The 288,358-nt window shown below is 42.0% G+C and overlaps 2 protein-coding genes and 2 pseudogenes across 3 annotated transcripts; 1 reads left to right on the forward strand and 3 right to left on the reverse strand.

The window, feature by feature from the left end:
• The first annotated feature begins 21,679 nt into the window (after positions 1-21,679).
• Positions 21,680-23,466, forward strand: LOC105084908 (importin subunit alpha-1-like). The gene is given in 2 exon segments (XM_064479387.1): positions 21,680-23,198; positions 23,200-23,466. Coding segments are annotated over 2 exon segments (1,551 nt in total). The 5' UTR covers positions 21,680-21,786; the 3' UTR covers positions 23,339-23,466.
• Positions 23,467-41,390: 17,924 nt separating this feature from the next.
• On the reverse strand, positions 41,391-200,299 carry PIP4K2A (phosphatidylinositol-5-phosphate 4-kinase type 2 alpha). Of its 2 annotated transcripts, XM_010975119.3 has the most exons (10): positions 199,881-200,298; positions 103,638-103,735; positions 102,244-102,340; positions 88,095-88,247; positions 75,410-75,556; positions 70,959-70,997; positions 56,625-56,738; positions 47,737-47,980; positions 46,135-46,238; positions 41,391-43,607 (listed from the first exon to the last, which is right to left on the reverse strand). In XM_010975119.3, exons 1-10 carry the CDS (start codon positions 200,022-200,024, stop codon positions 43,527-43,529), a joined length of 1,221 nt encoding a protein of 406 aa, XP_010973421.1. In that variant the 5' UTR covers positions 200,025-200,298; the 3' UTR covers positions 41,391-43,526. The 2 variants fall into 2 exon arrangements, with proteins under 2 accessions (XP_010973421.1, XP_031300563.1); XM_031444703.2 differs by lacking the exon at positions 88,095-88,247 and having other exon boundaries at positions 199,881-200,299.
• A 59,677-nt stretch (positions 200,300-259,976) lies between these two features.
• On the reverse strand, positions 259,977-261,468 carry LOC105084930 (interferon regulatory factor 7-like; annotated as a pseudogene).
• Positions 261,469-275,927: 14,459 nt separating this feature from the next.
• On the reverse strand, positions 275,928-277,309 carry LOC105100436 (keratin, type II cytoskeletal 7-like; annotated as a pseudogene).
• Between the last annotated feature and the right edge of the window lie 11,049 nt (positions 277,310-288,358).

Consider the following 288,358-nt stretch of genomic DNA (forward strand, 5'->3'; position numbering starts at 1 on the left):
TAAAAATAGTGAAAAATATCACTTACTGAATGCTTCCTATGTGTTTCCTATTCTGAGTGTTATGTGTGTATGTCATTTAATCTTCACAACAATTTTATAAAGTTGGTATTCGTATCCCCACTTCACAGTTGAGGGCATGGAGTTAAGTGACATGCTTAAGGTCACCTGCAAGTCAGTGATGCCACCAGATACGGACCCGGCTGTCTAATTTCAGAGGCCATGTGTGTTAGTCACTGCACACATGACTCTGGCTCTCCTCAGCCAGACTCTCAGCCATGAGTGACAGCTGCTGAAATATGATTTGTAAGCATGCAGAAAAACACTGGTTGTTTCTGACATCCTTTCTGATAGTCACGGCTTACCCAAATTTGGGAAAATAATTTAAAATATTATACATACTAACTTGTTCAACTTTATGTCTATTCTTAGCTATAAGTAAAGGTAGATTTCATGAAAAAGGCATTACTCCTCAAAGAAAATTCATTCTCTTCCTTCCCAGAATTATCTTTCTGGAAGATATTTATTCATATTACTTGGTTTGGGTAGGAACTGAGTTTTTTGGTTTTGGCTTTGTTTATTTGAATGGATAGAAAATATATGTATTCTAATTACATATATGTTTGAATCTTCGTTTGTCATGGTAAAAGAATGAAAAACATCTACTTGTTGTTACCCACACCTTTTGAACAGTCTTCTACCCTGGTTGGTTTTCATTGTGGAATGGGAGAGATAGGATGGCCCAGAATTGTGTTGGCACAACATGGCCTGACACTAAAAGCTGTGTTAGCCAAAAATTTCTTCTGAAAGGCAGCTCCTGGAACTACTGACAGAAGCGTCCACTAACATGACCACCTTCAACTAAATGTGGTCAGGAGTCTACCCCACTGGGCTTCTTAAAAATAGTCGTGCATGAATATTGACTATCCGAGAGGAGAAATTTGGCCTTAAAGTTTATGTTTCCTCTCTGATGTCCATTCCTCCATATTACCAGCCATAAAAATATGATCCACTGAGCCCACTAGCATAAAGCACCACAGAAATGAAGGGGAAATTAGATTCTATTACAAGCAGACCTCAGAGATACTGCAGGTTCCCTTCCACACTACTGCAATAAAGCAAAAAACACAAGATAACAAGTCACACAATATTTTTGTTTTCCCAGTACATATAAAAGTTATGTTTACACTATAGTCTATTAAGTGGGCAAAAGCCTTATGTCTAAAAAAACAATGTACACACTTTTTAAATTAAAAAGTACTTCATTGCTAAAAAATGCTAACCATCATCTGAGCCTTCAAGTCATAGTAGTAACATCAAAGATCACTGATCACAGATCACCGTAACAAATATAGTAATAATGAAAAAGCTTGAAATAATGTGAAACTTACCAAAACACGACACAGAGACATGATGTGAGCAAATGCTGTTCGAAAAAGGGTGCTGACAGACTGGCTCAGTGTAGGGTTGCCACAACCTTCAATTTGTAAAAAATTAAAATTAAAATTAAAAAACATGCAGTGTCTGTGGAGTGCAGTAAAGTAAGGGGCAAGGGAACAAGGTCTGCCAGTAACTGAGTGCTTCACTCACCTGCTAACTTGCCAGTCACAAGTTCTGGGTTTTAGTGCCCATGTGCACAAGGGTTTAAGACCTTCCTTTCCTTTCCCAGTTCTGAGTTTGTTAACATCACTTAAATATATATATATTTGGGAGTTATACCATGTATCAAATTCTCAAGGACTTGAGGAAGTGTGGAACACTTTTTTTTAATTTTTTACAATTAGGAGAATCAGTGAGTTATGACAAAATTGCTTAAATGTACTTAAAAACCATTCCCCCAAGAGCTGTGCATGAGTGAAATAATTATCGCTTTAATATTAACTTAAAAATGTAGAAACTGTTTTTTAAAATTGCTCAGCCACCCCAGTAAGCTTCCCCAGACTGATTCATCTCCCAATTTGTCTGGTTTCTTAAGGGATGTGTCTAGACTATACTCGCCAAGATATAGAAAAGAAAATGTTCTAGAATAGAGAACAATCAGTAGCTTAAATTGTATCCAAAAGATTATTGAACTAAATGATAAACAGTTCATTAAGATAACAATAGGCTAAAAGCCCTTTAATATTCTTTGGAACTGAAAAGCTTTAAATATTTTGTTGGAGTTGAAAGATTTGGGGAAATTTTCTAGTAAATTATGTATATATGTGGGAGAAACTATTCAAATACATCTGCAATACTTGTGTGATAACATTTCAAATATAAGATTTGATGTTTTCTATGCAAAAGTAGATTATGGTGGGTATATGTAATCGTCAAAACTCACATAACTGTAAATTGCAGTCTCTGCATTTCACTATATGTAAATTATACCTCGAGTTAAATAAATCTTCAAACTCTCGAGGTCATCAAAAACAAGGAAAATCTGAGAAACTGTCACTGCCTAAAGAGACTTGAGGATCAAACGTAACATGATATCCTGGATGGGATCTAAGAACAGAAAAAAGGAAAATTTTTTAAAAAAATGAATGAAATCCAAATGAAGTATAGAGTTTAGTTAATAACATATCAGTACTGGTTCATTAGTTATGACAAATGTACACCAATGCAAAATGTTAACATTGGGGAAACTTGGGGCTGGGTATAGGAAAACTGCCACATTTCTACAAGCCTAAAACTATTCCAAAATTTAAAAAGCTTATTTTAAAAAATAAAAACAAGCAGGATAAGGGGGTTGGGGGATGGATAACATGGCAGTCACCCAAGACCCTACTGGAAGGTCAAGAAAATATCAGAATACATTATCTATTTCAAGCAATAAGTGTAAATTAGCCATAAAGAGCAAGTGGGTTTTGTTTTTAAATCTACCAGACAACGAATAGGTTACCCTTCTAACAGATTTACTTTCCCATGATAAAACTGAAGATTGTTATCATTACTAGATTTTTTAAAAAACTGGGCTAATGTTATAAAAGGTTGTATACACACAAATGACAATGGACAGAATAAACAGTATAGTTTTTATTTTCGACGTAGCATATTACTCATTGTAAAATTATCTAGTGCCACTGTTCCGCCCTGTTTAACTCCACCAACCCTCAGTTACACACATTCTTTATGTGAGTAAATAGAAAAATTCATTTCGTGCCTGCCCAAACGTTTTCTTCTCAGGTGTGAGTGCGTGTATATAGGGAGAGTGTGTGTGAAGAAACTCGCTTACAATGCCATCCATGTCTCTGACAAATACACCTTTATGCTATAATCCATAATCATTATAATTAAATCCTGTTGATCTCCCTTTTGATACACAGGGAGTCTTCCTCATTTATTGGTGTCGGTGCTAACCAGCCCTCAGAGCCGATCGGGTGGGCTGAGCACAATTGCGGAGCAATGTCTGATGTCGCCACATCTGGGCCCGGGTGCCAGAGGTGGGGACTGCTTTGGTACCCATAGGATGTAGCAGGTACCTTCTTCCTTTGTGGCGCGCAGCTCCATCGGGAACACCCCTTGCGACGACAAATTCCTCTTCTTTCAGTTAACAGTTCTGGGACAGAGCCTGGTGGAGAGGCCCAGAGCCGACGTAGACTGAGATGAAGATGAGGAAGACCAGGAGTAGGAAGAGGCTGGCTACCGCGGCGGCCACAGCGAAGAGCTCCAGCCGCAGCGCAGCCTCCCGCAGCCAGGACTCGGGGGCTGCTGCGAGGCGCCGCGTTGCCATGGGAACCTGGCGTTTATTACTGGAGAATCGACCGCGGGGACGGCGCCCCCGCCTCCGGAGCTGAGGGACCCTCATCCTCCTGTCCCGCGTCACCCCGGCGGGAAACACAGAAATCAGACCCGGCGTGAAGGACCCGTTGCAAAGGCTTCGTAAGCGTTGCCTGGTGGCTGAGCCGGACGCCCAGGGTGGAGGCCCGTGCGGGATCGGTCAGCGCAGTCCCCGCTTCCCCGCCGCTTCGGCGCGTCCCCTAGGCCTGGGGCGAGATGCGGGGCGCAGAGAGCTTTCGCCTGCTGGGGCTTCGCTGGTGGAGGAACCGCAGCGCAGCGCCCCGCAGGTGGAGACAGTCAGAGGCCGGACGTGGGCGTTTTTGCAGAGCAGTCCCAAAGCCAGGCCGCGTTTACTGCTCCTCGCCCTCACCCTGCAGGCTCTCCAAGGGTTGGGAGGGAGTATAAAGGGCATTTACTCCGAGTCCCACTTTTTGGAACATGTCCCTAACACACTGGGAGATAGAAACATATTGCAGAAGTAATGTTTGGGTAATAATAGAGACAACAGGGCTTCCGAAAAGCTCGCTGACCGGAGCCGGGCCGCGGGCTGGACGGGAGGCCCTGCGAGGTGCTGGGCCCAGTCCGGCCGCCTTCGGGACGCACGGACAGCGGTTCCTGCCGAGCGCGTCCACACCTCGGCCCGGCTTCCACGTTCAAGTAATTAGGAGAAACGGAGAAGGTGGAAGATCCCCATTTTACCCACCACATTTTCTCCTCCCGGGTCACTGGCAAAACCCCTGGCTCCAGAGACATCCAGGCTCCACGCCTAGGCCTGAAAAATCCGCCTCCAGGGAGGGAAGGTCTTGTCTCTCCAGGCTATAAATATTAATAAGCTGAGAGACTTGGGCATAATTATCTCCCTTTAATTGCAACTCAACCAAAAATCCAGCCTCCTGCCACTCAGGCCACACTATGTCGGGATTGCTGGGTTTTGGTGTCAAGAGACTCCCTCGGCGCAAAGTCGTTCTTTGTATCCGCTGCCCAACATGGAAACCATATGCTGCGCCTCTCCGCGTGTTAAAATCACCCTCGGAGAGATTGGAGCTGACGCCCCTTCGCTTTTCATTCTCTCGCGGGCATCGCCGCCTCGTGCGACCTATTTCTCTCCCCGCCACCAGGGGACCCCGCCTTCATCTGCCCTCCCCCGGGACCTCAAGCTAAGCAGCAACAGTTTGAGGGGTTGGACCAAGGGGGGAGACCCCTGGAGAGGGTGGGATTCGCTCCGGGTTTGACCCGAAGTCACCTGTGGCGGCCTCGGCCCGGGACGAGCCCTGCGGGCAGCAGAAGGGCTCGGCCCCGCTGCGCCCAGGCGAGCAGCCCAGCGGCCCCTCAGCGGCCGGGACGCTCCCGGTCGCGGGCCCGGCCTACCTGGTGCCCCGCAGCGTCCGGGTGCCTCTGCCCCGCCAGCCGACTCCTTCCCGGAGGGCTCCTCCTTGTGCTCCTAAGGAGCCGCATGCGGTGGAGAAGGGGCATCGGCTGCGGGGGGCTGCTGTTTGGTGGCTCAGCACGCACTCCTCTGGGTCGGAGGTAGGAGTTGAGGACAAGGGCTATTGCCATTCGCCGCACGTTCTCGCATCGCGCCACCAAAGCTGAGAACTGGGGTTTCGGCGCGACGCCCCGGATACCCAGACCTGTGCTGCAGGCTTGCAGGCGGCGGGGCGCTGGGAGTCGCCAGGAAAGCCCCGGAGTGAGGGTCCCGCCTCCGCGCCCGCTGGCTCCTAAATCCCAGGCCCACACTCCGGCCCGCGCCTCCGTTGAGTGTCCTGGGAGCTCGTGGAGGCCAAATGAGGCCCCTCCTCGCTCACAAGGCTCGAGAACCAGGCATGGGAGGGGGCTCTGTGGGACCTAAAGGCCCTGGGGCACGTGAGAAGCCCAGCCGCGTTGCCGGGTCGGGAGCACGCACCGCCCATCCTCGCCTCCAGAAGGCCCAGCCATCTGCGCGCGGACCCTGTCCTTCAGATTTCTAAAGCACCAACAAAGGTCAAGAGAAGCTGCCGAATTATTTCTTGTCCACTTATTTCTGTTTACCCGAGGAGTTATGTGCCAACAAGGAGCTGCGCATGACAGAGGTGCTGTCCACATCTTAGCGAGTATTATGATCATTTGAAAATATTCATGGTGATTTACTCCATACATTCCCATTTAAATTGCATCAAGAGGAAAGTTTAAAATGCAAAATAAGGATTTAGGTAAAGCACCCACAGCAGTTAAGTTAAAAACGCAGACTTATCAGATCCAATTAAAAGCCACTCACTGCTTGTATGTGCTCTCCTACCGGAAGTGTCAATTACTGTAACCTGTAGTGGTCACTGAGTTTCATAAACGTTAACTGCCATGACAAATGTCACTGAAATGACAAAAAGAAATCGACCTCAGAGGTCAGATGCTTGGACTGTAACTATGTGAATTGTAGGCAGTTTCTCTAAATCACTCCAGAGGCGAGATCAGCTTTTTTGCTGACCAAATTAATTTCCTGTAACATTAACAGGCTCCAGGCTCTGGCAGCAAGTAGTTAACTGAGGCCCAGAGTTGGGGAGGGTCCCCTTTTGGTGGTCAGGACAGGGGGTCACTGCTACCACTGTTAGCACTGTGGTTTTGTGTCTTCCCCTCCATGTCTCCACCATACAGCACCCTGGTCACCTGTATGGGAGGAGGTGGTGATGAGAACTTGAGCTGCCGGACAATCGGAGCAGGCAGCAGTGGGCATCTGGACAGGAATGGGTTTCATTTATTATTATTCCAGCACCCAGCAGGTGTTGAGTAAATGTTAGAAGATGCAGACCTACACGAAGACAAAGTGGGGTTGGCCTTCTCTAAAGAGAAATTTAGCTTGAGCTGCCTGATTTAGAATTAGGCCTAGAGGCTGCAAGGTGTGGCATTCTTTCTATCTTGAATTTTCTTTCTGCCGTGGTGGGTGGAGACAGGCAGTGTGGGAGATGGGCAGCTACAAGGACCTCCTGTCTCTTAGAGCACAGCAAGGCATCTGGAAGTCTGCTAGTGGGAGTATCTCTCGGATTGACTTGGAAACATCTCCACCAAGAAGGGTTTCACAAGGCTGAGATGAGCATTCAGAAGTTGTTCTTTGCTGATGTTAGTCTTGGGATCTCTCTCTCTCTTTCTCACCCCATCCCCCCCCCCCACTACAAATCTGCCCTTTGTATTTTGTGTTAAATGTTTTAGCTTGATAAAGATCAAAGTCACGTACCAGCTTGTCTCTCCAGAACCCTACACACAACCTCAAGTCTTCTCTGGCAGTAAAAGTCTGGAAGCTGCTTTTAAATTCTGGCTAAGCCTCACCCCGTCCCTCCTGGGATGATGCAACACTAGCACAGGGCCCGGAAAGCCGCTGGTCTGTCACCAGCCGGCTAAGTCTGGCCTCTAGGTGCCAGACTGGACCAAACAAGAGCAGTGTTGAGTGATCCTCCGTCAACTGGAGCTGTGACAGGAATCACAATAAAACACCTTCCGTTTTTTCAGGCTTTGAAGCTGTGATATCCTTGTTGGCTCCTTACAACAACTCTTTACTATCTGCATTCACAGATGAAGAACCTGAAGCCCAGAGAGGTTAAGTGCTTGGGCCAAGGTCACGGGGAGAGAAAGGGGGTCTGACATGGGGCCCTTGCTACCACACCTGTCACTTTAAAGTCAGCAGTAGACATTATGAACGCTAATCAGTAATTTACTCTGGAATTGAAATTGCATCTCCGCTTTGTTTGGCAAACACATTTCTTAACTAAAGAGGGATGAGTGAGTGCCTAACAAGAAACTGGGTGCAGAGCCAAAGAACAAGTGGGAGCCAGCCCTTTCCATAGGACATGGCCTTCCAGCTGGAGGACATTCCCTGAGTAAGCTGAAGCCCTTTCTTGCTGAGGCAGCGGTAGGACATGGCATTCCCCCCAGTTGGCGATGGGTCCCCTTGCTTCTCCTCTTCCCTTCCTCTGTCCGTGGACACAGGCCCAGGCAACTGGCCTTGATCATCAGTGAAGGCCATGGACTGGCCTCCTCAGAAGCTGCAGGGTGTGACATTTATTAGCACTAGACATTCAACAACCTCAGACCTGTAATGCCTCTTGAATTTTATATCACATAGACACCCAGACACACCCGCCATTCATGGTCCTGAACACCCAATCTAATCGACATCTCTGACCTGGTTAGGTCATGAGAAAATGAGACTGGGATCTACAAGAGTTGAATGAAGTCTTCCTCTTTTTTGCTTGGATCTTTGTGTTTGTTCCTTAGAGTTGCTCATGTCTTCAGCCTAGTGGCATGGAAAATAATGGAACAAGCATTTGAAGATTTTTGTAAACTACTTATAAATATATGAAAATTACAGCTCAGCTGTTGTTGCCCAAAGCAGTGATGGTGATGAGAGCTGTTACCTATGAGCATTTACTCATTACCTGGCAACTGTGCTAAGCACTTGACATGTACTGACTCATTTCACCTTCATGACATCCCTACGGGGTAGTGACTATGACAAGATCCACTTTACCGACAAGAGAACTGAGGCACAGAGCTGTTCTGTAATAGTGCTGGTAAACAGCAGAGTCAAGATCTGACTAAATTTTGTTCACCAGTACATTAGTTCAAGCCATCAATCAATCACTCATGTGGTCATTCATGCCAAGTAGCTTCATTTGGACAGTAAGTCTTCACTATCTGAGAAAGAACACATTTCAAGTTTTTTTTTTTTTTTTCCTGTCCCTCCTCCCTGATCCTTACACCTTCCGCCTTGGAGTTGAGATTCCTGTGGTTGAACCTGGAGGAAAATGGGTTGATTTGTTGCCATTCATTCCTCTTGTAACCTGATTATGTCCCAAATGGCTCTGAATCCAGCTGGGCTGAAGTGTTCGAAGAAAATACATGTTATCCACCATTCAATGCCTGGTGTGCTGTAGGTGAGTGACAATAGTGCCTTTTACACAACTGTGTGTTTTTAGCCTACAAAGCATATTCACACACGGTCTCTTATTTTAGATGTTTCCTCTTGGCACTTGGCACCTTATCTCGAAATATGGAATGGAAGGTTGGCTCCCTTGTTGAAAAGATCCTAGGCCAGGCCGGCCTGTCCCACATAGAAGCCAGTGACTTGCTGTGCCCCCAGAAAGAGAAACATGTAAATGTGCCGGACTCGGGATTACATGGAGGCAGTCTTACCTAGACACTTCCTCCAGAGTTTTCCCTTCATTACAACTCATTCTGATTGCTCACATTTCAATGTGTTTTCCCTAAATTGTTCGTATCCTGTCCCCACAAATCAGAGGTTGGAAACCCTGCTGTCTGAGGGCTAACCCACCGTGTGGCTAGAGATGCTCTGTTGCCTCTTCTGTCCAACAACCCATCCTGCTCTTGGGTGATGTTTAGCCCAGAGACTGAATCCAGGATGTCACAGTAATTTCTCCAGAATGGGAATGTGTGTGTGTGTGTGTGTGTGTGTGTGTGTGTGTGTGTGTGTGTGTGTGTGTGTGTCTGTGCTTGTGTGTGTGTGTGTTTAATTCAGACATCTTTTTTCTCTTTCCTTCCTTTTCCTCTGTCTTTGGCAAGGAAGTGGGACGGCCCACAGATAGTTTTCTTCCGGAGTTGAGTTAGGTCCACGTGGGCGTGTGCCCTTTGCTGTCTGTTCTGTTAGGACCACTTCTGGCTTTCTGACCTTCTGCTGCCTTTTTTGCAGGCTGGGACTAGGGGGGAGGTGAGTGAGGTGTGTGCCTTGTGCACAAAATTTCTGGAGGTGCCAAGAAACTCAGTAATCAAGATAAGTATTTTAATGCAATATTTCTAAAAAACCCCCAACATCAACACAAAAAATTCTACGATGAACAAATAACAAATTTTTTTTTCAAAAAAAACCAGTATGACTGATACCTCCTTTTGCCTCAAGCTTCAGCAAGCTTGTCACAGCACTGCTGTCTTATTTATTGTTCTCTTAAACTGGAGGAAATGAGAGAGGGAGCAGGAATAAAGCTAACTGAAATCGATGTAATAAACTAGAGAAACTAGATGTGAACAAAACGAAAGCATTGAAACCAAGAAAGAGAGAGGGAATGAGAGGGCATGGCTAGATTACTATATACATAGCTTTTTATCAATGCCAATGAAAGACTTTCAGAGAACTGTTTGACTCTCAAGCTATCATCTTGTTTCAGTAATTATTAAATACCTTGCTATAGTTCAGAATCTTTTAAATACATGTGTGTATTTCCACTAGTCCTACAGACACATTTTTTAGTGACAGTACTCTATTTTTAGAGTGCTTCTTTATTTTCAAAGCTTTTTTTTTTTTTTTTTTGGTGTATTATTTCATTTATTCTTCTCACATTGAAAGAGTTAGACAGGGCATGTTATCCTTTCTCAGAAAAAAATGAGTAGGTGGGATTGGGGAAGAAAAGGAAAACCTGTTTTCTGGGTACCAGGCATTGAGCTACATGTTTTATGTGTATTTTCTTATTTATTTCCCAGATAACTCAGCTCCTCTTTACAGATAAAGAAACTGAAATCCAGGCAGACTGGTTAATTAGCTAGTAATATTCTCAGTATATTTATTTCCTAAAAAGCATATTGTATCATTGTTCTCATGCTTTTGGTTGTTAGTAAAACTTTTGAAAGGCTAATTAGACCAAGAAGTTATAGTCTAATAGCTCCAAATAATGTATAGCTCCGTAATTTTTTAATGTCTCCATATTTAGTCAAAGTAACAAGATTTTCTCTTTGTTTCTTCTGAATATATCTATCTATGAGATACATATAGAATAAGTCAACTTCTTAAGTGCTAGTTTGGTAGAAATACAGAGACTGTCTTATAGTAGAAATATTTTGAATTAAGTAATTAAGTAAATGATTGGTTAGAAAAGTGATTTAGTCTTTTTTTCTTCTACAAAGTACATTTGGTTTAATATGCCAAGTATGTGCTAAAGTGTGGAATCATTCTTGTGTGGCCTGATTTTGGTGCACAATTTAAGTTTTATAAATAGAAGTGTAGCAATATTAAAATCACATTTAATTAACCACAATCCCCCTACCCATATACAACTGTTTTATTTTTGAACAATGCATTCACATGAAGAATTTCAATCAGTAAGCATATTACTTTACATTTTATTAAGTATATTATTGTATAAACATCTCATGATTTCTGTAGACTTCAAACTAAGAAAATGGCTGTGAAAATTGTTTTACTGATTTACCATAATGTATTAAACCATGCCTTGGAAAAGAAAGAGTAGCTTGTTTCAATTTTACTTTTTGGTCTTTAATAATGATGTTGTAGTCTGCCACTTTTTAAGCACTATATTGTCACTTTAAAAGTATATAAGGTTTCACTTCAGGCTTCCAGAAGCCCCAGAAGATGGGTTTTATTAATCTTATTCCACAGACTTGGAAGCTGAGGCATTGAGTGGTGGTGGCAGACACAGGAAGGTGCTGAGCTGGGGTCCCGAGTCAGCTCACGGTGCCCTCCCCTGATGGGCTCTCAGTTACTCTGTGACAATCAAGGCTGCCACACCTCTACCTTTAGCCTTTTTACTGACCAATTTCCAGGGAAGAAAAAAACTCTATGGCTCTTCCTCGACCCATTCATATTGCTCTCTGAAGGGGTTGCAATTGTATATAACTCTTCCAGCAATGAAGAAAGAGAACCAGTCTCACCTTTGCCTTGATAACGTTGGATGTTGTTATTGCTTTAAAAAGATGCTACTCAGGCAGGTGTAAAATTGCATCCTCGGTTTGTTCCAATGTGTATTTCTTTGATTGCAAATGAGAAAAGATATATTTTTTAAACGTCTGCTCCTTTGTCTTTCCTCTTAGATGTAAATTGTGGTTAATATACTTTTTATGTATTGGAGTCAATATTTTTCTTATGAATTTGAATGATCTCTTTCTGTTTTATACATGATAATCTTGTCTTTCAGAGATGGTTAAAATATTGTCCTAGCCTGTGGCTGACTTTGTGATTTTTTTTTTTTGTAAACTACATTAAAAAAAAAGGAGTTCCATGATTTACGTGATCCATTTTGCAGCACTGCCAGATGACTCAGTGGTAATTTGATTACACAGTATTATTTATCAAAAATAATTGAAGTTGATCATTTGAAGTTAATTAGGGGTGAACTTCCTCAACTCTAACAGGTCAAGCTCAGCTCAAGGGGCATGGAGCATGCTTCTGCCGTTTTCTATCGCTGAACTCAGACACTTAAATAGAACAATGTAACAAGTAAGCTTATATAACCTCTATGTTTCTCATTAAAAATAATAATGTACATTTATTTTAACAGAAACAGGCATAGGCATCTCTGATTTTTATGTTTTTAGCTGGAAAAACATTTTAAAGCTAAGAACAGAAACGAGATTTGATTCAAGTTAACAGGAGCGATCTGAAAGGATAGGTTATGTTGTTAACTCAGACTTAGCCTTCACTTCCCTCTCCCTGTACTTTCCCAAAAGGGAAAAGAAAAATTTTCTGTAATCTTACTAGGTAGTCTGCCAGACAGCCTCTGGGGACTACACAGGGCCGTTCTCCCCTAATTAGAAAGGCTTTCTGAAGTGGAAAGGCTGTGCACATCAGTTATTTTTCCTAATTTAATATAATCTCTGGCTATACACCTTAAATATGTACATTTTAGCAAGCACGCTCCTCCACCCCCAACACACACACACACACACACACACTGAATCTTTTAATACTCATTCATGGAGATTTTTTATTTTTGTTTTGTTTTACAAATCTGCTCCTAGGGAGTTACCAGGGCCCAGGAACACACCCATGAGCTGGGGTGGAGAGAAGTGGTCTGATCAGAAGGTGTTACTCTCCCCTGCCAAGTTCCCCCTCCCTCCCCACCTCCACCGCACACAAAGCCCCTGTTTTGTAAAGGTTCACCCTGCATTATTCCCAGTTCTCCAGGGTCCCCAAGAGCAACACTACGGCTGGGCTATAGCCAGAGCTGGCCCCATGAGTGAATCACAACCCCCAACTTGTTCTGTTTTAACGTAGGAGAATATTTCTGTGGCCATCTTGAAAGGGATTTTTTTTTTAAAACTGCAAATAGGCAGAGAACAAATCTAAGAAGAAGTCAGGGAAAGAAAACATTTCTAGAGCAATGTCTGTTCTCTGTGAGTGTCAGGCAATCACTGGCCGTTGTCTTCGTGGCCACGTTAGTGTTCGCCCAGCCGCTCTTCCTTCCCGGACACGTGGCCTGGAGCAGGGGCCTCTTGTTTCTCTTGGAGACTGTCAGCTTTTACCAAAGTTCTGCTGTCAACTCTTCAAACATCTGAAGGTGTTGCTGAGGCAAAGTTAAAAAAAAAAAATACACGTAAGTTGGTACAGGTTATATTTTACTTCCTACAGATGCTACAATATTGTTCAAAGCACAGTCGCTTTGGAAAACAGGATATCCTTGAACTGTGAAGTTAATTTGACCCACGTGGTGTCCAGAGCACCAAGGAATCACACGGTGACAGGTTTACTGCCAACATTCGTGTTCTCCCTCTTGCTCTCATATTCTGATACACTGCACTCTGTAATCCTTTGGCCTTCCTTTGCCAGTTTTGATGTCTTTACAGATACTGTTCTTCCTAAAATGTGCCAACAAGCTGACTGCATACTTGGGGCTTGAAATATCTCTTTATAAATTTCAACACTCACCTATCAAAGCAACTTGCAAAGCCCCTTCTTTGAGCAAGAGGAGTTGGAAACCATGTCCTCAGCTGGGTGGTTTACCTTCCTTTTTAAGAACAGCAGTGTATTTTAAACCAATGTATTGTTTATATTTTTAAAAAATTCCCCTGAGCTCATTCCTACATGGAGGTAGGTGGGGCACTTACTGTAAAGACCCAGGAAAACCCTATGGGAGGAAAAGGGGGTTTGAACTGGACAGCCAAATATTTGTCATGTCAAAGTATTTGTTGCATTAGCTTGACTACATTCTAGCTCCCCACATTTACGGAAGGCCTCGTCTGCCATGCTTGGCAATTTGGGTAGACGACCAGGACTGTTCACGCATCTGCCATGAGATCAAGCAGATAAACGCACTTTCTGTTCTATTTCTTCAAAACAATTGAGCTCAAATGTCACTGGAATATAAAACAAATGCCACATTGATTTAATTGTTAGCAGCCTTTAAGTGGAATGGAAGGACCCTTGTTGCATGAATCTGGTCATTCTTTCAGTAGGCATTCACCGTCACATGCCGGTCGCCTGGTCCCACTGGAAGACACGCCTTTCTGTCCCTCCAAACTTGCTGAACTGGAGGAATCAGACCTTACCTTCGTGGAGCTCTGTGCCTCGGCCTCGACACACCCGAGTTAGTTAATGTTCTGAACAATCTGTCCAAGCAGGTGTTACGACCCTCTTGCTAAGCTTCTCTCTCTCAAGCTGACGGGGGCCCCACTTGGCCTGACTCCAAGTTTGGGCCTGGAATCACTTTAGGTCCCAGACAAGTTCTCCTTCCAAAGCATACTGAGAATGGAATAAAGATAAGATGGTTGAAGCTGAGGAAATCATGGAAAGTGTGAACTGAAGTCACTCTGTGGCCTTTCCAGCCCTTTTGATTTCGGCTGCGGATTTATTTTTAGATCATATTATTCCACCCTGTTGTTGCCTGTTTATTTACTAAGCCATCAATCTATGCTTTAAAATTGTAGTAAAGGTATTGTTCTAGGCCTCTGGTCATCAGCCCCCACTGGCCTCTGTTCACAGCCTGCAGCTGCCCAGGGGTTAGGGAAATCTAGCCCACCTCCTCCAAGGAGCCCTCCTGGATCACCCAGCACAACCACCTGCACCTTTCACCACATGCTCCCCCTTCACTACCTGGGCAGGGCCTCTCTCCTCCACTGTTTTTGTAGTCTCTCTGGTGCCTTGCACGTGGTATGTTCCTAATAAATATTTGCTAACTGTAGGAACACCACTTACTGCTTTTGAGCAATCACAGAGGTGAAAAGGGCTGAATAGTTTCACGGTGTATCAAGTTCTCTGAGACTAGCAAGACCTCTGAAGGTGGAAAGGCTTTACCAAAAATCACTGGCAGTTTGTTAATCCCCCAAAGGGGCCGGCCTGATAGAAACAAAATCCATAGTTCATAAAGAGCAAATAAATGTTTTATATGGAAAATAAATTAGCAAATTCACTGTCAAATTCCAAATGGCCAGGAAGCACGGAAAGTCGCAGTTCAACTTCCTTAAAAAAAACCTGTCACCAGCGGCCAGGTGACGGAGCCTGTCAGAGAAACCATGTGTCACTTTGGAAAGAGATTGCTCTCTGATACACGGCATCCTTTCCTAGGTCCATCCCTGAACAGTGACATCTCAGAAAACCATTTGTCATCTGACTGTACAAAAGTTTCCCTTTAATTTTGAGGGTATTTTGAAGCCATGTAATTCCCACCTATGAAAATGGGAGTCTTTTATGAGAAGTAAAATATATTTAAAAAAATCGACTCTGATTACATCATTTCATGTACTCTGGGGTTTTGCTCATGGCAGACATCTGAGTCAGACAGGGCAGACGCAGCTCATTTCTTTGTCATAAAGATTTCCCAAATCTGGCCGTAACTACTAAGCATATCACTGTTTAATCAACCTAATGGGGAAGTAAGAATTGCTACACTTAAAAATGTGTCAAAATATTCCAAGAGGCTGATAGAGCTGTGGTGAAATAAAGAGAACAGTATGCTGGGTGGGATGAAATGCTGGGTGGGATAGATGAAATTTGCTCACACCCCATCTGTTCAACAACAGACATTTATTGGGCACCTGCTGTTTGCCAGGTGCTGTAGTAGGTGCAAGAGAAGCCATACGAAGCTGACGGAGCTGCTGTGCAGGGGCGACCATGGTGAGCCCGGAGCGTCCTGTATCCTGAAAAGCGCTGTATTGGGCTTAAGCGCCCGATGGTCCTTGAAGACAGTTCTGGGAATTCACTTTTGGAAAATCAGCTTCCTCAAGTCCCTGTTTCATGACATCTCACAGTTAAAAATCACAGGCAAGTGGAATATGGATCCTTTGAGTGCTGGAGAAACCGCACCTGGTGTCTCTGAGCAGCACTATGGAAGATAAATTAGCAAATTCAAAAATTCTCTGAGTATGTGCAACTCTATTATGATTTCATAGTGAGAATTTATGACAGATTATTTTTTAGCTGTTTTTTTCCATGTGTGAACCTTGGGTGATACTAATCATGTAAAATAATTCTTCTCACGTATTATTTTCAAGAAAAGGATGGGTGGTGTTGGTGATGAGTCTTTATATTCATTCTGTACTTTGTTTTTTCAAGGAAATCAGTGTCTTTTATCTTGTCACGATGAATCCCATGTGGGACCAGTGATGGTGCACTCAGTTCAGGATTCTGAACCTCCAAGAATGTCTGTGGGGCGAGGCTACTGTGCTTCATCTTTTAACATTAAATGCCTTTGGTTCTGGGGGCGGTTATAAACCCTATTTCCCCCTCTCCTCAGAGCCTTTTGTGAATGTGAAATGTGTACTACATGGGGAAACCTGTTTAATTCTAGACATAGGAGAAAAAGAACAAGAACCTTGAAGTAACTATATTCAGGGTATCAAGTACTTTGTAATAGGGACAGAGGACATCTTGCTGGCTGTGGGATATCAGATGCTTTGGATCACGCACTATGTCGAATAAACTGGTATCTGCTAAAACCAACCAACCAACAAAACCAGCCCTACATGTTGTATTTTTTTCTCAAATGAAACCTCAGCTTATCAGGGCTCATGGGTGAAAAATTAAGTGGGACATGTGTCCAACTTAAAACCTTACCAATGCAAAAGAAAGCATGGCTTGATAATAAGAATATAGATACTAGAGGCAGGCAGATCTAGGCTCAAATCCTGGCCTCAGCTGTGTGACAAAGGGTGGATTCTCAGCAAGGCTCGTAGAAATTGGTAGCGAATACCACAGATGATTATAATGTCAACAGCGAAAGCACTTAATTCATAAGGGCAACTGCCCCCAAAAGGAAGAGACTCAAACTGCTCTGATGGTGCATCTGGGGGCTCTCAGGGAAGCTGCAGCCCCAGGAGTGACTTGGAAGAAAGGATTTATTATAGGGCTTAGTTGACTGCAGGCTCCTGCCGCCTGAGCCTGCAGCGATGGGATGTCCCATCAGGTAGGCAGGGTGGGCAGTTGGGAGGAAAATCTGGATGCAAATGGAGGAGATTGAGGATCAACTGGAACCCACAGGGACAAACTGGAATCTGAATTTTCTTTCCCTACCAGTAACCTTGAGTCCCAGGAAGCCTGCAGAAGAGTCGGCATCCTTTGCCTTGGAACTGCGTGCACCCCTAGCCAAGGCCTCAAAGGAGGTCAGGCAGGTAGGTGATCTGGTGGGAAATGAAGGAGCTGCTGGCCAGGTGCTGCTCCAGTCTGACAAGGGGGCCTGCAGGTCATGGACAGGCACTGCTGTCCTCCTACCCTGATCTTCAGAGTCCGCTTCTGCTGTCCAAACTCTGTGTGTGTGTCTTGTGGCCAGATCTCACCTGGTACCTCGCTGGGAAAAGGGTTCAGGGGAACCGTTTCAGCTTAACTCAGTTGATGCAAAACTAACTTCCTCAGATGGGAAACACACATTGCTGTGCAGCTGCAGGACAGGCTTCTCAGCCTTTCTCTTGTTTCCTATCCCTCCTCATTCTCCTCTTCCCTGCTCTGACCCTTTACGCTTTCACAGACCTCTGTGGAGGACTTACTTGGTTCCAGGCACTATATTTGATTCAGGGGATAAGATGGTGAGAGAAAACAGCCATGGTGACTACCCTCGTGACTCTTACCATCGAAACGGTGAGAGACATTAACTAAATAAACACACACAGAAATGTAAAATTTCAACTGCGGTTAATGCCACGGAAGAGAGGGTACAGGGTCTCTCAAGAAGGCACAAAAGGAGGATTTCACCTAACCTAACAAAAACACCTGAAAACTCCGTGATTAAAGTATCACTTCTCAAAAACCTCCAGATTTATCAAGAAGCACTGACAGGGGTGTGTAAAGCTCAATGGTAGAGTGTGTGCTTAGCATGCATGAGGTCCTGGGTTCAATCCCCAGTGCCTCCATTTAAAAAAAAAAAGAAATTAAATTAAAAAAAAGAAGCACTGATAATGCTATTGATTCTCGTCAGCTCCTAAGATCAGTCTCAGACCATCATCACTGATACACAACCATCACAGTGGACCAGAATGAGGGATGCTGAAGATTGTATCAAGATCCAGATAGATTTCTCAGAGTTGTGTTATTTGACAAGTTAACTTTTTAGGAAATTCCAGTTCATGTACCCACAGAAATCTGAGTCACAGAGAAAGGGACTGGAATGGAAAGATCACATGGCACTCACCACCCCCACCATGTTGCTTACCACAGAGGCCAGGAGGACATCCCATTGATTGAATCATTTGGCAACTGTAAGACCCGGTACGATTCAGATTACAGTACAAAAGCAGCACCTCAGGACAATTGAAATATCCTCCAACTTTTGGCAAATGATGTGTGACTTATTGCAGGGTGGCATACAAGGACCACCATAATGCATGTCAGGAACTTGTTTTTCTGGTTCTCTGTCTGCAGCACCAGGCGTGGTCCCTGCCACATGGTAGGTGCTCAGTAAGTGTCCTGCTCAGCTCGAGCTGCTGTACCCTGTACCATAGACAAGGTGGCTTATAAACAGGAATTAATTTCTCACAGTTCTGGAGGCTGCAAGTCCAAGATCAAGGCACCAGCAGATGCAGTGTCTGATGAGAGCCCACCTCCAGCTTCTCACTGTAACCTAACATGGAGGAAAGGGTGAAGGAGCTCTCTGGGGTCTCTTCGATAAGGCCACTAATCTCATTCATCAGGCCTCCACCCTCATGACCTAATCACCTCCCAAAGGCCCCACCTCCTAATGCCATCACACTGGGGTTTAAGTTTCAATGTAGGAATTTTGAGAAGATAGTCAGCCTACAGCAGTATTAGTTGAACGAATGAACCCAACCAAATGATTGGTTGGATGTCAGAATCTGCCTGGCATGTCAAGTCCCTGAGCTGTTGCAAACATTTCACCTTCTTCCAACAGCAGGAAGGGTATAAAAGCTTTCACACTTGAGTCAAGATTTGCCCAGATCAAGATCTTCCTGTCTCTGGGAGCTGCCATTGCCATGATTACTAATTTGGCTTTGACTTTCAGCTCTGCAGTGACCTTTGGGTTCTCCAGACCTGGGTGGGGAGAGTTGCGCAGTGTTGACTCACCCCTCAGCCACCACCTCTTGACTCTTGTAAGCCCCCTAAACCCAGCTTGTCCCTTCAGTTTGCCTTGCACTCAGTTTGCAGATCCTGTTTCTTGGATCTTTGTTCTATCTCTGATCTTACCCCTGTGGCCCCTTTCCCACGGGATGACAGTTGTCACAGCTCCAGCACAGGATGGCCAGTGTGCCAGCTGAGGCCAGCAGGCTGAAACAGCACCTGGGTGAGTTGCCCAACATCCACAAGGTGGCCGCCAGCATGGCAGGTGCTGCCAAGTGGTGCGATCACAGATGTCCCAGGAATGACTTTCTAGAACTACACTGACTAGATGCAAGGTGAAGGGGCTAGGCCTGAGTCTTAAAATTCTTTTGAAATTTGAAGCTAGTTTAAACTTTTTGGTAATATGTTTGCTGAAAAAAAGAGAACTTTTCTAATTGTGAAAGTAAAACATGCTTATTATAGATAATTTGGGAAACAAAATGCTATAAAGAAGGACATTATCCATGACCTACTATCTGGAGATAATCACTGTTAACACTTAGACCCTGTTTGGTTGCCACATGTTAGGAGCCTTGCCTCCTGGTGTGAGTCATATAAAGCACAGGGACCACTTCTTTCGTCATCGAGGGCACTGGCCACCTCGTCTGGTGCATACAGCCCCAGAGCTGGTGGGGCGGTCCCTGCCGCTGTCAGAGTGACTTCCTAAAGCACAAATTTAATCTTGTCACTCCTCTGCTTAGGTCACCCAATTCTTGACAGGAGGACTAGGGCCAAATTCTATTCAGTGGCTCGCAGATGCCTTGGTAGAAGTGGGGCAAGGCCTGGGGGACTGGAGCAGGGGTCATTCTGACTGAGAGAACCAATGGCACCCTCTGCATCATTGCATCTTTGATTCATCCTCACAGGACACAGGCGTCATTTTCCAACATGCCATATTCTCCGGGAATAACCACTGTCACTTCTCACAGTAGGAAACCCCCACCTGAAAGTCCCGTGTGCGGAAGATTCTGTGATGACAGCCCTGCCACCCCCGTAGGGCACTGTGGGCTTTACTGCTTGTTTGGATGCCTGATAACCATGCACAGCTGGCACGAGTCAGGGGCGCAGGGCTGGCAGCCACAGCAGCCCCGAGCGATTAAGTACCGTATTCCCTTGTTTTGATGGTCGTCACCATTGCCTTTTGTTTAAAAACTGTTAAAGCAAATATAAAACACTATAAATTCAAGTCAACTCAAGAGGATTCCTAGTCCAAGCAGGGATTTGAGTCCCTGCACAGAACACTGTGTCCGGAGGGGCCCCACCTGGTCCTTCCCATGGGGATTCATCAGCCCCCCCCCCACCCCCACCCCCACCCCCCCGGAGATGGTCCCAAGGGAGGCAGTGCAGCCTCGGACCTGGACTCATGTTTCCAGGCAAGTCTGTCCTCTCTTGCGATGTCATTAGCTCAGCTGAGTCCTTTCTCTTCTGGCCACACTCAGAATGGAAAACAGCTGGCCAATCTCCCTCCTCCTTGAAGGTGGTTCCTGACTTTTGCCCTCCTGCACTTTCCCTCTGTTGTTCGCAACCCTTCCTCTCTTCCCGGGCATCTGAGGCACTGCATCAGCATGAAAACTCATTACCTGCCCGCCCGGTTCTGCTGCCTCAGCTCCTTCTTGGAAGCAGGTGGCGTCTCCATGATGAATACATTAGAAAATAAAAAGAGAGAGAGAAAACTTTCCTGATTTGTTGTTAGACCAGCTTCTTATTAGAGACAGTCCTCATGCGAGGTGAGTATAGTATAAATTATAAGAAGGAAATTTTTAGGCAGAAAATAACTTGTTTCCTGAGATGCTCAGAGGCAGAGATTGAAAAAGAGTATGTTGCAGGGTAAATTAACTAGGCAGCTGAGGGAGAGATGCATATTGCTGAGTTACGCAGGTGCAGAGGTGTTTCTTCTTCCTGGGTGGAAGAAGTCCTGGAGGGTGGAGGCAGGGGTTCTCAGAGCAGCACTGATGACTGGTCCATCCCCCGGGGGGCCACGGCAGCAGGCTGCTCTGGGGAGGGGGTGCCCATGGAGCAGTGACAACTAGCAACTCAGGAAGAAGCCAGCAGCAATTAGTGGTGTCAGAGAGATCATGACAAGATGAGGGCCTGGCAGGGATGCCTGAGGGGAGGGGTATGGGGTGAAGAAAGAGCATTTCCAAATGTGGTCTCCAAATTAAAACATTAATTTCAATGACTTTTGATTAATTACTATCACTTCCCTTGGGCCCTGTCCAAGTTTGGACAGAATGAGGCTAGAATAAGAGTGAAAGGGGGAGAGAGGAGGGAGAGGGAGGGGAGGAATAAAAGGACTCAGGCATCTGCAAAGTAAAGGAAAAATTACTTGGTGAAATTAGACCAGGCCTGCAATGTCTTTGACTGCTGGGAAATGCCAGTTCGTACCAGGTCGTTTAGGTTGTTAAACCAACTGTCATTGGATAGGAAAGAAAGAGCTGTTGAAATTTTGGCAGCTTGATAGACTTTTTTAAAGCCTCTTTTGCAAGGCTGACTTTAACATAAATCTTGAGCAAGCAGAACATGTAAAACACCACTCAGGCCATTACAGTTATGTTAAGGTTTTATTTTCTCCTGCCAGCAGGATCTTTCTCTCCGCTGTTACACGTTTCTGCCAAAACCATATAAAAATCATTCATGGAGAAAAGTTTCCAGACACCATCTTCTGGCTGACTGTGGTGGACGTTTTGAGGGCAGCTCACCCGCAGCTTGTGCGCACCGCACCGCCTCCTGTGGAAGCCTGAGCCAGCTGTGGAGCTTTCTCCCTTTGTCTCATAACCATGTCCACTAATGAGAATGCTAATTCACCAGCTGCCCGCCTTAACACATTCAAGAACAAGGGGAAAGACAGTTCAGAAATGAGGCGGCACCGAATAGAAGTTAATGTGGAGCTGAGGAAAGCCAAGAAGGACCACCAGATGCTGAAAAGGAGAAATGTCAGCTCTTTTCCTGATGATGCTGCTTCTCCACTACAGGAAAACCGCAACAACCAGGGGACCGTAAATTGGTCTGTTGATGATATTGTCAAAGGTATAAATAGCAACAATTTGGAAAACCAGCTCCAAGCTAGTCAAGCTGCTAGGAAACTGCTTTCTAGGGAAAAGCAGCCCCCCATAGACAGCATAATCTGGGCTGGTTTGATTCCAAAACTTGTGTCCTTCTTGGGCAGAACTGATTGTAGTCCCATTCAGTTTGAATCTGCGTGGGCCCTCACTAACATTGCTTCTGGGACAACAGAACAGACCAGGGCGGTGGTAGATGGCAGTGCTGTCCCAGCAGTCATTTCTCTGTTGGTATCGCCCCACTCTCACATCAGTGAACAAGCTGTGTGGGCTCCAGGGAACATTGCAGGTGATGGATCAGTGTTTCGAGACTTGGTTATCAAGTCTGGTGCAGTTGACCCGCTGTTAGCTCTTCTTGTGGTTCCTGATATGTCATCTTTAGCATGTGGTTACTTACATAATCTTATCTGGACACTTTCAAATCTTTGTCACAACAAGAATCCCGCACCCCCCTCGGATGCTGTTGAGCAGATTCTTCCAACTTTAGTTCGTCTCCTGCATCATGATGATCCGGAAGTATTAGCAGATACCTGCTGGGCCATTTCCTACCTTACTGATGGTCCAAATGAACGAATTGAAATGGTTGTGAAGACAGGGGTTATACCCCAACTTGTGAAGCTTTTAGGAGCTGCTGAACTGCCAACTGTGACTCCTGCGCTAAGAGCCACAGGAAATATTGTCCCTGGGACAGACGAGCAGACTCAGGTTGTAATAGATGCGGGAGCACTTGCCATCGTTCCCAGTCTGCTAACAAACTCCAAAACTAACATTCAGAAGGAAGCTACGTGGACAATGTCAAACATCACGGCTGGCCACCAGGACCAGATGCAGCAAGTTGTAGACCATGGGTTAGTCCCGTTCTTTGTTGGTGTTCTCTCCAAGGCAGACTTTAAGACGCAAAAGGAAGCTGTATGGGCTGTGACCAATTACACAAGCGGTGGAACAATAGAACCATTGATGAACATCTTAAGTGGGAAAGATACCGAGATTATTCTGGTTACTCTGGATGCCATTTCAAATATCTTTCAGGCTGCTGAGAAATTAGGTGAAACTGAGAAACTAAGTATAATGATTGAAGAATGTGGAGGTTTGGACAAAACTGAAGCTCTACAAAACCATGAAAATGAGTCTGTACAAAGCCTCATTAAATCTGATTGAGAAGTATTTCTCTGTAGAGGAAGAGGAAGATCAAAATGTTGTGCCAGAAACTACCTCTGAAGTCTATACATTCCAAGTCCAGGATGGCACTGCTGGGACCTTTAACTTTTAGATTGTACAGCTGAGGCGTAAAGTTGTTTGTTGTGTGCTATGTTTGGTTTAAGTTTGTCTTACTGTTTCTCTACTAAGAACTCTTTTTAAATGTGGTTTGTTACTGTAGCATTTTTTACAACAAAACTATACTTGAACATTTCCAAGCTGTACATACTGTATGAAGCTTCTCCTGTCTGTGGGTTTCTAATTTCTATGTGGAATTTCATATCTTGCAGTGTCCTGTAAAATAAAGATTATATTCCACCCTTTTCTTCAACAACAACAACAAAAAGTTTCCAGTGCCAGTAGCCAGTCCAGTCCTTTCCCGCATCTGAAGTTTAACACTGACCTGGAGACTGGGAAGAAACAGATGTTAGAATGGATGCTGCATGAGGATAGCTTGAAGGGAAGATGAAAGCAGTCAGTGTCCAGTGGTCCAGCCTCGGGGGAAGGATGCTGGCCCTTCAATTCATCACCACAAAAGCTGAAAAGAGACAGAATTTTGTGGTGCTTCTCAGTGACGTTTATCTCCTTATCTGTCAGGAGTTGTTTTCTGCCAACAAGGAACCGCTGCTTAAAAAACCCAACCCAACTCAACGTTGCAATTTGCAATAATCAATACGTTCATTGGCCTTTGCCTCACACGTTTCCACCAACACAAGTAATCCTGTTTCCCCTTCACCTCCTAAAATTAGGATTTTTAGAGAGGGTCATGGGGGGAAAATGCTTGTCTATAGTAAATGATGACTTTTGAAACACACAGACACTTCGTGTGGCATTTAGAGTAACACAAACTTGCCCTGAGCTGACAGTCATATTTTTATACTGTGACATGGACCATGTATTCAGGACCATCGAGACAGATAAGAATTCTGAATTCACCTGAGATGACACTGGGAGAGGAGGCCTTTGTTTAGCTAGTGGAGTGTTCGCAGAACAATGGACTACCAGTGATGAATGCAAATGTGTCCTTTTCCCATTACTGAAAATGACCTTTATGCTTGGATTGGAATAGCAACATCAAGTCCTGGGTTAATAGGACTTATTAGTCTAAAGGGAGGGGGGGCATGTTCTCCTGGTGAAATTTAAAAACTTGGAATTGGACCCATCACATTTCTGATCTTCACCATAGCCCCAGGATTCTTGCATGACTAGAGAAACCCTTCACCTTCCTGTGCCTTGTTTGTTCTTTGGAAATCAGGGCAAGACACCTTTCCTAAGAGTGTTAGGAAACTTTAATAAGTTTCACATAAAAAATCAGAAGACGTGGCTTAAATATTGTGACATATCCGATCCCCCTACAGGACTCTTTACAGATTATCCCTAAGCCTCAGTGCCCTTAGCTGATTCAGGCCAGAGTTAGAGATATGCATGTCCATAAAAATCATTATGAAACAGACTCAAGAGCTATTGATTATTGGCCAAATAGTCTGGATGCAGCTAAATACAAAAAAAAAAAAAAAAAAAAAAAAAAAGCAGGAAGGTGATTTTCGTAGAGGTGGGTATCAAGCAAACCCCTCCCTCCAGCCACCTTGCAAATGGGCTGGTCTCTCACTTTGGGGGCAGTGGATTTAGCTGTAATTTTATGGTTCTCTCCATCTCATCATGGTTATTTATTTGCCCTAGGATAGCACTTGACATTTTTTAAATGTCTTAAAATAACTTGACCAGTTTCTCCAAGTCAACATGTATTAAGAATCAAGGAGAGAAAGACAGATGAACTCGAAGATGTAGAGCAGAGCCAGTGCGTGCTGACAAGCGCCTGAAGCCACTAGCAAAGAAAGCAGAGATGAATGTGGATACATTTTCCAGTGATTTAAAAAAAAAATTAAAAGTAGTATTAATTATTTAAAGGAAGAAAAGTATCAGCTACTGTTAGAAAGAGAAGACTCTGGACATTCTTAGTTAAGAAAAAAATAGTAAAGACAAGATTTGCAGCTGCCTGAAATCTATACAGTTTACACTTACTGTTTGCAAGTAAGGAGCCATGTTAGAGCTCTGCTAAAGTGTATCCGTCAAAAGAAGTTGCCATCACCTTGTTAAAATATTGTTCCATGTGAAACAGACATCTGGCTGGGTTTCCCGTCCATAGGGCTAAAATGGTTAACTACTTAATTGCTTAGAAATTAATCCTATTATTTTATTATTTCAGATTTCATGCATAATGAATTCTTTTTCCTAATTTGAGGACTATGAAGGGAAAGTGAGATTCTCTGGTAAATTTATTTTTGAAAAAGCACTTGACAGATGTTGTAACATCTAAGCAGCCTCAGTCTCGGGAAGAGGCTCCTCCCAGGTTGACCATCGGGTACCAGAGGGTGAGTATGTGAGACCCACATGACAGTCAAATGAGGTGATGTCTGCCTTTGGTTCCGAGCATGAAATCACCTTAAAAACATGACTTTTGAGAAGCAGGGCATAAATGAATACTTTGTTTCATCAAAGCCTCTAACATTTCTCATAGGAAGTTGTGCATTGGAGGAAATGGCTCAGCCCTGAGCATTTAATAGTCAATTTGTGCACCTATGAGAAGTTTGGGGGAAACAGGGAATCCCTTTATTTCACAATTTCTGTCACATATGACTGGACAAGAAGGTGATTAGAAACAGAGGAGGGGGAGAAAAGGACAGATAGGTCAAGCAGAGGTGCTGGCTGAAGAGAGGAATTGTAAAACCTCAGAGCACCCAGTAGTAACACAGGTGTGGACAGGGCTTTGTTATTTGCATGCATGGGATGGTTGGAGTGAAAGGTTTTGTGATTATAAATAAAGGGCAGTCAGTGCTTTCCCTTGTAGACTGCTCCCTCCCCAGCCCCGCCACCTTGGATCATTGGGAAGTGGAGATTTCTGATTAAGTTGATTAACATGCCCTAAATGAACCACTTAATTTCAAAAAAGTGTTCAAAGTCTGTAATAGCATTCAGACCACACAGACCAAGCCAGCCATGATTGATGTGACTCTTTGGTGAGTTGTAAAGCCCTGTAGGATAGGGCAGTGCTGGGCATCATTTATCATTGCCCAGTTCTGCAAAAGCATCCTGCAAACTCTTGTTGTCAGATAACTTTGGTAAATAGGAACTCCTTTGACTTCCATTTTTATTCTTGCTTTTAGATTATGAAACATGCTATTATCCAGTCTGTGCTTGAAGTTTTAGGAGGAGAATTTTGCAGGAGGGGCCACCACAGCATTGATCTTGGTTGATGGGTTTGACCTTTGCCAAGTGGGATTCTGTTTGGTGGGCTGCTGGGGCCACTGAGAACGGGAACCTCTGAAAGTGAGAAAAATCTGCTGATTTAAGCTATAAGCAAAAACTGAGATTTGGGGATTTAAGTCGTTGAGTTTCTCTTTGTGACCTTGACTATATTTGCAACTTAATGAGATTGACATCTTTTCTCCCTATGCTTTAAAAAATTTTTCCACTGCTCTTCAAAAACATTTTAAGGAAATTTTTATTATTTAGCTTTTTTAATTTTGTAAAACATCTAAGGATCACTTACCCACAACATCCAAGAAGCTGGGGATTATTGTCCCTCACATCCTGCCTTCCTTCCCTCTGTCTCCCCGAGACAGAGAACACACCCCTCAACACACTTTCTCTAAATTTCAGTTCCAAGAAAGCTTATTTTCTTTTGAGTTGCATCATAGATCCACTAAAGACAGATGGTCTGCATACATTTTACCTGTAGAGAAAAATCAGGATGGAAACCCTTAGGCAGGGAGGAAGGTTTCAGGAGGATGTTGAGCAAGTAAGTAGATGATGCTGAGGTGAAGTGAAGGGGAAGAAAAATACATCTAATGTGTGATTATGACACCTTTCGATAAGCTCCTAGTCCCAGTGGAAAACCCATCAGAGCTGTGTGTACACCAGGTCCTGCAAAGCTGTTTTTTCTGTCCCTGGAGGTGAGAGTCTGTCACTTCATCTGCCTGGGAGAAAGCTCTCATGGGAAGGCTGGGGTGTAGGGGAAACAGTCAGCCTCCTTCCTCACCTGTTCCCCACCCAGCCCTGCCCCAGAGCCCAGGCTCCTGAGGCAGGCCACAAGTCCCATGCAGTTATGATCCGCTCATCACTCTGTTGCTTTCTGTAACTTCCTGAAAAGACATCACTTGATCTGGCACACAGCCTGATCCTGTTTGGTGACCCCTTTGCTCCTCCTACCTTGGTACCTACCTTGTTGTACCTCACATCAAATCATAACCCCCAATATGATCCTTGCTTTGACAGATTAGACACTGACCTTGCTCTAAGGTGTCATATGAATACAAAAGACAGGAAGTTTGAAAGGAAGAATGGACAGAGGGCAGGACCGTTTTCTGATAATTTTGTCACCTGTTGTGTCAGATGACTATATAGAAATGGATTCAATTACTCCTTCTAATTAATAAATTAGGAATAGCTGATGGATATCCAGAGTCCTGAGTGATGTGGGGGACATAAGCACCTACTGTGTGCCGGGTCCTAAAACTAGTGCATGTTAGCTCCCTTAATCACAAAACAACTGTGGGAGCTGCCGATTCCCCACTTTCTATAAATGCGGAAGTGGAAGCTCAGGAGCCGCCCTGGGTCCCGCTGCAGAGCCGAGATTCAACCTCAGATCTCAGTGATTTCAGAGGCAGTGCTCTTCTCACGATGGGTTATGAAGGAAGAACCTTGAGGCTTTCCATTTACAAGTGCAGAGTGTGCTAGGAAGACACCTATCCACCCACAGGCAGTGAGCAGAGGACAGAGGCCCAGATCCTTAGCACGATGGTTCCCAGGGGACGGTCACACCTCCTCGGTACCCCTAGTCCTGGCATGGCACTGCAGTTACCTTTTATGCAAGCCCAGCAGCTCCTTGATTTTAGTTCATTTACCTTTACCCCATCAGTGGTGCACACAAAGCTTAGCGTGCCACGCCATTTGTTAGATGCGAGATTATGATGCAGATTCTGTATCATCTAACCCTAGAGGCTGGCCTTTTCCATTCATCGGGAGATCTGGTTTCTTGGCAGCACTTTCTCAGTCTCAGGCCTGCTTTCATAAGCGTTTGGGACACCAATCTGACAGCACCAACACAGCCCACCCACACGGCCCCCTCCCTTCCTCCGCTGACAAACATCAGGGCTTGCTGTTGACATCTGATTCACATGTTTCAATTGTTTTTGCCCCTGTGAGAATTCTTGTTGGGGATGACAAATACATGGAAATAAGTGAGGGGAAAAATGGAGAAAGAAGCGAGGGGTGAGTTTCACCTCCTGTTTTTCACAAGTAGAGTTATACATATTGAATTGACATTCACTCAAAGAATAATGAGGAGGTGGGTCTACATCTGGTACCATCATGGACACGTGTGATTTATTTAATTCTGCTACCAGAAGAGCCAGCCAACCAGCATCTTGGTGTTTACAGACTCAGTGAAATCTGTTCCGGGGAGTGGAGAGTGTGGTTGTGAGAATTTAACTCAGGGTGAACCTACAACTTTCTCTGTAAACACAAGAGCTTTAAAAGCTGCCATGCGTTTACCTTATCTGCTTAATATGCAGGCAGGGAGATATCTAAGTCCTCAGCCACCCTGAGAAAGGAGAATGAGCTGTGTGCTTGGACCGCTGTGTGGGCACCTCTGGTCCCACTGTTTTCTGTGAAGGCCCTTTGAAGCATAAACACTCGACCATGTCCCCCACTGCAGAGGAGGCTCGGAGAAGTCAAACCTTAAACCAGTCTGAGAACAAGTTACGTATTCCCCACCGGGAGGGGGTTGTAGCCAATGTAGGTAGAAGTGGTGAATCCAGGAAACCTCCCAGCTCACCTCCCTTGAAGCCTCACTCTGGCTTCTCTACTTTAATGGGGATGAATTCCTAGAACAAGGGAGATAGAACTCCATGTGACAGCAAAGAAAATTCAGAAAGTCAAACCCTTTTCCTCAATTTCAATGCCCCATCACGCTTTTATTGTTTGTTATTGTTTTTGTTTGGGGGAGGTAATTAGGAAGTAATTTATTTATTTACTCATTTATTTTAATGGCAGTAGTGGGGATTGAACCCAGGACCTTGTGCATGGTAAGTACATGCTCTACCACTGAGCTCTACCCTCCCCTCCAACACTTTTTTAAAGAGTTATGATTTAATTGGTAGGCTGTATTTACAGAAGGCACCAAGAGTATAGATAATGTAGAGGAAGTTTCCCATTTCTGCCTCCAAGTCGTATGCTTCGCCTCCCAGAGGCAACCATTGGAACTGGTTTCTTGTGTTTTCTCCCAGAGGCCCTCATAATTATCTATAAGCAATATACGTGTAACACAAATGGAATTATCCTCTATACACTGTTGGGCACCATGTTTTGTTTTGTTTTGGTTCTTGATTTGTCAGTTTGTCTTAGAAAGATCATTCCAACATCAGCACATTTAGAACATCTCCATCTTCTTAAGGGCTGTGTGGTATTCTCTTTGTTGGATAAATTCTCATTTACTTATCTTCTCTTTCTACCAGGCATTTAAGTTGCCTTCCATCTTTGCCAGTATAAACAGTGCTTCAACAAAGGCATTACTTCACACAGTTGAGTATTTATTCAGGATACGTTCCTATTGGAGGAATTGGTGTCTCAAAGGAGTAAGTTTCAAATAGCATCAGTCTCAGCTGTAGGCATACACACTCACTTTGTTCAGTCTTTTATCTTCTCCTGGCCTCTTTTACCCCAGCTGCACAAAAGCACGTGGAAGTGCTGTGCTGTCTCAAACCTCTCTATTCACTGTCCCCTCAGCCACCTTCTTACTCACTTATCCCACCCTCTTTTGGGGCTCCTGATCCTTTGGCTCTCAAACTAGACAGCACTACTTCCTCTTGAAGCTTACTGTCCCCTTGAGAGATGGCATCAATGCCACCGTAGGTGCACCCACAGTGCCCAAGCTCTCTCCTGATAGCGGAGAGCATACAGACAGCCAAAAATGGATTCACAAACTGACACACGTGAAAAAAACTACACACCATGAGGCGGACTGTCATGGAAATGGATAGAGAATTATGGGGAATAGTGGAAGAACCTCCATTTCATAGGACGTTTGATGTGAGGAAGGAACCAGTCATGCAAAGAACTCAGGGAAGGGCATTCTGGGATGTGGGAAGTTGAAGGCACTACCTGGGAAGAACTTGGCTTATTTGGAAAACTGAAACAAATCAGGCCTAGCTAGAGGACAGGGTGCTGCGGGGGGAAGGGTAGATAAGGTCTAAGAAACAGGCAGGGGCAAATACACAGTGGAATATTATTCAGCCATAAAAAAGAATAAAAATCTTGCCATTTGCAACATGGATGGGCCTGGAGGGCATCATGCTAAGTGAAATAAGTCAGACAGAGATAGATAAATACTGTATGATCTCATGATACATGGACTCTAAAAAATTCAAACACATAGACACAGAGAACACATTGGTGGTTGCCAGAGGTGGGAGGTGGTGGGGGGAGCAATGGGAGAGGGGATCAAAAACTACAAACTTCCAGCTATAAAATAAGTAAGTCATAGGGGTGTCATGGTGACTGAAGTTAATGATACTGTATTGTATATTTGAAAGTTGCTAAGAGAGTAGATCTTAAAAGTTCTCATCACAAGGGAAAAAGGATTTATAACTATGTAAGGTGATGGATGTTAACTAGACGTATTGTGGTGATCATTTCACAACATATACAAATATCAAATCGTTACGTTCTACACCTGAAACTAATATAATGTTACATGTTGTTATACTTTCACAGAAAATTATTCTTTTGAAGGATTATGACAATACTAAATTACAGAGAGAAAAAAAAAAAAAAAAGCAAAAAACCCAGGCAGGGGCAACATAATCTAAGATGTGACAGGCCATGGGAGGAGTGGAGATATTATTATAAGTACAGCGAGAGCCATTGAAAGGTTTCATATATGCGAGTGATAGGCCTTGATTTTCCTTCTAGGAAGAAGAGAATATACCTTTTTGCAAAGGGGTGCCCAGGGAGGGATGAAGGTGGCCTGGACCAGAATGGTAGCAGTGGAAAAAGAGAGAAGTTGATGGAATGAGATATTTTAAAAGAAAAATCAGCAAGATCTGCTAATTGATGGAACATGGTAGTAAAGGAAAGAAATGAGTAACGGACGTTCCCAGGATTCTGGCCTGAGCAACTGAATGAAGCCTGGGCACTTAAACAGGGTGGGTGGGTGTGGAGGAAGCGGGGGAATCTGAGGGACACTGAGGAGGGAGAAGGAGGCGGACATGGTAGTATTGCCTGTGCGGAGGGGTGATGGAATTGAGGTTGGGGAGGGCTGACTCCCAAGATTTTGGCTTATATACCTAAATGGAAGGGAGCAAGACACGAAAAACTGGAGGAAACCTGGGATTGGGGGCAGACAGTAGCATGACTTTAGCTTGGTATTTGCAGCATCTGTAGACTAAGGGCCTCCGAAACATTCAAGTGAAGAGGATGAGTAGGCACTTGGCTAAAGTTCTGGATCTCAAAGGAGACATATGGATAGGAGATATATAAGTAGGAGTTAATGATGGTAGGGTGGATAAGTGGGGTCATGAAAGTAGTTGAGATTAACTCGAATTGGTTTATACAGTGAGCAGGGGACCCACGGAACTAATTTATACAGTTTATACAGTTCTAACCCCAAGGAACTAATTTAAAGCTCAGTTGGAACTGAGGTTTGGAGGATGATGGTGGCTGCCTAATTCTGAATCTTCCCACTTACCCTCCCCAAATATCTATAAATCCAAGAAGGAGAGCAAATAAAACCACACATGACTCACCCCTTCTGCAATACTAGGAGACAGTTTCATGCTTAAATTGGTAAGTAGAAAAACTACCCAATTTCCAACCGCTCCTGTCATCACTGTATCCACTCACCGCTGTGAACCAATGGGTGTGGACCACAGGGGAAAGGAAGTTTAAGAGACTTAATAAGAAAAGAGCGAAGAGGTACAGAAGACAGAAGAGTTACCAGAAAGACAAAGCCCAAAACAAACACAGACTGCAAATCAGGACTTGGTAATTCATAGCACTGGCTTCAGCAAAACAGCTTGAAAGTGTGCAGGAAAGGAAGTGGCGTCTTGGAGAAGCACTGCTTCTGGGGAGACTCAGCTCTACAGAGAAGGGAAGGTACCTGTTGGGGACGTGGCAGTGAGGAAAAGAAAGAGGAGGAATTTAAGCATCCTGAGGACATGAAAAGCATGCCAATGCCTCCTCCCAGCCTGTGGACGAAATGCATGAAAACAGGAAAGACCAGACCGCATCCATGCACAACTATGGCCAGATTAGAAAACACAGAATAGTCCAGCTACTGACAGTGCTCTCCAGAAAAACACTCATGAAGCTGAAGAAAACTACAGTGTAATACTTCAAACCAGATTAGATACGTTCAAACAAATCTAATTGTTTGGGGATTTGGGGATTTGACAAAACATTTCGAACTAGAAATACAAAGATGAAGAACAAAAATGAAAAGAAAAAGGCAAGAAATGAAACAAGGGATGATCGAACTCAGGAAAACAGCAGAAAAACACAAAATCTTCTCAGAAATGAAGATTCAGTTACAAGGTATCCAAGGGAGAGTAGATGTGAATGAAATTTTGATAAAGGACATTGAAGAAAAACAGAGGGAAGAAAGTCAAGAGACAGGAAACTAGGTAAATAAAGATGTAAAATGGGTCATAGAAAAAGTGGTTGAAATGGAGGGCAGAATAGGTCCAAGGTTGTTATACTTGGAGACCCTGCAGAAGATCAAAGCATTAAAACTAAACTAGTATTTAAAACTATAATCCAACTGGTCATAAATGGTGGATTCTGAACTCTAAAATGTGAGAGTAGGAATTTTGGCTCTTGTTACTAGGTAGGAAACAGTGTGACTCATGGGCTAAATTATAACTCTGAAGTTTTTTGAGTGAACCCTAATAAATTAATTGAATTATTAAAAAAAAAAACCCCTATAATCCAAGAAAACATCCTGGGGGAAAAAAATAAAACCCTGAAACTATCTATTGAAAGGACCCACTGGCACCCATGTTCACAGCAGCATTACTCACAATAGTCAAAAGGTGGAAGCTACCCAAATCTGTCAGTGGATGACTGGATAAATAGAATGTGGTATATACATACAATGGAATACTGTACTTAGAAAAAAAGGAAATTCTGACATATGCTACAACGTGGGTGAATTTGAGGATATTATGTTAAGTGAAATAAGCCAGGCACAGAAAGATAAATACTTTATGATTCCACTAATAAAAAGAATCCAGAGTAGTCAAGTTCATAGAGACAGAAAGTGAAATGGTTGCCAGAGGCTGGGAGAGGTGGCATCTGAGAGTTGTTGTTTCATAGCTATAGAGTTTGAGTTTTATAAGATGAAAAGAGTTCTGGAAGCTGTACAACTCTGTGAATGTACATATGAAGGTACTTAACACTATTGGACTGGACACTTAAAAATTACTAAGATGGCAAATTTTATGTTATGTGTGTGTTACCATGATTTTTAAAAAAAAGGAACAACTGGGCAAACACGGAATGAATCTGGGATGACCAACTTTGAGATACCCTGGGGCATTTGTTACCTATCATGGTACAACAAGTTACTCCCAAATGTAGCAGCTTAAAATAGCAAACAACTACTATCTAACAAATTCTGTGGGTCAGGAATCCAGCAGCAGCTTAGCTGGGTGCCTCTGCCTAAAGATCTCTCATGAAGCTGCAATGAAGTTGTCTGCCCAGGGCCTCGCCTGAGGCTCAATTGGATGAGCTTCATCTAATAACAGATGATTGGGGACACTTGGGTAAAAGGACTGATGTGTGAGCACTTCCTATATTGAATTGCAGAGCCAAGACTAAAATAAAGGTGAGATTATGGGTGTATATCAACACCATATGCACTGGGAAATCAGGAAGAATGCAGCTCAAAATGGGAAGAGAAGGAAGAGTAAGGAAAGGAGCCTGAGCTTGCGTGTCGCTGTATCCGTAACGGGAGTCAAAGGATGCCTTGTACAGGATAGTAAGAGTGTGCATGCACTCTTTTTAAGTACATACAAACATTCCTGAAAAATTATCATATATTAGGGCACAAAGAAAACATTCAAAGATTTCATCAAAGGCAAACGTTACTAACAGTTTCTGAATACAATACAGTAAAGCTAGAAATTAAAGACAAAACTAAAAACAAAAAAAGGCACTTCCACCTGGAAATTTTTCAAAATTTATATTAAACAACTCGTGGGTTAAAAGGGAAATAGAAACAAAAACGACAGAATTTCTGAAAAGTAATGATGATGCAAGGCTAAGTTCAAGAGCATATTACAATAAGAAACAATGGTGAGAAAAATCTCATAGTCCTAAACACCGATAGTAAGTACAATTTTAAAATGAAAATAAATGGATAAGACTCCCCATCCAAAAATCTAGAAAAAAGAACAATAAACCAAAAGAAAGCACTTAAAGATAAGTGCAGAGATTACTGATAGTGAACACAGAAAAATAGTAGATCACATCTATTAATTAAAATCCTGGTCCTTTGGGAAAAAGCACAAACGAGACCACTAGCTAATTTAATCAAGAAAGAGAGGTGATGACAGAAGCAGAGTCAGAGAGAGATTGATTAGAAGATGCTGTACAGCTGGCTTTGGAGATTAGCGAAGGAGCCACAAGCCCACAGTGCAGGCAGTCTCTAGACGCTGGAAAAGGCAGCCCTTCTTTTGGGTATAAACCTACGTGTGGAATTCCTGAGTCATATGGTAAAGCTATGTTTAACCATCTGAGGAATGGCCAGGCTGTTTTCCAAAGTGGCTGCACCGCTTTGCATTTCCACCAGTGTTCGTTCCAGTTTTTCCACATCTTCACCAACACTTGCTATTGTCTGAATTTTTTATTATATCCATCTTTGTGGGGGCAGGGGTTGAAGTGCTTTGTGGCTTTAACTTACATTTCCCTGTTAACCAAATGATGCTGAGCACATTTCCATGTGCTTATTGACCATTTGTGCATCTTCATTGAAGAAATGCCTGTTCAAATTCTTTCCGTGTTTAAAAATGTGTCTCTTTTATTGTTGAGTTGTGAAAGTTCTTGATGAATTCTAGATATGTCTTGTTCTTTTGAACATCTTTGCCTGGTTGTTCATTTTCCTTGATGTTCTGTGTTGGTGTCTATGCATTAGACAAACAGGCACCTCTTTCCATCTTCATGGACTGGTCTTGTACAGGAGACCCTCCCCAATCAGCCCAGTTAGAGAGTCTGGGGACCTCTATCACCCTTTTCCCTCCTCAAGGGGAAGCACGTAGCTGTTGTTTTTGTCACCTCATTCTGTGCTGAGTGGGGGTTGGGGGGAGCCATGGCATCTCTCCGTCCAAACCAATGTGTGTTCTCCCCTCGGTGGCTAGCCTGTGCACACCTGTCAGAGATTCAGGCCTGGTGAGACAGGTGCTAGGTCTTCAGGCAGCCCTGGAGAAGTTGGGGTGGTGGCCATACAGATCAACAGTTTCCCTCCCTAGTGGGTGCTGACAGTTGCAATTTCTCATCCACTCACTGCCCGCAAGGCAAGGGGAAGGTCTCTGGCATCTGCCAGCCCAAGCCACCTTGTCTCTTTGTCCCCAGGCAGCTAGCCTGTTGCAGACCTGTCAGCTCCAAGACTGGCAGGGCAGCAGCTGGTCCTCTGAGGAGGCCCCCTGGGAGCGTTCAGGTGCTGAATGTGTAAACCAACCCCTTCCTTCACCTGGTTAAGCAGGGAGCTTAGGGGGTCTCTTCCGGAGCAGGTGGTGCTGTGCTGGGTGCAGGGACTCCAGCGAGAGGGAGTCCTGAATCTCCCTACTGACGTCAGTGAGTCTAGTCTTGTGTTTCCCAGCTGCAGGAGCCTTTCAGTTAGTTTCTGGATTTCTCATAAAGAGACTTTGTGGATTGCTGCTGAATTCGTATGTTTGTGGGGAAGGAGAGTTCAGGGCTTCTACTCCACCCTCCTGCTGACATCACTCTCATTTTAACTTGGAGGACCTTGTTTAGTATTTACATAAGGTAAGATAAAACACAAAAAGCTCACTGTTCTTTCCCAGATTCAGTTGTTTTCTTGAATAAGGCTCTTCAGATTGCTGCAAGCTTTTGGCTAACGTCCAGGGTTCTGAAAAAGTTGATTATGACAATTTCTGCTAGTTCTGACTGCTTTCACGAAGGAGTGGATTTTCGGAGGTCTTTATCTCACTGTTGGAGAAGTGCTTCCTCCCCTTGGTATTGAAAAAACTCTGGAAGATCTGTATCAGTCAGGGTTCCATCCCCAGAACACATCTAGTAGGAGCCATATATTAAGAGATTTATCACAAGGCATTAATGTGGGCTCTGTTTAGGAAGCCCAGAACCCACGGTGCAGACTCTCAGGAGGGGTGGGCTGAAACTCTCAGGCACAAGCTGAAGCTGGTGTCCACAGGCAGAGTTTCTTCTGGGAAACTTCAGTTCTGCCCTTAAGGCTTTTTAACTTAATTGTGTCAGGCCCACCCAGATTATCTACAATAATCTTCCTTAGTTAAAGTAAATTGATTATAGACTTAAATGCATCTAGAAAATACCTTCGCAGCAACACCTGTATTAGTGTTTGATTGAATATTTTCATCTGATCTCTGGGGAAGCCATGAGTCTCAGAAGGCAACAGGTTTCAAGAGCTATAAATAAGACAAGCCAAATGGGACTGTCCAGATAAGATGAAGTACAAAGTTACAGAAAGCAGTCTGACTCTACTTGCACGGAATGGAAGGAAATTGAATAGGGCAGCTAGTAGTTTGGGAGACTTGAGAGTAGAAGCAACGGGACTGAGTGCCAAGAACACTTGATGTAGTGTGGAGAACCAGACTGCCTGGCTCTGTGACTCACTGCCCCGCAGGTTAGCAACCTGTCTGGGCCTCAGTGCTCTCCTCTGTGAAAGGAGAATAGTATCAAAATAAAACCATGGGTATGAGATTTAAATGAGAGGAAGTGAAGGAAAATGCTTTATAAACTGTAAAGCACGATGCAGACACCTCAGATAATGTAAAGACTTTGTCAAAATTAAATTTCACCCCACTGATGATGTAAGCAGCATGTTACATAAGACTATTTAGAACAGTCAAGAAGACTGAAAAAAGCCCAGTGCATCCGTACATCCGTGGCACATGCGTATCTTACACCCACATGGGGACAGCGGACACGCGCCCAGGCAGCAAGTCCCAGATGCCCCTGCGGCTGGTCCTCTAGAGCTGTGATCAGTACACACAATTCATTTGTACATTTTTAGCATTCTTGCTGCTGCTTATTTTTGGTCAAAAGAGGCAATACTTAGCTTATGGCATTTTGTTTAATAAAAAACTAAGCCCATATAAGAAAGTATTAAAAGAAAAACTGAATGGCTTCCCAGTTTAACACTCAGTGGTCAATTCTGGGGGCCTCGTGTTTGATGAGGTGAGGGTCTTCCTCTCTACATGCCCGGCAGTGCATCTGCATTCACTGCAGTAACATGTTCTGCTCACTCTGATTATTCACTTATTTTTAGAGACTTTGACAGGCCTGCTAATTTTCGGGAAATCAACTCCACAATCTGGGGGAAAAGAGGAGGGTAGGGTGGGAGAAGGAGGGGTTCAATTCTCAGAACTTAAGTGGAAAACTCCCTTATTTTGCCTGATCAAACTGTGGTTTGGGGATGTGGAAGTAAAAACAAAGCAGGAACTTTCTGGGATTTGGGGGAAACTGTCTGAGGTCACTTAAGGCACTGAATCCACAGGGTAATGAGCTGCTGACCCCAGACCACCAGGAAGTGTAAGGGGGAAAAAATACTGGGTAAACGCAGTCCAACAGAATTCTTGTATTTTAATGCTATCAGCCTTGGTAAAATTAAATAAAAATAGCACATGTTAGTTGCCACAGAACCCTTAACTAATACTATCTAAGGCCAAAAAAGTTTTTACAGTGTGTATGAAGATATTAAAGTTGTTTCTTAAGAAAATAAAATATCACATATGTTGAAGAGCTTAACCCTCTTTTTTCACAGGACTTTAACAAACTGGTTGACCGAGTGACCTAAAGTTATGACCCTTTTATAAATGGGTTTCTCAGGTAGTCAACTCCACTGGTAATTGTGTTAATTTAAATAACCACAGCAATTTATTGAAAACAAAAATTCAAAAGGCAGTATAACTTCAATAAAAACCAAGGGCAATCTTGAAATTGCAACAATTTTAGTAAAAGAATGGAAGAAACCTCAGTGTCTCCAGATGGGAGGCAAAGATCTCTGTAGATAATACAGCAATTGTAGCTGACGTCCATGGTATTGCAGAAATTACTTTGCAATATGAAAATGAGGCTCTATTACAGGGGTCAGAGAACTTTCTCTGAAAAGGGTGACACAGTAAAATGTTTTATTAGACTTTGTGGGCCATCCGTCTTAGTCACAACTCTACAGACTGTCACCGTGGTTTGAAAGCAGCCATAGAAAATATGTGAATGAATGGGCTGTGTTTGAATAAAACTTTATTTGCAAAAATCATGTTGTGGCCTGGATTTGGCCCTCAGGCTGTGGTTGGTTGGCCCCAGCGCTCATCAGTAAGAAGCTATCTTGTTCATGTAAGTACAGAAAAAGCAGAAGGGAAGCATATTACAAAAAGTCTTCAAATTAGTGATCAGTGCAGTAGGAGGAGTTAACCGCTTAAGACAGTGTTTTCCAAACTGGGCCATTCATGGAAGCCTTGGGAAACATTTAAATTATAGATTTTCAAGTTCCATCTCCAGAGACTGCCTTTTGGTAGGTCTAGGAGTATTTCTATATTCCCTAGTGAGACCCTTTGATTTAAAAAGTCCAGTGACAGTAATAAACGCTGTTGGGCTAAGAAAATGATAGAGAAAATGGAATAATATAGATTGACTCTCATAAAGTGAAGTGTGTGGAACAGCTGCTGTAAAATCCAGAGGGGTGAATGCCAGACAGGGCTCTGCAGACGCAGCTGAGGGGACTGGTGAAAAGAGCTTTGACAAAGGACGGGTGGTGGTGAGGTCTCCAGCCCCAGGGAGTGCGAGGGCCCTCACCCAGGCATTCAGCTTTCAATCCTGAGTTGCCGCAGAGAGTCCCGACCCTGGCTTCGCCCTGAACTATCAGGTAATAATCTTGGACAAGTCCCTTAGCTTCTCTGGGCCAAGGCTTCCTCATCTGTGACACCTCTGCCAGCAACAGGTATAGGAGTCTATAAAACAGTGGACTCTGAGAAATCCTAACCTTTTGTCCCTCTTTTTATGAAGTTAAACTAAACACAAGTGTTGAAGGGTGAGAGAAAATGACAGACCAGGGCATGTTAACGGCCCTTTGGCAGGAATCTCACAGAATCACACACAAAAAAGGACTAAACAGTTGAAGGACATTTGGTTTCCATGATGGGGTTTCCTTTTATGAAGGAACTTTGAGTAACCGCTCCAGGGAACTTGTCAAGTCTGCTTTTCCAGACACTTCTCGGGTCTTCTGAGCCGCTTTACCACAAGCACCTCATCCTTGCACCGACTCGTGAAGGGCCCGGTTCAGCCAGGGGCCTGAGGGCCACGGGCCAGGGTGGGCCAGGGCGGGCCAGGCTAGGCGGCTAGCTCTTGCTGTGCATGGGAATTCAAAAGGCACGGCAAGTTCCCGCCCTTCAGGGGGTAACTTTTATTTTTAACAGAGCAATCATATGACCGGAGCGGAATAAAATGTGATTTAAGATGGGAGAAAGGAAGGAATGGGGTGTGGTTCTGAGAGCCACATGCAGGACACACACTAAGACCACTGTTTTGTGCTAAGTAAAAAATTCCTAGAGGGGCATGTGCAGTGGTGCTAGGGCCTCCGGAGTCCACTTTGCTAAGAACTGAGCCTAATTCCATGTTCAATCTCTTGGCCTTGCCTTCACTCCACTACCCACTTCATTTTATACTTTTATATATTATATACATTAACACTTCATTATTATTATGTACAGTTCCTAATCTCTTGTATTTAACCCTTAGCCACTATGTCCAAAAGAGCTGAATGAAGGATTAATGCTTCTTACCAACTGTTGTCCCTCTATGAGTTAGCAATGACCAATTTTCTGGGACAGATGTGCATTCAACCCACGAAATTAAGTGACCAAAATGAAAATGTTTATGTTCCAACTGTCCACAAAGAAAACAGAATTTAAGCTCCTGCTGACCACAGTTGGTTCTGCTGTAATGTAACATGTATGCTCCTAAAAATGCATCCTCTGTGCAGTTGCCCAGTAAAAACCACAGAGCTCATGGGAATAATGGGATTGGGGTACAGTACCCAAAAGCATCATTAGTGATAACACTAAAAAAAACCTAATGAAAACAGTAGCAGTTTAAAACATGCTAAATGGTCAGCATAAATACCACAGTAAATGTGGCACGTGATCTTGATGAAGCCCTGAGGGATGCAGGGAGTGGGTCATGGGCGTGGGGCGGGCTCAGATAGTAAGGGGAGGAGAGTGATGTGAAGTCAGGAGGAAAGTTGTCCCTCCAGATTCGGGCCAGTGTGACCCCCAGCAGGGAGAGCTGAGGTCGATGTCTGAGGGTGTGTCTGGTATAATTCCTATGGGCACAGTTCAGCTGGGTGTAGTTCTGTGTGTTCATCTTGTGTTCTTGAGCTACTGTAAATACAGCAAATGTGAAAAGTGCATTACGCTCAAATAATTCCCTCACATACTGATCAAATTAGCACAATTATACATTTTCAGAACAAGCGCTACAGGTAAGCTGTTTGCGCACCAGGGACAATGGAACACAATAAAAAGCCTCTAGCCACCCATGCCTTCCCGGTAAAATTTCAAAAAACAGTGATACACAGAACTATGGTTGGAAAAAATTAAAAATAAAACTAAGAAACTTTAGAGGGTATTCACTGAAGAGATTTCTTTTCTTTATCCACCTTGCAGTAGGTCAATTTTGTCCTGGAAATTTTCTATTATTTACTAATAAAATAGTTCACGGGTTGAAGGCAAAGCTCCAATTTGTGGAAAGATTCAGTTTTACTTCTTCAGGGATCAGCAAAAGATACTCTTAGTACCGAGTATTTAAAATTTGTAACAGAAACACAATCGAGAGAGAGACACAAAGGCTCCACCTTGTGAGTCATCAAAGTGCTTTATTTTGTAAAGCCCGGCTCATGACTGGAGTGTACTGTTAGCTCTAGGAAATACAAGGCAAACTTCTCACTCTGCCAGAAGAGGTGGCCAACAGAAAGGGACGGCAGAGACTGTTACAGACAAAAAGAAAGCATTTTGTAAACTTCTAAAAGCATGAACAGATTGGCCACAAAGGAAACAGTTAGTCAAATAGTGTACGTGTACCTTCTCTCTACTTCAGGGTCTCACTTTTGTAATCCTGAATCAAAGGAACCATAACCTAACTTCAGAACACTGAAAGTCCAGAACGCTGAACTCGATGCCAGAATGAGTGGTGGAGGGAAAACCTAAATCACCATCTCAGTTAACTTAAGTACAGAAAATACAGATTAGACAACCAGGTCCCAGTGCTGTCGACATCGCCTGTTGAGGATACCCAAGCTCTGTGAAGTCAGGAGATGTAGAACGGCCTTGCTGCTGGCTTCCCACGGCTCCGACTTGCTGTCACCTCATGTTTTCCGAAGTAAACTCACATGTGTTGGGCACAGTTGCAGACTTGATAAGCCCTGAAGTCAAGTCATTGGAAGAGGCAGTACGGCAGGGAGGGTTTGTTGAGTTGTAAATAATTACCAAAGGGCGGATTTTTTTTCCTGAACCCGCCTACAACAATCATCTCACGTTTTAAACAAAGGATTTCAAAGGCACAGCTTTAGCACAGTGTATAACTTGATAACCTACTCTAAGCAAGTCTAATATTTTAGCTTGACGCCTTTCAGAAAATGCCAGAAAGTTGGTAAATACACGATCAGTGTTGGAAATTTATAACTTGACTAGACACAGCACAGTTTAGGGCAATGAACTTACATAACCAGATCTGGGTTAAACATTTTCTTAAAAGAAAAAACCATTAGGTTGATAAATGTACATCCGGAGGAAACAAAACAACCCTTTTCCTTTTACTGTAAAAGACTGCCTGCCATGTAATTTGAGTAAAACATTCACCCCAAAACATGACTGCAGGATATTTCAAAATATGACAAACATTATTTCACCTACACTGTAAAATGACTTTACATGTAAACTTCAAAAATCACATGCTGTACATTAAATTTTTAGATTCAAAAATATCCCTGTTTTCCTAATAATGTAAACAGTAATATTGAGGGTTTCAGTTAAAGGGACAATTCGTAACAAAATACCACTGTTTGGCAGAATTGAGAGTTCTAAATTCTTTGCTCACCTTCCCACTGTGAGAGATGTAGATACCATTGCCCAAAACTATGCACTTTTCAGGTAAGCTTTATTTTTATTTCGTAGCATTAATTCCTATATCGCAACATAACAGTGTATCAGTGAAGAAGCTCCAGGCAAGAAAAGAGAAGTAAGCAGTTTTCCTGGACATATTTACTGAGGTGAAAATGTACAGAGACAAGTCACCAGGGGCATCAGCTTCCTGCCGGAGGAGGGGCGTTTGTCCCCGGACACCAAGAATCCCCACACCTGAACCAGGATGTGCGGGAGATGCCAGCCTCCTCTGTCCAGCGCCTGGGGTACAACTATTAAGGAGTGTCAGCGTGCGTGGTAGAAGTGTCACATCTGCAGTAAGTTTTTTTCCTTTTAATCACCATCATTATTATTATCTTCATTATTATTATCTTCATTATTATTACGAATACTGTCTCACATCTTTCAATTCCAAAAGGATAAACTGATCCACAGTTTATCGTGCGGTGCGTAGATGGTTGGTCTGACATGCATTGCTTTCTCCCCCGCCCCCTGCACGTGCTCGCTCACTCACTCATCTGTTCAGTCATTCGTCCACAGCTGGAATCGGGGGGGTTGTGGCCCCAAACACACTCTGACTGAAGCTGGTCGGTTTTCAGTAATTAACCAATTTATTTTCGAGATGCACACACGCACGCACACGCACACGCACACACACACAAATCAGAAATAGCTAGAATGATGCTGGGAAATATCAGGTAGCTGTTAAAGCAAGTAGCCCCCAAATCAGTCATCTTGGCCTGAAGATGTAAACGAGGAGGTGTGCTTCGCGGAGTTTGGTTTTCATTTTGCCTGCACCGAACACACCTCTGTCCTTCCCATGCTCACGTCCATCCACAGCTGTGCAGGACGTTACGTCAAGATGTGGCCAATAAAGTCCAAAAAGCGCTTTGAATACTGTTCTGGGTTCACGGTCGAGATCTCTGCGCCAGCCTGGGCAGTGTGAAAGGAGGAATGTTGACACAGTTACTAGTCAGCACCTACAGCAACTTCCAGCTGCAGCTGAATATGAAGCCAACCATTTTCAAACCTGGGCAGCTTCTCTGCTCTTAAAACCTAACTCAGAATATCCTGGATATTGTGTCTGAATAACCAAGGCTCTTAGGATTCTGGGTATGAAATGAGGCAGAGTCATGGGAACAACAGATGCCATTGTCAGACACACTGACTGCTGCCACTGGAAAAAAAAAAAACCCAACCAGCTAGCTTTGGGGTGCTCCTGTCAAACGTGGAATCTGTGTGACCTACATTCAGAAGCCACGGGGAGAATACTTCTGTTTCCCACGAGAGCCGATTGGAGATACCTTGAGAATGACACAAACAGCAACCTTTAGCCAAAGGGAAACTCCGAAGACAAGGAGGCAAGAACAGTGCTCATTTTTCAGGACCGAGGCGAGTGGCTGAGTGCTCAAAAATGACGGCGGCAGCAGTCAGGTCATGTCGGCTGCCCGGGCTCTTTCCTGGCACCGTAACCAGGTGAGACAGCACTGTAACTGCACCTCCCCAGAGGGGCAGGAGCTGGTCCCTGCAGCACTGGGCACAGGGCTGCCACTGTTCCCCTTCACAGAGGCTCGGTGGGGATTTCCTATTACGAGAGGCACAGTGCTGGCCTGCAGACCCTTGGTAGTTATCAGCTGGTTTCCTGCGCTACAAAGTGCAGGACCAGAGTTTCACTAAGTCACCAGGTGCTGTTTTTACACATGCACCCCACAGGGGAACCTGTAACTTCCACCGCACAGAGGAGCCCAGGTCTTGATGGCGGAAAATGGTTCCCAGCAGCAGCTCAACACAACATTCCTTTGCAAAGAGTAATGTCTTGCTCTTGCAAACTGCACACGATTTTAGGCCGTGTGCTATATCATGGAGCTGAGCTGGTGACTTAAAGGTTGACTAAGATGGAGCCACGTTTGCTGTGACACATTTCCAATTGCATATGGTATAGCAGATCACAGCAGGCTTGAGGAGGGGTGGGAAGAGACACACAGCACCACCCCACTGTTCTGCCTGTTCACCACAAAGCCCCATCAGCAAGACATCAGGCCCCCCTCATCAGCTGGGGGCACTGAAGCTCCAAAGCGTTTCCTCCAGGGCACACAACTGGAAATGTGAAACAGGGGTTCCGACCTCGTTCTGTCTTTGCAATACTCCCAGGCTTTTCAACTAGAGCTGAGCGTCAGAATTACCACAGAGCCTTTCACAGACCTGTCCCCCAGCCTCCCAAACTGGACTGAGAATCAGGCAAAGGGGACGGGGCATCTGGCACCACATTATCTTACAAACAGAACTCAGAAGGTTGTGATGCCACCCACTGGGTGAGAGCTACTGTGTCCCCTCCTCCCAAACCGGGTGGGCCCAGTGAGGTCTTTGTGCTTTGTACACAGCAGGAATGCCATAAATAGCTGGTGATGTGACTGACATATTTCTATGGCAAGTGGGGTATAGTTTTAGGCTGGTTCCATTGCTGGATGACTTAAAATAGAGAAAAAGGGCCTTTAGTGGAGGTTGATGTTCTGGGCTATCTCGGTTGGCTCCACACTGAGTGGGAAGCACCTCGCCTCCTCCTCCTGGTAGGAGTGAGCTGGGGCACCAGTTCATCTTGGGGAGGGGCTCTAAGGCTTTTCTAGCACTCCTAGAAAGCCAGAATGGATCCCTACAGCCTAGTGAAGACTCATGACTTCTGAAGTCCAGCCAGGCCAGTGGGGTTCACTGGTGGGTGGGGGTCGGGGAACTGGCCCAGAGCAAGGGGCCAGGCTGGGTCCTGGAGTGCAGTCCTCCCTCCACCACCTCCCAGTGATGTGATCCCAGCAAGTTACCACAAGAAGCTCTCCTCCTGTCTCTCCATCAGACGAGGGGGATCCACTAGCTACCTCTCACAAGCTGGTCACGGGGATTCAACAAGTTACCAGGCCTGGAAGAGGAATTCCGAGCCAGCACAGTAAAAGTGCAGGACTTGTGCTATTAGACTTTGACCTTGCACTCAAAAAATGTCTGTAATGGAAAAAAAATACAATTCACCAGGTGGAAAAAAATACAATTCCCCGGGTGGAAAGGAATACAATGTTGCGTATCTTGGAAGTGTCTGAAGCAGGGAACAAAATAGTGCTTCCGTTCCGAACATTTCATACTGGAACACTTACCTATCATCACTCAGCCCTTAACCGTTTTTTGAACAAAAAGGAATTTGTGTAATATTCTCATGATGCATGTGTCTGTTAATATCCCCAGTGGGTAAAAAGAGAAGCTGTGGCCGACTTTAAGTGATTTGCCAAAAGCTGAGGGAGAGGCGGGGGAGCACGTGCCGGCTCTGAATCCGGCCTCAGAATGTGACCCTTGAGGGGAACCAGAGCCACTGAAGGACTCTGGGCAGCTCAGTGGAAAGGAGCGGACCGAGCTGGTCCCTGCACCACAGACAACATTAAGGGGCCAGGAGCAGGGAAGGAAATGCAGCGGAGGTACTTACACCGTGTTTAACAGTTTTTGCAGCGTGGGCAGCTTTCTTTTTTGCATCATAATGAGTCAGGATGTCAATAATTGCCATAAAGTACACCTCTTTCCTCGGCGAGTCTGGAAAGGGATGAGAGCGATGACAGGTCAGATGACACGCCTGGAAAGACTCGAGCTGCCAGCTGCGAAGGAGGGAGGACCGGAGGAGGGAGGACGTGCTGGGGGCAGGGACTCGGGAGGGTGAGGCTGGAGGGGGGGGTCACAAAACAGGCACTAGTGGCTCTTTCAGCCTGGCTTATCCCTGCAAAACAGCTCAACTTTCTGTCCCCAGTTCTCTCTGTTTAAAAAGTAAAAAGAACATAACCCCAGGATATTTATTAGCATTGGAGGACCAAGGGTGAGACCGAGTTTTTATTTTTTGTTAGTCTGCATTTTCTTTAATGATGGTGTATTGTTTTGGTGTACAGAAAAATGCTGTTTAAGAAATATTCTATAAAACAAGTAGAATTATGCTCCCTAATCCTTTTCTACGATTACATACAACTGTTCCAAGGGGGGTGTGGTATAGCTCAATGGGTAGAGCACGTGCTTAGTTTAGCATGCACAAGGTCCTGGGTTCAATCCCCAGTACCTCCTCCAAAAATAAATAAATAAACCTAATTATTTCCCTCCCCTCAAAAAAACAAAAACAATTCTCTACATTGTTCCTAATTCTCTACAATAACTGTTTCCTATGTATTTCCACAAATATGATGCTTTTCCAGTTATCAACAGTAAGAAAAAGAGCATTTGACTATATCTAATTTTCTGTGTTGAAGGAACAGTTTCGGTGAGCAAAATAAAAAACACAACTCAAATTCACCTGGCTGCTGTGCCGTGAGACTTTTTTTTTTTTTTTAAACAATGAACCACAATTTTACCACTCAAAAAGTAAGAGGTCTGCTTTTACCTCTAAATTATTTTGGCTTTTTCATATGTAAGTAGCTAAGATAGCGTGTAATATTCCTACAAATATCCAGTCATCCAGATTTGGAGGACTAAGATCGATTTCACTTTAGAGAAGGCCACAGACCCCTTAAGGGGGCGGGAGGGTGGTGGTGGCCAGGGGAGAGCAGAGGACAGGCCTGCAGCAAATCAGAGATTCTCATCCCACCCTGTGCCAGCTTCAGCACTTCCAAGGAGAGGGCTGAGCGGTGAGATGCCTGCCCTACAGGATGTCCGCGAGAGGTTTGGGATGGACCGCATGTGCACCTAGCTCAGGTCAGACTCACGACACTTGAGATCCACATGTAGCAAAGAAAAGAATGTTTAAGAACATTTCTTACCTATGGTATGGACACTGACACAAGCATGTGCATGTGTGTGTTGTATACACACACCACTCTGTTGTGTGGTTTCATTCTGTTCCTTCAGCATCACAAAATTCAAGAACCTCATCACATTACATTTCAAAGCCAGAGATTACAGTTACCTTTAACATACTCTTGCCCTGAAATCACTTTATTTTGGAACTCTGGAGAATGAGTCTCCTAGGGCAGCTGGGGTGATGGTTTCTGGTAGATAACAAGGCAGAAAAATCCAACTAATTGTAAAAACAGTTGATAGTAATTCAGCTTACTTTCATGGCATTTAATTCCATAAACGTCAATGTTTGGATCAAACTCGCCGGGAGCCAAGGGTGGTGAGCTGTTGAGAGTATTTCCGGGACTGTCAGGAGGGGTTCCGATGGGGTGGGTGCCGTCGCTCTCCCCCTCCTCCTCCCCGTCGTTCTCTTCGCACTCCACCTCTTCCTGTTCAGCTCTCTCCACATCGTGGATTCCCACCAGGAGGCTGTAGTCCATGAGCTTTAACTGGGCAAGAAACTGGAGGGTGGGAGGTGACACGGTCAGTTATGCCTTAAACGCAACCCCAGATTTAAAGAAAACAAGCTCAGAAAAATGCACACGGGGGAAGGCTGTGAGTGATGAGAAGGCAGGAAAGAGAAGAGGATTTTCCCAAGAGGCAGCCAGGCACCTCCTCTGTGATGCTGTCACGGTCCCAGGCAGTTTCTCTGGCCAAAACTGCAGCCTCACGTTTTGGGCTGGCACAGAGCTGGGATCATTTTCCCTGAAATGCGAAACTGGATGCTGAAGGATGCATTTATCACGCCGAGGTTGGCTTGCACCAGAGAGCAGAGAGCAGGACTGGCGAGGAGAGGGGAAGAGAACATTTCTCCCAACAATTAAGACTGACTAATGGGGAAACCAGGGACCTCCCAAGTCGCTTCCAGGGGAGTCTCAGGACGGCTTGTGAAAGCACTCTGAAATGCGGCACACTGTGGAGATTATTATGCTGTCCATCACACATCAGTAAAAGCAACAGTGTCCCAATCAACCAACAAATGCCTGTGTCACCACTCTGGTGAATAACACTGTCCTTCAGCCCTGCTGGCGCTTTCCTTCTGATGGAAGTGGGGTGCAGAGGTGCTGAAGGCGGCTCACTCTCCAGGAGGCAGCGCAGGCCAGGATGTGTCCTCCCTCCCTCTCCTGTTCCAGCCCCCAAATGACAATGTGGGCAAGACCTAGCTCTGTGGGTTTGGCCACTCCTGTTTGCCAAGTTCTTTCCTGACTGTGCACGTCATGCTTTTTTCCCCTTTTCTTCTTTTTTAGTATATGCACCCAGACACACATGACCTGAAGCACAATATTCTAATTGATCAATTAAATGTGGTTGCTATTATTGAGGGCAAAACTGGCAGCCCATCTGCCACCTGGAGCTAAGTGGCTTGGTAACCCACTGCTGCTCTGAGCCTGGGTTCCCAGTCTGAGCAGGCACGTGACCCTGCCTCTGGGAGGGCTCGGGGCTACCCTTGCTCAGTGATGCAGAGCAGCTGAGGGGCCTCTGGGCCACCCTGACAGGATTTAGGAAACAAACTTCCTTACATAGAGGGAAGCATATGAAAAGGTAGGTCTTGAAGTTTTGGCTGCAAGTAGAATAAAATCAACTTGCAGAGACCTGCAACCAGTTCTTTCTCAGAGTCTGCGTCTGAGGTGAAAAGAGACCCACGCTCCCTGAAAGACACAGAGGAGAGGACCTCAAGCCCCAGCTGTTTCCCAAAGCCTTCAGTGGTCACCTGCCCAGGCCTCCTGCCTGCATACCCCCTCCTCAGCTCCCATTTCCTTGTCTTCCCACCAAGAATCCCCTGCGGCCAGGTTTAACTTCCTCCATTTGTACTGAGCTCAGAAAAGAGAAACTACACAAATCTTTATCTTTAGAAATTTAAGCCAGGTAGGAGAAACTTAATATTTAAAAATAGATAGAAGAAAATCCTTTGTCAAAAAGGAGGGCTGAGCAGCCAACACAGACAAGAAAAGATGCTCATCATCACTCATTAGGGAAATGCAAAGCAGGGAAACGCAAATCAAAGCCACAGTGAGATGCCCCCTCATGCCTGTTAGAATGGCTGTTCTCCCTAAGACAAATAACAAGCGTCAGTGAGGATGTGGAGAAAACGGAACTTTCGTACACTGTTGGTGGGAATGTAAACTGGCACATACTCCGGAAATAGTCTGGAGGTGCCTTAGAAACTTAAAAATAGAACTACTATGCGATCCAGCAATCCCACTTCTGGGTGTACAGCCAAAGGAAATGAAAACACCGTCTTGGAGAGCTATCTGCACTCCCATGTTCACTGCAGCGTTGTTCACAAGAGCCAAGGTAAGGACACAACCCAAGTGTCTGCCAGTGGATAAATGGATAAAGGAGATACACACACACACAATGAACTATTAAGCCTTAAAAAAGGAGGAAATTCTGACATACATTCTGCAACATGGATGGACCTGGAGGGCATTACGCTAAGTGAAATAAGCCAATCACAGAAGAACAAATACTTCATGGTATCACTTATACATGGAATCTTCAAAAAAGAAAACAAATTGAACTCATAGAAACAGAGGGGAGAAAGTGGTTGCCAGGAACTGGACAGTGGGGGAAATAGGGAGAGATTGGTAAAATATTTGAGGTGATGGATGTCTTAAGTAACTCAAGGCGGGGGGGGGGAATCCTTTCACGACAGATACGTGTATCAAATCATCAAATATCGTACAAATTTGTCAATTATATTATCAGTAAAGCTGGGAAAATTAGAGGTGTTACTCTATTAAACAAGCAAAGCAGAGTACTGATGGGCAAGTCTTGAGCAGTTTTCTGAGCCCCAGAGAGAAGGTGCCTCTGCTTTTCCCCGAGGCTTCCCCCCAAATCCCCCATCACGTGCTCCTGTGGGTGGCTTTCCCCATCTTGAGAGATTAATACCATCAAATGCTTGAATCTTTTATCAGCACAGAGCCAGTCACCCAGCCAGGTAGCTGATCTCGGCTACCTGTTCTCCCCATGGGCCCACGGGGTAGAGAGACAGCCGGTCTGGCCCGAGGTGGGCACTAGGAGCCTCCAATGAGGGGGGCTCCTAACAGGCTCAGAAAGATTCAAAAACAACCTGCCCAAGGATTCAAAGCTTTAAGAAGTCGTGAATTCAGGATTCTACGTTCAAAGCTCTTGCTCTTTGTGCTGTATTGTGAAGCCTCTGGAAGACGGGTTAAGGCAGCTTTCCCCAAATCTTGTTCTTCACAGCACTAGCATAGGGAGATAGTGAGTCAGACAAATCAAATGGTTTCTGAGAGGGAAAACCTCCCAAGGTTCCCACGACTGGGTCTCCGAGAGGGTGTCAGCCAGCAGCACGCCTCACCCCGCTTTGATTGTGGAACTGGCTCTTTCCCCTTGGGTGCACCCTGTGGGCCAAGTGTTTTGGAAACAAGACATCTGGGAAATATTCCAAGAGAGATGCCCAGAGATGCACTGGGCAGGATGCTCACCAGTGGCCCCGCTTCTGCCGCACCTGTTGTTCAAGGCTCCTGGGAGGCTGTGCCGGGGGCTGAGCTCAGGGCCAGCGCCGCCTCCGCCTCCCCCATCACCCCTCCCATGCCTGGCACAGTGCCTGCCCACCTCACCCCTGCTGCCCATCCTGGATGCCCTCCAGAGGTCTGGGCACCACTGGAGACACTGGAATCACCCACGGGTGTGTAGTGGGCACAGGCCAGGTCCCACTCAGCTTGTGGGGTGGCAAGGCAAAAGGCCCCTTCTCCCACCCTGTCTCCTCTGGGTCTTTGGAAGCTCTCTGGGAAGTGGCAAAGCCTGGATGCCACCCTAACCTGGCCCCCTGCAGTCCTCTGGGAAGGGAAGAACCTGACCGTGTCACGCTCATGCTTAAGACCTTGCAGTGGAGTCCCATTTCCCACAGAGTGTAACAAACTCTAACATGCCTCATGGGACCTGGATAGTTCGGCCCTGTCACCCCTCGGGCCACCTTGAAACCTGTTCTGGCCTGCCTTCTGGCCCTCTTGCTGGTCCCAGCCACCTTCCACTTGACCTTCAGGTCTCAGCTGCAGGGCACTTGCTCCAGAAGCCCGATCTGATTCCTGTCCGGGCGTGTGTGCTCTGCACGCTTTTCACTAAGGACACCTGGCTTAGGGCCTAGCCACACATTCATTTTATTAGACTATTTGGGTAACATCTATCTTCCCCAAACACAGCAGCCACATGAGGGCAGGGGCTCTGGCTGCTTTTGCCTTTGAAACTGAGTCATGATTAGTCAAGTCCATCTCACCTGCCTTCACTAATCAAGGTTGTTTTGAGACTCCCACGTCCTCCAAGGGGCACAGAGCCTAAATAAGGTGTCTGCCTGGTTGTTTTCTAGGAACTTGGAGTCAGCTGCATCTGGTTTGAGCTGAGCTTGTTAAGACCTTCCAACTCGGCATGCGTGAGTGTCTTTCTGCCCGTGCAGAGGATGGAAAACTCCACCCTTCGGTCGTGCAGAGGCCAATAGCCTAATCACACCTGCACAGAACAACGATTCCCGAACCTTTTTCCAATCACCTTCCCCACGCTCCCCATGCCTCAGACCAGCCTGCTGGTTTATTCATTATCCAGCAAGTACCTCCAGCCCCTTGCCTTGGGAAGACAGATTTGAGATTTGTTTTCCGCATCTTCTCGCTTGGCTGCCTTGCGAATAAATCCTCTCTTGGCTGAAAACCTTGGCGTCTCAGCGTTGGGCTTGCAGCACGTTGGGCAGAACGGATCTGGCTCAGTGACACCCTCGCTGGGTCCCTGACTCCCAGGTAAGTGATGGAGGTACTTGCTATTTACTGAACAAGTAAACACCTGTGCTGCTTCCCCAGTTCCCTTTACCTCTCCCTAATTTTCCCCAACCCCTTCCTCTAAGAAACAAATCCCCCAAACCAAATAAAAACAAATAGAGCAACAAGACCTTTGAGACTGCAAGAAGCAGCATCTACTGGAAGCAAAATGTGACCACTTACAATCTATCTTTGCTCTGCAGAATGGAATCTCTTTAACGTGCAGGTTTACCGTTTGACTTTCAGATGTTTGATGTTCAAATACTTTCAAGTGTGCTTTCTGTACAAAAGTAAAGGGCTGCCTATAGCAAACTTGCCAAAGGGAAGGGGTGACAACCAGGGCTGTACAGCCACATGAGGTGGGGGGGTCTCCAGACCCAAGTCTTCCCCTGGCCCCTGTGCTGCTCACAGCCATGGCTGGCCGGGAGCGCCTTTTCTGGGTCTCTGATCTGTGGTCAGACCACTGCCTAGGCTCCTCTCCCAGGAAGGAAATGTTTGTATTCAGTAAATAAAAGTGAAGTCAGCTCCCAGCATCACCCACTAAACCATCAGTGAAATGGAAAAGGCATTTCTTGGTTAAAAAAAAAAAAGTTGTTCTGACAGACCCCAGATCAAGGAAACCAACTGCAGCCCCAAGTGGGTGTCATACCCGTCTTCAAATCTGTGAGCCTGGGACAGAAATGAAGGCCCAGGCCAGCACAGGGGTTGAGTATAGCTTTTGCTGGGAAGGGTGACTCATTAAAGTATCAGGTAATCTAAAAAAAATTTAAGAAATAAAAGTTTTGGAGTCAGAAGGGCAATTAAATCTTATTTGTTACTAGCTCTGTGTTGACAGTGAGTTCACCTCTCTGAGCCTCAGTTTTTCAAGCCATAAAATGGGACATACCACTAAATGCACAGGGATGTGGAAAGGATTAAAGAGACAGTGCAGTGGAGGTGTTAAACAGTGCCCTGTAAGTAACAACGGAAGTGGTTACTATAATGGTCCATGTGATGGTAAAACCCTTTTTTTCATCAAGTATGTCATTTAAACATGGGGGGGGGGCAGGTTCAGGTGAGGTGGGCCCAGGGGAGAAACAGGTGGGACAGTCCTTTGATTCCTGAGCTCTTCTCTTTACAAGACTGCATTAAAAATCTCTTCTAAAGTAGAAGGAAATAAAACGTGGCAGGAAATCTGAGATTCTTGCTAGAGAAAATTCCTCTCGGGCATCACAAAACTACTGTGGGCTGAAGATGAGAGGCTGAAAAGAGAAAAAGAGGTCCAGGGCTCCCTGAAGGGTTTGCCTCCGGCTAATGTGAAGAACTTAATATGTATTTGCTGTTTTCTGTTCTTCCCTTTAAGCTTCTAACTCAAATCTACTGATTTAAGTACATAAGATTTCAAAGCATGAAGGCTTTAAAATTTTTATAATCTTTGGGGTCCCCTGCTTTCCAGCTACTTAATAATTATCTGCCAGTCCTTGATCAGCCTTTTTCCCTTGGAATATCCCATCTAATCTGATACCCTCATCGTTAATTCCTCATCATGCCAACTCTGAGCTGGTATCTTCCTCAAGATCCTTATAAGCCCTATCACAAACAAGCCCTTCTAGAAAACTGTGTGTCTACAGAGCTGTTTATAAACTCTCTTTCACAACACATTTGAATTCACTTTATTTGCTCACTTTATTAATACAGTTGTTCGACTGAATTACCACCTCCCAACGCACCAGTGACGCGGAGTTAAAATTCCAACCAGCCCTATTTAACAGTTACATTTTATCACTTGTTAAAAGCGCTAACAATCCTCCCTTGGAGCCCTTTCTCAGAAAACAGTCTCAGCTGTGCTCTCTCACTTAATCTGCATTATATGTCAGAGCAGTTGAGGCGTACAGCCTCCAATGACCTCAAATCCCAGGCTGAATTTAGTTAGCTGTGTGTCTCTGAGCAAATTACACGGTGTCTCTGGGCTGAGTCTTCTCATCCATAGACTGGGATAATGGCACCCACCCTCAAGGAGTTAGAAGAGTGAAGAGAGCTAGTGACTGCAGTGGAAGGACTTGTGTTCTGCCTGCTCCGTAAATGCTGGCTGCCAACCACCCCTGCGCCCCCCCCCCGCCTCTCCCTCCCCTCCCACCCATTTCCAAGATGTGAGGGATGAGGTGGCCTGTGATGGGGCAGCTCCTGGACACCATGGGAAAGTGTGGTTTTACATCCTTGTGACATCTGGGTACCAGTGTGAGCCAGTGAGAGGGGAGGTCAGTGTCAGCTACCCACAGTCATGGTCAGAGCGGGTGACAAGCAGGTCAGAGGGCAAAAGGCACTTTTAGTCTCTATTAGAGCATTTTCTTTTGGAGAAAAGGGCTCACATATCATGCGTGATGTTATCAGAATGAAGTACTTTTCATGGCATATGAGTAGGATAGGATTTCAATTGTAGAAAACCACTAGGTTCTATTTTACTAGAAAAATTTATTGAGCTGCAATAAACTCATCTTTTACTTTAAGCATTCACCACTCCACCCCCCCCAACACATTGTACTTAAACAGGGCAGCCAGCTATATTAGAAAGCATGGAACTGATGGAAAAATTAAACTAGATTATATTCTCGTCTCACTATCAAGATCAGATGTCAAGCTACTTCACCATAATTACCTGCTTAAAATCTAATAATGCTTCTGTATGAATTTCAAAACTAGACACTTAATCAACCATTGAGAATTTTATAAAATGAAAGGACACTTTATGCCCCACCTCCACTTCAACAAAATGGCTGTGAGAGCCATGGATGGGATTAAAATTATCCAGATTCTCTAATCAAGGAACTATTAGAGACAATGAAAGGGCAAAGAGACTCATGTAATTCAACCGTGAGCTTGAACAGCTTCAGTTACATTATTTCTGGAGTCTAAGTGTCATAGTGATACACAGCCGACAGAAAAAAAAAAAAAAAAAAAGATGCAAACCATGTTTCTGGCAGATCAAACAACCCTAAGGGCTATTTACCATAATTGCTAAAACAATATTATTCTTGGGATCAAACACCTGCAGAATAATAAAACTCCCAGAGTATTTCTACCCATGGCAGTCGGTTGTCAGCTCAAGCTGACCCAAAAATAAAAGCGAGATACTCAACTAATATGCATTTTAAGAAAAACCACTGACAACTGAGGAAAAATAAATGCTTACTAATGAGAAATTGGAGAAAAACTTTAAAAAGGACACTTTTATCCTTCATAAATAACCAATAGGTTCTAAGCAAAGCATTTATACCATGTAGGTTAAAATGTAAAAAAAAAAAAAAAAAAAATAGTAATTATGAACTAACTTGGTCAGTATGAATGTCTTGCAATGAAAGCTGTTAGAAGATTAAAAGGAAATTATTAATATTGCTTCTGCCCTCATGGGGGTTATAGTCTAATGCCTGACATTCATTCTCTGGCTCAAGTCATTTTAATTGTTTTTAATGACATGAGAAAGAATCTTTCCACAAAGTCTCTAAGTAGCAGATCTGAACTGGTATGTGGGGAACTGTATTTTAAATGGGGGGAAAACCCACACAAGAACAAAAGTAAGAAAAATGTAGTTTCGCAACTGTCTGCATTAGAACTCTCTCTGCACTGTCTTGTCACCTAACATTTTAAGAAAATGATTTTCTTGAATTTATTTCTAGAATTATATAAAGATGTTCATCAGGAGAACTGTGATGCAGTTTACAATAAAAGATAGAGAAAGGTATATCTTAATTCTTAAAACAATATTTACAAAGAACTCCTTCATTACAGTCTAAAAGCCCATTTCCCCATCATATTTTATTTCTCACAACCTCCCCAATGACCCTGGTGTCCCCAACTGCCTTTGTGCTGTTCCCACGATGTGCAAGGCTGGCTTCGTGGGCCTAATGACACTAATTTCAGAGAGGCTGGTGGAAATATTAAGCATTAAGTGACTGACGCTGTGTTTACTAACACTGGGACATGGTTCAGATGGAGAAACCCCCAAATTCAAATAGTTACAAAACATCTGTTGTTGAAATGCTCTCTCTGTCAGAATGCACTCGAACCACACACAGGCTCCCCCCACCAGCAGAGAAGATGGGAACCTAAGGGTGGGGACACCGGCCAAAGAAACCAGTTGGTTGGTTGTTCTTTAGAGGAGGGAGCTGCTAAATCAGCACACTTCTCTTTTAAACCATATCACGTATGAGATACACCTGTTCATCTGCTTTTGATTAATGTACAATATACATTTTTGCCTTGGTTGCAGATTTAAATGGACGGTTTTCAAAGCTCCTAAAAACCCAACAGTGTTGATGTTCATACAGTGGGGCTGCCCTTTATATATATTATTTCTTACCTCAACGTCCTTTTTCAGTTTTTCCAGGAATATCTTTTTGTTGTTGTCATCGATGTAAATCTTTTGGCCCTCGTTAATGAAGTCATTATCCTTTAACGTTGGTAGTTCTTTGGCCTAAAACAAATGAGAAAGCGAATGAGAAAGACAGTAAAATCTAAAAAACATGTACGCCTTCCAATCTTGGAGGCTGAGTTTCCACCCGGGGAAGCTGTTTGCCCTATTCCCTGCCGGGGTTTTACCTGAGGCAATAAAATGCGAGGCGGCTCTACTGCCGCACGGGGGCACCAGTGAGCTATGGCCACTGGAAGCAGTCCCACTAGGAATGGAGGGTCAGAACTACTCCATATTACGAGGTTTTTGTAACAGATTTCATGGTTTCATAAAAAATGAACCTGGCTGCTTTCTTAGATTCACTTTCTTACAAGAAGTCTTCTAAGTATAGACTCTGTATTCTTAGAATTCTTTGTCAGGAACCCTCCATTTTCTTACTAGTACAACCCACCCCCTACCCCACTACAACACACTCACTTTTGGGGTAGCCTTTGCTGTGTTCACGTTACAGATAACTGTAATCTTGTCTCAGAAAAGCACCACCTGCAATCTAATTTCTGAATCAAAACAGGCAGCCCGTGGTTAGCCATCTGCCCTTCCAAGCCTACCTGCACACACACCACTCCCCCAAGAAGGAGATCCCATTTTCCTTTGACATCATCCATAAAGCATGTAAGTTCTACCCTTAAAAGAAGTGGGTAGTGAGCTGGCCAACCCAAAGTAATGGGTGACTATCAAAATATGGATCACAAAGCACAGAAACAAGAAACCTTTAGCTTGTAGACAGCATATAGGGTAACAGAGGCATACAGCTTTGCAACAGTGTGGCTGCTTCTATTTAACTTCGTGCAAACTGCATTCTGTGAGGGTTCAAAACCCCTCCCCACTGCTTTTGGCAACCTTATAAGAAACAATCACTCCTGCTGATTCCTTCCAGTTGAAAGGAATCCAACATAATACACTGCCTTTCTTAGTACACTAACGAATGTCTCCTTTCCATGACTGTGAACTAAATGGAAAAGAGATCCAAGGAAAGAACATACTCTCCTCCGTGGTCCCCACACTGCCTCCCCCCTTACTCAGGATCATAAAATAACTCACTGGGTAGATCTACTGAACCACTGTCCAGATGCCTCAACTTGCTCATGTTCCCTTCCAATTTTATGAGGTACACACATGTAAACTAGCCACATCTCTCTGTACACGCACACACATGCATATTATGCAATCCTAAATTAGCTTTGGGAATCATCTTTGAGAAAATCTGCAGTTTTGTGATGTTTTTGAATTTGATATAACTGCTGCCAAAATACTTATCCTTACAAAGCAGGTGTAGCGAAGCTCAGAAACCCAAAGATCCAGTGCAGTAGCCAGTTACTGAATGACTGTCATGTACACAAGGGCAAAAATAGGTCAACATTTCTGTTTTAAAGGAGTTTAATCTTGTATGAGAGTGACACCAAAGCAAGCAGATAGGAAAACAAGGCAGCATGAGTTTGTAAGACCTACAGATAAATAGGATTCTTGGGAGGAGGTTCTACTTTTGTATACTTTTATGCTGAGTCTGAGTCTAAGGAAAGGCAAGGTCATGCTTCACAAAAACTGAGGGGCCTGGTAGACTAACTCCCTAAATCTGTCACTAATCATTTTAAAATGTAATGTGAGAGAAAACCCTGAATGTGAAGACAGCATACTAGTGTGAATTGTTTTAGTCAATCATAGACCCTAAGCTGTTCTCTTCTTAGAACTGAGAACATCCTGAAATGTCATTGACTGAAATACTAGGATCTGAAGTTCAACAAACTCAGAGGGCAGTCAGACGACATGCCAGATACAAAACTGGGGTGGTTTAGAAAGGGCTGAAGCCAGATCTGCACAGACACGGGAGATGGAGGAAGGATTGTGATTCTCCAGGTAGACAGTGTGGACATCTGTCTACGTGTACAGGGCAGGGGTGTGTGGGGTTGGGGGCGTTAAGAATGAAGATCAGTCTCAGCTCCACAGCTCATTCTCTGCATGTCAGCAAAGATGGGGCGAGGGAGTCTTGCTTGTGTGGGATGACACAGGATCCGTGTTGGTGATGCGAGTCACACTGGTGAGGAGGAATGCCATTTCAGGTTCACCCCAGCAGAATTACCTCGGGTGATGCGGAAAGTCTAATCCTACATCGTAAAACTCTGGCCACCTTGCACTCTATTACTAGGCTGACTTGTGAATTTCACAGGCGCTAGGGACATATTTAGATTGGATCAAGTTCAAAAAAAGGGCAACCAGATTGGTTAAAAGACTTAAGGGCTTATTGAGAGGCTCAAGAAGCCTGGGCGGAACCTTTGCAGGGCAGCTGCTAGCAGGGAACCCAACACTAGTCCAGAAATGCCACCCCCGGTGTCCACGCAATGGCAGAGGTGTAGGAGCACCGGGGTTTTGGAGACATGAATCCTAGGTCCACCCCTTGCCAGGGGCCAGTTCCTGGACCTCTCCAGGCTGTCTGTGTGTGTGTGGAAGGCAGAGGCCCCCAGTGGCGGTGGCGGCAGCAGCCTTAGGTGCTGTTAAGCTCTTGGTGCATCAGCTTATCCAAGCGCATCATCTCACTGACTCTTCGAAACGACTATTACTATTTTCATGGAAACTGGGTTTAGTGAGATTATACAACTTAACAAAGGTCTCACAGCCTGGTAAGTGGAACTGGTAAGCCAGTTCCCACGCTGAGATGGGAACCCGGGCTGCCTGAACCTTAGTCATCCTGCTAAAGGTAGAGCTGAGAATTCGACCAAAACCCATGACACACTTAAATAAGACACCTGTCATCATTGTCATTGCTGTGAGCATTCAGTAACTTGTATGGATAGAAAACTGGTCTTGTAGGTTGAGAGACTGCATATAAAATATCTTCTTTAAAAACAGAACTCAACTGTTTTCTAAGAACTAAATGACAAAGATGAAGTCACCTGACAATGACACACCCTCAGGAAAACCTTGCTGTTTATCGTCTTTAAAATTTCAATATCCGTCTGATAATCAGCAGCGTTTATATTAAAGATGCACCTTTTTTTTTTTTTAAGTGAGGGAAACTATTTTGCTGTGAATTAATGGACATGGTAACCTCTTGGCATGCCACTGCCCACAGAGCTGATGTCTGCAGAGCAGCACAAAGAACTGTGGGCAGCAACAGATTATTTGCTCTTATGGGAGTTTTGAAAGCCTTGACGTCATTCACTGGGTCTGGTTCTTTAATGGGCATCTTCCACACCCTCAATGCGGAGCCAGCCAGAGGGCGGAGGAAACCATCAGAGCGAAAGTCATCAGGTCAGAAACAACTTCTGAACTGTGGACTCGGAGGCTGGCTTCCCACCAGCGGTCAGCCACCTTTCAAGTGGTCAGAGGTTTTAAGTCTTTATTCGTTCTGAATTAAGTTTTGGCCAGTTTTGGGTAGATTGGGAGCCTCCACGTGTGAGGGGGCGTTGCAGCACCTCACTCGGGACTTACTGGGAGGCGACCCCAAGGACGAGGCGTGGGAAGGCCTGCTCTTGCCACCCCACCTCCCCAGCCCGGCCTGCCCTCGTCAGCACCCAGGCCCTGGCAAAGGGAGTGAGGCTGTGTGCAAGCAGACTCGGCACCAAGCCCGGCACTGCCCACGTCTAAGGCTATTTCCCTTTTGCAGGAAGTACTACTACCCGGGGGCTAGACTAGCGATGGCACTCATCTCTAATGTGACAAATGTACAATGTACAAACACAGCCGAGGCATGAGCAGTGATGCCAGTCCCCCGGCAAGCCAGCTCTCCTGCTTCCGTTGTTTGGATAAAGTCAGAGTGATATTCACCCTGGCACTTTCCCACTGGGTGATGCCAGACCCCGGGTGGATTCAGTATGGCTCAGGTTTCTATTTGGGACACAGGCTGAATCATGAGCTTCTGAGCAGACTGGATCCAGGCTGCCTGGGTTGTATCTCCACTCCAACTATCCACTGTGTGACTTTGAGTAAGTTACTTAACCTCTCTGTGACTTGGCTTCCTGATCTTTAGATGGGGATTAGCAAACAGCAGTGTCATGAGAATTATACAAGTTCATTACCTAAAAAGCTTAGGGTTGTGCTTGTCATGTGGAAAGTTACATATAAATATTCTCGTTATTTGCTGGTTATGCTTACAAGCGTGGTGTGTGTATGTAGAGAAAAGTGAATCACTGATAACATTTTAAGTCTTGCTCTGGATTTAAGTATGCCCTTTTATTTTTTTAAATAACTGCTGGGATGTTTAGAACCAGTAGCTTAATCTGTCCAAACCTGTTTCCTCATCTGTATTATGGGAAATCAGTAATATCTTCCAATATGGTTAGCAAGTGAACGAAATGACATGAAACACACACTACTTGGCAATGAGGACTTGCTGTGTATTAGTTTGCATCTTAGTTTCACATCAGCCATTTCTGACCATGACCAACATTGTTACACAGTGCTCCTACTAAAGAATATATATTAGACTTGCCCGTCATCTTTTATCCTTCTTGATTTTTTTTTTTTTTTTAAAGAAATAGGCTCTTTAAATTTGGGATATCAGTAAACTAAACCATGTTTACAATTGCCTATGTTTTCAGGGTTTACCATTAGGAACAAATGTCTCCTGCAACTTCTCTGCGTATTACCTTTAAGTTTTGAAGATACTTTCCTTACTGCACGCACATCTAGCATACACAAGTGCAAGGTTATTTCACTTCACTGCATCAGACACGGGAGAACAGAGGGGACACCAGAGAAGGCGCATTAAAGGCAACATTGGCATAAACCCCTGTCCTGGCTGCTCTCCAAACCTGGATTGAATTTTCCCGGCCAGAAAAACCTCTGATCACTGGAAAACTCTCCCTGGCCAGAAAAACCTCACTGAAACACAAGTGAGGAGAAAACACTGCTTTGTAATAATAAAAGTTGAGTAAGTTTCTAGAGTAACCAAGTATCGACATTTTATATTTATTAAATATGGAATACAATTTAATAGTTTTATATATACGGCCAAAGATAGAAATTTGCTGATTTTTTTTTCTTACCTGACTTTTCATGGGTTTAGTTTTTCTCAGTGAGTGGATTATAATTGTGAGTAATTTAGTGAATGTGAATTTGCTGACCTACAGCACAAATTCAGTAACTGAAATCTCGGTGGCTAGAAAACAACCAAAAAATGAGAGAGAGAAGCTCCTTGGGAACATTTCATTTGCTATGAGCTGTAAAAAGAAAATTGTTTTCATTATAAATGTTCCCTCCCTCTCTTTTTGTGACTACACTATTCGGTGAAAAGTTTTTGGTTACTTTTGAAGTAAAGTATTATAGGCTTGTCTCTCAGGAAGTCTATACTCAGGACTAAGAAACACACTATTAATGGTTATCGGTCATGGTCAGAAATGGTTTCTGTGTTACAAAGACACAAATGAACAATGGACGTGAGCTGAGGTGTACACACAGCTAGATAAGAACTTGAAGATAAAACCAACATGTGGATCACATTTTAAATGTATAAATACTGAATATAAGTATTATCCCCTCGGGCTCAGTAAGAGATATAAATGATCTCTAAGGACATTTGGCCACGGTTTTGAGATTTAAAACAGGAAAAAATATTCAGAAGTAAGAGCCACAAAGTCTAGAGCTTTCATTTTTAGAATGAACCTGAGCCTCCATGGCCAGCTCAGCAGACGGAGACCCGGGAGTGAAGGCAGTGGTTGGAGAGAAATTAGGGATCCTGGGAGGGCAAAGGAAGCTCAGGACTCTGCTTCCTCCCGTTAGAACAGCAGAAAGCAGACAAAAAAGCAAGGCATTAGAGCTTCCCTTCTAACATAAAAATACTTAGTTCTCTTTATACAAACTTTAGAATTCCAAATTACTAAAAATTTTGCATTTTTTTTCCTGAAAACAACTCCCCCCAAAAAACTTTTAACAAAAGGATTTAAGTTCTCTGTTTCAAATAGAAGTTAACCTACTTGTAATATAATTGTTTCATTGCGTTCTGTAACTTAATGTATGATTGCTGTCATTTGCACGGAGTTTAGTAATCCTAGATAATAAGAGTTAAGTAAAGCCAGAAATTACATGGAAATCTTAGATGAAAAATCTAGTTATCTTTTGGATGACTCAAAGTTTTAAAATCACAAATACTTAAAATCTGTATATAAAGTCAAAACCTAACTTCAAATATGGAATTCAAAAACAAAAACTGGTAAAAAATACAGAATTCAAACTAAAATAATACTGGATTTTATAATCATCCTACAATTAAATTACACAAAGAGTCTATATTTTATTATTATTTTTGGGGGAGGGAGGTAATAAGAATTACTTATTTAATGGAGGTACTGGGGATTGAACCCAGGACCTCATGCATGCTAAGCTCTACCACTGAGCTATACCCTCCCCCAAAGTGTATTTTAAACTGCCAGTAAACAACAGGAAACTTTTTAAAAAAAAGTATTTAAAATGCCCAGAGCCAAAATTTATTATAATACAGAGCCACATTTTAATTTTGGCCTGGATGGAAATGTTCACAGGAAGATGGGATGTACTTCTGTCACATCCGAGTGTTTAATACAAACAGGATTCTGGAACCATGCAAAGGATAATACACAGCATAGCACTCTGTGATTAAAGGACTTGTGTTTCAGAAAGAAACAAATTTTTGTTCAATGTGCTCACTTGGCAACTTGTTTTTAAAAGTCAAATTGTAAGCCTTGATGTCAAAGACCTCTGCCTGGTGTCCCTTTGCTGGGCCACATTGTGACGCTCAGAGCTGAATACCCAAGAAAAAAGTATATCCTAATTACTGTCTAATGTTTGGGACTGTGGATGTTCCTGATTTGCTTGTTACTCCAGGCTCACCTAAAAGAAAATAAACTTGCAAAAAAAAAAAAAAACAACCCCCAAAACAACAAAATCAAAAACAAAGGCTTGCCAAAATAACTTCATAAAAAATCAGTCTGTGGGGCTGAAGATATACTCCAGAAATATTCCTGTAAGAGAGAGACTTTTTAGGTAATCCTTACGTGGGAGTTAGGATAAAGATGATTTGATCAAATAACATCACATATGTGGGACCAATCTTGGGGTAATAAGAGATGGTAAAGATTTTATAATAAAATCAGTTCTGCTTCTCAAAACATCCAAGCCACAAACTTGATACATGAAAAGGCAAATCAGTGAATACGGGTAAAGTTCAGACAGAAGGAGCAAAGAGAACAGGTGTTTTCTCACAAAAAGTCCATCTAATGCCTTTAACAACATAAGTGGGAATGTCTCTACAAGTTCACGGCTGGGGAAGTGATCCAGCACATCATTAATAACTGGCAGTTTCCACGATGAGAATGTGTACATGTACGACCAGCATCTGGACGTGAAGGGCTCATTTTTATTCTGAACCTCCTTGTCTATGTGTAAATGTAGAATGACAGTGTATCTCAACATACTTGTAGAAACCGCTGCAAATAAGAAGCACAAAACTGGGTAAGCCCTATTGTAATTCTACATCGAATCGGTAAGGCTGGCAGAACCCAGCTGCTGGTTCTTTATTTTCCCTATAGTTTTCAAGCTGCTATTTAGAAAGTGAAATTTATTCCTTTTCTAATACTCTCATACTTCTCAGACTGGCCCTTTAACTCTAAGTGACTTAGGTTTGGTTCCTCCCACGGGCTGTGATGTGACAGTTAAGCCATGTGCAAGATGTGCAGAATTGGTTTGTTTCCATCTGATTGGAAGATTCTGTTTGCATGGATGGTGATGGTGATAATCTAAGAAATGTCAAAGTCTGAAAACTTGAGACGTTTGCCAAATCCTGTAGTTTCTGGTTTAGTGCTTATCTGGTAAACATCATAATTTTTATTGTTTTAATAATGATACATCTGCAGCAGGTTGGCTTAAATTCAAGCCACACACTACACGTGGAAGTCCTCTCTCCCCCCAACTCTTTCTGGAATCGAGTAAGAGCTGTCTGCTTAGAAGTTCCCGTATCTAACAGCACTGCTTCATGTGTGCTTGGGATAATCTAAGCTGAGTTCATTCCAGTGAAATTGAGAGATTATGCACCACCATAAGCTAGACTGGCCTGAGGACTCTAATGCTGTCACCTGGGAGATGCTCACAGGAGTTACTGCATGTTATCTTCTCTTTCACCTGCCACTCCAACCAAATTCCAAAGGAATCAAACTTAACTCCGCTGCCCAGAATAATCCCCATGGTTTACATGATAGGGGTCTTAACACTTTGCTCAGCCATCTGCAGACTGGCTAACAGTTTGGAACATTTTTTCAATAATAATAGCAACCATCATAACCCATACCTAGAACAGACAGGATTTTAGTGATTGTCAAGTCCAGGACTCTTCAAAGTCAGGTCTGTTGAAGTCTACCTCTGTGGGAGGGAAATCTTCATTTGAAGCGAGATTCTTGGCAAACATTAAGGCATGAGAACCAATGATTCAATGAAGCCCTTTAATTTTACAAATGAGGACAAAGTCAAATGACTTGTCCCCAAACTTCCATTAATGCCAGAGTGGCGGCTGGGACTCAGATTTGCTAAGGCTCTTGTTTGGTGTCTTTCCCCTCCAAACCCCCTCTTATAAAACATCTCTGGGCCAGGAGGCAGATGGCCTTGCTTCTGCCCTGATGGGAAACTTTCCCCTGCACTTTGGGTTCTGAGACAAGCGTGTCTACCACTGGTTGGCAGAGGGAAATAATTCACTTCTATCTGGAGAAGGAATTTTACAGAGGGTTAAAGCATGAGTTGAGTTTAGGGCCTAAAAACCTTAACAGTCTCCCTTTAACTGATGATCTGCTAATGACAAAAAAGGAAGCACCTTTTAACTGACAGCTAAGAAAGATTCCCAGGACACACTGCTGTTATTTTTAACTCAGCCTGAAGAACCAGATGGAGGTGGTAATTAACAAAATTTGTTACAACATAAATATCACAAAAGAAATGCTAAAAACTGGTTTAAGGAAGCTTTTTTTTTTGGATGTGAGGGTATATGGGATGAATTTTCCTGAGCCTTTAGTCAGTAACAGGTAAAATGTCAGAGATGGTGGCAGTCACTTAATTGCTAGTGCCATTCACAATCCCTAAGAATTGGCGAGGCGGCTTTTTGTAGCCCATTATCCAAGTGTCAACAAAGATTATTGCCAATATAGTAACACAAATGCCAATTGCAGGGCAGCTGTTTCCTTTCAAATGGGTTCCAGGGAGGTTACTTGTTACAAGGAATCTTCTTCTTGTGACCCTATGACTCCATTACCCCAGGTTTACTTTACCTAATGAAACCAGCCATGAGTTTTGAGAACTGTGTCGAACGATGAACAAAATGCATATTTGTATAAATCCCCAGGACTCTCTCTCTCTCTCTCAAGAACATGGGCTCTTTAAAGAGTCAGGTCAAATCCTCCAGAAATCAAGTGAGTCCAGTTACGTTTTCTTTTCCTTGCTCGGTTTCCCTGCTGAGTAGCATGCTTGCTGGCAGCATGCTAAGGCTGTCATTTGTAAGAGTGGTCCGCTCAGCTATAATTACTAATTTGATGTCACACTGGAATTGCAGCGCAGCTGTGAAAAGATCGACCACCAGGGAGATTCGCATTTCTGTCTCATTTAGAGGGAGCTACACTGCTGGAGCCGTGAATGGAAGATGCCCTTCCATTAATAAAGGAAAGAATTAAAGAAAACAAGTCATAGCAGCTGTCAGAACTTGACAATGGTTTAAAAAAAAAAACAACAAAACACTGTTCTTTAAAAAAAAAAATTCAAGACATCTGTACACGCATGTTCTGATACTTGCTGCTGTGAAAGTGATTCCGTGATTGTTGCAACAGAACTTATTTCCTTCAGTTCCATCTTCATTATTATGCTAATGCAAATCACACTTATTACATGTCAAGCTCAAATCAGAGGGATGGGACTTGTATGCACCTATATCAGGAAATATTTGAAATGACAGTTTTAAAACTTGTCATCAACAAGTGAAAAGTGTGGGACATTAAAACAGCTATAATGACTCAAATGAAAGAAACTAAGAATTCAGATTGCTAATTAAGCCACATCAATGGAGATTCTCTGTGAGAATTGTTCTTTGCAATTTTGTAATCACTTTTTAGAGAGAATATGGGTAGCACAATGACGGCAAAGAGAATAATCTTGCAAACCATGTGGTTTCATTTGTAAGAGGCTAAAGTGTAGAAAATAAGTATTTTCAGCCTTCTCCAAATATTTCTAACCAAAGGTAACAGTGATTGTTTTGATAACATTTGCGGTTTTGTTTGTGAAGAACAGCATGCTTTTTGGAAGAGTCAAAAATATTAATTGATCATGGAAAGAAAACCTGAAAATTGTCAGGACAAGAAAAGCAAAAGAAATTTTTAGAACTTAAAAACCCAAGGTTTTTAAGAGTTCAGCTCCATTAATACATTTCATTTATTTTTAAGTGTTACAGTTTAGTGAATGTTACCTTGGTTGCTGCTAGACTGTAAACAAACTGCCACATCAGAGACACATGATGTCCTGTTGTCAAGGCAGGCACAGTCTCCATCAATTACCAGTGTTAGTTACTTTCACTCCCACATCTTCAAGCTACTTCCTTGAGACCCTTCCCAGTGAGCACCTGTAATCTAGGAGGACAGGTCGATGGTCTTTTGGAGCTGCTCCTTTTGGAAGAAGAGCTATCAGGAACCCCAAGCCCAGAAAAAAAGTAGATAGCATTGAATTCCTCCTTGGGGCTACTGTGTGGACAATTTTAATGTTTACACAGTGGGAGACACTAGTGACACAGACTGTATTTACAGAAATACCTAATTCCTCAAATGGAGAAAATGTGAATTGGTTTGCCAACATCTTATGGGGCTGAACAGTTGTTTTTTTTTTTTCCACTTTGAAATCAAGATTCAATGAACTGCCTTAGTTCATATGTAACTCCAAAAAACACAGTTTTTGTCAGTGAAACATTGTAGTGAAATGTTGCCTTGTTCATCTTCATGATTCATGGGATTAATATGAATTTTTTTTTTTAAAAAAAGAAGTCCCATTCAGGAGGTAGTACCACATCATGGTTAGAAATGTGAGCTGTGGGCTGGACCCCTGGCTGTGTCGTGCCATGACTGTGGGTCCTTGGGCCTGTCTGTCAAGTAACTTCATTTACTCAAAGTAATAATAGCGCCTGCCTCAAAGGTGGCTGTCAGGGTTATGTGACCAAGTGTGTGTGAAATTTAAAACAGATCTGGCATACAGTTGACGTTAAACAAATGCCAGTTATTACTCACCTTTCTACAATCCCAATACATCAAGATTAATAATTAAAAAAACCCGGACTAAGGTAAGGTTTTGCTTCTGCCACGGACTGTGATGCAGCTTGGGAATAGGAGCTTCTGGGTCTCAAATCTGTCCCACATGAGGTGGGGAAACTGGACTCTGACCTGCTAAGGTCCCTCCCATCTCTGACTTCTCTAAGTCCACCTCCAAGGGAAATGTTCTGAGGAACAATGTGCCCACATTCAATATACGATAAAAGCATCCTAGCAGCATCCTTAGAAAAGTGGGTTTCTGCCAGACATACTCTGTCACTTCATGTCTTTTCATAGTAACCTACACCAACACAGGGCTAAACATTCTTGGAGAGGCGAGGAGTGGAACTGTGGTGAGAGCCGGGGGATTCCTGGAAAGTGTGTGGTCCTACAGGCAGAGCAGTGGAGGGACAGACAGTAATGATGTTCTGCTTCTGATGGTGAAATATTACAGCTACACCAAACACTGGCTTCCCACCACACGTGTCCTTGTTTCATGACTTAGGATTCTGCTGTAATCACCCTGTCGGCTGTAACTGTCTTTCTTGGCATTGGTTACTGTCAGAGCAGACTGAGAGCCCTTGGGGATGAAACTTGAAGAAATCGAAATGAACAGAAGTGGGGAAAAGGCTGCTAGCAGCAGGCTCAAGGGACTTGGGAACAAAGGGAGAACAGAGCCACCAGCGTGGAGAAGCGCATGGTACCCCCATGGCTCTGACTCTGGGGCTGGCTGCTTTTGACGATGCTGAAGTGGCTTCTTTTGATGCTGCTGTGGGGCTCTTTAAACAGCCCAGATACTTCCTCTGAGAAAATCCCAGTAATAATAAGCCTCTGAGTTTCTCATGGATGAAAACAATACCTACTTGAGTCTCTGGCACCTGGAAGAAATGTTTACAGAGCAACGTGGAAGTTGACAGTCCATCGTTTCTGCTGCTCTTGACCAGATCTGGTGCCTTCAGAGTGATTCACGTGGCAGTTGGAAGTGTGAAAGTATATTCAGTGGTGCACAGTAAAAATACAAACTGCCAAAGGAGGAGCCACCATTTCCTTTCTCTGCCTCACTTCTTAACCCGCTACCAGGCTTCTGCTCTACCTGCATCACTGACAAGGTCACCAGTGATTTTTCTGTTGATGAATCCAACAGATACTTCTCAGTGTTCATCCCACCTGCCCTGGAAGAGGCCCTTGATTCTGGGAAAGTCCTCTTCCTCTGGTTTCTGGGATGCCCCTGGAATGCAAGTTTCTTAAGAGCAGGGCACCATGCACTGAGACGTTTCTCACGTCTGGCAAGATGCTTGCTCTTAATAGATGCTCGGTCAGTATCTGAACAAATGAGCCAGGCTTTCCTGGCTTGTCGCCTATCTCTGTGGCTGATCCTTTGCAGGACTCCGTTCCTTTAGCCGCTTCTTCCATGATGACGCTCTCCTGGGCCGCCGCCAGACACGCTTCTCTCCAACTGATGCGCCCGGCCTGGGTGACCTCATCCACGCGTCCGCGTCTCTCCTGATCATCCTTCCCCGGAGGTTTCCCAAGCCCTTTTCTTCTGGCTGAAGCCCTCTCTGCAGCCTCTCATGCCTGTTGGACATTTCTACTCTGATGCTGCGCTGAGCTTTCAAACTACTCCACCCGCTCTGCTCCCTCTGTCATTGTCCAAGCTGGAAATTTGGGAGTCATCCTTCACCCCACCCCGCCCTCCCTCCACACACACCACATTCCGTCTTTGAGTTCTGTGGATCCTTCTGCCCAAATCTCTCTGTATCCCCTCCAGCACCTCAGGTCAGGCCACCATCTACTCTGGGTTATTTCGACAGCCTCTCCAAATGGTCCTGCTTACCTCTGTGGCCTCATCTCACCCTCTAACTAGAGCACCAGGCGCTCCCCCTCAGCACTCTTGCACACACAGCTCTTTCTCACCTCTTTCTCTAGCTGTCTCCTGCTTAGCCTTCAGGTTTGTAAACATCACCTCTTCCAGGAAGACCACCAGGCCAGATTTAGGTGCCCTTGCTACCTGCTCCCTAGCAAGGCGCTTATCACATGATACTGTCATCTCCTATTTAATGTCTGTATCACTTTGCTGATGTGTCTATGTGGTTCATTATTTTAGCCCTTGAAGCGAGGACAGTAACCAAAGAGACATCCACAAACACTTCTGGATGAGTAAGTAAAAGGAGATTTCCAAATCTATAAAATTCAAACCCAAACTGATATCATCCTAAAAGAATTTAAAAACAAAAACCTTGAGCCCAGCTCTCAAATGGTTTGGTCAAGAAAAGGCACTTCCCAAAGTGACAAGGAGGAACAGCTGAGAGTGTAGAGGTGCCTTTCACATGAGCAGATTCCAGGTGGGGGCAGTTTAGGGTTACATACAGAAAGCTGCTTCCCAAATTCTTAAACGGACTGCAGTGGAATCTGCCTATAGTCTTTCATAATCAACAGACTGGTTCAAATACTACCTACTAGCCAGTGACTCAGAAAAAGGTAAGAAGTCTCCTTGTCCCTAAGTCTTTACACGGAAAAGACTCGAATCAGGTCTTAACATTTTTTTTGGTCAGGAGTTTGAAACTCCTTTAAGCCAACATTTTATAGGTGCATTTGAAGCTCAACATCGTCATTTTTACAGGTGAGAAAATTGGGGCTCAAAGAGGCAAAGAAACTGACTCAAGGTCACACCCAGCTTGTTAGTCCTAAGGGGTTAGGACCCAGGTGCGGAGCTGCACCTGCTGGTCTGGGTCATCACGACCGCAGCGGTGGCTGTGTTTTCAAGACCACGTTGGTGTGAAATGTTGCACCCGCACTGCAAACTGCTAACTCCTGCGTGATCCAACAGGGCAGCAAGCCTGAGGAGGAGAACTGGCGGAGGGCGTCCCTCAGTTGCGGGGCAGCAGAGGGGGACCGGGAAGGATGGCGGTGGAGGAGGACTAGAAGAAGGGAAACCAGAGGCCCTGAGCAAGCTCACCCCAGACTGAGGTGAGACACACCAGGCACTTACCTTTTCTTTGTCACTGGCTTCTCTAGCCACGGTAGAGCCCTGAAACAGAAAGAAGGAATGAAAACGTGCACACGCGGGGCGCTGGTCTCACATGGCTCGTCGGCAGACGTTTAGGGCAGGGTGCGGAAATAAAGTTTTGCTTTGGAGCCGCCCCCGGAGTCCGCGCTGTCCCCTCCCTGAGGGCGCGGCGCCCTCTGCAGGTGTTTCTGTCCACCCTTCCCCAACCCGTCCCTCGCTGTGCCACCTGTGCTGCCTTCTCCCTGCTTCTTGTCCTCCTGCTGGAAATAGAAAACCTGAGTCACATGACCGGCAACTTACTAAACGTGGGGTCAAACCACGCTCTCCTTACACCAGCTGCCAGAAAGGGTTGGCCTGCGGGTCTTCAATGTCAAGTGGGCCATCAGCTGGCCGCAGTGACCCGGAAGCATTGAAGGCCTCCTTCCCACATCGTGTCTTCTAGGTGGGGCCCTAGCCCCGACGGCCCTTCTCCCAGGGTTTAGGGTTAGATGAATGTGCCTTCCTCACCATGAGAACCACCCACTGGGTACTTTCTGTCCCCCTTCCCTTCGGAGGGCCTTTCAAACACACATTTACTTGTACCCTTTTTGTGCCAGAATCTAGGCTGAGCACAGAGGTATAAAGTGGGAGAAAACACAGTTCTTGGTCTCAGAATTTCTACTCTACTGCACTCGTTCTCAAAACTCTGCCCTCAGCTCTGGCGGTGTCCAAAATGACTGAGTCCACCTCAGATGCCGGGGGGGGGGGGGGGGGGCCCTGGGGTGGCGTCCCGGAAGAGACACAGTCCTTTGTGGAAGATCTTAGTGCGAAAGAAAGACTGGGAAACAAACAGCCAGTGAGTTCCCAACTTTGTTCATACAACAATGAGTGTTTATTCCTGGTGCTCCCTGGTCACCATCACAGTGTCCCACACAGCAGCACCCAGCGGTCACTGATAAATGATCAGGGAAGGAACAGCCCGGTCTGCTGCCCCTCCTGGGGCCCTCTAGTGCTGGACCATAGGACAGCGGAGCAATCTGTCTACTTGACCACCATTTTTTTTTAATTGAAGTATAGTTGATTTACAGTATTGTGTTAGTTTCTGGTGTACAGCAGTCATTCAGTTATATGTATATACTTTTTTTTAATTGAAGTATAGTCAGTTACAATGTTGTGTCAATTTCTAGTGTATAGCAAAGGAAATTTAACCAACTTTTTAGTGTGTGTGTGTTTTCTCCCTACAATATAATTTACTCTGCTTCTGATTCTCAGTGAAACCTCTCTATGTAAATGCAGATCATCAGCCTGGAAAAACCTCATCCAGATTTAAATTTGTTCAGAATTTTAAAAATTAAAACACTGTTAGAAAGGTAATTCAGTCAAGGCCAAGCGTTTGAGCCATGAAACGATGCCAGACATCCAGGCTCCCCCACAACCAAAAGTACTGGCAAGAAAAGAGTTTGTTTATTCTGCAGGCTGAAAAGGGAGATGAAATTGTGAAGGCCAAGGTTCATTTTAAATTTAACTTTACAAGGTTAGTTTTAATTTAACTATAACATCCGATCTACAAGCATAACTTACATCAGGATGTTCACTAGATGCCTGCTTGAACGAGACACCATCGTAAGCATTTTAGGAGGATTAAAAAAAAAGTGTGTAGGACACACAAAAAATTGCCTTTCAGGGATTTACTCGCATAGAATGGATGAGATAACCACCATTCACTCGCCACCACCCACAGGCTGGGTGAGACTCTGGATGTGCCCACACAGATCTCACTCAGTCCTCACAACAACCAGCAAGGTAGATAAAATAATGTGTTTGTTCTACAGCTGAAGAAACTGAGGCCCATAAAGGTCCAGCACCTCACACACAGGTGCCAGGCAGTAACATGGGACCTGTGGCTTCAGAAGTCATCTGGCTTCTTATGTGGGTGAGTCAGACCACGGGCCAGGCCTACACCGTCCTCAGCAGCAGAAGCTAAGCAGGTGCTTCATGAGCAAGATGGGTCCAGAGAGCACTGTGGGGGGCTGGGGTTTCCAGGGAAAAAAAGAGCTTCGACTGGGAGGCAGCACAGAGCAAGGCCGTACTGGGGAAGCTGGTGTGGTTTATCTGAACTCTGGATGCTTCCCCTCCCACAGACTTGCATTTCTCAAGGTGTAGTTCAGCACTCAGGGGCCCCAAGACCCTTTCAGGGGGTCTGTAAACACAAAACTCTTTATAATAACACTATTTGCCTTTTTCACTGTCTTGTTAAAAACAAAAGGTGGGCAAAAAACTGTTGGCAGTTTAGCACAAATCCAGCTGTGGCACAAAATGGTACAAGTAGTTTGCCATCAAATACATGAATGTCCTCACCAAAGCAGTGACATTGCTTTATTACATCTTGGTGCACATCTTTTCCATATTCTGTGTGGGAAGTATGCATAAAGCATTCTATTTAAAGCAGGTATGTTTAAAAACAGCCATTTTTGTGATGTTTGAGTTATGAGCTGGGCTAGCCACTTTTTTCACAAAACATTTTTACATGAATGAACAACTGGGAATCTGCTTATTCAGATCTGGGCATCAGGCAGGTATTCGGTCAAAGAGGAGCAGAGCTGCTGGTGTGGCTGAGCGCTGTGACTTTCCAGCAAACAGCCGGCAGGCCCTGGACAGGCCAGTGGTAAAATGTGAGCTTTCAAGTACAAATGAAAAATTCTTAAAACTTGTACCCACCACCCTGAGCTTGACAGCTTCTCAGTATGTAAAGACTTTTCTGATACTGGTGGTGATAGTAGCGTGGCTTCGTGATTAATGAAATGTGTTAGCATTTGGAAGAGCATGACCTCAGTGATGCCATCATTCCAAATGACAACAGCCTGATGTATTCAGACCAGGGCATGCAGACAGACCGGTGGATTTTAAAAAGTTCACTAATGTGACTTCAGATTCCACACTGAAATTCCGCTTTGAGAAGTCACCACTGGTCAGGTTTAGGTGTAACGTCAAAGAAAAATATCCACAAATTTCTGAAAAAGTTATTTAAAAAAATCCATCCTCCCCAAATACACAGCATATTTGTGTAAGGTCTGATTTTCTTTATACATTTCAATCAAATAACACGGCAACAGACTGACAGCAGAACCAGCCTGGACACTACAAGTATCTCATACTAAGCCAGACATTAAAGAGATACGCAGAGCTGTAAAACAGTGCCACCTGTCCCACTCAAGGTTTTGATTTGGAAGGTAGTGATTTTTCATAAAAATATGCTAACATGTCATGGTTTTACTAAGTTTTTATCAATTTCTCAATTTCTAACATTGTAAACATCAGTAGACATATACTATGCAAGCAAAAGCTTTTTTTTTGGGGGGGGGTCCTCTTTTAAGGATGTGAAGGAGTCAGATCAAAAAACTTGAGCCACTGACCGAGACCAAAAGTTGGCAGAGTTTTTCTGAACAGGGTCAGAGGATAAGTGTTTCAGGCTTTGTGGCTCAGAGCGGTCTCTGTAACTACTCAACTAGGCCTTCATTTTGCAACCACGCACACTACAGAAACCATGGGCACTGGCGGTATTCCACTAACGCTATTTGCAGAAATGGCCATGTTGGATCTGCCATGCTGGCAGGTCATAGTTTGCCAGCTCCCAACCTGGACACTCTCTAGGGCAGTGATCCCAGAAGTCAGATCACTTCACTCCCCCTTGGAAGTTCCAGTGGTCACCTCTCACTCCAGGTCTTTGAAACAGCCTGCCTCCGGGCCCCACCCTTCCTGTCTTTACTTCTGTCCATGGCACTGTCACTGCCCAATACATGATGTACTTAGCACTTACCATCTGTCGCCTCTCTTTACCCACCAGAACATCAGCTCATTGAGTGCAAGTTCTGTTTTGTTGATCACCCTATTCCCAGCACCTAAAGCAGTGCCTGGCACACTGACGTTCAGTTCATACTAGACATGAACTCTCACAGGTACAAGTGATCCCTGCTTAACACAAAGGAGTGCACTGCTGGTTGCCTGGTGGCTTAAGCCCTGAGTGCCTCCCAAGTGTTCACGATCAATTACAACATTTACAACATGGACAAACAAGCTCAATTACCTAATAAAAATCAAGCCCACCTTGTTGTATTGCATTACATATATATGCTGCATCTTCTTTTTCCATTCATCTATTGATGTGCACTTAGGGTGCTTCCATATCTTGGCAATTATAAATAATGTTGCCATTAACAGCGGGGTATATATATCTTTTGGAATTCTTACCTCATCATTGGCTTTATTCCTTTGATAACTATGTAAGTTTAAAAAGCTAAAGCTCTAAATGTTCTTAGAAACAATGAACAGTACATATATGTAAACTTAAAAAAATGTGCAGTATATTGTGTATATGTATTTACATGCAATACACTGTATATGTGAAAACTGTAACAATGCTACCTAATAAGATTGAAAATGAAAAAAAATCTCACCTTTAAGTCATATTTCCTATATACAGATAAACGGTGGCTGAACACATTTCTTGTAACAATCACATATATTTCAACTCCATCAACATTAAGCCGGTACATGCCCAGGAATTGGGGAAGAAGGGTGATCCCATGACATTCCACTATATACTGCATCAGAGAGAAAGAAAAAAGGGAAAAAAAAGATCTAGTTAAAATGTGTTCGATCAGATGCAAAATATAACTCTTCTGCCTGTGGTGTTTATAAAAAGTGATAAAAGACTTATACAACTATTAATGCCCTATTTATAGAAAATGACCAAATTTGTGCTGCTGAAGACCAGTTATGGGTCTACCGTGCACACACAGATAAGAAAATTCAACTTTATCTGTAGAGATACTCTTTTCCTAACATTCTGAACTGATCTGTAAAGTCAGAAACTGTATATAATGGCGTAAGGTGACTGGACAAGTGACTGGTCCTTTCTGTAATTCCTTTAAAGTAAAACCACACTCCACCTGGGGTCCATCTTCCTCAGAAGGCCTGATGATGATTTTTATGAGGTTGAGGCAGCATCCCTTGGCCTCTAAGATTATCCCCTTTAATAGTGTTAAAGTTGAGATTAAAGAGGAAACTGGCAAAAGCTTGGTGTTAGAAGCTGGGAGAGTCGGGCTCTAGTCCTGGTTTTCTTGCCTCTCAATGAGACGCAAATGTCTCGAGCTACGCTGCCCACCACAGCAGCGGTGTAAAGCAGGGCTCGCTCGTGCTCTACAGAAAGCTGGAGATTCTTTGGCCCCATATTGGTTTCCATCAAGTCCACTGGACAAGCCCTAGCAATGACCCCACTTCCAATGAGAGTTGCAAAAACACAACATGAATTTATTAGTCTTTAATGACCATACTCTAAAAGGCCACAAGATGGAGACACTTCTCAAAAGATGATCTCTATAAACTGGGTCCCACTGCACTTTCCAAAGGAAAGTTAGGTTTTCCTAAAATGGCTTAAAGACTTAAGATATGATAAACCTCCTAGAAGAAAACATAGGTAAAACATTCTTTTCCATAAATCTTAGTAATGTTCTCCGAGGGCAGTCTATCCAGGAAATAGAAATAAAAGCAAAAATTAACAAATGGGACCTAATTACACTAAAAGCTTTAGCAAAGGAAACCATAAGCAAAACAAAATGACAACCTACAGAATGGGAGAAAATATCTGCAAATGATGCGAAGGATAGAGATTTAATTTCCAGAATATATTAGCAGCTCATACAACTTAATAAGAAAAAAACAAATAACCCAATCCAAAAGTGAGCAAAGACCTAAACAAGCAATTCTCCAATGAACAGGCACATGAAAAAATGCTCAGAATCACTAGTTATCAGAGAAATGCAAATCAAAACTACAATAAGGTATCACCTTACACCAGTCAGAATGGCCATCATTCAAAAGTCAAAGAACAATAAATGCTGGAGAGGGTGTGGAGAAAAGTGAACCTTCCTACACTGCTGGTAGGAATGCAGTTTGTTGCAGCCACTATGGAAAACAGCATGGAGAGTTCTCAAAAAGCTAAAAATAGACTTACCATATGATCCAGAAATCCTACTCCTGGGCATATATCCACAGGGAACCTTAAAAAGATACATGCACCCCAATGTTCACAGCAGCACTGTATACAATAGCTAAGACATGGAAACAACCTAAATGTCCATCGACAGATGACTGGATAAAGAAGTTGTGGTATATTTATAGAATGGAATACTACTCAGCCATAAAAAGAATAAAATAATGCTATTTGCAGCAACATGGATGGACCTAGAGATCATCATTCTAAGTGAAGTAAGCCAGAAAGAGAAAGAAAAATACCACTTGATAACACTTATATGTGGAACCTAAGAGAAAAAAAAACATGAACTCATCTACAAAACAGAAACAGATTCGCAGACATAGTAAACAGTCTTATGCTTACCGGGGGAAAGGGAGTGGGAAGGGATAAATTGGGGAGTTTGAGATTTGTAAATGTTAGCCACTATATATAAAAATAGATTAAAGTTTCTTCTGTACAGCACAGAGAACTATATTCAATATCCTGTAATAACACTTAGTGAAAAAGAATATGAGAACAAATACATGTATGTATATGTATGACTGAGACACTGTGCTGTACACCAGAAATTGACACACTGTAATTGACTGTTCTTCAATTAAAAAAATAAAAATATAAGGGGTGGAAAGAAGAGTTCAAAAAAATTCTTTTATGCCCATGACATGTGTGTGAAATCTCTAGGATGTCATCATGCATGTCAGCATGAACAGTATTCCAAAATTGTAAAACCTGTACCCATTGGGCCTCTTTACAGAGATGTCTGAAAGAATGGTCACCATGGTAATGGTGAAATTTAGGGTAACTGCTTTCTTCCTTTTTTAAAAAAGAAATTATACTGCTTGAATTTTTGTTTTACAATGAGCATTTTATAAAAATAAGTAATCAGAATGCCCTTTCAAACTAGTGGTAAACACAGTCAACTCTGATAATACTAAACCATCTTAAGAATTTTTTTTAAAGTCTTTAGTTTTTATCATTAAAGAAAAGATTAACAGTGTCAGTACAGGAGTTTAGTATTTGCCACCCAGAGTTTTGGCAGATTTTAAAAATGCTCCTGTCCTTTTTAAAAGCCTTACCATAATTGAGTTATGTATTTCAATTTCATGGATTTTTCTGAGTAGGGTTTCACCCCCAACCTGTTCTTAATTTGAAATCAGACCACAAGAACCTTTTCTGTTTCTCTCCTTTCAAAAATTAGTAAATTATGCATGTATATGTATGACTGAACTCTATTATGCTGTACACCAGAAATTGACACAACATTGTAAACTGACTATATTTCAACTTAAACAATTAGTAAATTAATGTAGGTTTTGCTAATACAAAACAGGCGGTAAAGAGCTCTTAGCTGAAAAGATTTCTACGGTCTGATGTAAAGAAATAAAAAGAATGGTTGTCTTGTGCTTCTGAAGAGAGACAGCTGGATAAAACTTAGAAGCACGGAGGCTACGGGGTCTAGCCGTGTAAGCTCTGCAGAAAGAACATAGGTTAGTGAGCCAAAAAGAGATGCAGATGTGCCCTGGCACCTCCACCCGCTCGCTGTGGGGTCCTGAGCAAGTCACTAAAGCACTTGTCATTTTAGTTCCACTTGCTGGAAAGTGAGCACCGTGATTCCTACCAAGAAGATTATTGTGAGGATTCCAGGAACAGTGTGTCAGAATACTTCCCACCATGCCTGTGTCTGGCCCGTGCTTTCTCCTACTGCAGAGGACAATGATCATAGTCATTTTATTCAAAACGTTGATAAGAAATTTTAATGTTATGCCTCTCTGCTTTGTGCTCCCAACTGACCCCAGACATGATCTGCGGTCTGTTTGGAGGGAGGTTCTGCACAGGTGATTCTGGGACCGACAGGACATGTCTCCTGCCCTGTAGGAGCCCATGGGTTTCTGTCTGACCATCCATCTCCCTCCCCTTCATGCTGTTCTGCTCAGATTATGCTTATCACGGTCTCTCTTTTAAAAGTCCTCATGGTAAGAGATGTCTTTGATCAAAATCTGTCCAGAGCCACAGAGTGCCACGGGACAGAGTAGACACTAACCACTATTCACGTGGATGAACATGTCAAAGAAACCTGAATACTATACAGGAAATCGCTGACAAGCTTTTTTCCCCCAGGGAAAAACACACAGATCACATTCTACACCGCCTTTATCTTTCAGGTTAAATACATTACTACATATTAAAAATACATTAAATTTGATCCACTTCATCAAGTTTCTACATGCACTCATTCTCAAAGGGAAGGCTCACCTATAAGGCTTTTTCATGAACACCTTGAAAAATACATATTTCATAAACTTAAAACTCCTGAGTTTATAAATATGTCCAAAACCACAACCCTAAAAAGCCTGTCCTGTTAGATCCCAGTGCTGACCAGCAGCAGCTGGGAGCAAAGGTTTAGAAAAGCATTTATGGGTGAAAACTTTGCAGAAGACAAAATTCTCCCCATTAATCGAATTTCTGGGTGGGGGCACTTGGAAAAGAATAGTTTCATTTCAGTGGAGGAACAGCTCACTGGGTCTACAAACGCCACCATTGGGGGACCACCGTACTGTAGATTGAGGGGGTCCCTGCATGTGGGAGTTGATTCAAAAGCCCAAACAATGAATCCTCTCAGATTCTTTGCCAGCTGACCCAGGAAATGCTGTGCACAAACCCTAACAGCAGTGGGCACATCTATAAGGAATCCAACCCCTTCCCCACCACACATACAAACATCTGGGGAGATTGTAAGCTCACAGCCACACCATGCTGCTCGAGCCCTCCTGGTCCAGCTCCACATGCACTAGCTATGTGACCTTGGGTGAATTAGTCAACCTCTCTGTGTCTCTGCATTTGGAGGGGGTAATATTAGTACTGAGCACAAAGGGGTTTTGTGAAGGATGTGACAATCAGGGAAATGGTACTGGGGGGACTGCCAATGACTCAAGCAAGACCAGGATGAAACCAAGACCCTGGGGTAAGGGGTGGGACAGGAAGGCAGGGCAAGGGTAAGGGAGGCAGGTTTCCACCTGCTGTACTCCTAAAATGCTCCCCGAGAAACAGATTCTATTTTAAATACATGATGGGGAGAGGGGAGGGTATAGTTCAGGGGTAGAGTGTTTGCTTAGCAAGCATGAGATCCTGGGTTCAATCCTCAGTCTCCATTAAAAAAAAATTAAATGCATTGGAATTCCTAAAATCTCCATAGAACAAAGACTCCAAAAATGAATAATGTTGCACGTGTGTGTATGTAGTTGTTTAGAAAGTAAGGTAATATTTTTGTAAATATAAAAGAAACACTAAAAAATTCTATTTCTCACTTATGTTGGTTGCTTTCAGGATCAGAAATCTAGCACCTTCAAAAGCTGAAAAACATCACTGTCAAATTAACAAAACCACCTGTCAATAAGTGCTTCGAAAATTATTTTTAAAGGATGTACTGGAGACACTACAGTATCATGATCGGTTTTTTGGCATGAGCACCCTCTCTCTTTTTAACAGTTAAAAACATCCTCAGCATGTTAATCCCTTTGTGACATTGATTCTCTCGTAAGACAATCTAAGGGTGAACATTTGCTCCCTCCGTTCTCCATGCTTAATTTTACAAAATTTTATAAGATTACAAAAATGGAGAAATATGGTGAAGATATTTCTTTCACTTTCAACCACCGTCTGGATGTGGCTCCAAGGCAGTCAGTCCTCCCCCACTGGCAACAGACAAAGTCAACGCGGCTGTTTCCGACCTGCTGTGTCAGTATCTCTGTTTACAGACTCAACAGGTGCATTGCCCTCCTGCCACCTGGTAGCCCCTTCCCTGGAGGTCCGATGGGAGATAAGAGGCCACAAATGGACCAAACACTCCGCAGTGCTGGTCATCCATGCGTGGCTCAGGACTGAAGAGCACACACACCAGAAGAGAGGGGTGCTTCTCTGCCCCGCTATGCAGTCCTGCACAGCATCCTTTCAGACCCAGCCCTTTCCCCCAGCACTTGGATATGCCGCACAAAGCCTGCCTTTTCTTTCCCCCTCCCCGGGCTCCCTGGGTCACCTGCAGCCAAGCTCTTCTCTCACATCAAACAGGGAAGGTCTCTCTGGCACCTGGAGTGGCGGCTTTCACAGAGGTTTCATCTGAACAAGGCATGGAATAGTTGGTCCCTAATTTGTAAACAGCGACCGTGATGATCATCAGTTCTCCTCACTGCCTGGAGGTAAAACCATTGCAAGCATCCTTGGAATCCATGTCCACATTCTCAGTGTTAAACTCACTGCATTACCTACGTTTGCATTTTTAAAATACTGTTTTTATTAAGTATTTTTCATGTTTGCATTTTTGTAGCTGGATGCCCCGTGTCACCTCGCAATGTTATTTATCAAGCAGCGGCTTCTGCTTTTTAAAGGAGTGCTCTCAGATACATGTATCTGCCAGGAATGTTTGTCTGTAACCTGTGTTTCCAACACTAACGGCTTTTACTTTTTTTTTGTCTTCAAAAAAATCTTCTTGGAAATGATTCCATGGTGTCACCAATAGAGGCAAATTTTCTCTCTTCATCAGTCTCCCTTACAACTCTTCCCTGTGTTACTGGCTTGTCAGAATTGTAATGTAATGATGAACTGATGTGGTGAAATCGGAATTTTAAAACATAAAATGCAAAGGCCAGGAGATCTGAGTTTCCTTTGTTCTTGGGCGCACAACAAGCATAACAAGTTTTATGAAGCCCCCATTTGTTGCTCTTGTGCAAAATGAAATGCCATTAAAGGATTCACAGCTGACTGAAGGCTTTAGCAGAGAGGATACTAAGTGATGCACTGCCACAGATAAGTATTTATATCTCCGTGTGATAGCGTGAACCTGGGCTCTGGCTCTTGGAAATTGCTGTTATTATCATGTTTCACTCATTTTTTTTAAGAGGCTTGAAGTGACAATTTAATATAGAATCAAATTAATACTTCAATATAAAGTCTTGTTTCAGTTAATGTTTTCGAAAGGTTAAATTGTCTGTAATCCTTATTGTGCCTCTGACTATGTTTACAGATCTCTCCAACAACATTCTTTATGGGGGGGGGGTGAAGAAAGGAAAAAAAAAAGAAGCCAGCCTGGAATTCAGAATTGCTTTGTTTTAGAATGACCAAACAAATAATCCAAACATTCCTTGAACTGATATTTTGGGATAATGATGTGTCAGTTAATATAATTTATTTTGGTTTCATATAGTTATGAAGTCAAAAAAGAATGTAAAAAGTCAAAAATGACTCCATTTAAGCTAATGTAAGAACAAAATTTACCACTTTCCTTAAACTTAATAAAATCAGGCTTAAAAGGAACCAACATTCCTCTGCACTATTTACAAACAGTCTTACTTCTGAAATATTGTAGGCTATACCTGAATGCACAAACTGGTGCTCCTAATTCTGTTTGTTACACTATAATAAAAACCCATAAATAAAATCATCGTGAAAGACGAAATGAGTTTATAAAAACCACTATCATAAATGCAGCCAGATGCCGTTCACTCAGTGACTAGAACTGAAGTGCAGAATGGCTGCCCCAAGCATCATGGTGGGGACGTGCTCCAGGAGGCGGTGTGCCCAGCTGTGGTCACAGCTCCCTCTGGGTCTGCCTTCCTGTCACTTTGGCCCAACATGGCATCTTCTGGGAGGAGGACCCCAAAGGGCCCCCACCGGGTAGCCTGCAACTTGGGGGACATGTTGGGCAGGCTGCCCTCTCCCACCCCCCATCCAACCCTACTTCCTTCCTTTTCCCGCACCAGCTTCCATCCCTCACCAATATCCCGACCCCACACTCTGCGTGGCCTTCTGCTTGGGCTGGCCACTTCTGAGAGACAGCAGACAGCAGGGGCAACAAATTCAGGGCCCCCAGGAATGGCAGAGGTTAGGACTGCCAGAAACAGAATGTGCACAGCTATGCAGAAAGCATCCAAACAAATAAAGGGTGCAATTTCAGAAATGAGCATATAACAAAAAATGAGATTATTTAAAATGGAACTTTTAGAAGGAAAAACATATTTTTGAAGTAAAAAAATCACTAGACCGGGGAGACAACAGAACAGCTGAAGAGAGCATTAGGAGTGGGTGATTCAGCTGAGGAATTTACCCCAAACTGAGTGGAGATGTTTGCAGAGGTAAAATGGGAAAGGAAGGTCAAGAGATGTGGAGGAAGGAGGCTGCCACATCCAGAGCTGCTGGAGAGACAGAAGAGAGAGGAGGGGAGGCAGGTGACATAAAAAGGAAAAAGGAGGCCATCTTCCTGACATTTCTAAGAGAGAAGCAAGAAATGCATGTGCTGCGTCTGTTGGTGAAGGGGCTCTGCTGGGAGCGGCCTTTACTGCACAGCTCCAGGTGCTTCTGGGGCCTAAAGCGTCAGTGTACTTTGCACATTTTGACAGACCTCTCCTCCAGAGAGAATGAAAAAGCCAAAAAGAGCAGGCTCGGAGCGTTCCTCCTCCTGAAAGCAGGTTCCATGCTGCAGCGCGGGGCTCTGTCGGCATCTCCCAGGAGCGCCGCCGAGCCAGGACGTGAACTTCACCCAGTGCTTGCTGCTCTGTCTTTAACCAGCAGCTTGGGAAGCCCTGAGGGAGGGTGTGACTTTTTCTCTCTCAGCACCACACCCTCCATTTGTTAATTTTAATTTTTGGCCTTTACAGTGCCTGTTTTTTCAGTTTGTCCCTATTCATTGGCCAATGACTGCCACTGTCCTTCATGGGAGGATGAAAAGATGTACTCCAGGGAGGGTCCAAAAAGGGCAGACATTCACCCCCAAACCCTTTACTGAAAGGTGAGGTACCAGCTAGCTTTTTCAACAAGGATTTCAGATTTTTAGGCTGACTTCTAGATTCCGCTCAAGTTACTAACTGCCTCCCAAATAACAAAGATAAGAAAGGATTTTTAAGTTAACTTTTATCAATTTTGTCAGTTTGTCAATTCTGTCTCTTTGAAATAAAAAACAAATTTAAACCCTACATTTCAAAAACTTTAAAGATAGTTCTTAATGCCGTTTTCATAAGGCATTTCTTGATCATCTACATTGGAACTTGTTCCCTCCCCTAAAATTTCTAAAATTTTACTGACATTGACTTTAAATTTTAATTAAAGCTGAAGCCACATGATACCAAAACTCTCAATGAATTCAGGTCAGTAAGGAAAGAAAAAAAATCAGTCACTTTAGGAGAAATAAGACATTCAAGTAGGTTCATGACCATTTTTTTCCTTTCTGGAATGCTTTTCTGCTTTACTAAGTGAATCAGCTGATAATCATTATTTATAAGACCTGCATTTGTTCTAGTCTAATAGAAATTTGAGGAAAAGGATATTTACACCAGAACAAAAATAGTTATTTTCCCAACTATAGAAAAGAGAAAAAGAAGAAACCTATAGAATTTTGCTCTGCTTAAGATAAATTTCCCTCTGGTCTGAAAGATGACGCGTTCCCTTCTTGGCGCATAGTGGAAATCGGGGTAGGATCTGCACCACAAGTGAAGACTAAGGCAAGATGCTAGAGCTTGGGAAACATCTAACTCCCTACGGTCGGTTTGAATCTTCATGATTCTGCATCAGTGCAACACTCTACTAGAAACCAGGCCCCCTAGTGGATCCAAAGAGTTAATGATTTCAACACTGAGATACAGGAAAGTGAGTATGTGGAAGAAAGGTTTTTGGTGATTCAGTCATTCATAACCACACTGATCATACAGCAGACACTGCTCTGAGCAGGTTATAAACATCAATTCACATAATAAGCACAACACCGAATGAAGGAGGTGCTATTATCCAAATTTTAGAGACACAGAAGCAGGTGTAGGAGGTTAAGTGATTTGCCCAAGGTCCCCCGGTTGGTGGGGACAAAGCAGTCCACTCCAGAGTCCCGGTTCTGAACCACCTGCCACCCTGCACTGCTGGTGAGCTTGGCTCATCAGATTAATCCCAGGAAGAATTTATTCAAATATCTGGCAATGTTCTGCTCTCCATAGGCTGGCCTTATGATAATTTTAACCTTCCAGAATAGAGCTGCAGCTCTGGATCTATTTCACTAAGACAAAACACAGTGAAAGAGAAGGAAAAAGAGAAGTCAAGTGCCACAGAGTAACCAGAGCCACCAGGAAGTCCGTCCAGTTTACTCCACAGGAGACAACGTCCCTGAGGGCCTGCCCCACCTGTTTGACCATTTAGATTATCAATTCAAAGTTGATTTGAATCAATCAATTTGAATCAGCCTAATGACTTGTCCAGACTAGACAGTACAGAAGCAAAAGCACATCAGAAGGGAAAAGCAACAAAAAGCAAGTAGAAATAGAAGAACTGACAGTCATCACCGAAGCAGGAGACAGAAAACATTTAAGACTAGACATAAATCTTACACCTAGTTTAAGCCACCTGACAGCCTCTGTGGAATTAGGTCAGTTAGTAAACACACAGCACAGGGAATAAGGTCAACAATATTATCATCACCTTGTGTGCTGTGTAACCTACAGAAATACCACAGCACTATGTTACATGCCTGAAACTACTATAAAATTGTAAGTCAACTATACTTCAGTTAAAAATAAAGTAAACACATGAACGAATGAATGAGTGAATGAATGAAATGCAGATGGGAAAGCTGAGGGTCAGAGACTGCTTCAGCATCCAGTTCAGGACAAGCCGGGATCTAGGTCTCCTGACCTTCAACCTAGGGTCCTTTAATAAATCATATTAGTAATGGTGATTCTCAATCTTTTAAGACTCCATTTATTAAAAAATTTTTTTTCTTCCAGTTTTATTGAGATATGATCAGTATACAGCACTGTTCATGTTTAAGGTGTACAGGATAGTGACTTGTCTTACAGACATCATGAAATGATGACCCCAGTAAGTTTAGTGAACATCCCTCATCTCATATGGATACAAAAGAAAAGACAAAGAAAAAAATGTTTTTCTTGTGATGAGAACTCTCAGGATTTACTCTCTTAACAATGTTCATATGACATGCAGCCATGTTAATAATATTTATCACGTTACACATTCCAGCCCTAGTACATACTTATCTTATAACTGGAAGTTTGTGCCTTTTGTCTGCCTTCATCCAATTCCCTTACCTCGGTAACCACAAATCTGATCCCTTTTTCTATGAGTTTGTTTTTGAAGAATAATTGACCTGCAACACTCTGTTGTAAGGGCAACACTGAGACCCTTTAACTATATTTAAAATACTGTTTATTAACAGAAAGAAAAATATAGATGTTGAAGAAATGAGATTTTTTCCTGGATAAAGAACATACCAAGAAAATAACCACTTTGTAGGAGTTGAATGAAAGGAAATTATTTAGTATGGTGACAGCCCACGGAGCATGTTAATAGACTTATTGTGATCGCTAACATATTTTATGTAATGCTGATATGTCAGATCTGCACGTTCGGTTACAGTAAGTACCCCAGGGGAAATGTCTCAAACTGATTTCTGTAAAGTCAGAAAAGTCTGAACTCAAAGATGTCATCAAGAAGTTGATGTCTGAATTGCATGTCACGTTTTATTAGAATGGTATCATAGTCACTTATCGGAATAATATGTCTTCATCAGTCACTGAGGCATCACATTGCTTTGAAAGTTCTGAGACAATTTAAGGAAAGTAGAAAAAGAATGCATCAGTACGACATTAAGTTCCAGAGGGGGAGCAATGAAGTAGCATTCAGTTTAAAAGGTGGATGGTTGAGAGCTGCGTCCTGTAATTCAATTCATTCAGAAGCCAATGCCTTAGCATTTTCACCCTCACTCAAGGGTACTAATCCAGCACTTTAAAATCTCCTTCATAATAGGCACAGCATAAGCACCAGAGCACAGACTTCAAAAGGAATAGGTGTTATAAAAGATTTATTAGATGCTAAATGAATTTAGAGGCAGACTCATGTTTTTCAAAAACAAATCAGGGGCAGCCCCCAGCTTCCAGAAACAGAATGTAGCTTAGAGATATTTACAGACCTCACTGCAAGCAAAACTCAGCTGATCACGCTCTGGGAAGATTAGAAGAATAAGCAAGTGCCAAGAAATAACTCCTGAAGTTTACAGCAGAAAGCACGCCCGCCAGGTAAGGAAGCTCATTTCTACAGACAGCCCAGAGCCTGCAAATCCAACTGAGCAGCACCTTCGAAGCAGCTACCTGGAGAGGCTGATGCTTGACGTGATGGTTGAAACACTTTTGAGAATCCTCTGGTTAAAGCAACAGTGTGTGTGTATGTTTCAGCGTGTGGTTTAACCACCAGTTCTGAAGGTGGTTGCTGCAGTACTGCGATCAGAGGTCAGATTCACCCCACGAAGACTCCGCTTTCCCAAGGTGACACAGTTGTCCCGGTTCCTGCTGTACGACCTGCTGAAGGCTACCACCACCCCCACATACCAGAGCCCGGTGTGTGGCAGGCACTGTGCTGAGAGCCTGACCTACAATCTTCAGGGCTCGGTGTTAGGTTGGTGTTATTATCTCCATTGCATAAATCAAGAAACTGAGGCTTCAAAGTCTGGAAGTCACGTGGTTAGTTAGTGACAGGGCTGGGGTCTAAACCCAGGATTGCCTGATGCTGGACATCATGCTGTTACTATTTCAAAGGAAGGAAGACCTCTTACGACTCTGGTAGGGACCTGTGAATGTGTGCTCTACCAGGCACTCGTGCTAGAATTCCTCGAGAAACAAACAGACAGACAGGAGATGAGACAGGGCTAGTTTCACTTATCCCCAGGTGATTATGAAAGGATAACACTGAGGGGTGAAAAGGAGGTGGTAAGCAGACAAACACCCACTTTCAACACCCCGCTTCCGTCCTGTGCAAAAAACTTCTGACCTGCTGCCAAATCTTCAGCGGAGTGATTTTAAAATCAGAATGGGAGTCGCTGAAACTACTGTATAGAAGGGTATTTAGACTAAAAGTGTTACATGTATAACTAATGAATCTCTCATTCCCAAATGTTAACTGCTGGTAAATCTGGCCACAGTAATTTTTAAAAACACAGCTAGATTGAATAACTGTGTCAAATGTGTGCTGTTTATTAACTAGATATTTAAATCTCTGGCCTTAAGGATAATTTGTCACAAGTGTCAGCCTTCTCAGAGTTTCGAATGAAGACAGAGAAAAGGTACCTGGTGGTATTTCTTCAGGATGTTGTGCATTTCGGCCACATCTTCACTTGTGATGGTCTTGATGATATATCTCTTGTCGTAGGAGGTGTGGAACCGAGCTCCGCTGCGGGCCTGGGAGTCGTTGGGAAGGGGTGCGCTCCTGGTTAAGGAATTCTTCCCGTGGGATGGGTGGGCGAGGGAAGAGAGAACCGGTTAAAGATGCAGCTTTCTAATTTCTGGGTAATTTGTTGTCCCCACAAGTTTTCAAAATCATTTGTGTTTGGAAAAAGTTGATAAGTAGGATGACAACATTTTCTACTCATCAATACCCAAATGGTAAGGTTTTCAAATGAAATGAAAACAGTGATTCTGATGTCTAGAATTATAACCAAAGTTATTTTGTTCACCTTGTTCTTTTGACTTGGACAAAAGTTCAGTTTTCCTTCTGGATAAAATTAGGCTCCAGCCACAAAAGAACCCTTGACATTCACTGAATGCTTCCCTACACGACAGGTATTCTGTGAAGCATTATGCACCAGGGACTTCTCCCAATTCTGAGAACCTTCCCATGAAACGGTCACTATTGATATCACCATGCAGATCAGAGAGGTAGAACAATCAGGCGGAGGTCACACAGCTAGTAGCAGGAAGAGACAGAATTCCATCTCCAGTGTGGCTGGCTCAGAACCCAAATTCTCAACTAGTCAACTACTCAAGCAGTAGATGACTCCATCAGTAAACTACACTGCCTGTGGCTGCCCTGGGAGGGCCTCAGCAGGTGTCAGAAGACTATGTTCTGGTCCCTCCTCCACCCCATCTCAGCCATTTTTCTGAGCATGATTCATCTCCTGGAGGGGATGAGGTGGGGCTCCTCTGGCATATTTCACTCCAATATCTAGTTATTTCATCCCAGGTTCACACTATCCACACTCCAGCTAGCCAAGGCTACCCTCCTCTCACAGGTGACTCTCCTGTTTGAATCTCCTGCTTTCTTAGAGCCTCCAGGAAGTCTACCCTGCTTTCCCCCAACCATTTTACACTGGTCACTTGGACTATTGGGATTAGCAAACCCTAAGCATCCAAGGGATTCCGGTCTTCGCCTCTGCTACCTGTGCTTGAGTACTAAATTCACTCCCCGCCTGGCCCCACTGGATGGCGTATGAGGGATTCAAAGGGAAAGACATCCCTCTTCACTTTCTCCAAAAGTGGGCATTCAGAAACACTAGTGAATCAAACCCTGTCTAGTTAAGGGGACACAGATGCCTTTCGAGAGGCAGGTGGTATCACCTCATCTTGACTGTCAAGGAAAGAGTTCCTATCTGTCCAGTATACTCAAGCCTCCTTATCCTTTCCTTCTTTTCCAGATGAACTTCAACAGGATTTGGCCGTATGAGGTCTAATTACACTGCCGTGGTGCAGGAGCTGGTGGACGCCCTTCTTGGGCAGAGGGAAAGGAACGTGTTCCCGTTTCCAGGACCCCAGCCTTGCAGCCACTGCCCTTACTTTCTGAGACAGCATATCCTGATCTGATGTGAGTGAACACACTTGCCAGTTAACTGAATGTGCTTTCCTTAGCTCATTAGAAAACTCGAGAGAAGGGGAGGAAAATCAATGTAACCCCCGATGACTTTAAGTAGCAGGATCTGGCCGTGTTCATTGATTAAGACAACTGAAATTCATTAGCTAGACTGAGAATCACAAAAAGGATTTTCAGGATGAAAATGGAGACATTAAAAAAGTTTAGTTCTTTATATTGGCTTTTCCCTCAGAAATAAAAGTCTCCTTTACACCACTTCCTATGAAGAATAAAAAGGAAAAAAATCAAAGCGAATGCATCTTTTTGGGGTTTTAAACACTAGCCAAAGAAAGCAATGACTGCTCTTAGCTAAAGGTCTGAATTTTTCCTCCCAAGCATTAAAACAAGAACACTAGGAATGGTAAGACTACAAATTATTTTCAGGCATAAAAAAAAAAATCAAAGCGAGAACAATCAACTTTATGAAAGCCAGGTGGACCAGGTTATAAACATTGTAAAACTGACAATATATGTAAGTTAACTTTTGGGGGGGAGGGGGGATTAGTAAAGGGTACTTATATTCAGCAAAGGACAGAATCAGAGCAGCATCAGTTCCACAGACTTTTTCTCAAGTGTTATTAGATACAAAAGTGCAGTGTTCCCTCGTGGACCAGGGGAGAGAAGAGGGGTGAAAGCTGCAGCATCAGTGCTTCTCAAACTTTAACAAGCACCTGAGTAACTGCGGGTGGAGGTGATCAGGTGAGAATGCAGATTCTGATTCAGGTGTGTGTGGGGGGGCATCTGAAGAAGCAGATGATGCCAATACAGTGGGTCTGCAGAGTGCACGTGAGAACCAAGAGCACCCGGACAGTGGCTCGACGTGGTCTATCTGGTGCAGAGCATGGGGAGTCCGGTGTATTAACTGCTTTCTATACAAATGCACCTGTCTGAACCTCACCTTTCCCATTATAGTCTCTCCAACCCTGGTTTGGTTAAAATGGGAAATTCTACAGTGAAGATTAATAATTCATTGCATTCACTGGATTCATTCATTCAAAAAATGTCTAATAATACCATGTTCAAAGCAATATATGGGCTTAGGAAAAGGGCTAGAAGGCAGAGTTGAAAATGGACTAACTCCTTAGCTCAGATGCTACCTCCTTCCAAATTCTTCACCTTTCTCTTCAGATTCAAAGACATTGATAATTATTTATTAATGACTTTGCACAGGATACTGGCCTCCCATAATGGCCTGGAATACAAAACTACAAATTCTAATCTTCATTCTGCCCTAACTCAAGTTTTCCATAATCACCTAAGTAGTACCAAGCCACAATCTCTACTTCAATGGGTGGAAGAATTTTTTTCAAGGCTCTCGGGTTTCCAGTAACTAGTGAAGTTAGGAACAGACACACTTTGTCAAAATTTAGAACATATCTTTTATAATCACTATGAATATAAAAATACATGAATCAAACCTACTGAAAGCCTTAGGCAAGTAGACAATCAGAAGAGTGAACGCAATTTTACACAAAATGTGTGATCCTTAGAATGACTCTAAGGCCTGGAAAAAAACATCCACATTCGTATTTCTTTCCACAACATATGAAACAGAAAAAGTCAGGTGCATTTTCACACTTGAAGATAATGAAACTGGGGTACAGTGGGGTGAAGTGACATGCCTAAGGCTCCTTCCTGGGAGGTAACCAAAAAGGGCAATTTACAAAGACAAGGCTAAGCTTTTGCCTTTAATTAATTCCACAATCATCGACTTTTGAAACCTCTGAAATAAGGCAGGGGTGTGTGTGTGTGTGTGTGAAACCTCTGAAATAAGGCAGGGTGTGTGTGTGTGTGTGTGTGTGTGTGTGTGTAAAGGCAGTGCTGAGTAAGGCAGGCTGCTGGTCTGGGACCTAGGAAATTCTCTCCACTCATCAGCCCTTGGAGACGTCATTCAGCCTCTTTGAACCTCAGTTCCTGGGACTGTGAAGTGAGGGAGGGTAAGCCCAAGGGAGAGGGCGGGCTGAGCTGGATCTCTCCCTCAGACCTCCTGCAACTCTGAGAATGTATTTCCTCGAAGACACGGCACACATGGCCCTTCGATGGTGATTTGATGTTTGCCAACAAAGTCCAGTCAGAAGAGAGTCCAGCCACCACGCGCCATCTCAGCAGGGGCATAAGGGTGGCTCAGGGCACCTGGGCCAGTGTTAAAGAGGAGATGACGATACTTCTTCGAGAAGCATGGAAATAACACATTAGAGTTCCCAGGGGCACTCAGGATGACTCCAGAAAGAACGATGACATGGATATACATCGAACGTAGCCATCAGGTGGCTGAAAAATCTGCAATCTTAGGGAAACCGAATACTGAAATTCCTCAGCGCCCTTTGTTCTAAAGAAAACGAGCACTGTGACCTCACACAGGATGTCTGTGAGGCCAGAAACAGCCTGGGAGTGACCTCCAGGAGCCCCCAAAGGCCCCCTTGTTTGTAAATAAATCTCATAATCAAAGAGCGTGACAGTTGGAAGTAACCCTGGAGATCATCCCAAAGCATCCAATTTACAGACCAGGAAACAGAGACACAACGAGCCGAAATGCCTCGCCTGTCTCAGTTCTTTAACGTCCGAGTGGGGTGGGCGGGACACGTGGCAGGCTCTGCAGCCGCCCCACGCCTCCCACCAGCCTGCCTCCCCGCCTGGGCTCGAGTCTGATGGCCACCACACTGGGATCCTTGCTGCAGACTTCTCCGTGGTGACCAACACCTTCTGATCACAATTTAAAGCCTGAGCCAGCTGGCACAGAGCCAGAGCTGCCTTTGTTTTCAGTTCTGCCAAGCAAAACATTTAAAAATGTCATCAGCAACAGCCTCAGTGCTAGCGCAACCCAGAGTCCTCAACTTATGCTTCTGCTAACGTGTGCACAGAGCCCTCCTGACTCATTCCAGGACTGTTTATTACCTGACTTTAACTGAGGAGGTCAGTCGGCAGTAGGAGCCACCTTGTCCCCAGGCCAGAGCTGAGACAGATGTGTGTGTGTGAGGACAGGCTTTAGTGTGGCTGTGTCCCGGGCTCAGGGTCCGACAGCCTGTGCAAAGATGGGGTGGAAAGTTGCCTGGTCTCAGCACTTCCTCCAATCCTGGAGACAGTCGGACAATGTCAATCCTATGAATGCTTCCCATTTCTAACCATGTGGCACTGTTCTCTGTGTCTGTTCGAATTAATTCATGGGATCTGAGACTTGCTGGAGGTTTTCAGTCTCTCATGGACACAGGCTTTACCTTCAGAAGACTATCCCATCCTCTGCCTTTCCCTGCTTACAACCCTATGGGTTTTCTTGGCAAAGAAAGCCAAGGCTGAAAGGAATCATCTTTTTATATTGCGAATGCTCTGGGTTACTCTCTACAATACTAAAGTAAAAATAAACAAGCAAACAGAAAAAGAGAGAAAAAGAAGTTAAGACACATTCACAAGTTAGGACAAGATTTGCATGGAAGAAAGAAGGTCGAGCTGAAGGGACCGTTCTAAAATATTCTTTCTCATCTTAACCACTTAATTTAAAAGGCCAAGTCTGAGATGAAGATCTGATCCAACCAAAGGCCTAAAAAGCACCACGTATAGGGTTGGCTTAGTCATCATCAAGATAATTCCCATTTCCAAATTAAATATTCATTCTCGGGAACCTTCACCCTTACGTACCTGTCTGTCTTTATGAGAGAGCTGCCAGGTAAAATTACCCAGTGAAATCTGCAGAGAGTTTGGAAAGATCTACTCTCATTCGAAAATAAATTCCTCGCCATGGACAAAGTTTAGGGGGTTATATACTCTTATAATTAGTTGACATTTAAAAAAATTCAAAATCTGAGATTCTGAACTTCTCAGTTCAAAAGTGTAAAAGTGCAAAACACAGTAGATATTTGAGGTCAAAGTCACAGTAAAATATGAGGGCAACAAATACACATGGAAGTTGGAAGTAAAAATTTCCACTGGTTTTCTAAAATGTCCTAACAGAACCGCCCAAGTCTAGGAGCCAGGAGAAGAGCGGAGACTCTAAATCCACAACACACACACTCATCTGAGGGTTCTGAACATCAAAACCATCTTTCTCTGTTATGTTTAGTTTATTCGCACTCTTGTTTAGTTTATTCATATTTTCTCAGGTCCACACCACCATAAGCAGAGGGCTGAGGACCTTTCAAGTTCCAAATGGCACTGATGTTGAAGCTGGAAGACAGTGTAATGCAGCACCAGACACGAGAGCTTTGAGTCAAGGCTGTGGGATTTGGGCAAGTTATTTAAGCTCTTTGTGCCGCAGTTTCTGTACCTGTTGATGACGAAAGTCATCACCATCAAAAGTCTGCCTGAGGGTTAAATTAGCTAATACAAAGTTCCGGTAATACTGCCCACAACACAGTAGCACTCATGAATGGTAGCTATTACTGTAAATAGCAAATTTCAATCCCGAAGACATTTTAGAGGTACAGCTCAATATTAACAAACTATTCTGTAAGGTGGTCAGTCAAAAATGAAGACGGACTTGTAGAATGAGTTCTTCCGGTTGGCCCTTGATTCCTTTCCTCCCCACCCTGGCCAAGCCTCTGGTTTGTACTCAGTGAAAAATCAAGAACCTCCCCCTCCCCCTTCACATAGTCTCCATTTCACAGTTTACTTTCTATAGCTCTCAATAACCACCACTTACAGTTTAAAAAAGAACTTAAAACTTTTTACACAAAGAGGTTTGAAGTCATAAATTCCTACCCCACAAGGTCTTCCTTCCATCCTTGGCCCCTGCTCACAGCCCAGCATCCTCTCCAGCCACAGGGCAAGAGGGATGGTGGAGGAACGGTCATTTCTCTAAAGGAAGGAGAAAGTGCAAAAGGAGGCAGCCTGGAGGGCTGGGGGGACCCCTTCCCAGAGGAGGAGGAGGAGGGGAGCAAAGTAGGCTGCCTGAAGTTGCCAGCGAACTTGGGAACATCAGGGAGCCTGATGTCTGGGCCTTGGGTGACCTCGGTGTAGCAGCAAGGATGAGGAGGGTGAGCAGGGGCTGGATGAGGGCTCGAAGGGAGAGATGAAGGTTTGGAAAAGCAACCTCGGGACTGTCAGTCTGGGAAGTCACTTACGTAACAGGCTGGGCAACCACACAGTCCACAGTCCCCTTCAGTGCAGAGCCTTAAAAGACTCAATTCCACATTTAAAACACAGATGTAACAGAAACCCGACATGGCAGCTGCCTACGGCAGTCACAATGGCCTTCCTTTCTTTGCTTTTCAGGCTTTTGGGTCTCGGCACGTGTGCTAGAAAGAGAAGCAGGGACAGGTCCAAGGCCATCAGCCCCCACCCCCACCGCCCCCCACCTTACTCTGTTAAGGATCTGCAAAGACAGTCAGACTTAATGGTCTCTAGGCTTCCCTCTTGCTCTACTGGTTAGTGTTCACTAGGAGTTACTGCTTTCAGGAGAGACTTAGAAAACATACAATCATTTGCTATCAGTTGGGAGGGAACCTAATGATAAATGTACACAAACTGCAAAAATCATGCTTTTATTCACTGGCCACCCTTTTCATCTGTACGTGTGACGGTTGTGTATTATGCACTATGTAATTCCTTAAATTCACTTGTTCTAAGCAGAAATACTATTATCATAAGCCCTGACATCAAGAAAAAGGCAGCCAAAATCCATGGTGGAAGGTGAAAGAGGTCTCATACTGAATATAAACTAATCTTAAACCCCAAATAGTCTTCCTTAATGGCTTTACCGAGCTGTAATTTCCATACCAGACAATTCACCTATTTAAAGCATACAAACCGATGGTTTTTAGTGTGGTTACAAAGTTAAACTACAGTGAATTTTATTTTATTTTATTTATTTTTTTGGTGGGGATAGTAACTATGTTTATTTATTTATTCTTAGAGGAGGTACTGGGGATTGAACCCAGGACCTCATGCATGCTAAGCATGCGCTCTATCTACCACTTGAGCTATACCCTCCCCACCACAGTGAATTTTAGAACATTTTCATCACCTCAGAAAGAAACCCTGTACCCATCAGCACCCAGTCACACCCATTCTCCCCTCAGCTAATATCTACTTTTTGTCTTATAGATTTGCCTATTTTGGATGTTTCATATAACGCAATCACACAGCACTGCAGGCATTTGCAGCTCGTCCAAACGCTCTTCCTGCAGGTCTCCTGAGCAAACTCCTCACCCTGAGGGACCCACTGGGTCAGCTGGAGAGCCTGGGCTGTCTCTGGGTGAGGGAGGTGACATCGTGGGTCCTCTCTTTTCAGTTCAGCGTGGCAGACATGTGACAGCCAATGGCCAGCCAATGCCACTTCTGGGGAGTTGGGGATAGGACAAACTGTTGGACACAAGTTAAAGTTCTAGGGCAAAGCTACCAGATGTTGGGCAGGTAAGAATAGGACAATTCAGCCCATTTTGCCTGACGATCTTGCCACCAGATAAGTAAACTCATTTTCCACCACTTCCATTTTCCATAGACAAATACATCACGGATCTTACAACACCCCATCTCAAACCTCAGTGGCTGTGTTTGAAGCTTGGGGGCCACGTGAGCCCTCAGTAGGAAATAAAGGCAGCTAATGAGAGATGATGCTCACTCTTGAATGGCTCTCTCACATTTATAATTGGACATCTATTTCCTTTCCCTAAAGAAAGGGATTAATGGTGCTCGCCTTCCTCCCCACTCCTCTGATGGTCTGCACCGAGGCTATTTCCACAGTGGGAGGTCCGGGATTACTGGGGCCCCCAGGGAGGTGGAGGAAATGTCAATTTAATTAGCTCACCCTTACCACCCATCTTTCCATACTTCTCATAAAAATGTCATGATTTATCAACCCTTAGGATCCCCTATCCATCTTTAAAATACCCAAGCATTTTGAACATTTAGTTCTTTTATGCATATACATTTGGGTTTTTTTTCCCCTTCCGTTTTAATATGAGTTTGTGTTTCTGTTAAAAATTGTGTATGAAAGTCTGTTTAGTCAACAGAAAGGCCACTGACAACCAAGTCTGCCCTGCTCAAACATGTAAAAGCTGGCCCCTTACAAGGGAGACACAACAATATCATGTACAAGAAACTGAGTGACAGTCACCGACCCCGGGACTTAATAGATTCAGAGGTTTGACAGTTGGGAGGGCCTCAGAGAGCCTGGCACCCTTCTTCCCCACTCACAGATGAGAAGACTGAGACCCACCAGGGTTAAGTGACTGGATTAAGGCACAGGATCTGCCACTGAAGATTCAAGACTCAAATCAGCTTCCCAATTCCCAGGAAAATTCCCAACCTGGGCTACCTATTTCACAGGCCTGAAACCTAGAAGCCAATCGCTGCCCTGCAGACAACTCAGGCCTCCAATCACACAGCCAGGAGCCAGAAGCCCCACATTTGATGGAACAGATGGTCCTCTGACCTTGTCAGGGAGGGAAAGACCAACACGCTTACATGAACATCACCATCATCAAGGATTCATTAAATGCCCACTGTGTTTCAAGCCCTGTGTTAACTCTCCTGGGGAATTTCAAAGAAAGTCTGAGCTGTGAGCCCAGGCATGGGATGGCTTTCATTGTGGGGGTGGAGGGGGCGGCAAGACAGTGCAGTTGAACACTTATCAATAATGAACCAACTAATCAGAAAAGGACACAAAAATGAATGGTAATGAGCTGCTGAGAAGGGAGAGTTGCAGGACCGTCATAGAGCAAGAGATCCTTTTAAATCTCGAGTTGGTACTTGACAGAGATGAACATACCACAGGCCTATGTCCCAGACTCCCGATTAAGACCCGGACAGGAGCCCCCCGGGGGCAGATGATTGACAGTCAGCGCTCGGCTGAAAATCACCAGATGTAGCCGGACGTGGGTTTAGGAGTGGAAAATGCGGGCCCACCGGAAGCCAGAGCTGCCAGGTGGGGACATTTGGGGGACAAGATGGGGCAGTAATTGGTCCAACACTTCAGAAGCAGTGGAAGAAGCACTAGGAACAAAAAGTCTGAGGATGCTGATGGGCTGGGAAGGAGTTTTCCCAAAAGTCTTTCAAGAGACTCGTCCAATCTGGGGGGGGGGGGGGGGGTGTTGGTTCTCAGCCCAGGCAGAGTATTTGCCTGATATTCACAGTGAGGTTCACAGTAGCTCAGCTGAGAGGCCAAAGAGTGTGAGGAGACAGGGCGAACCCGAGAGATGACAGGCATTTATGCTGGAATAAAGGAAGCAAATTCAGAGTGGGGACCTCTGTGCTCAGCACTCCCTGGTCCTCTGCTCCTGGCCCACGCCTGCCCCCAACCCCAGGACGGTGATGATGACCGGCCTCACAGGTGCCTCCGGGTCACCTGCACGTTCAAGGCTAAAAATTCAACTTCCTCTCTCTCCTCCCTTGTTCCCACACTTCCCTCCCCCAGTCACCGGCACCCCTCGCCCCATCTCTCAGGGTCCAACACCCCCAGCTCCTGAGTTCTCTCTTCTCTCTGTCCCGGGGAGCTGCTTTCTGCTGGACCTTGTCACTGCTGAGGGCCCTGGTTCATGCCTCTTCTTCACTCATTGGGATGTTTCACAGCATCCTAACTTCTCTGTCTCCCTTGTATGCATTCTAGACACGACCACATGTTCTCACGTCACCCCCTGTGTGAGATCCGCGGGGCCACCCTGGGGCTGCAGAATCCAGTTGAGGTCTTCAGGCCAGTTCCCATCTTCATCTCCCCCTATCTGGCCACCGTCCAGCCGCTTCTCATTTCCTGAGCTCTCAGGCCTCTATGCTTTGGCCCAGAAGGCTCACTTCTCCGGGGATGCCCTTCTCAGCCCTCCCTCTTTTCCTCCACAAGTATTTCTTAAGTGTCTGCCAAAAGCTGGGCTAGTGCTAACCTCTTGGCCTGCAGCCCTGGTAAACCAGCTCCGCTCATCTCCTGCCTTCTGATGGTTTAAATTATATTTGGGAAATCAACATTTGAAAACACCTGATAGACTTTATATTCTAGAGATACAGGCACAATATACGCTTTTTTTAAAATAAAGTTTAGCATACTCTAAAGGATTTCAACACTTGAGAATTTTATTTTTAACTTGAAACGAGAATATCAAATGTTTAAAACGTTAGCTTTTAAAATTAATTATTTTAAAATTAGAAGTCTCTGTTACCAGTACAAAGAAGAAAGTGCATCAAATGCAAATAAGGGATTCCAACTCAGGAGATGTGACAGGGGAAAAGTGAACAGGGTATTACCCTCTACAAAGAACTGGAGGGCTCCATTTCAACTGTGTGGTGAGTTCAGCTTTAATCGCATCATTGGCGTCCCGCTTAACTTTCTGGTTTCTGGTGGGCCATTCTCTCTCGAAACTCAGAAACTTTAACTGAAGCCTGCAGTTGACTTTCCAGGTCTGTAAGAAGAGGTTCTGATCCTCAGAGAGATCAGAAAGAGGGAAGCAGGCTTCCTTGAAGAACATTGAAAACCAAGATGCCTGGGTCTCTGTAAATCTCATTACCATCCAATACAGCATCTATCATGTAATAGTTTAAAAAAGAATCCCGTCGTCCTTTCTTCTTTTCTGCACTCCCTATAATGTCTGTCACAGAGCCTGACACACAGTAGGTGCAAATAAACACACCTGGAGTTGATAATTGTGCATGAAATCTCTCACCTAAGGGGACCAGAGCTTAAAGTGGCAGCCTCTGTGGGAGGAGTCATCTTAGATATCTTAAAAGAGCGGTAATGGGGAGTCATATTGTCCCTACAATGATCAGAAGAACATAATTCAACTCTGAGCCTGTTGCAAACCAATGAAGTAATTTAAAGAAGCGCTAATAAGTCAGCGAGCATTCTGAATCTGGAAGCACTGGACAGACACACACACAGGTGTATATATGTATGTTAAGTGATACTGTTATTAGTGATGAATATTCTAGAACTGTTGCTTGAATTCATCTTTAACAGCAAGAGAAAGAGGCTCTATTTTTAAAAGACATTCAAGAAATCAAAGCCAGAGGAAAGACACAAATGTTTACGAAGACAGCAGGGAAGCTGTTCAGTTCCTTTCCAGAAGTTTAAGTTGGCTGATGGGGGTCAATTAAGTAGGCTAATTACTAGGTTCTATGTTGATCAGATTGATCAATACTGACTTTTTTTTCAGGTGCAGCAAAAACGCAGTCACGCACACAAGGCAGGTGGAGAACATTCACCCATCTGACTCGATGTGAAGGTTTGAATACTAAAGGAATCGGACAGCGGGGCTTCTTATCATCACAATGATTTAAAGCCATTTGTCCAGTAAGCAAGCACTTCAGAAAAATAAACAGAGAAAGAAAGGGGGACAGTGAGGAGCCTGGTCCCCCTGAGCAATCCATTGCCCGCAAAGATGATTGGACCCCAGGTCATTGATCCCATTTTTCAAACCAGATTGAGAAAGTGACTTCAGTTTGGTACTAGGTGTCTCTGAAACCTGTTACATGTTCTGGCCACAACGAACGAAGTGTCTGGGCAGTGGTGAATCGATGTGCCGTGCAGCTGACGTGACCACCCCTCTGGTCCTGACCTTGCTGAAAAACTTGTAGGAAGTATAGACGCTGGGAAAGGAGTGTAGAAATGAGGAGGGAAGCCAGTACCGTCGGCCCTCTGTACCCGTGGATTCCACTACCCGCAATTTGACCCGCAGTTTGTGGACTCCGCAGATGTCAAGGGACTGTGCATCTCTGGTTTATTAAAGTTACTTTAAACACCCACTTAATAAAAAAAAAAAAAAAAGAAATACAGTTGCCAAACAGAAAGTAGCAATCTAAATGCCAAAAGCACCAGGCATAGCTGAGGGAAGGAGTGGTGTTCAAATGATTAATTACACTCACACCGTTTCTCCGTTACACTGATCTCTCACGCCGAGAGCTTAACAAACTTGCCAATTAGTTACGTGTGAATCATCCTCCACTTGCCTAATTTGCCTTTGAAGTTAGTGCTTGGCAATCTGCACTTCCTTAAATACCAACTTACATGGTTTGTTTTTAGGGGGCACAAAAAGGAAGGCACCCCAGCTCCTGTCCTAATATTTCAGCATCTAAGGATCTAATGGATCTGTTTTGGAGCTCACTTAAAGAGGGCTGGTTCTTGAGAAATAGAATGACTTCTTTGTGGTAATGAATTCAGGCATCAAACCAGATCCAATAGCATAAGCTCTGAAAGTTGGTTTCTGTGAAATGCCAGTGTAGCAGGTTAATTTTTTTAAAAAGGAGGTGGAGGGAACAAAGGAAAGCACACCCTTGAGTGTAGCAGCAGAGAGTCAGGGAGGAGATTTTCTTAGGACATCAAAGTTATCAGCTGTTCATTCCTTTTAAAGTACACAGTGTGTTTTCCTACGGCCTCTTTACATAATGTAGAATTATTATATAATGTAGAATTATTCCTTTTTATTTTATATGATTTACATCTTTTACCATTCCAATATTTAATTCTTTAGAAGTGACTTATTTTCACAGCAGTAAATATCAAGTCTAAGTGTGATCGAAGTTATTTCTCTGTGACACATGAAGCCCAGACCCGAATGTTGGCTCCACCACAGTTTTTAAAAGCAAACTGGGTGGCCACATCCTCCCTGCCCACTTCCCCTCAGCTCTCTCCCGGGCACACCTGAGCCTCTGCTCAGAACCTGGGGCTCCGTGGAAACCGCGGTCCTGGTCCCCAGAAGAGGGACGTCACTGGCAGCCCTGTAGGCCTTGCGTTTTCAAAATATGGCAAGCTTGGAGGTTTCTCTTGCCTGAGTGAGCCTGTGAGAAATTCTTGCAAATTTTCAGCAACAGGGCAGAGTGGGCAGTCTCACAGATCTACAGGAAAATGTACCAACTAAGCTGGATCTGCCTTAGGGGCCTGGGCCAATATTCACCTTGGAAGGGCACCCAGGGCAGCAAGAGGACATGCAATGGGGGATAAATTAGGATTTCTGGTTTGAAGCAAATGAGAGAAAGTGTTTATTAGACTTAAAATGTCAGTACTCTCACAGTGAAATGAATGGACTGTCGTAAAAGACCAGAAAGTAGTGCTTGTGGCTCCGGACTCAGATTTCTGCTCTTAAAGAAATCCTTGGTTTTTAGGAATCTGGCCAGCTCTGTGAAAATTAGGTCACTGAGGCCAGACCTGCACGGACTAGCAGACCTGACAGTGCACGAGCTCTGTTTTAAAAGTCAAAACTGAGAACGAGGCAAACATGGGGAGCAAAGCCACAGGACACATTTCCGCATGGTAGGTCCCCAGGGCGGAACAGGAGACGCAAAGAAGTGTCCCTGGGACTGGTGGGCGCCTGGTGGTGACAGCGGTGCTGTGGTCACTATACCACTCCGCACAGCAGAGCCGTAAGAGGGGGCCTCCGACAAAATGCAGTGGCCAAGTCAGGGTGGCCCGATTCAGAAAGCAGCACTTCAGCAAGGATGAAAAATAAATCTCTAAGGTTTCTAAGTGGCCTCTCCAAGTACAGGAAATGCGAGTGCGACACACATACACAATCTCACGGGCTGGCAACACGCTGGAGGGCAGAAATCAAAAGGCAGACAGAACTCTTGAAAAAATTCTTATACAGAATGAAAATGACTATTATCTAATGACTTGCTGTGACAAGGGCATGAATCCCATTTTCCATTTTACAGGGTGAAACAAATGTTACAAAAGCGACTCACCTGGAAATCCTGATCGTCGATTCCAAACCTCTCCCGCAGGTTACGGAAAACCATCGGGCAGTATTCCTTAAACTTGAAGTGGCTCGGCATGTTTTCTCTGAAATAGGCAAATGGTGGAAGAAAGCTCAGACGTGCAGAGGGGGAACTGGCCTTGGATGGGCTGCCGTCTTGTTTCCCGGTAGCCACAGAAGAGATTAGGGTTCCCACCCACAGGAGGCACAGGTGTGCTGCGAGGGACCAACTATAACCCACATTAAGATCTGGGGGACAGAAGGGACAGACATACAAGGGGATTGGTGAAGGCAAAACAAATTGCTTGGTGAGTCAGGGAAGGGCAGCAGAGAGCCACCAACAGTGCCCCCTACACTCATCCTGGGTTACCTGCTAATGGAAGTGTACAAAACAAGACTGTCAGGTGCGGGTTGGGGGTAGGGCTCAGCGGTAGAGCACGTGCTTGGTGTGCTGGGTTCTAGGCCTCCGTCAAGGGGGAAAAAAAAAACAAGACTGCCTGTCACTCCTGGAACCACCTGTTTTATCTTTTATATAAATACTGCATTCTAAAACCATACAGAAATGGTCCCCTTAAAAGGTCACCCTTTAAACGGCATTGTGAGAATAATTAACACATCAGCTTCACCTTAGAACAATGGCCCCATTAAGAAATTTCACAATGGGTCCTCACGTGGGAGGGGTTTCACTGGGGCTCAGCCCACTCTTTCAGAATTGCTTCCTCCTTCGTGTTCAGAGACACACATTCCCCTCTATTGTGGGACTCTGTGCACAAATGATGGTGATTTGTATGTGTGTCCATTTTCAACACCCCACCCGACTGTGAACCGCCCCCACTAAGGGCTGTACTGTTTCTTATACATCTGTGTATCTCCCACTGTCAATGAACTGCCCCCCACAGACGGTGTTCCATGACATCTAACTTGACATTGAAAAGGAGAAACAGTCTCAATGCCCACTATGGCATCCAATTACATTTGATATAAGTACACCTTAATTCTTTATTGCTCTAGGAATTAGTCATCTCTGTTCATAAAGTAATCATTAGTGGGGTTTTGTGTAAGAGAGCTGAGGTCCATAGCTGCTAAAAAAAAAAAAATCCAAGCAATTTACAGCTTCAAACATTTAAATTGTAATGAGAATATCACTTTTAACATATAAGATATTCATAGAGAACAATATGCCATATGGCAAAAAGATATTACCCAAGAGGGCCTGCTGTTGCTTTTCTGAAAATGACAGATGGTTATGTTTATCACAGGATTTACTTCATCAGCAAAACTTTACTCCCACCCATTGAAAAATAATGTGATTCTAGAAATTCACAAAAATCATACTCCTGGCAGCCACGCCAGTTCTTATAAAAAGGTGGTGCTGGTACTTACTTGTTAAAAAGGTGATTGTCCACCTTTATCTTTGAATAGGCTTTGAAGTCATCTGGCATCAACATGACAGGGATTTGAACATGGCTCAGTTCATTGATCTAGAAAAATATAAAATAAATGGCACAGGTTGTTACTATCCAGGTGGACAGTGCTTGACTTGAACGTGTAATTTACTGAGAAAATATGGTGGGTGCTAGGACTTCCCAGCCCACCTTCCCCACTGTTCCTGTCCCACATCATCTCTCTCGGCGCTGTCCTGTCTCAGCAGAATCCCCCACTGCCTCCCACCTCACCTCCAGTTCCAACTCCCACTGCTCACCCCTGCCTGCTGCTGGGCCTCCTGGATGGCAGTGATGGGAGGGATTCTGGAGGGTGACCCCTCATGGCCAGCTGTCCCTGCTTCCCCCATCCCTCCTCCTACTTCCCCTCCAGAGCCTCAACCCAGGGCTCCTTCAATCACACGTCCAGGTCAACTTTCCTTTGTAAAGAAAATACTACCTGAGAAAGAGGGTTTTTAAATGTCTGATATTAATATTTGTTGAATTAATGGCTATGACTATTTCTTTACACTTTTGGGTATTCAAAAGGCAGCACTGTCAGTCATATGATCTTTACCTTATAGGAACTAAATTTAAAAGAAAGTATTGGGGTGGGGCATGAGTTTACCAGAAGAGGAACCTTCATGAAGGAAAAGAAGGAAACATATGGCCCTGGGATTAAATCAGAGGGAGGTGGGTTGCCCATGGGTCAAGACGAAAGCACATCTTTATGTGGTTATAGCCAACAAAAGGTTAAGCCCAGTTCCATTTACATTCCCACAAGTGGCAGGGACAGCTTTGGACACCTGACTTCATGAGAGCTGAACTTTCTCTTGGTCAGTTATTTTTCATCTCAGTTCCCAAGCTATAACTCCCTAGTTGCTAGTAATAAAAGCCACTTTAAAGGTTTATGCTTCCAGTAAATGGAAGATACTCGGAAGGGCTCTCAGTTACAAAAACAAAAAACAAACCAAAAGTATGAGTTCTTTGATAGACAGAGTTGTTAACCTTTTGCTGGGTTCATAGAAAGTAGGGGACTCGTCAAGGCGCCTTCCTTCCCTGACAGTGAGTTTAATCCACAGGGTGTGTGGTGACCATCAAGGAAGCGTGGAAGGAGGGGCTTCTCTGAAGATAAATGCCAGTTTCACACTAGGGGTCAGAGCGTAGCTGGGGAGCTCAACCCAAGACTTCAACATTGAACTAAGATCTTTTAAAAAAAAATTTGGGGGGGTAGGTAATTAGGTTTATTGGTTTTTTTACTTGTTTATTTTAGTGGAGGTACTGGGGATTGAACCCAGGACCTCGATGCATACTAAGTATGCACTTTACCACTAGAGCTATACCCTCCCCGCTTAAACTGAGACCTTTGAAGGAAGCAAAAGGGGTCCCAGCACCTGGCAGAAGTAAATGCAAATGGTGCCTGGAAGAAAGCATCCCTGACATGGAATGTTTTTGAACAGTAAGAGTTGGTGAGCTTCTGGGTTGGTGAGCACATCCATGTGCCAGGAGGGTGATGAACCCCAGTCCACAGACAGACCCTCCTGCACCGGGACCCTTCTGAGCCTTGCCCTATGTACTGCTCCATCTGTATCCTTTATAACCTCTTCTGTAATAAACTGGTAAACATATATACATGTTTTTCTGAGTTCTGTGTACTGCTTAGCGAATTAACGGAATCTGAGGAGGGGGCTGTGGGAACCTCTGATTTTACAGCCAGTAGGTCAGAAGCACAGGTAACAACCTTGACTTGTGGTTGGCATCTGAAGTGGGGGAGAAGGGCAGTCTTGTGCGCCTGGGCCCTTAACCTGTGGGGTCTGATGTGAGCTCCAGGAAGACAGTGCCAGAACTGACGTACTGCCTCGTGGTACTGGAAAGAACTCATGTGGCATAAACCCATCAAAACTACCAAAAAATGAGAGCAAAATAAAGGCTCTCAACTGAGAACTACCCCACAACATGCCTCACTAAAGGAACTTACAAGCCTGAAAAGCACATTATTTAAACTCTGAGGACATACTTCAGAAAGAAGGTAAACATTGTGGGTGGAAGGTCTGAGATACAAGAAGAAGACTACTATATTCACATATTACTTAATATTTATAATAATTAGTACAGGGTTATATTATGCTGGGCACTGCACAAATCTTCAAACCTAACAAATCAGATTGGATACTACCGCCCTCATTTCCTGATTCGCGTTGATTTCCTTGTGGTACCTGCTTTTTTCCATAGAACTGTTGAGAATTCAGCTTTCCAAAGATAATCATTGTGCCACGGGAGAGAGTACCAAGTTGAAATCGACAACTCCCTCACACTATAGTTTGCGTGGTGTCTTACAGATGTTGAGATCAGCATGCTTCCCTTGAAATTTTGAAGTGTCCCGTGGCCTGCCTCCTGAATTTGCTGCAATGCCCTAGGCTACCTGGGCAGTTTGGGGACCACAGATATAAACAGCAGCAGATGTTTAAAACAGCGAATGATATAATCTAATTATGGAAGAAGATAATCAGAATCATCCCCTACTGTGCATTGTATTGGATTATAACCTATAGCCACTTTATATTCATCCCAAACAATTTTAATTATAAGCATCAGTTAATCCTTAACCCTTATATACTGATGGTCCTTATAACCCTTCCAAGCAAATAGTTTTCTTGGGATAGCGCTGTATCAACTGCATTTGTGCAAAGCCAAATTACAATTCTGTTCCTCTCAGATAATGGCAGTAACTTAATCAGACATCACTTTTAGCCAATTTTATTTTATACTATATTATTAGAATCTCCTTCATGTTATAGCCCATAGAAGTGTGTGAAACTTCTACTCAGCCACAACACTAGACTAATTTAAAATAATCTCTCCCATTCAGTTTACTCAAGTATCTTGCAATACTAAATAATTTTCAGCATATGTTTGTGAAAAATTAAAATCTACGTATCTTTATGCTAGCACTGAAATATCAAAGTTTGAAAGAAAAAAAAAAAAAGAATCAGAACTGAAACCCAAGCCTTGTGACAAGCACAGTTAGACCGAGGTTGGTGGCAGTTAAATCAATTTCTCAAGACCTTGTGGAACTAGGAGAGAATGAGTAAAAACAAAGGAAGTTCACAGGGTGACAAGGAAAAATTAAGGAGCAATCAACTCTATATTACTTTCACCAAATTACACAGAAGAAAGTTGCAAAGAACATAATAGGTGATACCTGTCACATCTCTGCTTCCCGTGGCTACTGAGAAAGCAAAACCGGATGTGGAAGCAGGGACGTCCAAGTCTGTCCTTCCTCCCTCATGCCACTGACATCTGTACTGGTGACAGAATCTTTAGAACGCAAGCAGGAAAAGAGAAACTTTGGGGATCTTTTTTGCTCTATGTAGTTTCTGCTCTGAAAAATGTTTTCTGGTAAAAACATGAACACCTTCCGGCCAAAATGGAATGTGTAAGCTGCAAATTTCCCTTATAGATATTTATCCCACACCCATCCTTCCATGAGTGCAGTGTGCACGCATCCACTCGGTCAGGCACTGGGCAAAGCCCGGTGTTCATGCTCACGGTGTTTACAGTCTAGAGGAGCACACACATTGACTGAAGAAGTGCAAGATGGAAAATGCCAACAGTGACAGGTGGTAAGAGGGAGGAGGTCACCAGGCTGTGGACCACGGTGGTGACGGAGGTGAGGGGGGCCAGCCTGGAGCAGGACAAGGCAGGGGGACAGGGGTCCCAGAAAGTAGGGTTGCAGGTACAAAGGCCTTGTGGCAGGGTGGGGGGTACAATTAACAGGAGAGATGAGAGATCAGTGTGTTCTGGCTGCAGAAATCCAGGGGGCACGTGATGGGATGTGGCTGAACAGCCTGAGAGGACTGTGAGTGGCCACAGGGGACTCCAAGAGAGGACAGAAGGTGTAGGGGTGAAGGAGGAAGATCCAGCAATACTGAGGGGGTAGAAACACAGGCTGCTGTGACAAGACAGACCATGGTTCCATCTACTGAGAGCATTTCAAGGGAAGGGTTCAGTTGTGAACTTGTTAAATTTGACGTGCTCTTGAGACATCTTGAGTGTGTCAGGTGGGCAGGTGGACGTGTGGATCTGACGTCCCCAGGGGAGGCAGGGGCAGGAGGTAAAACTACGTACACCTGTGTGTAAGGGTCACTCCACGGGGTGAAGGAGGCAGCCTGGAGAGGGGACAGAATAAGAGGGCGGGAGGGCCCAGGAGCAGTCTTGGAGAACGCCGGGAAGGGGAGGATGAGCCTGCAAAGGAGAGCAGGAAGGACTGAGAACAGGGCGGGAGGGCCCAGAAGCAGTCACCTCGTGGACACGCAGGAGAGAGCGCGTTGAGAACAACATGTTGACAGCTTCTGAGACGTGGAGTGGGACAGTGATTGGAAAACGGCAGCTGGGCTGAGCAACAGGTGGGGGATCTCTGGGGACCTGGGGGGGGGAGGGTTGATGGAGCACAGCAGTGGAAACGAGGCTGGGGCACGTGGGAGAGTGCACACCTGGATCAGCCTAGGTGTTCAGAAGTCTGGAAGGAGAGAGAGGAGGAGGCCTAAGGGATGGAGGAAGGGGCTGAGTCCACAGAAGGGACAACCCTTCCAAGGCACCTGTGGGGAAAGTGGAAGGGGCTGGGATCCGAGCCCGCCTGAAGGACAAGGCTTTGGGGAGGCAACTCCTCCACCAGGAAGAGGGAAAAGAGACTGGGGCTGGGTGGCAGGGGCAGAAGCTGACTGAGGGGAGACGGGCGGCCCCCATCCCTGGCTCCCTGTATCTCTGGGAAGTAAGGAGCCATGACCATCAGCTGAGGATGAGGGCAGGCTCAGGGGCTCAGGGAGAACACAGAGAACTTGAAAAAGTGATTGCAGAATGTGGGAGGACAAGTCTGAAGAGAGAAATGTGTCTGGGCTTTGGGGCAGCATGGGGAGGCCGTGATGGTTAATTTACAGGGAACCGAGCAGACTCCTGGAGGCACAGACATTCCAGCAGAGCTCGGCCGCAGGGTGTAGGGTTGATGGAGATGACTGGGCTTTTTTGGGTTTGAGGTCTTTGCTAGTCAGGTGGGCCAGAAAAAGACATGAAGCTATGAAATGTCACAGGAAGAGCAATGGAAATCATTCTAGATAATCACAGGGTGAAAAGTCAGTACCAAACACTTATCGCTGACCATAAAGAGCTCCCCACTGTAGCTGGAGGGGTGTCATGTACACAGAGGGAAGGACAAAGCAGCAGAGAAGGAAAGCTGGAGGCTGGCCAGCGAGTGTCCCAGGAACTCAGGGACAGGCGTGCGGAAGGGCGTCTGGGAGGGAGTGAAGCCCGTGGTGGCTGTTGAAAGATGGAGAGATGTGACTTGTGTTTTATTTTCCAGTCACGAGCTTCGTGGGTCTATGAATGCGACTCTCAACACAAAGAGAAGAAGGTTCCACCTTCACAAATCAAGAGTTCCCCAGGAAGGAGGGAACATTTGGCCCTTGTTAGGGGAGAAAAGGCATGAGAAATCAAAGATGATGAAATTAAAAGAGACTCAGTGATCCCACTCTAACCCTCCGTTTTGCAGATTACAATACATCCTGGTCTGTCTGTACCTTTATGGTCAAGGATGAACTTGACACTGAGTTTATGAGACAGCAGTAGCCGTGGGCATTTTGACTTTCTCCCAGGCTGTCTTTCCTTCACAATGGCTTCACATTTCCTTTGGGCTTCTCTTTTGCCCCCAGATTCTCTCCCCACGCCCCTTGGTCAGGTGAGTAGCTAGATTTAATGACTTGTAAACAAATTTTTCACAAACCAGGGGATCTACCACTTAAATGAAGCTCTAATTAGTAAAAACAACATTTTTCAAGAATGTATCCATAAGCCCCTATTTCTTCTTCCTATAAGCACATTTTATTAGTTTTTTAATATGGGGGCTCATGAGTCAATCATCAGTTTTACCAAAATGTATTAACTATAGTGCTTCCTGATAACAAACTGAAAGCCATTTAACTTCCTGGATAATTCTCCCCTGTAGCCTATGACTTTGACATCACACAAACTAAAACATATCCTTGTCTCTAATTCACTTGAATGAACTGATGCAGATAACGACAGTAAGCTATTAATGTTGAATAAAGCTGAGTTAATCCTATTTGTCAATGCCTATGTTACACACAGGAATGGGGCTGTGAATTTGCAGACCTCAGGACAAAATTCCTGGGTTTCAAAGTCTTCAGTCTGAGAAAATTTTAATTTACTGGTTTGATGTTCTGCCTAGCCCAACCACTGTATATGGCCTACTTGGCAAAATTGGCAGCAAAACTAATAATCATTTATCATGATTAGCTTATAACAGTATTTTATTAAAGCATTTATACTTTTCTTTCTTTCTTTAAAGATGCTTTATAGATACATAGGAAACACACACACACACATATATAATTTCGTTTATAGATGGGACATAATATTCATGAAAGAAAACAAAAAGATTTGTGTTAACCATTACCATTTTGAAGAAAGAAAGCCACACCGCCATTGGACTAAGCACGTATCATGAAATCCAAATAGTTTCTAATTTATGGAGACAAAAGTGCTTTTGGAGTTTACTTATTAAACTATTAGGTTAGTTAAATAATAAACTGAAAGCACTAGATCTATTATTAAGGCCACATTTAAGGTTCCTTCAGTTTGCAAATATTTAATAGACTCTCACAACAAATGTGCAATATCACTTTAAACTTGTGAAGTACTTAATAGTTGTCAAACCACTTGGGCAAATAGTTTTTCATTTTCTCTTTCTTTTCTCACATTCACAGACCTACACAGCTCATGATGGGAAAAATACACTGTAGATGCCCCCACACAGAAAGGCTGCAGGCTGGGTCCCCCGGTGCCCTGGGGACAGCTGCCTGTTCCTGGTTATGCTGTGCCAGTCACCCCCAACCAGCCTGGCATGCACCAGCCCAGACTTTCCACTTAGCCACTGGGCATCAGTGTGGACAGTGCTGGGGCCCAACATAAGTTGTTAAATAAAGAAGCTCTGTTGTTAACATCAGTTGACACAAGGGCCAAGTTGGGGTGGGGAGGGTGAGTCCAAGGTTTTGTACAAAGTACTCAAATGTTCCTGATCGGGAGACAGTGTGTAGAGGGGAAGGTATTGTTCACATGGGGTGGGGGGCGGAGGGAGCCACTGAGGTCCAGGCCCCCCTTGGCCTTAATGCACGTTAACACTTGTTGTTAACCTTGCTGCTTATACTTAACGGACACCAGCCGAGCATCACATTAAACACTTTAGACATAGTATCTTATGTGATTTTTACAACCAAATGGTGTAAGTACTATTATTATCTCCATTTTCCAGATAAGAAAACAGGCTTTGTGAAATTAGGTAAACTAATTCAGCCTAAATCTTCCTCAGTCAGGCAACTCACTTGAGTTACCTCAAATACGCAATTCAGAGACTGGGGCTGGCTGACCCTAAGATCCATTGGAGATCCTGACAGCCTATGAGGTAAGGGTCACAACAACTTCAGAAGACACCTGCCTGAAATTCAAGTCTTCATTGTCTTAAAAACTTCCAAAGGAGTCCTTTCCTTTTTTCTTTAAGGAGTAATTACATAGATGTTTAGAGTCAGTGATTTAATGCATGTGTAATCGAATATGCACTGCGATCAGCTGTGATTTTGTTAAGTGCAAGCTAAATTTGGAAAGACCTGTGTCACTGAAAAGTTTTCATTTCTCTGACATTCCTTGTTATTTCAAAAAAAGGGAAAATATTGTAAGTCAACTATACTTCAATTAAAAATACAAAAAAGGGTGGGCGGGAAATAAATATTCCTCAAAGTTCCACTAAATCTTAATGACTCATAAATAATATCTTTAAATGATACAAAATCAATTTCCAAAGCAATTATTTATTAAAGCAACTTACTGAGTTTCCCTTTATGAAAAATATGATTAACACACGATAGAGTAAAATTCATGTGACTTTTCCTTTTACAATACTGTATGTCCCAACTCAGAAAAGGTATCTTGATTCCTGTCTTCAGCAAAACATTCAAATTTCTATCCCACTCAAGTTACCTCCAACACTGTAAAACAGGGGTTTTGTTTGTTTGTTTGTGGATTAAATCTGCTGACTGCGACGAGTGTCATTCCTGCAGATGTAACACTGAATTCACACTGGGAAGAAAACTGAGTTTGCAGTTAAGCTGCTAAGATGGGAATAATAAATAGCTACTGGACAAGGAATAAATGAGACCCAGCTGGTAATAGTTCTGAAATCAAGGCATACAGAAGTGCCTCCCCACCACCACCACAGCATTTCACACTGAGACATTTAAAAAATCAACTTTCCACATTCATATGACTAAATCAAGAATATGTTTATAAATTGTGAGGCATTATTAATGGCAATTAATTCAGATACATTCACCCTAAACACCATGTTCCTAGACTAACACAGAATTGTACTGGTTTTCATTTAGCCAAGCTTAAACAAAAAGGATCAGCAAAACACAAGACAAACCCAGAAAAGGAAATCTCTCACTTGTAGTAGACACTGAGATATTTAATCTGTTTATAAAGACAATTCACTACAAATTAAGCCAAATTCAGATGAAATGGGAGGCAGGCAGCACGTGAAGCCACAGAGGGCGCTGCTGGGTACCAGGTTGGGGGAAAGACTGATGTGGCAAGAGTGGGAATTATCTTAAAAGGCCTATTTACTTCTCCTCAAAAATCTCAAGACACATACTGGAGAGGGCTTTATCTCCCAAACAACATTTCCTACCACTTAAACAGGAGTGCATATTTTGAAACACAATTCAATTGTAATAACAATAAAGGGCGAGACTGAACACTGATAAAACTGAGCTAGATGAACCCAAAGGACTTAAGATGGGTACAGACCCAACGGGAGAAAGAACTGTAAAGCATAACTTGACACTACTATAATTTTGGATGCTGTTGTTTTAACTTTAATTAATTTCTTAGGGAAATCAAACAATAAATATGTCATACCAGATTCCCTAAACTTTATCAGTTTTCCAACTGCATCCAGCTTCTACAAAAGGATCCCAACTTCACAATATAAAAAGGGATACAAATTCACCACTAATTAAAAAACAAAACAAAACAACTCTTTCCTCCCTCCATATTTCTTCATATCAGTGTCTGAAAATAGATACTTTCCACTTACTGGGTTAAAAAAAGAATTCCTTTGTGACTCTATGGTTGATGAGCATAGGATTCCTCCCACCAAATAATTTACTCTCAAGATTTCTGCCCTAGGGTTCATTAGCTTTAGGAAGTGAAGGAGTAGAAAACTAAAATAGCTACTACCAGAGATAAGACTTGAGGGTATTCCAAGAGCTATTGGGACAAATCACAGCTGGAAGTTCTAACGCTGAGGTCCCTGTTTCCACAAACAGCAGGGGCCATTTAAATGTGAATCGGGACTTTAAACTGGTTCTCCCCCCAAAGGTGTACAAAATGACCTCAGGATTATTTCTAAGAGTATTTTCCATAGCGTGACCTAGAAAAGGTCACCAAGATTGTCCATGCCTCTCCATGCTCCTGTCCAGACCATCTGCACTCACTATTTCTGGAATGGGTGGGGAGCGGGAGCTTGGGGAGGAGCAAGGAAGCAAAGAGATATAATAACATTAAGGGTTATAATAATAAACTTTAAGAAATTAAGTAGACTGCCTGGCTTACACTGAACTGTCCAAATTAGGTGCAATAACTATGACCATCCCTGCCAAGTACCTCCTAGGATGACTTCTAAAACATTCTTGTATTGCATCAATTTGTACAATGGGGATACCATCGCACACTTACACAGTTCCTATTTTAGATTGTGGTAGCAACCATCATGTCTGTAGAACAAAGAATATCATAAAGGCACCATTTTCTCTTCCTTTTTTCTACTGATTTTCTTAGCAAGTTTGTGGCGATGGGGGTGGGGAAAGATCACCTAAATTTTTTTATCTGATTTTTACTATTTGATAACTATTATTTCTCATTCCATATTTTAAAAATATATATATTAACATGAACGTCAGCTCTCATTTGGAAATAATTTTATAATCTTGTAGTGAATATAGGTTGAAATAATTAAAAATTTTAAGAACTGATGTCTCAATGTGACTCTAGCATGAAGCCCACTCTTGGAATGGTGTGGCTCTCACTACCACTTACACTGCAAATTGAATGGCAATTTGAAAGTTCCGAGCTTTCAGAGGGGGCAGGCACAGCAAATTAGAGTCAATTACAAAGGTAGGAAAAACCAAGCAGTTGAAAATGTTTGTGAAGTGTCTTTATTTGTCTTGAGGCAAGAGGTCAATTTTCTACACCTGCTCCATCACGACTCACTTTCTAAGACCATATTTTAAAAGTTAATATTTCTCTATGTGCAGATAAGACAAAATCAAAGATGCAAGTATATTTTAATGAAAGCCTTCTTTTGAAATGTGAGCCAACTTCAGATGTCTAGAAAATAAATGTTTTATTTTGACGAGCCAAATAAAACTGTTCTGATAGCTGGGTGGAGATGTGAATCAGAGTACAAAGTTCTGCCATTCCACATCTCTCAACTCAAAGCCCAAGTTAATATGCTTAAGGGGACTTTTTTTTTCTGTTGAACACAGACCATTAAATCAATCTTTTGATTAATGGCTCCTTGACTAAAATTAAAACATCATTAGGAATATTTAAACTCTTGCTTAGAATCTTACTTTACTTTGTAACACAGACATACACTCTACCGCAGACCATCTGTCAACCTGGTATCTTCAAGCTCAATCACAGGCTTCTGATGAGTTTTCCTCACTGGCTGGCCCATGGCCAAAATTATTCAAAAGAATGAAGTCACATTAAAATTTACCTCCCAAAGAATCTGACACGAAACTATTGAAGTCGGCCAAAGATTTATAGGCTATTACAGAGGTAATGCAAATCTTTAAAAAATTCAAGAAAAATTTTGCCAATGAAAACAAGATCTTACACTGTGAGTGTGGTCCAGTCTAAAGGACCCCAGGCATGGACTCAGGAGATCTCTGACAGAGCCCTCAGCCTCCTGCCATTTCATCACCACCTAACCTTGAGCAAATCACTCCAGCTCTCTTGATCTCACTTTACAGTTTTAAAAAATGAACTGGAGAAGATAAAGAGGTTACAAATGACGTAGAGTCTGGCCGAGACAGTGACTTAGAAAATGCTTGCACTGAGTACCAATTTTTTTCAGACTGGAGGAAATCTACATACAGATTTGGATTTCTGGCTTCTTTGAAAAATGGGAAGATCTGGCATCCTGCCTGGCATCACTCACCCGGTGCTGAGTAGTGGCGAGGATGCACCCTCTAGCTGGGCACAGGCCCGACCATTCCCTACAGCCTTCAGCCTAGATGTCTTTGCTCATTTCAGGGTTTCAGACACCCCTGGGCTCCAGTGCCTGCCATGCAGGAGACAGTCTCCCAAATACAAATGAATCATGAAACCACTGTCCACGGAGGTTCTCTTTATCCCTAGAAGTAACGGATGACCTCAGGAAGGGTGGTGTTAATATGGGTACAGGAGAGCAAGAAAGAGAAGCCATGGCTCCAATATTATATAAGCAAGGACACGGCATGATCTTGGGCCTTCCTTGAAATTGACATAAAGACACGGAAGGGATGCTAAACGAGACAGCACACCTGCAGCTGCCTGTGATTATGTCTTCAGCCTGTCTCCAGAGGGGCACCAAGGTGGGCACGCAGGAAAGTTCGGGTGAGAGAGACAAGAACTAGGTGGAGATGACCCAGTGGGTCTGGAGGCCAGCCCACCCCTGCCGTCCTTCCCAGATTCACCAACCAACCAACCCTTTAAGCCAGTGGAGGTTAGGTTTCTCACACTGGCAATTGAAGACATCCAAACACAACCCTCAAATACTCCATGAAGATGGAATGTATACAAATTTCCTTCATCTGGGGGGGGGGGGGGTGGAAGCAGCAATGACACAACCCCAAGAAACTGATCATGAAAGTTTCAAATGAACGTATTTTACTTTCCATAGTCAGATATCTAACATGCCAAAATAATGTAATACTTCCTGATGGCTTTCTGTGTATTCATCCTGCAATGATATCACCCTAAAAGTATACAGTCCCCCAAATGGGTTGTGAAAAGGAGGCTTCCATAGGGCCTTGGAAGAACCAGTGCTGTCAGCAATTCTGGCAGGAGGCCCTAACTCCCACAGCCCTCTGGGGAATGGGGTCTGGCTGGCCTTGGAGAAGACGGGAAAGAGTCTGATATACAAGACAGGTGGCTGTCTCACCAGCATACCCAGAGGACCACATCTGCTAGAAAATCAGTGAGAGTCCACCTTGCATTTAGAAAACCTATCCCCATCACTCACACAGGATCAATAAGACCAATGAGAGGATGCAGAAGGGGGTGGACACGTATAGTTCAGCATTTTTGAATTAAAAAAAAAAAGATTTCTTCAGCAGTTGGGACCTATATTAAGATTCCAGAAGGGAAGTACCCAATTCCTGATTCAGTTAGGGCTGGACTTCTGTTTTCCTTTCCCTCGACAGAACGGAGGGGCAGCTTGTTTTCCTGAACAATATGAGGAAGGTTACCATTATGCAGTTTATAGAGCTTTCTCGGATTCCCGTTTCAAGTGATGAATTGACCGTGCATTTTTATCTCCTTCCCTTCCAGAAACCCTGCTAAAATGACAAGAAAGGAAGCTTAAGATGGAAAAAACAATGAAGACAAAGAAAACTGTCATGTAGACAGCAGAGGAGGAGAAATTTCAAAGAATCTTTAAAAGATTAAAAACTGGAGAGAGGGTTGTTAACTGACAGGCAAGGCGAGAAAGAAGCCGCCTAAGAGCCCGTAGCCAGTTCGCTCTCAGTTTCCAAGCGCCTGGAGATCAGGTAACAGAAAGTGCATTGCCTGTTGCCAACCCCATCAATTCCTTAGAGAACTGAGCCCAGGGGGGCTGCTGTCCTGGGAACACCAGGCAAAGAGCAGAGCCCGGCTGGGGCACAGGAGGGGTGGAAATCTCCACTCTCACCCCTGGGAGCTCAGCCCTTACCCCCTGCTCTGGTACAATCACACCTGCAGCCTGGGGCCATGCTCTCAGGGGACACTGGAGGACTCCTCTCAGGGGGAAAGCCCCCAGAGAAAGGCTGGCCTGCCGCCAACCACCTGCATGTACAAACCCAGCAGGCCAAGCATTGCCCCTCCATTTACCCAGAACTTGGGGCCTTTCCTGACGTCTTCTTCTGACATCTGAAGGGGTAGCAGTGACCTGCCAGGTGTGGGAGGAAAGCTTCTAAAATGGAAGAGAATGGCTGAAAGAAATCTATAATTTTTAGTGATACTGAACATCACACGATATTAAATTTCCAAATTCAATACTTCACAAAGTACTAAAAATAAACTGAGACATTAAAGTAAATACTATTAGTTACCCAAAAGCTGTGTATTATTTTAGCCAAAGGGAGGGATGAGAGGAGAAATGAAAAGGTGCAGGGAAGCTGCAACATTCTCTATCAAGGCAGAAAGTCAACAGAGAATGTAACTGACAAATTGAGAAACTAGAGTATTAGCACAATGCCCTGAACACTGAGAAATGTAACCAGCAAAGTAAGTGGACTTTGTGGGGGTGTGTTTAAAATGCATTCTAAATAATATCATTTTCATGGTGAATTTAAGAACCTACGTGACTAATAATTTCTAAGATAAAAATAAATTTGCCTAAGTAATTGTTCAATGAAAAAAAAAGCGTATAAGCCTAGAAACATAGGGGTAAACACAAGGGAAATTATCACGTATATCTGTGCGTGCTAATATGGAAAATTCTCTAAGAAACAGTATGAAGTTAAAAAAAAAAAGCCAAATATCTTTAATATGCCTCCATTTACATTTTTGAGAATTGTCAGGCATTCATATATTTGTATAGGAAACTTACAGGAAGGAACTAAAAGCTGGAGGAACAGGTTTGGGGATCTGGGGTGGAGGTGAAGTTCCTCTCATGGTTATTTTCCTAATAATGCTGAAGGGAAAAACCAAAGCCTTCTCGAAGTTTCTACCTCAGGGGCATATCCTATAACCCCAAGTGAGAGGTTCCCAGCAAGGGGTGCATGTTTTCCTGCAAGGAGTTTGGAGAATTTCTATTTTTATTTATTTTATATCTAAGAAAATCAATGTTTGTAAAATGTATTATCCAGTTAGACATGTGGCCTCCGTAGCCCATATGTCAAACAGTCACACTGTAGGGGAGATAACCTGAAGAAATGGTAGGAACCCACACCTTGGAGGAGCTGGCAGTGGGAAACCCCAGGCAGTCCACGCCCAGTGTATCACAATGGACTGCATTTTACACATGCCCACCTGAGTGGGTTTACAGAATGTACCATCCAGATTTAACAAGCTAAATCAACCCTCAAAAAACAGACACGTGCTGGAGAGCATACCTGAAAAGAAACCACCAACTGGAGCAAATACCAAAAACATAAGTGTCAGTTAACAAGAATATGGCCGAGCTTCTAGTACGTTCTCTCTCTGTTGGCCAATCATGGGGTCAAATAAAGAACTGATGATTTAATCAGATGTGACAAGACGTTCAAAAACCATTGAAATTACTGAGAAGACTATTTAAAACGTGGACTCCCATCCACTTTGGTTGACTGATGTTGGTGTACTTCCCTAAATGTACGTTGTGTTTTGAGACATAAGGCGATGATAGTAAAGCTATCAAAATGGGCGAGTCATTTAAAATCTAAGCACTCAACCGAAGACAAATGGCCATGGTTTTTTCAATGATGTCTGACATCATGTAATAGTAAACTACCAAATTTAGCACTCCACAAAATGTTACTGATTCTACAATTAATGTACATAAGTTTCTTTCTAGGTTCCTTCAAAAGCCAAAGACTAAAAAGCACATATCACTCATTATTCCTACCAAGGTTAAAAAAAAAAAGGCCAAAAGTACATGAAAACCAACATGGTACCAAACCCAAATGAGTTCTTTTGTCAGCAAACACTACCGGCAAAGACATAGAAAATACTGGTCAATATTTGAAGACTTGAGGATGAGAGCAAAGGACATAGCCTGGGTGACTTGCATTATAGCTCAAAATGCAGAGGAGCCTACCATATTGCTTCTGTGGGTATTTGCTAAATTATCCCATATGTTCAAAGAACTACTGTGTGGTTGAAAGGGAAGGAGAGCCCGAGTGCTTTAAAAAGGTGTGAAATTTAAGGCATGAGTCACACTCTTTTCCTTTGCAAAAAGACAAGTGTTGCAAATCATGGCTTTTGCAGGGGTCAGAGGTGTGTATCAGTAGCATAGTACCTGGCAGCAAAAAAAAAAAAAAAAAAAAAAAAAAAAATCAACTCATGTTAAGCTTCCTTTCAAAGTAAAGGTGAGACTCAACACTGAGTCACAAAAATAACTCCTTTTCCAGAGAAACCAAAGCTTTCAAAAGAGAAGATTCTTTAAAAAAACAAAACAAAACAAAACAAAACAAAACAAAACAAAAAAACACCAGATGTTGGGGGATGTTTCCACCGTTTTGTGATCTTGTAGCCAAAAACAATGTAACTGTGTCATCTGGAAACTCCTCTATCAGCACACTAGAAAACTTGGAAATAGAATATTCTAGCCTATTAGAAATTTTGCCAAATGGTTTCAAAGCTTGTTTGTTACTGGGTTTTGAACCCATTTGTTAAGAACTTTAAAAATCACAGTACCTTCCAGTAAATTTAGAAGGTTTCAGGGAAATTAAAATGTAACATCTGAAAGTCAACTAAAAGCTTTTGTCAAGTCAAATAAAACTGGTAGGATGGGCTGAGACAGGGATACAGTTCTTCTATATATATTTATACATCTTTGCGAGTATGATTTTCTGCCATTAAGCAACAGCCATTAAAATCAAGAATTAAAATATATAGAACCTTAGAGGTAGCTTTAAAAAACTCAATATTAAAACAAATTTTTTTCAAATACACAAAATATACTGCTCTCCCTAAAAAATTTAACCATTATTAATGAGAGCAAAAGACTTGTTATCGTGTTAAAAATTATTTTAAAATATTTAATCTTACCATTTTTAGTTTTAGACATGCTGTAACATGTACACATTAATATTTCCATACAAATATAACATATTAATAAGTATACATGTTAGGATGTTTAAATTTCATCCAAGAAATGTGATAAAAAATATTTGGAGTCCACTGTTTTACGGGTGATTTTTCAAAAGATACACAAATCTTAACTCATCTACTAGCCCTTTGGCCGGGGACAGGAATTAGGCTGTGTTTTGGAGAATAAAAAGTCCCCAGATATTTTTGACAGACTCCTCTCCTCCTTTGCTTCCCCTCACCCCCACTCTTGGACGCAGTAGGCCCTCTGTGTGCTCTGAGCATTCAGTAAGCACGACTGAGAAAGAAACTTTAATTCTGATTTATTCGTGCTGCCAGAGGCAGGCATACAACACAGCATCCACTTAGACTCAGCCACAGCTCATTTTAAAAACTGTCTCCCCCAAAAGTTTACATACACCTGTTTTTTGCCTCATAACAATGATGTAGGATTATTCCCACTAAACAGATGAGAAAGTTAAGCAACTCACCAGAGAGGGTAAACGACCTCCCTTAGATCATGAAAAAAGAAGTGGACTCCTCTCTGCTAAGTCTTGTGCTCTCATCAACCTCACATACCCACTTTTGACATTGGACCCCACAGTCCTCAAGAGGGTGCCCCTTGGAAAGCGATGGCATTACAGCCACCAGAGTGGTCCCGTATTTTACAAGGAAGCAAGGGTCCAGCTGAGCACCCATCTGTGGGTCTGTGCAAGAATGTGCCCTGGAATCACAGGTGGGAGGTTACATGCTAGGTGTTTGCAAAAACTTTTGAAAGTTGGGAATATAAATTTACATCCAGTGGAGAGGGTATAGCTCAGTGGTCGAGTGCATGCCTAGCATACACTGGGTTCAATCCTCAGTGCCTCCATTAAAGAAAAAAAATTATATCCAATGATTGCAAGGGATCAACAGCAGTTTTGGTATCTAAATCACAATCTCCTAGGTTAATTTCTCCTCCCCTCCCCCATTTCTGAAATATATTTTGTTCAAAAACTTTAGAGTAACTTGCCTCTGAGCTGCTGTAGCCGATGTACCGAATTAGTCATGTTTTCCTGGTGAGTTACATTCTTAACCTAAAAGACTATTTCAAGCATGTGTCAATGTATTTTTTCTAAAAAATGAAAGCCAACAGGCAACGCAAGTTTTGCCCAAAAAAGAAATAATTGTTTAGCAAACAATAGTCCAAAGCTATTTTATTCAGAACAAGAGGATATTGTTTCTAAGACATACCAAACTCCACTTCTTATATAATTTTCTTTTGTCACTAAAAACGTTTCTGAAATTTGAAGATAAGCACAACTTAGATTTCAGCTGAGGTTTTTAGAATACCTCCACTTCCATCACACTGAACTGCAGAGAATCTTTTTTTTTTTTTTGCAGAGATATGAGCTTATTTTCTATTTTGCTGTAAAGTACCAGGGTAGGTTTCAAGAATTATTAGCTCAGCTAATTTCTAATTCATGACTGAAAACAGGATCTTTTTTAACCCTTTACTTAGATGCATATATACTCCCCTGAAGTATGTTACAAATAATAAAAATAACAAACACTTCTTTTTTAACCTGCATAAAAAAAAGTCACCATGTCATGATTTCTTTTCAAAAAAATGTCACACCAATTAATACAGATCTCCCATCCACAAATACTCCTAATTCACAGACTATCAACAAAAAAAATGCTGTTTGTTTTCATTATTTTAAGAAAAAGAGAACTTGCCATCTCCTGGGTTTTACATCAGTGAATCTCCCCTTTTCCCACCTCCTCCCACTATATTCTATGTATTCTACTAACTATAAAAATAGATAGGCAAGCCTCCCCAGAGGATTAGATAACGGAGAAGCTTAGTTCCTAATTAGATCAACTGACATGAGTTTCTCATTCTCATATGCTAGGAGCATGAATTAAGGCTGTGACACACCAGATTTAATCCAGACACTTCTCACTGGATTTTAAATATGGAAATTTCTAAAAGGCCAGACAGAGAAATTTCTAAAAGGTAATCTTTGCTGTTACAAAAGATCAAAATGTTTCTTTCCTTCTTGTATTTCAATCATCTTTCTTCTCAATCATTTGAGGATAACAGTGTTCATGAGGACACAGAGCAGACCACGGTGGGCATTTAACCCAGTCCCTGCGCCAGGATTACAAATATATTCCCAGGGACCATAGAGGACTCAGGGCTGCCCTAAATGGTTCTTCCATGATGTATTTTGGTGCAGTTCCTAAATATTTCCTCAGGAATGTCTTTTTCTACCTTCACTTCAGGAGTCAACTTCTGCATTCAGATATATTTTCCTCCTTGATCTTAAAGGCTAGAAGTTCAGAGTCTGAAGCATGATTGCCTTTGGAAAACATGATTTAAAGAGCCAAACGAAGTTTATCAGTCACCTCTCAGTTAGAAAGTACATTTATAAGAGAACAATGTGATTTCGATAACTCCAGGCTGATGTGCCGTCAGCTCCAAACAAGTTCATTCCTAGTAATTCATTTTTTCTACCTCTGAACCTATTTAAGGTAAAATCAAGGGAATGCTGTGTGAAATTCCATGCAAATTATGAACATTTTTTCAATCCTAGCATAGGAAAACCATAATTTTATTATCTCATTGTTAATAATTACTTTTTCTCATGCTCTCCTTTTCCTCCCTTTTGTCACATGTCATCACATGCATCTCAGGAGAGGCCAAAGGACCTGAATTTACTATGTCCTTCAGTAGCAAGAAAGGACATTTTTGGCCACAAGCAAGCCACTGAGGCCACAGAAATGTTCCATGATCACACGCAGGAACCACTTATACCTTTGAGAGTGAAGAGTGAGAGCTTTAACCATTGCTCATTGGTACTGATTCAGGATCAAAACCAAAACCAAAACCAAACTCTCTGTGGTAGACTGCAAACAGGAAGGCGGCCAAAAATTATTGCATTTTCTTTTTCTGCCCATCAAGGGTGTGAGATCTAAGAAATATTTGAAATAAACCTGCATTTGTTAAACCAAAATCAAATATGTGAAGAAAGAGAAGGAAAGCCACTTAAAACTTTGCTATGATATGTGACAAAGTCTGCTAACTATGAGCAAGGCCTTTTATAGTTGAATGTAAGAATCCTCCCACTTAGGGATTGCAATTATTCAAGGGCCCAGATGAACCTTATCTGAAGACAAACTAAAGAAACTATGAGACTATAGGCATTTGGTGTGACAGCTGAATGAAACAAAACTTCTCATAATATGAAAAGTTGACCTAAAGTCATTGTTCCCCCTAATAGATGATAAGCATGTTAAGAATGGGAACTAGAATTTCTTTATCTTTGTACATTCCTGTCCACCCTAGAGACCAACTACAAGAAACAGGTGCTGAACAAATTTCACTTAGAAACTTAAAATGGACTTTACTATTTTATCTAACAAAGAAAAATGGTGACATTCAGCTCAATCCCTCAGAAGAGCAAAAGCTACAATTTAACCAATGATGAAATTCCTATTTACCAAGTTCTCAACGTTTGGAGTGAAAGAATGCAAGATGACTTACGGAAAGATTATTTTACTGGCATAAAATAAATTAATTCTTCTCCATACACTATCTCATTCAACCAGCTTGGCCATCCTTGAGGAAGATAATGTTTGTTTTGGCATATTTGCACAGCATTTCAAATTTACAAAGAATGTTCACACCTCTTTTTTAAATCATCATGATAATAGATGAACCTCTGTCATCATCTAAAGGCCTAAAAATCACAGGAAAAATGGTACCCTAAGTGCTCTGAAGTGTTACTGTACATGAAGGAAACAGTAATTCCTCACCCTAAAAAAAACAAAACCAAAAATAAGTTACTCTCTCACTCCCACATAATTTGTTGTCAGAACAGAACATTTATCAGACTTAGTTCAATAGTGCTTAAGAATGTATTGTTTTAATACATAAACTCCTTTAATCTCACCATCTCTAAATAAACACCATTGAAAGCCTGGGGGAGAGGGGGAAGGAAAAAGAAAAAGAAGCCAGCTATTATATGTATGCTTTACTTAGCCCTTTACTTACACGCAGTTAAATGTTACTTCCTTGCATTCTTTAAAAATGTGGATTCATAAAGAGCTCACTAGACAATGCATTACTCTAAGACCAGGAAACAAATATTCCAAGTGGCACAGAAGCTAGAGGGGGAATGACCATTTTTATGTCAAGGAAAGCAATGTATCAACCAAGTTAACTATAAACTAGGCTGTCAATTAAAAAAAAATTCTATTATTATATTTCAAAAAGCGAGAGTGACTTTAAGATAATATGTAGACAATACTGAAGATAAATTTAAAATACAAATAATAACACAGCCAAATGTGAAATTTCAGGTGGTTTCCCATTTTCACTGAGGCGACAGGCCTAACCTCACCAAAGCTTTAGAAAAGTATCATTTCCCTAATCTGTTGATTTGTTAACGAATCTCACTAATTTCTCCTGTCTTGTTTAAACATACTCTAGTGAGGGAATACACTTCCTATGTAAAGTATTACTTTTTCGTGTGTCTCCCCAAAATGCATATTTTGAAATCTTAACCCCTAAATATGATGAGATCCAAGGTGAGGCCTTTGGGAGGAGCATAAGTCATGAGGGTGGAGCCCCCATGAATGGGATTGGTGCCCTTGTAAGAGACCCCACAGAGATCCCTGTAGGGGCTTCCGCCAAGGGAGGACGCAGAGAAGAGATGCCAGCTCTGAACCAGGAAGAGGGCCTTCACCCAAACAAGACCACAGTGGTGCCTTGATCTTGGATTTCCAGCTTCCAGAACTGTGAAAAGTAAATTCCAGCCATTTTTAAGCCATTCTGTACATGGTATTTTGATACAGCAGCCCAAATGGACTAAGACAGGTGTTGTCCCCAGAAGCCTGAACTTTCAGTTGACTGGACTGCATACATGATGCTCTGTGCTTGGTAACAAGGTTCTGCCTGACTAACCTGCTTGCCCACTAGGGTGGGTTTCCAACCAGAGGCCACTGCATGAATAGAGTTTGGAGGACAGACTGCCTTATTGTTTGATCAGCTGTTAATGATACCATACCATTTCCTCCATCCAATTGCCAGTTTCAATAATGACTTACAGTGCCCCTGATGAGCACAGTAACAGTTCAATCATGTAGCTTCTACTCTCTCCTCTAACCCTCTGACACAGAACACTAAAACTGAGTCCTGGCAGTGTTCATTGTATTCTGTGATGTTACAAAGATTGTTCCAAGTGCTCTACTTTGTACCCATTCAGAATGTTACATATTGCTACTTAGATATTAAAATACAGAATTACTAAATGACTGTGAAAAACATAACTGGGAAAACACATGAAATGGAGTTCTGACAATGCAAACTGCTTTACTTTGTAAAAATGTAAGTCTACCAAGCCAGCAGCTTCTAGAACTGCTATGTTTGTTCACTTCACACCAATGACCCTAGTATTCTGTTTTTAGACATTGGCAAGTGTATCATTATCAGCAAAACATAAGCATGAGCCAGAAAGGAGAGCAAAAAATAAAAAAACTCAAACACAGCTAACAAAAAAACTCATGTTCTACAAGTCTTCGCTTCAGGAACTACAACATGCACTAAAACTCAGACAGGATGTGCCAATTTGAGGTCTGAGTCATCACCTGCCAATGACGGTGACGTACCTGAGTTCTGAGTCCGCTCACTTCCCTCTGTCATCCATCCCAACTGAGCCAGCAGAGTCAGGCCAAGTTTGACACATCCGTTCTCTCACTCTTTTTTATAAGAGTCAACACTAATGAATGGTGAGATGGAAACGGGTGGGACAGGTTGGCAGGAAATAAGATGACAACTTCTCACAGGTCAGGAGCCAAGTCGTACAGGCTGCCAGGAAAGCAGCACAGTAAGACCACGGCGCACTCCGCACACCAAGTGATGTGCACGTGCCGGCGGCATTGCAAATCCCACTCCTGACTATCTTTAAATAACCTTTATGTAAATAATGACAATAATAGATTGTAACCCATAGAATAAGGACCTATGAGTTTGTGCTAAGATAGATACACAGACAGAAGAGAAGAGGAAGTGATTTCTTATACAGTTCCAACTAATAAATGTAAATGGAATGATGGAAATTTGTTTTTAAAAATCACCGATTGGCAAATACTACAGTAATAATTGTTTAAGGAAAGAATCATCAATGGATGCTAAAGTGAATGAGCAAAAGTATGGTGAGAAACAGGATATTTACATAGTCTCCAAGTATCTTCCCATAAAATATTAAGAACAATGGAGAAAACAGTAACTGTACAGTGGAGGAGCCATACCACCATAATCAACAGATCAAAGTTAACATCATCAGTAATGAGATAAATCACCACCACGTGTCCGCTGATGTGGCACTGTGACGGACATGGCCTCGATGACCTGGTGTTCTAATGAAAAACACATAATCTGAACCCAGTCATTAGGAAAAACACCCTAATTGAGAGCCATTCTCTAAAACAATGGGTCAGTGTTCTTCACCAAAAATATAAAGATCCAGAAAGTCATATAAAGCCAGAGAAACTGGTCCAGATGGAAGGAGGCTAAGAAGACAAGACAACCAGACACAACATGTGATCCTGGACCAGAAAGGAAACCAAAGTGGGACATGTGGGGAAATGTGAATAAGATCCATCACTTTCATAATAATATCACACCGGTGTTAATGCTCTGATCTTCATTAACTGTACTCTTGCTAATGTATGACAATAACATCTGGATAAAGGGTCTGCAGGGTTTGCTGTACTATTTTTTGCAACACTTTTACATGTCTGAAATTATTTCAAAATAAAAAGTTAAAAAAAGACCATTAAAATTGTGTTTTTAGTACAGATCATCCATCGCTGTTTCTCTCCCCAGTCATCTGCACCCTGCTTACTGAAGTTAACCTGGTCTTGCCTCAGTGTGTGGCTCTCACCCGACACCTGCACTGTGTACAGTATTAACTGGAATATTTCTCTCACGCCCCATTGGGATAAACAGGACCATCTGTTCTATCCCATGAGCAAGAAGCATGTCCCTTGGTGCTAAGACATCTACTTACATCCCGGGCACCAGGCTCCGTGCCTGGTTCAGTGTTGAGTGCAAGAATGAATCCTGAAAGCTTATCTTTTAAAAATTAAAACTATGGGGAAAAAGACAAGGGGATTGGGCATGAAATATTCTTGATTCTGTTACATCATCAAATTGTATAATCCACAGTCAAGAGGGAAAAAAACAAAAGCCTTACTTTTGGAAAGTAGTTGGGTTTTTCATTTTTGTTTTCTTTTCCTTTTAACCTATTTGGTTTTCTGTTTGTGCAGCACCTTTTCTTTCTTTCTTTTTTTTTTTAAACATTTTTTATTGATTTATAATCATTTTACAACATTGTATCAAATTCCAGTGTAGAGCACAATTTTTCAGTTATACATGAACATATATATATTCATTGTCACATTTTTTTCTCCATGAGCTACCATAAGATTTTGTGTATATTTCCCTGTGCTATACAGTATCATCTTGTTTATCTGTCCTAAAATTTTGAAATCCCAGTCTATCCCTTCCCACCCTCCGCCCCCTTGGCAACCACAAGTTTGTATTCTATGTCTATGAGTCTATTTCTGTTTTGTATTTATGCTGTTTGTGGGTTTTTTGTTTTTGTTTTTGTTTTTAGATTCCACACATGAGCAATCTCATATGGTATTTTTCTTTCTCTTTCTGGCTTACTTCACTTAGAATGACATTCTCCAGGAACATCCATGTTGCTGCAAATGGCATTATGTTGTCAGTTTTTATGGCTGAGTAGTATTCCATTGTATAAATATACCACATCTTCTTTATCCATTCACCCACTGATGGACATTTAGGCTGTCTCCATGTCTTGGCTATTGTAAATAGTGCTGCTATGAACATTGGGGTGCAGGTGTCATCCTGAAGTAGGGTTCCTTCTGGATGTATGCCCAGGAGTGGGATTCCTGGGTCATATGGTTAATCTATTCCTAGACTTTTGAGGAACCTCCATGCTGTTTTCCACAGTGGCTGCACCAAACTGCATTCCCACCAGCAGTGTAGGAGGGTTCCCCTTTCTCCACAGCTTCTCCAGCATCTGACATTTGTGGATTTTTGAATGATGGCCATTCTGACAGTGCAGCACCTTTTCATCCTCAGTAGTCATCATTTGTAAAAATTAACTGTAACGACACAACCCCAAGGTTCACATTTATTTAGGGCTTACTATGATATGTCAGGGATCTGCAAATTGCTTCACAGTCTTTCTCATGTAATCATTTTAACAACCCTGTGAAATGAACAGGACTGTTACTCTCCTCAACCCCCCTCAGGTAAGGAAACTGAGGCTGAGAGCAGTTAAGTAACTGACTCAAGGTCAGAATCACCTCTACATGGTGTGGTCTGATTCTGTTTACCTGGTCGGTCAAACTCCATAACCCAGGCTCTCAGCCAGGGCACTCAACTGCCTCTTGTCTTATATACACATAAACAAATAAAAAGGACATAAATTTTTAAAAGAAAACAAAAACCAAAACAAAAGCCCACCTGTCCAATTAAAGTAACAAGAGAAAAACTGCTTAAGGGACAGATGGCAACTAGATAAAACAAACACAAAAGCTCGATAGAAAGTACACTTGTTTCAATTTTTTAAAAATTTAAAACAAACCAAAAAAGAAAGTACACTTGTCTACTTTCTTTACATTTACGCAATTTCCTGCTCTTATTTTCCCCAGTCACCCACAGTGAAAATTCCTCATGGAAAAAAAAAAAAAAAATCCCAGCTTTGCCTCATCTGCTGGGAAGACAGGGAAAATACACTGTGACAGTCATCACAGCCTAGGCTGCGGCTTCTGGGCAGCCCTCGAGGCCTGGAGGAAAGGGTGCAGGCGGAAAGGGCCAGGTGGGGGTGGGGGCAGGCATGGGGGCAAGAAGCCCAAGAGGGAAGGGACGCTGCTGGGGCCCAGGGTAGACCACCCCCCAATGTGTCTCAATGGCATAGTGATTATTTTGAATTAAAGCTACTCAAGAAGACAGTCAACCCAAGAGGGACACTCCAACTTTCCCTTATGTCCCCCTGAAAGCAAGAAGTTAATTTCTCATGAAAGGTGCCCTCTCTGTATCTGGAAGTAAGACACCCTTATCACCAAAGACTGGGAATTCGGGCAGAGAAGCCGATGGAAACAAACCTGGTGACTTCCCTAACTGACGACCTCAAGCCAAAAATCTGTTTAGATTCTTTACGAGTCGAATACCCCAAACCTAAATTTCTTTGTCTCGTGAATTCCTCACATATTTATAATTTCTTGTCTGAGATGTATAAAGGCTGCCTGGCTTGGCCACTTCCTAGGTCCCATTCCTCCATGCATGTGAATTAAAATGTTTGTTTCTCCTGTGAATCTGTCTTGTGTCAACTCTATTATGAGCGCAGCCACAAGAACTTGTAAGGGCAGAGGGGGAAATTTCCCCTCCTGGGTGGTCCTGATCCCTTCTCTACTGGACTGTCATTCCTTGATGCCACACCCAAAAGCTGTTCATAATTTTATGCTCTAAAAACATTTCATAAAAGAGATAACCAACGAAGCAAGACAACAAATACTGAGCATTTTCGGGTTGTTTTGTTTCCTCAGATCTTCACCCCAGCGTGAGGGCAAGCAGGCATAGGAAGTGAAAGTTCCACACGTAGGCAAACAGTGTAAGGCATCTCAGATGCAGGGTTCAGAGCACGGATTTTAAGCCCATGTGCCTGGGGGTTGCTGGGAGGGCCCATGGAGTCTACAACACTGCCTGGCACCCAGACAGTGTGCCTTGCTGTCATTGTCATCAGTATCCTCGGGGTGCTGCTCCAGAGGAGACCCTTAGTAAATCTTCACTGACTTGCATTTAAAACAAAATGGGGTGAAATCAAAATGTGATTATTCAGATACGTAAGTACTAGGGCTGTAATGTACACATGATAAATATAATTAACACGGGTGTATGTGATATATGAAAGTTGTCAGGAGAGTAAATCCTAAGAGTTCTCATTACAAGAAAAAAAATTTTTTTTCTATTTCTTTAATTTCGTGTCTATGAGATAACAGATGTTCACCACACTTCCTGTGATCATCACTCATGATGTACGTAAGTCAGATCATTATGTGGTACACCTTAAACTTATACAGTGCTGTATGTCAGTTATATCTCAATAAAAGTGAAAGAAAAAAATGGTTATTTGGCTTAGGGACCTGACAAGCCTGAGACTTAAGTGAGAAACTACAGCTGACGTTCCGCAGAGCAGAGACACTGCAGCTGAGTCAGAGGCAAGCCCAAGCGCCTGGAAAATGTCTCACCACAAATTACAGCCCAGACCAAGGAACTCAGCCCAAGAGGATGGGGGAAGGAGGCTTGACCAAAACAGGACCACGTTCCAGAAGCAGTGCTCGCTGCCTGTTTCCCTTCGTGACCATTAGCAAACGTCAGACAACGGTACATCACATGTTTTGTTCTGAGAAACCGTGATGTCTTTCTCTGCTGTATCACTTTCCTTTCCCGTAGTACCTCCTGTTCTCTGTGCGCCTTCATTTCCTTAGTGGTTGCAGGTGTGCGGAGCATTTAGACACTTGCTGACAAGGCTGTTCGATGTTAGAGCACTGTACACGTTTTTGTTGGCTCTCTGCAACCGTATCATGCTCTGCAGACATTACTGCTAACCTGCTCGGTACTGACTCGCTGTTTAATTACAATTAAAGAGCATCTTTAAAAACTCCGAATTTAGCAAACTAATTAAGAGGTGCTTATTCCACATTATAAAAGAAGATTGCTTTAAAGAAGGATGCACTGAAGAGTTCTTTGCCACAGCCCAATTCTCTGCTTCTCCACTTAACTGACTGCAAAGTTTTTTAGGAAACACAGATTTTTTTTTTTTTTTAATCTCTGGAGAAACCGTTTAGGAAGGAGCACATCCAACTATTACATGAAGTGATGATGGCCTCTAATTTCACCAAACACTTGTTGACATGGATTAAGCTGAAGAATGTCTCCCCGCCAAGGTTCACGGTTCTTTCCCAAAAGCAGCCTCTAAACCTGGTGGTATGTCCATCCCCAATTCCCCCCACCAACAAAAAAAAATTCCAATTTGTGTAAAATCCAGACCTTTCACAGGTGATAACTACTGCTTTTGAAGTGAGATTTTAAAGATGTAATCTAGGTATCCGTATTTTTTATTAGAGATCAATGGAGTAAAGGGAGAGTAAGATGGGGGGTTCAAAACCAAGTCACAGGAAGCAACATATATGAGGGAAAAGTGGCAGCAGCTGTGTGGGGAGAGATGCAGAAAGAGGTAGAGCCCAGGGGAGGGGGCTTCAGGGCAGTGAAAATACTCTGGGTGATACACTGATGGTGGATACATGTCATTGTACATTTGTCAAAACCAATACAATGTATGACACAGAGTGAACCCTACTGTAAACTATGGACTCTGGCTGGTAACGAGGTGCCAGTGTTGACCATTTCATCAACTTACACATCTACTGCCTGGTGCAGGATGTCGATGGTGGTCGGGGAGGAGGGGTGTGTGCGAACTCTCCATACTTTTCCCTCAGTTTTGCTCTGAACCTAAAACATCTCCAAAATATAAAGTCTATCAAAAATTTTTTAATAAGTGCGATCAGTACAAAATGCTGTAACAGCGTCGAGCAGGAAGAGGCTGTTATTCATGGAGTTTGAAAAGATACTGGAGCCTGGAGGAGGGAAGGGACTTGGGTTTGGAACGAGACAATGCACCCCCAGCTTGGGGGATGACGTAGAGGACTTCAAGGGACCAACTGACAGGACTTAAAATGCTAGGCTGAGAAGGCTGGTTTCTGTTCTGTGGGCAGTGAGGAGTCATGGAAGGTTCTGAGCCAGGGGGTTTTAAGACAAGGACCCTCTAAGGATTCAGCTCCTTAAAGTGTGGGATGGAATTTGGAGCAAGGATGAAGTCTGGGGTCTGGAGATCATCACCCTGCGGGCTTGAGGCCACAAGCTGGGGCACAGGATGTGGTGGCTAGGACCCAGGAGGGGAGGAAGGGAGGGGCTAAGAATGCTTAAGAGGTTTGGAGCCTTTGAGACTAGAACAGTGAAGCCATTGCTGAAAATAGGAAATGTAGAAAGAGAAGTAGATTTCGGGTACATAGAAGATGTATTATTTTGGGTGTGCACAGATCATTCAAGTGGAGAGGTCTAACATGCAGCTACAAATGTGGTTCAGCGGCCAAAAGAATTTAGAGGTCACCTCCAAAGAGATATTAATGAAAGACTGAGGAGGAGCTGTAGTTACAGAAACTGATACTGTTGCAAGGAAAATCCTATTAGAGGGAAAGAAAAGAAAATGGCCAGAATCCTCAGGAAGAGGACTCAGCAAAGGAGTCTGAAAAGCAATATTTAGAGATAGAAGAACCAGAAGGAACAGGCAATGTTCCCACCTGGCCACACTCGGGGCACACAGATGCCTATCTCTACCATTGCCAAGAATTCATTATGCTCCCTCCCCATTTCATGACAGAGCGCTGAGCTGTGGGGCAAAAACTAGTGTTACTCTGTGGACGCTTACAATCCAGGACAGGGAATACAGATGTGTACTTCAAATTTGAAGTACAGACTGGGAAAATACAAGTTCAGGGGATAAAGATGTGGGAGACTGCATTTTAATGGTCCTCAGTGAATCCCATCTCCTGTATCCACAATCTTAGGTAAGGATCCTTAGAGCATCCTGAGCCCCATCCCTCAGTGACTCTGGTCTTGGCCATGCATGAGGTTTCTTTTGGCCAGAGGAGCATTATTGGCAGAGGAGATGGGACCGTACGCACAAGCCTGACAGCATTCTGTGCCCTGGGCTTGTCCTTCTGGGATGTGGCTCATGTGACAGCCTCAGCTGAGCGCTAGGCATTTGAGAGGGGCCACCAAGGGCCAGCCAGCAGTTCCCTAGGGGACTGCAGCCACAGAAGACCAGAAACACCACCCAGCAGAGGCTAGCCCAAACTGCAGAATGAGCAAATAAGGAACTGTTGTTTTTAAGTCACTAGGTTTTGGGGTGATTTATTGGACAGCAATAACTAACCACTGCAGGACATTTTAAAGGTGGGGGCAAAGCACACATAGATGGGGAGATGAGAAAGAGCAAATGTGGAAGAAGTTCAAGGTTCAGAATGAAAGGCCATCAGTCCATCTCTCCACCCACAGAAGATGGAAAATAGCCCCATAGTTTGAAACTGGGGGTGGTCCCTCTGGCACTGAGCACTTTGTCCAGACAGCTCTTTTTAAACTGTTACATTCTCACCTGTCATTTGCATCCATAAAAATCCACAAATAGAGATTTCCGAATTTCAGAACCAAAAGGTCTTACAGATGACCAAAAAAATGAGGAAATTAAAACCAAAGAACTGACTCATTTCTAAAGCACCACAAACTAATTACTTCTAGTGTCAAAACCAGAATCCAGAGCTCAGCCACACATGCTGTGGGCTGGAAAAACCTGCCCCGTCAGAACGACACTCTTGGCAGAATTTAGCCCGTAAGGACTCTATTCATAGATTCACCGTCCCCAAGAAAGCCAGCCTTTCTCATGCCCTAGTGCACATGGGGCGCCTGGTCTTTTTTCTTTGTCAAGTCAGGCTCCATGGTGGGATGGAACCATCCAGGTGGTGCTCAGCGAAGCAACAAAGAGCAAGGCAAGGAGCATGAAGCACCCAGGCTGCAGGGTCATGGTCGCCACGTGGCTGAGATAAGAACAGAACTCAGGCCACCAGCACCAAACTAATTGCAAACCAGGCTCCATCCACTCTAAGCCTCGATGTACACTGAGTCTCAGGATGTGTGGTGCTTCTTTACTGGAAGGGTCTCACATTCCACTTTGAAACAGGCATTTCTGATTCACAGGATGATTTGAATGGATAATCTGAAAATAAGTGTGAAGGCAGTTCTGTGATGGATCCACAAGCAAACATCGTCTCTGGAAAATCTGCCCTTTGGAGATCTAGAGCTCCGAGATTTGGCTGCCTTATTTCGTCACCCCGCTCCCTGAACAGTCCCTGGGGAACAAAACCTACCATGGAATTTGCACTAATGATCCTCCATGGGGCTCCAGGAGGGCTGCATTTTGGGTAATAACCTGCATTTTTTTTTTCACTTTTTTAAAATTGGAAGTATAGTCAGTTTACAGTGTTGTGTCAATTTCTCGTGTGCAGCACAATGCTTCAGTCATACATGAATGCATTCATTTTCATATTCTTTTTTACCATAAGCTACTATAAAATATCGAATATAGTTCCCTGTGCTATACAGTATAAACTTGTTTATCTATTTTATATATACTAGTCAGTATCTGCAAATATTGAACTTCCAATTTGTCCCTTCATAACTGGCATTTTGAAGCAGATTTCATCTTTCTGGTTGACTGTACTTGCTAAGAATAAGTTAATATATTAAAATAAAATCATTAGGTCCTGACTTTTAAAGCACCATATGATATAAAATTAGATGTAGGGATATTAAAATGCACATCAGTTTAAATGAACTCCATTGTCCCTACCACACTGTCCCTTTCCTTTGGATAATCTCTTTATACCTCCCTATTAGGCTTCTATGTACATACGGCCATGTTCTTTGGTTAATCTGACCTAAGCTTATAACCTCTCTCAATTAACTCCTCTCCTCCTCTCTCAAAGAATCAATTATCTTGTCTTCAATTATCCTTGAAGTATGTCTTAAAAAGTATTACATATACTTAAGTATGAAACCAAAAGGAAGGGGCGGGGAGGTTCTACCATAACTCATATTCATCCTTCCCTCTTTTTCCCTACTTTCTCTTGACCCCACTTAAACATTTTTCAAATTAAACATTTTAAAATAGTGTTTAAAAATACTACCATTTCCCTAAGTGAGCAGGAATCCATTTTTTAAAGGGAAGAAAAAAGGAAAAAAAAAAAAAAAAGACTTTTCTACTGTTCTTCTGCATTCAATCACAAGAAATTATCTGACACAATTTTTTGGTTTTTGTTTTAAAAGAATTCTGTGCGACCTTCAAGTTCAGAGAAGGTCTAAAAACTCATGAGGACTTGGAATCATTATTACGGGTTTTTTTCTTAAAGATCAGAAGGAGTACACCCGAGTAAGAATCTTTCTTGACTATCCACATTTTTTCATCTTCACAGATCTCTGGCACCTGTTTAAAAATAAATAATAGTATTTTTGTTAACACCACCCTGAGGGTGTCCTGTGACTAACAGGGCAGCTAAGCTGGAAGGTATATTCTTGAGGCCAGAGCCAGACACACTGGCCCGTATCTTCAACCAGAGGCGGCAAAATCAAATTAGTTTGATTAACAGACATAGGAAACAAACTTATGATTACCAAAGGGGAAAAGGGAGGCGGGGGATAAATTAGGCATTTGGGATTAACAAATACACACTACTATATATGGAATAGATAAACAACAAGGTCCTACTGTATAGCACAGGGAACTATATTCAATATTTTGTAATAAGCTGTAATGGAAAAGAATCTGGAATATATACATATATATAACTGAATCACTATGCTGTCCACCAGAAACTGACACAACACTGTAAATCAATCTCAATAAAAAACAGATAAGTACATAAATAAATAGTTCCATTATATTGAGAGGAAAACCAATTACTCATGGTCAAATATGACCAAGAGAAAGAGGGCGGGGGGAATCCTCAGTAAAAGGACACCCACCAAATCAAAGATATCAGAGGGAAAAAAAGAATGTATGTCAATTAGTCAATAAAAGGTAAATAGAGATAATCCAGTGAGGCCAGGAAAGAATACCTGGAGAATATTTAGGTCATTGTCAATTTTTACCATGAAAAATATGCAAACCAAAAGGTATTACTCAGAGAAAATACAGCTCAGCTTGCCAAAAATGCCCTCCTGGGCTTCCTTTTTAATGCTTAAGAGAAATCAAAGGAAGTTTTAAAAGAAATAACATTTTAATTAATTGAGAGATACAAAACAAATGTATTTCTCTTACTTCATCCATTCAAGAGTCAGAATCAAGGGGTAAGGACATCCTCAACTTTTATTAGGCCCAAATAGACTTAGAAATGAGCCAGGAAAAAAGTGGATAATGTACCCAAGAACACAAACTGGTAAAAGCACAGACAGAGGGTCCTGCACCATCACAGAAGGATACCGTATCTAAAATCTCTTTAAAATTAGCACAATTTTTCACAACCCAAAATGCCTCTAATCTTCCTAATTAAAATTGCTTATTTGCTATAGCTAATAAAAAGAAGTAGCCAGAGCTTAAAACTGAACATCTTTTGTAGTGATCTCTTACTTCAATGCGCTTAAAAGGATTTTTTATGAACACCAACGAAAGAGTTCTGTTTAACTCATAGAAGTGGGAAAAATTTGTCATGTAATGTCTTCCTCTGCACAAATTCACAGTCCCTCCAGCAGAACATGAAGAACACGTGAAGGAAATTACTATGCTGACTGCCATCCAACTACCAGCCGTATTCCAATTTTCAAACTTAATTAAAACTGGCAGTTTTACTAAGAAGAATCAAATTTCAGTTAAATGGGTATGTTGTCTTTTTTTTTTTTTAAAGCAAAGGCAAAAGGAAAAAAATCAGGATGTCCCAAGCAAAGGATTAACAGAGCTTTGATGAGAACTGAGAGCCACGAGTTAAACAGGTGTTTTGAATTACCACTTTTATTAAAACACAATCCTTTACATGAAGCTCACTGGATCTTTTATAGGTCTAAAATATTGAAAGAAAATGTTTATTTGGCTTAACATAATAGGGACTCATAAATCACGGCAGAATGATGATGGTTGATGAATTTCCATCTGGGAAATTCACGCCTTCCGCGTCTCCCGTGGTAGCAAGAAGCACCAGGTGTTTCAGAGTCAGGTGCCCTTTCTGCAGACACAGGGGCACTCCCAGTGACGGGGCGGGGCAGAAGGAGACATGAGAGTCATCCTGCCTATGTGTCAGCTTGTTGGCTAACATGTCTTTTTTATGGGAATAAAAAATTACATGAAAGGGAGCAGCAGAGTCAATGAAAGGATGACAGCTGTGGCAGGAAGAAGGGCTGGCCGACACCCCCTGCCCCACAAAGGACCCTGGGATGGATTATGCTGATGCCCTGTAATAAAGCAGGACTCCCCGTGACCTGGGCACCACCTTGGGGGTTTGCCTGCCCTCTTCATGGGGTTCTGCTGAAAAAGACAATTATGGGCACATCCTAATATTCAGGCTTCTTGCTGGATCTAATTTATTTACCTTCTTCTCAGCCTGTGGGAAAATGGAATGTAGACTCCAGTGATTGACACTAAGTTGCTTAAGCATGGCTCAGTTTTGTATTCCCTGATGCAAAGTGGAAAAAAAAAATCAAGCAAAAAAGCAATACACAAGTCCAATAAGCAAGAGAAAGATCTGGGGGGAAAATACTAATCTTTTTCACATTCCATTTTGAAAAGAATATTTAATGCCTCTATCCTATATGATCAAACCTTATCAAATAGCCAAGCACATCATACGCTTGTAGGGCAGCAGCTTTTTAAAAATGTGTCATCAAATCTCCTGGTAAATGCATTATATTCTCTGACAAGGATGCTGTGGACAGAAGAGCAGTTTTAAGTCTTGGAGGGTAGCCAGTACCCTGCAGACCCTCTCATCTAACTCATTTTATAAAAGAAACTGAGGCTCAAGGACATTTATGGAAAAGTTGATCTACACCTGACTGCCCAGCCAGGTCTCTGTGTTTACTTACAGCCCTTTGTAAATGGCCCTGAGCTCACCGCCAAACAGTCTCAGAAAAGGGATCCTCAGAGATCCCATTAAGGTGATGACATTGGCATAAAAAGTGAAATTTTGTTCTCTTCAAGAGACCTGCTATTTACTCATCTAAGGTACACTCAGCCCTCTCTTTTGAATGCCCAGCTCACCACCCACGTCCCTCCCCACACCCAGCTGGTTACCACCAGAGTGAAGACCCTATATACTGTGACCCTATCCCCAGCCTTCAGAGTTCCCTCCTCCCTGCCACAGCTGCCCGGGCCAGGGCCGGCCTCTCCCCATGGTTGAAATGATAAGATATAAAGAACGGAGGCCGTCAGCGTCCTCCACAATCGGGCCCAGAGGAGGCAGAGGTGCTGACAAAAGCAGAGATGAAACAGAGAGGTCCTGGCAGTGTGGGCAGCCCTGGTTCCCACCACGCTGCAGGCTTTGGCCTCCAGAATGCACCCCAGTATCCTCGAGACAAAGCTCTCCTTTTCCTCAGCTAAAATTGCATATAATATTTAATAATATAATTAACCCAGGTAAAACACTTTTAATTTCATGATCAACTGCCCTAGGAAACCGATCACCCTGGCAGTGAATTATCAGAACTACATCTGAAAGCCAACTTTCAGTAGACATAATCAAGAGACATCATCTCTGTTTTCTGCAGGCTGGCTCTTTGGTCACGAAGGGCCCACCCCTGGATCATGACGTGCCTCCCAGTGAAGACAGTACCTGTCCCCAAAAGCAGCTGGAGAAAGAGCCAAGAGATGAGAGAAGACAAGGAAGGCTGAGATGTCCTTGGACTTCTGACTCTATTCTTACTTTAAAAAAATCACTCAGACGGTCTAATACTGCATTTTTATTCTTCCATCTCACACAAAAGAAGCTAAGAACTCACATTTTGCTTCTACATATCTTGCACACAGCTAATAGGTGGTGGTTTTAAGCACACTTATTTTTCTTACAATCAGTCTTGGGCTCTGAGAGGCAGGAAGCAGATTAGTTTGGATGGCAAAAACCAAGACCACCCTTACTTCTGCCGAGAATAATTGTTGTGAGTGCCATCTGTTTATCAGACAGTAAAAGCTATAGTACACACACTGAGCTTCTAACATAGAAGGGACATGTCTTCCTCCCCTTTTGAACCTGAGCAGGGGTCAGAGCCAATGCGGACTTCCTGGAAGCATCTCCAGGAAGCTGGTCTCTTTACCCCCCAACCACAGAGCACAAGAGTCAGGACTGACTCAAAGTGCTAAACATACGTATCAAAGAAAGATGGAGAACATCTAGCAAGATTGTTCTCAAGATAAGTTGGCTGACATGCACTTCTCTTTAATTACTGCCTTCTATGTATGTAGATGCAGTCTTCTTACAGAAAAGCATCTGAAGGGGCAAAAAAAAAAATGGGATGATGAAAATTGACTAGGCTAAACTCAGTTGACCCAAGGATGTTTCCTCTCCTTAAAATAAATAAACAATAATGTTTACTTACACTACAAAGATTTTCCAAACCAGGAAAGAGACTCACTTTCCAAAAGAGGCTTTATGGCTCTCTGGCAAAAGCAGAAGAAAAAAATACAAGGCTTCATAACTCCTATTTTCATTACTTTTCCCATGGTTTCCTGAGCTCCAAGAAGCTGTGTGTGTGTGTGTATGTGTGTGTGTGTGTGTGTGTGTCCGTCCATCCACACGCCTGCCTTTCAGTAGCACCTGCAGGGAGGGAGAATCACACTCTAAGTCTTTCCAGATAATTTGGTGCCTAAATAGTGTGTGTGTGTGTGTGTGTGTGTGTCTGTGTATGTGTGTTTTCCTGGTTTTTCATAAAGTACATGTGTCATTATTTTGTGAAAAGGTTTGGAATGGAGGTAGACGCAGGGACACAGATAAGAAAATGAAAGGAGCATGAGGAGGGTTTAGTTAGAGATAAACACACGCTCCTGCCATTTGATGGCCCAGGCATCCCCGCCTAAACCCCCTGAGACCCATCTGATCTATACAGCGTGAAGGACAATAACGCAGAAAAAAAATGGCAAGAATTCAGGGTGACTTCAACTACATGGAAAAACAAAAACACAAAGTGACAAGTGCGATGGGTGATAGGGAATGCCTCTTCCCACAACTGGCCATTGCATCTGTGTTCCCAGTAACAAGGGAACTGCCCTGTAAGGTCACAGAGGACAGCATTGTGGAGAGTTTCTGTGCACATCGGGTCCACTGAGGAAGCTGGTGAATTAAGCTACAGTAAATAACCCAAAGAAAACATGCTACCAACACCAAGTATATGCGAAGTGACCCTTTGGGATTTCACACAATAACATCTCCTGTTAGTAGCAAGAGAATTCAGCCTTAGCCCTGGAAACAGAGGGCTGAGAATAACAAAACAAAAACAATGTGTGAAAAGAATTATGTTCCAAGAAAAGCAGTTAGAAGATAAAAATAAAACATGAAGGAGAACATCTCAGCCATATCTTTAACTCCTGGTGATCCACTCTTATCTAAAAACCCTTCCAAATCCTTTTTTACATCTATCCAATCTTCCAGGCTGTTCAATTTTGATCTCCTTCCCCTTCAAAGCCATCCTGGGATATTCCAGCCTGACTGACCTTCCTGTGGGTCTCGGAGCCTCTGCAGGATACAATAGACCGTTTGGGGTGTTTATACATATGGTTTTCTCTCTCTTTTCCTGCAAAGGTTGTATCTTAAAATACACTGAGTGAAGTAGAAAGGGCAAAAAAAAAAAAAAAAAAAAAAAAAAAAAAGGCACCAAATAATGAGTGATAATAGGACATATTCAGACAACCAAAAAACTATCCCTCATTGAATTTAAGGCACAAATCTGCATAATATAGTCATTCTGTGAATATTCTGTTAACTAAGATTAACCCTGAGATTGGCCCCGAGGTTATCACTGTATCAAAGAGGAAAAGTAATCTCAAGGAAATTTATTCCATGGAACAGCTTCTTTTCATCATTCTTCTTATTCAGATTTTTATGGATATCTTTGAAAATCTTTAACCACTTGTTCCAGACAATGAACTCTCTGCCTGTTCCAAGTATTTTCCCTCAGACTGAAAAACACTCATTAATTTGAGTTTGACTCGTACATCTCTCTAATTTTATGGGAGGGGACCCTGAAACATTTATCTTTTTTTTTTTAAATGCAGTTTATCTCCAGGAAGAAGAGAAAACTGATTAACCACAATCAAACATTTAAAAAAATCCCTTGCTCTTTGTGGTCTGAAACCAGCGGGTTTTCTCCACATGCTTCAAGGCAACAAATATAATTGAATGTAACTGTTTAAAACATCTTCCAAGCCTAACTAGCAAGAAAAGCCTTAGCTAGACCACAACATCATTGAGAGGTCAGTTTGGCCAGTAAAAGCTAGGGACACATTCCTGAAATAAGAAAGCAAAAAGATATTTCTGATCCGAGAATATGGCCCAAAGATATTTGCTTGGGGGCAGTAAACACATCTTTGATACTAATCTCTTACCATCAAGAAGCCATCATCTGACTTCCCTCAAAATCTCACTTTTACAAGTCAGAAAGCCCTGATAAGAAAAAGGACCTCTTCTACACTGCGGGTCAGAATGTAATTGCTGCAGCCACTATGGAGGACAGTATGGAGGTTCCTTAAAGAACTAAAAATAAAACCTACCATATGATCCAGCAATCCCATTCTTGGGCATATATCCAGAGGAAAATATAATTCGAAAAGATATATGCACCCCAATGCTCACAGCAGCACTATTTGCAATAGCTAAGACATGGAAACAACTCAAACGTCCATTGACAGATGACTGGATAAAGGAGATGTGGTGTACGTGTACAATGCAATACTACTCAGCCATAAAAAAGAATAAAACAATGTCATTTGTAACAACATGGATGGACCTGGAGACTGTCATTCTAAGTGAAGCCAGAAAGAGAAAGAAAAATACCACTTGATACTGCTTACATGTGGAATCTAAAAAAAATACACAAATGAACTTATATGCAAAACAGAAACAGACTCTCAAATATAGAGAACAAACTTCGTTAGCAGGGGGTATACGAGGGTGGGAAAGGATAAATCAGGAGTTCAGAATTTGCACCTCTTGGGGAGTGATGGAAATGTTAGCTGTCTTGATTATGGTGGTGGTTTCATAGCTGTATACATCTATCAAAATTCATCAAATTCTACATCCAAAATATGTATACTTTAATGTGCAGGAATTATACCACAATAAAGGTGTAAAAAATTTTAAATAATCAAAGAAAATCAAACAAACAAACAACAAAAATCCCACTAATACAGGCATTAGAATATTTTCATTCAGAGTGTTAACTGGCATTTAGCTACATGTGATGCAATCTTTCAGAAAATTTCTCCAGAAGTTCTTGCAAATATGAGATTGAACATGCACGTGTTTGTCTAATGGATTCTCTAGAAGGCTTTGCCAAATGCTAAACATTCCATCATGCATTTATTCACCAGTTATCAAGCAACTTATGAATAATTTAACATTTTCCCGTATTCCACTGACTATCAGATGAGTCTATAATGTCTCTAAGTTTCTCTCTCCTTTGTAATTTTTTGATTCAAAAAAAGTTTCTTTGTTAGGTTCCCATTTTGAAAATGTTAACTTGGCTATCAAATGATTCATGTTCTGCATAAAAAGGGCAGAGTGACAGGAGTCACTGCTGAATGTGAGAAAATATTCTGAGCCAAAATACATGTCAAATTGCCATTTCTTTTCTATGCAAGTGCCATGTTGCATCTGGTACCATGTCTGGCCCCAGAGGCCATAGCTACACAACAAAACGGGGGATTAACTCAGTAGGAGGAGTAAAACATGACCCCTCGGTGCCTTGTGCAGCATATGAAGGAGGGCTGGCCCTGGACACAACACTTAAGTAGGTTTATTCTTCAGCCACTTCTTTTCTGTGTTTCCCTCAAGGTCATTCATACCACCTCCCCTCCCTTCAGGTCACAAAAGGTCCCCTGTACTGGCTGCAGGAAACTGACAAGAGCATCCAGTCTCACTGTTTACTGTATCTGTTCTTGTCCATCCCTTGGGGACTTCTCAGGTGACAGACAGCTGACCTGACAATCCATCGGAGGAATTTATCAGTGGGTGTAAATGTTTGGCTGTCAGGTCACTCACTCTTTTTTCAGTCCCAGTTTTCTCAACTATAAAATGGAAATAGGCACATTTGCCTCCACAATTCACCGTGAAATATCAAGGTACAATACATCAGTGCTCTAACAGTGTAAGGTCTTAGATTCTGTTAATAATCCGGGTTTCCGGTCTCAAAAGTGTAGTCTCTCATTTAGGTATCACTCATGGTATGGCATGCCAGTTAACAGAACAGAAATAAATTCACAATTTTAAATGAACTTTTCTAGGCATGGTATAGCTGGTGGCAGAATTGGACACACGAATCTCTACAGTTTTTTAAAAAGTGGTCTAATTTTTAAAAATAAAGGTTTTCCCCACTAAACCTGATGAAGAGTTTCCTCTTTTTTGAAAATTCATTGATTTTACTTGATCTCTTTTCTGCCTTGTACTGGCTGCCTCTGCTCTAGCCCATTTCTGCCTGTCATAGTTGGCTGGGTTCAAGCCCTCTCATGTTCCACTGCAAGATGTGACCACCTCCAGATTTGTAACCAAAGCTTACACTCTCCTCTGAGCTCGACCTCTAGATCCCATGGCTTTCTTGAGAGCTCCACATGGATGGCTCAAAGGCACTGGCTACTTACTCAGTTAATAATGCCAGAACCCAGGATGTTTTATTCTTGACACTCCTTTCATTCTTACACCCAACACTCAATCACTCCCTGAGTCCTGAAGGGTTGTCTCCTAAATACACATCCAAGCCTGTATCTCTCCATCTCGGCAGCCACCACCCTAATCCAAGCCATCCCTTCCACCTGCTCTACCTACGGCACCAGGCTCCCAACTGGTCTCTCCTGGGATCATTTAAAAACACTCATCTGCTCTCATTCTCATTCTCAAAAGGTGACTTCTGATTGCTTTTAGGGAAACAGTCGTTCTTGGGACCTCAAAGCCCTACGTGCTAGGACGCTACCCAACTCTGCAGCCTGGACACCGGTCACTCACCCAACTGGCCTTCTCCCCTCCTTCCAATGAGCCTCAGGCTTCATGCCCAGAATTTCCTTGCCCACCCCACTTCCTGCTTCACCTGGCAAACTCGCCTTCACCTTTAAGGCTGAAAGGCATCTTCCCTGAGGGGTCGTCCCAGCACCCCACCCCCCACCTCCAGTTCAGATTAAGTCCCTTATTACTAAGTCACTTTCAAGCATCATGTATGTGCCCTTTGCAGCCTCACTGTGACTGTCATTATTGCTATTTGTGTGATGTGTTGGGAGTGTCTCCCCAGGAGAGCAGACCATGACTCTTAAGTGTAGCGCCACCCAGGCGCCAGCTCGGATTCAAGCTCAGCGGAGCGGAAGGCCTGGCCGGCACCCATCCCTCATTCCCTCTTCCTTCCCATGCGCCTTCTTCCTGTCCTGCCCAGGCTGGGGGCGAAGAATTACATTTCTCAAACTTCCTTGACAGCAGCCATCTGGATCTAAAACCACAACCCAACCTCCAGCTCAACCTAGAGCTGCTGCTTCTGCATTTGCAAAGATTCTTTGAGCCATTGTTAATACTCACTAATCCATTTAATTTCTTATTATCTAGATCAGCTGCAGGAGCTTCCGGTTTTTGTAACTAAGCCCTGACCTGGATGGTGCTTGACACAGGATAAATGACCACTTGACATTCATGATCAAATTTATAACCTACACACAGGACAATTTTTAACTGCCCACTTTCTTACAGACCACTGAAATGTGGTATTTTGTGGGGCAATTCCTTTTGCAAAGCAATGTCTTCAGAGTGATCAACACTGTGGTTATAGTTCACATAAGAAATAATTAAAATCAGAAAGTTTAAATATCTGTGATAAGAGTCATCAAGCCTATTAGTTCATGGTTTCATGTTTCAAAGGTTAACATTTGCTTTGAAGACAGTCAAATGTGTCTTAAAAATCAAAATCGAAAAAGTCGACCAAGTGGGCAATTCATTCTCTGAACTCCCGTTATATTCAATACGTGCAACACAGGGAAATGGAAAATGATATTTGGTCCAATGACAAACAATATACAAGTAATTATCAGTGGAAAATGCTGCTTCTTGCTCTACTTCAATGTTGCTTTAAAATGTTGATGACAAGGGCCACACCCGGGGGGTGTGGATCACACTGGATGTAAGTGAAGGTCAGGGCCACTCCAAGGACAACTCTGAGAAGGAAAATATGGCTTAAAGGGTAGATAAGGGAGAATGTATGGAAAAGGAGGAGCATCCTTCCCTCTTGTCTCAGACCTGGTTCGGGGTGGGGGAGGACATGGGAGATAAGAAAGCAAAGGCAGGCGGATGACTTTCTGCAAAGTGAAGCCGTTTCCTCCCCCATCCTCCCCCTCCCACCTGAGTCACAGTGAAGGATCCATGCCCTGGGGCCAGGGGGATGAAGAAAATTGACTCTCAAACTTCTGAATCCTTTTGTCTTCTCTGCACAGCCCATTTCACTGGGGAGGTGAAGTGTTAGCATCAGCAGGCCCACAGATTTCATCCATCCACCTTCATCTTTTCTTAACGGCTCAAATTCAGCAGAGACACGGTGCGCGTAGGGGCCAGGAGACAAGAGAAAATAGGAAGAGGGTTCCCGCCTGTCATCAGCGGTGAAAGAACGGCCCACTGGCAGGGATACACCTGCAGGGACACCTCTTTGGGTGGCTTGAAGAATAACATGGTGAGGCAGTGCTCTAACTATCAGTCTGAGAATAAGTGTGGGTTGGACGAGTCTGGAGGTCAGTATTAATGCCAAGACGGAGCAGCTGCTGCCTCTGAAGTGACTGTGCATTTGTAAAGGGTGGGTGTTTTGGCAAGTGCAGTGGTGTCCCCTGCTTGCCTGCCACCGGGAGTAGATTTAACAACAGGGGAAGAAAGGGAAGTCCCGGGCCGGGAGTTCTGGAATGGTAAATGACTTTCTGCAGGGCACAGATGCCCTAGGCCATTCCTCGTTCCAATTTAATTTTGGAAAACAGATGTTTCCGTAAATTTTTCAGGAAAATTTAATCTCGTAATTATTTCCAGAAAATGCCATGAAAATGCTCCTGAAGGATGAAAATTATTTTATTTCCTCAAGGTCAGCCGGTCAGTCACTCACCCCCTAGGAGAACCATCGGCTGGGAAGGGAGTGGAAAACACAGCTCCCGCTTTCCAGGAATTTACAGTGTGAGGAGGGAAAAAGAAAAATAGAGAAACACTGATCCTTACAGTGGATGAATGATTCAACTCAGTGCAAAAAATTATAAATTAGAGAATTCTATGAATAACTATACCTGTGAAAGGTGTTCTTGACATGAGCTCCAATTTCAGAATTTAAAAGGCGGTGGGAGGGAAGGTGCTTAGCTAGAATGGACAGAACTAGTTGAGTTGTCTCTGAGAAGCAAAGCCTTCAAAAAAAGGTAAGTTATAAAGAGAGATGCAGGGGTGGTCATCATGTAATTCCCAACACAGTATCTGGTCCTTCTGCTGGTTAGACTCAAACATCGCAGAAGTTTGAAGCAACCCCATGCTGGAGAAAATGGAGCCACAAGATCTGGATATGTAATTCCAAGTGAGTTAAAACCCTCTACTCACACTGGGTAACAGGGGTTAGAATATGATCCGGTACACCCCAAGGTATCCAATGAGATACGTGAGATTGAAAACCTGGAAGGGTTATGCCTGTGAATCTTCCAGTTAAAGCCAAAGAGGGAGGCTCTGCCAGGATGGCTCTGGAGCTTCACTGAGGAAAAGGCAGGAGAAAGAAATGAATGGAGGTGATTGGATAAAAAAAGCTGTGGTTTATTTCTACAATGGAATACTACTCAGCCATAAAAAAGACTAAAATAATGCCATTTGCAGCAACATGGATGGACCTAGAGATCATCATTCTAAGTGAAGTAAGCCAGAAAGAGAAAGAAAAATGCCATATTATATCACTTATATGTGGAATCTGAAAAAAAAAAACACACTATGAACTCATCTACAAAACAGAAACAGACTTGCAGACATAGTAAACAATCTTATGGTTACCGGGGAAAGGTGGTGTGAAGGGATAAATTTGGGAGTTTGAGATTTACAAATGTTAGCCCCTATATATAAAAACAGCTTTTAAAAAAAGTTTCTGCTGTATAGCACAGGGAACTATGTCCAATATCTGGTAATTACCTTTAATGAAAAAGAATATGAAAATTAATATATGTATATACATACATGACTGGGGCATTGTGCTGTACACCAGAAATTGACACATTGTAACTGATGGTGTTTCAATTAAAACAAAAAAAAGAAATGAGTGGATGAAGGGAATCATGCCTCATGAGATGGTGGAGGTGGGGCGCAGGCCAGATAAGTAGATGGAGGTCTTGGGGTACTACCGGGTGGAAAAATAATTAGACCCAACACCAAGGAGCCAGCGTTCCCTAGAGTTTTAGGGAAAAAGAAGCTCTTAAACCAATGGGCACTGTAGAAAGTTCGGCTGTCACTGCTGTGTCTACACACGTGGACGGAGAGCATCCTCTGGGCTGGAGCTCCCTGCAGGAGTGGGAGGCCTGCCTGTGACCGCTGCCCTGGCTTTCAGAACTGCAACTCCTGCTCTGCCCCTGCAGAAGCCGGATGCCCCGTGTTTCTCTTGACTTAGCCGGTTCCCAGCTGCACGGTCTACTTTATTTGTTTTGAAAATACAGCTGAGTCTCAAGAACAGAGACAACCACATATCATTTTAATGGGATTTCCTTCTAGGCTTTTGGGGTTTAAAGCAGTTTGCAGATGTCTCAGCCCATACGGTAAACCATTCCGCAGCCTGCTTTTTCTCATGTAAATATTCTTCAAAATACCATGGTGAGTAGGTGCTCAGTAAATATTAACTGAAATGTAAACATGCCTAAATAGCTAGAAAATATTCTAACATGCAGCACCTGTACCATAATTCATCCTTCTTTTTTCCCTTTTCTTTTTTAATGTTGTTGACCCCCATATTTTGTCATAAACCCATGATTTGCTCAGATGGAGGGTTTAGATTCTTGGTTCCTTTATCAGGCTAAGGGCTGAGTCTGTTACACAGTGTTGCATCGTTCCACTGGAGACTCACGAAGGATTGGAATGGACACCATCAGTTCTGACAACATCAGCATCACTGTCATCAGACTCGTCAGCATCTTAGGAGACAAACCAAAAACCCTACGCAGCCTTAAGAATAGAGTTCATGTGCCTCTACTCTAAGAAGCTTTCACATAATGAAACAATTATATAATCACCTCTGTTTAATGTCGCATTATTTTTTTTCCTCCTGGGTTAGCCCTGTCTTCCGGTGACAGACACCTGCTGTTCCTGCCAGTCAGTATCTATCTATTCAGCTCCTTCTGGTGACAGCAACCCGTGTCCTTAACTGGGGCAACCAGCCCCTCTCTGACTCCCAGCCCAGCCCCACAAGGGGAACACGTGAACTGTCCTTAAGAAATAAGCACTTTCCGTCCCCTGGATGTGGTGACTGCATCAGAGGCAGACACAGGACCCAGTTTGAACCCGTGACAGTCAGGCCCCAAGACTTCTATTCAAACTTTTATTAGAGCAAAAGACACTTTCCTGCTAGACTCAATGATGAAAAATGTCTCTGGCTGGGGCAGTTGAAGCCATCTTACCACCATGAGGGTAAAGATAAAGCCAACACCAAGCAAGAGGCATTGAGATGGAAAGAAAGAAATGGAGCCGCAAACTCTGTGAGCTTCTAGGCTGAACGACACCTGGATTTTGTACACGAAGGTTGGTTAAGTTCCCTTCTTGATTAATCAGCTTGAGTTATTAAAACCAATTTAAAAAAATAGAGTCCTAAATCATTTGCCAATTGAATTTTAAAATCCCCGAGCCTGATGAAGTGTCCTCTGGTTCCCAACAATACCAAGAACAGGGTTCAAATGTTTAATGTACACCTTGGGTCCAGGGTCATGTTTTATTTCACTTTGTTTCTGTCCCAGCACCCAATACTGTGATGACACATCAAACATCTGTTACTTCTCAGGACTCAGGCTTCCAAATGGAAGAAGACACTTTCTTAAGTACTGATCCCATCACAGCCTGCTGGGGGAGACTGTGCTGCTGGTAATGCCGTACCCCCCCACCCTCTGCCTATCTCTCGGGACCTCCCAGAAGAACAGGTGGGAATAACCCCAAATCACTTAAGACAATGAGTGGTTCTTGGGAACAAAGCACCAGTCTTCTGTCAATACCTCCGAATTTCAAGGGACAAATATTTGCCTTTTCAAAGAACTTCTTGGATTTATTTTTTACTTTCATGCGGCTCTACAATTCCTCCAAGAGCAATTTCAGATTTCTCTCTTCACCTGAAGGATTCCAAAAGGATGTCTTTAATCTCCACACTCCAAAGCAAAGAAAAAGACCTGCGTCATCTAAAGACCATTTTTACAAAAAAAAAAACACCAAAAAGCTAAAAACTGTAAGTAATTTAGATTCTACAGCAATAAACATCATATATTTCTTCTTCTTTTTTTTAAATTGTGGAATAAAACACTTAAAATGAGGTCTACCCTCTTAAATTTTTAAGCGTACAAGATTGTTAACTACGAGTACCATGTTGTACAGCAGAGCTCTGGAACTTAACCACCTTGCTCTTTGCTCTTGTTATAAGTATCTTCTAAAAGAATATGCCCACCAAGGAAAGTAAGACTTGATGGCACAGCTTGAATTTTGGGAATGTGTTTTTCTATCACATACGCATATGGTAAAGCTGGCCTGTCCACTGGCAAAGCTTAAAGCCCAAAGCCTAGGCATGAGATAGGAGAGAATAAATGGGAACACTGTTAGCATTGCTATGACTTTTTAAATGGGTGCAATCATGCTAAACTTCAGATGCAGTATATATATTTTATGGATGTAAGCTAGCACTGTTGAGAAATCATTTTCTTCTTTTCTTTTTTTAATGTTTTCCTTTTTAATTTTTTTTGGAGGGGGAAGGTAATTAGGTTCATTTATTTACTTATTTTTAGAGGAGATACTGGAGATTGAACCCAGGGCTTGTGCACGGCTAGGGATGTATTCTACCACTTGAGTTGTGTGCCCCCCCACCGAGAAATCATTTTCAACTGGACTTACAAAAGGGACATACCTATTTTGGGGGTTACAAACCATACAGAGGTCACTACTACAGAAATATGTGGCACCAAAAGTACAGACAGGAAAAGAAACGTGTAATTTTTTCTAAGTAATCAGCTATGTGTAAAATGCAAAAATACTTGACTCACCCTAGAGGAGAACTGTTTTCTATAAATGTTTGTTGATCTCTTCAGAATTAGGCATTCAAGGGTTTGCTCTAAGCTGAACGTGTGGCAACCAACTGTCAGGCCAACAACATAAATCATTTTACAAAAATATTGCCAATTAGAACATGCAACAATTATGAAAAAATGACTCAAAGTGTTGCCTGTGACATGAACAGCAATGAAAGAGATTTTTTTCCTGGAAAGAATTACAACACTTTACAACCTAATACCATCTTTTACACTTGAAGTACGTGCCCTGCTGGAGAAATCAGCCCCGGTCCATTAATGTTTTATATACATATAGGAAATCTGAGGACTTAAAAAAAAATTATGTTGAATTGATGCAAACATACTGAGAAGAAAAACAAGGATAATCAGTTTAAACTACAAAAAGGTCAAAATACGATGACACAGTGAAAACAACTCAAATTCAAGAATCACAATTCAAAGAATTCCAAACCTATGTGTTTAAAAAAAAAAAAAAAACAAAACTCCAAAAAAAGAAGCTTCTTACACTAGATTTTTACCAAATCTCCAACTCATCAACCCCCGGGGATTATACAGTTGCTGCGTAGCTAAAGATCCCATAGGAATGCAAATGAGGATGTCCTCCTTTTTAATTAACTCTAAGCCGCTATACTAAACCTAGTAATATCCTAGGCATTTTACATATATTTTCTCATAAAGCCTGTGGAATAATTCCATTAGAGATGAATTTTTACCTCCATTTTAAAGAAGAGGAAACGCAGTTCAGAAAAGTTAAATAACTTGCCCAAGATCACAAGGTCATATTTAATCACACAACCAAACCCAAAGCTTTTCAGGCCCTTTTGATCAGGGCTCCATAAGGCCCCGAAGCAGATCTCCAGGCTCCCAGAGGCGGCCGGGGGCAGCTCAGCACTGTGGAATGTGCACCAACCAGAATCTCAGCGATCTGGAGCCAGACCCACCTCCAGCCCTCCAGCCTTGGCTCTTGGGGAGGCTGGACTGCGTGGGTCCTGGAGCCTTCTGGTTCTAACAGCTGAATTCAATTTGAGAAACCTAGCTTTAACCAGGTGTCAACGATTTTCTTTCTCTTTTCCTAGGCATATATCACCCCATATAATTTTTAGTCACAGAATGACTCAATTACCCTGAGGACCAACTGGAAAGAAGGCCTCCATTTTACAGCCAGAAAGGACAGGGGTATTGGGGAATCTCGTGCAGCTGAAACGTCCCACATCTTATGAAGCCCACACACCTCCCAGCCACAGCAGAACTCAGTCCCTAGCAGCTGCCAAGATACAGACATTGCATCCTTACCATGCCCTGCATGCTTTGATGACTGTTTCAGTGACTGTCTGCCTTGTAAGATGTGGGCTCCTTAAGAGCATGAACATTCTCTTGTCCCTGCAACACTGCCGGGCACAAAATGAGTGTTCAATAAATGTCCACTTGAACACTGAATTTTTCTTTTTCTTTCTTTCCTTTTTTTTTTTTTTTTTTTTAAGGCAGGGAGGAAGGCAGGTAAGAGAAAAACCATCTTGGTGATCTATATGCTTTATGACTCAATGATCTCATTGAACACATACCAAGTATAAGCCTGTCTCATTTTGCCCAAAAGACCTATTCCTGAAAGGTAAGAAGATTTATACACTGATTCACCTTGCAAACAATTTTGAAGAATCTTAATCTCAAATGGAGCATTTCCTTAAATTTTTCTTTAATTATCTGTTCATCCTCCAGCTCCCGACAACAATAAATACTTATATATACCAGAGAGTCTCTGTAACTCAAGAAAATTTGCAGGACTTTTTTAAAGAAAAAAAAAAAGTGTCATGGAATCTGGACACCACCCAGTTAATCTACATTGTTAAAGACAGGAGTGTTTTAATTTAGACCATTTATTTATCCCTACAGTTGCAAACCATAAACATGACACAGTCATTTGTTATCTGCAAGGGCCTAAAATGAATCAGATGAAGTTTCTCCATGAAAGATACATATGTATCCTCCAAATTCATCTTGTTTTTAATTCAGGTTTGTGTATATTACATCATATCTATCTGTATGAATGCTTTTAACACATGAGGACAAAGATAAGAAATGTCACGAGTTATGGAATGTGTTCCATCGAGCTATGGAACCCCGACATCAGGGACACCCTCCTCCCTCCATGACCCCACCCCCAAGGTGGAACCAATCAAGAAGCCTTCAGAGGAGGGCATTTTAAACTGAGTCTGAGTCAGAAAGAAAGAGACTATGGGAGCAATGTTCCCTGATGCAAGGGCAGCACTAACAAGATAAATGAGGAAGCAGAAAAGCAGAGTGACTAGACGGCAAAGGGATTCCTTGCCCAACAGGGTGATGAGATCACCACTGGACAGAAGCTCAAGGCTCACAGAATGCCCTCAGCCACTCAGCCTTCCCCTCTCCCAGCTGCTCCCCTGCTCACTGCCCTTCATATTCTGGAACACTTTTCTTTACACCTCTTTCTAATCATATGAATCTAATGGTCTAAATCAGTGTGTACTTTTAAGTTAAGCCATAAGCTCCTTCAGGGCAAGGAACTTGCTTTTACTGATGCTCTTCCCCTGATACTGGGTAGAGGTAGTAGGTACCTAACAAATGCTGTCTGAATGGATGAATCGGTAAATGAATATACTGTTTTCAGGGTCACTAAGAAGGGATCTGCAGATACTTGATGCAGAATCGAGGGCTGAGGACCAAAGAGAAGAGGCTGAAAACGAGAAAACTAGTCACAGGAGGAAAAGCACAAACACTGGGGAAAATGAGGAAGGGGGATGGAAAGTGGAAAGAATCCTATGAAATTCAGCCACAGGCCAAAATGGAGCTCACAGTGTGTCAGGATAAAAATTCCTTAACCAGTAGAAACAACAGCCTTGACATCTGACTCGGAAAAGCTGGGCTCAAGGGATGACAAGAGGAAAACCCAAGTACCCAACGCTGATGCTGAAGGAAGCAGAAATGAAAAGCTACCCAATCTCTGGACCAAATCAATATCAGTTATCTCATCAATATCGGGTTTGCACTACTTCTTACTGACTACATTCTCCACTTCCCATTTCCACCATGTTTTCATTTTTATAGATTAAAATCATTTAATCTTGTTTTTCTATCAGACTGCATTGTTCCATCAGTTCTACCTCCTCTCTTCCCACACTCCAAATCCTTTCCTAAATGTAATTCAAAGAACCAAGAGCCTTTTGTAAGATCAGAAGAGTTTTCTCTCTGGTTTGGGTCCAACATTTCAGCGAGATTCCGCTAGAGGCTGAAGAGGATTTCTGAAACGTTATGCTGTGAGGTTTCCAAAAGGCAACCTCAATTTGATATCTGTGAGCATGCCAAGAGACGCAACGGAAAACATTTTGCACATAATTAAGGATCCTTGCCTCCAGTGTTCAGCTTTGCCCTTTAATATGCAGGGCACATCATTGTTCATCTGGGGGGAAAAATACACTCCTGAGCTAGATTAAAAGCTTTTCACAAGATGTGAAAAGGAAATTTTGGCCTGATCTGATGACCACTTGAATTGCTTAGAAATGCACGGTACTCTAGCCCCATCCCCACCCCCAGCCAGGAAATGGAGAAATTATACTACTAATAGAGTGTATCTGGACACAAGGAGATGGGGAAATGGCTAAAGGCCCATGGTGGGGACATCTAAAGACAGGGATACAAATCTGACCATCTGACCAAGATAGGAATCTGCAAGCCCAAGCATAGGGCAGAACGCACACACGAAGGAGGGCCTGGGACAAGCAGTGCAGCCTGTCTGCAGTTCTGCAACCTGCAAAACACAGTGCCCTGGATGAGGAGAGAGGGGAGGCAACTGGTAGACCCCGGTATCCTGGTACCCACCTGGAATTAGGATGCTAATCCTGCCAGCAGTCTGGTGACCACCAACAGATTAACCATATGAGCTTCATGTCAATTTATTGAGAGGATCCTGGCAATTCTAGCTGGATTTAAATCCTTGGCTTTCCAGTTAACTTGCTGTGTGAGCTCAAAGGACGTGCTTCTGAGCCTACTGCCTCTTCAGTAGAGGCCTGTTTGTTGTGACTGTAACACAATGGTAGGTATTCAACATGTATTTGCTAAATGAGCAAATAAAGGAATGCTTAATTGAAATAAGGACGCAAAGAACTGGCACACAACTGTTGCTTAATCGATGTTCACTACTTTGACCCTCCTCTTCCTCTCGAACACTGAAGAAACTTTGTGTATATTTTCCATGTGGTTTTCTGTTTGGCTTTTCTTTAATGTATCAAATGAACAACCTCATTTCATTCTAATTATAAAAGTAGCACATATTCATTGTAGAAAGTGAACATTTTACATATTACATTTGCAAACAGAAATGTATTTGTATGTAAGCACCGTATTTCATTAAAAGTTTAAGGTTATTACAAAGTGATTTAAAAAAAATCACTCATTCCAGTCATCCAGGGATATTACTATCACCGTGTTTTGACATGTATTCCTCCAGGCTTTTTTTCCATGCAATGCTCTATAAATATGTATTTATTTTATAAAAATGGAAATCATACTATATACATTATTTTGCAAATAAATTCTTTACCTGTTTTATATATAAATACAGTTATATCATGATTAGTATTAATAAGACTCAACTGTATAGCCATGCTATAATTTAACCATCCTTCCTGTTGTGCACTTATAATTTTCATATTTGGCCATTATATACAGAGCTGCATGATAAATATCACTGTACATACATATTTTGAAGATGTTTCTAATTAGCTAAATCATAATAAATTCCTAGGAGTGGAATTACTGGGTCAGAGATACTCATATTTTGAGGCACCAAGTATATACCAAACTGTTGCCCAGAAAAGACTTTATTATATTCTTATCAGCAATGTGTAACTGTTATTTTAATTTACATTGATTACTACTGTAGCTGAACATTTTCATGTTTACTGGCTATTTAAATCTCTTTTCCTGTGGTTTTTCTTGTTGATGTTTATCCACCTTCTACTGAATTGTTTTTTCTTGATTGTACACATATTTCTCCATTTATTTCTTTTGCTTTTTCTATAATAAGCACTGATATCAGATATTTTCATTTTTATTTTTATTATCAGATATTTTTATTTTACATCTATCAGTCTTTCCCTTTATATTTTCAGCTTGGTGTCCATGTGTTTTTAAAAAAGAACTACAATTTTGGAAGTTTTATTTTAATTTTTAATACTAATAGATGTTTTTCAGATTCGACACAAAAGAAAGTTTTATGTTAATACACATTATCCTCTCAGAGCCACAAATCATTTTCCTTTGTAAAATAAGAAATGGATCTGTGTGTAGGTAGAACATTCTATGAAAGGTTTGGGGCCTACACCATAATGATAAAAACACAAAAGATTAGACATCATTGTTCTTTCATTCCCTACTGTATGAAGTTTTACTTTGGTTCCCATTATATAGACATGGGGTTCTTGGGAAAAAAATTTAGAGAAAAATTAGGAAAAAAACAGAAAAACATTACTGAATTACAAACACCTAAGATAACCACCATTAATAGTTTGAACATTTTAATATACATATTTTATGCATATGTTCAATACATTTATATAGAGACACATATATGTACATATACCCATCTCATTACTTCACTCTTTTCCCCTAACCTTCCTACCCCTCCCAAACCTCACAGCCAATGTTGACAGCTGTGCTGGTAGGCAGGACAATAAAAGAAGCTGAGGGAAAAAAAAACTTATTTACATTAAAAAAAAAAAAAAGCAATGCTGAAATACTTTGTGCTTTTAAAATACAGAATCTTATTACATGTACTTCTCCGAAACTTCCTTTCCCTAAACTACATCATAGAGTTCACCCAACTGGTCTAACTCACTTTTATCAGCTACTCAACACCCCAGAGTCTGACTGCCCTACCATGTATTTGGTCATTCCACCACTGAAGGTTATTCACGTTGTTCCCAATATTTTGACACTATATACAATGATGCAATAAGTGTACTTGCATATATAAAACCTTACTAACCAGTGCTTTTATTTCTAGGGAATAGATTATCAGGAGTGGGACTGTGGGTATAATCTATATATACTTTTAATTTTGATAGGTATTTCTAGATCATTTTCCAGAAAGACTGTAGACATATAACATTCTCTTACAGTGTTTGAGACACGTTTCTAGTAAACTTGACCAAGTAAAGACTGATTTATCATTTATATCCTGTGGAAAAAATTAAATGCCCACTGACCACATTTTAATTATCCTCCCTAAATTCTCATGCTACGGTTTGTGTTCCTTTTAATAGTATCTTTGTCTCCCACTAACACTCTTGTCTAACTGTTGATACTACTTAAGGAACACAGAAAATAATATAAAATTTTCCACTATGGATTTCAAAATAAATATCTGAAAGATCTGGGGTGCTATTCTGACTTTAAAATACATTGAAAAACTTACTGATGATCAACCACAGTTTTTAGGCTGGGCCTCTGAACTGCAGGGAAAACACTGAGTACATACAGAAGTCACAAGGGAAACCAGGAACTTTCAGGGTGCCTCCCCCCAATTTATCTAAAGAATAGTTTTTACGCTGCAGGAAAGCATTAATTTAGAAAGTCTATGTTGAAATTTTATCAGTCCAAAAAGATATAATCAAAAACTGAGGGAAAACCAAGGAGCTGCTCTAAAATTCGACTAAGAAGGCAACTCCAAACCCAAAAGCCAACAGAAACTTCTGTCAGCATCTTGTGGCTGGCTTATCATCAAATGCTGCCTTCAGTCTACACAACCCCCAACTGCGTCCTGCTCAGGCATCTGAGAGCTCGCTGCACTGTTTCCGGGCACTTACTCTTCCAGAAACAGAGTTGAAGCCCCATCTGAAAACAGAGCTTTTCAAGCAGTCACTTGCATTTGATAAACCCTAGGACCCTTTGCTCCCCAAATCCACATTTTCCCATGACCTTTGTAAAAAGTTTTTAACAGTTCCATGCTGATAAGATCCATATGCCAGTACAGCATCAGGATAACCGACATTCGCATCTCTGCAAGGAAGTTAATGATTGGCTGATGCCATTCTAAGTAGAAAGGGCAGGTGAATCCAATTCACTACTTGCTTTAGGAAAACTTACTCTTAGGTAAAAGACACTGACAATATTCATAATTATACCAAACAAAGTGAGAAGAAAAAATATTCATGTTTCTAACTCACAGATTATAACTTTGTAAAAAATAATAATGTGTTGACTGGCACAGAAATTCTTCATCAGATTGAAGGTAATATTTTCCACATCATGTACAACACCTTACTTTTACACGTAAGAGTGTGGGGAATAGTGGTTTCACGCGATGCTTAGAAGAGCAAGATTTTGATCAAGTAGCAAGGAAATTAAAATAACTTGCATTCAACTACATTCCACTAAATAGCCTTGAAATCAACTTCTCATATAGGAAAAAGAAAGTAACCAGTGAATTTTGATGTGGATATTCAAATACAGCATACTACTCTTGAAATACTGTGTGATTATTTCAGAAAATGTCAAATCACAATTATGGTAGCAAATACCTTAAGATCCCATTATAAACTCCTTGCCTTTAAATGTTTTGGCTTTCATCCAAAAGTTTTAAGGGGAAAGTCACATCTATGGGGTTTCAATCATTCTTCAACAAAGGATCATTTATAAGACTGACGGTCATAAAAACAATTAACACCTAACAAAGGAAGGAGTTCTCATGTTACATGTGTTTCCCTGGACACACATTTTCACACCAAAACATTAATATGGGAGGGTTATAAGATGAAAACTCTCTTCAAAAACAAATCCTTTACTTGTATTTCTTAATTAGAAAAGATACATGTCTTTCAGTTTTCACCACTTGTAAAAAGAACGTTAAAAACAGACAAACAAAAAAACACTGAACACCAGTTTTAAAACCCCTCTGAAATATTTTAGAAGTAGGTCACACTTTCATGATTGACATGACTCTTAGCCTTGGAAAATCCTGAGGTTTGCAGTGGATTTAGACAAGTAATATTTTTAAATTGGTCTCTTAAAATCTCTGCTTTAAAATTTTTTTTATTCTCAAAAAGTTTCTTGGTAGGTGTTTTCATCAGCAACTGTAACTAACTGAAAGACATCTGGTCGATTTCAGATGAAAACTAAGGCCTTTCCTGTAATTAGCAAAAAACAAAAAAACCAAAAACAAAAAAAAACCCAAAACAAAACAAAACAAAAACCTTTCCTTCCTTTGTCTGCTAAATGAACTAGATGCTTCTGGCTTGCATTTCAATATGATACAAAGTAAAAAGCCCATTTTAGGCTTACAAAGTTAGGTAGCTTCCAACTCAGAATGCATTTTCTCCCAAATTTAATGTTATAACTAGAAGTTGGTTTCCCAATCCACAAAATTCTATGACCCATATGTAAATAACATGCTATTACATGTGTTTCAGTGCAGAAAATAATTCCCTTTGCAGTCTACATTTTATCATCAACATTAGACAATAAACAAAAACAAAACACTAATGGAAGTTATATAAGAAGTTGTTACTGCTCATGAAGCCTGGTTTGAAGGAAAACACCATTTGGGCTGTTTTTGTAAAAACAAACGAACAAGATGATTTAATAGCAAATGTGGGGGGATGTGTCTTCAAGTCTGGTTTCTGTTAACGCTATTATCTGTGTTATAGGTTTTCTTTTTACTAAAACACTCTTGGTTTCAATACTCATTCTTTCGCTGCTGGTTGATAATGCACTACTATCATATAGAAAATTATCAGTATAAATTTGTTCAGGAAAAGCATGTTTAACTGGAGAGAAAGACTGATTTAAACAATTCTGTGAAGCTTTCAAGAGCTCCAGAGATGGAAGACGCTACTTAAGCCTCCCTTTACTTAAAAACGTATGGTTCTGAAATTCTCTCATGGGCGTCACAAGTGCTAACCATATGTTTTTCAACTCTAGTCAGGGGAGATGTTTTGGTACCCAAAGAGAAAGAATAAAAAGGAAAAGAGGAGAGGCTGAAGATCAAAAAAGAAGGAAGGGAAGGTATGTTTGTATTAAAAAAAAATAAATAAAACCTCTCTGAAGTGGAAACTAAGCCATGAAAGGACAACTTGGGCTGCACACTTCATCTCCACTGAGTTAAGACAGCAAGGCTTGCTCTCGAAAGAGGCAAAACTGCGTACACTCAGCCCAGACCTCGTGGGCCTGCTGGAACGGAGGTCACAACTCAGAGAACAGCCAGGATACTGATGGTTTTTAATTCGCAAAGTTCCAGGTGCAGACGCTGGGCCAGGGTAGGACTGGAACATTCGATATGTTTGCTTTTTCAATTTTTGCCAAAGCATCATCACTCGCAAAAAATAGGGCAAGTTTTCTGATTTCTAACCTGCACATCTGTTCATCTGCAGAAGCACAGGGTAAATGAGCATGATCTGTTTGCTAAGGTAGGGACCATGGTTACAGAAAGGTAGGCTGCCCTTCCACCAAGAGCCGAGGCTTCATCCCAGTGTGGGAGGGGGTCTCAGTATTTATCCAGATACAAATGACTGTCCAACATGACAATGACCCATACTGTCTCTGAGTGTTTCCATCAAGTGCATTCTTAACAGGGTGATCACAACACACGTAATTTAATTCATTCTGACAACTAAAGGTAAGACTGCATGCCCATTCTCCAAGTTCCAGCCAACTGATTAATTCCTCCCAGATGTAAACTGTTACTTCCTCTGCAGGGTCCCTTCTATAAAGTCCACGGGCTCATTTATTCACCTTCTCACTCAATAACTATTTCTTGTGTGTGTACACTGTGTACCAGGTTCTATCCTAGGGGCAGACTAGTGCAATTAATAACGATTGTAATTTTTATATTTTTTGCTCATCCATATTTTCTGCTTTTTCCATGAGAATATATTGTTTATATAACTTTTAAAGCTAAAGCAGTAAGAACTTTTATAATTTTCCATGGTACCTAAAAACAGTTCACTTCACACCACAGAAATCTTAAAAAATACTGATTACTTGACACATTACAATGAACTGGTACTTATCATTAATTCTAAAAAATGCTTCATTTTTTCCACTAAAATTTTTCATTAGGGATAGAAACATAATCTAACATTTAATTTTTTTTTAATGGCAAAAGAGTTGATTAGTTTCTGATATAAGTGTGACACTGGAAACTATTATTTGATTGCAAGCACAGTCTTAGCTGCAGTGAGCACAAAGGTCCCGAAATGAATGGACTCAGAGTGAGAGAGAAAACCTCATCCTGGCATCATCACACTGGGTAGCAAGCACCTAATGACTGTTACGTGAATGCCTTTGCCTTTACTGAGTCCAGTCTTGGCACTGTGGTGAACACTGGTGTTTGCAATAATTTCTTGGAGAAGAGTTGGGGAAAACGTTTTATATCTACCAATGTATACACAATACATGTACGTTTATAGGTATATACATATGCATGTATGTATAATACATACATATTTTTAAATATATACACATATCTATGAAATAAAAATACATGAGTCTAAAATATTATCAAAATAGCTAACTCAGTACTATCTATTGAATGACCTTGGCAATAAACAATTGTAGAAATAAATATGAATAAATAAAGATGCAAAGAAAGAAGGGGAAAGAAAGATCTAGTGAATCTTAATGACTGGTCTCTTCTGGATGGAGACAACACACTGATCAATTTTTAATAAGAGCTGATGTTCATTGATTCTGGACTGTCATCAGCCATTGTTCCAAGGCGTTGACCTAAACTATCTCATTTCACCCTAGCGACCACATGATGAGGGCACGCAGGTAGAAGGGGTCAGCCTGGGCACCTGGCATTGCTGGAGATAGAGTGAGAAACAAGACAGCAAGGTGCTGCCCCATGGAGCTTTGAGGCTGTTTGAGTCATCATGTGTGTAATGTAAGCAGTCAGGGCTGATGCAGGCAAACGGGATGCCAGGGGGGAGATGGGCAAAGGGGTGCAACCACATCTAAGGGGCCAGGGCAGGCCTTCTTGATGAAATGACATTTGAGACTTGAAAAAAGGTTACCGAGAAGAGACAGTTCTCTAAATTACCTTAATTTCTAGATTTAGCGAGGATCCTCAACACCTACACACATATCTGCACACGCACAAACTAGCAGGACTCTCATCCAAGAATATTCTTCTAGCTAAATGTAGGGAAGCTTCTCCTTCTGGGACTATACCTGCCCCATTACCATTAAGAAACATTAAAAATGTTTGGAACAGCGCCCACTGGGAAGAATAAATTATCGAAATAACTCAACGTGTTAATATGAAATAATTTCTTTTGGCAACCAAAGCTCCAAGGTGGGTCAAAACGATTTCGAAAATATGCAGCTACGTTTTGCATATACTGTCTACCAACAGAAACCATTTAAGGTAGATCTCAACTTAAAGCAAAGGTTCTTCCTCAAAAAGACTCCTTGTAATTCTTAATTCTTTTAATAAAGACCAATGAACAATATGCAGTTATTGTTAAGAAAGAAAAAAGAAGCCTAGCCATCTAATGCCTGTAACTCCAATACACCATGAATAACATAACAGCCTGGGCCCTGGGAGACACAGCTGCCCTTCAGGGAGGGATGGGGCTAAAAGCACAGTCAGAATCCGAGACACTGTCCTTGCATCTGTTTACACTTTCACACCAGTTTCCAGAGAATTTCCAAAATGGATAAAGAGATTCCTTATCCATAGTGATTTAACCTTAAAAAACACGTTCACTTCAGTTTCTTTACATGCATATTTCTCCACGAGCACAAATGTTTGAAAATACGAGAGTGTACCTGAGAATATGCCTGGGGACACATCCAGCCCTGTTGGGGGAAATCTACACGTACGGGACATGGGATCTGGGCAAGGACTAGAGAAAACAGAAATGAATGTTTATGTCCAGAAGATGCAGATAAATTCCAGAAGAAGAGATCAGGAGGGGCAGAAAAAGATACGTAGAGGCTTATCATACCAGACAGACACGGAGATAAGGCCAACAGGCAGGGAAACACGAGGAAGCATCCGATAACTCAAACGTGAGTCATGCCAACTCTGATTCGGGATGTCCCTATCTGACATGTTGCCAAAGTCTGGACAGTAAATACCCAGCCATCAACATCCTAAAAAGGTGGGCCGACAGGTTAATATGTTATTAAACAAGAAGCAGCAAAGGGGATCAGGCTATGACACCCCCAAATATGCCACTTTGACATAAGAATTATTTTGAGCTGAAAGGCATTTGAGCTCCTGAAATCCTGTACCTACCTCTCAGAAGACCTCAGCTCTCCTGAAGCCCATCCCTGGCGGCAACTCTGATCTTCCCTTCTTGGAAGAGAGAGGTCAGCCCCACACCCAGACTTCGTGGTCACAAACTATCGTATCTTAATCCATCCTTCTAGATGGCCACTTCCAGTGACTTCCAAAAAGTCATCTGCTTTTCCAAAAGGACCCTTTCTCCCTCTTAAATTAGGGATATAGACCCCAAATTCAACTGCTCCCTTGAGTTACTCATCACCGGGGACTGACACGTGTGTGCACCATGCACATGTTAATAAACTTGTGTATGTTTTTCTCCTGCTCATCTGCCTTTTGCCTAATTTACAGGGCCCAGTCAATGAACCTATGATGAGTAAAGGGGGATAAAAGATGTGTTTCTTCCCCTATAAGGGTAATATCATATTCTTCAAGAAAATGAATGAGTTCCTTAGACATCTTCTAACATCAACACAATCCCATTTTCAGGAATAGAAACACACTCAGGGAACTCATTCCTACAGCCTCACGTCCTGCCTCTGGGTCCAGGAGGCGGCCCTAGATCAGTAACTCCTGAACATCCCTGGGTACAATTTGATATGCTGTGCAATTGCCTCTGGCCTGAATGCCCTACAAATCACCTGATTCCTCCAAGGAGGCACCTTTCACTGAGTTCAGTTATCACCTCCTCCAGGAAGTCTTCCCCACTGCTCCCCACCAAAGATGATTTTGGTTCCTTCCGTATGTCACAAAGTAGTTCATACACATTATCACTATGTTATAAGGATGATCCTCCAACTAAACTGATTTCTTGAGGGCAGGAACTAGAGTCCATTCCAGAACTTCATGCAGAAAAACACAATCAATGCTTATGAATTAATTACTTTAAATGACCATAACAATCAAAGGTAGACCTAGAATTAAAACCAGGTGTCCCAGTTCTGGTCCAAGGGTCTAGTTTCAAGTTGGGAGCATATTAAACTCAAAAGTAGCATGCAATACCCATGAAGAAATTTTGAAAGGTATATTAATCATTCTAATAGCACTTAGCCACACACCAAACACAATCCCAAAACAACCATAGCTGCCTTTTCTGTTCCTTTAATACCTCAGACCAAACCCTTCAGGAAAAAAAAAAATCCTACTATCATCTAATTGTGGACTATTATGTAATAGGGAGATGGAAGGCACTGTTCCCAGCCCAGTCAATAATAAACTAGACCCTTACACACGATGATTGACAGTCCTTATAATTTTATCCCACGGAGAACAATAATAGATACTATTTTTATTCATACCAGTATTTAATCCTTTTCCCTCTGTAATACACTGGATGGCACTAATTTCTATGGGTTAATTATATATTCCCTCAAACAGAATAGGTTTTTCTTCAGCTTTGTTTTATTGAATTCACAGAGCCGCCACAGAGGAATATTACAGTCAAATGAAAAGTCATTCCACCAACTAAAGCCCAACTTATTTTCTACAGAATGTGCTGTGCAAGCAAGCCCTCTCTGCTCCACCCTCTCCACACGGAACCTGAGCTTTGCTGATGCTGCTTCCTGTTTCCAATGTGGTGTCATATCTGCTTTGCACACATGCTGACAACCGAACATTTAACCGCAGGGACGCGGACTTTGACTTTCCCTAACATCTTAGATTTAGAGCAACTGGTACAGCCTTCTTTGCTCACAGTGAGAGTATTTACAAAACGTTAACTAACCTGAACATCTGTATTGACCCGTTTCTGTATTAATAACCCCTTTCATCTCGTATCATTTTCTTTTGGTGAATTACCCCGTTAGAAGCAGTTTCCATGCTTCTCAGACACTTCTACTCCTAAGAATCATGCTACAGCAATCAGAGACAGATACAGAGACAGGGATATGGAAGTAAAGAAGGGAAGGCTAGCTGCTTTTACTCTTCAAGTCCTGTTCCTTCAACACCCAGTTGTGCATTCAATAGGTATTTATTGTTGCATGTACTTTAAGCTGGTCACTAAGTTCGGTGCAGTTCTTATTCTTAGCTTCAGCAAACAACAGATGGAAACATTTTCTGAAAATGTAATTTTGTAATTATAGATTCCTTAAAGCATTACAAAAATTTATTTGGACTACCAACCAGTTTTGCGTTAGTAAGAAATTTCCAACTATGCTTTACTTTGACAGTTATAAAATTGCCAAGGGAACACAAGGAGAACTTCAATCACCTTAGAGGACATAGCTCAGGGTGCTCACCATGGGCAAGGAGGCACCTTTCTGGCCCTTCGTTCTTAGAACTGACCCTATTATTTATGCACGTTGATTATGGGAATGTGTACTAATACAGGAGTGGAGAAAGTAACAAGCAAATGATATTCTATCAGGGCTGCCAATACAATGAAGTATACTTACCTGACACCTTTGCTTTGACTCTCAGAAAAAAATCAGTAAAGAAGGCAGGCCAATAAACCAGCCATTTAAGAGAGGAGGGGTCTCCTGCAGAAGCAGGTTGGTTCCCTTCAACAAGCTGCCCCGTCCATTCTATGTCGTATCCAGGGATGAGAGACCAGGCCAGGAAGAGGTAAAGCCTTACTGGTCCTTGAACGTCATCCTTAAATGCTCTTTGATAATTTCTCAACTTAGAAGAAGGAAACTGATTTACATTTTGATAAACTAACATAATTTACTGTCCCTGATCTGTTACTTACATACTCTGGGAATGCTGGTCAGTATTCCTCAACTACCATTCACAGGCAGGTGGGCAGACTATGGCAGTTCACGGACACCATGCCATCCCCATGCTCTGGACTGGTGGTTTGCACTTTGAGTCTTTCTCTTCCTCATGCCTCTCCATCTTCTCCTAAGGGTCCTCGGAGAACATTTTTCAAATGTCTTATTCCACTGACAGCAGAGGCTCAAGGACAATGGTCCGGATCATGTGCATTTTCATGTCACAGAAGTTTCTTCTATTGATGAAACTCTTTACCAACTTGCACTAAATAGCAAATAATGGTAAGACTGCATCTAAATTAATCAAAACAGATCCCCTTCTTTTAGGAACTAGCACCAACAGAACTTTCCACTAATGACACATCGTTCCCAGGGGAAATATGATGGCCCCAAGATGTCAAGTATCAGTCAGCCTGAATCAGAATCTACAGTTCAACCATCAAACTGATCATCTCTCAGCTTTCTGCCTCAGTACCTCTACAGAATGGCATTTAATGCACACACAGCCAGATTAAGAGGGGCGTTCTATACAAATCTGAATGTGACAAGAAAAAGTTATAGGTGGTGAGTCCCTTCATCTGATACATCATCCCAGCATGGAAGAACCAGGGAGAGACACTGACCTGAGGGAATTTTTGGACCCAAACATGGGCCAAAGAGGGACGCCTTTTTTTTGACAAGTGCCCACAGTCCAGCTTTTCATAGGCAAGAGGGGTGGGAGAAATGAGGGTTACAATTCTGTACACAGGACTTAGACAGGCCTCTCTAGTAACTCTTTAGAGGATACTGGAAGTAACCAAGGGGACAAGCAGTTCAGGATGATTATTGCCGTGTGTGTGTGTGTGTGTGTGTGTGTGTGTGTTTTATAAAGACATTAGCCAGAGTTTAGGACTGCATCTGGTATTAGGTTAGTCTGATACAAATCACCCTGATGATACTAGAAATAGGAAAAAAAAATGCACATGACTTTATTACAAATTCCTTACATCTCTCTTTGACAGTCTAGTTAGGTCATTCTGTCCATTAAAAAAAAAAAGTGTGTAGATAGTTTTTATAAGCTGTGAGTTTCACATCAAGACAGTAAAGGAAATGACAATACATGTTTTACAAAGAAGGAGGTGTTGGATCTATCCGTGTTGAACATTCCTATTGCTGAGCGTTCGCTCACTGGCGAGTCCATGCTGGGACCGCCCCTCCTGGAAAGTTACATTATCATGGGAAGTCAGAAACTTACCAGGCAAGTCAAACAATTAAATAAGTACCAGTTGTAAAATTGTGGTTATAAAGGAAACAACCAAGGGGTTTATAGAGAATAGGGTTGGGAGGAGGTCGGTTTAGATACCAGGGTCAGGGAGGAATTCCCTGAGGAGCCCCTAGGAGGGAGAACGTCCAAATGGGCTGCGAAGTGGCATTTTACATTCGAGGCACATCTCAATTCCAACTGGCCACAGTTCACGTGTCCAACAGCCACAGCCCTGGCGACTGTCATGCTGGATGACTGTGCAGAATGATGAGACAGAAGTGGCTCTGAGATGCTAAAGGCTGAAGATGAGGAATGGGTTCATGGTTCGTGGAGGTACAGTGCACTATTCTCTCTACTTTTGAAAAGTCCTAAAGTTTCCATTAAATAGAAAGTTCTTTTTAAAATGCCCTCAAAAACATCTTTAGTTGTCAGTTTCCTGCAAATTATTTCCTTCCTTTAACTCATACCAAGCAATAACAGATCCTAAAAGCATCAGGAAAAAAATGAAGCTTTCAAATAAAGCTAAAATATAACTTCAAATCTCCATCAGTCACTATGGCAACAAAGTAGCCCTCTCACTGGAGTCTTAAGTAACAGCAATGATATGAAGATTTATTAAAAGGAGGCTGAGTCTGTGCCACTGTAGAGTCAAATATCTAAGGCCACTAAGGGCTCTTAAAAGAATCTAAAAATACTAAAACACACCCTGCCACTCTGGTTCTTTCAAATGAAAAGCTGACCAGTAATTATGTTAAAATAGATTTTACAGGGCCAGGACATCAGTTAAACTCCTCTGTTTTTCACTCCTTTTAGACCGGTAGAAATAAATGATATAAAAAATTATATTCAATTTTAATTGTTTGATTTTATTTTTTAAATGTCTTATTTTGTCACAAGTGCCTGAAAAACATCAGGCGCATCCTTTTCAGCCCTGCCAATCTCCTTTTCGACAACACATAAAGACTTATACTTCAATTTTTTTTAAATGGAAAAAAAAAAAACCCAATACATAAGAAATAAAATATAAGACCTCTGCAAAAAGCCAGTACAGGCTTACTTTCCCCAGAGGCATCCCATCGGTTTTGACATCAACATACTCTGGGTGTGTGTGTATCTTCTATGCTCCCTCAAAATAAATCTGAATGGAAGATAGGACACACTGAGATACATTTCTTAGTGGCTATTTCCAAAACTGTCTGCCTTTCTTTCACTCTCTTGCTCTATGGAAAGTTGTCTGTTCTCCCACTATAGACCATTATGCAGCTATTAAAAACAATGTGCTCTGGATGTATTGTCCTGGGGGGGGGGGGGGGGGTCTGCATTTAAAAGAACAAGACCAAAAACAACCTGGCAGTACTAGCTGCAGAGTTAAACATCAATGAATGAAATAACATATTTTAAATTTTTCTAAAAATCTTTCTGACCTTGGCTTAGGCAATCATTTCTTGGAAAATTCAACACCACAGGCAGAAGCAACAACAACAGCAAAAAATAGATAAACTGGACTACATCAAAGTTGAAAACTTTAATGCTGTGAAGAGATGCTATCAAGAAAGTGAAAGAAAACCTACAAAATGTGAGACAAGATTTGCAAAGTACATTTCTGGTAACGGACTTGCATCTGGAAGAATTCTGACAACTCAATAATAAACAGACAACCTAATTTAAAAATGGAGGGGGTCGGGGGGTGGGAAGAGATAGACTGGGATTTCAAAATTGTAGAATAGATAAACAAGATTATACTGTATAGCACAGGGAAACATATACAAGATCTTATGGTAGCTCACAGAAAAAAATGTGACAATGAATATATATATGTTCATGTATAACTGAAAAATTGTGCTCTACACTGGAATTTGACACAACATCGTAAAATGATTATAAATCAATAAAAAATGTTAAAAAAAAAAAAAGGAATATTAACCAACCAAGAAAAAAAAAGGGCAAAATACCTGAAGAGAGATTTCTCAAAAAAAAGTTATAAAAGTGGCCAATAAGCATATCAAAAGGTGCTCAGCATCATTAGCGGTTAAGAAAAGGTAAATCAAAACCACAATGAGATACCACTGTACACCCACTAGGACGGCTATAATCAGAAAGACGATATTAAGTGTTGGCAAGGATGCAGTGAATAGAAACTTCCTACACTGGTGGTAAGAATGTAAAAAGACAGAACTGCTTTGGAAAACAGTTTGGCAATTCCTCAGAAAGTTGAACAGAGTTACTGGCATGACTGAAGAATTCTGCTCCTAGGTATATGCCCCAGAAAAATAAAAAAGTATGTCCACACAAAAACTTGTAGATGACATTCATTCATAGCAGTATTATTCATAATAGCCAAAACATGGAAGCAATCCAAATATCTATCAATTGAAGAATGGATAAATAACGTGTGGTCTATCCATACAACAGAATATTATTGGACCAGAAGAAGGAATGAAGTACTGCTAAAGCTACAACATAGATGAACCTTGAAAACATTCTGCTCAGTGAAAGAAGTCAGTCACAAAAGGCCACATAGAAATCTACAGACACAGGAAGTAGATTCATGGTTGCCTAGGGCTGGGAGTGGGTGTCGGGAGGGAGACGAGGTTTGGTTTCTTCTACAGGGAACAAAAATGTTCTCAAATTAGACTGTGATAATGGTTACAGAATCCTGTGAATATGCTAGAAGACAGTGAATTGTACATTTGTATGGTACACAAATTATAGCTCGATAAAGCTGTTTAAAAAAAGATTGCTTTAAAAAAAATTCCCTAACTAGCAAATTTAGAAATAGAAAATGAAGCCCTTGTAGTAAATATCCTTGAATTAGTTGAATTTTTCATAATCCACTTAAATAGTTTGCTGTGGCCATTAAAAATCATGTTTTTCAGAAACAGACTCCAACTTGTGGTTGCCGGGGGGAAGGGGGTGGGAAGGGACAGACTGGGAGTTCGAGATTTGTAGATACTGACAGGTATATATAGAATAGATAAACAAGCTTATACTGTATAGCACAGGGAAATATATTCAAGATTTTGTAGTAGCTCATGGTGAAAAAGAATATGAAAATGAGTATATGTAGACTCATGTATGACTGAAAAATTATGCTGTACACCAGAAATTGACACAACATTGTAAACTGACTACAGCTCAATAAAAAAAATCATGTTTTTCAAGTATACTTAATGATGGTATAAATATTGCACAAATAAGGCAGAGGACAAAACTACATAAAGTATAATGTCATAAAATAAGAATTTATTTGTTAAAAAAAAGCTGGAACTAATACAGATTCTCTCTAAATAGCAGGATTGTGAGTAATTTATAAATATTGTGCTGTACAATTTTCTATCCCTTTCCTAAGTTTTCTCCAATAAACATGCAGTATTTTTACAATCATAAAAATAATCATTTAGGTAGAGAGAGTATAGCTCAAGTGGTAGAGTGCATGCTTAGCATGCATGAGGTCCTGGGTTCAATCCCCAGTACCTCCTCTAAAAATAAAGGAATAAATAAATCTAAATATGCTCCCCCCAAAAAAACCCCAAAACAAGAACAAAAACAAAATAACCATTTAATTTTTCAGATGATCCACATGCACCAGGAACTCAAGCATGCAACTGTACTGTTATTTAACTGGAGTCCTTTATAAATCACATCATGTATTACAAAATATTTTTTCCCTCTCATCTTTTATGGTAGAAAGTCACACACATCCCCCAACTTTTTCCATTGGATAATACTGCATAACAAAGCACTCCAGAATGGAATGGTTGAAAACCATCATCTTTTTATTGGCTCACAACTTCAAGGGTCAAGGATTTGAGAAGGTCTCAGCTCAGTTCTCCAAGATGACCCCGCTCTTGCCCTCTGGGTCGTGGGGATGGCTGCCAGCTGGAGCACCCTTCCTGTCTTCCACATCCCTTCTCATCCCCGGAGGGTCCAGCCCAAGCCCCTTTTACCTGGTGGCTGGTTGCCAAGAGGGCAAAACTGAACTGCAAGGAGGCCTATGCCTGAAGGCCCAGAGCACATCCCATGGATCACAGCAAGTCAGAGGGGCCAGCCCAGACTCAAAGGGAAGAGGGGCAGACCACCTCCAGAGGAGAGCAGCAGTGCGTGCAGGCATGAGTGGGGGGGGGGGGGGAGCTGCAGAGGGTCTAGAGACATGCACCCCGAAGAAAGCAGCTTCCAGAAGAGTGAGCCCTTGGTGGCAGAGATAGATACACAACAGATCAACTTTGTGCTGGGTGAAAGGCTCTCATCCGGCCCCTCTTTTCTACTGTTCTTTCTTACAAAACGAGATTCACTCCACTGAGAACATGCCAGCCCCTTTATTGAATAAAAATCACATTCCTTTTGCTAAAACTTTACTATTAAAAAAAAAAAAATCCCAGAAAAGAAGGGGGTGAAATGCTAATTTATGATTTGAATAATATTCAGCTATAGCAGAGTTATACAGCAAACGTCCTAGGCTTTGTGGGCCACGTGGTGACTGTCACGACTAGTCAGCTCTGTAATACAACAGCAGCCACAGGCCATATGCAGACAAAATGAGTGGAGCTATGCACCAATGAAACTTACTTAGGGACACTGAAATTCGCATGTCATCTAATTTTCACCTATCACAAAATAGTCTTTTAATTTTTTTTTTAAATCACTCTTAGGTTGTATGCAAAAACCATGCCTAATTCAAGGGCCCTAGAGAAATAGGCAGTGGGCCAGGTCTGGCCCACAGGCTACAGTTTGCCAATCCCTGTGCGAGAGTTAATTCAAAATATATAATAAAAATGCTCAAAGAGGAAATACTCTGCTGAGGACCATATACACCCAACCACATACACTTCCTGTGTGGAATGTTCAACCTGTACCTACTGAATCTTTCACTGCCCTCAAATTGCTCTACTTAAGAGCCATTTTACCTTCTGTTCAACTTTTCTCATTACTTCAACTCTTAATTTCTTTTACCTTATCGTGTTGCTAACAACAGTAAGGCCTCTTCATTTCCTTTGCCAGGAAATAATTACAGCCTTCAAACCTCAAGGAAGCACACTTCACCTCTATTTAGCAGAAAATGCTTGTAATCTAAAAATGACAAAACTATCCAATTCTGGTCATTTTATTCCTAGTATAGTTTTGTTTAACTGATTAAAAAAAAAAAAAAAACAGCGTTAGGGGGAGGTGGATAAAACTCAGTGGCAGAGCGCATGCTTAGCATGCCCAAGGTCCTGGGTTCAATCCCCAGCACCTCCATGAAATTAATTGTTGCTGCAAAAGAAAAAAGAATTTACGAAACAGTGGTGATCACATTAACAGTATCCACAAACCAAATAAAAAAGTGTAGGCAAGTAAACTCTTGTCAGTTTAGCTAAAAACATACAAAAGGAACAAACAACACTATTGGTGGTGGGGGTGGCAGCAGGACCGAGCTGTTAAGTACAAACAGAACGACAGCCAGCCTGTACAATAGTAAGAGTGTCTGCTCTGACAGTAAACCTGCCTGATTTGTGAACTCCTTCAGATCTGAATTTGGCTCTCAGTCTTTACTCAGGGAGGGACGGCTATAACCTGACGTTAGCAAGGGTCAACATTTCACATTAACCCTTGTCTGGAACACTTGGCATTCTCACCAGGCATCTGAAGAGACACAGATGGTCCAGTAATCTTTAAATACGCATCATCTGCCTCTGAAAATGCTGGCATTACCCCCGACCCAGGAAACGAACAGTGTGCAACCATCTACAATGTTACCTGTGGTCCTTTTTTCACACAAGACTGATTTTTTGGATCCTCCTGCCTTTTTTTGGCCTAGCAGAGGCCATCTCTGATACAAAAAAGAGCTTATTTTACATGATTGTATGGTACAAATAAAAATAAGGAAACTTTATAGTGGGTCAAGTCAATAAACTTAACCCGTTCAATCCCTAGCGTCTCACCAGGGAAGCTATGGGATGACAGATGACTCTCTATACCTCAACTCTCCAGAGTGATGCTAATACAGGGTCAAGGCTTTCCTTTAGGATCTTGATACTATTCACATTTTACATTTTTCCTTCATGATGTATAGTGTGCCATCACATTTTAAGTCACTGTGGAGAGACTCCACACTTGGGGCACTCTCACCCTGAGTTTCCCAAACACAGAGGGGGGACTAGCGCCTGGGACCTGAGTTATAGCTGGGCTTGTACCCCCCTGGCCCCATCCCTCCCACCCCGATCCCTTCCAGGGGCAACCTGGGCCATCTGGCTCTCTGAGCTGTTCTCTCATCTGCCAAATGTGAGTGATGACCCGTGCCCTCTGGCCTCTCAGCACTGTGTAAAGGTCACACCAGTGACAGAGGTACAACTGCTCTGTAAACGGTCAAGCAGAGCCTATTTACTGTTATCATCAACCTTCCTCCTCCAGCACCAACAACTGTCTTTTGTTTGGTTCTGTAGGTTCTGGTAAAGAAGTCCATTTAGCCGATGTCTTTGTTTTGGTTTTTTATCACAGCTTCATCTTTCAAGACTGAGGAGTCCTTTCAGATCTTAACTTCTTCCTGGGGTTTGGCACGTCTTTCAGCTGCTCCCCTTAACCCCTTCCCCCAGCTCTACGGTCGCTCTCCCACCGAACAGCAAAGGCGCATGCACACGACTCAAAGTAGAAGGCCCTGCAATGTAACTGTCCAGGAACTGGCCAGCACTGCGCCTCTCTGTCATCACATGGTCCAAACACCCACCAGAAACAGTCTGAACGATCCTGTTCTGAAAGACTATTAAGTCTGGACCCCAATACTTTCTACGAATAACATAGACTCTTTTTTGGTGTGGTTTTCTAAATGCACCATTTTACATTTTTCTGTACCCAACGTAGTACAGTGACTCACCCTGTCCTGCATGTTCAGATCTGTGCCAGATCATCTTTCACTTTACCTTTACCATTGGTTTCCTGTTTTCCTATCTATAAATGCTTGCCCTCAAAATGTAAATTTAGGCAATTCAAAGACATTACTGGCTGGGTCTTTTATTAAAATTCAGCATCAATGTCTGTGGTATTAACAGTCAACACTAAGTACAATTTGTCCCCATCCCTTGTTCCTTCTCTCATAGTTGGTCTCTCTGCTTCTTTTGCCGAAGAAAATTGTCAAAAAACTGTCAAAGTTTATCTCTCTGTGCCCCCCCAACCAAAGCTTACATCTAGTGTGTGTTTACCATTATTCTATGAACTGTACTTGTGTCATTATATTCTTTTGTGTACATATATTTATAATAAAAAATATATACCTACCAGCTCTCCTTACCCTCTTAAAGATATTTCCTACCTCAAAAAAAAAAACTATATTAGTAAAACATCATTTATGTCTATCAGAAAACTGGAAGCTCCCTCCCAATACACAGCATCAGCTCGAGCTCCATTATCAAAGGGATCCCTGGTCCATGGGATACCACAGACACCTTGGGCATCATCCTTGGAAGCAGACTCACCTGCTAAAAACAGTTACCATGTCTCAGGCAGATAGCAAAGTGACCATTTGTAAAGTACCCTCAAGTTCTTTGAAAACTTCTGGGAAAAAGCCCAGTCTATTACTGCCATTTCCTAGCATTGCACCACCCTGCCAAATCATTTCGAGTTGTGCTCTGCTGGGTCCTTATAGCATTTCTTAATGCCCATCTTGCTCACAGCTGTTTCTCTTTCGCTCGCCACGCACAGCTGCTTCCCTTCTCGTATTGTTGGCTGTTTCGGCAAATGTCCAGCCTAGTAAAACACTGGGTTAGCTAGCATTATTTTCACGCTTGTGCGACAGACACAAAGAAACAAAAAATCCTCATTATTGGTGACAGTCTTGTCAGTTAATGAAAACTACGGCAGACAGGCCATGTTTTTCTTTTTTTTTCCTGGAATTCTAAGGTTTACATTTTCAATAGAATTTTTATTCTTAAAATGGTTCTGCTTTAATCTGAGAGGATTTAAAGATATGTTCAATTGATTTTCTTTGATTTACCTAATGATTTTCATAGTATTGGCTCAAGGACTTAGTGTTGAACAGGCTAGGACGTCCTAGTAAATCTTTACTTCTCTGAGTCATAATGTCAACTGTAACAAGTTTCAGAAGAAAGGTGAGTCATTAAAATAAAATTCTCCTTGTGAATTTTTGGTCATGATTCAGATTCAAAGTCCCAGGGTCAAGAAAGCTAAAGGCAGTACAAACTACAATATATGCAATAAATAAGCTACAAGGATATATTGCATAGTGCAGGGAATACAGCCAAATTTTATAACTTTAAATGGAGTATAATTTCTAAAAGCATCCAATCACCATGTTGTACACCTGAGACTAATATAATATTATAAGTTAACTGCACTTCAATTTAAAAAAGAAAGTTAAAAGCTACCTAACGTATCACCCACTTCGCGCCGGCACTCCTGGCCAAGGACAGGCTTTAGGGGGCTTGTCAATTCCAGCCACCCACACATTGGTAGCTGGGCAATGCTCAGATAGCAACTGTGTTCCTGGTCATTTGACACCAATAATAATTATAGCTCTGAAATAATTCACTTTTTATATGTGAATGTGAGTATCTCTTTGTATATCTTTGCCTCTCGCTTTGATATCCATTCTTGACTGAGGGGTAGGGATGGGCTTAGAGCTGGTGGGTCAGGATGCTGCCCAAACCCAATTCTGCCTGCCTGCAGGAGTTGCTCTGCTTGGGAATGTTTATGCATCTTGTCTACCACCATGGAAAAACAAACAAACAAACAAACAAAAAACCCCAAAACTTTGAAACACACTGACCCAGCAACAGAGTCGGATAATTTCGGGAACAGGAAACTCATTATTCCTGGGCAGCTGACTTCACCCCCGGACAACCTGAACTCCTAGACAGTCGTTCTTATCTACCCAAGGGAATTAATCTCCCAGTCATTCCCACCTATTCCATCTTAATCAAACCCCACCAAGGAGCTGAGGGAGAAGACACTGAACCCCTGGGTTCCTTTCAGAGACCAGAGGAGTGATATAAATGGGTGTTGAAAAGACTGTTCTCTTCCTGGCAGCTCCTCTAGATTAAGGAGCCAATGAATAATTGAAGCAAGCAAGCTCTTCTTTCTGTTTTAACCTAGGAATAAAGGCGAGCGTGGCAACAAGCAGGTCAGCATCATTTCAAAGGTTTAAATCTGAAAATGAATACAGTTCGCATTTCATTAGAGATGAGTAAAGGGCCCACCAAAGTGGAAACAATGTGAAACACTTTCAAAGAAGAAAATTTTCTGACTACATTAAGGAAGCCTTAGGAATAGAAAAAGTTGAAGTTGATAGCGTAACACAAACGAGTTAAAATACAGTAGCAAAAGAGAACAGGATTCTGTACAGACTTAAAATGAAGGACAGTATCTAACAAACCTGTTCCCAGCCTCAGATATCAAGCACAGAGGTGAGAACCACCTTATAGAATTTACCTGTGTGTTTATTCCATATGGTGGGAAGGTGCACGGTCTCTCAAGGTGTGAAAAGTTTTACTCTCAAAAGCTGAGGCATTCCAGCTCCATTCAGCTCCCTACATATGTGCATACCCAGAGCGAAAGATCTGGGCTTGTTATAATGCATCACACATCTCAAAATAATCAGTTATAGTCAAGACTTAGATTCAAGAAAGGAGCCAATGACAGATTGATCTATATGCCTGTCAATAGCTTGAAAGACACCAACCAGCCCTTTTCTTCTTTCCTGGCATGTTTTTCCTCCAGGAGAGTTCACAAAGCGGGGCTTGCTGGAACCGCTCAGGGAGAACCCCCTTGAGGTCTGGGTCTTCCCTCCACCCCATTTCTCCAGGCTGCCCCTCCCAGAGCCTTTCCCCTTTGACACACCTAAAAATGTTAACAAGCCAATAGGTCTGCAAATTCACTAATTCCTCAGGTGAAACAGACACAAGCATTTCTCTGGAAACACCATGGAAGGAATAATCTGGCTTTGGCTCATAAAGGCATGACCTTGGGAAAAGTGGCCCTCAAGGGCCGCGAACAAAGCATGACCACTGCAAGTGCATGGAGCTGGCACAACACCCCGCAGAGGCTTCACTGACGGCTCAAGCTTTTCTTCAGCAAAGCTTTCATGTCAAAAAAGATGGATGGATCGCTCTAAGGACATCCTTGAACAAGGCCAGAATTTGCTTACTACTCTTTTTGGACACTTGAACTCTGAAGAAGGGAAAAAAGGAGTCTTGTAATGGCTTATCCCAAGAAAATATTTTATCCTAGTTGTTTCTTTAAAGGTGTATTAATCTTGATCTTATTAGTATTATATCAACAGCAGTGGAAAAATCACCATAATAACGCAAAGAGCAGCCAGCACCAGGCGCTGCCCCAGGGGTTTTGTGTGTACACACTGAATCCTCCAAACTACCTTCTTCTGGGGGGTGGGGGTGGGGAGAATGACCCTATGAGCTAAGTGCTGGTATTATCCCCCTACCCCACTGTACAAATAACAAATGAGGAAACTGAGCCACAGAGAGATTAATCAACTGGCCCAAGATCCCAAAGCTAATAAGTGGTGGGGCCAGGCTTTGAACTCAGTCTCGCTCTTAAGTCTGAACTCATGGGCACTTATAGGACTGTCTCTCATAAGTCCTCAATACAGGGTCAGGTCCTGTTTATATCATTAGGGTACCCCCTCCTTGGAAATCATTCAACTCCTCAGATTTCCTCAGATTATTTACCATCTTACTGTGTATTCCACACACTGGAAGATTTTAAATACAATCTTTAAAGATTTTCATTTCTCCTCTTGTGGAAGAGTGATATAGAACTAAAGTTATCTCCTCTTTCAAGAGAATGTTTCTTCAGTGAGCACAAATACAGAAGAAGAGGAGAAAAAATGAACATTTACTGAGAGCACTATGACTATTATTAATACTGCCAGATGCTTTTATATTCTTTATCTCATTTTGTCCTCATTAACAATATGGCAAGAAAAACATCAACTCCATTTTATGGATGAGAAAACTGAGCTTGAAAGGATAAATAACTTGTCCGAGGCAAAGAGAAGGGCCAGAATCTGAAACAGTCTGGTTCCAATGCCAGCCCTTCATTTATTATGCAATGCTGCCTTGATTGTAAAATCAATATATATGTATTTCCTCTAAACAAGAAAAAAACTAACAAAGACAAACATGCAACCACAAGAGCAGCGGGTACAAACTGGCTGCGGGGCACCAGAGCAAACATCTCCACCACCCACCCCCTTGCCCAGCACTCGCTCCATGCTCAAGGATGGAAGTGTCCTTAACCTTTGGGCACACATCATCTTATGGTTCCCCAAGGAACACCCTGGGGGAGGCAGAAGAGGGGGTGGAATTCATAGACTACAAATCAGAAAACTGAGTAGCTTCGGGGAAGCCTGAAGAAATGCCAGAGGCTCAGAAGACGCTTAAGACGCTGTTGTTCTGTATCTGTGCCAGAGGACAGCAGCTGTCCACACCGTCCATGCACGACAGTCCCTGTTTACTAGGAGCGGTCAGGCTGGTGGCTATGATTCAGCCAAACCCAGAGGTCTTTCCCTGGCCATCCTGCCCTTAGCCCGGCTAGATCAGGCTGGCACCCTCCTCCGTCCTTGTCACCCTCCATCCAGCACTGTCTCCCAGGACATTAGAGGTCAAAAACCTGCAGTGCTTTTCTGGATCCATCACTTTTCTCACCACATCTGGTATGACGGAGCCCCAGGTTTCTTCTTATTCTCTTGAACCCTCTCCTCCTTCTCAGGGTTACCGATTTCCATCCCAGTGTATTTCTTTGTAAATGCACCGTCACAGCAGAAAGAGAATGTTGGGTTTTTATCTCCACCAGAAGTACTCATAGAACTTTTTGATTACAAAGTTTTAAAAATTTCTTTCTCCTTATTTTTCATTATCAAATATAAGTCCTTACACCATCACTTGTGCAAAATAGAAGTACTCTGACACTTAGAACTGTTCCTTATTTATGTGCGCCTGACTGACTCGATGTCACAGAAGATGAGGCGGCTTGTCTATTATTGTGACAGTTGGATGTCATTTCCTGTGTTTTCACTTGTGAGCTCCCGACAGAAAGGAAACCTGCTCTCAGCAAGTACCAAGACCACAAGGCTTCCGTAAGTGACTTTCAAGAACAAACTTTAAAGCAGTACAACTCTGTCTCAAAAATGAGCTTTCTTAATAACATTTGTAATAATTACTGAAGAGGAAGAGCTGCTGAAAGCATTTTAGAACTAGAGTGAAGACTAAATTCCTTGTTGTTGTCAATCTGGACCACGGAGGTATCAGAAACCCATCAGTTTCTTAGGCAACTGAAAATAATCTAAAATCTACACCAGAGCACTTGAGAAACAGCTCAACAGAGGGTAGAGTATGCTTCCCTTTTTTTTTTTCCTGGCAGAGGTGCTGGGGATTGAACCCAGGACCCTGAGCACAATAAGCATATGCTCTACCACTGAGCTATACTCATCCCCAGATATGCTTCTAAAGAAGCATATTATGGGACCTGTATTTAGATTCTTCTCTTACAAAGGTAGGTACTTGCTACCTCTTACCCTAAACATTCTCTTTCCTGTCCTGGAGCTCAGAATTTGGGGACTTGAACTAAGTATTGCTATTGAACACTTCTGAGAAAGATCCTGGTCCTGCCTGTGACCTTGTCTGAGACAGATACACCCCTTCATTATGATCAGTCCACAAGTCAGGTTCTCATTTTGCTAATAAAACATGGTCTTCACTACCTACCTATCAATGTCTATGTGTCTGAATCTTCTCTCAGTCAGTGATATAGAAAACACATCCTTAAGCTACTCAGTAATGACCTCATACTGTCACCAAGTCGGACTGGAAAAACTGATTCCTGAAGCAATCATTTATTCAAGCTTTATCTCTGTAGAATGCCGGATTAGGAGGGGGCCATACACATCACTGAGGCCCCGTGTCACATTCTGCCCTTGGCTTTCACAAAAGTCAGTAATAAACAGTTATGCATATCTAATAATTTCTGTCCTCTTTTAATCAGTTGGGGATCATTCATTTTGTCTTTTAACTCCCTTTCATAGCAAATTCCCCTCAGGACCATGGAGGGAAAATAAAGCAGTATCTCTTCTCTGAGTAGACAAGGACAGTCACACCAGAGCTTTCTCAGGGCTGCTATGAAATTCAGACCTAGGTCTCAAGTTCAAATGTCCCAGTGTCTTTAGCCAAGGCTGCAAAAAAATTACGGTAAATATGTATGTCCTTCTCCTTCTTTACAGCTTGATATTTTTACCCTGCTTGCTTTCTGTTTTATTCTACCTATATTTTCATTGTTAAAAGTCTCAAAGGCTTTTGGAGAGTTTGACATGTTATAAAGAGCTCATCTTCATTCCTAAAAGGAATCGAAGAGTGATGATGCACCGCATCTTGATTCACTTAGAAGCCACTTCTCAGGAAAGGAGACGTGATAACACGTAGATGAAGCATGTGTGTCTATGATGAAAGGGGAGGAAAAAGAGAAAAAAAAATGATGATTCCAAGGCCAGATGCTTGGGAAGCAAAAGAACAGAGCAGAAGGATCTGAGAAGGAAATTCATCTTTAGGAAGCCAGTTATCAGCAGATCTTTACTAGTTCATATCCGGCAGCTGCTGGTCATACACACAGGATCCAGAGATGAACTTAAAGGAACAGCTAGCCTGGTGCCGAGCTGGGAGCCGTCATTCTAGTCCAGCCCTATCACCCAGTGCTCTCTCTAATCCTGTGTCTGTCTTCTCATCTGTAAAATAAAGAGATTATGGGGGGGGGGGGGGAGCCAAGGTACTATCTGGTTGTAATGTTTTCTGATTTTTGAGGTGGAATCTAAGAAATGAAGAGAACCTGATGATCAAAGAGGTATAACTCTGGAGTCACACCTTCATTTGTATACTGGGCTCAAAAGAATCTCCCAGGGGGTGTGAAAGGGAGAGGAGTAAGCAAGGCAGTTTACTGGGTGCAAGAAACAAATGACCAGAACACCTCATTCTTTTTACCTTAAATGGTAAGAAATGCATCTTATTATCAACACCAGCACCTTCCTTTGGGTTCACGTGTTCCATGGCCCTATGTCAAGTGTTTGGTTTATTTACGGTAGGAGGTCATCTTTGTGGTTTTATTAAAAAAACAAAAACAAAAAAAAAACTTTAAGTAATGAGGTGGAGAGTGAAGACAAAACACAAAAATATTTTGCACTATACGGAGGTGTTAGAGTTATTTCATGACACAATACATAGAAGAATTTGTTCTAAATTTATTCACCTACTTTATGATCACAGGTGGCTGGTAATTTTTTTTCTTTTAATGAGCTTACTCAACCCCTTCAAGGTAAAGATGAGGCTTTAACAAGTGCAGGAAAAGAGTTGGCATTTGGAAAGAAATATACTATGGAAAAAATATTTTGAAAAGAGATGTGCTTTTGTTTCTACAGAGAACTTAGAAATACTTTTCTAGTCTAATTGAACATTTTCAATAACTACAAAAAGCTTTTGTTTTGAACTCTTCATCTTTATTAATATAACCTCTAATAACTTTTGTGAGAATGTAATGAAAATAGAAATTTACCAGATTTTAACCGAAGGTTTTGTATTACTGGTAGATGGTTTGAAAATGAGAATCACTAGTTAATAAATTTAGTCAATAATGCTCTTCATCCATTTGGACCCATAAACCTTTGTGAGGTAACTTTTTTTCAGCTATTGTAAGTTTTAAAGCCAAATAGCAAGATAAACTGAATGTAGGACTAGACTTTCAAGTTGCTTTATCACAAAGTGTTCACCAAGATTGTTAAAAACTGATAGAAATTCATCCCCATTACCTTCATTCGAAAAAAAAAAAATTAACGATAACTTTTAACAAGAGCAAGTTTTTAGCTGTTAATATTTATCTTTACTGCAACCTTTTAAAACTTCTGTATTGTAAAACAAAATAATGCAATAGTCCACACATGAAATGTATAAATAAAAATTCAAATATTGAGGATATATGCTCAGATTTTTTCACTGATGTGATACACAATTAAAACTTGGATACCTGGCAAGTCGGTGGTAATCACGCCAGTGTATCTTTGTTTTTCCCAACCTCACAAAAAGGTGAGAACTTTTAGAATCACTGTTTACTTAATCATTTCTCCCAATACAATCAAAAATGCCTTTCATCAAAGGATTTCCTGGGACAGCTGCCCAAAGAAAAATATCCCTATTTCAAGCAAGTATATTTATTTCACAAACAGAAATTTACAAGTTATTTCTGCCTCATCAAATTCAATACGTAGAAGATTTCTTTCCACCCATCACACCTAAGTACATGCCTTGGTTGCCTAATTATAAAAGTACCGCATGCTCAGTAGTGGGGGGAAAAATCAAACTATAAAGAGAGATAGGTAATCACATACACAAAAAGATCCAAGTAGAAAAAGGAAAGTTATCTGTAATCCCTCCCCTCCTCAGAGAGACATATAATACTTTCAAAACACACTGGCTACTTTCTTACTCCACGGTCACTTCTCTGTAGCAGAACACTCACCTCTCAGAACATGTTCAGTAGCTACAATGCACTTCAATATACAGATACATCATATTTCATTCATCCTAACTATCACACTAATCGACATTTATATTACTTCCAATCTGTTTGTTATTATGAAAGATCTGTGTTTTGATTTTTGTTTTTTAAGGAAACACAAGATAAAAGTTCTCTCCTCAGCTGGTGTATCCAATCATTTTAAGTAAACATTTCTAGCTTTTAGCTCACTATTTTGGACTGTCCCACATATCATCAGAACAGTCTTTTCTTCTTATAAATTACCAAGTTGAAATGAATTCTTAAATGGTTTCTTGTTTTGGAGGTTCAGAAAGGGGCATCATTTTGTTCTAAAATAGTATTCAGCCACTCTGGTTAAGTGGAAAATGACAACTGCATTCAAAATGTTACATGCACTGAAGATTTTTTGGAACTCTTGAAGAAATTTTTCACATGAGGAAACAAGGTATTTTCTTAAAAACAGGAAGAGCCTAAAAGACTTATATTTATAATCCTAAAAGTCCTTATTTTGAAATTAATGAAAAATTGCACATTGTGTATTAAGCTGAAGTCATACTGACTACACTCTCATTCAGCACACTTCCCAAGGCCTATTCAGGACGGTCTGTGACTTATAAAATATAAAAAAAATATGAATTAAAGAGATTTCTTTAATAAGATAGAATATTTTGTATTTTTGTGTCAAACATTTAATATTTTAAAATAATAGGATAGGAATAATCCTTTCTTAGGTAGTCGATCACCCAAGTTAGATATATATTACCATCTTTTATAAAAGGCCTCTAACTTTCTACTTAATTCAAGCTTTAAAAAAAGAAAAATTAAAGTCCAATTTTTAAATAAATGCATTCTCCAGGGGCTAATTTTAAAGCCTGCATTCATCTGAACTAGTCAGTAATTTAGGCCTCCTGAAAACTGACAACTGTAACCACTACTGTCATAATGAAACATCTATATAAAGTGGAAATAATAGTTTATCTGGGTGGCTTTGGCTTACAAACCTGACCTTTCCTTTCCTGCCAAGAGCTCTGCCTTTGTTCCTTGAATTTTTTTTAAATGTTCTCTGGAGTTCTTTTTCTTTTGTGAAAGAGCGATGTTATTTTTTATAGTACGTAAAAGAGTTAGTTAAAATAGGGAGTTGTATTCTGTTACGAAAATACGCAGTACACTCATTCGCTTCTGCTGAAAGGAAACATCCCACTGCTTTCTCCTTTCTGAATCCCAGTTATCCAAGCAGAGAGGAGCCAGGCACTCACAGGGATCGGGCGAAGCTCCCCTTCCCCTGCCTGGCCTTGCCAGGCTGCAGAATGTTTGTAAAGTCAGCACAGGTGACTGACATATTTACATCAGATAACGGGCAGAGGGGACAGCGTGCGGAATCAAGCTCCCAGCCAGACAGGACAGCAGGTGGGTGATAAGACTCAGCCTTTACAAAGCAAACACACACACTCTGCTGACAGACTCCAATGGACGTCCACTGCATTTTCTGAACAGATCCATCTGCATCATCCAGAGGTCAAGTCTAATGTGAAGCAGCAAGACTGAACAACTAACTACAAACTCCTGACTGGGATACTTCCAGCTGAAGAATCCTGCCTGCTGATTAGCGTTCTCAGGGTGGGTGTAGTCTAAGTTCCGGGGTGGGGGATGACTACTTGAAATGAGTTAACCATAAGCAGTGGACACTACGCTGCTTCTGGGATCCGAGGACCCTCTGCCCGACACATCACCAAGTTCCAGTGACCCACACCGCTGCTGTCCCACTCTGTCTCGACCCCAACTTCCAGACTTGGAGGAAAGCAACAATTTGATCTTGCGGCTCTGAAGGAAGGAAGGGAGGAAAGAAAGGGAAGAAGAGGAGAGGAGAAGAAAGAAAGAAGGAAAATCATCCAGCTCTGTTTGCAGGGAACCCGAGGACTGTACAGCAGAAGGAAGAACAAACTTGTGAAAAGCGGGCCAGCTGAAAGCAGCTCTCCTTGGACGGAGACTACACAGTCCTCCATGCAGCCTGTTCTCCACGCCCCAGACCTGCTGCCCCCTCCCTGCCCACATGTGTGGCTCTTTTATTAGACTACCTACAGCTCCTCTGAATAGAACTTGAGATGAGCTAAAAGCACCCTCTTAAAAAAATACGTTAAAAAAAAAAAAAAAGCGTATCTTGGCCACTTTGCCTTCTGAGTGAGATGGCCCACACTCTATGGAGTATCTACTTTTATTTTATTTTTTTAAATATATTTTTATTGAAGTACAGTAAGTTTACAATGTTGTGTATAGCACAATATTTCAGTCATATAGGAACATACATATATTGATTTTCATATTCTTTTTACCCATAAGTTACTACAAGATACTGAATATAGTTCCCTGTGCTCTATAGTATAAACTTGTTTATCTATTTTATATATAGTAGTTAGTATCTGCAAATCTCAGACTCCCAATTTATCCCTTCCCACCCTCTTCCCCCTCTGGTAACCATAAGCATGTTTTCTGTCTATGAGTCTGTTTCTGTTTTGTAAATAAGTTTGTTTGTCTTTTTTTTTAGATTCCACGTATAAGTGACATCATATGGTATTTTTCTTTCTCTTTCTTTTACTTTAAACTGAGCACCCAACCCCCACACTGAGAGGCCTTTCTCTTGCCTTCTAAAACAGCCTGCACTCTGTCTATGAAGTATGTATCTCTCTGAATAAATCTACCTTTACTCAAAAAAAAAAAAGGAAAAAGAAATAAAAGAAACAAAGAAAGAAGATAAATGTATCTTTTTATTCAAATCTTTGCCATTCAACTTAGAGGTACTCAGAGTACAGAGTAGGAGATGTGGTAAAGGGGCTATCACCTACATCATGGGGATCATTAAGGGGTTCAGCCCTCTCTGAAAGCAACCTGGCAACATCTACCAAGAGCCTTAACAGTCATACCCTCTTAGCAAGTCACTCCCCAAAAGGGGAATTTGTTCAAAGAAAATCACCCAATAAAAGAAAACATTTTATATAGAGAGATGTTGACAGCAACATTATTTATGGTAGCAAAAAACTGGAACCAATGTATAGACTATTAACCCTGCATTGGACTATTAGGCAGTTGTTAAAAAAGACCGCTGTGAAGAATACATAATGATATGAGGAAATACATAGACAGTATAGTCTCAGAGAGATTTTTCAAAAAGACACTGGAAAGATACCCACTAAAACATTAACATTGCTTGTTGCTTCTGGATAGAATGATCATGGTAATTCCTATTTTTGTCAATATTTTTCATACAGAAAATATGCCATACACACATATACGTGTCTCTCTTCTTATTAGAACTTAAATTCCACTGAAGCCGTGAACATCTCTACTTCACCTAAACAAACTTAAGAACAAAGAAGCTCCATCTAACACAAAATAAAAATATTCACTATTGCTGATTTACTGGATCAAATCTTCATTGGCACATTTTAAATTTGTGAATATCTGATGCCAAAACTACAAGAGAAAAGTAAATAAGTCAGAGGGGCACACTAGCTTCTCTTAACCTATATCGTTCATCTAAAATGTCTCTTAAATTTGCCTTTGTCCTATACCTTTGGCTCAATTTTCCAAAAAAAAAAAAAAAGCCTTACAGGTTTACCATAATTGTTTCTGAACAGTTCTTTCTATGCCAGAGCACTTGAACTTTTCAGCCATGTGCTGGCAGAATCTAATGCATGAATGGGTTGTGTTCCAACGTTCACTTGGAAGGTGGCTGTTTGGGTTGATGAGGAAACATATTCCAAGTCCTAACACAGTAAAAGCCTGGGGCCTTGGTTCTATGAGGGAGGGGTCAGTTGAAAAGAAAGCTTCTTCTCAGGCTCCCAGGCACAGAAGAAAGCTGGAGGAAATTTTCAAAAAGGTACAGCTGATTAGCCCCACAGTGAAAATGTGCACAGCAAAATGACACAGTCATTTTGGAAACTGATAGAGGCAGGCAGGGCAGACTTGTGAAAGACACATGAATACCCCAGACCCTGTGAGTGTGAGAGCAGGGAAAGGGCAATGTATTCGGGCAGAAGGATAACTTGGGAAATTCCAGAGTAAAGAAATTCACCTTCTGCTTATTTAGATCAGCACCTTCAAATTTTTTAAGACTATGGATGACTCAGTGAACAAGGCTTCCAACCCCATTTCCACCTGATTATCCCTGGAAGTAACACGAGGAGGGAGATTCCAACCTGGGCATCCAGCTACACAGAACAAATTGTAAATACAAATTTTCTGTTTATAATGCAATATATATGTTCCTGAAAAACTTCAGGTTCTGTATATACACCAAAAATAGATTTTAGGCAGATCATTCAAAATCTGTGGAAGGTTTAAAAAAAATAATAAAATGCTAAATGCTATACATATCAGTCTTCAAAATGGGTTAATTTCTAAGAAATACAGGAGGAATTTTATCTTTAAAAATACAATCATGAAGATCAATCGATGGAAAGAATATAAGAAATGAAAACTTTGATAGAGTAGAACCAACTGCACAAAGACGGACAGAACTGTGAGATTAGTTCTTCTAGGACCTAGTACCTGGCCACCTGGGTCAAGACAAGAGCAAGGATAAGGGGACAAGGTGTCCATCATCCTACCCGCTCTGCTGCCTTTGGCCAGGTTGTGTATCTTTTCATCCAGTTATTGTTACCTGGAGGCATTAAACAGTGATGTACCCAAGGAAAGTTGCGTATGGATCAATTTCTGCCTCATACAACACCACTCCCCATTTACCAATCTTGTGTAAACTGATTTGCATTATGGAACACACATGTAGTGGAAAGTCTACATAATACGCATTTTCTAAAGTAGATCCAAATCTGCAGAGGAAACCCCACTTTCTTTTTGTCTGTCCAGGCTAACCACCACCTGAAAGCTTCCTCAAGGATACCAGCACTTAGGAATTTCACAGGAGAAATTTTGGATGCATGACCCAAGAAAAGCAGGGCAGCTGCTAGCACACAGGGCACCTCTGTGCACACTAGAAAATGAGCTCCCTCTGTGCAGGCAAATTACAAAAAGGGAGCCTGTCTCTGGCCACTGCAGCCCTTTGCCATGGCGTGCAGGTGGCAACTGATCTCAGGCCCCCTGCCCCTCCCACCCGAGCGTCTCTGTGCAGGTTACGTGACAGACACATGGTGCCATCGTGGTCCCTCGTTCTTGGGTCAATTAATGCAGCACACCTTCCTCAACATGCAGGTGGACACAAAAACAAAGCATGTGTCTTACAATCACAAATAGCACTCACCTCTGAAGGCTAGGATGTCTAGCAACTTGCAGACACGATTCAAATCCTAAATAACCAAGCCCAAAGGAATTAGTGCAAACAGAAGTCATTTAAATAGGAGTACGTGTGAGAGAATGGAAATAAACAAAACTGTCAAAACAGAAGATGAGAAGCATAAGAAAGGTTTAGCATGTCCCTGGAAATGACACTGACCCATTATGCTTTGTCTAGGAAACTTAACTCGGTCTATGACTTTTTTCTCCAGCCTCTTTATCAGGTTAATTCCAACTCATTCTCCAAGATCCAACTCAAACAGCACTAACTCTCCCTGGGCAGTTTATGAATCCTCTGCAGATTCATGCACATGCGCTGGGGAGAGCAGTCCCTGGCCCAGAAGGATTCCAAGGGCTTGAGAACTGTCATTGTCCCCCCAACCGGGTGCCACCCAGCAGCCGAGCCCAGACTACAGGAGACCCGTGGCCACTGACTCACTTTTCGTCTCTCTCCCTCCCTGTCACTCATCAGAAATCAGAAATTAGGACACAGAGTGGCTAAATGCCATCTGAATGGACCTGGATCGGGAAGCAAGTGAGCTTGGAATCTGGGTAGGGTCTACTTGCATAAAGCAGTTGAGAAAAGACCATATTCTTAGAACAAAAGTTCCCAAAAAGTCATGCAAAGATCAGACAGAAAGTGAACAATGAGGTGCTTTGGATCCTGGTCTCTGTGTGGCTCTCAGCTGAGGTTCTGTCCTGTTCCAGCGATTACCCCAAAACCCCTTCCTGCTTTTTCCTTTAGCGGATCTGCCTTGTGTGACTGTCACTTACAACCAAATAAACCTTGAAGGCAGTTCTGTTAATTCACCAATTTAGCAACTTGTTTACATAATTACATGCCTATCTTCCAAGTAGGACTATGAACTCCTTGTAAGTGAAAACTGTCTTTTTCAGAGTTCTTTCTCTAAAGTCTTAAAGAAAACACCTTAAAAAAAAAATCTAAACCAATTACAGGTTATTGGTAGTAGAACTTTAGATATGAAGATAATCCTTTTTAACAAAATGAAGTACATATTAGTTAAAACTAGACAGTTAAACCATGTATCAGGAATCTATTTAGATCGAGGACATCAAATGCTAAATTATCCATCAAATGCTGGATTTGCCTTATAAACTGTAACATTTGTGAAAACTTCAAAACAGGAAATATAACCATTTCCATGCAGGAGTAACAGATAATGTATGTATGCAGATAATACAGACCAAAAAGATAACCACTAATGTTACGAAAGTAGGAATGAAGAAACCACCTAGGTACCAAACTCAAAAACCTGGGGTTGCCCTTGATTTCTTCCTATCTGTTCCCCCACGTGGTTACCACATCCAGCTGATTCAACTTCCCAAACATCTCCTGGACACACCCTCACACCCTCTCTCTTTGCCACCACGCAACTGCCCTAGTTCAGACTCTGGTGGCCTCTTACCCAGAGGACACCAATGGCTTTCTCAGAGCCTCCTCTGGATGCAGGACCCAACCCTGGGACAGCCCGAGAAGGACCCAACCAGTACCCACTGGGGGCTCCAATCTCTTCCTCACTTATCATCTATCATCCTGTCTCTGCAGAAACGTGAATGCCGGCAATGTCCACTGCTGCTAATAGGGTGGAACTGGGTTATTCCCATCAACTCTGTCACTGAAAACAAGAAAATACTTTTTAAAACATTTTCTTAAAGACATCCAGGTGCTGAAGAGGAAGGAGTTACCTCAGCAAAACCTGAGTGAAAGTGGGGTGCAAGAGCTGCCAGCTCCCACCAAAGCCACTTCGCTCTGAGGGCTTTGGTGGTCCCATGGGCTGAGGGCAACAGAAGTCAGAGCCCAGAGCCCGGCCAAGGTGGGGGAATCTAACCCTTTCACCATGAGGCTAGGATCCAAAAGGGTCACAGCCTAGGGTAAAGGTGAACCAGAAATAAACCCACTCCACCCCCAGGGGACTGCAGCCTAAATTTGTGTCACCAGCAAATCCCCAAAATTCCAATCTGTGAGTTTAGTTTAAAATAGCCTTGATCTGTAATGCCCTAGCCACCTGGCAACAGGAAACAACCCTCTCTAGAGGGACACACTTTGACTCAAAAATCCCCCGCAAATAACTGTCCAAGGTAAATGAGCAGCTCAGAGCCAAAAGAACCAAGCGAACATGGGAACGAGGCACCATGACTGAGAACCAGCAGCAACGTAACGCAGGAGAAAGATACCCCGGAAGACCTGAGTATCATCACTTCTCTTACAGCGTTTGAAGAACCTTAAATTTAACTTAAGGCAGGCTTCTGAACAGCAGAACTTTCAGGGGCATCCCTGAAGCCATTAAAAGACCCAGCTACATGAAATAACCAGAAATAACACTGCGGTGAGCTCTTCTATAAGACAAGGTCTCAGGTGGTCTAGAGGTGCTTTTACAGTCTTCACACCATTCACTTGGCGATGTTCTGGGGAGAAGCTGTTTACTCCCTGAACCTTCTCGGCTGTGTTCACAAGGCAAAGTTCTCGCGGGCAGGCAGCCGCAGACGTGAGCTCTTGTGTCATCAGCTGGTGGTTGCACCACACCTCTTATCACCAGCGCACAGCAGGCTCTCCCCGGCTCCCTGAGGCATTGCACAACCCGCTCAGCAAAGCACTCTACACACTCTACTCAATCCTAGCAAATAGCAAGTGCACACGTGGATGCAAACTTAACGTGGAAGGGCTCACGGCCCACCTGCGGAGCACTTCCTGGCTCTACCTGTTCATTCAACATTTATTGGGCGCCGACTACATACGAGCCCTGTTCTGGGTGCGGGGACACGGCTATAAATAAGACCCAGTCTCGGCTGCGGTGGGCCTGAAGTGAGCAGGTTAACACACTAGTCTGGGGAGATAAATTATAAACTTGCCAACAACTGAGTTTCCAATTGTGTCAAGTGTCACAGAGAGAATGAGGGTAATGTGAGAGTGGGCGGGCTACTTTAGATGAGGTCAGGGAAGTTATCAGAGAAGGCAAGCCTTGAGCTAAGAAAGTAGCATGACAAGTAGGGGCTTGCCATTCAGAGACCCGAGGGAAGAACATTCCAGACAGAGAGGAAAGTAAGTGCAGAAGCGCGGTGGTGGCTCTGAGCTTGGTTTGCTGAAGGAACAGAGGAAAAAGACGAGAGTGGCTGGAAGGGAGAAGGCACAGAGGGAGGCAGGGGCGAGGCCGGTGAGACCTCCAAGCCCCAGGAAAGAGTGTGGGTTTTATTCACGATGCAAAGGGAAGCCTCTGGGAGGTGTGCACTGAGACAGCGACATGGTACCACTGGCATTTCAGAAAGACCACTCTGCCACCACTGTTGAGAATCTGCACTAAGACAGGGCAAGGTGACCATGGGCAGAGCTGAGGGCTCCCACCGTGGTCTAGAGAAAGAGAATTTCTGCTGGAAGAGAGGAGTAGGCAGAGTCCAGACTCAAAATTGGGATTTGGGAGGGCAGGAGAGGAAAAGAGAAGAATCAAGGTTGGTCCCTGGGTTTGGGGCTTGAGCATTTGGGTAGATGGTGGTTCATTTACTGAGATAAGGAAGAAACTAGGGTTTAGGGCAGGGCGGGCAATGGGGTGGGGCGGAGGGAGGAACCAAGAGTCCCAGTGGGGACACACCTGAGATGCCTGTTAGGTATTCGAAGGAGGATGTCTAGTAAAAAATTGAATAGGGAAGTCAGAACTGAAGGTACACATTGCTCAATTACCAGCAAGAGAAGCCATGGAACTAAAGAACGTCATGTAGATAAAATACGCTCTGTAGTCACACAGGGGACAGGGACGGAGTCCTGGGGCATCCCGGGGTTTAGAGACTGAGAATGGGGAGGAGTCCGACAAGGCACCTAAGGAGTGAAGGAAGATAAGAAGAAAACAAAAATAAAGGGGGTGCCCTGGATGTGAAAACATGAAGGTCCCCTGGGGACGCTCAAACAGCAGCTTCCTGGGAGTGGTGAGGAGCAGCTAACAACAGGACACAGCAGGTCTGAACGAGGCTTTTCAACTTCTGCTATAAAAAGGAACAGAGACGCAGAGGGGCCGAAGTGAGAGATGCTACATGGTCTAAGGAGGGTTTTTGTCATCATGCCTGTTTATTTTGCTGTCAAGGTGGGAGGTTCTGGAGCAGGGAGCACATCCAATAGGAAGTGAGCAACAGTGGAAAAAGTCAGTTTCTCCAGTTCAGTGGCCACCACCCCCATGTGGCTACCGAGCACTGGATAGGAAAATCTGAATCCTAAGATTTAAGTTTAATTACGTAAAATTTAACTCTCCATGTGTGATCAGTAGCTACCACACTAGACAGTGCAGCCCCCATCAGCGCATCTGTAGGCTGATGGATTCAGTACCCAAAACTCAGTGGACTGGGTGGGTAGTGGGGAGAGGGGAAGGCGGTGGCTTCTACTTGTTCAAAGCTTTCTAAAGCATGAAAGGTAATCAGCTACAGGGGGAGGGGTTGGTTAGGGGGACAAAAGGAACAGAACACAAGAGGGAAGTTTAAGGAGAGGGAAAAGGTAAGAAATATGAGATTCAGGGTAAATTTTAAAGTGGCCCTTGTCAGAACTCCTGTTAAGCTTTTCTCTGGCAAATATCAACTACTTGGCCTTTTAAAATCTGGCCTCAAATTACCTTTTTAACCATCTCCTAACATTCCCCATCATTTACCTCTGTGCTTTTCAACCTTCCTGGTTGGAGAACCTTTTTTCCCTTGTGTGTGCACAGTATATATTCAGCCCTCACACACACACACACACACACACACACACACACACACACACACACACACACACAAGATGATGACAATGAGAACAACAAAAAAGCTGTTCCAGATGAAGCTGAGGGAGGGGCTAAATTCCCCTCACGGGCTCCACTCCCTCCCACCAGCCTCAGCCTTGGCCTCGGCCTCGCCTCGGAGGCACCTCCAGGGAACCCCAGGGTTTGAAACCGAAGCTTTACCCCAGACAGTCCTTCTCAAACTGGAATGTGCTTACAAATCGCCTGTCATTAAAATGCACGTTCTGCCCCAGAAGGTCTGCAGAGAGGCTCACAGTTCTGCATTTCCAACAGGCTCCTGGGTGATGTGAATTACACTGAGTGAGTGGTGAGGCCCGAAGCCACCACCGCACCAGACCACTGGGCATTGCCTGCTTGGACTGCTTACTTTTGCCACTGTTGTCCCCTTGGCCACATATACCTTTCCTTGCCTTCCCTAGCTGGCAGATTCTACTCTCAATGTCAGCACCTCTTGAACCTTCTCCAAAAGTCCTGGGCAGAAGTATCATGATCCAGTCCCAACCCCCATCCCCCAGCACTTTCCCCCTTCCTCACTCTACCCCAGCTACTCAGGCTTCGTTGCAGTTTCCTACACATGCCAAGTCAGCACCAACCTCAGGGCCTTTGCACTGGCTGTTCCTTCTGGCTAAAATGCCCTTCCCCAGATATCCTCATGTCCAAGCCTTTCATCTCCTTTATCTCTACTCAGATGTCCTCTTTATGAGGTTTATACTCTCACCACCCTATGTAACACCCTCCATCCCAGCATTCCTGTTACTCTACTTGTTTATACATGTCCTTGCACACCTCTATTTCCCCTGCAGTTGTGAGCAATTTGAGAGTAGGGTCCACAGTATATTCACTTTGCATCCCAAGCAGTGTCTCTTATATTTAAAAAAAAAAAAAAAAGGTGAAATATCAAATCAATAGCTGACATAACTTGCAACTAATGAATCTGAATTAAATTTTTGAGACCTCAAACAACCTGATCACTAGTGCAAGTGTTAAAGATACAGAAAAGAACATTACAACAAACTAGAAAAAGACATTAAAGCAAGGGCACAGAAATAATTTTAAAATGATTGATTTATAGCTCAAAGATGCACAAGGATTCCAAATACAATGGTGCTATTCTATCTAAGAACCAGGGTAATGGAACAATTAATTAATTTAACATGCACTGTAGTAATTTTCCGTGTTTTATCATTTAAAATATTTAAAAAATAATAGTAATGAAAGCTAATGTTTATTAAGAACTTGCCGCCCCTTTTTCACTCCCTCCCCTTCAGAGACGGCCCGCACTCTGTCTATGGAGTGTGTACCTACTTTTACTTTAACCTGAGCATCCAACTCCCACACCTCTTTCCTTGCCTTTCTCTTGCCTTACACTCTATGCAGTATGTATCTCTCTAAATAAATCTACCTTTACAAAAAAAAAAAAAAAACTTGCCATGTGCATCTTCAGGCATCTTAGAAGTACCAACTGTAATATTTACCCCACATAATAAACCTCTGTAATAGGCACTATTATTATCTCCTTTGGTAAAGGAACTGAGACTCAGTAACTTGTCCAAGGTCACACAGCCAACCAGACCATATGGCTTCAGAGCCTGAACTCCTAACCCTGGTAGATAGGTAAAAAACTATCCTTACTTTGAATGGAAAGGCTTATCTTTAGGTAGGATACTGTTTTGAGCTTCCCAGAATGCTTTACATGAACGAGTTATGTGTATGCTCTCTTCCTACATCCTTTGAATATAAGCAATCATTTTCTTTCTGTAAAGGAAAAATATTTTCAGTTTTCCTCCATATTAACAGCAAACTTTGTCAAAGCTTTTAGGACTAAGGAAGGAAAGAAAAGACCTCCAAGAAATGAGTAATTCATGGGCCCAGCCTGGCCTAGTTCCATGGTTTGAATCCCACCACCTACTGCCACTGTGATCTCAGACGGTAATTAATTCAATCCCTGCCCATCCCTGCCATGTACCATTCTTCCTGGCTGCTGCGTGCCCTCCCCGGTTCCCACTGCACACCACCCCTAACTTATTCCTGCGAGGTTCTTAACTGGTTCCCCAAATCCCCAAAGTGGCCATGGATAGAATTCAGGGGATCTGTGAGCTGGGTAGGATGTATCCTATGTATTTTCATTAATTTGTTCAAGAGCGTTATTCTTAGAAGGGGTGCACAGCCTTCAATGGACTGCCATGGGGGTCTACGGCACACACACAAAAAGAAATATAGATAAGAGCAGACACAGGGAAGTAAGCTAGGAGATATTTTTAACAGTTCAAGAAAGGAAACAAATCTAATTAGGGTGGTAGAGGTGAGAATGGAAAGATCAAGGAGGCAGCTCAGGTATTCCTAAATAAAATGGCATCTTTCACCTTCCTTCTGCGTCTAACCTTCTAAAAAGAAAAGCTGCCCCATTTCTACTCATTTGCTCCATGAATCTTTAAGCTTGTGCTCACACACACACCCAATCAACCACTCTCTCAGAAAGTACATCCGTGCCCATCGTGGTCTCTGGAGAATCTAAGAGACTTCCTGCTTTTCTCTTGTTTCCTGTTTCTTCCTCCTCCATCCTTCCCTCAAAGCCTGGTGTCCCCAGTGATCCGACTTCTTCCTCACAGATCTAATTTACCCCCATGGCTTCACCCACCAGTCCTGCATGGATAACTGTTAATTCTCCATCCCAGCCCTAACTTTCTCGGGAGTTCCAATGCCACCTTCCAACACCCCACGGGTGCGAAGTGTCACTGGAATATCCACCCACCATCACCTGCAACTCAACACTTCTCAAATCAAAAGTCTCTTTCAACACACAATTCCTCCTCTTAACTCTTCTAACTTGATCATAGGGTTGCCATTCTTTCACATGCTGTCAGGACAAATCGTGAATATTTCTTCTTACTTTTAACAATATTCCTTCTATTGTCTTGTTACTCAAAGTGTAGCAGCATCACATTATCTAAAAGCATGACAGATGCAGAATCTCAGGACTGGCCCCAAACCTGCCGGGTCAGAATCAGCATTTTAAAAATGTCCCCAAGTGATTCGCACACACACACATTAAATTTTGAGCAGCACTTGTCTAGCGCTTATTAATATGCTACCAGCCTCAGAGCATCTGAATGTGTTCATTTTCAGCTATTCATTACTGAATCCTTATTAGGTGTCAATTACAGTGCTAGGCTTAAAATACATTCACTTACCTAACGCTCAAACTTACCCTGTGAGGTAACCATCATCTCCCTTTTAAGAATGAGTAAATTGAGGCTCAAGTGAATACATCGTCTAAATAAATCTGCTTAGAGCGCCTATAAATGGTGGAGGCAGAATTTGAACCTAATCTGTCTGACCGCAAGCCATTTAGCCGAACGGCACCAATTCCCTTAAATTCCAGAATTTGTATTTCCAAGGGTATATTGGCAGAATTAATTGCTCTGGTTGACTGCATTTTTCTAATCAACATAAGGAAGAATTTGTTTGTTTATTACAATTCTTGCTGAAAATCTTTCTAAAGACATAGCAGACAATCCTGTCGTAGAAAGAGAAACCCTTGTCTTGACATGAGTTAGCATCCTGAATATTCAAGTTCACTATAAGGTATTCAATAAATGGAGAAGAAAATGTATTCGGTTCTCAGAATATAATCCCAAGTGGTAGGGGGTATAAAAATATTTCCCTAATAATAAACTGTTTATGTGTGTGCACTTGGCATTCTTTTCTCTAAAGTAAAGGGAAGGAAAAAAACAGTGCGAGACTAATTCGTGAATGAATGGTTATTTGGGTTCCATTCACTGAGTTTCATCTAACGTTTAGCTCACTATTGTTTTAATTTAATTGCCTCATTATATTCCATTCAGTCAATAGTTCAGTCATTTATTTCTTTTTTAAACTCTAGTTTCCTTCCTTTATCTTTTTCAGTGCCCATATATGAACCCATGAATCTAAAAGACATCACTGTTTCTCCAGTGTTATTTCAAGTCCTAGACCTTGCTGAGGATTTAATAACAGAAGCTACAGATGCGCTATCCAGCAAACTGCAGATCTGCCAAAACAAGGCACCAAGATAATCACGCCAGCATTACTAGGATGGATACCTGCCTGATACCACCTGGGCAGATCCTCTCCCTTCTTTGGGGAACTGCTCTAGGAAGAGCAGTTACAACTCCAACAGGCAAGAGATACCACCTTTTCATTCCAGTTGCAACTGATGGAAGCCGGACCAGTCAGAATCCTTCCATGGGATTTGTATAACTGAATCAGAGACAGAAAGCCCCTTTGGGGGGGGGGGGGCAGAATTCACAAAATGTGAAATTCAGGAAGCATTAGTTCCCCACCCTGTGAAAGAAACCAGACAGCTATGAGTGAGAACAAAGCCAAAACAGCCAGCAAAGTCCCAACAGCACCCAAGCACCTGGTTCCAATTTAACCCCGAAGCCCAGCCCCATTTCTCTTGGTTTGCTCACCACTCCATCCTTCCACTGTGACCTCCGAAACCCTCCTAATTTTTCAAAATTTTGCCTATGCTCATCCACACTTCTACAGCTTGCAACTAAAAAACTAACATTAAGGCTGGTTATTTCTACTACATTTGTTTTAAGCAAGTTTTACGTTCTTTAAATTTTTTTTACTACGTTAAAAGTCTTTCTTTAGATATTTAAATAGGCTTTTAAATACTCATTTCTAAAAGGCTCCCATTTCACTCCGCATAAAAATCTTTTAGAATATCTCTTTAAAACAAGGCTTGGCACCTCTCTTCAGACAAGCTCCTCACACTATTCAAATATAATTGTAGAAGCTAACTGCCTGATCATTTTTTAGTTTAATTCCGAATTTAACAAGGCAAAATTGCCTTCTTAAGTCGTCTTTTCCTCTATGTATTCAATTATATTCTCTGCTTAAAATACTTAAAATAAAAATTGGCAGTGATCCATTCACTGATGGGTATTTGAAGTCAGAAAGCAGTTATATATGAAATTAACCACACAAAGTCAAGCTTACTCTTGTCATTAAGAATTACCACCACAATGGACTTGAAATTTTCCACCTTAATTGCAAGTTTTTACATTTCTATCAAATAGACTTTGACTTAATAGACTGCAATGCAGTCCAACTAAAATCAATCCAACAAACTCTTAGTTCACACAATCACTTGCAATCACCACAGACTTCCTTGCCTCCAGCCCCAGCCCTGAAAATTCCCTGAGTACAGCTTCATTGGCAAAGTTATGATAGTAAGGCAACTTTTGGTATATACTGTTACTATTCCAGGTATCCTAACTTAACATCAGGAACTGAGCAGACTGTAAAAGGAGTTGAATCTTGAAGTTAGAAAAAAAACTTGGAAATCATCCAATCCAATCATCTTACTTCACAAACACAAATATCGATGCAAAAATAGTTAACAGGCCCAAGGTCAACAGAATCAGAGAATTAGAAAACAGATCCAATGAGGATTTTAATGTAGTATAGTACACAGGAGAGTCCCAGTCTCAGATGCTGACATGATACTACATGCAGTAGATGACTACTTAACTATATGGTTATTTCTAAATGTCCTTTAGACAAATCCAAGTGAATTTTAAAAGCAAGAAATTGCTATATTCATAACAGATCTTTTCCCATTAATCCTGATCACATTAGAAACACAGGGAAAGACTGATTTGAATGGTCTGTTCCTTCTCTGCTAAGCTTCCTCAAATGTCTCCATTCATACACAACACAAGGCTTTCTCCTTAATGATGCTGATAAATTTATTCTCATATTATACTATGGACTTTGGTGCACGCAAGGTCATATGAAAACGTTTACCTAAGACTTTGTCACCTAAAGTGAAATCAATCAGAAACACATGGCATCTAAGTGCTTAGATTTCATCTTTATATACACCTCCCCCGCCTTTTTTTTCCCCAAAAATAATAAAGGAAATGGACATGTTTTAAAAGAAGGCTGTGAAACAGACCTTTCTATGTCAGCTCAGTGCCCTCAAGATAAAGATATCTGGACAAAAATATGAGGGACGTTTTTAGCCATCTTTTGCACAGAGGCTGGGGGTGGCACTATGTGCATGATACCTGTTTGTTGAATGAATAACATGATTATTTAACATTCTATGGAAACTTGACTCCTCTGGATGATTTCACTTAGAATTGCTAACTTTTCTTCAAAGCAAATGAAAAAGCACTATCTAAAAATCACATTATTTTTATACGTGATAAGTATTTCAAAATATTTCCAATTAGCAAGAAACTCTAATGCAAAAGTAGCAATTCAAAAGTACAAAGTAGTGATATAAGTGGTGACAGTAAAACACATGCAATTACAAGGTTTTCTAAAGTAAACTGAAGTCCAAACTAACTCCCAGAGAGCACACTCTTTCGGAGGCATATTATCTGTCCCCACTACTTTACTAGATTAAACCCTCAGATACACTCTCCTGACCCAAACACCAGAACTTAAAAGGAAATAAAAGCAACAATACATGCAGGACTAACATTATTTTTTAAAAGCAACTAAAAACATAATAATAAAAAGCCTAACAGATTTAGAACCTAAGTCTGAACTGTACCCTTATTACATAGGAAAAAATAACATTTTACTTAATAAAACTTAGGTGAGTTTTGGTACAATACTGTCTGCTGTTGTAACAGCTTACATTCCTAAATGCTAAAAAAAAAAAAAAAAGTTGTCAGGAAGTTGAAATGAACTTCAGTGCGTCAGACATTAGGCTGATAGAAATAATCATTTCTCCACCTTCTTAAAAACAGCCACTCCTTGCAAACACAATCAATCCTGATGCAGTTTCCACCTTTTCCCCAGCTCAGCTTGGGAAAGAAACATACAAACACGATGCTTTTGAACCATTTCAACCAACTTCATTAAACTGAGAATGTCCTTTTAAAAACCAACATGATTTTCTGTCATTTCTGTTATGCCGAAAAGGACCCACAGACATCCATGTAAATCAAAAGTACCGAAGGCAAGCTTACACTTTTTCTCAGACGCTGACTGACTGCAGTGGGTAAGGTCACGGTCAAAATTCACAGGCGCATTTAAACTTTCATGGCTCAGCCAACAGCTCCTATCGTGTTTCCTGATCCTAAGGAGATTAAAACTGCAGGAGTTTCTTGCTGTAAAATCAGCAAGAGGCTATTTCGGACCCTCAAACCGCAGTCCGCATAGCCTGCAGCGGGGCATCTTCCAGCACCTCTGGCTGTGTGTTCAGCTAACCTTCCCAAGCGTTCTCCTCCAGCCTTTGAAACAAACCCCCAGAACCGGTGCAGTCAACTCACGACCGCCTTCCACCGCGCCCGCAGAGACCCGCTCCTGCTGACACCCCCAGGCCGCCCTTCCGCAGTCGGTAACTTCGGCCTGGCTCCCCAAGGTGGGGGAGGAGGTGTGGGGACCAAGACTCCCCGCCAAGCGGCTCGTCAGCAGGCAGAGCGGCAGGGCGATGCAGGAGAGGAGCAGAGGAAGATGCTAAACACCAATGCTGTATTTACACTGGCTTTTTCTTTGCCAAAAAGATCCCGTGTGTCTAAGAACATTGCCTTTAAAGGGAAAAAAAAAAAAACCTAAGCACTAAAACGCTGCCCAAAGCTCTCCGATCTCCAATATTCTCACCACCGTCCCCGTGCGGGGAGCCTCCGGACGCTCCCAGCCTCGGACAGGTACACCTGCCAGAACGCGGAGGACCAGGCCGCCCCTGCCGCCCCCTCAGAGGAAGCGATCGCCAGGAATCTGACCCCAACAGCCCCTGCCGAGGGTGACAGCCCAGGCGGAGTCGTGCCCTGCAAAAACTTCCCAGTTCCTGGGCTTTGGGGACAGATCCGCCGCGAGCAGACGGACTGGGGCCGACACTGGTACGGCCGCAAGGCTCAAATGGCAGATGGGACCCCTCCTCCTGCATCCAGCCCTAGGTCCAAGGGAGTCCAAGTGGCACCCGGCGGCGCCGAGGGGTTGGAGCGCAGCGCGAGTCTGGGGGCACCGACGAGCCGCGGCGAGCGGGCAACCCGGGAGGGCGAGCAGCCAGAGGGCCGGGGCCCCGCTCAGGCTCCCCGCCCCGCAGCAGCTGCAGCAGGAGGAGGAGGGGAGCGAGGAGGAAGAGGAGGAGGAAGAGGAGGAAAGGGACTGCGCGCCGCAGCCGGAGCCCTTACCGAGTGGTTTACTCCCCACATCAGGACGCTGAGCAGCGGATCGCTGGCCCGAAAGAGCTTCACTTTCTGCGCTACGAAGTGTTTCTTCTTGGTCTTGGTCTTGCTCGCCAGGACAGAGGACCCCAGGTTGCCGGGGGTCGCCATGGCCGCCGCCTCTGTCCCCTCCACCGCCGCGCTCCCGAGGCCGGGGACCCGCCCTCTCTACACGCCGACCCGGGGAGGCAGCCGCATCCCCCTCGGCGGCGGCGCCGGCGCGCCGTGCCCCGCTCCGCCCGCCAACGTATTCGCTCCGCTCCGCCCGCTGTGCCGGGTCGGCCCGGCTGGCGAGAGAGGCTGCGCTTGGTCCGCGATCCGGCCCGGATCCCGCGCCCGCCGCGGCTCGGCGCTCAGCCCGCGGCTGGACCAAGCGCGCCGCGAGCGGCTTCCGCGTTGGGCGCCGGCGTCTTGACGCAGGGGGCGGGCGGGCAGCAGCTGCGGCGCCGCCAGGCGGGGCGCGGGGTGTGGCCGCGGGACCGTTAAGCGGCGCCCTCGCGCCCCGGCTCCGGCTCCGCGGCGGCGGCCCGGCCGCCCCCGGGGCGCAGGCAACTTTGGGGCGGCCGTTCCCGGCCGGTTGAGGAGGCCGCGGGGTGGGCGTGCGGCTCGGGGAGTGTGAGGGCTCCCGCGAGCGTCCGCTTCTGCTGCCCAGGAGAAAAGAGTGAAGGATGGGGAGAGCGGGGAGGTCAGAGCAGAGGGGCCCCCAGAGGCGGTGGTCAGGCGAAGGAAGGAGGCTCATGGCACCGCCGCTTACCGGTGCCAAGGGAGCTAGTGAGACCTGAAAAGCTGCGTGGAGACCAGGGCTTCCCCAGCACCGAGGGAAAAGACCTGAGCACATCGTTGGCCACCCCCCAAAGTGGCCCTGCGATTAACTTTAACCTCGTTGTGCCTTTAACCATCAGGTCTTTTGGGCCCTGAACTTGGGCCTTCCCCCACGCATGCAGAAGGGAGACCCCCACCTCCACTAACGCCCTCCAGAGACAGGACCCTAGATTCCTCCTCTAGAGTCCTTGGTTTGGCCAGGAGAATCACGCCCCGAACTGCACGTTCTACGCCAAATCCTCCGTGATGTTTCTTGGATCCCTTCGTTTTAGCCATCCCACTGACCTTTCGTGGAAATCTGTTCAGTTGTCTTCATCCATGTACACCTAATTTAGCCCTTAACGCTGGGAACACCTGACCCATGTCTAAAAACGTTCTGTCCCTATGCCTTCTCCCCTACTCAGCATCCTGCCCTGCGCACTTACCTACTCAGCCCACTGGGCAAGTCATTATCTACCCGTCATCATCATTACTCCTCTCAAGTACAGTGGTTACCTACTGTGTGCTTGGTAATCTGCGTGGTTCTGTCAGGGAGGGAAAGGATGACAGACCCTTATCCCTTAAGGAGCTTGAAGAGTCTCCTGGGGTGGGAAGTGACAAGTCATGTGATCACCTTCATTTGCACCTTTTTTCTTTGACTGTTCTTTGAACATAAGGGTTGCCCCCAAAATCCTCTTACCATTTCTCTTTTGCTTCATTCTATTGTCCAAAGTGTTATCTGCTCCCCCAGCCTCAACTATCACCATTCTTAGTGGTTAAAAAAAAATAACCTAGATTTGTAGTGAGAAGACATGGGGTTGCCCAGTTCTCCCACTTACATGAGTGAATTAGTGAACTTCTGTGAGCCTCCAGTTCTTTGTGTTAACAACAGAATAATCAGACACAAATGTCACTTTAGGGACTACTCTGGGCCTGGTCATTATAATCCTGCCCTACCTAATAGGATGTGTGTTAGAATCAAAATCAACAGCCGATGGTGGCTCTGAAAAGCCCTCTGTAAATCTTACAGCACTAGGTAGATACAGGAGCAAATGCACAGTGCTTGCAGAGGACCCAGACACTCTCCCAAGTGCCTGGTTGAACATCTCTACATCAATTGCTCACCGGGACCTAAAAAATAATTGTCAAAAACCAAGTTCAACATCTTCCTCCATCTCACGTGTTGGTTCTTTTTTCTATGATATTGGAAATGACAATCATATCACTCAGTTACTCCAGCTCAAAGTTCATTTGTTTAACAAATTTTCATTGACCCAGGCTCAGACACTGAGAATCATCATCGATTATTGTCTCTCCTCACCACTCAACATAAACCCCTTTACCAGGTCCTGTCCTTGAAAACAGCTGTGCTCAAATAGTACCTCTTCCCCGGCCGCTTTCACTGTCCTCCTAGTTGAAATTAACCCGTTCACCTCCGTGCTTCCATAGCGGTCTATTTGTTCCATGACAGCTCTATTGGACTTAACTGTATATTAATAATGCAAGACAATGGGCTTGCTGTCAATACTTAAAAGCTGAATTTAGTGATGACAAAGTGTTTAATGAGCCTACAGGAAGGGGAAATGGATACCTGTGGGCACTGTCAGGTGAGGTTTCACGTAAGAGGGCGCCAAGGTATAGATGAGTGCACAGGTGTCATCCCTCCTAGGGACAGGCAGGGGCGTAGTCCGGGAGATGAAAATCCACGTGGTATTTTCAAATAGAAAAGAGCCTTGTAGCTATTTAGGACAGGATTCACCCCCGAACTTTATTAAGATAAAATTGGCATATAACATGGGGTAAGTTTAAGGTGAACAACTTGATGATTTGATACACATATACGCTGTGAAATGATTACCACCATAAATTTAGTTAACACCTACATCACTCATAATTACCATTTATGTGTGGAGCGGGGGTGTGGGTGTGTGATGAGAACATTTAGGATTTACTCTCTTAGCAACCTTCAAGTTTGTAATACAGTAATGTTAAGGGACAGAATTTTTGGTGATTGAACTTGCTTTGAATGGCACTTAATATAATGCTCTTCATGAATAGGTCATTAAGTGATTTTTACCAATGACCTTTCACATTAATTTTGTACGCTGCAGAGGATGTGTGTGGTGCAGGAGTTCTTGAATCACAAAAATGACCTCGGAAAGTACCTAATCCAGTTCTCAAATTACCTGCACTCGATCCAGAGAAGTTTAAGTGATTTCCTGACTCGTTCGTTGGGGGACAATACGTTCTGCGAAGGCAGGGTCAGTGTTGTACCCACTCTGTATCCTCCAATGAACCGAACATACTCCCTTTCCCACAGCACCTCTGGCATAGTTTTCGTGAATAAATGAAAAGGAAATTTTCATCTTCACATCAAAGTTGCATGTAAAGATTCCACGCCCAGAAAATGTGTGTGAAAAGTTCCATTTAGAAATATTTTATAGGGAAATTAGGTTAGGTTAGACATTATATTTAAACCTGAGGGTCAGATACTATGGAGGATTTAACAACCTCGCAATTGGATCAGTTTCCCTTTGGAGTTTGTGTGTTAATGAAACAATACGTGTGTCTTTGGTTCAGCACTTAATTCAGGCTGCTTGTGAAGTCAAGGGAGGAAGTACTCCAACCATTGGCATTCAACAGCGGTCTCAATGAGGACAGTGGGTAGAGAAGGGGAAGGAAGTTCCGCCTCCGCATGGGCAAGTGGGCATGTCAATCAGGGAGAAGGTTGTTCCCAACTCTTTTCATTTGTCCTGTTGGGGTGTCTGTCCGTCCAGGTGCCAAGGCCCAGAAATGCTCGAGCAGCCAAGTTCATCAAGAAGAAGGAAGGAAAATGTTGAGAAGATTGAAAGGCCCTGATACTGACTTGTTTCTGCTTGTTGTTACTTTTTTTTTTTTAACGTTCTTTTACTGTAACCAAGTTTATTTAGTCTCTTAGAAGAGTGTGGTGAAAGTGTTTATGACCACTTAAATATGCAGTACCAGAAATGGAGGCTGAAATAGGGTGAATGCTCTGATTTTTTAATTTTATTACCTTTTTCATCAAAAAAAATACTTCCTCAGTTGAATCATTCCAATTAGAATTCTTCCTCAAGTAAAGGAACTCAGTGACTTCTTTAGTGCTATTTGGAAGCTTTTAAGCTTTTCATTGCTTTATGAAGATGTGAGACAGTGTCGTTCAGTCTCCTGTAGTGTAATCCAGAGCCTTGCCATCCAGAATGGTATTATTTTGGACAACCATTATTAAAGTGCATACAGTCGAAACCCAGCCAAAATGTAATAAATAGGATCCAAGAATTCAGTTGTGACATGTGAGTTACTTTCGGGCGGGGCAGGGTGTTGACATGATGCAGCACTGCTTGCCATCGGGAGTTCTGAGGGTCTAGCGGTGCTGTCCGAACCCCTCCAGGGCTGGCTGTGGTTTGGCACCAGCTGGAAGGGGTTGTCCACTCAGCTGAAATATTGATGGTGATTCTTCTGGCTTCTGCAGCTGGTTGGGACTTCCAGGACAGTGGCAGCAATTCCAGGAATCTTCCACTTGGCTGGCAGCTATTTTGTTGGCCTGACTTGGGGAGACTGGACTGGGGCAAGACAGGATATAAAGAAGCCAACACATAGGATGTTCATTTCTCAGCCAGTCTCGCCCTACCCCACAACTCCCCACACAAAGGAGGAGAACTTCAGTCACCTCGTTGGAAGACAGGAAGTTGTCTGGAGGACAGGAGTCAATCTCAAATGGCATTTTATCTTTTTTTTTTAACTTTTTTTTTGAGTTATAGTTATTTTACAATGTTGTGTCAAATTCCAGTGTAGTGCACAATTTTTCATTTATACATGAACATATGTATATTCATTGTCACATTTTTTTTCACTATGAGCTACCACAAGATCTTGTATGTATTTCCCTGTGCTATACAGTATCATCTTGTTTATCTATTCTACATTTTGAAATCCTAGTCTGTCCATTCCCACCCCCTGCCCCCTTGGCAACCACAAGTTTGTATTCTATGTCTATGAGTCTGTTTCTCCTTTGTATTTATGTTTTTTGGTTTTTTTAGATTCCACATATGAGCAATCTCATATGGTATTTTTTCCTTCTCTTTCTGGCTTACTTCACTTAGAATGACCTCTCCAGGAACATCCATGTTGCTGCAAATGGCGTTATGTTGTCGGTATTTATGGCTGAGTAGTATTCCATTGTATAAATATACCACAGCTTCTTTATCCAGTCATCCGTTGATGGACATTTAGGCTGTCTCCATGACTTGGCTATTGTAAATAGTGCTGCTATGAACATTGGGGTGCAGGTGTCATTTTGAAGTAGGGGGGATTTTATCTTTATTACGTATGCCTTTATAATAAAGATTTCCAACATTGGGAGAGCAATGAAATGAATTACAAAAGATCCACGTGGCAGACTATAAAGCCACCAATAAAAATGGTAATGTAAGGACGTAAAATAATCATGATATTAATATAAGTGAAAAAGTAGGAGAACAAAATTGTGTATAGGTATGGTTTTAAGATCAGCATAAAATGTGTATGTGTATGTATATGTGTAAAACACTATAAACGTCATACTGTTAACATATATATGTATATATACATATGTAATATGTGAGAAGTATAGTTTGGATGATTTTAAAATACATTTCCAAATTTTCCAAATTTTCTAAAATTCATGTGTCTTATGTTCATAATAATTTCTAAGGACACAACCATCTTCCCTCATTAAATAAATAACACAGCTTTGGCATTTAACATAGTAGCCCAATTTCTATAAGAGAACAGCTTTCTAACTTACTCCAGCTTTAACTTACTCCTTTATTACAGCTATTGTTAAAATAAGTCTTAATGGAACAGGCCACTTTTCTACATGTGAGGGGAAGGGCAGCTCCCCCTGAGTTCACACAGAGCCCTGAAGAAACAGGAAGGCTAAAATAAGAGGAAAATAGAAAAGTGTTGTTTTTATCTCTTAAATATCATATTCCCAATGCATAGGGCCTATGATTTTTTATTTTTTCTAGAAAAAGTTTGAAATCAGAAGAAAAAAAAAGACTGACTCTAAATGAAAACTGAAAAATTAATATTCTAATCAATATTTTATTAACTGTGTACAACACATAACATAATACTACTAAGTTTATTAGATTTAATGTAAAAAAATGTCATGACACAAGCTGTTTGTGAGTTAGGCTTTGTTTTACAAGTATACAGAATGGTTGATTAAAAAGATAATAAAAAGCCCAACAAAAATTAAATGTCAGATAGCCAAAATTTCCAAGAGCAAAATTATAAACATCTTTTCTAATATATGTTACAGTAACAGTATTGTATTAAATGTGGGATATGAATTCATGTTAGTAGGTTTGATACAATGAGGGTGGAGCTTCCAAAAATAAGAATGCCCAGCACTTATGTTCTGGGAGGAAGGGAGGTATCATCCAAGCTGTACCCCTCATATATATATATAAACGTTCATATAAATTTCCACCCCCCAAAACAAAAACAAAAACAAAAACAAAAAACAATGTTGATACAAATCGGTCCATACAAAGCTTCAGAAGTCATAGCTACATGAAAAGACCAGAATTAGAAGATTTTAGCCTGAACTTCTTGTTGTGGCTCAAGGAAAATTCCATGCTGTCCAGGTGCAGGACGCAAGGGGACCCAAGCTGTGGGGAGGCTGGCAAGGATCCTACTAGGAAGATAGGAAACCCCACAGGCTCCCTGTGAATTTGCCCCAAACCCTAACAACTGCAGTGTAAGTTAGGTCTGACTGTTGTTAAGGTGCTTGGTTATTTTCCTCAGTTATTTATTTTGTTATTGACACTTCAGAAAAATGCATTCACGTTTATTGATTGATTGCACCTACTATGGGCCACGGAACAGTGTAGGTACCATGTATGGTTTCTTTCATCATAGAGTTTACAGTCCAAGAGGGCAGGGTAAAAGCCGGTAAACAGATAATCCTATAATTACAGATTGCGATAAGGGCTCTGAGGACAATAAAACCAGCACATTGATAGAAAATAGGCAGCGTGTCAGGAAAAACCTCTCCAAGGAAGAGATACGTCAGCCTGAAAGCCGAGGGGCAGCCAGCCACATGGCGAGTGGGGTGAAGACGGGCCACCCAGGCGAGAACTCCTGTTCTAGATCAAGAAGGAGGCTTAGATTGGCGAGGGGGGCAGGGGGCAGCACCCAGACCCTGGCAAGGATTCAAATTTCATTCAAAGTGCGGCGGGAGCCCTTGGGAAGCTGAGGATTTGGTTAGAGAAAGATCTCATGCCTCTGATGTACTGAAGGAGCATAAAGGTCAAAGTGAAGAGACAAGGTAACCATTACAGGAATCCAGGTGAGAGATAATGGGGCTTTGACTCACATCTTGACAAGAAAGATAAGGGCCAAGTGGACAAACTCACCTAGGAGGGGCCGTGGTGTTTTCACACGGATGGGTGGGGAGAAAGTGCCGACATGGGGATGGAACCCAGGACCCCGTGCATCCTAAGCATGTGCTCTGCCACTTGAGCTATACCCTCCTCCCAGCCCCCACCCCCGACATGGCCTCAGTTTTAAAGAAGCACGTAGTGCAAGACCTCAGTCACTGCTTCAGTTGCCCTTCTTAACATCCTTGCAACCAAGGGGCACCCCAATTTAAGTGCCTACTGCTCTTCATTTCACTTAAGAGAAATCTCCCCTAAAATCTGTATTAATGGAAGTTCAAACTCTCACATACAGTATACGCTATACCGGTGGGACCCTAAAGAAAGCCCAGAGAAATGGTTGATGTGTAAATGTGAAACACATCCAAAGAAATGTACCCTGAGGTCAGCATAAGGAAAAGGATCACAGCTGTCTTGGCGCTGCCGCTTCCCACAGTCAGAGATGGGTGGTTCCCAAACGGAGGACACACACCTTCCTATCCTGGTGGTACCCGGGGTCTGAGGAGGGCTTAACCCCATGCAGGTCTAATCCCTCCCCCAGGTGGGAAGAACTGAAGTGGAAAAGAGGAACAAGGGGTTCCCAAGAGAGCCCCAGGCCTGCCCAGGCTGTTCCCACTTCCTCCTTACTGCTCTCAGTTCCTGGATGTACAAACAACAACGAGATGCCACTGCACGTCTATTAGAATGGCCTGAGTCCGGAACACTGACAGCTCCAAATGCTGGCGAGAATGTGGAGCAACGGGAATTCAACCCATCAATGGATCAATCGATCAATAAAATAAACCAATTATAACCATATACTCTATGGCCTCTCTCTCAAAATATTGTACAAATATAATGCCTTTTCGATCTTAACTAGGCACTTATCACCCGCTGTGTCCTTACCTTTTGCAGTCTGAGGAGCACCAGCAAAACTAGCACCAGTTTCTTTTTTCTTCTTCACAATTTCAGGGATAGATTTGCACTTACCGCAGATTGTCACAACCTCAGCATATGATTTTTTTCTTTCTTTCTTTATTAAGTGAAGAACTTTCACCTTGTCACTTACAGGAAGCTCTTTATAGCTTCTCTTTGGCATCATCCGAATTGCCAGCATCACGACTCTTGCCTTTTGGGGCTGTCATTAAGTGAAATAGGGGTCACTTGCACACAAGCACTGCCATCAGGCAGCAGTCAATATGATAACCAGGATGGCTACCAAGTGATTTACGGGCGGGCTCTGCTGGACAAATAGATGATTCATGACCCGAGCTGGGCAGAGTGGGAAGACGCAAGATTTATCATGATACTCAGAAGGGTGCACAATTTAAAACATATGAATTTTTTATTTCTGGAACTTTCCATTTAATAATTTTGTACCCAGTTGACCACAGGTAATTGAAAACATGGAAAGCAAAACTGAGGATAAAGGGGAGGGACTCCTGTAAATGGGAATCAACCTTCCATACTGTTTTATGACTTGCTTCCTTTCTACGTAACACGATGCCTCGGAGATGTTTCCCTATTTTAGTAGCAAGGACTGATCTCATTATCACTCACCTCCTGTATACAAAACTGTCATTTTCTTAATCCATCCTGTACTTCATTTAGCTTTTGGTTCTTAGTTTAGCTGAACAGCAGAGAACTTGACTGAGTCCCTTCTAGACAAACACAGTCAATTCTGGGTTTTCCTCAGTCTCTATTAGATCCTCAGTGACCGTCAAGTCCCCTTTCGCTAGGGGTGACCTAGGATGCGGATGGGAGGCTTATCTGTTCTGGCCTGGGGCTGGAGACCAGGATGGATTGCAGGCGTTCCCTCCTCCTGGGATCCGCCAAGATGACCTCCATCACACCATGGTCTCTTCTACTCAGGGACCTGTGGTCTGGAAACTTCCCACCCAACTCCATTTCCCTTCCCGTCTGCCCTTTCCCCCTCAGATGCTTCAGCCTCCTTGAGAAGATCCCTGGGGCTCCGGGCCACCCAGCCCTTCCACCTGGAACCTCAGTCAGTCAGCACTGCTCCAAGCCCTGGTCCCTCCCTGGCTGTTCTCTTAGGCTTTCAGCCTCCTGTGCCTCACCCAGTAATCAAGCCCCAGAGCCTCTCTGACCTGGGACTCCTGACCCACACAGGGGCCAAGCCTTCTGCTCCTACTCTGAGAAAATCTCCTGGCTGCACCAAAAGTGTTTTTGTTTTTTTCCCCCATCTCCTAAGAGGCATATGCTCATTACAATCTATTACTTAAGGATGAACTTTATGCTCAAATCCTTTGGATGTTTGGCTGTTAGTTACACAAAAACCTTCTTACTTTTTTTTTTTTTTTAAAGTTTAGCTCTTGGCAGGGAGGGTAGAGCTCAGTGGTAGAGATTATGCTTAGCATGCACGAGGTCCTGGGTTCAAGCCCCAACACCTCCATTAAAGTAACTAACTAACTAAATAAACCTAATTACCCCACCGCCCACCAAAACCAAAAACTAAAGTTCAGCTCTTGCAAGCAAACACTTTGGCTCTCAAGGCTATTACCTTTGCTATGGGTTTCAAGTACCTATTTTGGAAGGAAAAGCTGAGAAATTTGGCTTTATATTTTCTGCTCTTTGGCCTTTTTCTGTGCCATTAAGCACCAGCATTGTCCCTGCCCAGATATAGATCAAACAGAGATAACCATGGCTCCCCCTGTAGACACGTTATTGTGAGGATTAGTATGAGTGCACACAAAGCACTTTCCACATGCTTGGCACAGAGTAAGTGCTCAATAAATGTTATCATTATTATTCATTCACTTAACAAATATTATCTTGAGTATCTACTATGTGCCAGACGCTGTTTTAAGCCCTGGGATAGAGAATAACACAGATTAAAATACCTGTCCTCATGGAGTGTTCAGAGTAGAAAAATATAGAATATGTTCTACGGGGAAAATAACTAAGGAGAAACAAGAAAAGCTATGGGTTTATGATGCAAAACATTCTCCTACTACATGAGTCTCCTGAGAAGAACGTCATTTTCTAACCTCTATTCTTTTGGTTGCAAGATTTACAGACATTTTAAACTAGTTTTAGCAAAATGAGGGAAACTGCTGGTTCACTGAAGTGGAAGATTCAGGCATAGCTGGATGTGGAGACTGAATGTTTGCTTCAAAGATCAGTGTTTCCGTCTCTTGATCAGTGTGTGTGTGTGTGTGTGTGTGTGTGTGTGTGTGTGTGTGTGTGTGTGTGTGCTGGTTTCATTACACCAATAGGTTTTCTTCATGTGCTAGAGTAGATGGCCTCCCATTGTGCCCAGAAAGAAGAAGGGGCTTGTATTAGTCAGAATTCTCCAGGGAAATAGAGAAACAGGATAGGTATAGATAGACACAGACATAGACATAGATATAGACACAAACATAGACATATAGACATAGACACAGACATAGATATAGACACAGACATAGACAGAGACACATAGACATACAGACATACACATACACATACACATAGATACACACATAGATATAGATATACAGAAAGAGGTTTATTATGAGAGGTTGGCTTATGAGATTCTGGAGGCTGAGAAGTCCCATGACTGACCCAGGAAAGTTGGGGGCATAGTTCTAATCTATACTTGAAGGCCTAAGAATGAAGGGGCCAATGGTGTAAGTCCCCGTATGAGTCCAAAAGCCCCCAAATTAGGAACAATGATGTCCAAAGGCAGGAGAAGATGGTTCTCAGAGCTCAAGCAGAGAGCAGATCTGTCCTTCCTCCCTCTTTTTGTTCTGTTTAGACCCTCAGTGGATGGGACGATGCCCACACACATCTTTACTCAGTCCACCAATTTCAATGTTACTCTCTTCCACAAACGCCTTCAGACGCACCCAGAAATCACGTTTTACCAGCTCTCTGGGCATCCCTTAGCCCAGTCAAGTTCACACACAAAATGAACTACCAGAGGCCTATTGTGATTGACAGCACCACCCACCCTAAGTGTGATGGAAAGATGATTCCCCAAAGGAAGGCATGCTGAGCACATTACAAAACAGCACATGTACTGTTCTTCGCAGTTTTTGACTATTGAAAATGTTTCCATAAAACATGTAGACACACATCCATACCTCTCTTTATACAAACGTACTAGAATTTCTCTGAGATAGGTAGCTACCAGTGGAATTGGTAGGTTATGGCAAATTGCTTTGCAAAGATACTTTACCAATTTACTTTCTGACACTGTATGAAATGCTCTTTCCCCCACACCCTCACCAACCCCGGGTACTACGAGTTTTTGAAAATCTTGCCAATCTAACGAGCAAAACAGGATCTTTGATTTAAAAAAAAATTTTTTTTTTCATTTCTCAAATTAGAATGGGGGCAAACATCTTTTCGTGTTCACCACCTGTTGCAGGTAAAGTCCCGGGAAGAGATGCTGAGATGGAGATGAGGGTGCAGGAGGCTATCAAGCAGTGACATCTGAAGCCAGGATGGCCCTTTGGAGTTGCCCTGTGTTCGAGCATGGTGGCCAGATCCTTACACTCCTGTGCCCTGGCCCCAGTCTGGGGATGAGGGCTGCCCTGGGAAGGTGCATGCCCTTGGATAAGCTGACCCTTTTCCACAGAAGGTGGTTCCCAGAGAGGGCGGACAGCTGAGGGCAGTCAGCCAGCAACCCTCTCAGCAGCTGGGGGAGTAAATCCTCCAGGCCTGATGCACGGCACACATGCATTACACTGACCACATTTATTAGTTTGTGAATGGTCTGTTCATAGTCTTTCTGTTTTTTTTTTTTTTTAATTGATTTGTAGTGGTGCTTTATTCTGGATGTTCATCCTTTATACATTATATGTGTTGCAAATATTTTACCTCTGTCTACTGCTGATTTTCAACATTGTTAAGGGGTCATTTATTTTGAACACTTATTATGTTTTTAGATAATCAAATTTGTCCATTTCTCTTCTCCAAGATTATAAAAATATCTCTATTTTCCTTGAACAGTTCTATGCTTTAAAATATACCTATAGCTCTTTAATTCCTCTGGAGGTTATTTTGTGTTCATGGGAAGATGTGATGTCCCAGGATCATATACTTAATAGACAATTCTCCATAGACTGAGGTAAATGAGCATACACACTAGGAATAAAACTTTCATTTAGAGAGAATATTTCTCTTTTTCTTTTCTTTTCTTTTTTTTTTTTTAAAGTTCTTGAAGAGGTGTTTATGTCATCAGCAATGCTAAGCTGCTGTCACATATTAGCTCTTGGGCTTCGGTCGTCACATCAGGCACCCACATCTGCCTTGGTCCTCTCCAGAGCAGAGGGGAGAGCTCTGACCACGGGGCACCAGTCCTGCCCTCAGGAGGTGGGAGCCCATCGCACACATGTTTGCGAGCACAGCCACCATATCCCGCGGTTGCTTGGCCCAGGGTTGCCACTTGGTTGTACATCTGTTGGTTTCACCTACTGACCATCTTCTCCAGGGATAAATTAGTGATTAGTTCCCCCACTAGGGGTGGATGCCTTCCGAGTGGCTGTAACAAGTTACCACCATCTCAGTGGCTTAACACGACACAAGGTTATTCCCCGGTAGTTCCAGAATCCGGAGTGCAGACTGAGTTCTGTAGGACGAGTTCTCCAGGTGCCAGCAGGGTTGGCCCCTCTGGAGGCTCCTGGAGAGACTCTGTCCGGCCTTCTCCAGCGTCCCCTCCTCTGTCCTCACAGCCAGCAGCGCCACATCCTCTGTCTCTGCTGCCTCACCTCCTCTCTTCTGTCTTGACCATCCCGCTGCCTTTATAAGGACCAATCGAGAAAGCCTCCATCCAGACGTGTACCTTTATCACGAGGACAAATACCTCCTGCCTAGAAGGTCTCAGAGTCAGCCCTGAGTCAGCCCACCACACCCACACCTGGAGAGAACCCAGCCTGGGTACTTCTCCCTTCTTGGGCACAGGCTAGAGCCCCAGCCACAGGTCACAGGGCCAGGAGGGAGCAGGGTTGGCATCTACATGCCTGGCTCTGATCCTGGGGAGCTCTGGGCCCCAGAGCCACCCATCAGAGGCCTTGCCAGGAGGCTCACGTAGGCACAGACCACACCCTCCTCTACGGGAGGGAGCTAAGGCCCAGGCCCCTTACCCTGTTGATCATGAAACTTACTGTTGGTAACTTGTGTGTTTCAACTCCCAGTGGCAATAACCCCCCCCACCCCTGGTCCCCTGGCCCTGCACCCACTGTCCCCAGAAGAGGTTCCGAGCAGGCCCGGGGCCCTGTGCCCAGGAATAGAGGGGTCAGGAAGGGACCAGCGCTTCTGCTTGCGGCCTTACTGGAGCACTATTCCTTTCTCCTCCCGCCCTAGTCAGCGCCCAGCCCCACCCCTGCACGGCTCCCAGCTCCTGCTGGTGTAACTATAGGGAATATTTCTTGACTTTGCAATTCCAGTAATCTGTCATCTATTTTTCTTTTAAGACTGTATACTGAGATCACTGTATTTTTATGTTTTGGTATCTGGTTGGTCAAATTTTTCATCATGACTCAATTTTTTCCCCCAAATTTTGGCTATATTTAAGCATTTTCTCCTTCCTATGAACTTGAGAATACACCTGTCTTATTGTTTGCATTAAAGGCACAGACTAAATTGGAACATTACAACTTTACAACACAGACTTCTCAACTAAGAACATTTTTCTCTCTAAGATTTTTTATTACCTTTAGTATACTTTTATAACTTCCCTCATATAGGACTTACACATTTCTTGTTAGGTTTACTTCTAAGTATTTTGCTTATCCCCCCCCCCCTTTTGTCAATGGAATTTTGTTTTTTTTTCCTACCAGTGATATGCATGTAACACTCTGCTGGTTTGTTTACTAGCATTTTATTATGTCTAACTCCATAAGTGAGATTGACTGATAATGACATTCTTATTAATAAATCTTACCTAGTTTTGGTAACAGATCAGTTAGCAAATTTTAAATTTTTTTCTATTATATTTAAATAAAATCTGATGCATCTGTTCATTAACAATATAGCAGAATCCGTTCATAAAACTCTCATCATAGTGTCTATCTCAGGGTTTTTTTGTTAGTTATTTCCCTCTTCAGTTTTCTGTCTTCTGGACTCAATTTTGATTATATGCCTGTTTTTAGAAAATTAACCACTTAGGTTTTATATTTTATTGATATAAATTTCTACATAGTAATCATCTATAAATTAATATATTTTATACTTGGAGTTACATACAATTTCAAGCTGTATTTTTGTTTTTTTTCTTGATCTTATTTGACAAAATTCCAGGTGTTTTATCCGTCCTTTCAAAAAAAGTTTTATTGGTTTTATTGATTAAATGAGTTTTATATCTTTAATTTCACGTTTTAGAGTAATTCTTTTCTGTGGATTATTTTATTCTTTTTCTAGATTCTTGAATTTAATGATTGGATGTTTTGTTTATTAATTTCTAATCCTTCCTCTTTTCTAATATATGCTTTTATGTCCATAACTTTTCTGGTTACCACTCTGCCTACCTCTCACAGGTTTAATGTTTCCTCATTTGGGGTTCTTTTCTAAATAGTGTGTAATTTTATTTTGAATGCCCCTTTGAAACTAATATGATTTAGAAATGAAATAACAAAATATAGCAAAAATGTTTTTACTAAATAGCTCAGCAGAAATGAAGAAGAAATCTCTAGAGTCCAGAAATTAAAAAATGAAATGATGTAAGTAGGTAAGAATGATGCCTGCAGCTGATAGGCAAAAGGCCTGTGGGACAGTCTGCTAAGGTTTTCAAATCCTAGGAGTCCTGACCTTGGCTCTCCCCAGGTTTGAAAGATAGACCTGAGTTGTGTGCATAATAAACCTGACCTCAAAAGTCTCCCCCTCCCTTCATGAAAAGGATAATAGAACTCCACTCAGTTGCCTGAAACCCTAACCCTGGTGATGGGGTGGGGTGGGGCAGCAACTAAGAAGTTCACCATTTATCTAGGTGAGTGCTGGGCAGGTGACTTTCCGCAAATCTACTAAGTCCATGGGAAAACTTAAATATTTCTGCCAGACTTTTAGTTTCCTCTTGATGCTGTAACAAATTACAGTAAATCTGACTGAACACTGTTGTTGTCAGGTGGTTGCTTCTCCGTCATATCAGATCAAGCCAGCAGTCCCTCCAAGAGAGCTTGGATTAAGAATGTGGGGAGTGTAACAAATCAGTGGCTTAAAACAACAAAATTTATTATCTTGCAGTTCTGGAGGTCAGAAGTCTGAAATGGATTTCACTGGGCTAAACTCAAGGTGTTAGAACTATGCGTTTGGAACTTACTATTTTGGCATTCCTTGAGACCTATGCTTAAAGTATGTTCCTCCAGAAAGGATTCCAGCTTGGACCTTTTTTCAGCTGTACAAATAGTGCAAATTTGGCTCCCCAGGGTGGCTGATTCACACTGTGGCTAAAATGCTAGAGAATTGTCATCCCTCTCTTATTAGGCTGCCCAGAGTCAAGGCCAAAGCAGGAAAATACTCTTTCCTGAAGTATATCTTTTCAGGTTCACTCAGTTACAATATCATTTTTAGGGGAAGGTCCTGGCTTTCTTGGGCACCCTCTCGTCTGCCCTTTACTCAGCGTGGCCTTCAGATTCCGGCCATCAGGAACCTGCAGATGCCCTCAGGTTAAACACTGGTTTGAGTGATTTAAAATTGTGCTTTCAAGTGCTTCACAGCCTCTGACTGTTTTCCCTTACTTTCTTGACAGCAGAGAAACATCTTTTCAAAACAAACATTTTTCTCCCCTGTTTTTATCCATCATCCATCCATCCTTTATAAGAAAAGGTTAAATTTTGCTAAAATATTGCCCCATTGCAGAAAACAGAAGTCAGGAGACAATGTTTCAAAAGATAATGATTGAGAAATTTTCAATCATTATAAGTTCATAAAAGCTCTAATTTAAGGATACTTAGTCTAGAGCAGAATGAATTGGAACATCAACACCTATTCACATTATGGTAAACTGCCTAACGTCAAAGACAAAGAAAAATATTAAAGATAAAGAAATAAGTCATCTAAAAAGGATGACAGCTAAACTGATAATTTTAACTGATAATTTAAACCAATAATGTTGCAACATCAGATGACATATGACAACAGATTACTGGGTCAAGGTAACTATCAACCTAGGACTGTCTTCTAAACTAAACTGTACCACATCTCTTACATCTGATTGACCCAGGTTTTTAAAAATCTAACTATACAAAGAATTGGTGAAGATTTGGGGAAATAAATCTCAGCCACTGCATTCCACACTGGTGGAATGTAACTTGGTGTAACTTCTTAGTATCTGAAAATAGCTATCAAAACTGATGATGTAAATTCCCTATGACTCAGCAACCCTACTTCACTGGGAAATGCTTTTACCTAAACCTACAAAAGTGCACACAAAGGTGTACATGGAAGAATTACTGCAATGGCAAAAAATAAGAAGCAACCTAAATTTTATCAGTAGGAGAATGGATCACTGAATTAAAGGCTTCACAGCAGCTAAAATGAATGCACTGAATCTTACATATTTAAACAGATACATTATTAATCAAATGTATCTCAGTAAAGCTGAGAAGAAATAAATGGATATAGCTTGGCTACTTTATTTTGAATTTTTAAAATATTGTAGAAAGATACTCATTTAAGTAAAATTAAAAAAAGAGCAGACACAGGAAGAAAATGTCTCTGTCTTCCCCGTGTCTGGCTAAAAGCAAGACATACATTTCCAGTTGTAAAGGTATCCTTCTCTCCAGTACCAGGAGGAGAACTCTTCTATTTTTTATTATTTTTAAAAAATTTCCCAGCTTTATTGGGATACAATTGACATATAACATTGTATTAGTTTAAGGTGTGTACAACATAATGATTTGATGTATATGCTTTTCTCTTATTGATTTGTCTTTGTCAGTTCAATTTCCAGAGACCCAGCCGCAGAGGGGGACAGAGGGGGGCAGAGGAAACAGTGTTTTTTCCTCCCTTACAGGGCATGTATTAAAAATACATAAAACAATCCTATACATTATTTATGCAGACATATATATGTAATAAAAATATAAAAACAGGGTGGGAAATTCCACTGTAGTAAGATTAGTTGTTACCTCTAGGGAGGAATAGAGATAAATGGGATAAGAAAGGACAGCTGTATTTGTGGCATTTTATTTCTCAAAAATATGTCAGTAAGAACTGCTTTAATACAAAAGGAAATTTGACAAAACTTCTTAGAAGTAAATAGATTAGAAAGTAAGTTAAAAAAATGTAGAGGAATAAATTTACATAGTCAGTAATCTCAATTGAAGAGTGGTATTTTAAGAAAATCTGTACCAAATATTTGGGAAGATGCATTAGACTTACTTATTCTCATTTGGAGGCATTATTTCTAACATAAAAAGTACGGGGGACAGCACTGTATCTGCCAATGAGTTTTTTTAAAGTCTAGCTTTTAAAAATATTTGTTTAGATCTTTTATATTTGGGGGAAAACCCCAAATTTGGTGTCCAGTTTTTTTGGAACAAAGCTCTATAAAAAGATAAGTGAAATACATAGAGATTCCAGAAAACTCAAGGCACCAGTAAGGAAAAACCCCCATATCCCCATCCTAATCCTGGAACAATGAAAATGAAAATTTAGTTCCTCTAAACCTCATAATATGGTCTCCCACAACCAAGGAAACATGCCCTTTGATTACTTTACAGCCCAACTGGCTATACCCCTAGGTGACCTAGAATTTTCAGTTATAATAGCAGTCAAACAATTATAGACTAGTAATTACAACATAGCTGGTATGTGTGCCATTTCACTTTTTTTTGTCCAAAATCTTTTTTGTTGTTTTGCTTTAACATTTTTTATTGATTTATAATCATATTACAATGTTGTGTCAAATTCCAGTGTAGAGCACAATTTTTCAGTTATACATGAACATATATACTCATTGTCACATTTTTTTCTCTGTGAGCTACCATAAGATCTTGTATATATTTCCCTGTGGTAAACAGTATAATCTTGTTTATCTATTCTATAATTTTGAAGTCCCAGTCTATCTCTTCCCACCCCCCACCCCCTTGGCAACCACAAGTTTGTATTCTATGTGAGTCTGTTTCTGTTTTGTATTTATGCTTTCTTTTCTTTTTTTTTTCCTTTTTTTTTTTTTTTTTTTAGATTCCACATATGAGCGATCTCATATGGTATTTTTTTTTCTCTTTCTGGCTTACTTCACTTAGAATGACATTCTCCAGGAGCATCCATGTTGCTGCAAATGGTGTTATGTTGTTGGTTTTTATGGCTGAGTAGTATTCCATTGTATAAATATACCACATCTTCTTTATCCAGTCATCACCTCACACCAGTCAGAATGGCCGTTATTCTAAAATCCACAAATGACAAATGCTGGAGACGCTGTGGAGAAAAGGGAACCCTCCTTCACTGCTGGTTGAGAATGCAGTTTGGTGCAGCCACTGTGGAAAACAGTATGGAGATTCCTCAAAAACTAGGAATAGACTTACCGTATGACCCAGGAATCCTGCTCCTGGGCATATATCCAGAAGGAACCCTACTTCAGGATGACACTTGCACCTGAATGTTCATAGCACATTATTTACAATAGCCAAGACATGGAAACAGCCTAAATGTCCATCAACAGAAGACTGTCCAAAATCTTTATTACATTAAAAATGTGACCTTTGAGAAAGTTGTAGGACTTCACTGTGCTTTAGTTTCTTATCTCAGATAAAAAAAAAGATAATATTCTTTTCTTTCTGATTTAGTTTTGTTTACCAAACATTTATATAACCCTGACGGTTTTTGTTCTCTCTCCCTGAATCAGTTAGCTTTTGTTGTATAATAAAACCACCCCCATAAGTCTGTGGATTAGCAATTTGGACTGAGCTCAGTCCTCCTGGTCTTGGTGGGACTCACTCATGGATCTGTGGTCAGCTTCCAGGGACTCTGGGGGCCAGTCAGTCTTGGAGGCTGAGCTAGGATGGCTCCTCTCTTAGCTGGGACCACATCACCTAGTCTCTTATTATCCGGTAGAATATCCGAGGCTTTGCTTCACAGTGGTGGATTCCCTAGGAGCTGAAAAAGAGCAGCAGGCTCTCATGTGCAAATGCTTTTCAAGTCTCCATTGGTGTCACATTTGCTAATGTTACATTGGCCAAAGCAAGTGACACGACCAAGCCCAGAGTCAAGGAGTGAAGAATAGACTCCATTTTCTCAATAGGAGAATCTGGAAAGTCACTTCACAAGGGCATCCATGAAGGGAGGGAAGAATTTGTGGCTATTTTCACAATCTATCCAGCCTCTAAAAGATGAACATTATGTTGATATGAAGTATTATTCACTGTAGTATAGCACAAAGTTCTCATTAACATTTTCAATGTTAAATTATGTTCTCAGAACATCTGCTTGAGTGTAAATATTGAAGTGTTTTCTAATGAACTCCTGTGAAATGCAAACACTATGTAATCTTTTACTGATGTACCTTGTTGAAACAAATAAAGACCACAACAACCACCTCAAAATGACAAATATCAACACTGTAAAATTTTTCTTTGTTTAAAAGTTACTCATCTTAATGTTATCCTATTAGATTAAAATAACATTTTGTGGGTAGGGTATAGCTCAAGCAGTAGAGTGCATGAGGTCCTGGGTTCAATCCCCAGTACTTCCTCCAAAAATAAACAAATAAACCTAATTACCCACCCCCACCAAAAAATATAAGTAAATAAATAAATAAAAATTTAAAAATAAAGAAAAAATAAAGTTCAATTTACTGAATTTATTTACATATTACTATAAATACTTATATGGTGCAGTGGGGAAACCAAGAGGTAAAAGACTTGGGGGCTCGTCTTAGTTTTGCCTCTCATCTTTTGCAATCTTAGGCAAATCACCTACTCTCTTGAAGGCTGTTTCTTTATTGAAACAATAGATGCTCTGGGGAAAAAGATCTTTGTTTCATTTCAGCATTAAAATTACAGATTCTTTCTTCCGGAACAAATCTATGGCAAAAACAAAACCTGGGTATACATAAGAAGTTAGAACTATCAAGTCTTTAGCTAGAGCCTCAATTACTGAAAATTATGGGGAAAATTCTTGTTTAGCTACCTGGTTGTAGGTAAAAGTCAAACCACTTCTTTACGTAGCCCATTTTGTCACAGTTCAATCCTATTTAAAATATAATAAAATGGAATAATGGATCTGAAAAACCCTCTGATAGAACAATTTCTAGAAAGCTTTTTAAAAAATTGCTAAACAATTGTGGTTATGATTAGCTCAACATTAGAAAACTACCTACAAAGACACGAGCATCCTTAACACTTAGGACGTTCAGTATCTCTTAACAGTTCCTTTTTTTTTCATTGATTTTATAATCTGATTTTACCACAATTCCCTGAAAAGACAGAATTTAGAGAAAATTCTATACATCTTTCAGTTGATATCTTGCCAGCCAACATTTAAGAAATGAATGAACCTGTACCAGGTTTGGCAACAACTCCCCCACTTGGTGGTAGAGATCTAACATGTCCTATTTTGCTTTATTAGATAGTGTTGCTTTTTTGTTCTTCTTGTTCTTAGAGGCATTTTGCCACAATGATGTCACTGAACTTAAGTGGAGGATTGGAATCAATGACACTTAAGCGATACTGTTTTTTTTAACTGATGTGAGTGGCAGTGAGCATTTCCAAAACAACTAATTTCACCTAAGCATACACATGAGAGGCCAAACAGCATGGGGCAAAGGTGGCAGGAGCTTGACCAGGGCTTGTCTAATCATCTAGAGCAGAAAGTCTCTCCACAAAATGGACAATATGTGGATTGCAGGGCTTGTAAAATGCCTTCCTGCAACTTACACAATATTTGAGACTTTTAGAATAAACTCATCAGTGGAAAGAATCCTTCGAGGGAAAAGAATTCATAACCTTAAAGCCTGTGCCATTTTGAAACCAGTCTTTCTCGCACCTTATCTTCTTGACCTCTCCGCCGCATTTGGTGCTTGTGGCCACTTCCTTCTTCTTGAGGCTCCTTCTTCCTTTAACTTCTGTGACTGGCTGTTTCTTACTTCTGCTTTCCTTTCTCTGAGTGCTCCTCACTGCCCCTCACCTCGCTTGTTCCTCTTGCCTCTTAAATGTCATTGTCCTTTGGGTCCATCCTTAGCCTTCCCTTCCTTCCCCGTCCAAGCTCATCGACTTCTACTTTGACGGCTGCAATTCCTACCCGTGTGGGCAATGTAAAGTCCCCAATCTCCTTCTCAATCTTGCACCCTCTCTCGGGGTTAGGTTTACAGATGTTCTCGGCAAACCTACAATGGAACTCATTTTCTGTCCCCAACAACCTGCTGCTTTTCCTGTGCACATGTGTGCATGTGTGCATATGTTGCCTCAGTTAATGACCTTACATGAATCTTCATATGTTAAGTTCTAAAGTTACTTTCCAGCCCCCAATGGCTCCCCACGCACTTCTTTCTTTATCATATGTCCCAAAGAGATGATAATACTCTATCTCTTGGGGGTTCACTCAGTAGCCTCTGGCTGCCTCCCCCAAATAAGCAAATGGTCACTTTTAAAAGCATTTCATTAGGAGACAGGGACTATGTTCTCAAAATAACAAGTGGGGTAAGTCACTAAGCAAATGTTTATTGAGCACCTGCTCAGCCAGGTGCTGGGAATATCAGAGAGAGTGAAAGGGGACATTTGGATTTAATTGGCCTCTAAGTCTGGGAAGAAGTGATGTGGGTCGGAAGGGGGAGAAACAGCCCTTAAGCAAAAACTCACACAAAGGCACATGAAATTCCAACTGTGACAGGTGCAATGAAGGGGGGGTTCCTAGAGCGAGTCTGTAATAGTGTGATTTAATCTAGGCAGGGAGCCCATGATAGGTTTCCCCTGAGGAAGATACCCAGAGCCAGTATCTAGAAGATAACCTGGTAGATGATTACAAAATTGTTCCCATTATTTCTGTCCTTTTACAAGGTGAGGCACAACCCCTCCTATCAGGAGAAGCGATTCCCTGGCCATTTTTATCTGGGCTGACTCTGTGACATACCTTAGCCCACAGAATGCGGAAGAATGATGTTGAATCAGTTCTGAACTCGGTCCTTAAGCGGTTTCACAGTTCACCCTCTGAAAATTCTGACATTGCTCTATAAATAAGCTGCTGGATGTTGAGAGACCCACAGCCCAGTCGCCCCTGACCCCTTAACTAATGACCAGCTAACTGCCAGACACGTGAATGTGGCCATCTGAGACCTGCCAGGCCCCAGCTGACCTGCTGAGCAAGCACAGGCCCCTGGGCTAGCCAGCTGAGATCAGACAAGCCCGGCCCAGGGCAGCTGGGCCGCCCAGCTGCCCCGCCGACCTCCAGGCGTGATCAGGGTTTGCAGTTTTACGAGACTGAGTTTTGAAATATTTATTAGCCGTAGCAGCTAACTGATCCAGGTGGGTGGGGATTAACTAGGCACAGAGCTGTATGTTATACCCAGAGGACTGCACGTGCAAATCCCTGTGTGAGGAGAGAGCGTGGCAGGTTCCGGGACTGAACGGAGGCCATGGGGATGGAGCACAGACAGCTTGGGAAGACGACGTGAGCTGGGCCTGAGTGGGTAGGGACAGGACTGTGCAGAGCCTGGGAGACTGTGTTAAAGACTTGAGTCTCAATTCTAAGAGCAGAGCGAGACCCACAAGGGTTTTAAGCATGACTAGATGAGAGGTTTGGATTTTGTCTTGAAGCATGAAGAACAATTCAACAGGAACAGAATAGAACAGGGGAAGTGTGACAGCAGCCAGGTGACAGACCATAATAGCAACACCAGGATGGTGATGGTGGTAGGGCCACAACCGTGCCCAACTCCAGCAGCATCACTGTTCACTCTGTGGTTTACAAAAGTGGCCGTCCCTAGATGTGTGTAGTGCATCCCATGGGAGCTGGGCATGGGGAGAACTGGATGGACGCAAGGGGTGGTCAGGAAGTAAGATTATGGTGTTGTGATTGATACGATATTGCACATGGCAGGTTTCAAGGGACATGGCAAAGGACTGCTAGCTTTCTTTCTTTTTATTTATTTACAAATTATTTATTTGCCAATGTACAAAGTCTAAAGAGCATTACAATTAATTTTTTCATTTTTAAAAATATGTTTTAGGGTCTATTTTTAAAAGACTCTTTTTAAAAGAGCAATGTTGGGTTGATAGGAAAATTCTTTATGCCCTCTACCCCATACATGCCTAGCCTCTCCTATGATCAACATTCTGCCTGGCAGTGCAGCAGTTTCCACAACTGATAAACCTGCACTAACACAACATAATCACCCGAAGTCCATGGTTTACATTAGGGCTCATTCTTGGTGTTGTACCTTCTGTGGGTTTGGATAAATATATAATAATATATATCCATCATTTAAGTGTCATAAGGAGCATTTTCAGTGCCCTAAAAATCCTCTGTTCTCTACCTGTTTATCCTCTCTCCCCTCCCAACCCCCGACAACCAGTGATCTTTTTATTGTTTTCATAGTTTTGCCTTTTCCAGAATGTGCTATAGATGGGATTATATAGTATGCAGCCTCTTCAGATTTGACTCCTAGGTTCCTTTCTTGGTGGATGAAACAAATCATTGAGATGTAGAGAACAATGAAAGATCAAATTTGGAGAGAATTATCCTAAGTTTGGATTTAGACATGTTGATTTTGAAACGCCTTTGAGAATCCTGAAAAGATATCCAAGCAGGCAGTTGGGTAGATGAGAGGTCTGGCTGGAAACATACTATTGAGCCATCTGTGTATATGGTGCCCAAAGGCTTTAAAGACATTATCTTTGAGAATCTCACTAGGATTTAGTTCAAACTGGTTCAAAGTTCCTGATGCCTTCAGAAATGTTCGCTGAGTTCTTGGGACTTTTGTTCCCAGAAATTATTTCTGAATGTGAGATTCACACATCATCTCTTCCTACCAATGGTGGGTTACTATCTTCTTTGTGTATTATTTAATCCCAAATAAATAATACAAATGGTGCTGTTTTTAAAACCACTGGACTGGATGCCATTCATCTAGCTGGAATTTGGGGGGCACACCAAAACAATCACTTTTGTACAATTCCTTACAATGACACACTAAAAAACTCAGGAGTTATGTCCTGTTCAGCTTATATCTCCAACCCACTGTGTAACAGCTCCTAACAGTTGCCCTTCCCTTGAATATATTCCCTCATCGTATCTTTCTTGTCTATTTTGGGTCTCATTTGCCTCTTTGCCTTAGTAGTGTATTTCCCCGAATACATTTTTCAGATGGCTGCCAGAGTGCTTTTTCTAAAATGCCTATCTGACCATATCACTGTCCTAAAGTACTCTCAGGACAAAGTGCCAACTCCTTTCAAAAGCTTTCTGCCTGCAGCCATGGGCTTTCCCCAGCTTGTCTTGCTGCTGACTTCCCACTTCTGCCCAAATCTTGTAGAACTGCCTTCATTCCCCTGCCTATCCTGATTCTCTAAAATAGGTTTTTAGGAAGAAAAGCATATAGAGTAGCTTGCACCTGCTTTAGTGAGTGGCCAAATCAAAGCAGTAAATAATAGCTCTGAGCAGGCACAAAAGCACTGCTAGAAAGATTATGTCAATAAACCACCAGGGTTGCTTAAATTGATATCATGGTGGCAGAAATTGTGCTTTCAGTAGCTGCCTTCAGATCGAAGTTCCAGAAGCACATTTGCTTCATGCTTATAAACTTGTTACACCTATTTGGTTATTGCTGCATTTCATGGCTCACTCCGTTTAAATAGTGAACTAAAATTTCTTTCATGTCACTTATAATCGCTCTCTAAAAAATTTAAATTCCATCCTCCAGTACTCAGTTCCTAGTTATGACTAATAGTTTTATTCCATTCTTAGGAAGTAGAGAAATGTTTTCTACAAATAGCCACTATATATTTATTTTTCTTGGAATTTGTTTTTCCTCTGAAAGGAAGGATTTATTTTACTTTTAAACCCTTCAGGATCATTTTGGCGTTACTCACCAGTTCTGTTCTAGATGACTTTAAAATATTCATCGTTTCTCTCAGATGGTAAGCATCAAAATCCTGCCTTAGATTTAGAAAACAAAGAGAAATAGCTTTAGTTTCATTATGAAGTTCTTGAGAAAGAGTTTCTGTAATGTTAGCGCATCATAAAAATTGGGAAGCAAAGGATAAATCCAAATCTGGAAGGCAATGATCAGTCAAGCCCCGGATTCACTGCACACCTGTGTGAAAATCTCTATGACACAATTCCCAGTGTTTTAATAATCTCCAGAAGCTTCTCAGACGCAGTTCATAAAACACAATGGTATAGTGTCCAATAGGTTTTTTTCTAAAGTATATGGCATTTTTATACCTGTATTCCATATATCATTATCTTTAAAAGTTGGCAATTTCTTTGCAGATGGGCAAATAATGTTGTAAATAGTATTAAGGTTATTGAAAGTCTTTTAAGTTTTTAAATATTCTCACAAACGCTGGTGATCATTAGGTCCATTGACTGACAATGCTCATTTAAAGTTCTTGGCTCTTCTTCCTTGCACTTAATTCTTAAAATGTCCCCTCCTGTTGGCATTGACTTCATTTGGCCAGCCATCTGTTGTAATTCAAATCAAGTCTGATTTGCTGTCAATGAGGTAGAGCCTTGTAGGGCAGCCGCACGGCGATGTATTTAAAGGCTGAGTTTTATTGATGTGGCCTGGGATGCCTGCTGGATGTGGGTTACGCATCCACAGCTGTTCCTGCCTCCTGTCACTCACCTCTCATGGCATTTCTTTGACTAAGCTTAGGAACACTGAGTTCATTGACAATGCCCTGTGACATTTCTGTCTTTATTCTTCCAAATATTTTATTTCAACAATTCCTACCTTTCAATAAATATATATTTTTACTTTCTTGAGTATTTCCAAGTCTCCAACCTATCACTTTTATTCTCAGTAAAACACTGGTTTAAAATAGAAAAAAAATTTCAGCTCTGAGTTTCAGGGACTCTAATTTCCAAATTTATCAGTCAACTTTCATCACCACCTTCAAGCCAACGCAGTTATGTCAAATAAAATTCACTGCTTTCATGGTCTTTGAATGCTTCTGCATTTTAAAGCCAGAATTGGTAAACAGTGTAATGGTTAAGTGCATGGATGCTGGACCTGGCTACCTCAGTTTGAACCCCAGCTCTATTCCTGGCTTTGTGCCATTGAACTGGTCATTTAACCTTGCTATTCTTCCATCTTCTCATCTGTAAAATGGGAGTAATACTAGTACATGCATCTTAGTATTCATCTTTAGCTTTCATCTTAAGGATGAGAAAAGCACTTAAAACAATTCTTGGCACGTGGTAAACACTATATAAGTGTTGGCTTCATGTATAATGTTGCATTTCAAACATAGAAATCTAAATACCAGAGCTTTTAAAAACATTTTGAGTTGCAAAAACCCTTTTGTACTTTGTAGGTAACTTCTGTTTGTTATTATCCGTCACTTAATTTTAATGAATTTCAAACCATGGATAAGATCCTGGCTTTAAACTGCATAAAGTTCTAATGTATATCAATCGTAGATGTACAATGATTAGTTATTGAAGAAAATGAAATGCTAGATTATTCTAGACTCCTACTATTTGGAATTCCACTTGATGGACAGAGGGGTGGGGAGGGGAAGAAATGTTTAGAATTTTTTTTTGGTGGAAAATGGGTAGAGTAATTTCTTTAAAAATAGTTTTCCAAAATTAGAGTGACCAATAAAGAAACCATAAGAACCACTGCATTCGGGTAAGAAATCTGTGAATCAATTAGCACCAGCCCTGCGTGTCCCAAGAGGAATCCACAGTGTGTGTCTCTGGGTTGGCAGAACACCAGCTTGACAGAGCTGATGCAACTCCAGTGTCACCAGCAGTTGAGTTACAACAAAGGGGCCAGCTTTTTCCTTGCTTTGTTTTTCTATCTTCATGAAAATGAGCAATGTAATTTATTAGAGAAAACTGAAAAAACTTGCCTCTCTTTCATATATAATTGGTCTCCCATATACTTTTGGAAGATCTTTTTTCCTCTGTCACTTTTTTTTTTTTTCTCAGTTGGGAAGTTGGAGTGACTCATGAATCACTCCCTGAAGCTCTCAATCCTGTTTGTGTATGATCCTTAGAGTGTATGTGTGTGCATATGTGTGTGTATTTGTTTTTACATCTACTCTTTAAAAGGAAGGAAATGGAAGCAGAGTTTACAACAAAAAGATCTCTTAGAGGGTAATGAAATATTTAAAGTGCTGTAGTCTAATTAGGTATTTATTCAACAAGCTTTCAAAATTTTTTGGATTGCCTACAATATGAGAAGTGCCGTGTGGTGGGGAAATCATGATAAGAAACAAAATCTCTTCCTTTCAGGAGGGTCATCCTCGGGGAGACACTGGCATCAGGAACCTGCTGAAACAAAGACCTAGGTACCATCTAGGGTGGTGCACAGGACACAATGAGAAGACGGGGGGGGGGGGGGAGCAATTACATACTTATTTCTAATTAGAAAAAAGATTTTCTCTTTCAGCATGACATCATAAGACTCTAAACATGCTGTTAAAATGCTTCTTAAAGGCAATCATTATTTTGGTAATAGGAGCATTCTAGCAAAGCCAAGAAAAATTCCCAAGGAGAAATATTGAGACATAATTTGCTGTGTTCCTCTATGCAATTTTATGATGAAGCTGAAATAATGTAACCAGTGGTACAGTACTAGCCAGAAAGATAAATTAAGTAAAGTAAGACTGCATGAAAGTTCAAGGGAAATTAAGAGCCTTCTTTTGATCAGGAAAGGGTGATGTTTTTAAAAAATGTGTTCCAGCAATTGGCTAGCTATTTACAAAAAAAAATTGATTCTCAGCCTTACACTAGATGCCAAATTGATTCCAAGTTTATTAAGAAGTGAAATTAAAAAACAAACAAAAAAAATATTAAAAAAGAAAATTTTATCAGATGTGGAGGCCTTTTCAAGCATAACAGTGAAGATAAGAGCATAGATTTGGGTAATGAGACTAAGAACCTACACCAAGAACTTACATCAAAATACACCACAAACAAAATTTTAAAGGATAAAAAAAAAAACAGGGAAAAAAAATCTGTAACTTGTATTTTGTAAAAGGACCTTTACAAATTCACAAGAAAAATAAATATATCAAAGAATTAAAAAAAAACACAATATACATATTGAAACATAAATGCAAATATAAATATTTATAAAGACTGAAAAGATATGTCAGCAAAATGCTGACAATGATCAATCATGTAGTGAGATTATAAAAATTTTAATCTGTTTGCTTATGTTTTCTAAGTAGTCTTCAATGAATAGGTTATAAAAATATGTAATAATAGTTTAAAAAAGAAGAAATAGAAGGAAATATACACTCTAATAAAATAATAATGAAAGCATCAAATTGGCATATCACCTCAGAGGGGAATTTAGCAATATTTACCAGAAGTTGTAATGTTTCACACACTCTTTGAATCAGTAATTGTTTTTCCAGCAATTTATTCTAAGGAAATAATCAGGAATATGTAAGAAAAATGAAGCTATAAGAATGTTCATGACATTGCTGCTCAAAACAGAAAGAAATGAAAATAAACAAAAGATTTCACAGTATAGGCTAGACTGGATCAGTGTGAGCTGTGTCCTCAATGAAATGTTAGAAAGCCATTAAAATGGGATTGCATGCCCATTGATGGATGGATGGATAAAGAACATGTGTTATATATATATATACACATACACACACAATGGAATACTACTCAGCCATAAAAAGAATGACATAATGCCACTTGCAGCAACACGGATGGACCTAGAGATGATCATCCTAAGTGAAGTAAGTCAGAGAAAGACAAATACCATATGATATCACTTATACATGGAATCTAAAAAAAAGATACAAATTTTATTTAGACTCTTGGACATAGAAAACAAACTATTGTTACCAAAGGGGAAAGGGTGGGGAGGGATAAATTAAGAGTTTGGGATTAATGATACACACTACTGTATATAAAACAGATAAATAACAAAGATCTACTGTGTAGCCCAGGGAACCATATTCAATTTCTTGTATTAACATGTAATACAGAAAAAAATATATGTATATGTATAACTGAATTGCTTTGCTGTATACTTGAAACTAACATTGTAAATTAACTATACTTCAATAAAAAATAAATTAAAAAATATATTGCAATGGCATGGAAATATTTGGGTTGGACTATTAAACAAAAAAGTCATGTTATGAGATAAATTCCAGACAACATTTTAATAAACTCTATAGCTGATACCTCTATTTCTATCACTTTATATATTTATATAAATTAAAAAGACATGAAATCTGTAATCTAAAATATTAATAATGGTTACCTCAGAGTAGTGAGATTCTAAGTGATTTTAAGAATTTTTACTTATTTGTATTTTCTAAAGTTTCTTCCAAAAACACATGAGTGTGTATGTGTGTGTGGGTGTGTGTATGTATGTATGTACATACATAAGTGTTTTGAAATAAAGTGAAAAAGTATTTTTAAAAAGGTAATCATTTTAACTAGCAGTCATAGTCAATGAGTTCATCATTGGATTTGTATTATTTTTAAAGTTCAAATATGAAAAGCAGCTCTGTCACATGACGTGGTAAGTAAGGAGAGCCTTCCGATACAGCAGCCCTAATCCATAGTCCATATTCCCTTAAAATGAGGTCAGTGAGGTATTTCTTTACATAAATTATCTTTGATGAGCCTTGAGAAAGATCTGGCATATATTAAATTCTGTGATTAGTGAGTAATTTTATAGTAAATTTTGACTACTATTGCTGAATGAATAATTTTTGTTACAAATATAATCATATTTGTTTAGAACTGTACAGTTTACACAGCTCTTTTATGTACATTATTTCTATTTTATTAAAAAAAAATTTAATGGAGGTACTGGGAATTGAACCCAGAACCTTGTGCCTGCTAAGCATGCACTCTACCACTGAGCTATACCCTCCCCACCATTTTGCTAACATTCAAAAAGATATTCATGAGGTGCAAGTTCAAATCTAGTATATCACCTTGCCCCACTCCTGCTCAGAATGCTGCTTGTTTGAAGAGCCTATAAAGGGCACCTCAGTTATTCCATCATATGACACCTCAGCCAGAAGAACAGACCTGTGCACAAAAGCCATGAAATCCTCACAGATTATAAAGAGTAGATTAGGGTAGATTAGAGCTTTTATATCACTGTATCATGGCCCTTCTAAAAACCACAGCCACTATATTGCTAGATGCTAGATGCATCACACATATTAATATAACAACAACCTGTGAGATAGCCTCTCTTGTCCCCATTATACAGATGGAAAAACGGAGGCTCAGAAAAGTACTCTTGATCACACAGCTCATGAATGGCAAAAGTGGGATGTGAATTCAGCTACCTCTGACTTCAGAGTCTTTCTCCTCCCCAAGTCTGCCTCCCTTGATCCTCTCTTGTTTGGATTGTGCAGAGAAAATGCATGTCTTCCTGATGTTGACAGTGTGAATTTCAGAGCACCTGGTTCTGTTGGAGAGAAGATGGTATGTTCATTAAATGGTGATCTAACCCAAAGCCAAAGGGAAGGTTACACCACTAGAAAAAAAACAGCTTTTCATAGACCAAGGGATGCCTTGGGATCTTTTCTATTTTCCTTTCTTCTTCTGTACATTTTTGCTTTACTACTAATAATTTCCTAAATCTTCTTCATGTCACTGCTATGATTGAGGATGAAGTCTTATCAAAAAAAAAAAAAAAAGACAAGGAAAAATTATATTGTTTTCTCTAAAGTTTTTTACAAAGACTCTGTCATCTTAAAAGTTTTCCTGTCTAGTAACTTGACCTCTTGCTGATCCAGTAGAGAAGGACCCTTTAATAGTTCAGATTAGGATGATTCCAAATATTTGGAAACATAGTGCGTGTGTCTGGTATTCTGCTTATTGCTCCTATGGCCTATAGTAGACACAACGTTTGTTAGACCACAGATTGAATCAGCTCTCCAATCAGGTTGTGAGAAATAGCAATTGCCTATTTTATTTCTGTTGACAGTTATTTACAGAATAGTTTAAAACTTTTGGTGTTAATTGAACTGTATGGTAAGGATAAAAGCTATAACTTTCAGGTTCAGCCCAATGTTAAGAATATTCACTGTTTTTGATCTCCTGTGTCTAATAGCTTTAAAATGTTGGCATGCTAATGCAAAGGATTAAAAAATGATGTTATCAATTAATATGAGTAGGGTAAGTTGGATGATACAGATTTAGAATAAAATCCAGCTATATATGAACGTATGTCTGCATAAATATACACACTCAAATGCATATATATGTATACAGATACTTACGCACATGTATGTATTCACATACACAGATACTTTCCACATATATGTGGGGGTGTATATATACACATATATTTTTCAATATTAGGGAATTTTTAGAAAATTGCAGATCCTGTTTTCATTACTTTCAAATCACTTTTTAAAAAGCTTAAAGGGACATAAAACCATGGCAATATAGGTGGTTTCCTAAAGTGTGTGCTTGGTGATTCTTAACTAATCAAGTATTAGGGATCTCTTTTAACTTGTGTCTTTTTCTCCTCCACCTTTTTTTTTTTTTTCAAAAGATCAGAAACCGTATAAAAACAAAATGATTCAAAGAGGATGCTTTGCATTTCTTGATTTGCTTTTTAAACAGTAATATGATATTTGAGAAAGGAGTTACTAGACACAATTTTAGGAGTGGAATTTTAGAATGCTCAGAAACAGTCCCCAACTTCTAAATAACAGACAGTTGCAAATGTTTATTCTTTATGTCCATGCTGGTGCCTCACCTATTCCCATAAAAGCTGTCATGCAGCAGGGAGGGGGTCAGCAAGGAGCATTTAGAGCTTCTCCAGTTTTGGAAAAGGAGGAGGAAAAGGGACTGTATAAAACAGGTATAAGAATTGACTTCAGCGTATTTGGCACATTCACATGCTCAGATATCTCAAACTAAAGGCTTAAAAAAAAAATCTCATTTTAATTTCCCCAACATCCTACCTGTTGAAAAGCGGGCTCTCTCCCTCTCAATCTCTTTCTCTCTCTCTCTCTCTGCAGGATATTGTTTAAAAAATGCAAATGCCTTTGAGTGTTAAAAGATTCTTAGTCATTCATATCTTAGTGTAAACTGGCTCAATAAGGTTGCTTTTCTTAAAGTATCTAAAAAATAAAGGATACCAAGTTTGCTGGGAGTATGGAAGAAGTCTGAGGCGTTAAGCAGTTCAGAGGTCTGGTCAGCCTCGAAGGAGAGAGTAGCATGGTGCCAGGAATAAACTGCCTACTTTGAGAATTTGTCTACATCTGGCCACGTCTCAAGGCTTTGAAGGGAAAGAAAATTACCCATCCAAACATCCAACTGTTTTCCCCCTGTCAGACCAACTTCTAGTGGTCCCCTTCCTCCGGGCAGGGAGGGGCAAAGAATTATCCTCATCTTAATTGGTCCAGCAGTTTCCTATTTCCTGTTTTTGTTGCACCACTGGAAAATTTTCCATATGTATCTGCACTGCATTACAGACTCTTAGAACACTAGAAAAACGGGAAGAGCTTAGTTCCCTTTGCGTGTAAGAGCAATTCTTGACTTTTCACAGTAAGTTGGTGGTGGAGCCAAAGCTAGAAACCACTCGCTAGTGGTCTATTAAATAATAGATGCTTTGCATAAAGATATGGAAAGCTAAGTAAATAACAGTGACTAAAAAGAAACTAACTTGCCAGTTTCACTTTCCTAAAGTGGTGTGTTTGTAAACCAGTTTTTTTTGCAGTTTCTCTAACCTAAGAATGTGTACAATGCCTGTAGAGCTGACTAATACCCTCCACTTTATTGACTCCCATACACACACACACACACACACACACACACACACACACACACACATTTTTTTAAGTTCTCGGGGTGGCTGTTTTGTTGTCTCAGTCTGTTGCTTTACTCTTCTCCTGTGCTATTTTTTTTTTTTGCTGCTTCTGACTTTTCGGGGACAAGAGGAGGTGGTGGGTGGTGAAGTTCCTATCCCTCTCACAACTTTCTTCTTTAGGAGGCCAACTAGTGCATTCAGCGCTGGGGAGGGCAGGGGTGGGTAGGCTGTCAGGCTTCAGATGCTTGTTCTGGGCCTGCCCTGTCATGTACCAATTTACATGAAATAACTAGGATGTCACTTCATCTAACAGGTGAAAATGAAATTAACAACTGAATTTGCATTCACTCTCCGGTATATTCCCCCAGACCTTTGAAGGGTGTGATCTTTTTACTGTTTTGACATGCCAGCAACAGTCTTCTAACATGACCCCCTTCTAATAAAGTTTCCTTAAGATGAATGGACTTATGGTCCAATCCCCAAGTAACACTGGACACTGATGGGTCCAAAATTATGCAAATCACCAATGGTCCATTCAAAAGTTATACAATTACCAATAGTCAACTTTCAGGTGATTTGTTTTGCAGAGGACATCAAAGTCTCTGAAAAGTCCTTAATTTATATGCATAAACATTGTCACATATAAATGCATTTTGTACTCTGAATAATATAGAGTAGGGTTTATTAACCCAAATAAATTTGAGTGGTGGTCCTTAAACACTCTGAAAGGTGGTGTGAATGTACAATTTCATAGCTGTCATTAGAATCTCAAAGGGTCCTATGATCCAAACAAAGACAAAGAGCCAAGAATTGATGGTGTTGGGAAAACTGGGCAGCAGCATGTAAATCAATGAAGTTAGAACACTCCCTCACTCTCTACACAAAAATAAACTCAAAATGGTTTAAAGACTTAAATATAAGACAAAACATGATAAATCTCCTAGAAGAAAACATAGGTAAAACATTCTCCGATATAAATCTTGGCAATTTTCTCCTAGGGCAGTCTACCCAGGCAGTAGAAATAAGACCAAAAATAAACAAACGGGACCTAATTAAACTTACATGCTTTCACACAGCAAAGGAAACCATAAGCAAAACAAACCGACAACCTAAAGAATGGGAGAAAATATTTGCAAATGATGCAACTGACAAAGGCTTAATTTCCAGAATATAAACAGCTCATATAACTTAATGACAACAACAACAAAAATAACCCAATCCAAAAATGGGCAGAAGACCTAAACAAGAAATTCTCCAATGAGGATGTACATATGGCCAATAGACACATGAAAAAATGCTTAATATCACTAATTATCAGAGGAATGCAAATCAAAACTATAATGAGGTATCACCTCACACCATTCAGAATGGCCATCATTCAAAAGTCCATGAATGATAAATGCTGGAAAGGGTGTAGAGAAAAGGGAACCCTCCTACACTGCTCAGAGGAATGTAGTTTGGTGCAACCATTATGGAAAACAGTATGGATAGTTCTCAAAAAACTAAAAATAGACTTACTATATGATCCAGCAATCCCACTTCTGGGTATATATCCAGAGGGAACTCTTATTGAAAAGATACACGTACCCCAGTATTCATAGCAGCACTATATACAATAGCCAAGACACGGAAGAAACCTAAATGTCCATTTATTGACAGATGACTGGATAAAGAATTTATGGTATATTTATACAATGGAATACTACTCAGCCATAAAAAAGAATAAAATAATGCTATTTGCAGCAACATGGATGGACATGGAGCTCATCATTCTAAGTGAAGTAAGCCAGAAAGAGAAAGAAAAATACCATATATCACTTATATGTGGAATCTAATAAAAAAAAAAGTAAAGGGACACAATGAACTCATTTACAAAACAGACTCACAGACATAGTACACAATCTTATGAGGGGTTGAACCAATATGGCAGCCTAGAGAGACTCAAAGCTCACCCTTTTCCACAAACACATCAAGAATTACATCTACAAACCCACTGAATCACACAGAACACCTACTGAACTCTGGGGAAGAGATCTCTTACTTCAAAATACAGGAGGATTCTCACAAAATCCAATAAACAACAAGTTTATACTGTATAGCACAGGGAACTATATTCAATGTTTTGTAGTAACTAATGGTGAAAAAGAATATGAAAATGAATATATGTATATTCCTGTATGACTGAAGCATTGTGATGTATACCAAAAATTGACACAACATTTTAAACTGACTATACTGCAACTAAAAAAAAATCTTAATGGTTACCAGGGAAAGAGGTGGGAAGGGATAAATCTGGGAGCTTGAGATTTACAAATGTTAGCCAGTATATATAAAAACAGATTTAAAAAAAAAGTTTCTTCTGAATAGCACAAGGAACTATGTTCAATCTTATAATAATCTTTAATTTAAAAAAATGAAAACAAATATATATATGTATATGCATGACTGGGACTTCATGCTGTACACCAGAAATTGCTACATTGTAACTGATGGTACTTCAAAAAAAAGTAGAACCAAGAATTTAGATAATAAATGGGTCATTTAAACTAGTTACTGATTTTTGTCTCTGCCCCATTTGGATGCATTGCCTCACTGATTTTCTTTAACTGATGGCTTAAAGGACTTCAACTCCCAGGATTTCCTTACATCAGGTTCTATCATATGCTGTTGATTGATTTGGGACCATAATTGAGTAAAATAACAGGCCATAGAGAGAAGTGGACTTTGATGTTCTAGCAAGATGATTTCTATTGGGGGAGAATCACAGGCTTTAGAATTCACTGACAGGAGTTCCACTGTGGCACAAAGGTCACTTGAGAGCTATTTCATAATTTTCCTGAGTGTCAGCCTCTGATCTGTATATTGGGAAAGAGGTAGCTATTTCATGGCATTGTCATGAGGAGGACATAAGATAAACATGGAAAGAGCCTAATGACCACAGTTCAGGACACCCAACATATAGGCCCTTTCCTCTCTTCTTTGAAACAGACTATTGGACTTGGTTTGGTTTCATGAAGCTATGCAAGGATCATACCCGCTGTTGATATTTGTTGTGTTCACTTCTGGGTTGACCTATTTTCAGGTCCAGAAATGCTACCTTCCACTTCCCCATTATTGGTCTCCTACCTTGTATTCCTTTCACCTCCTCCCTTTCTTCCAATCCTGCCCCCTTTCCCAGCATCCACCGGAAGAGTCAATTCACAGTGATCTCAATGCTTCTGAGGACCTCAGAGAAAGAAAGGTCTCAAAGGGAAGAATAAATACAGTATGTTTAAAGCTGACAATAAATTACTCAACTTCATCTCAAATTTTGCTCTGGGAAAAGGTTGACATGAAACGTTTGAAGAAAGATGAAACAGATCCTAAAGGCAGATGATTTTTCAGAGTGAAAGGCAATTTTTTTGTTCCAAGCTTCAAAGCAAAGGTTCCTTTTGTCATCGGCTTGATAGGTTATTTTTGACAGGGTTTAACTTATGAAATTTTTCCAATGGCCTTTAAAAGGGTCTGGGTACATGAGTGTGCCAGTGAAGATGATGAATGTTAGGTCTTAATTGAAAATTTAAAAAATATCCATGTGGCAAAAAGCGCAGGAAACACATTTGCTCTTTTGAGAAATTTCCAAAAATGAGTACCTTTTGTAGCACCGAATTTACACTCAAAATCAATAATAGGGTGATCTGAGAAATAAGCTAGGGAAAAATATACCTTCTGGATCAGTTTTCTTCTTAACATGTTCCTTGCAACTTTGATTCATCAAACCCTCTGAAGATGTCTTCTTGAATTTAGACATTATCCTTTCTTATTTCATTAAGAACCTTAGTATATTGCACCAATAAAGAGTAAATATACCTATGAAAATTACTAATAATGACTTACAATAATAGAGAAACCAATTTTTTTTTGCTACAGAAAGAAGTTGCTAGATTTTCAACATCATTTATAATTTCAAAAGTGTTCCATAAAATTACATTAAATTAAAAAGAAATTTAAGCAACTTAATGTATCTAAGCTGAAGGATTTTTCCAGTACCGTATAATAAGCTATAACTTAACTGCATAAACATTAACTAATGAAATATAATTATTACAAAAATTTTAATAAAATAGAATTTTGAGAGGATTTAGAATTTCTAAAAAAATTTCATTTCTAAGCAACACTTTTACAACCACCATGTCAAGTGATTGTCATTTCTTGTTCTGACTATATCTTAAATTCATACAAATTATGTTTCTGAAAAGTTGTCTTTATGTTTTGTTGTAAGTGAAGTCATACAGTTGCACTAGAAAAGTGTGTTGTTTTTAAGACTCCATGGTATCTCATTTGGTAAAATGTGAATAACTACTACCTAAATATAAGTTTACAGCTCTGAATTTGTACACTGTGTGGGGGAGGGGGAGACAATTTGGAGGGTAGGGCAGTAACATTGACTGATGACCTCTTTTGGGCCAGGCATCTCATTTAACCCCCCAAACAACCTGCAAACTGGATATTCTAACTACATTTTTATAGAAGAGGAAATCATTCAAGTCTACATAGTTAATGATAGAAAGAACAGACTGGTCTTTGACAAAAGGATTTGAATATTACATATGATTGCATACATCTTTATTATGAAAAATTTCAAATAACTATAAATGTCCCTATCAACCTGATTAAACATTATCAAGACTGTTGTATTGGCTTGATCTCTTCCTTTTTTTTTAACTTTTTCAATTTGCTGAAGTATTTTGAAGGGAACTCCCTGGGTGTCTCATTTTATATCTACATATGTCAGTATCTGTCTCTAAAAATATCAGCAATGCTATTATCATGCCTTATAAAGTAACAATAATTCATTGGTATCATATGAGTCAGTCCATCATTAGTTTCCTTAATTAACTTAAAAACATCTTCTTTACTTGCTTATTCAAATCAAATTATGAGCATGATTTTTAATAAGATGACTGCATAAGTTCTTGCAATTCCAGAAAGCAGAGCAATGTTAGAGAGACAAGGTCTTCAGCCTATATAACTAGTGAAGATTCTGCAAAGCAGTCTGCAATGTTCTCAAGTTTTCTAGTCTATCAATTAAAATAAATCATTGGCGAGATCCATGAGAAGTTATTTTTTCGGTTGTGTTTTGCTCTTCAAAAAGAAGGAAAATTTACCATCTATTAACGGCCATGTTATGAACTGAATGGTTGTTTCCTCTCAAGATTCACATGTTGGAACTTAACCCCTAATGTGATGGTATTTGGAGGTGGGGCCTCTTTTATGAGGGCACTAATCCCATTCATGTGGGCTCCACCCTCACGACCTCATCACTCCCAGAGGTCCCACTTCCTGAGAGCATTCTGTTGGGATTAGGATTTTAATATAGGAATTTTGAAGGGACAGAAACCCTCAGACTATAGTGCAGCCTGAGACCATTATTTAATTTTCAGAAGGGCAATTAATCCACAAATGGAGGAAAGATGTCATCTCAGAATGACAGGCCTTCCCAGGAAGACACATTTTAGTAAATCTGTAAATGTTTCTAAGAATATGGATTTGATAACTGAAAAATATTTCAACATTAGTCATGTTAAATGTTGCACTTGTTGGAACTTAGGGTGGCCCACTCCAAAATATGCCACAATAGCATATTGATTACTTTGAATTAAAGTTACTTACGAAATGACCAAAGCAAGAGGGGCACTGTGACCTTCCTTCCTGTTTCCCTGAAAGCAGGAAATAAACCTCCCATAAGAAAGGTGCTCTCCCTGCATCTGGATGTAAAGATAGGAGATTCAGGCTGAGAAGCTTGTATAAACAAACTTCTTTTATTTAGGACCCCAAGACCAAAATGTTTGGATTCTTTGTTGACTGAACACCTAAAACCTAAGTTTCTTTGTGTCAGCAGTTCTTCAGAAATTTATTGTTTGTCTAAGAAGTATAAATCTGTCTGCTTTGACCACTTCTTAGGTCCTATTTTTATGAGTCCTCCTTGTGTGTGAATGAAAATTTGTTGTTTTTTCTCCTGTTAATCTGTCTTGTGTCAATTGTATTATTAATCTAGCCACAAGAACTCAAGAAGGGTAGAGGGGAAAATTTGCCCCTCCCAACACACTTACTTGGTGAAAAATAACATTATCCAGTAAGCTTGGGATCAAACAAGGTAGAATAATACAGTGGTTGAGCCAATAGGGTCTGGAGTCAGACAGACCTGACTATTTACTCAGCTTTCTCTGCACCTTGGTCTTTGCTCTGTAAGATGAGATAACCATAGCTCTACTCACGAGGTTCCTGTCAGTGGACATGAAATGCAGCTAATCCATTATCTGGCACGTAAAATGTACAGAATTCCTCGACTTACAATGGAGTCATTTTCCAATAAATCCATCATAAATTGTAAGTACCATTAAGTTGAAAATGCATTTAATCTAGCCTACCTTAAACACGCTGAGAACAAATTTTAGCCAACAGTTGGGCAAAATCATCTAATACAAAGCCTGTTTTATAATAAAGTGTTGAAAATCTCATGTAATGTATTGATCGCTGCACTGACCGTGAAAAACAGAATGGTTGTCTGGGTCCAGAATTATCGTAAATGTATCGGCTGTTCACCCTCGTGATCACATGGCTGACTGGGAGCTGTGGCCACTGCCCAGCCTCCTGAAAGCAGATTGGATCATGTACCACTAGCCCTGGAAAAGGTCACAATTCAAAATTTGAAGTATGGTTTCTACTGAATTTGGGTCGCTTTTGCACCATGGTAAAGTCAAACCATCTTTACTTGGGGACCGTCTATACTTAACAAATTCTAGTTAATTTTTTAATTTCTACATTTTCAGACAATTTGCCCAAAAGAACAGAAACTCAGCCTCATCTGGACTGGAATTTCACAGGGACTTGGAGAGTCGATGAAGAAACTCCATTTTTATCCCCTCAAGGCAGATAGTTTTCTTGTCTGCCTGCTGATGTGCTGAGCAGCTAGAATTAATGATACCTTAGGGAGAAGTGTTTAAAAGAAATAAGACTAAGTGTGGACAGGTTTTTTTTTTTCTTGTTTGTTAATGAAGTCTTTCTAAATATGTCTCCCAAGTTGACATGCTAGTTCATATTTTTCCAGCTTTTTCACAATATTCTTAATTTTTTTTAATGACCTTTCAAGTTTACACATTGAAAAACCAAGGCACAAGACAATTAAGCAACTGGCTTAACTTAATAATATCTAACATTTGTTGAAACTTAATCTCCCGCATACTTTATGTTTATCTTAACTCATCTATATCCTCGGAGCAATCCTGGGAAGTTGGTGCAATTTAAATGTCCATCTTAAAGACAAGGAGACTGAGGTTCAGGAAGGTTAAGAAACTGGTCCAGGATCACGTAGCTGGGAGATGGATGTGCCAGGACCCACTGAGCTGTCTGGTTCCAGAGTCACTCTGCTATGTCAGCAGAAGATTCTCTAAATTGAACACTCTTGTATTTAAAGAGCAGTCCATCACCACGGGCTGGGACTAGGGGATGATGGGGAGGTAGGCAGACCTCCTCCAACTCCTGTGAGCTGCCACATCTCTTCTTTAACCACCCCACCACACAACCCCACCAGCCAGGAAGGCAAGCCAGTCTCTGCCCCCTCCTCCCACCCCAAGACCCCACTGTTCCTCTGCTTCTTCTTTGTCATTTCACAAAGATCTATTTGTTTGATCTTTCCATCTCTTCATTGCTTCCATCTAAATTGAGAGATAGGGTTGAAGGCAAAGGAGGTACTGAAATCAAATCCTTCAGAAGGTGAGAGATGGAAATGCCAGAGTATCTATCTGCCTTGTCACATAGACATTTCCTCAACATCATGCCTCCGAACATCACCCTTTGTCCCTTCTTCTGCCCTTCAATCTGATTGATTGTGTGGATATCAACTGATTATATATCTAGGGAGAAGATCTGTCCATCCTGAATTCATTCTGGCCACATAAAAGCTGGGACTGTATCCTCACTGTGCATGTAAAACCCAAGTTGATTGAGGACAGGAAGAAAAAAATTCTTACTCATTGTTATCTTGTAGTTATTAGGGGCTCAGAGAGGTACTTCCAGGGGTGAGAACCAGCCAGAGAGATATTACAGCAGTCACTTGTTTGAGCAGAAAACTATTTTTGAGGCTAGAATTCAAACACTCCAGTCTTTGAACACCTTATTTTTATTCTTTTCCTTGCTTGAAACAATAACACCATCACTTTCTGGTGAGATTTTGATGGTGGCCTGTGTTTTCCTCAGAATTCCTGACAGTTACAGCAGCTAGGCACATCCCCCCCCCCCCACTCCGGGGAGCAGGGGTCCCAGGGCTCAGGGAATATCACATACAGAAGAGCAAGCGCCCTACTGAAAAAAGAGCTCAGAGCCTGTGTGGACAGGAGCCCAGGCAGGTGGTGATTTGTGTGGGTGTGGCTGGGGGGCTGACAGGGCAGGGCGGGGCTGGGATACTGGAAAGAGGTTGAAGGGCCCAGCCAGCTGCGCTGACATCCTTCCCAAGGTATGGGAAAACAAAGAAGAGCTCTGTATCCTATCAGGGCACAGCTGTGATTGTGGTTCTGCTTCAGAGCATCCATCCTTTGGCATTCTGGGGAGGAGGGGCTGGAGGGGCCGCAGACAGAGACTGCCGGATGTACCCTGAGCAGTTACCCAAGTAAAGGGCCCCAAGATCCTAAGGTGAGGTGATGGTGACAGTGCAGCCCTGGGGGAGGAGGGGACAGATCCCGCACTCGCTCAGGAAGTAGAACTGGGAGGACGTGGTGATAACTGGATGTGACAGGTGGGGAAAAAAAGAGGTCTAGGGTCATTTGTATAATTCAGTTTTAATATTTAGGATTCACTCTGTTATTGCCAGGTTTGACCTACTTAGCAAATCAAAATAATAACATGGACAAAGAAGCCTAAGGATGTCCAAGGTGATGGCTGCAGGCCATGATCCAGGACAGAGAGGGATCATGTTCTGAGGGTCAGGAACCAAGGAAGACAACCAGGGCACCAGGAACAGGGGACTCAGGCTGCCGAGACTGGGGGTTCCTACCAGTTCTGCCCAGCACTGTCCACCTCACCCCGGACTGTTTTTAAGATAGCTGTGCACTAGTCAGCATAACCCCTTCCCATACTCTGGCTGCTGCTCAAACCCAGTCTCAGGCAAGAGCTTCTGAAAAATAAGACAGCAGACCCATGGAGAGGGAAATTAGGATCATTCAGCCCCTCCGAAGGACAGGGCTGGCATCTCGTGTGCACACACACATACGCATACACACACGCACACAAGGATGTGTCATTTGAAGTTAACTGGTAGGAAAAAAAGTGTGTATAAGAACCAGAGGGACTAGGTGTTGTTCTCACACTCAGGGGCCTCGGATGCAGAAAGATGTTTCTTTTTCTGTCAGTGATGTGGACATGTCAGTTCTAACATGTTCTCCATCAATTCCACACGGAATGGGAAGTCAGACACTTTACGGAGGGAAAGGACTCAGGGTAATTTTTGTCCTGGGGTCAGTCCTGTTTCCCTCCTGGTTCAGTTTAATGGAAAGACAGTAAATGTCCAACTAAGATTTTTCCTGGGATGACTCCATTCTCAGTTCTAAGCATAAGACACTTCAACTATATTCATCAAATAAACACAAAATATGTTCCCTCTACACAGCCCTTTAAAAGAACCAACTAGAATTACTACCAACAGATAAGTGCATAAACATAATGTTAAATAAACAAACTGATGCCCATTATGTGATGCATCTTAAATGCAAATATCTTCCAAAATTACCAGTATCCCTGGGCCATGAAATAAACTGTATTTTCTACTCAACGCATGAAAGGGACAGCAAGAGTAATGAGTTTTTAACAGTTTCATAAATAACAATGTCTGAAAATAGTTTGTGAATATTTGGGACTCATTTATGAAATGCTAACATGTTATTTCAATACAGGACACACTTTGTCACAGTTTAGTGACTGGCAAAGAATTCCATCAATGGTGAGATAAGAAGCAGGGTGCAATTGGCATAGGCTTGAATTTAGGTGTGAGAGAAATCTCTCACGTGAATTGTCTGTAATTCTTGTTGAAATGGACCCAGAAAAGCAAACAGCGATATATTGTGTAAAATACAAGACCCCTTCAAGTTTCCATGTTGGTTACACACTGTTGCTACATCTGAGGTTGAAGTTGTCTTCACCACTTCCTTTTCTTTTGTTCCAAATCTGTCCTCCGAAGGCAGGCTATCCATGCACCCCCAGAGGAAGTGCTTATTTGCAGCTCAGGCTGGGTAGTTGCTGTGTTAAGTGGTAAACTTTTTATTCAGCTGTCCTTGAGTTAAGTCTTATATTCTGTGTAGGACACCGAGGAGGAAGTAAAAACAAATTTTAATGCTGTGACGTCTTCTTTGAAGTCAATATTTGTGTGGGGTGAGGTGCTTAGCAGCTATTAAAATATATCACATAAGACATTTTAGCTCCCATAAAAATTCATCCTTTTTTCTCAGTTGATTATTTTTCTTCATTCTGATTCTAGGCAGCTGCTGTATTTACTAACACAAGTGGAATCAATGGTTCCATGATCTTTTAGACTGTATTCATAATACTGTGGATGTTTTAAAGTAGCCCAGAAAGTGACTGGGATCTCTGAATTTTCAGCCTCACTTAATATTTCCTGAAAGATCTGCCCAAAATTGCAGAGAGGTCATGACAATTTTAAGGGGGGGTAGGGAGACCTTTTCATCCTTCTTCAAAATATAATCAGTCACATTTATTCTAGGCTTTCCTTCACTAGAAACTGACAGCCTGGAAAACTCATGGCCCTGGTGGAAGGGTCCTGAAATCCAAGAACCTGACCCTTTTGTGGCAAGAAAGGGGAGAATTAGAGAGATTTCAAACAGCAAACTGACGGGCTTCTCTACACACATTTTCTGGGATTGAATGTCTGTTCTTTGAGCTCATTTCAAACGTAAAGAACAACGTAAAGTGTTTCTAGAAAAAATGACCTCCCTCCTAGTCTGCCAAAGATAGTTTCAATACTGTTCCTCTGTCCACAGAGGACAGGCATCAGTACCTCCACTCTAGTCAACACCAGCCTTCCCTCCAGTCCTGCGTTCTGGTCTTTGGTCTCCACTGTGCTGAAAACATCCCTTTTCTGGACTCCATATAAATAGTGGTTCATTCCATTTATTTGGCATAAATCACATACCAACTGGTGTTAGTAAACATTTGTAGGTTTTTCTTTACCATTTACAACAACATGGATGGATTTGGGGGGTTTTGTGCTTAGTGAAATAAGTGGGACAGAAAGACAAATACTGTTGATATCACATATATGTGGACTCTAAAAATTACAAATCAGTGAATATAACAAAAAAGAAGCAGACTCACAGATATAGAGAACAAACTAGTGGTTACCAGGGGGGAGAGGGAAGGCGTGCAGTGGGGGCAATGTAGGGGAAGGGGAGTTAGTGGTGCAAACTACTCAATATAAAATAAGCTACAAGGGCATATTGTACAGCATGAGGAATGCAGCCAATATTTTATAGCGACAAATGGATTATAACCTTTAAATATTGTGTACCACTATATGGTACATCTGTAACTTATATATTACTGTCCATCAACTATACTTCAATTTAAAAAATTTTAAAAATGCATTTGTAGGTTCTTGTCCTGGATCCATAACTGAGTTGTAAGTTTAGAGCCCCATGGTCAAGAGTGATGGCTTAGTCCCACTGCTTGGGTTTAATATTGTCAGTAAGTGTGAGAATGAGACAGCACACGCAGGGCTCGGCAGGAGAGCCAGGCGCATGGGAAGCACCCAAAGATGAGCTGTTATTAGTAAATGTCTTGATAAGCAACCTGTTTTTACTCAATCAAGATGCAAAATATGTACAAAATCAGATTATACCCAATAGCTGACCAAGTTGGGTGACTCAAGTTGACAGCATCAAGAAGATAGCAGTGTTGGTCTGAAGCTGTTTTCCCTGCCTCATCCCTAAAGGGACAGAAAAAGAAGTGTGGTCTGGTTCTGAAGGAAACCAGGTCACGCTTTGTTTCCCATTTGGACGGTCTGTGTAGAAATGTGTATCACGACTCCCAGAATTCCTCCATGACAGCTCCCTCAGTCAATGGGCAAGGAGGAGTTTTTCAGGCTGGGCTTACACTGATCTGCCTCAGAAGAGAAAGCCAAATAATTCCTATTTTTGGCCTTGTGCTTAGGAAAAAGGGACAAACTGCTTGTTTAAAAAAAAAAAACTTTCTGGGACATTAAACAACAGGGTTTTTTTGTTTTTGTTTTTCTTTCTTTTTTTTTTTTTTTTTAAGGTAGGGAGGAGATCATTTAAAGAGGAAATGACCTAGGAGGCTCTCCAGTTTCACTCTTCTAGGATAAAAATGTGTTTTCCTCTCATGGGCCCATTCTTAGAAATTGCTCTTTCAATGAAAAACACATCAGAATTAGGTAGTTTGCAGTGCAATCAAATCAGGGCCTAACTTCCTTAAGGAGGACTTTCACCACCTGGGAGGCTTTTCCTGTCTGGGTGGGATATGTGGACACCTTTCCAGGCTGGGTGGGAGCCAACACTAGCAGGCATCTGGAATTGCCTGCAGCTCGAGGCATTTGAGCAAAGTCTATTTACCAGTACTTGGGCCAGGTTCCTCTGTGCTGAGTCCCCTCACCCCTGCACCTGGGGAGGTCTGACAGCTGTCTGTGTTATTTTTAGCACAAATCACACAATTCTGAGTGACTCTCTGCATGGTCTTGTGTAGGCTAGGCCCTATTATATATTTTTGAATCCATTTTAAGGTGACATCTTTCCTGCACAGCATCTAAGAGTAACTCAGGGGTCAAAACAGGTCCTTATCTGCTCCATTTCCAGCCAGGAGAGGTGCGATCAAGAGTGAAACCCCACTCTTTGGCCCTCTCTTTGTTTTTTTCTACAAAGGAGATCCTGACTCACAAGAGGGATTGGACACTCTGACATATATAAGAATCTATGTTTCTGGGTGAGGTCCCCTAGCTGGCATTCTGGAGGTCGCAAGAATGAATGATTTTGTACTCCTCCAGAGACTCCCATGATGGGGATGGACTGAGATGTTTTCCGTGCCCCCTTGGTCTTTAGCACAGTGTCTGTTGCTCCTGCATCTATCAGAAAGTTAATCCAGTTTATTCCCTGCTGTCAATTTCATCCAGGGCTCTGGTGGGGAAATTGAACTGGGCACCTCAAGTCCAAGGTCACCCCTGGGCCTCTTCATTCATCAGAGTGTTCCTCTCTTTTCATCACACCAGAGGCGCCCATCTTTCTTTTCTTTTCCTTCCTGTTCAGTCTAGGGCAATCATTTTTCTGAAGCTGTTCCTCCTAATAGTAAGCACGTTGCTCCTTCTCCAAGAGTGGCTTACCTCTTGTTGGGTGACTTGCCTTTTGGGAATCTGATGCCCCAGCCAGAAAAATGGCATTCTGCTTTGCATCTTCCTTCTCCTGTCCTTGTCCCCTGTTGTTGAACATTTTAAAAGCAACATCTACCAATTGAGAAGAGTTCATTCCAAATGCAGCATCTCATTTTTGCAGCCTTCTCCTGATACCTGAGGCACTCTACCCAAAGGCCAAGATTACCATTCTAGTATTTTGAGGGGCCTTGGTATTGGCATTAGTAAAATGTCTGCAGACTGGATAAATCCTTTCCAAAAATTCAAAGGGGTCTTCGTTTCTCCCCCCACCCCACCCCTGAATTTCTTGAATTTTGTTCAAACTGTTTTGCTTTGGTTCCCCTTGTCAAAGCCCTGCCAAGATGCACTTTCAGTAGTGCTCTAATAAGGGCCTTCCTCCCTCACTGGGGTCCCATTTGGGTTCAGTTGTGGGTCCTGCCAAGTGGGCTTCAGTGTAGCATGTGGGTCTGTTAGGTGGGGCTGGTGTGCTTCTTCCCTGACCTTCTCAGTGACCTTTCTACCCTCATCTCCTGTAGGCATCATATTGAGAAGAACGTATGTGTCTGCTCACAAAGGGTGGTGGGTAGCAGAAGTTGAAGTGAACAATTCTGTCAGTTGGAGAGGATTCTCCCTATAATGAGGATTGTGATCTTTCCAATTAGACACGTCTGAGGTGGAGAAAGGACTCTGCATCCAGAGAAACCCAGCTGGCTGGCCATCTGCATTTAGGCTCCCTACTGGATGATGGCTTAAGGGAAATTGCCCTGCCCTGGGAGTGGCTTCTGTTGGGTCTTAAGTGGCAATACCAGACCAGGTCCCTGTGCCTCAGAAACTAACACAAGATTTTCAAATTGGTCCCTATAAGGAGGGGGAGCCGGTAGGAACACTCCCTGAGCCCCAGGGTCTGGATGGGGGCTGGATAGGAACGGGCGGCAGTGGAAGGGGTGGATATACTGGCAAAATGGCTGGAGCACCTGGGACAGCCAGCTCGGCTGGAGGATAAAGTGACATAGCCTCATCCTCGCTCCCTTTCGCTTCTTCCCACAGGACAGAGTTTTCCTTTTACCACAAGGTGACAACTGTCTGACTTTGTGCCACCCTGATGTAATAGCACAAAGGCCTGCACAGAGAGGATTTCATCATTCTCCCCGGTTTCTTCACAGAATAGCTATAGAGCCATTCAAAGTCCACTGTAAAACCATAAATAGCAATTGATCATCTCTAACCATTAAAAGGATGCCTTTTTGCCTTGGCAGCAACCAACCAGACTGAATCCTGGGCTGGAGCTTTTGGTGACTTTAGGAACCAAGTGTAGCCTTTCTCTTCTCCCTGGGAGTGTCCCACTTTTGGACAAGAACAGACAGGTTTCTTGGTTGTCTCCATTTGACATGAGTCTGTAAAGGAAGAAATGGTACCAAAACAAAATGAAGTGAAAAACTCAAAGAACAAACCAAAAACCTTAAATAAACCCTCAAATTTGGTCTTGGGGTTTTACACATCACAAGAACCATCATCTCAGCCCCCATGCCACGTGAGTCCCTGGAGAGCTGTCAGATCTAGACCAACGACACAGGAGACTGCAAAGGACATAATTAACACAGTAAGAGTGACAAGACATGGTGCACTGGGTCTCAAGATAACCCTGCCTACACCCCTTGTGGAGATCCCAACAGGTACTGTGGCCACACATTGTTAAATACCAGAAAAACAAAACACAAACAGTGCACACAAATGCTAGCATCCCAAGGAAAAACCAACCAGTTGACAAATTGGGTAAAAGTTCAGCTTATTTCCTCTCTCCACCAGTGTACCCTACTCAATTACAAAACAAATTGGCTTCGTTCAGAGAAAAAAACAAAACAAAAAAACCCTCCCAAACAGAGAGGAAATAAAGTTTTCAGCTGTACACATGGGAGTGACTTATCCTACTGTATGGAATCCATCTGCCCCCAGATGTTGATTCCTTTCTCCAACTGCCAAGTGCTGGGGCAGCCAGTGCCACCTGGGGGAATTCTGAAGGGCAGACCCTCAGGACAAGTGGTCCCAGCAGCTGCGAGGGCCTTACTCAAAAATCCTCCTATCTGGGGCCAGCTGGCCATGAGCAGCAAAACTCCTGGCTGGCTTCTCCAAAACTTGTTTCCAAGTCCAAGCTGCTTTTCTCATGACAGGTCAATCAATTGCGAGGTGAGGCATTGGGGTGAAAATCAGTGACATTATTCCAAAAGCCAGCAGACCAAGAAGACAGCTGAGTACCGTCCTCAAGAAGCATCTTTCCCGAGTTACAGCTCAGGCTTCTTTATACCAGAAGGGGCGGGGATCAAGTCCTGCTTCCAGTCAGCCTCTGGAAGGGGTGTGTTCATTACTTTCTGCCTGCAGCCATTCACAGTTGGGCTGGCCAGGATGTTTCCTGGGAATTAAACAAAGGTACTTTCACTTAACACTCATTACCTGGGAGGCAAGGTTCCCAAAGATGTGCTATTATGTATAATTTAAATTTACAGCCTACATCCTTTTAGTGATTAACTTGTAATAAGGGGGAAGGGTATAGCTCATTGTGGTAGAGTGCATGCTTAGCATGTATGAGGTCCCGGGTTCAATCCCCAGTACCTCCTCTTAAAAAAAAAAAAAAGTAAATAAATAAACCTAGTTACCTCCCTCCCCCTCCAAAAAAAACCTAAAAAAAAAAAAAGTAAAATAAACCTATTAAAAAAAAACTTGTAATAGACTACAAAATTTCTTCCCTATTACATAATGTTATCCCCTGGAAATTTTAACTACATATAGGAAAGATACATAGATAGCATCATAATAAAAGGAAGCCTTTGGTATCAGACCCATGTAGGTTTTTTTCTCCACATTTAAGAAAATTTATTATTTTTAAAAAATTGAAGTATAGTTTAGACCCATTTAGGTTTAACTCCCAACTTAGCTACTTAACTTGCAATATAAACTTGAACAAAACACTTAACTTTTCCAAACCTTAGCATGTTCACTCTTAAAATGAGTCTTTTTCTTTTTCTTTTTTTATTTTTTTGGTGCATGTGATACTGTGATATTTAATAAAATATACCTGTATTTGGTTATTGTCCAGTTCCTGGCACAGAGCACCTAAAACCTGTGGAATTTCCTGAGGAGAGCAACAAAGGTGTCTTTTGTTATGTTAATGAGGTGATTTTTGGACTGCACCTAAGAGTGGAGGCTCATTGCCAGAAGCAACCACATGATTGGAAATTTGGAACTTTCAGTCTTACCCCTGAGGGGATTGGGGCTGGAAGTCAAATCAATTGCTGGTGGCCAATGATTTAATCAATCATGCTGAAGTAATGAGGCCACTATAAAAACTCTGAAGGTTGGAATTTGGACAGCTTCCAGGTTGGTGAACACACTGGGGATTCAGGGAGAACATTGGAATCTCTGTGCCCTTTCCCCATTCCCTGCCCTACGCATCTCTACCACCTGTCTCTTTTGAGTCACACCCCTTTATAACAAACTGGTCATCTAGTGAGTGAAATGTTTCTCCGAGTTCTGTAAGCTGCTCTAGGAAACTCATCAGACCAAAGTGTGGGTTGTGGGGAGCATGGTTCCATAGCAGATCCATTAGAAGCAGAGGTGACAATCTGGGCTTGAAATTGGCATCTGAAGCAGGGAACAGCCTTGTAGGACTAAGCCCTTCACCTACTGAATCTGACACTGTCTCCACATAGTGTCAGAATTGAGATGAATTGTGGGAACACCCTGCTAGGGTCCAAGAATTGCTTGGTGTTGGGTGAAAACCCCACGCATCAGAACCTGGTGTCAGAATCTTAGTGAGTATTAAAGGAGAAAATATATGCAAAGGCATGTAGTATACACAGTTCCTGGTACAGAGAAGAAGCTCAATAGAAGATGATACATATTTGTTACACGGCTAGGATGTATTGGTCACTGAGCAAGGCACTGAGGACAAAACAGACAGGGTCTCTGTTCTCATAAGCTGGTGGAACGGGTGCAGTTAACTAATGGCCCAGGGAGATCTTCCTCCCTTGGCTCTATCTTACACAGCACAAAATGAAATAAAAGGAAACACTGGCAATTATCTGGAACGTTGATCAAAGAAGCGGGCCAACCTTCTCTCTTTGCACACATGACACTGAGATACCTGGAAGCTCCGTTTGACTCCTGCTCCTGGCTCAGTATTTAATCAGCCCCAAGGCCAGCCTGTTCTGTCTTTAAATCCAGTTTCTTCTCCAGGAGAGTTTTACAGTTTATAGCATAATCACTTTGGCCTAATTTACCAAAACACCCTCCAACCTTGTTTTATGTAAGTTCTCATATTTAAAAAAAATTATGGAACACCTGCTGTAAGAAAAAAATAAAAGAGAAGTGCTATGATAAAGGTCTACACAGGAGGACAGAAGGAGGGGGCAGGAACCCCTGGTTATGTGGGTGTTGAGGTCAAAAGAAGTATCTAGGCTGGAAAGAAATAATTGGGAGTGGAGGAGACGCCCTAGGAAAAGGCCTCGAGGGAAAAGAGAAGAATGTTAGGAACTGAACTGGGGCAGGGGGTGGGGTGGGTGGAAGGAGGATGAAGGCAGATAGAAAACTAAGGAGATGAGGGAGCAGCCAACAAGAGAGAAAGAGAAACAGAAACCCAAGGGAAGGGATTGTTTCCAGAGGGAGAGAGGGGTCAGGAGTTGCTGATACAACCTAGAAGTCAGGAAAAGACAGAAAATGTCTTCCTGAGCTGAGAACCTTCAGGTCATTGGTGACCACTGTGAGTGTACAGTTGGTCCTTGGTCCCCATGGGGGATTGGCTCCAGGACCCCCCCTGAGGACACCAGGCTCCACAGATGCTCAAGTCTCTCATATAACATGGCCTAGTATTGCATGTAACCTACATACATCCTCTCATACACTTTAAATCATCTCTAGGTCACTTATAATACTGACTGCAATGGAAATGCTGTCATTTGCTCTGACACTTGCTCTCTGTGGGACACTGGGCCAGCCGTTTTACCTTTGGTACCTCAATTCCTTCACCTGTGAAATGGGGAGAGTACTATGTCTTGCTCACTGAGTTGTTATAAAGGTTGAAGTCTCTGGGGTATGGAAAGGGCTCACCATGTGTGTCTGCATTTCCCCAGGAAAATTTCCTGGGCTAAGGGATAGAAGAACAGCAGTTGACTCAACTAATTCCTACTTAGGTAGGAATGACTCAGAGATTATTAACTCAGCCAGAAGAAACCATCATTTCAAAAAGAGGGTGCTTGCTAGCCCCAAACCATTTCTTCTGGGTATATTTTGCAGTCTTAACAAATGAAATAAAACAATTTAGATAGTATGGGGCAAGATAATCTGAGGATAAAGATTATACAGAAAGTCAGCTTTGTCTTGAAATCTGACTTTATGGTATGATTCTTGTAAGCAGGTTTTTTAAAACTGATCTTTATAACTTTTTTTTCCTTCTTTGTATCTTCATGTTTTCTAGAAGCTCCATGTGCTTTTCCACAATATTTCTTGTCACAGTAGCACAGAAGAGATGGATAAAACAAGCAGGGAATGGGTAGCAGTGGATGTAAAAATCAGGTGTTTGTTTCTAAGTCATAGATAGCTGTAAAGGCAAACACCTATTTTAATTTTTAATTCCCTCTCGCTTAAGATGTAAGTTCTATGTTTCATTACTTCTTGAAAAATATTGTAGTTATGTCACGACTACAGACAAAAGTGGAGTTGTTATCTTTAGTGAAGGAAAACTCGGCAGTAAATTTATTATTTGTGTTTCAATTTAGCTTTCTATTTCAAAAGCAATTGCTTGGCTTCATGAAAGCCCTCGGTCTTGCTTATGGCCCTTGGATATCTGAACCATGTGGTACTGGCCTTCTGGAGAACTGCTTTAAATGAATTGTGCTATTTGCCAGTGTTGGCAGAGCAGTACAAACCGGCCCTAGGAAATTCACCGTCACATCTGCTGTCGGGGTATTGTTGAAAATGGGCTTCATTACATTACATGGTGTTCTGTTTATGAGGATCTTTAAGAGGCTGTCTTTATTGTCTTACTATAAAGAATAGTTGTGTTTTCTTGATAAAATGGTATGACTTTATAATAGAGGTTCCATCTTTTGTCTCTGCAAAGATTGCCAGGAAGCTTAGAATAAATCTGTGGTTCAAGTTAAGCAAATCCTGCCCATTTCAATCACTGGCCTAATTCCTGGCCCCACTGACAGCCCTCTTCTCTGTTCTCTTTTTCATTTGCTCCAAATTCATGTACTTCTAATATGAAGTATGTATCTTTCAAAGCTACCCTATTTTTTTTTTTTTTTGAGGAAGAATAGTAGTTTAAGGACATAGGAGCTAGAGTTAAAATGTCTCATTTCAAATCCTTGCTTCACCACTTACTGACCATATACAACCTTGGGCAAGTTATTTAATAGCACGAAACCTCAGTTTCCTCATCTGTGAAATGGGGATGAGAGTGTTTACTTCATAGAATTTTGTAGATTAAAGGAGATCAAGTCATGAAAAATACTGAGCACAAGGCCTGGCACACAGAGGGAGTTCGACAAACTCACATCATTGCTGCTATTACTAACATTCTTTTATGTTAATATGATATAAACATACACATATATAAAGGCATCTGATTGAAACTCTTAGGAAATGAAAATGGTTCTGCCTCCTCCTCGTTTATCTGAAATTCACATGCCTTGATATTCACAACAAGAAGACAATTTCAGGAAATAGATTTTCAAGTGTTAACAGCTCAAATCAAGACAAAAGATTGTCCTTTATAATTAGCCTTCGACGGCTACACAGAAACACAGTGCTCTTTCTATTTATGCCTCTCTTACTATTCATCAGCTAGTGTTCTGTCTTTAGGCTGATGTATCTATGTACACAGTCATTCTAGAAACGTTGGTGAAATGCAGAAGATTATCCTATCTTGCAATTTAAATGAAACATGGCATAGATCATTTCAGAAAGGAATTTTCCAGACAGTGAGAAATAGTTCTTGGCAACATGCAAAACCAGAAACAATGCTAGATCTGATTCTGCAAAGAGCACAGCCATGTGCTGAGTGCACCATTTCATTTTTAAGGACATAGATTTAATTTCGTGTGACAATCTGGCATCCAGGTTTTCCTCTGGTCTTCTTTTTCTCCAAATAGCTTTGTAAATATGAAAATGCAATCAAATAGGAAAAGATTAAATTTGTGAGACTACTTGCAGGGCACAGTGGTTATTATAAAGGCAGTAAATGAACAAAATAGATTAAGGAAAATGCCAATGATAGTTGTATGATCTAAACACATCTAACACGTAACTAATGAGAATTCTATGTGCACAATAAAATGTCACCCTGTATATCTAGCTTATTGTTTCCTAGGCCATTTCTATCTATCATAGTTATCAAAGAAATGTAATCATTCTTCAGGGTTTCATAGTAATTTATGCAATATTTTCCTCTCTTTATCAAGGCGAGGGGAATTTGCCTTAGTAATAGGGTTTTATTTATTTTTAATACTGTCTAACAAATCTTTTGCAACAGTCCTTTATTTAAGATGATTAAAGTTAACACATTTACTTTTAAAGGAATATGGCTATAAAAATAATTCTTAGTGACTTATACCTAAATGTTTAAAAATTCTTTTGTTGTTTATAAGGAAATAACAACACATTGCAACTTACTGGGCAAAAATTTAACATGAAGGTTACTCTCATTCATATATTCTCTTTTATATTCCTACCAAATTTATTTCTCACATTACATAGCTCATGTTAGATCTCATTGTGCTTTTAAAAAATAGACTACATATATATAATTTAATAATACATGACCACTGATTCTCCATTTAAATGTCATTTGATGGTACAGAATTCCATATTGTGACTTTAAAAACAAATTATAGATTTGCGGCCAGGGACATTTTTTCCTTTCCCTTTTTCAGTCTTCTTGTGCAGTAATTTGAAAAAAGACACTCAGGGGGTCTTTGATCATCTCTTCCAAATTGTCAGCCTAACATCAGCTGAGCAGAATAACTTTAGAGATGTGCTGGTCTCTGGGATGTGTGGAAGTCAGGACCATTGATGTTCTAATAATGGCCAGCTCAGTGTTATGACATCACCTGGGGCAAGTCTGCTCATCCCCTTTCCTCATATTTGTCATCTGCTCCTAGGAAAAGAGTAGTTCTCATTCTGTCAGGATGGTGCTCATCAAACTTCTGAAATGCACTTAGAAAACCACCGTCAAGGATGGTACCCTGAGCAAGATGGTACCAGAGCAGTCACTGATGTATGTTTTATGTGTCTTCCATCCCATTTATGACTTCCCTGAGGAGCCAGTATCAGCAATGTAACTTTTGGATGGTAAGTAAGACTGCAGCATAGAAAGAATTAATGAATTTCTAAAGTCAGCAGGGGAGTTGAAAGCAGAAGTGAAAGTTCCACAATCTTTTTTTTTTTTTTCCATCTTCTTCTTTTTTTTCTTGGCTATGAAGTAGAAAGTTGTTTAGAAGTTCTGCAATCTTGATCATCCATTTAAAACATAATTTTGACTTTCAGATAATTCTATGAAGAATTCTGTCTTGATTTAGCAAGACTGTTTTTTTTTTCTTTGCAGTATTTCTAAACTGCACTGAGATGCACCTTTGAGAAAGAAACAGATTTCTATGGGGAATCCATTATTGAATAAATGCATGTAAATATTAGTCCTTATGTCATTCCTGTGTGGCAAATGTTTTTGTCCCTATTTTACAGATTAAACACAAAAACAGATTCCAAGAGATCTAGGATGAATTGCAGCCTTCTGGTTTAGATTTGGGATCACCAGCCCAAAGTGGGGAGGAAACCACTGTTAAGTGTTGTGGAATATTTTCAAATTTTACTATAATTTTTTTGTACTTACTGGTTTTTATGGTTAAAAAAAGAAGGCACTTCATAATGAGAAGTAGTGAAAAGGATTTTCTTGCTCTAGGGCATGCAGCCTGCTCATTTTCCTGGAGCATCAATTACTCAATAATTTGGAGGCAAACACAGTTATCTTTTCTTTTCTTGAGGCAATGTTGATTTATGACATTGTGTAAGTTTCACATGTACAACATTATATTTCTACTTCCGTATACACTGCAGCATGCTCACCACCCAAAGCTGAGTTTCTGTCAATTACCACACAGTTGATCTCTTTTATCCCTTTCACCCTCCCCACCACCCCATCCTCTCTACTACTCTGTTCTCTGTATCTATATGTTTGTTTTCATTTGGTTTGCTTTGTTCATTTATGTTGTTTGTTTTTTATATTCCACATATGGATGAAATCACGTGGCATTTGTCTTTCTCTGTCTATTTCACTTAGCATCATACCTTTAAGGTCCATCCACTATTGTCACAAATGGCAGGATTTCACCTGCAATATACTTTTTCCATATTAAAATAATCTCTTATATGTTACACAGTTAATGCAAAATTCTTTATTGTTCGTATAACATTTTAAAACAAAACAACAAACTTCGAAGAAATTCCTGAGAGCTGTAGGGATGTTCTAAACTTCCTAGGGGCAGGGTTTGGCTCTTCTCTGTTGTAGGGGTGCTTGATGAAAAGTTGGAGAAACCCTGGGGTGTTCTCTTTGATTCTTGCAGTTGTTCCCTGGGATTTGCCAAGTCCCTTCGTGGTAGGCTTTCAAAGTCAATGAGAATTTACTTCTTAGAAAAATCAACTTTGGAAAATGAATTAATCTCCCTGGGAGGATGGCAAAGCCAATATGTGAAGAAAAAAAAAAAAGATACTCAGGGAAAAAAAGAAACTTCTTTTAGCAACGGCTGGATGTCATCAAGCTTCTAGAGATCAGAGCCAGTCAGCAGAGCAGTTGACATTAGCAATGAGGACAAGAAATGTTTTGGCTCTGCCTGCCGCCAGCAGAAACAATAGAACCCTGAAACTCCCCATGCCTTTTGCTCTGGTGCCCTGAGGGCTAACACAATGTCTTTGATGGTCACTTAAAACATCTGGGGATAAGCTCCGATGAGGCTCTTCTCAGTCCTCTGTGGTCTTAATCTGTGTTTCCTCATTGTTGGGCTGATTCTAATGTTTGTTTTCATGTCCTTCTATGGCTCCCGACCTGGACCTTGAAGTTACTTCTTAATGGGAGACAGTGTCCTCCACGGCCCACGCGTCCATCACCCCTCCCAGCATGTCCACAAACATTGCTCTCAAGGCACCTTATTGTAATTGCTCATCGTCATCTTCCCTGCCAGACTGTAAGCTCTTTGAAGGCAGGTCTGTGGCTGCCTTTCTCCCCCAACAAAAGAGGTGCTTAAAAATGTTGTATGAAGACATGAAGGAATGGCTCCTTCCATTGCTTTCTCAGAAGCTGGGAGGGCTCTCTTCCCACCAGAGTTACAGTTCTTAACAGGCTCCCAGAAAATCACAACCCTCTTCCCACCTCAAGGAACGTCAGTCAAGTTCCTGTCGGTCTAGGTTAGAAAATGTTGAAGAAACACCAAACAGTCTTTTTTGCAAAACGTTAACCAGCGCTGTAAGTCAGAGCCCAGACACTTCAGCCCTTACCTTTGAGCAGAAGGTGGTCCATTTACAGCCAATGCTATAAAATGAGAGTTGGCAACTGTTCATCTGCTTTATATTTGATGGTGTTATTCCAAGGGCTAACCCATCAATCTCAACACGTGGAGATAAAAAGCATGGTTCTGAAGTCAGATTGCTGGCACTGAAAATCAGTTCCATCACTTCTGGAGATGGGACTTTGGGCAAATTACTTCACCTTGGTACACCTCAGTTCCCTCATTTGTGAAGTGGGGCTGTGACTGGCCAACTCACATAGCCACCATAAGGATTTAAGGAGATAAACCTTGAAAAGTATTGAACGCAATGCCTGGCACGTCACATGTACTATAAATCTGAATATAAAAATTCCAGTACTAAGATTTTACTACAGCTAGCAGGAGGCCCTCATGTGCTGGAAGCCCTCAAACGTGTGGGTCATATAGGTGAGGCCCCTGTGTTTGCACACACACACATATACACATATGAACACATGTGCATACACCAGTTAATGGCAAAGGCATGCTTGTATTATGAACCCATGACCTAACTAGAAAAAAAAAAAAAAAAGAGCAGAAATAGTAACCTATTCCAAGAAAAAGCAATCTCCTTGGCTGCTGACCCACAGGATGGCAGCGACCTGTGCCACCGTGGACATTACTCTCTGCTCTGGCATTCCTTCATAGCTGCTGTGGACACTGGATCTGGGAACACATTTTTAACTGAATCAAATATGCATCAGGGTCCCCAAGAGGTGAAAATGTAGTCACTGTCTTCCAGGGTGACATGGACACCTAGGTACACATCTCTGGAGGCCAAAACACTCAAAACTCGAGAATGAAAGATCTGCTCCATCTGGACAGGAACTTAAGGAATTCCTCTAGAGGCATCTAGAATATTCTCAATGGGGACAGTAGCCTGGCCAATGTCACAGGGAGACCAGGAAAGGGCCCTTCATCCATGGCCCAGCCTCCCTGGTGAGATGGGTCTCCTGTTTGCAAGTTCATGAATATAAATGAGCCCAAACCACACACGAAGGAGCCAGAACATATTGCAACAGCCAAATTGCAAGTTGGCTCTTAAAATCTGGCCAAAGGAGCATATGATTCAAACACTGGGGCTGAGACTGGCGCTGTGCCTGAGCCCACAGGAGGGATGGAAGAAACCTTGGCTCAAACCCCTTGAGGATGAAGAAGAAAGACCAGAGTGGGAGTGCAGGAGCTTCCATTACTGCCCTTCTTAACTTGGCTGACCTGTCATCCCGAAGCCAAAGGGGAGGGTGTGCGCCACCAAACAGAGTCCATGAGAAAAGAGCCCAGTGCCCCAGAACACGCAAGATCAATACGAACATCATGCATGTTGAAAAGCAATAACTTTCCTTTGTTCAGTACATAATTCCTCAGCACTCACCATGTGTGCTAGGCACTGGGAATACAAAGGAAAAGAGGAAACAGTTCCTGATCTTAAGGGGTACACAGTGGCCGGGGTGTGTGTGTGTGTGTGTGTGTGTGTGGTACACAGCTAAGGGAGTGAAAGACCCAGAACAATTTCAGTGTGGCACGTCGTTGCACGTCTCAGAAGTTTGTTCCTTTATACTGCCAGGGAGTGACCTATAATTTGTTATTCTTGTCCTCTGTTGATGACGTGTGGTGTGTTTCCAGTTTTGGTCTATTATGAAGACAGCTGTTATGAACATTCGTATCTTCACATGGATGCCCATTTTCATTTCTCTTGGGTTAATATCTAGAAGTGGCTTGTGGTATCATATGGTAAATGTATATATAACTTCACGAGAAACTGACAAAGTGGTTTCCAGAGTGGCTGTACCAGTTTGCGTTCTTATCAGCTGTGTATGAAGTTCTTAACTGCTTCACATCCTTGTCCACATTTGATGTTGCCTATCTAAAAAAATTCTAGTCATTGTGAAGGATGCATAATGGTAGTCCACTGGCGTTTTCTTTTCATCTACTTCCCTTATGATTGATAATGTTGAGTGTTTTCTTTCCCATGTGCTTATTTGCCATCAGAACATCTTTGCTGAAGTCTCTTCAAATCTTTTGCCCATTTGAAAAATCAGGTTGTTTGACCTATTATTGTTTTATGAATTCTTTACAAATTCTGGATCCAAGTCCTTTAGCAGACGTATATTTTGCAGTCTGTGGCTTGCCTTTTCAATTTCTCACCAATGTATTTTCAGTAGCCAAAGTTTTAAATTTTGATGATATCTCCAATTTATTTATTTTTCTTCATGGTTTGTGCTTTGTGTGCTGAGATATTTTGTCTAGCCCCAAATCACAGAGATTTTTCTCCTGTTGTGTTCTAGAAGTTTTGTGGTTTTAGATTTTCCATTAGAGTCTAGAATACATTTTAAGTTAATTTTCTTATGTGGTATAAGAATTGAAGTTCTTCATTTTCTTTCTTTTCTTTTTTTTTTTAAACTAGACTTTTTTATTTGTGCATTATAGATACACACTGTTCCCACTGTGTTCTAATTTATCAAAAATAGATTATCTTTAGAGATGTCTCGATTGGCTCAGTACTTGAAAGGTGAACTTTGTGACCAAGGAAGGTTCTGGGCCAGAGGTGCAGGAGGTTTCCTTGACCCCCCTCACAGACAGCCTCCCCCAGGTGGCCATCTGCGTGCCTGGCCCTTGTCCAGGGAGCCCTTGTACTGTCCCTGTTACGCTCTGTAAAGAGTTGCTGAAGCCTATACTCAGCTCCACTGAGGCAGAGCGGTGTTGGCAGATTTCAAAGGCCAGGGACAGCCCCTCAGGTGCAGCACAGAGGCCCTGTTCCTGATGGAGGGGCCCCAGCTGCCACCTGGCAGGGAAAGCAGTGTCTGTGTCCTGAGGGACACTTGGGATCTTTGAGTAGAGTTTGTTGGCTCTAAAGTGGGGCCTGAGTTTCTTCACTGTGAGGAGAGCAGGGTGCTCCATCCATGGGACCCCAGGAAGTGGGGTGAGCTTCAGTCCACGGTGCCTCCACTGAGCCCCAGCCCCAAGCCCACCTCTGGTCAGGACACCACGCTGGCTCTTGGGTTTTTACTGGACCCCAAAGGGGCTGGGGTCCGCCCTAGGTGGGCTGTGCCACTCCATCAGGAAGTGCTCCAGGAAGTGCTCCAGGTCATCACAGAGGCTGTGGGAGCTGGACAGGCAGGGGCCGAGGCTGCCGCTGTCCAGGGAGGACATGCCTTCACGCTGCACGCCCTCCAGGTATGCCCGTCACAGCCACGGCTCCAGCTTCCTGAGGACCAGGTTCTTCTCCTTGGGCCTCCCCTCTGACAGGTCCTGGCCAAAGCCCAGGTAGATGGTGTACTGTGGGGAGCCTCAGCGCTGGCAGACACAGAACTCCCCCAGCTCTTGAAAGAAGGCACCCAAGTCAAAGATGGGGGTGTTGCAGTCCCGGGGCAGCAGGCCAGCTGGGGTGGAGGGGCTGGCAGAGCCCAGGGGCCCACCCACTTCCCAGTAGACTTTGCACTTCCCCTGGCACAGGGCCCACAGCCAGGGCCCCTGGAGCTCCAGCTGCAGGCCAGGGGCCACGTGCTGCAGCAGCTTCTCTGTGTAGTGCAGCTGCTTCTGGTCGGGCAGCTCAGTGGGGCTGGGGAAGGCCACATGCTGGGGCTCTGCAGCCTCAGTGGCCAGGCTGGGGGAGCCACACAGGAGCACACAGCCCGGGCGCCCCACCACCTCCTGCAGCACTGTTCGGCCCTTGTACATGATGGTCAAGTCAGGGCCTCCAGGCCGGGCTCTGCATGCAGACAGAGCTGTGAGCAGCTGGGACCAGCCGGCTGCTCACCTGCCGTTGGGGTGCAGGCACCAGGGGAGGATGTGGTGCCAAGCTCCACCTCTGGGAGCTGCCAGAGCTCTGGGGCCAGGGGTGGGCCTGCAGCAGGAGCCTCTAGGGGGATTGGATCCGCCCCCAATACAGCTTTCAACAGATGGTCCTCCAGGGAGCTCTGCTGTAAAGCCTGGAGCAAGAGGTCCCCAGCATGTCCAGCTGGGTTTGCGGTGCAGGATTCAGGGCTTAGCCAGGCCAGTTCATGCCCTGGCCTCTCACCAGTTACCTGTTGCCAAGCATGGCCCAGGAAGCCCATCCCTTGTGGGTGGGGCATCTTCAAGGGTTTTGTCCTCCCCCTGGTTAATGCCTGGGCCTTCTCCTCACCCCACCTCAGGGCTGATCACGTACACCTTATGCGGGCTGGTAGGGTCTGCTCAGTTGTCTTGCAACATCACGAGTGCTTTGCAAGGCGCAGTGGAAGTTGGTTTTCCAGGAGGCTCGGAGCGCACGCTCGTTGGTTGGCTGGGCACCGCTGCTGCAGGGCGGCCAGCTGCCGCGGGCCACGGCCCAGGCCTTAAAGATGCGAGAGTCCGCCTCACCCAGGTCCTTTCGCACGAAGTGCTTCCAGGGGACGCAGAAGCGCGTTCAGGCCGCGTCCAGCCACCGCAGCCCCTCGCAGCGGCCACTGCTGACCTCGGCCAGAAGCCAGTCTCCGAGGAGCACACGTGGGGCCCCACTGTCCTGAGCCATGGCCATGCTCCCTCTGCAGGGGCTGGGCGGGGTGGGGTGAGGGTTGTGGTCACGGGCGCAGAGTCAGGAATTACCTCAGGTGAGAAGAAGGTTGCGAGTGTGGCCAAATGTCACCGGTGTTGAGGGCTACAGATGGGAATTGAGGGCTGATGGCCATGACGTTGTCCAGGTGTGAGTCCTGGCCAAGGCGGTGATAGGTGTGACTACAGATGCTGCGAGCGAGCGCGCGCACAAGGGGCGACAGGTGCAGAGCCGGCCTCTGGGCAGGCTTTGCGGGGCCGCTACGGAGCGGGTGCAGGAACAGGTGGAGCAGGAAATCTCGTCCCCTTCTTTTTCTTTTTTGCTTATGAAAATCCAGTTATTTTCCAGAACCATTTGCTGAAGAGACCTTTTTCTGATTTGATTTCAACCATTTGTTACAAAGATCATCTTTTCCTTGTTGATATCTTGGCACTTTTATTGAAAACCAATTGACCATTTATCTGTGAGCCTATTTCTTGATTGAGTTTCATGGACCAATATGTCTATTCTTACACAGACATCACACTGTCTCGATTATTTTCACTTTATAGTAAGTCTTGAATTCAAATAGTGATTGTTCTTCTTTTCCAAAGTTGTTTTGGCTATTCTAGTTTTTTTGCACTTCTGTATAAATTTCTGCAAAAACAAAAATCCTGCTGGAACTTGGATCGACATTGCATTAATAGATCAATTTAGGGAGAATTGACATCTTAATGATATTGTACTAGGAACAAAATATATCTCATTATTTATTTAGATCTTCTTTAATTTATGTCAGGAAAGTCTTGGAGCTTTCAATATACAACACATATGTTGTTAAATTTATCCCTGATTCATGCTTTGTGATGCCATTGTAAATAATATATTTTTAAAATGTCAGTTTCCAATTGTTTGTTGCCACTGTGTAGAAATACAATTACTTTCATATGTTGACCTTGTATCCTGTGACCTTGTTAAATTTAGTTCTAAGTTGTAGTTACTTTTTGGTAGATTCTTTAGAATTTTCTATACATACAACCACAGAGCCAGTGGATAATGACACTTTCATTTCTTCCTTTCCAAACAGCACGGCTTTTATTTTGGTTTCTTGCCTTATAACATGGACTAGGAACTCCTGTTGAATAGAAATGGCAAGAGAGGACCTCTTCTTGCTTTCTTCCCAATCTTAGGGGGAAATAATTAAGTTTTAAATAATTAAGTATGGTTTTAGCTGTAGGTTTTGGCAGATTTCCTCTACCAGACTGAGAAAATTTCCTTCTATTTCTAGCTTGCTGAGACTTTTAAATCATGATTGGGTGTTAAAAGTTGTCATATGTTATTCTGCATCTACTGAGCTGATCAAAAAATCTTCTTTTTAGTCTGTTAATATGGCAAATTACATTTATTAATTTTTGGGGTGTTGAATCAATATCGCATTCCTGAGATAAATCCCACTTGGTCATGATGTGTTCCTTTTTTTTTTTAATATATAAATAGTCTATGTATATTTAGAAGTTTGCTGTTTAATTTCCAGAGGAGTGTTTCCAGATGTCTTTCTATTACTGATTTCTAATTAACCCCATTGTTGTCAGAGAATATGGTATGAATGATTTCAGTCCTATAAAATTCATTGAGCCTTGTTCTATGGCCACAGCTATGGTCTATCTTGATAAATGTTCCATGCACACTTGAAAACAATGTTTATTCTGCTGTTGTTAGATGGAATGTTTTGTAAATGCCAGTTAATTTAACTTGGTTGATATGTTATTCAAGTTGTTTGTATCCTTACTGATTTTTTGCCCACATATTTTAATAATTTTTGAGAGTGGAGTGTTGAAATCTACAATTATATTTTGTCTGTTTCTTCTTTGACATCTATCGGTTTTGCTTCATGTATTTGAAGCTCTGCCAGCACTGCTGCCTTCCTGATGAATCAATCCATTTATTTTTATGATCCCTTGCTTAAAATCTACTTTGTCTAATGCTAATATAGTCAATCCCTTTCTTTTGCATAGAGCTTGTGCAGATATCTTTATCTTTTTACTCTATGTTGTAAACTTTTTGGTTAATTTTAAAATTATACTTTTGTTTTTAACCTGCTCATGTCTTTAAAGTCAGTTTCTTGTAGACAGCATAGAGTTGGGTCTTGATTTTTCTTATCCAATCTGACAATCTCTGTCTTTTCATGGAGTGCTTTAAAAAAAATGCATTATACTTGATAGATAACATTGTATGAGTTTCAGGTGTACAACATAATGATTTGGTCGATGTAATAATGGAGTATTTAGACCATATATTTACCATTTTGGTACTTGTTTTCCATTGGTCCCCAGTCTATTCTTTGTTCTCTTTTTCCTTTGTTTATTTATTCATTTGTAGTCATCTCATCTTTTTATGATTCCATTTTATCTCCACTATTGGCTTACCAGCTATACTGCTTTTAAACTTTTTTTTTAGTATTTTTCTGTAGGGTTATTTAATCATAACCAATTATACCCTACCTTTAAATAATACTTTATCATTTCATGTGACGTGTAAGAAGCTTACAACAGCATACTTCTAGTTTCCTCCTCTCGTCCCTTGTGCATTTATCACACATTTCCCTTCTACATATGTTATACACCCCACTCATCTCAATTATGTTTACTTTAAATAGTCAAATATCTTTTAAAGAGATTAAGTAGGTGAAAGAACGTTTTTGTATTTACTCACATATTTACCATTTCTGGCATTTTTATTCCTCTATGTGGATTAAAATTTCTGTGTGTTATCATTTTTGTTCTGCCTGAAGAGTTCCTTTAACATTCCTGCAGCTCTGCTGGCCACAAATGTTTTGTTTTTGTTTTGCCAGGAAAGCCTATCTTTCACCTTCCTTTTTTCCTTTTTTTGTACAGTCTGATTACACTTATAATGCTGGAACATGCACATTTAGAGATGCATAGCGTGCTTGCTTTGGCAGCACATGGACCGCCCAGAGGAGACTGGCATGGGCCCTGTGCAAGGATGACACACAAGTCCAGAAGCACTCCACTTTTTTGTACTTAATACACTGAACTATACACTTAAAAATGGTTAATATAGTAAATTTTATGTTATGTGTATATAATAAAAAAATGCATAGAAATGGATCTAGAAATATACATACAGAACTGTTAACACTGACCTACTCCTGGGAAGAAGAGCTTGAGGTGAGGCTAGAAAATCTTTCCCTTAATAATGTCATCTATATCTTCCCATTCCCTATTAAGGGGAACAATTTTCTGGGTCTCTTTTTTTTTTCTTTCTTTCTTTTTTTCTTTTCTTTCTTTATGTATTTATTATAGGTATGGGCTCATGAAAACCTATTTTTTTCAATGATTTATAATTCACAGCTGTAATTGTAATCATGCTCAAATTGCCCCTGCTTTGGCCAGTGGAGCCCCTCAAGCTGGCTCTGGCACTCCTGTGATAGGTGATACCTCTCCCCCTACCATGTTGAGCTTCCTTAATATGTTGCAATGACTCAGAACATGACTAGATAGAACTGTAGCCTCTTGAGAACCAAAGCACACTTTATGGCAGACCCCAGATAGGATGTCACCCACGTGGCACCTGGGGATACTGCAGGCTTCAAGTTACACCCCAGGAAAATCCACATCAGTCAACAGATTACTTAGTTAATTTTTAAATGAACTTCAGCTACATTTTAAAATAATCAAAGGATGCCTTAAAACAATCTCTTCCCATCTCTTTTCAAAGATTTTCTCTCTGCTTCTGATACCCCTCATCTTTTTTGCCCTACTCCAAGTACCTAGGCGTACATCATTTTGTTGGGCTTCCAGTTAGCCCAACCCTTACTCATAAGAGTTTTACTTAGAATTATTAAACAAGTATCCTGTGTTTCAGGAAAGTGAGGGAGTCTTTGGGCAGTAAAGAGGGTTTCCTGGTCCCCTTCATAATACATCATATAGCAGGTGGTGTCCTTCTCATAGCCCCATATATACATGAGCTACTGGGTCCAGTGTTTTTAAGTATTTAGTTTTTAAGAAAGGGGAAAATATTCCTTGAGAACTTAAGAGTCTATTGGGATAAACTGAGTACAAAATGTTATATTCCAGGAGAATATCTATCTATCTACCTACCTACCTATTATCCATCTAGCTATATCATCTGTCTATCAATCCAATCAACTGTAGCTTTACAGAGATATGCTTAAAGGCTGAGTAATAAAGAAAGGAGAAACACTGAAAAAAAAGATAGTGTGTGTCGAGAAGAAATGGCTGATATGTGTAATTGGCAAAATGTGCCTAATTATCTTGTAGTATCTATTTTAAACTAGCATTCTATGTGGTTTTTTTAATATCAGAATCCATCTATTTGTAAAACACACACACACACACGAACACCATATTGATTTTTATGGTTGATTTCCTTTTTAAAGTTCACAGCTGTTATCATTGCACAGATGGAGGATACTGGATAAGTTCCATGGAGGAAACATCAAGATGTTAGCACTTCTGGTTTGGTTGGGCAGTGGGTTGATGTCAGGAATGGTTCCAAGGTGCTCACATCTAACCCGTGTTCGTTCTGGGCTTGGCAGCAATGTGACTTATTTTGACCAGTGGCTCAGTGGCCAACACGATGCAGCAGTCACAGCGAAAGCCATTAAAGCAGACCTGGGACACTGCTAACTCTCATCTTTTCCTTTTTGTCCCTTATTTTCTATCTTCACACAAAATAGCAACTTTTACATTTGTGGTAGAACAAATGAAACTGATTTATACTCATAACTTAGTAATTGTTTTAATACAGAATACACAGTATATTGTATACTAGTATATAGTATACATAATATATACAGTATACTATAGTATATATTATAATGTATGTATTATATACAATATAGTATATACTATACTATAGTATGCATGCTATATGTTATGACACATATAGTATACAGTAAATTTTATATAGTATACTATATATGGTACATTATATAGTGCGTGTGTGTGTGTGTGTGTTTGTGTGTGTGTGTGTGTAGTTGTTTTTATATAATAGTTTTTGACCATTCCAGTACATTTCAGTAGTTCCAGAACTTTAGGTTTCTCTGGGAAATCTGGCAATGGCATTTGACTCTGCCTTCCATCCAGCGGTGTGTTGGTAAACGTTCAATGACTAGTTCTCTGAAAAACACAAAGCCCTGATGTGCAGCATTTGCTGCTTTCCGGGGTGTGAATACTCACACGTGGCTGAGTTCAAGCTACCAATGTGACTCGCTAAGTGTGCAACTGGGAAGAGAAGTGCACACCATGACTGTATTGCCACCACACAGATACAGTGAAGACCTGACCACACGAGCAGAGGCAAAAGTAAACGGTAGGAAAATCACTGGGAAATGATGAGTTTTGAGTATTTATACCTATTGATTTTCATATAATTTACTTGTGCATTTGTATCATTTGATTTTTAATAATGGTTGTGTTCAGCAATCAGTTGGCACAATTCCTGCAACTTTAATAATTGGTTCTCCCAAGTCAATAGAAATAGAAAAAGGAAAAGGACTCTTTCTATGCTTCTTCTGTCTTTGGGTCTTTTAATTAGTCTATAATATAGAATCAATGTATACATTTTAATTGTTTGTTGTTATTATGAATAAAGTACTTTATTCTCTTCCTAATTTAAACACTATGTGAATAGCATGTGCTCCCTTTCAAATAAAAAAATAACATAAATTTTCTTTATGAGTCCCTTGATAGATTTTTTTTTTTTTTTTGGCAACTGTCAATTGCCTTTGAGAAGGAAAAATAATTTTCCTACATCATCCTAAACACTATTAGTTCAGCATGAGAGAACACTACCCAATGATAAACTAATAGAAGTAACAAATCAAATTTTAAGAATAGGGTTCAGAAAGCTGAAACAGGGTAGTACCACAGTGTACTATCAATATAACTTTGAGCCATTTTTACCAAAAACTGAAAGACAAAATCTGGGGACACTGTTATGACCAAACTTCTCTATAGCACTAAGGTTTGAACTGGCCAATGACGTTTAATTTAACTCCTTGGGTAATTTGGCTCCCTGACCTGGGTGCTGTTCTTGAACTACACACCAAGAGAGAATGGCTGAGTGAAAAAATGCGTGTGGCATATGTGTGAATTTTTTAGAGCTGCTCCCAGCTGGATTACACTAGAAGTGTGAGCCTGGCAGAAAGCACAACACATTCACAGATGCTCCGTGAACAGCCAGAGTGGTGCCCCTTGTTTAGACAAGGATGCTATTTTTAATGCTTAACACAAACGCAAAGCTTTGACTCTGCAAGATCAGAAAGTAGTTTTTCATTTTGATGGGACCCCAATAGCATGCTCTGTTCCTTCTCAGGAAATCACAGTTTAGAAACTAGGAATGTAACATGAAAACAAATACATGTATGTATATACTTGACTGGGGCATTGTGCTGTACACCAGAAATTGACACACTGTAACTGACTGCACTTCAATTAAAAAAAAAAAAAGAACCTAGAAATGTCCAGAAGAGAAGCTATATAATTATTAATATCTTACAAAATAAGACCTACAGGAAATGGGAGGAATCCTGGAATCATTCATCCAACAGACTCAAATATGATAACTTCTTGAGAATGGAGATCAGGGCATGTTCCTTTTTGGTCACTCCAAGGACTTGTTTTGCATTTGACACAGTTATAAGAACAATAATCTCTACAGAGAATACACTAATATTAGGTGTTGGGGCAGTCTTACTCCATTCAGGATGTTAAAACAAAAATACCACCTACTAGGTGGCTTATAAACAATAGAAATTTATTTCTCACAGTTCTGGAGGCTGGAAGTCTGAGATCAGGGTGCCAGCAAGATTGGTGAGGGTCCCCTTTCAGGTTGCAGGTTTCTTGCTGTGTCCTCACATAATAAAATGGGAAGGCGTGGTTTTAAATCTAGATCAAGGAGAGTCTGGAGCCTCTTTTGTAAGAGCACTAATGCCATTCATGAGGGTTCCACCCTCCTGACTTAGCACCTTCCAAAGACCCCACCTTGTAACAGCACCACATTGGGCATGAAGATTTCAACATCCAAAGTTTGGCAGGGACACAAACACTCAGACCATAGCATGGCCTAGGACCACTGTCTCCTCCAGCTTCTGGCAGATGCCCTTAATTAAGACCTATTTTATGGGGACCAATAGGTACATTTTTTAAAAATGGTCAGATCAAAGATCCTCCTCTCTCGTACTTCCCCACCACCTCAACACAGGAAAGCTATGTGACAGAATGGGATTACAATATGGGGCTAAAGTAGGGATCCTGACTCCTTTCCTTGAAGATTTTCAGGCCCTAGAGTACCTTTGGGGAGAAGGGCAGAGGGTGGGCTTCAGCACACATAGGGACCCTCGGGGGACTGGAAGCAGAGGAGAGCACTGGTCCTTCTCATCCATCCAGGAAGGGAGGATTCAGGCCAGACAGGACACAGGGACCCTTCATATGAGTCCAGCATGGCTGATGGATGCCAAGCTCTCCAGGGTTCCCCCCAACACCCCTTTAAGGATGCAAGTAGATGTCCTTTCCTCCATGGGCCAAATTGGAATTATGAGTGGGGATAATAAATATTTCTCCCCATAATAAAATGGGCAGGCATGGTTTTAATTTAGATCAAGGAGAGTCAAGTGAGATGAAGAAAGATTCTCCTCCCAGTGAGAATTACTCACAATGAAAACAGTTTCTCACAAAAATGCTCAAGATGTGGCTTTTAAGCAGATGCCTAATTAAAGCCAGGCTTCCATATTGTCCATGAGTGTGCTGGAAGGAATTAGAAGGGGCACATGCAGTGGAAAAATAGGAGGTTCAAGACACAGAAAACATAGGAAAGTGTAGCACAGTACTCCAGCGAGATTGACAGTCATGATTCCATAACTGGTCATAAATGATTTGTTTTCAGAACAAGTGAATGAGAGATTGAGTTGAAATTTATGTTTCTAAAAGGAACCAGAGGGGGAAAGAGGGTGAGGAGGGATAAATTGGGATTTGGGGATTTGCAGATACTAACTACCATATATAAAACAGATAACGTCATACGGCACAGCACAGGGAACTATATTCAATATCTCATAATAACTTGTATTGAAAAAGAGTATGAAAAGGAATATATAGAGAGATATAACTGAATCATCATACTGTACACCAGAAACTAACACAACATTGTAAATCGACTATACTTCAATTAAAAAAAATTTTTTTAAAGGAACCAGAAATGAATGGGAAGATTAAACTTCCATGTGTCCCATGGGAGGGGGAGTGTATTTGGTTTCTGGGCTTTATTTGATAACAATGAACTTTCACACGTCTTTGTCAGAGTGCTCAGGTGTGGGACCAAAAATCTATCTGTAGAGCCACTCAACTCAAAACATGGATTATCCTCTCCCCATATCTCCCAGCGAGCCTTCAGTCCCCATTCTCCAGCAATCCATTTCTCCTTTTCAGGTGAAAACTTTTTCAAACCTCACCTGTTAGAGGAAGTTGCTTTTCCTTTTGCCAAATGATCCAAATAATGTGTGGTTCAAGGCGATTGTTCCTCCAATCCTCCAGGTGCTAATCTTACAAGGCATACAACCTTATTCCATGGGGCTTTATTCAGAGGCAGATTATTCTGCGAGTCATGATACGGCTGGTATCACTTGAGAAAGTGTGATGAGACTAATTGGGTGAACTGGAAATCAATTACTTTTGCGTGAAGGAGGAAGCAGCCAGGGAAGATGGATACAGTGAGCTCGCAGGGGTGTGTCTGCTGCTGCCTGACTGATCTGTGACCCCTGGGTTGCTACCACAATTCAGAAGGTACCCTGAAAAATTCAAAGAAATGTCTTTTTTTAGCTAATGTTCATGTTAGCTTAGCAGCTCCCAAATAATACCAGAAAGGTGGGTAATGTAAACCTAGAGGGTCAGCAAAATCTTAGAAAATGTAGTATTCACAGCACTGTTCCTGGAAAACATCACTCCTGTAGGCCTGTGGGTAAGTAAGGAAATTGCTATGCCTCATTTAGCTCCCTGTCGATTTGGAAGACAGAGTATGTTTCAGAGGAAATGTACAAATGAAGGCAAGTCTTGATTTGGATTCTCCGTGAGTAGCAGGAGGTTCACACCATCTTTATCACTGAGAAGCACACACTGCAGACATAGACTTTCAAACAGGAAATAATGGACCTGGGAAATTGCGTTTTCTTGAAAAACACCTTCAATAGCTTGAGAGACACATATTTTGTGATCACCGTCTGCTAAGGCAGATTCCCAGGACTTTTTTTTTTTCCTTCTCAGAATCACTCCCTGTTTTCCTTTGTGAAGCTGTGTCACGTGATCACTGGCGGAGCATCTGCCTGGGTATTCTATTAGCATTTACTGTAACCAGTGTGTAGAAAGCCCAGATGACTAAAGTCATTGCTTTTAAAGCCCTTTTCACAATTGAATTTCCTGTGGTGAAGCAATATCCCAGGGGCATAATAGATTTTCTTCCCCCTCTCCTTCCATTTACACAGACGCTTTCACAGCTAACTAATCAGTTGCAATTCTAATCTATATTTCTGATTTGTTTACATGCACCGTGAGGGCTGGCAATCTTTTGAATTTAAATGTGACTTAAAGTAAAATAAAATAACCACAAGTAAATGACACAGAATTGCTAACAGTGGGAATCTTGTTTACATTCCACATTCTGAAAATATTTTGTTCAGCTGGCTGGGGAAACCACATGGTTGAGACAGACTGGGTGATGATTGGGTTTATTGCTTGGCTGGAACCGGGATGGAAAAAGGGATGGTGTGTGATGTGGCTGTCTGTCACCTCAAACCCAGAGAAAGAACACATTTTCAGCACACATGTGCTCCACGCTTTAACAGAAAAGCACTGATAATCCTCGCCAGAGCATCGTGTGTGCTTGGCACTGGGCCAGAACAAGATGCCAGTCTTTCTGAGTCTTCAGATAATAACCATCTCTTCCTTTCTGTAGCAATCCATGGATGCCGCTGTTCTCATAAGACTCTCTCAGAGCCTATCTGTTCTTCAAGTCCTTTGCTCCCTCCTGCTTTCTGGAATTATCCTCTAATACATTCCTTTTTCTCCCTTCCCACCTCCATTTGAAGGTCTACTGAGAAGCTTCTGCATCTCCAACACCCCACTGCCTCTTCCCAAACGGTATTAATTCCAGCTCAATTAAATGTAATTGAACAACAGTGCCACAGCAATCACTAAGGGCAAGGCAGTCCTAAAGACCACTGGAAACACAAACCTGCTCTTTAATGTGGTCCCCGTTCTGCAGAGGGGACATCTCAGTGGACAGACCCGTAGTGGGGTGCAGGCATGCGGCTGTTTGGTGTAAGAAAAGAGAAAGGAGGAAGGGGGTGGAGGGAGGATGAAGATGGAATTTAGATGAGAAGAATTGGATTTTAACAAGCCTTTTCTAAAAGCAGTTGCTCCAAAGGTGCAACTTGGTAAATTAATCGTTTCATTGTCTGTTAAGAATACATAACTCAATAAAAAAGGTAAAAAAAAAAAAATACATAGCACACCTGGAGAGAACCAGAGGCACGTTACCTTTGGAGACCTAAGGAAGCTTTTACATTTTCTTTCCTTTGAAAGAATATATATGTTCCTGAAGCCTGTGGGCATCTTGAGAGCTCAGGAGGAACCAGTGTGACTTAGGGAGTCAGGGGCCACCATGGGGAGTACCTGGAGGCCTTGGAGGAGGGGGGTGAGGCATAGGAGCTCTGAGCCTCTTCTCCCATCCTCCCATCTGTACATCTGTAAAGGAGAGAATTCCCAGGAGCCACTGTGAGAATCAGAGTTGGAGCTGGGCCAAATTATGTAGGTAATTCTCCGCCCTTAGGGGAGGACAAGAGGCAGCTCCACCCACCTAGCCCCTGCGCTGGCCTTCTCCTGCAGCCCCAGATCTCCTCAGCTGGCCTCCAGGCTCTGCACTGTATGCCTGATGATCAGGACCTGGACATAACTGTCCCACTTCCCTGTTCTTGGGCCACAGAGTTCTGCCCTCCACATGCAGGCGGTGGTGGGCAAGCCCCAGCCCTCTCCAGCTTTCTGCTTGGAGATCCAAGTCCCACAGACCCTCTTCTCCACCCATCCTGAGCCTTCCCATCCAGTCTGCCAGGCTTCCCAACATATCCATCAAAGACCAACAAATCACTCTGAAATAAGGCAGCCAAAAATAAATGGAACTGTGAACAAGTTCACCAGCAAATTTATAATTTATATATGCTGTTTATAAATATAATTTATAAATGCTATGAGAAGAATCTCCCCCCACACCCCCATGAAATAGACTTGCTCATGAAACAGAAGACTAATATTTCCTTAGTTCTCAATAAAAAAGGATATTTGGAATAAACACATACACACAACTGGAATAAAACTTTAACTGAAAGCAATAAAAAGTGTAGTTCTAGCTAACACTGTAGAAAATTGAACCCCGTGTAGGTGACTAGCTTAAGGATGTGAAGGAAATTTTTTTTTTTTTACAGCATCACTGAGATATAATTTACACACAATAAAATTGCCTGCCCATGGTAGGCATGCAGTTTGATGGCTGTTGTAAATGGACACAGGTGTGCAATCACACTCAGGTTGTAGAACATTTTTATCACCCCAAGACCTTCTTTGTGCCCCTTTGTACTCAATCTCCGTGCCTGCCTCAGCCCCTAGTCCCAGGGAACCACAGATCAGCTTTCTGTCATCCTAGTTTTTGCCTTTCATAGAAATGTTTATGAATGGAATCTTATAGTATATACTGTTTTGTGTCTGGCTTCTTTCACTTAGCATGATGTTTTTCATTCATTCATGCTATTGTGTATTTCAATCATTCATTTCTTTGATGGCTGGATCCCTTGTATGGACATTCCACGTTGTGTTTATCCATAGATAAACATTTCTGTGGTTTCCATTTTGGGGGTTATTATGAATAATGTTACTATGAGCATTCACATAGAATTCACATAACAGTGAAACATGGACACGGGTTTTCATTTTTCTTAGGCACCTAGAAATGAAAATGTTGGTACATACATTGGTAAGTTGGTACATATATATGGTAATTGTATACCTAACTTTTAAAGAAACTGTCAAACTGTTTTCAAAAGGGCTGCACTATGTTACATCCTCACCAACAACACGAGGATTCCAGCTGGTACCATATCCTCACTGACACTTGGTATTATCAGTCATTTAAATTTTAGCCATACTAGTGGCTAGGTAGTGGCATCTCATTTTGGATTTAATTTGTATTTCCCTACTGACCAATGATGCTAAACATCTTTCCATCTGCCTGTTGCCCATTCAAGTATTCTCCTTTTGCCAATGTCTAGTCAAACTTCTGTGTCCATTTTTCAGTCAGACTGTGTGTCTTCTTCTTATTGAATTTTAAGAGTTCTTTAATATTCCAGCTACAAGTCCTTTGTGGGTAAATGTTGTATCCTTTCCTTTTTTAATGTTACTTTCCAAGAAACAAACATTATTTTGATGGAGTTCAATTTATCAAATTTTTCTTTTATAGTTTGTGCTTTTTATACCTCATCTAAGAAATCTTTGCCTAACTCTAAGTCACAAAGTTAATTCTTCTATGTTTTCTTCTGAAGCAAAAAAATTTGAATAAAGAGGCAGTTATGGAGACCTGCCAATTTATAAACTATTGTTATGAAAAAAACTAAGTAGAGGAAATGGTGGGAATGCAGTTTGGTGCAGGCATTATGGAAAACAGTATGAAGCATCCTTAGAAAACTAAAAATAGAATTACCATATGAACCAGCGATCTGACTCCTGGGCATATATCTGGAGGAAACTCTAATTCAAAAAGATACACCCCAATGTTCACAGCAGCACTATATACAATAACCAAGACATGGAAGCAACCTAAATGTCCATTAATGGATAATTGGATAAAGAAGCTGTGGTATATGTACACAATGGAATACTACTCAGCCATAAAAAAGAATGAAATAATGCCATTTGCAGAAACATGGATGGACCTCGAGATTGTCATACTAAGTGAAGTAAGCCAGAAGGACATGATATCATTTATATGTGGAATCTAAAAAATGACACAAATGAACTTATTTACAAAACAGAAAGACTCACAGACATAGAAAACAAACTTATGGTTACCAGAGTGGGAAAGGGGATAGGGAGGGATAAATTGGGAGTTCGGGATTTGCAAATACTAACCACCATATATATAAAATAGACAAACAACAAGGTCCTACTGTATAGGACAGGTGATCATATTCAATATCTTGTAATAGCCTATAATAAAAAAGAATATGAAAAAGAATGTATGTATATATACAATTGAATCACTTTGCCATACACCAGAAATTAACACAACATTGTAAATCGACTATCCTTCAATTAAAAAAATTAAAATAAGGGGTAACCATTGCTCTTGAGGACTCTACAGTTTACATTGCCTCAGATGAAGAGGCAGCAAAAATGTTAATTCAGATTTCAGATAATATATGGAATTGATGATTCAGGCTGAACGAAGTTGAATAAAGAACCAGAGGTGCAGGGTATTAACTAATTCTCGTAAAAAAAAGTTGCTAAGGACTTTTAGAACAACCTTGGTCGCTAAATATGCAGAGACAACATCAGGAAATAATAGTAAAGGTCATGAAATGAGAGAGTAGGGACGATTTGTTGCTATTTTTACCTACTTTGGCCTTTTATTCTAACTTTGGAGAGATGACTCTTCAAAGAAAAATGTGGGGAATGAGCAGAAAGAAATCACAAGAACTGTACATTAATAGCTGCTTTGATTGATTTATTTAGGTTTCATTTATGAGGATGAGTGAGAAAAATTAATCTCCTTAAATTATAATATATCAGAGAATTCCATGGAGGCCAGGCTGTAATATGCAGGTAAGACCTGTATCTATAAACTTGGCCTCACTTTTTAGTCAGGTTACAGTGTTGTGTTCATTTCCGTGTGCAGCACAGTGATTCAGTTATACATACATGTATATATATTGTTTTCCATATTCTTTTTTACTATAGGCTATTACAAGGTATTTAATGTAATTCCCTGTGCTATACAGTAGGACCTTGTTGTTTATCTATTTTATATTTAGTGGTTAGTATCTGCAAATCCCAAACTCCCAATTTATCCCTCCATTCCCCTCTTCCCCCCCAGTAACCGTAAGTTTGTTTTCTATGTCTGTGAGTCTGTTTCTGTTTTGTAAATAAGTTCATTTGTGTCTTTTTCTTTTTTTTTTTAGATTCCACATATAAGTGATACCGTAAGTTTTTTTTGTTTGTTTGTTTGTTTTTTTTTTTTTTTGGCTGGCCCAGGCCTCAGAAAGAGGCTGCTTTATTGGAAGCTATTCTGACATCATTTTTCAGACTGCCTTGCAGTTTTGGGACCAGGGATGTTAGTTGTCTTGTAACTATGGGGTTGGGGTAACGGTCTCCCACACCCTGGGCTCAGTTGAGGGTGCTCCTGCCAGTGGCAGATGTGGTCCTAATGGAGTAGGCCTTGGGGGCCCCGGGCCCTCCGGCACTGGAGAATCTCAGGGCATTGCTGCCCATGGTTCCCCGAAAGGTCAGCCGACCGCCAGCACCGGCGGTGAAATTCACCACAGGGATGTTCACGGCTTCCACTCCATCTCCGGTCAACCTGCTCTCCTCGCCCTCCAGCAGCTTGCGGTAGGTGGCGATCTCGATGTCCAGGGCCAGCTTGATATTCTTCAGCTCCTGGTACTCCCGGAGCTGCCGGGCCATGTCCTGCTTGGCTTGTTGCAGGGGAGCCTCCAGCTCTTCCTGCTTGGCGCGTGCCTCTTGAGTGCCAGCTCCCCACGCTCCTCAGCCTCAGCGATGGCAGCCTCCAACTTAGCACGCTGGTTCTCGATGCTGTCGATCTCCGCCTGCAGCCCCCTGGATGGCCCGGTTCATCTCCGCAATCTCATTTCCGGTATTCCGGAGTTCATCCCAGTGCTTCCCAGCCTGGGCCTGGAGGGTCTCAAATTTGGTCTTGTACATGGTCTCGGCCTCGGCGCGGCTGCGGTTGGCGATCTCCTCGTACTGGGCCTTGACCTCAGCGATGACGCCGTCCAGGTCCAGGGAGCGGCTGCTGTCCATGGAGGTGTCTGAGACCTCGGACTGCAGCTCTTTCACAACTCCTCCTGGTAGAGAGTCCTGAGGAAGTTGATCTCGTCATTCAAGGCGTCCACCCTGGCCTCCAATTCCACCTTGTTCATGTAGGCAACATCTGCATCCTTCTTCAACACCACGATCTCATTCTCGGCAGCCGTGCGACGGTTACTTTCATCTTCGTACTTATTCTTGAAGTCTTCCACGATGTCCTGCATGTTCCGAAGCTCCACCTCCAGGCGGTCCCGATCCAGCTGTATTGTCTCAAGCTGCTTCCGCAGGCCGGCAATGCGGGCCTCAAAGATGCCTGGGAGGCGGCTGCTCTTGGTCGACTTCTGTTCCTGCAGCAGAGCCCACGTGGTCTCCAGCAGCTTGTTCCGCTGCTCCAGGAACTGTACCTTGTTGATGAAGGAGGCGAGTTTGTTGTTGAGAGTCTTGATCTGCTCGCGCTCCTCCTGGCGCACCTGCTGGATGGAGGCGTCGATGTCCACCTGCAGCGGAGTCAGCAGGCTCTGATTGATGGTGACCTCGCGGATGCCAGCGCCCACGGGGCCCCGGTAGGATGAGCACATGGCCACGCGTGGCTGCGAGGTGCCCAGGCCGTAGAGGTGGCTGCTGCTGCTGCTACCGAAGCCGCAGGGGCTCATGGAGCTCAGGGGCACCTGGGTGCCATGCCCTGGCAAGGCGGTGGAGCAGGAGCTGAAGTGGAAGGACATGCTGGCTGGGCTGGGCTGGGCTGGGCTGAACGGCGGGCGACAGTGGGCCAAACTCTATATGGTATTTATCTTTATCTTTCTGGCTTACTTCGCTTACTGTGACAATTTCCAGGTCCATCCATGGTGCTGCAAATGGCATTATGGACTCTGCCTGGATCTCATACTGAGATTCTGATTTAACTGGTCAGGGGTGCTGCCTGGAAACTTGGATTTTTAAAAGTTTCCCAGGTGACTCTAAAGTGAAAGTTTGAGAACCACTGAGCTTGAGTCAGATCTCCAATACGAAGCACTGCCATTCAGAGGGAAAGCCAGCCACATGGGGAGTCTTTCTGGGAAGCCAAATGTGGCCTTTTCTGGGAGAAGTAACACAATCTTAAAGGACTGAATTAAAATCTAAATTGCAACAGGCATCCATTAACTGGTCCTCCCTCACCAAATGCTTCATGAGGAAGTGAGCTACTGATCCTGCCAGAAATCTCTTCCTTTTTGTCCAATGAAGCTCTGAATCCCAGACCCTGACACTAGGTGGGGTTCCCTAGAGTTCCCATTAGCATGAGTCATTTAGCTTTAGTGCATCAATTTCACTTTTAAAACGATGAATTAAAACCAGAAAATGTTTGATGTTCATGAGATGGAAAGTGATATATTTATAAGGGTCAGAACAAGTATATCAAAGCATACACGAATGTCTCTAACTGAAAAGGTCATAATTTTTGTTTTAAACATGATAGGGACCATACTGTAGCAATGTATAGACACTTAATAGTATTTTAATCAATAGATCAAAATGAGGAATATCTTGGAGCCTCTTGGCTTCATTTAATTCTAATAATTGTTTATAATAAAACATCTCACGTTTTACCCCCGAGAGTTAAATCTCATTAGGTTTGAGGACAAATAGATCCTGTCATTGAATTTTATGTTTAGAGAGGTTACTGTTTGATACATCTTTTTTAGCTGAATGATGAATTTTTTATTTTACTTTATTTATTTGTTTTTTTACCATAGGGAGCCTAACCACCCTCTAGTTTAGAAGATAATTTCAGTCTAACACTTGAAAAGAAAGATTGAAATTCCCAGCTGATGTGGAGAAACAGAAAATACTTAGATAAACTTGGGGGCAGAAGAGGAATTTGTTAGTTGTTTGCCACAAAGTATAAGATGTTTAAACAGATGGTGATGTAGAGGAGCAAAATTTGCCACCCCAGAATGTCTCTTTGGCATGCAGCTTATTTTGAGCTGAAAACAATAAAGGCCTAAAAGATTCAAGAATAAATTTGGATGTTCCTACTAAATTGCTAAAAGGATGTAGACAAAGCACCTGTTCCAGGAAGGGACCTACCACCACAGATAACTATAGTATGAACTAGGTGTGCAGATGGGGAGGAACCAGCCAAGTCTGTTTGTTAAAATTCCTCTCTGTGTCCCATTGTCTTTACACACCCAGCAAACATTTGTGTACCAAACACCTGCTTTTCTATCCTCACGTGAATTGCCCTCCTCCACTTTGAGGTCCCAGACTACCACCCCAGTATCATCTTTTGTCTTTAGCTGAAGAAGATACTTACAAGTGAGGGTTTCAATCATTTTGGTTGAGTTAGTCAGTTTTTTTTTACAGGCTAAACATTATTTTTTCTACTTTTTAAAACTGAAGTATAGTCAGTTCACAATATTGTGTCAATTTTGGAATAAATTGGAAGTTCAAGACTTGCAGATACTAACTACCATATATAAAGTAAACAACTTTCTACTGTATAGCATAGGGAACTATATTTAATACTTATACTAACCTATAATGAAGAAGAATATGAAAACAAATCTATGTATGTATATGTATGACTGCAACATTAAGCTGTACACCAGAGATTGACACAACTTTGTAAACTGATTATACTTCAGTTAAAAGAAAAAACGTAGCCCAACTTGTCAGGAGAAAACTGGTCATGGAGTTGATCGATGTTGCTAACTTCTAATCTGAAATGGGATTCATGGGTCCTGCCATTCTCTTGGAGGCAGAGTTTCTGTTAGATATGAGATGTTTTTGCTACACAATTTGCTAACTTGAAGTCTTTGGACATCTAAGAGCTTTTACATATTTTACATATTATTTAAAAATGGTCCTTTAAGGTGTTTCCACTGCTGATGATTTTTTTGTTAGAAGGCAGAAACACAAAGTGAGGGATGGCAAGTAAAGGAGAAAGGTGACCTCAGTTACAGTGTTCACAAGTCCACCCCAGGCCACCTCTGTGCCACTGGCCTTTTCTCTCCCCATTTCCCCGCTTCACCTCCTTCATAAGGCCCAGTCTCTCTGGCCACAGATGTGGGCAAGAGACCACAGGTGGACAAGAGACCACAGGTGGTCAATTCAAAGCACCTTACCCTACCTGGGGCCCAGGCAGGTTAAGACTGTGTCTACTTAAGGACCATGGCGATCAGCCTGTATTGTTTGGATCACTTTTAAAGCCTTTATTTTAATTAAACAACATTTTTTTTTTAAGGTCAAAGAATCTGCCCAGTAAGGTGAACATTTCTGTTAAATGGTCTGACCAATCCAGGCACTAAAATCCTGACTGAAACATTCAGTCGTGGTACCCAGGCCAGACTGTTATCGATGACAATGCTTAGAAGGATTTCATTTTACCTGAGACATTGAAAGGCAACAAAAGAGTTAAATGAAATGGACAGAACACACTCAGTGCCACTGAACATTGGAACTATAAAACTAATTTCTCTTGTTTTGACTCAAGGCTTACAAAACCAAGTTCTCACAAACTGGTGTTGCACAGAGCTTACCGATGGCAGGTGGAGGGTGGACTGGGGAGGGGGTGAGGGTGGAAAGCCCCTGTCTGCTTTACCCAAACACTGTATCTGTCATTATAAATGAACCCACAGGCCTGCTGGTTTACTGACTTCGCCTCTTATGATGTTGGCAGACTTAGTCAGTCCCCTGAGTCCAGCCAACCCCACACAGGGACAGGAATGAGAAAGCTGGTGGGCTGTGTCCTGGACAATGGGGAATTGGAGCCGATGGCACTTGGGTGGTCAATCTGCTGTCCTTTCCCCAGGAGACACCAGATGCAACAGCTCACCTCTGCTTAGAATTTTTACACCAATGTCTTAAATCTCAAGATGAGAATTGTGTGTCTTCACCGCTTCACTGCAGCAAGAGTGTGTGACTTAATCAGCTATTTGGATAAAAAGCTAATCTCTTGTCTCTCGTGCAAATTCTGTGTAAAATTCTATATTAAAAGGAAAAGGGGAAAAATGTTTTTACCCAGAGTATACTGCATGCTAGACATGGTTGTCTCATGTAGATATAGCTCTAATGACAGAGTCTGAATGTTGTCCCTCTTCTCAAATGAGGAGGATAATAATTACCTAATATACTCATTATATCTAATAATCTACCTCAACACATTTAAGAGGATAGAAATTATTTCAAGCATCTTTTCTGACCACAATGGCATGAAACTAGAAATCAACCACAGAAAAAGAAGTGAGAAAAAAACAATTGTGATGGAGACTAGATATCATGTTACTAAAAAGCCAATGGGTCAATCAATGATGAAATTAAAGAGGAAATTAAAAAAATACTTTGAGAAAAATGACAGTGAAAACACAACCACACAAAATCTATGGGATGCAGCAAAAGCAGTCCTAAGAGGGAAGTTCATAGTGATACAGTCCTTCCTCAAAAAACAAGAACAATCTCAAACAAACAACCTAACCTACCCCCTCAAAGAATTAGAAAAAGAAGAACAAAACGTAAAGTCAGCAGAAGGAAAGAAATAATAAACAACAGAGAGGAAATAAATAAAATAGAGATTAAAAAATAGAAAAATTTAATGAAACCAAGAGCTGGTTTTTCAGAAGAGTGATCAAAATTGACAAACCTCTGGCCAGGCTCACCAAAAAGAAAAGAGAGAGGACACAGATAAACAAAATAAGCACGGAAAGAGGAGAAATTACAACTAATACCACAGAAATACAAAAAACCGTAAGAGAATACTATGAACAATTATATGCCAACAAATCAGACAACCTTGAAAAAAATGGGCAATTTCCAGAAACATATAGTCCACCAAAACTGAATCAAGAAGAAATAGATAATTTGAATGGACTAATTATTAGAAGTAAAATGGAATCTATAATAATAATAATAAAAAACTCCCTACAAACAAAAGGCCAGGACGAGATGGCTTCACTGGGGAATTCTACCAAACATTAAAGAAAAACTTACACCTAACCTTCTCAAACTGTTCCAAGAGACTGAAGAGGAGGGAACACTCCCAAACTCATTCTGTGAAGCCACCATCACCCTGATACCAAAACCAGACAACGGCACTTCCAGAAAAGAAAATTCAAAATGTAAAATCATTTTTCCTCACACAGAGTACCAATAAATAAGTAAGTAAATAAATAAAATGATTATTTGGTGGAAGAAAAGCACCACCTAAAAGTAAGGTAAGAAGCTTAAACAAAATGCCTTATTCCTTGTGTAAGGAATAAATAAACACTGGGTTTACTCTGTTAATATTTTATCTATATTTACCTCTTTGTGCATGAGGGAAATTTTATTTAATGCCATTTTCAGATTTGGGTTAGGCTCATGCAGTTGTCATAAAATAAGTGCGAAAGTTTTTTTCTGTCTTTGTGCTCCCTGCAAATGCATGTTAACTTTATTGTTTCTTCATAAAATACGTGGACGAATTCACCATTGTATCTATTGTGTTTGGAATTTCTTTTGTGGAAGTTTTAAAAACAGTGAATACTTTGAAATTCTGTAGGGGTCATTGAGATTCTATTCGTCAGTTGTTAATTTTTGCAATTTGTAAAATGAATTTGTCTGTGATGTCTAAATTTTTAATGAAATTAGCATAAACTTGAAAGGAAAATAAGGTGAGAGAGCGTATTCCTTCGGATTCAACCAACAGTTTTTGACCACCTACCGCATAATCAGGTTTTCTGCCAGGTGCTTTTGCCTTTTACCTCATTTAATCCTAAAAACAACTCAGTGAAGAGGTCATTATCTGCACTTCACCAGGTGAAGAAACTGAAAGTGTTTTCTTAATTTTGGATGGTTTAGTAACCTGATTAACTTTGGGGTAAGAAAATGTCAAAACCAAATTTTAAATCCATATCCTCCACCTTCAGAGCTGGATTTCTCCATCATATACCTTGCTGCCTTTTGATTTTTTTTCCCCAGAGTTATGAACAAGGTTTAAAAATAAGATATTTGTATTAACAGTGGGAAATGCTCTAATTAGAAACTGTTAAATACTGATTATTTTGTGCCTTCTTATTTTCTGTTTCTTTTTCTGGACATTTATGAAATGTCAGAATCATCAGAGACAGGGAATTCCATCCAGATTATTAAAGTAAGACAGTAGACATTTTATACTGAAAGAAAAATATATGCATTCCTCGGCAGATAAAACTTGACTTGCTTTTGGCTACAACTGTGAACCCAAACTAAACTTTTGATTCTGGGCCAGAAATTCACTGCTGGATAATTGCATTGATTTGTTTTACTTCAGTGAAGAAATGTTTATTGTCCTACATATATATGGACAATTAATTTATGACAAAGGAGAAAAGAACATACAATGGAGAAAGGATAGTTTCTTCAATAAATAGTGTTGAGAAAACTGGACAGCCACGCACACAAAAATGAAACTAGAGCACTATTTCACACCACACACGAAAACCAACTCAAAATGGACTAAAGACTTGAATGTAAGACCTGAAACCATAAAACTCCTAGAAGATAGTGCAGGCAGTACATTTTTTGACACAGGTCTTAGCAATATCTTTTTGGATAAGTTTCCTCAGGCAAGGGAAACAAAAGTGAAAATAAACAAGTGGACTATATCAAACTAAAAACTTCTGCACAGCAAAGAAAACCATCAACATAATGCAAAGATAACCTACAAAATGGGAGAAGATATTTGCAAATCATCTATCTGATAAGGGGTTAATATCCAAAATATATAAAGAACTCCTACAACTCAACAACAAAAAATAAACAACCCCATTTAAACATGTGCAGAATTGCTGAAATGGACATTTTTCCCAAAGAAGACATACAGATGGCCAATGGACATATGAAAAGATGTTCAGCACCACTAATCATTAGGGAAATGCACAGGAAAACCACAGTGAGGTATCACCTCATACCTGTTAGGATGGCTATTATCAAACAGGCAAGAAATGGCAAGCACTGGCAAGAATGTAGAGAAAGGGGAACCCTTGTGTACTGTTGGTGGGAATGTAAATTTGTGCAGCCACTATGGAAAAGAATACAGAGATTTCTCCAAAAAATTAAGAATAGAATTATCATATGATCTGGCAATTCCATTTCTGTATAGTATTTATCCAAAAAATATGAAAACACTGATTTGAAAAGATATATGCACCCCTATGTTCATCACAGCATTGTTTACAATTGCCAAGATATGGAAACAACCTGCCCATCGATAGATGAAAGGATAAAGAAGATGTGTGTACACACACAATGGAATACTACTCAGTCATAAAAAAGATGAACTCTTGCCATCTGCAACAACATGGATGGACCTTGAAAGTATTATGCTAAGTAAAATGTCACAAATACCGGGTGATTTCACTCATATGTGGAATATAAAAAGCAAGCAAACAACAAATGGACGATCCAAACCAAATGAAAACCAACATGTATATACAGAGAACAGAGTAGTGGTTACCAGAGGGGAACGTGTGGGGATGTAGGGGGAAGGGTGAAATGGGTAAAGGGCATCAACTGGTGATGGATGGAAACTCAGCTTTGGGAGGTGAGCACGCTGTGGTGTACACAGAAGCAGAAATATAATATTGTGCACATGAAACTTACATAACGTTATGAACCAAAATTACCCCAATTTTTAAAAAAATGTTTATTGACCAACTACAATGTGATAGACACTCCCTTAAGGATGGGCATGAACAAACAAATAGGCAGCTACAATGAAGTGTGAGAAACATCACTACATTCCAGAGTTGTTGAGGAGGAAGCCGAGAATCAATAGCAAGGCTTTGGCGAGGCTTACTGGCCAGTCCCATTGTTGATAAACTCTTGAACCAGGAAAAACCATTCGAGTAGGTAAATCTGTTAATAGGTTTATCTCCAGGTGGCAGCCCTATTTTGTTCCTTTATAACTGTCTATACTTTTTGGATTTTCTAAGGTGAGCACATATTGCTCTGACAGTCTGAAAAGATGATGAAGGAATTGGAAAACAAAACAAAACAAAACAAAAGTTCCTGCCTTTGCCACAGAATCATTATTGAAATCAGCCAGCCAAGATCTGTGGGTGTATGGGAGCCGGGCAGCTGTAACCACAGGTTAGGACCCTGCAGGTAAAGAATGAGGTGCCCAAACTCAACCTGTGATTCTTGTTTTTTCTTTTTTTTTTTTTTTTTGGAGGGGGGAAGATGGGTACAAAGGACTGAAGCCTGAATGTGATTGCACCTACAGAAAGGTAGCAACCTTAGCAACTGAATTACATGGATTCTGTGCTCTAATGAAGACCTGGGAAGTAATCTCCTCTCAGCAGGCCAGGTCAGACTGGGTTGATTCTGTGGCTATGACTGTAAATGGATGCAAGTCTGCGTATGATCTTTTTTTTTTTTTTTTCCCCTCAGAGCATCTCTTCTTCCCACATTGGTCCAATCAGGTGCATCACTGAAGGAGAAAAGAGGTCAAACCTCACTTCCATCATCTTGATGAAGGGGTAGGAGACAGGACGAGGAGAATTAGAAAGCAGTGTGAAGCAAAGTGCTGTCTGAACCGCTATCAAGCCACAGAGGGTTTCAGAACAGGCCACTTTGTCTCTCCTCGGGGACTGAGGACTCTTGGCGTTCCTGGATGTGACCAAAGGCGAACTACACACGGGCAGTTTAGAGCGAGACTAAATAAATACAGGGTTTGGCGGCATAGATGTTAGGCTCTTGAGCAAAAGGATCTATTTTATTTGATTCTAATTTTCTGGAAAGTGCCACCTGCCTCTCAAGCATGGCCAGAATAGCTTGGAATAATGGGTCACATCGTGCCTCTGTTACCCAGTTCTGCATTTCCCCACCAGAAGCTATAAAGGATGTGTTCACACTGGTGTAGCTGCTGCTCTGCCCACGGCTATTACTGTTGGATGAATCCCCTTGACTCTGTGGAAACAATCGAAAAGTGCTATAGTGTATTATTGCTGAAAGGACAATGTGATGATTGTTCCGAAAAGGCTCTGTGCCTTTAGGATGCAGATGAATTGTGATAGTCTTGGCTGAAAGAACCCTTATTTCTGTGTTCGCTGCCTGGAAAAATGACACGCTAAGAAACAGAATAAATACATTCTGATAGTTCTCGTGTCTTCTGTGCTTTGTTGATTCTTTAAATGAAAAACTAAAATGCATTGCACAGTATATTTGGTGGCATTCTATTAATATTTTCTGCTTATTACTTTTTTATATACACACATGCCACTTAGTCTATACCCAAAGTAAATAAGATAGTTCAGGCCATGAAATAAAGTATTTTTTAAAGGAAGTTGAGCCAATGTTTGTGTGTGTGCCACAAACTTATCTCGATCTTGTTCTTAATTTGTCCTGAACTTTGGTTCAAATGATGTATTGAAAAGGTCATAGTTTTTTGTTTTTTGTTTTTTATTCTTTTTAGCTCTGCTGGAAGAACTTATTAGAAAAAGACAAAAGGGACAACATGGACAGTCTATCGACTGCCCTTGTGAAGCAGAATGCAAGTTTCCGGACAGTGGGGTTGACACATCATTAAACACGTGGATGAAAAGAAAGGCTTGAGCATGTGCTCTGGCAGGAAGGAAAGATAACACACTCATGTGCCTGATGAATTCGCTAAGACTGGATATTTAATAAAGATAGATTTATTACAATACAAGTCTGGTTTCCTGTCTGTAAAAATGTATGAATTTCCTAAGAGGTGTGAGACAAAGAGACTCTGAAAGCTGTGTTGGGGACAGATCCTAGCCACTCGGCCAGTAGAAAAAAGGCACAGATGTGGAAGGCCGGGATGACAGCAGGGGACTGAATACTCTGGTGTCTATTAGACAGCAGGCTGGATCTGCTGTCACAAAGTGGTGCATATTCTGGGATGAAAATAATACTTGTGTGCTGATATGATGGTTTCTTCATATGAATGCCTGGCAGGGGCTACGTCTACAGACCTGTGGTCCCTTAAGCCTAGAATAATAGAGAATAACAGAGGGTTCAATCCCCTTGACACAGAGCACAAACCTTCCACACCTGCATTCAGAACCAGGATACGGCATTGTCCAAGTGAGACCACTTGGAAGCGCTCTGAAAAAAGCATCGAGGACCCAGGGTCTCATGTGATTTGCCTTGAATTGTCTGTGATTCCAGCTTAATGGAATGAAGGAAAAGAAGAAACCAGAGCATGCCTGCTTTCAGATACAAATCAAGACTTTTTATTTTAAATTCTCCATACATGTTATAGACCCTATGCTATCCATTTTTGGACTGAAAGAGAGTAAAGTTTAAATGCCTTCATTTATTAAAATGTGTTATAATATTTAAAAAATAGGCCTTTCCAAACATATATTGAAATGATCTAGAATAAACCCTCTCCACAGGCCAAATAAGACTTACTACTGTTAAGTATTACTTACTAATTATTGGCATTACTAATTATTTTATCTTAACCACTATTTTTTTTAAAATACCTTATGATCTTTCACTGTACAATGCAAACCAAAAGAAAAATAAAACACCTTTCTATAGAAATTTGATGTGGGTCTTTATGTAATTTTGGTCTTTCTCCTTAGTCAAAGACGTTTTATTGCTTTAGCAAAAATTGAAACCTTTCTTTCCCACAGGATCTCCATCAATGGAATGGAAAAGTTTTATGGAAATTACCAAATAATAACACCTTTCAAATTTAATTCAGTCAACATTTATCAAATTTCTAATGTCAGGCACTTTGCCAGGTATTAGGGATACAAAAGCTAAGGGGGACAGAGATTACAGTCCAGTCGGTTAAACAAGTCTTTCTTCAAAAATAACATTTGATAAAGACAGTAAGAATAGAACATTTCTATAATGGGAACACATTTGAAGAGTCGGTCATTTAGGGCAATACCTAAAATATACTGGACATACTTCCCATTTGAATATTCAACTAGTTTGCTGTCAGGAAGTTTTCCCTCACATGTAACATAAATCCCTTAGTAACTGGAGAGAATGTAGCAGCCACTTAACCGCAAACATGCGGGCTGAGCATCCTCTGCGGTGGGGGCTGCTATCATTAGAGAAACAGGAATGAGACATCTGGTCATCATTGTTGCCTAGGGCTTAATATCGACCAGCTTCCTATTTCTCAGGTACATGCAGATTCTTTAGGGGGTTACATCTCCTGAGGGTGTTTACTGGTCACTGCTCCTGACATAGAGCCTCAAAGTTGAGTCTCCACCTGCACAAATAGGGGTCACGTATCATTTGTAAAAATCAAAGAGACTTCTTTCATCTGTAGCTATATGCTACTCGGTCACTTTCTTGCTCGGAAAATTCTTTTTTTGGTTAATATTTTTGTTGATATTAACATTTCCAGGTGTCTTGCACAACTTTACATATCTAAGAAATTTGTGGGAGGGGAGTATAACTCAGTAGTAGAGTGCATGCTTAGCATGCACGAGGTCCTGGGTTCAATCTTCAATAAATCTGTTTAAATAAATAAATAAATAAATAAATAAATAAATAAATAAATAAAGCTAGTTACCTCTGCCTCCCCAAAAAAGAAGTTTTGCTGGTTCAGCCATTTTTTTTTCCTATTCTATAAAAACTTTCAGAGTCACTCTTCATTAACTGAATACAGATCAACAACCACATTTTATAAATCCACAGGAGGTAAGGAAAGTTACTTTCAAGTAAGAAAAATTAGAACATAAACTTCTGGGCTGTAGGTTTCCTCTTGTAAATTGTTTTAAGAAAAAATTTTAAGAAGTTAACAGATCAACTCCATATATGTTGTAAATCAAACATGTTAGTAACAACAC

The sequence above is a fragment of the Camelus dromedarius genome, chromosome 26 (genome assembly GCF_036321535.1).
Source record: "Camelus dromedarius isolate mCamDro1 chromosome 26, mCamDro1.pat, whole genome shotgun sequence".
NCBI classification, from domain to species: domain Eukaryota; kingdom Metazoa; phylum Chordata; class Mammalia; order Artiodactyla; family Camelidae; genus Camelus; species Camelus dromedarius.

Excerpts from the sequence above, each read along its gene's own strand:
- PIP4K2A (XM_010975119.3), bottom strand. The coding sequence starts at position 200,024 with ATGGCGACCCCCGGCAACCTGGGGTCCTCTGTCCTGGCGAGCAAGACC. Across the intron at positions 103,736-199,880 it reads TGTGGGGAGTAAACCACTCG|ATCAATGAACTGAGCCATGT; the intron begins GTAAGGGCTCCG and ends ATATTTTTCTAG. Across the intron at positions 43,608-46,134 it reads CAAAAACTGTTAAACACGGT|GCTGGCGCAGAGATCTCGAC; the intron begins GTAAGTACCTCC and ends CACACTGCCCAG.